The sequence below is a fragment of the Cololabis saira genome, chromosome 9 (genome assembly GCF_033807715.1).
Source record: "Cololabis saira isolate AMF1-May2022 chromosome 9, fColSai1.1, whole genome shotgun sequence".
Lineage (NCBI taxonomy): Eukaryota > Metazoa > Chordata > Actinopteri > Beloniformes > Belonidae > Cololabis > Cololabis saira.
In genome coordinates, this window is record NC_084595.1 from 38,195,893 (window position 1) to 38,440,053 (window position 244,161).

The 244,161-nt window shown below is 39.7% G+C and overlaps 6 protein-coding genes across 9 annotated transcripts; 5 read left to right on the forward strand and 1 right to left on the reverse strand.

Moving 5' to 3' along the window:
- Window positions 1-1,218: 1,218 nt before the first annotated feature.
- itga2.2 (integrin, alpha 2 (CD49B, alpha 2 subunit of VLA-2 receptor), tandem duplicate 2) lies at window positions 1,219-21,915 on the forward strand. Its single transcript, XM_061729531.1, has 30 exons — window positions 1,219-1,315; window positions 2,135-2,258; window positions 4,271-4,380; window positions 4,661-4,752; window positions 5,051-5,165; window positions 6,622-6,749; window positions 6,828-6,976; window positions 7,162-7,312; window positions 8,801-8,966; window positions 9,056-9,132; window positions 9,409-9,547; window positions 10,603-10,748; window positions 10,840-10,983; window positions 11,902-12,105; window positions 12,232-12,362; window positions 13,073-13,236; window positions 14,183-14,334; window positions 14,455-14,565; window positions 14,846-14,931; window positions 15,918-16,056; window positions 16,209-16,292; window positions 17,588-17,664; window positions 17,740-17,823; window positions 17,914-18,016; window positions 18,106-18,210; window positions 18,441-18,551; window positions 19,865-19,978; window positions 20,102-20,191; window positions 21,110-21,226; window positions 21,542-21,915. Exons 1-30 carry the CDS (start codon window positions 1,270-1,272, stop codon window positions 21,635-21,637), a joined length of 3,555 nt encoding a protein of 1,184 aa, XP_061585515.1. The 5' UTR covers window positions 1,219-1,269; the 3' UTR covers window positions 21,638-21,915.
- Window positions 21,916-23,989: 2,074 nt separating this feature from the next.
- On the forward strand, window positions 23,990-26,221 carry LOC133451286 (keratin-associated protein 4-9-like). The gene is made up of 4 exons (XM_061730256.1): window positions 23,990-23,995; window positions 25,094-25,284; window positions 25,334-25,815; window positions 25,857-26,221. Exons 1-4 carry the CDS (start codon window positions 23,990-23,992, stop codon window positions 26,219-26,221), a joined length of 1,044 nt encoding a protein of 347 aa, XP_061586240.1.
- An 811-nt stretch (window positions 26,222-27,032) lies between these two features.
- fsta (follistatin a) lies at window positions 27,033-33,231 on the forward strand. Of its 4 annotated transcripts, none has more exons than XM_061729534.1 (6): window positions 27,033-27,246; window positions 28,588-28,785; window positions 28,978-29,196; window positions 29,365-29,589; window positions 30,086-30,316; window positions 31,684-33,231. In XM_061729534.1, coding segments are annotated over exons 1-6 (966 nt in total). In that variant the 5' UTR covers window positions 27,033-27,155; the 3' UTR covers window positions 31,686-33,231. The 4 variants fall into 4 exon arrangements, with proteins under 4 accessions (XP_061585518.1, XP_061585516.1, XP_061585517.1 ...); XM_061729532.1 differs by having other exon boundaries at window positions 32,100-33,231; XM_061729533.1 differs by having other exon boundaries at window positions 28,588-28,779; window positions 32,100-33,231.
- A 911-nt stretch (window positions 33,232-34,142) lies between these two features.
- Window positions 34,143-60,317, forward strand: ndufs4 (NADH:ubiquinone oxidoreductase subunit S4). The gene is made up of 5 exons (XM_061730077.1): window positions 34,143-34,279; window positions 38,244-38,322; window positions 57,258-57,430; window positions 57,537-57,610; window positions 60,057-60,317. The coding sequence occupies exons 1-5, from the start codon at window positions 34,197-34,199 to the stop codon at window positions 60,158-60,160; spliced, it is 513 nt and encodes a 170-aa protein (XP_061586061.1). The 5' UTR covers window positions 34,143-34,196; the 3' UTR covers window positions 60,161-60,317.
- A 25,836-nt stretch (window positions 60,318-86,153) lies between these two features.
- arl15a (ADP-ribosylation factor-like 15a) lies at window positions 86,154-200,885 on the reverse strand. The gene is made up of 5 exons (XM_061729538.1): window positions 200,457-200,885; window positions 157,500-157,644; window positions 156,066-156,125; window positions 141,306-141,514; window positions 86,154-88,014 (listed from the first exon to the last, which is right to left on the reverse strand). The coding sequence occupies exons 1-5, from the start codon at window positions 200,466-200,468 to the stop codon at window positions 87,862-87,864; spliced, it is 579 nt and encodes a 192-aa protein (XP_061585522.1). The 5' UTR covers window positions 200,469-200,885; the 3' UTR covers window positions 86,154-87,861.
- Window positions 200,886-207,566: 6,681 nt separating this feature from the next.
- snx18a (sorting nexin 18a) lies at window positions 207,567-223,683 on the forward strand. Its single transcript, XM_061729536.1, has 2 exons — window positions 207,567-209,321; window positions 222,292-223,683. Exons 1-2 carry the CDS (start codon window positions 207,815-207,817, stop codon window positions 222,543-222,545), a joined length of 1,761 nt encoding a protein of 586 aa, XP_061585520.1. The 5' UTR covers window positions 207,567-207,814; the 3' UTR covers window positions 222,546-223,683.
- The last annotated feature ends 20,478 nt before the right edge of the window (window positions 223,684-244,161 follow it).

The following is a 244,161-nucleotide window of genomic DNA, read 5'->3' on the forward strand; positions in this document are numbered from 1 at the left end:
CATCAGATTTTGGCTCTGCCAAATCATGAATTAGGTCCAAAAGTGTCAATATAGTGAACAGAGATATACCCTTCATGCACATTGTGTTCAATAACTAAGTAACGCTCTGCTAACTTAACTCATGCACTTATTTACAGATAATCAGTGCTAGTTATTTAAAAATTTAATAATTCAAGGACAGTTTTGTATGAATCTGAGGATGAACAGTCTGCTTCTAGGTGCAAAACACATCTTATTATGTCTTTATGACAAATCTTCCTCCTCAGATCTTATGCCCCCAAAATCCTCAGTTTGACCCTTTATGCCTGGTATGCCTACATCTTTCAAATTCCACAATCCAACTTCACAATGAGAGCTTTCTATTGACTGTATGAGGCCAGGATGATGTCATGAGAGTTCATGTCACAGACATCCTTAGAAGCCACTGAAAGCTAAATCCTACAGCCAGTGCCAGAATATAATTTTCCCATCAAAACAATGTAATGTTATATAATTCTGGTTGAGTAGCTATTTGAAAATTATTTCCAAACTGGAATTTTAGAGTAAGATCACTGATTAAAAGTCACCATTTTCTCCCCTCTCTTTCAGCACCACTGCATCTTTGTTTTCCAGTGAAGGGAAATCGCTTTCTTTGACTCCTTTATGGGCATTTTATTGTTTGAACTGATTACATAAGCAGATCTGTTGATTTACAATAGATGCAGGATTTCAAGCCATCGGAATGATGAAGAAAAGTTAGTGTGTTAAACCCTCTTTATTGAAGGGTTACTACTTCTGCACTCTGCAGCCTAAAGGACATCTAAAACTAACCACACCTTTATTCTACATTTCCATCTGCTTTTTCAGTATTTCTTCCCCTTGAAGCTGTACAGTTTGGACTTTTATAAGTATGTAAGCCCCTGTAACGGAGCTTATGCCTTCCCCAGTTCTTTTAACTCTGCTCAAAGAGACTCTTACAGACATGACTGTACGTTTATTGTTTCTGCAGGTAAGAGGAAGGACGCCAGTCCTTATTAGGGAGTTTCCGGTGCGTCAGCTCTGAAGGCTGGTTTATGGTTCCGCGTTAAATCGACGCAGAGCCTACGCCGTGGGGTTACGCGCCGACACGCACCGTACGGTGCGCGTCTCCGCGTTCCCTACGCCGTAGGTTCTGCGTTGGTGTAACGCGGAACCATAAATCAGCTCTGACTCTCCGCGGTGGATCCCCGACTCTGACAAGTGCGGTGGTTTCATCTAAAGTCGCAACAAACAAACGGAATAAGGACGAGGATGGATCACGTCTGGGGCCGCATCTTTTTCGCCACAATAGTTATCAGTAAGTAGTAAAACTTCTTTTATTGTAGCCTACATTTAACTTTTCCACCACTACGCCACCTTGTCCTCAAGAGAATGTAATTCTATCTCTCCCTCTTTTTTAAAAGTCTTTTCGTGTGTTTCCTATAAGATTTTTGATAGGTTTTCATCATTTTGATAAAAATGCTCGGTGCGAACTGAATTTCCTTGGAGCTCGTATTTCTTTTCAATTATACATCGCTATAACCTGCTTTTTTTTTCAGCCGACGGCACCCAAACACATCATCACTAGTCAGATCATAGTCGGATCAGACAAAAGAAAAAGTCATACAATTTGCTTTGCTGTTTAGATACTGCATTTTCAAATAGCCACTCGCTGTATTTGTGTTATATAAAGAAATAGAAGTATATTTAAGGTTTGGAGACTGCTGTGCTCCAGGTAAACAGGCGTGTTGAGCTCCATGATCCTCACATTCCTCTCTGCTGATTGAGGGAGTGCAGGCTGATAGTTGAGCTCTGCCTGTATGGGCTTGTGGCTCCAATCACTGTGTGTGCAACAACTGTATTTTACTCAGATCATTTTGACCTGAGGGGGGGTTGAAAATGAATGTATTTAGCACAAATCCTGGAGTAGGCTACAGGACATGACCAAGGTGTGTGAAACTTTTAGTGGTTTTCCTTTCCTCCATGAGTCAAACTGATGTAGCTGTTTTTGTGTTTTTCTTTCTTTAACACAGACTGTGTGATTCAACCACACCTGACTCAAGGGGGGAAGTCCAAAAAGTACGAAATCATAGACAGTTAGTGCCACATATTCATTCTCCTCTTTTTCCTCCATCAGCAGACAGAATCGGCCAGTCCCAGTCCTTCAACGTTGGCACTTCAGGAGCGAAGATTTTCAGAGGCTCTGCTAAAGAGGAGTTTGGCTACACAGTCCAACAGTCAATAAACCACGAGGGCAAATGGTGGGATTATACATAATAATATATAGATTTTGTTTAAAAGCAGTGCTTTTATTTTGCATTATGAAACAGCATACCGGTATATGATATAGCTTTTTAATTAGATACACTGTATGGCTGCTTTTGTAAATTAGTCAATGTGAAACACATTGTTGAACTCCTTCGTAGAACCTAAACAAGTTTTAAAAAGCAGAATATAGGTACAGTCTCCAATCTAAGCCCAATAGGAGGTTCCTTTCACTAGTGAGCTTTACATTTGCCTTTTCTTGTCGTCACTTCAACATGTTGGTAAACTTCATTAGCTGCACGTCAACATCCATATTCATATCTCTTACAGGCTTTCTTTCTTGTCTGCCAGCTCACTTCCTGAAAACGGTTTTCCCCACTTGCATCAACTGATAAATATAGAACAATGCTGAGATAATGTATTTGACATATGTGTTGTTTAAGTGCACTTACAAGATAGTGGGCGTTAATACACAGTTACATTTCTTTCTTTTTTTTTCTTTTCATTCCTAAACAGTAATAATAATTTGTAAGCTTAGATAAACATACACACAAACGCTATCAGTCTCTGTAGAACTGGGTTAGTAGTTATGTGCTTATGATACTTATGGCAAGTAGGTTAGTGTAAAAAGCAGAAGCCGTAAACCATAAACGTAGACCATACAGACTTATGTCACAGTGGCAGCAATGTTTTTTGTACATATACAAATTAAAATGATATTACACACAATCACTTAAATGATTAGTGACAGGAGTCCTGTCAGAGGTTTAAAGCAGCAATATATTTTGGCATAAATAGATTGTCCTCACTACCAACATTAATTGTCATTTTTCTGCAAACACATTTTCTCTTCTTACTCAAAACTGCTTCAATTTTTGACAATTTGGTCCATAATGAAAGTTTTTACTCCTTGCTATCTAATACTAGATTTAGGGTTTGGTTTACCTTAAAATCTTCCTTTAAAGATTGCAATAGAAAACAATAAAAACAAAAGGAAGGATGGGCTGGGACTTCGACTATGAATGTCTATAGTAGGACAGTGTTAGGTAACAGATCAGAAGTGAGCAGATCTTTATTGAAATGTGACTCGCTGTTCTTCAGATATAAACTTATTTTCTCAGAGTAAACGGTATCTGTCATCACAGCTCCAAACTGCTGAATTCATCCCTCTTTATAACTGCCAAAATTCATTTATCAAAAAAACTTGTTGTCTGATGCAGAGAGGGCATTTTGAACTTTGTACTTGTGAGTTAACAAACAAAAGGACGTCTACTGATACTAAAAAAGTAATCTTGCATCACTACTCCAGGTAAATTCCTGCAAAAGAGATGAAAAGAGATCACTACATGATTTATTTCCTCTCCGCATGCAATAACTTGCACTAGTGACACAAAAATTCCTCTGATGTTCACGGCTTCTTGCATTTTAATGTCCGTGATCTCTTAACATTTGGCTCAATCCTTTAGAAACATGTCTCAATCATGTCTGGATTTCGTACACTCACGGCTTTAGTCACGGACTTACTGATAATCAAAAGGAGTGCCCTGTTTGCGTAACTGGGAGAAAAGTAGAATATGTCATACTCTAACGGTATAGTCGCATAACATAACAGTAATGAGCAATACTCCCTGTCCTCAGAATAATAAAACAGACTCCCCCATGTCTTGTGCTATGTTTGGTTATGAACTTTGAGGAGTGTTCAAATCTGAAGAAGGACAGTTCATTATATCAGCAAGTATCTGATTCTTGTGATGGACAGATGAAGATGCAGTGGAGATTCCCAGTGTGAACGTGCAGTGTTATTGCTCTGTCTTAGCAATAAAAGACACTTTTGTTTGTAGTAGCAGTAGCCAAATATTTTGTTTCAAAATCCGTCTAACATTCATTAAATTTTTCTTCAATATTGTCAACATGCACTTTATACATGAACTTGCCACTAAAGACAAGTGACTCCAGTGGTACAGTACATTTTAATGGAAGTACATGTGAATCTTATTGTTTTGTGTAGGCTCCTGGTTGGAGCTCCTTGGAGTGGTTTCAGTGGAAACAGGAAGGGGGATGTTTACAAGTGTCCGGTCTCAGGATCCAGAACCAGCTGTGACAAGCTAAATCTTCAAGGTAAACTGCTGTTTTATCCAAACTCTCTTGACCAAACATAAGAAATGTACTTAAAATGCCTGGAGAAGACATGGTTCCATGGTTCTTCTTAAAACATCTAAGAGCTCTTCTGACTTTGCTTATTTGTTTGGATTTAAAAATGGATGCCAATGGGTGCAGATTTTGTGCAGCAGTGCATGTATTTGTATTCATATTAAACTAATTTTAATACATAGATTGTTTGAATTCCAGATTTGACTGTTATAATGTATTTTTTTCTTCTTTGTGGCTTTTTTCACAGATTCTGTTGATATTCCAAATGTTCGAAACGTCAATGTGAACATGTCCCTGGGTTTGACTCTCGCCCAGATGCCTGCAGGCAGTGGTTTGATGGTATATTTGTTTTTGTGTGTATATTAGGACACAAATTATGCAACGTTAGAAGTTGTGAGTGCTGTACTTTTCTTAAAAAAACAACAAGAAAGACCCAGTATTATTCAATGTTTCTTGGTAATACATGAGAACTCTAGATTATTTTCCAATTGAAAGCAGGTAATAAGACAAACATAAAAAAAAAAAAAACATTTAAGGCTGTTAATCTCACACCTAAGATATTACTGGAAACTTTAAATTGCAGTGATAACCCTGGTCATGTCTTAATTCTCCTGTTTCTTCCATTGCCGTCTTTAAGATGTGTGGTCCTCTTTGGGGGCAGCGGTGCGGCGATCAGAACTTCTACCCGGGAATATGTGCAAAATTAAACGCCCTCTTCCAGCCTCAGCCAGCCTTCTCTCCTGCTGTCCAGAGTAAGCCACCTTTAACGGATTATTCATTTCAATTTTGCATGGATCATCTTTTAAGTGACTTGTTTCCTTCCAGAACTCATTTACAAGTGAAAAGCGCTATATAAATAAAATGTATTATTATTATTATTATTATTATTATTTACGGTATGAATCTACTGCTGTAACACTTTGTTGTTGTTCTTTTATGGCCTTCATTACCTTCTCAATTGAGTGAAATTTAAGTCATACATTTGGCTCTCTTTGACATCCATTAAATGGGCGTAATACATAAGCCCATTCATGCTTGTGGAAATGATTCAGCTTGACCGTGGTGCTTTGGCACGACACCTTTGAAGGCAATTCATAGTCGCCATCATTTCAGCTGCAATTAGAAAAAGTAGCAAACAAAAAACAGGTGCAGAAGAAAGTATCCCCTCGTTCAATTACTAGGTTTAAATGTGTTACATCTTAGAAATAGGTCAATGCAATCTGAGATGAAAAGAGATTGCCCTTTGGGCAAATGAGACAAGAGTAAAGCACAGTGTGGGTAGGCTGATCGTGTGAACTTGTGCAGTAACTGCAGGATGTTAAAAAATGCCCACAAACCTCAGAGAAGTGAAAGAAAAAACCAAGCCACATCAAGAGTGTGAGAAACTGACAATGCTAGATGGTGGTTTGACAAGCTACAGTATCACATGATAGAAAATGATTTGTTTTTCAGATGGTGCCTCTGTATTTTTGCTCACTGTTTTTTTTAAAATTATTTATAATTTTTCAAAATGAAGACAAAAAGAAAAAAAGAGGTTAACAACAGCACATTTGACATAACAAGAAGAAAAACATTACAATGACAAAAATAAAGACAAGGGGGTGGGGGAAGGGTTGGTACAGATAAACTTTAGAGATGATGGTGCCTCTAGCGTCAGTTCAGGTCCAGCTCTACAAGAAAAATAAGTAAAATAAAATAAAAAGCATGTGACCAACACAACAGGTCATGTTATTGTTCTATTATTCTCAGGTGTTCTCTAATGACAGTCCATGGCCATTTTGGCCATTTTCATTGTCTTTAGGGATTGAGGTTGCCTTTTCCAATGACAATAAATCCAAAAAGTCCTCTTCCAATTCATAAGTATTGTCCTCTTCACAGACAGAAAAGCTAGGAAATGATACGTTGCATAATTTTTACATGTATATTTTCCACTGCACTCCCGGATAAACATACAACAGGACATTGAGGAATATGAATATTCAAAATAGCTTTTAAAATGTAAATTACTTCAGACCAGAATTGTTGGACCCCTGGGCAGAGCCGTAGTAAATGCATAAATGTACCAAGCTCACCACAGCCATGCCAGCATTTTTTGGTCACTGTTAAATAAGGTTGACAAAAAGTCATATGTTGTTATTTACTAGTTTAAATACATACTGTTATGCATAAGAATAGAACTGACAAACGTTTGACCTTTTGTGTGTGTAGCATGTGGGGGACCGATGGACATTGTGATTGTTTTGGATGGCTCTAACAGCATCTTTCCCTGGGAACCCATGAGAGATTTCCTGATGAAATTAATACCCTCTCTAGACATCGGGCCGCAAAATACGCAGGTACTTCGAGTACTCTTGGTCATTTTTGCATATTTCTATACTTGGGGACACTTTCTTATATCATGTTTATCATCCCAGGTCAGTGTCATTCAGTACGGAGTTGAGGTCCAGGTTGAATTCTACCTGAACACGTACAGAACCAAAGATGAGGTTCTTGCTGCAGCATCTCAAATAACACAACTGTATGGAACTTCAACCAATACGTTCAAAGCCATTCAATTTGCCAGGTCGGTTTTGCGGCAACACTACACTTCATATATGTATATTTTCTATGATTCATTTATTTGTTTTGAAATTTTCAACAGCTTCTTTTTGTTATTTTCCTCTAAAACATCCTATTTTATTTTGCTCTAATTTCTTTTTGTTACAAAATCACAATCCTAACAATGATTTTCACGTCCTCTCTCTTTAGGGAGTGGGGTTTCGATCCAAGAAATGGTGGGCGACCCGGTGCTGCCAAAGTCATGGTGGTTGTCACTGACGGCGAGTCTCATGATTACGCTCTCAGAGACGAAGTCATCGCTGACTGCGACAGGCAACGCATCACCCGCTTTGGTATCGCGGTATGTGATGATCTAATGTTTACTCTGATTCTTTATTACTGTACACTCTATGACTGGCTCTCAGGTGGTTGATAGATGGCTTTTATGTTAGAATGATTATAGTAATGATTGCAGTTTGACTGAGAGGAGAATCTTCAACTCAGTTTTGAGTTCTTCATTCAAAAACATAAGATAAGATAAGATATCCTTTATTTTCTCCCTCAGTGGGGAAACTTATTTTTGTTGGCAGCAGTACAGTTAGCACACAAAAAACTAAAAAGTCAGAAATAAAAAATATATAAAAAATACAAAAAAATATATATAAAATATCTATAATCACAGAAATATGAACAGTATGTATAGTTGGTTGAAAGAAGAAACAGTGCAAAAAAAGCAGGTGGAGTGTTGTGAACTAGTGTTGTGAACATGTGAGCTAATTACCTCAGGACCGAGGGAGGATTTTGTATCAAAAACAAAACTCAAGGCGAGGGAGACCTCTCTGGAAAAAGAAGGAGGGCAGTTCCCAGTACATCATGTGAGGATCCTTTAGCTATTTCTACCTATAGTGATGGCTAAGGGTCACACAAGCCAACTCTAAAAATAAACTTCAGTGAGTAAGCCTGTGTGCGTTTTGAGAAAAAAGACAATAAAAGCTACTTTAGGTAGCAATATCACCTCTGACCACATGAGGGAAGCGTATCATAAGACAGTTTGTGTCACTTGACCAGCACATTGAAGTCCACGTCTAGTGGATCAAAGTTGTATTAGAAGAGGCGTCGGACCTTCCCCACTCATTAGAAGAATATTGCTCTTTTGTCAACCCAACGTTTCTATAATGCGATCAGAAGTGATATTGCTGCATATATTTGGCTTTATGTCTAATGTAGAATTAAAGGCAATACTTAGGACATCATTTTCAACATTTACATAAATGTAAAAGGCATCACAATAATGAGCACGTGTTCTCAGTGTTGAAAAGATTTTTTTTTAGAATTCAGATTGGAAACTAAGAGTAACAGCCTGGTGGACGATACGCCACAATGAAGAGAAGTGGCTTCTGGGATTTCTATTTTGAAAGAAAGGAACTGAGAGGCACACAGTCACAGCAACTTTATTGGCAAAGTTTGTGAGCATTAGAATATATGGATATACATTACTCTTTATCCTTGTAACAACAATAATACTGTATCTTAATAATGTCACTAACAAAACTACAAAGCGAAGGGTAATGTAAATATTGTGTGAATGTAAAGCATATGTGTGAATCAAAATTAGGCTTTCGGGAATTATATATATATATATATATATATATATATATATATATATATATATATATATATATATATATATATATATATATATATATATATATATATATATATATATATATATATAAAATAATAATTTGAATTATTTTCATTTTGGATATTTGGATATTGCCCAGCTTTACTTGACCTATTCTTTGTCTATGTGGTCCTAAACTGGAATTTACCCCCCATGTTATTTCAGGTTTTGGGTTACTACATCAGAAATAACAAAGATACAACAAGCCTTATTGCAGAAATCAAATCCATCGCCAGTTTACCCACAGAGAGGTACTTCTTCAATGTGTCAGAAGAGGCCGCACTAACCACCATCACTGGAACCCTGGGGAACCGCATCTTCAACATAGAGGGTGCAGATTTATTTTTTCTCCTGTTCGGTACATGCTCTATGTATTCCCCTTTTGATTCTGGTGTCTACATAATATTATTTTCCTTCAAGGAACGGGGAAAGGGGGAGACAACTTTAAGATGGAGATGTCTCAAGTTGGCTTCAGCGCTCACTACTCCAGCAAGCAGGTACAGGAATGAATAGTAGCGATGGACACCAATGCTTCGTTTTATTATTGACAGGCCTTTCTGATGTTCACATTATTAATAGTGATCAATTAAGCCTTTTTGGTTCATGCAGTTTGAAATGGCACTAAATCTGATAACAGCATCTGACTGTTTGAGCTCTGAATTCTACCTGTCCTTTCAGAAAGACCTCTGAGATTTTAAATATTAACAACATTATGTGCTGTAATGCAATTCTGACTCTGCACTATTTGTTGAGTTGTCTTTGTGCCGTTTAAGGATGTGATGATGCTCGGTGCGGTGGGAGCTTACGCTTGGAGTGGGACTGTCGTCCACCAGACGGGATCAAAAGTAAACATTCTCCCTTACTCGGCCTTTGAGAGAACATTGCAAGACAGAAACCACAGCTCATTACTCGGTAGGTTTCTACGGATTCTGAACTGATTTGACCGGCTTTTTAATTGTGTTACTTTAAATCCCTACTGTAATTTGATTTGTATGCTGTATGGATTTGATCAACTATGTGTAAGGGTAATGCTTATCTATTATATTTTCTATCTGCTATTTACCACCACCTCGGAAATTGCTTTGTTCGTTGTGTTTCCTGTTTGCTTGCAGGTTAATTACAAATGTATGGATTTATTTGGATAGTTCTAGCAAAAATGAAGTATAAAGTAAAGCAATTAAAGTTTCATGTGGGAATAATTTAAGGTGTTATACTTTAGTAATCACTAAACCTTCTCACAACTACCTGTTAAAGTAATATTAAACCAGTTTTATTTAGGTTATTTTGATTATAACTGGATCTGGGTGTAAAATGTGGTGATTTGGTCTATATATTTATATATGTATGTATATATATATATATATATATGTATGTATATATACATACGTATATGTATATATGTATATATATATGTATATATATATATATATATATATATATATATATATATATATATATATATATATATATCAATACTGTATGTATCAATAGAAAGGGCCACTGATGCATGTGAGTGGGACTGAGTTGAGTTTTCCTCATGTGCATGCAAATCATTAAAGCCAAAAAAAAAAAGAAAAAAAGATTTAAATGCATATATATGCTTTAAGTCTTACCAAACTTGGTGTTAACCATTAATATATATGCAGACAAGGGGGAAAAAAATCCTTGAAGTCTCCAATTACAGTTCCTACTTTTGATGATGTTGCATCCTTAGATCTTCAATAACAACGTGGGCATGTCCAAACCGCTCTTGATGTAAGATATCAGTGTGGGCATGTAGAAACTGTTCTCTGTGCTTGTATTTATTACATTCCTAATGTGCTTGTCCAGGCATAGTCACTTTTTATGTGTCTCTTCATTTTGCTCCAGCGATAAGAACCTTATAATCACTTGACTCCTGCATCACGTCACTGTTTTAGAAAAAAATAATATTCCAAATGAAACGTCTTTCTTGTGCTCTTCTGCAGGTTATTCTGTCACTACGATGACCGATGGCTCGACAGAGTACTTTGTAGCTGGCGCTCCTCGCTCCAACCACTCTGGACAAGTAATCGTCTACACCGTCAACGCTCGGAAGGAAACTTCTGTCATAGATTCAGAAAGAGGGAGGCAGGTACTGATGTCAGAGGATGTGATATCTGCACTCAGACAGCAGAGAATATGATAAACAGATTTCACTCATCAGCCTGAAACTCTTGTCCTAGATCGGCTCGTACTTTGGAAGTGTGCTGTGCTCCCTGGATGTGGACAGGGATGGGGTGACGGACCTCTTGCTGGTGGGGGCCCCCATGTACATGAACGATCAACAGAAAGAAGAAGGCAGCGTCTACCTGTTCTCCGTCACCAAGGTAAGAATGAGGACACTGTCTTCTGTAGCAGACTCATACCGGTAATCTCTCTGTGACATGAAGACGGTTGCTCAATACCAGAGGTGGGTAGTAATGAGTTACATTTACTCCGTTACATTTACTTGAGTAAGGTTTGGGAAATTTTGTACTTTTAGGAGTAGTTTTGAATCACTATACTTTTTACTTTTACTTGAGTAGATTTGTGAAGAAGAAACTGTTACTCTTACTCTGCTACATTAAGCTACATTGAGCTGTTACTTTTCTTTTATCCCTTTTATCCACGTATGCGTCAATCTCATGACATCACTGGGTGATTCTTTGGGAAAAATGTTTGTTTTTGCATGTTTTGTCACATCTACACAGACTCAAACACACACAGAGTTTCTATTAGTTCATGGGCTTGTTCTAGTTCTGCCTGGTTAAAAAAGAAAAGTACAAAGGCTTGAAATTTTGTGCTACTTGTGCTTAATTTATTTTTTTATTCTGTTATTATTTTATTCATTTGATTATTTATTAAAGTACTTAAATTTACTTTAAGATTATTTTAATTTAAGCTATTTTTTAATTTTTTATTCATTTTAATTTATTTTATTGATTTAATTTGCCTGAAGATGATTATTTTGTACTTCTGTCTGTTTGAATGGCTGTGTTAAAAAAATAAATCAGACGTTACTCAACAGTTACTCAGTACTTGAGTAGTTTTTTCACCAAGTACTTTTTTACTTTTACTCAAGTAATTATTTGGATGACTACTTTTTACTTCTACTTGAGTCATATTATTCTGAAGTAACAGTACTTTTACTTGAGTAAAATTTTTGGCTACTCTACCCACCTCTGCTCAATACTGGTGTTTATACATTAAAAAAATAAACAGCCAGCTCTGTCACACCAACACGTTCTCTGTCTCCTCATCCGAAGGGTATCCTGAACGAGCAGGGATCCCTCATCGGTCCCAACCAGACGGAGAACGCTCGCTTCGGAATGGCCATCTCTGCCATCTCTGACCTTGACCTCGACGGCTACAGCGACGTTGTAGTTGGAGCCCCGCTAGAAGACGAAGGAAAAGGTGCCGTGTACATCTACAACGGGAAGAAGAAGACATTAAACAAACAGTTTACACAGGTATGGCCTGTTGCCTTTACACACAAACATAGGGCGCTTGCGTGGATTGTGTATCATATTGGGATTACATTTTACAAAAGCAATTCTGTAGAAGTACGTGTGATTATTATATTGATTCTTTTACAGAGAATCATTGGCTCCAATTTAGATCCTCACCTTCGGTATTTTGGGAGGTCTCTCGATAGCTACAAGGATCTGAATGATGATACAGTCCCTGACATTTCCATCGGTGCTTATGGCGGAGTGGTGCAGCTGTGGTGAGTTAAAGCAGCACCTTTTATGAGAACAATGAACACGATCCAGAGGAAATTGAGAATTTTTAAATGTAGAGTTAAGTACGTTATTGTTTAAGATATTATATTATTAAAGGTATTATCCATGATTTTAGAGAGCTAGCAAGATTTGAAAGTGGCACCTCCTTTAAGCCCCGCCCCCTCCTCCCCCTCCCGTCAGCGCTCCGTCCAAAGCCACGCCCCCACAAACTTTGGGGAACGTGCATTAGCAGGAGTGGAGTTTTCCAGAACATTTTGGACAGCACATTTTCAATAAAACTACCCCATGTCTCATTCACCTGTAAGCGAGGCCGGTTTTAGGGGGGGGCAGGGGTGGGCTGTGCCCACCCAAACGTGCATCCTGCCCACCGGCGTCTCCATCCCGGCGAGAGTGGAGAGCAGAGAGCGGAGAGCGGGTGGCGGTGCGCTGCAGGCTCTAGGGCGTGGGCGGCATGAAGGCATCTGATTGGTTCTTTCCCCCCCTGCCAAGCCTCTGGTCCTGGACCAATCCTTTTCATTCGGACCCAATGAAACGGATTGGTTAGAGTTTTTACATGATTAAAGCTGGGAGGGGGAGGAGGGGGCGGGGCTTAGAGGAGGTGCCACTTTCAAATCTTGCTAGCTCTCAAACATTGCATACTATAACTTTAAGCTCAGTCTTTAATGTTACTTTCAAACTTTGTATTTGCTTCCAGGTCCAGAGGTGTGGCGAGTGTTACAGCTACAGCTTCCTTCAGCCCCGATAAAATCGACATGTTCAAGAAACCATGTGACATTAATGGGCGTAAGCTGTCGTGTTTCAACACCAAACTGTGTTTCAGTGCTTCATTCAGGCCCAAGAACCCTGTTGGACCCATGGGTAATTATGACGATCTGTTGAGCATTTAAAGCATATGTAGACCCCTGTTCTACTTTTAACAATAGATTTAAAGGATGATGGTTGTGCTTCAAGCCAACCCAGATTTCAGACACTGAGAAGGACCTGCTGGTATGAGGTCAGGCTATTTTATAAGCGTGGACATAATAACTGGGTTAAGTAGTGCTGGTACTAGTTTAAATGTCTGTTTCCTCCGTTCCTACTCGTTAGATAAAGCTCTAACTGGCTTTGCTTCTACTCTTTCTTCTATCATGAAGACACGGTGGCCTGCAAACGCAACCTTAATTTAAGTTTTTGTAACTTTGAACAGGCTAAATGGGATGAAAGCTGCCTCCAAACATGCTGCCACCGTCCAGACATATAATCTCTAATCCAACTTTAGTTATGACCTTTCTTTTTCCTCCACTTTTCCTGCAGCCTTGCTCTGAAACTCCTCCTCAGAGGTTGCAAATGAACATGTAAACACATTTGCCACATGTCAGTAACATCAAATATGTGTAACTACATTTGAAAATGTAATGGAAGTGAAATGGCTCAAATCATTTGCACATCTTGACTTTTTTTTGGAGGTGGGGGGGCTTATTTAAATACATTTGATGAAGCGTTACTGTAGTTCCATCCAGTGTTTTCCACTTATATTGATATGACTGGAAGTTTAACTTCATGTTGATTGAAAAGCATGCCATCGTTGACTTAGCATCTTTTACTTTTTTTTTGTAAAGCGCAGTGATTGGTATGAAATTTCTGGGTTATTATCAAGACGCCAAATTAAAGTATTTTTCACACTGCTGGTGAGATATTAAAATTAAGATATCCAAATGAAAGTAAGGAGAAAGAAATCCTGTCTTCAGGATTTTTAATAAAAGAATAATTCAACTTTAATGTGAAACACTGTGGTCAATCTGATTATTTTTTTCATTTCTTTCAGCTGTATCGTACACTTTGACTCTGGACGCTGATTTACAGAATTCACGAGTGACATCCAGAGGACTGTTTGTTAAAAACAACGAGCGCCTGCTGAAGGGAACGGCACAAATACCCTCAACACCCCTGTGTCAAGACTTCAAGGTTTACGTTCAGGTAAGGCTCAAGTCATATATTCAACTCGATGTACAGACTTATACATATATAATCCAGATTTTATTTCCCAAATAGATATTTCAGAACTAAAAGACTTACTTTTTTGAATGCGTTCAACAGGAGGCGCCGGACTTTGTGAATTCTGTCAGTCTGAAAGTAGAAATTGAACAAGAGAACGCAGACGTGAATCCGGTCCTCGACAGGTTTTCTCCAAGTGCCTTTGAATTCTTTGTAAGTAACAATACACAAATGCCTCTTTTTTTGTATCAAAAACTGTCAAAGACTTGAACGGCAGTTTTATAGGGGTTTCATACAGTCATTTTAAATGACATGGTGTGCCTCTGTGGAAATTACTGGCTTTTTTTTGCCTTAGTAGTTGCAAGCGCCAGCAACAAAATCAAAGCTGCAGTAAACATATAATGAGTTTGTGTATGTCATGTTCCTCAAACCAGCATGTAGCACCTAAAACAACAGCTAGACCTCTGAGTTTGCTCTCCTTTCACGGTTTCAGATCCCCTTCACCAAAGACTGTGGGTCCGATGACGTGTGTGAAAGTGATCTGGTGCTGACGGTAAAACCAGACGCTAAAGCGTCAAGGTAAGATTCCCCGAGCTCTTTTCGTTGTACAGCGCCAGATTTAACAGTGTTAAACTCACCATTTACTGCGTATCTTTTGGAGAGAAGTTTGATTGTGATGAGCTTGCTGTGGAATGTTCCCCTCAGTGTTTAAGAGAACAAGCTTTGGAAAAGCTGAGGGTTTTCTTTTCTTTTTGTGAGCATTTTTTAGATGAAGATGCCAGAAACTGTTGGCAGATTTGTGGGTGTTTGATTTGTTTTTGTTGTTTTTTTTCAATTTAAATGGCATCAAATTAACCCACACGCTATTTTAAAAGATGGATTTAACCATCAAAGCAGCCGACTGTTATGATAAAAAATAATTTTTAACACGTTACCTTTATTGTGGTAACTACATATTCAAAAAGTCCCTTCGGTAGCCCCTGGAGTTGTTGCTGAACTGATCCAGTTGCAGGTGATAACACCAGCTTCAAAGTCCCGTGATTTTTCAAAGAGAGCAACAAGGGTGAGCTAGTCATCAGGTCACATGACAGCATCCAGGAGAACAGAGGCACGGCAGAAAAAGAGTGTAAGGATTAGAGCGAACCTGGCGACCGTCTGTTTAATGTTATGCCTTGGTAACTCTTAACAACCATGACACAGTTTTCTATTTTCTCCATGTTACAAGTCCGTCCTAATTGCCAATAACTGCACAAGTCAGAACCATAAAATGCTTGGCCCAGACTTTAAAAATGTACAAAGTTAGGCTTGACTGTTCTCAGTGAAAATTACTCACTTGAAAGGACGTAACAATAGCTTTATAGAGACAATATGAACACTCTTTAAAGGGCTTTGCGGTCTTGGATGCTTTATTATTGCACCGATTTTGTGTTTGTGTTTGTCATGCCCAACAATAGGTCCCAGGTTTTGGAGAAAAAAAAAGAAAAAAAGAGAAAAATATGCTGAGGCTGTGACATTCAGAAATCACATGTGCACAAAGAAAGACTTTCTGCGTTCTTGTTTTGCAGCTCACGTCCCATTCGGGTCAGCACCGGTAACAGAGAACTAACATTTGAAGTCACTGTGAAGAACAAAAAGGAGAATTCATTCAACACGCAGGTCTCGGCCACCTTTTCCAGCAACCTCTACTACTCCTCCATTGCTCTTGTGAGTCGAAAAAATATTTAATTTTGACACGATGCAAATGTGAAGAAAAAAAAAATCTCCTTATTCAATTTAAATTCTAAGGGATAATTTATACCATTAAATGTTATGTAGTATGTCAGCAAGTGAAGTTAAGTACTATTATATATTTACAGACAGATGAAGTCAAATGTACTTTGACACAACCGGACACTGTCACTTGTCAAGTGGGATACCCAGTACTAAAAAAAGATGAAGAGGTAAGTTCATGATAATAATGATACTCAATTCCTCCCCCAAAAACTTAAATAAAAGCAGAATGAAGTGATGTGCAAATCTCATAAAACCACATTTTGCTCACAACAGAGCTTCAAAAACATATCAAATATGCAACAAAAGCTTTGAGATGTAGGTAGAGCTAGAAAATAAACTCCTGGCGGAACATCTTGCAGCTAATCAGGTTTCTTGGCAGCAGCTCAGTGACATGAAGTGTGTAAAAAGTCTCTTAATAAAAATAATTGTGGTCAGAGATCCACAAATCAACAAAAATAATTGCGTCTATCTCGAGCTCTGTTCCCCTACAGTGTTCTTTGAGAATAATTTGAAAATCCCATCATCTGCAGTGCATAATACCATCAAAAGATTCAGAGAATCTGAAGAAATCTCTGCCTGACATGGTGGAAAATCACTATTGGATGCCGGACTCTGGGCCCTGTGGGGGCTCTGCATTGAAAACAGGCACATTTCTCTAACGGGAATCAATGCACGAGTTCAAGGACACTTCTGGAAATCACTGTCTCAAAAATGACATCCACAGCAAGTTAAGACTAAAGCATTACAAAGCACTGTCCTCTGCTCAGAGAAACCAAAATTTTTAAATCTTATTTGGAAACCATAGACGCCACCATTGCATTCTCCGGACTACAGAGGGGAGGGAGCCTGCAGCTTGTTTCCAGTGCGCAGCTGAAAGCCTGCGTGTCTGCGCTACTGCTTCAGAAATTAGCAGGTCCACATCTGGACAGAAAACATCAAGGCTGACATCTGGAAAGGAAATGTCAGTGCCAACAGGTCCACACAAGTTTGAGAGCAAGAGCCTGCATCTTACACAAAAACTGCATCCAATCGAAAACTCCATGGGAGAAGATCCACATGTTGGACTGGTCTGCCTGCAGCCCAGACCTTCACTAACTGGAAACAATTGGTGCATTTTAAAAGAAACAACACCCAGAGCCTATATACTGTCAAATCTTGACACTTGAATTCCCGCCTTGTTATAAACATACGATTACACGGCGGTAAACATTGTCCCATCCCAAGTTTTGAGACATGTTGCTGCAGTCAGATTCACAATTATTTTTTTTCTCATGATGTTATCTTCCTCACTTTGGTCTTTTTTGTCTTCTATTGTGAATAAAATATGAGTTTATGAGATTTTCAAAAATAGTGACAAACTTTTTTTGTTTTTTATGGCTTTAATATTTTTTTTTTTATTCACAATATCTTAATTTGTTTCGCTCCTGGTCGTAATACAAACCATTGTGCTATTTCATTGCAGGTGAAATTTCTGATCAGTTTCGACTACAGTTTTGATCAGTTGCAAAACAAAGCTGAGGTGAAATTTGAAGCCAAAAGGTACACAGATTTTGCCCTTTAACTGAACAAAAATCTTGGGCTTGTGGTCATGTTTGATCTCGTTTGTTCTTGCAGCGATGGTGAAGAGGAAACACCAGCAGACAATAAAGTCCACATACTCCTTCCTGTTCAGTATGACACAGGGATTGTACTGTCCAGGTGAGTTCTTATTTTTCCATGTTATAAGACCTTCGGCTGCTGAAAACAGATGCATGAAAGTGCTGATTTTGTTTTTGTTTTGTCCTAAAGGAAGTCAAATATCAACTTTTATGTGGCAAACACAACAACCGCAGTGGCGACAAATGTGAAAACTCTGGATGACATTGGCCCAGAGTTTAACTTTACAGTCAAGGTGCAGTTAATCTTATATCCTGAAATATCATCATCAAAATCCTATTTTTCTCTTTTCGAGAGATCTCTCACAATAAATTGCGCCCAAAGGTTTCAATAGGTTACTTTCCAGTCAGTCTCCTTTATCTGAACATCACTTTGCCAGTGACAACGAAAGGTGGAAATCCGCTCCTCTATCTGACCAGTGTGCAAGCAGTGAGTGTTTCCATTTTAAAAGAACATGGTTTATGTTTAAAATGTGTATGTTTCTGTATATATAAGCACATATACATATAATAACAGTCTTTTGAAAGACTCAGTACATACATATAACGCATACATGGTGTGTGGTGTGACTGGGCTGACAGGAGTCGCCCTCGTGGTAATATGTAACCTGTAACTGCAGAATGATTGTTCTAAAGGGAGGTTCTATGTCTTATCTGCAGGGAGGTTCGGTCAGCTGCGACTCCAGCGGCCTGGTTGATCCTCTGAAGATCGGTGTGAAGGAGCACAAAGTCTCGTTCTCCGAGGAGAACCTCAGGGGCATAGAGAAACTGGTCAGTACTTAACGCTTGAATATTCTTTTCTCTTCCATGTTTCTTCTCTCGTATTGATGATTCGACTCAGGTGATGATCAATGGTGCCGTGGAAATACAGTATGGAAGCCAAAATCTGATTTTGTTAGGAAGTATGGTAAATTTGCAGCGAAGTATTTTGTATGCTGTAATGATTCGATTCTTTGTACTCTTCTGAAGATTTAGAAGACTGTGTGTTTTTGCAGCACTTTAAGCTATGAAAAGGTGACTGATGTAACATTTAAACAAAACAACAACATAACATCACCCAATGTTTTCATAATAATACAGAAATGATTATTTAGAAACTCTAAGATCCCAAATTAGGAGTGAGTAATTTCAATAAAGAAACACATCAAATAATTAAAAATTGGAATTTCTGTTAATTGTTTTATGTCGGGCATTAGTGGGTTGAAATCCTTTTTGTTCCCCAGTTATTCCCACGGTGAAAAAAATCTACAGATCTTAGATTTTTAAAACTGTTTTGTGGCAAAGCTGCAAAACAGGAAATAAGCCCATGTCTCAGTCCATGTCTGAACTATCAAAAACAATCTTCAAAAGTTATACCTCTTACGCTCCTTCCCGCAGTACTTTTGCTTAAATTTCTTGAAAAAGGTTCAGAAAAGATGTCAGGAGAACTTTCCAAGAAAATCTTCACATATTCACTGAGAATACTGAGACCATGTTTAAACTAAACTCCTGTCCTTGATTTTAGATGAGAATCATCCAGCGTTGCCATCGCTGCAGCGGCAGACGGGACTGTTGCATCCGTCAAAATCTTTTTCCGTTATAAAAGATGCTCCATTGTTTCCTACGCTGAAGGAGCTAAGAAGGAAACGGAAGGTCCTCACCTAGCATTTTAAAGAATCTGACAGGCTCTCATCATACCTGCCCTTCTGATATGTTGGGCTTTTGTCTGAGTCACAAGCTTTCATAGCAAACACTGGAGGCATCATAGTAGCAGCCATGATAAGATCCAGTCAGTTATAATTATATATTATACTGATATGATGTACAAACTAAAGCCTTTGGAAAGTATATGTGAAGAAGACATCATGCACATGATGCACATGTGTGTTTTAGTTTGACTGACGGTGCTCCTTACTTCATTATCTGACCACTAGAGGGCGCTTCAACGACATAATTGTATGATAACGGTTTGAAAACATGCTTTTTTAAACTTTATTAAATCACCTTACCAAGCTTGAGTGCCTGCCACTCTCTACAGCTGTATCAGTTGCATTTTTTTATTTTTTATATATCGTGATTTTGATTTGTTTTTCTTTTACTTACAGGACTGCGAGACTGCAAAATGTGACCGTATAAAATGCATTCTTAAAGATGCCAAAGTAAAGAGCGACTACTTTGTGAAAGTTAAGACGAGGATCTGGAGTGGCACATTTGTTTCGGTAAATCCGCTCAATACTGGAATTCATTATGTCTTTTCATCGCCACGTATCGTCATATGTTACTGATTGTTAAAGTTATGCTGATGTTTCAGTGCTCTCATGTGCTTAATTTTACCTCGTTAGGCAACCTATCAGACCACCGAGCTGACCTCCAGTCTGGATTTGGAGACCTCCAACCCAGATCTGCTCCTTATTGACCTGAAACACCAACCTGTAAGATCACTTTTAAATAATTAAATTCAGTGCCTTACGTAGAGACGCTGTCGGTATTTAAGAACAGAACACTTAGGGCCTGATTTACTAAGATCCTAAATAAAGAGAAAAAGAGTACTAAATTGCGTGTGCACTGAAAAAGTTTGCACGTGCTGTTGTTGTGTGTTTTGCGGGTGATCAACTAAGAATGCTTGCGCAATTGATAACAGGTGCAAACCGCAGTATTTAAATGAGGTGTTGCGTGTCTTACGGTTTGCGCCATGGAGAGTCTGGATGGAAAGCAGGATATAGTCGCAAGCGCAAAATGAAATTTGACGAGTTGGAGTTAGAGATATTAGTGGAAGAGGCAAATAAACACATTCATGAACTACAGCAAAGAATTTTAAACATTACCAAAAGAAACGCAATATGGGAGAAAATCTGCGATAGAATAAATGCAGTTGGTGAGACAAAAAGAACGGCAGATAAGGTTAAAAGAAGGTGGCAAGATATAAGGCGAAGAACTAAAGAAAAAGTGGCCTTTAATAAAACTTGTGCAACCATTTTTAAAATAGCATGCAGCAGAATAAAGACTCTCTCTCTGCGTATTCTTTGATTTTGGCGATGAATTTAGCGATTTCTGGCGGGTACGCCCCATATTGATTATTCATTAGGGCAAAAGTACTAAATGAACAGCGTGTGCTATTTTGCTCATTTGAGAGGCGCAGTCCTCTTTGCACGCTGTTAGTAGATCAGCTGGCACATTGGTTTGCGGGTGATGTCAAGTTTGCACACGTTTTTACGCATGCAAACCTTTAGTAAATCGGGCCCTTAATGTTCCCTTGGTGTTCTGTAAATCGTTGATGTTGAGCAAAACGACACAAATGGACAGCTGTGTCATAGGAAACAAATTGTGACCGTCTTGTGTGATGACCTCAGGTGGTAGTGACCATCAGCAAACCTGGAGAGAAAGGTGAAGTTCCCGTGGGAGTGATAGTGGGCAGTGTGATAGGTGGACTGCTGCTGCTGGCTCTGGCTGTCGGCCTTCTCTGGAAGGTAAGGCTTGGGTCCAAACCTCTCATGAGGGACACTGGTAACATGTTTAAAATGGTATATATCTTGTACTTCTGCCACTTCTTCCTCTGAGAAACAAGAAGGAACCTGATTTACATTTTCAAAAACAAAATACTTATGTCAAGCGGCTCATCATAAAAAGCACCAAACATCTAATCAAAAACAGTTTGTTTTCCATATATTGCAGGCTTTATTCATCACATAAAACTCACATTATACACTTAAAAATGAAATATACACACAAACACACAATGAAACATTGCAGTTTAGGTAACCAATTATCTATTTACTTTGCAGTTTGGGTTTTTCAAAAGAAAGTACCAGCAGCTTCTGAAGGATGTGGACGATGATGAAGATGGAGAAAGCCAAGCTCCTGTTGACGAAGTGCTGTGAAGAGGAGGGAAAAACCCCCACGGCCTTCTCGCCTCAGAGGTTTACTTCCAGTGGGAATATCGGTACGTCCCGAGTACGAAAAAGACTACAATCACTGGAAATTGGGCACTTTAATGAAATGGAAGCTGATTGGTTGTGGACAGCTGGAGTTCAACCTTCTATCTGGTTTGAAGAGGATTCGTGTCATTGTTACGTGTATACATACACTCCTGCATGTTTACATGGCCCCCTGAGTTTTACACTGTAAAAACATCTGCTGGATGAATTGCAACTGTGTGTTGACAAATTCCGGACACCAGGACAGAAAGATAATAGTTTCAACTCTTCAGCGCATGCACTATCGGTGGCCACTTTAAAGCACAAACTGCCTTGGGATTTACTGTCGCCTCTAACTCTCAGGACTGCTTTTACATTAAAACTATTGAAACTCACAGTGTATATATAGAAAAAAGGAAAACAGAAAAACAGAGGCCATAAAGAGCAACGATATATAATGAAATAAAAATGAGTTGTACTGTATTTGTACTGTATGTACCATAAGATCAAGTTGTTTCTTGTATAATATAGCTCCATGCAAATGGAACTTTTGTTACAGCTATTTTTGATATTTGTAGTACTCACTTTTGTTGATTTTTTGTATGATAATTAGCCGACTGTTAGTAGCATTTTGATTAGGGCCTACCATTTTTTACAAGAGTTCATAATCTGCTTATTTTCTAAGCTGATTAAATAACGGCCTGCCCATTTCATGTTAGAAATTATGCTCTTTAAAAAGGGAAAAGTACCATTTATTTTTAAGAAAAGCAGTTTCTCAGTGAGACTTTTGCTCACACCACAAAATTAGTTATGAGAACAGAACCTCTGAGTTGATTAATCAATTCAGATTAGTCACTTCATCAATTTATTAACAGATTAATCAATTCAGTACAAATTTTTGAAAACAGGGCTGAGGCACAAACCCCATATTTAAATAAAACATACTTTCCCTTTCTGCCACATTGTTCATTATGGAAGGTGGAGGTGTAGTGCTTTCATTTTTTTATGATGGTGCATCATGTTACTATTTTGAGTTGAAAGTCAAAAGAGCGTGTATTACTTCTCAACTCAGTGTATTTATGAGTTTTGTGAGGGATTATCCTGCGGGATTTAAATGTGTATTGGCACAGTTTCGCCACAAGGTGGAAGTATAATGCTGTTGACGTAATTTTCTCTTCATCTCTGCTGATTGAAACACTTTTGTCAATCTCTTTTAGCACTGTTTTTAAAGTATATATTTCTTTTTGTCCTGACCTCTTATGTCTTATCTGTCTTCTGTTGTCCTTCTGAGTACAACACTTTTTTAAGTCACTACCCATCTCAGAATCACACTTGGACCATTTCTTTACAACTTGTGGTGCAATTGACGTTCTCCCTCAGACTCAATTGATTTCCTTTCACATCTTTGACTATCGGGTTCTTCCACTCGTAGGCTATTGTGTCCCTCGATTGTTTTGGAATGTGGCTCTGACTTTAAGTCCTTTTCAGTGAGCCAATATCAGCACCCAGCAGTCTTAAATACTCCTTCTGGTCCTGGAAAAATTGAGTTTTTTTATTTTTTTTATTTTTTGTTTTAATAAGTAGCATATTTTTTGGGACCCTGGACTCAAGCCTTTCTCGTTGGAGGGGGTATATAGGGTTTGATAAATGGCTGTGCTGCTCAGTTTCACAATTACTCAGGGGCTGTGGTGTTGTGAAACAGGCTTTGGATTCCTTGTATAGGTGTACAGGGAGCGATGTGGAAATAGCTGAAGAAATGAGATACAGCAAAAGTTTTTGTACACATTTGTGTGCTCATCCCTCTGGGATTTTACTTCAGATGATTGACAAGTGCAACCAAACTACAATCTGCTGCAACATTCAAGAAAATAAAAGATGACTTCATGGCAGATTATAAAAGTGGGTGTGCGTTTGCACTTTCAGAACATATTTCTACCTACTTCTTTGACTTTTTGATATGCTTTTCTTTCTTTCTTTTATTTTAATGAAAGTCTGATGAACTGGAAATTGTTCAAATATGTGTTCTGATGACAATAAAAGCTTTGAGCTTTTTGCCACTCATGAATTAAGTAGATTCAGCATATTGTGAATGCAACCACCCAGTGTTAAAGCCAAGGCTGTTTTGTCTTTTACATAGGGATTTCATTCAGAGGACCAAAACATTCCTATTAATGTGATTTCCTTCATGGGTCTGTTCAAAGCTAATTGAGCTTAGATCCCGGGACCAGGCGCCTTGCTGGTCCGTTTGTTTATTTGCCACTTATGGCTTCATAACAACAAGCTGCACTTTAAAGTTTAATCGGGACAAAAGCATACATGCATGTCAGGAAGTGTTTTGCAAACTTCAACCCCTTCAGGCTTCAAAAACACATATTCAAATCAGTGAATTATTTTCTCAACATAACTTGACTTTGAATTAAAAAGTGCCATGAATATAATATCAATAAACACCTTTCACGTGTTATTTTTGGAAAACGTACTAAGAGAAACAGTACAGCATAAAACCAGAAACACCTGTCTCACTGTTTCTGTTTCCACCTTGCTTTATTTTGGACAAAGCAATTAAAGTTTCTTTGGAAATGTATGTTGGATTGTATGTCTTGTTGAATAAATCTTTCTCAGTGTTTCTAATTGTTAACAAATTTGTTGTTATTTTAGAATTATTAATAAAAATTCATTTCCTGGACTTGATAATGTTGCAAGAACACAGTGAAAGCGCACTCAAGTCAAGTCTCTCAGAGTGAGGCTATAAACCTGCCCCAGAGACAGATCATCATATTGATTGCAGATGCCTTTAACTGGCTTTCACCACACAAAGATCTATCAACAGATTTTTAATCCCTCAAACGTTATAGCTGAAATGTTCAGTCTCAGTCCAAGTATGTGAAATTGCTTAAGCACTTGCTCATTTCTGGCGAGCCTTTCCTGCACTTTTGGAAGCAGAGTATGTCGTTATTATGATCAGGTCTTGCTACTATTATGAAATTATATAAGAATGGCTTCACAAAATGTTATTTGGAGATTCAGGTGCAGGAGATGTTAGTCCTTGTGTTTGATTTCATGTCCTTTCCAGCTGATTCTTGTTTCTGATGCAGCTAATGGATGTACATGCAGTGTCAACGCCACCTCTGGATCAGGGAATTACCATTGTGACATTGATTTGGGTTGTGGTTTGTAACGTTTTAACCCTGAGCTGTTTTCTGTGACTGGGAAAAAAATGTATAAACAAACAGGGCTCATAATTTTAATGAGGACAATACCAGTCCCAGTTCTGCATCACTTGGAACCTGTGTCAAGATTTGGTTGCATTGACTTTCAGATTTGGTCAATAAACGACACATAAGCCCCATTTTCAGGAAAGGCTCAGACTGTCCTCTGTGGACGGAGACACGGTGATCCAGCCGGGTGTCTGCTCTGCAGAGCTGTAACCTGCAGAGCTGTAACCAGCAGAACTGTAACCTGCAGAGCTGTAACCAGCAGAACTGTAACCTGCAGAGCTGTAACCTGCAGAGCTGTAACCTGCAGAACTGTAACCTGCAGAGCTGTAACCTGCAGAACTGTAACCTGCAGAGCTGTAACCTGCAGAGATGTAACCAGCAGAACTGTAACCTGTAAAGCTGTAACCTAGAGCTGTAACCAGCAGAACTGTAACCTGCAGAGCTGTAACCTGCAGAGCTGTAACCAGCAGAACTGTAACCTGCAGAGCTGTAACCTGCAGAGCTGTAACCAGCAGAACTGTAACCAGCAGAACTGTAACCTGCAGAGCTGTAACCAGCAGAGCTGTAACCAGCAGAACTGTAACCTGCAGAGCTGTAACCTGCAGAGCTGTAACCTGCAGAGCTGTAACCTGCAGAGCTGTAACCAGCAGAACTGTAAACTGCAGAGCTGTAAACTGCAGAGCTGTAACCGGCAGAGCTGTAACCAGCAGAACTGTAACCTGCAGAACTGTAACCTGCAGAACTGTAACCTGCAGAGCTGTAACCGGCAGAACTGTAACCAGCAGAACTGTAACCAGCAGAGCTGTAACCAGCAGAACTGTAACCTGCAGAGCTGTAACCTGCAGAACTGTAACCAGCAGAACTGTAACCAGCAGAGCTGTAACCTGCAGAACTGTAACCTGCAGAGCTGTAACCTGCAGAGCTGTAACCAGCAGAGCTGTAACCTGCAGAACTGTAACCAGCAGATGTAACCTGCAGCTGTAACCTGCAGAGCTGTAACCAGCAGAGCTGTAAACTGCAGAGCTGTAACCTGCAGAGCTGTAACCTGCAGAACTGTAACCTGCAGAACTGTAACCAGCAGAGCTGTAACCTGCAGAACTGTAAACTGCAGAGCTGTAACCTGCAGAACTGTAACCAGGAGAACTGTAACCTGCAGAACTGTAACCAGGAGAACTGTAACCAGCAGAGCTGTAACCAGCAGAGCTGTAACCAGCAGCCCGCTGAAGAGGTCGCGCAAGGACTTCTGAAGGAGCGCCGTGCGCGCCAGTTTGATTCAATGAAATGCAACACCCTTCTTCCCCGTCTGAAGCCTCTTCGGAAACAGGTTTGATTATATTTAAAAGCTTGACCCGGGGGAGAAACCCAAACAACTGTCTGTTCTAATATTAGCAGCGCGGCTGCCGACTACTATGAATTCTATTATTGTCTGAGCTCGGATGTGCCACTGAAGGCAACTCTCATCAACAAGACTGCCACTTTTGTGTGCAGTTGATGGGGAAAAAAATATCAGTGACCACCAAATAGTGACCTTAATTTGAAGGAATGGTGGGAGATAAGTTGGCTGGCTATGGGCCTCTTTCATTATAAAGGCAATATAGGCCTTCATTTCCGCTATATTATTATTATTATTATTATTATTATTATTATTATTATTATTATTATTATTATTATTATTATTATAATTATTTGTATTATTATTATTTTTTATTATTATTATTATTATTATTATTATTATTATTATTATTATTATTATTATTATAGCATGAAACAGGGTCATCACCATTTAGCCAATCCTTGCTTCCCAATCGTGTCCGATAAAGGAACCAAGATAATTGAAAATAAACATTTTCTTTAATTTGCTGAATAAATGCATAATGTCAAATTTCACCTGCTCTACCATCTGTTTGTTTTTTCCCCACTGCACACCAACTACTCCATGGTTCTGACGTCTGGCTTTTTTGTAAGACATCATTTTCTAATTCTTTGGTCGTCGTGTCAAGAGAAAGTTGCTAGTAACGGTGTCACCTGATTGGGGTTGGAAGAACTTGAGTAAGGAAAAAAAGAAAAAAGAAAAAAAAAAAGAAATCTCCCCACCCCCACAGAAAAAGGAGACCGCCCACCAGAGACAGTCAACCCGAGACCCCTTATAGATTTAAAAAGAGAGGCTGCATTCTCAGACTGACACTTATTCAACACTGCCACCTTAAGCAGATTACTTGCGCCGCCTGTGTCAAATACGTGCTTCACTTTGCCTCATCTCCATCATGCTTGGGATGCTCAGACACCACCTTCACCCGGGCATTTTTCTCTTGTTGGCGTGGCTTTGTCACCTCATGGAACATCAAAAAGTTCAAGGTAAGCCCTGTTCATCAGTGCTCCCTGTGCAGTGTCGGTGCGGTTGCCGGGGCTTTGGGGACGCGGGCGCTGCTGTCAGCCGCAGAACGCGCCCGCGTCAGTTCTTGGTGCCACCGAGAAACTTTTCAAAGTGAGTTTTCTGCCCTCCCTCCTCCCCCCGGCGCAGTAATAAAACTCCTTGTACCTCAGTGTGTTTAAGCAGTAGGTATTTAAAAAAAAAGAAAAAAAAAAAAAAAGAAAAGGTGCTGTAAGGGTTCACTTCAAAGTGACAAACGGGCAAGTTTTGCAGGCGTCGCCGGGCGCGCGGCTGCAGCCAACGGCGGCTTTTCCACAGCAGCCCACCTGAACTACAGCAGCTCTTTTTTTGGGGGGGGAGTGTGGGTTTGGGAGAGAGGGTATAGGACTTTTGGGGAGCACTTAAGTGCTTTATGATGTTGTCCTGTACTACAAAACTTCCGAGTGGCCAGTGCGACTTTATGGGTGTGTTATTTATTTATTTCTTTATTTGTCGCACCCCCCCTTTCAGTACTGTGAGCCAAATGTTTCCGTCTGTTCTTTCGTCATCTTTAATAATGACAACATTACAGCAACAGTGGGGCACTTTGCTGCTTTGGTTTTTCTGGGCTTTGATCTGATAATAATCTGTTCTAAAAGATACATTCAGCAGGTTATGCTCTCATAATCTCATGCATTGCCGTGCATGTCGATTTAAACATCCCTCTCTTGTCTGGATCCAGAGATATTTTTGACAACAGATAACACTTGTGTTTTGGACCCTCTCCCTCCCTCCTTTATCTTTGAAATAACGCTGAAATTGGCGCTGTTTTTTTTGCTATAATAGGCATGCCATTGTGTGGCGGGTACATGTCTGGGATATTGTGCTGAGGCGTTTGGAGACGGTGGTGTGTTCAGTCTTGTTACACCTAAAGACCGTGGTTTTCTCGTGGAGAAAGAGAGAGAGAGAGGGAGCTTTGCTGTCTAGACGCTCCAGTTTCAGTCCAGTGGTAACAAGGAGACTCTGGGAATAAAAGATCCCCCCCTCCACCGCCCCCCTCTCCTCCTGCAAAGATTCTTCTTACTTTTTTGGGGTTTGTGGCTGCATTGTGAGGACTGTCAGTCACAGCTGGGATAGGCAAGTCTTAACACTCTGAAGGAAGAAAAAAAAAATCAGACAAAATACCACCGGGAGGGCGAAAGAGGCGGGAGGGAGCGTCTCGGATAATATGGTCGGTGTGTGCGCGTTTTTCTGTGTGTATGTGTGTGTTGTAGGGGCGTCTGGGTACTACACATTCAAAGTGCGATACTCAGGCTTTTTTGTGTGTGTGTTATTGCTGTTTGCAGCTGGGAATTGCTGGTTGCAGCAAGGGAAGAACGGGAGGTGCCAGGTGCTCTACATGCCAGGGATGACCAGAGAGGAGTGCTGTCGGAGTGGACGGCTGGGGACGTCCTGGACGGAGGAGGACGTCCCCAACAGCACGCTCTTTAGGTGGATGATCTTCAATGGCGGAGCCCCCAATTGCATACCATGCAAAGGTGGAGGTGCACTGATTTCCGTTGGTTATCTCACAATATACACGAGCGATGCTTTTCAAAAAAATAAATAAATCACATCAATGAATTGATTTGTGCAGGTCAAAACATGCGCCAATCGTGCGTTTTGGGCGCACTTTTAATGCGCACGGAGGCCGAAATCAATGTCCGAATCACATGATGCAAAACCTTTTCTTCCAGAAAGCTGCGATAATGTGGACTGTGGGCCTGGAAAGAGGTGCAAGATGAACAGGAGGAGTAAGCCGCGCTGCGTGTGCGCGCCGGACTGCTCCAACATCACCTGGAAGGGGCCGGTGTGCGGCTCGGACGGGAAGACCTACAAAGACGAATGCGCGCTCCTCAAGGCGAAATGCAAAGGCCACCCCGACCTGGACGTCCAGTACCAGGGAAAATGCAAAAGTGAGTAAAATACCACTTTCAACCCATGCTCACTTTTGAGGTTTTGGAAAAAGCTGAGACTGAGAAAATTCAGCGGTGTATTATTATTATTTTTTTTTTTTTTTCATTTGTCTTTTTTTTTTCATGACATCACTTTCTCAAAAATACTCGCCGTCTTTGTGTCTGCAGAAACGTGCCGCGACGTCCTGTGTCCCGGCACCTCCACCTGCGTCGTGGACCAGACCAATAACGCGTATTGTGTCACGTGTAATCGGATTTGCCCCGAGGTGACGTCACCGGAGCAGTACCTGTGCGGGAACGACGGGATCACCTACGCCAGCGCCTGCCACCTGAGAAGGGCGACGTGTCTCCTCGGAAGGTCTATCGGAGTGGCGTATGAGGGGAAATGCATCAGTAAGTCTGCAAAAGAAGAGACGTGAAAGAGACTCCCTCAGAACGCCTCCAGTGTATTTGGTTTTGAGTGCACTTTCCTCCTGGCCAGCTCTGCAGTAATTCACTGTTCTTTCTGCAAACATTCCAGTTGCGAGAGGGGGTGTTTAGTAGTTGCTTGTGTTTGCTCAAGAAATGATAGAAATCTTATTATTTCCTGATGTTGGCAGCAATATCCCAAATGGGAGAAAGGGAAGAAGAGGCGGAGGAAGGAAGAGAACAAAACAGGGGAGTGCTGGGGGCCATGAAGAAAAGTTTTACGTTTTTCCAGCCAAATTGTTTCCTATCTAGATAGCAGTCAAAGCCATGTAATCTCAAACATTCTCATTAATACAGAATCTTCTGTTCCCTTGATAACACCTTACATAATAAAGCAGAATATAGACTTTGATACCTAGCCTAATCCATGGAAAAGACTGTATTTATAACTCTGCTTTTATTTCATCCTGTCTTAATCCAGAGGCCAAGTCATGTGAAGACATTCAATGCAGCGCAGGGAAAAAGTGTCTGTGGGATGCCCGGAATGGCCGGGGCCGTTGCTCACTCTGTGATGAGTCCTGTCCGGAGAGCAGGACAGACGAGGCGGTGTGTGCCAGCGACAACACCACGTACCCCAGCGAATGTGCCATGAAGCAAGCTGCTTGTTCTAACGGGGTGTTGCTGGAAGTCAAGCACTCAGGATCTTGCAACTGTAAGTAAACAGCAAAAGCAAAATATGAAACAAAAGATCCCTCATCCCTACCCAAGCAAGGATACTTCCCCAAAAACTTAAAAAAAGAAAGAAAAAAAAAAAACTCCCTGAAATTGCCCCTGACCCCAACTTTCCACAAGCTTCCCGCTGCATCACCAAGCACAGCTTAAGCAAGCAGAAAGGACTTGGGAATGGAAGAACTTGTTTTTGTTGCAGGCTTTTGTTGCTGTTCTGGTTTTCACTTTACTTTATATCACTCTATCAAAGTTCTTGTGGAAAACAAGTAAACCAAGGTGAGGAAAAGACACAAAGCTATACCAGCAGTCTCTAAGAGCCTGGGGAAAATGTTGTTAACAAATATTAGAGGAAGGTTACTTTGTTTGCAGTGGAACAATCCCAATATTTAAATAGAGTTACAGTTATGATCATGCTAGTGGTCTGCAGGAGCAGGCTGCCTTAAATCTTACACAGTATTCTTATGATAGTAGTTTTACCTTCACAGCTAGGAAATTCAATGGTCATTTTGATCATTTTTGAGCAATGGAGTAGTTTTTTTTCTTCTTTTTTTTACTGGAGTCAATCAACTGGTAATGCACTGCCTATTATGATATACAAAAAAAAGATATTATAGCTGTCATATTGTCAGCATAAGATGCTTGTTGCTTTGATGCTATTTTGCTGATAATGACAATGGTTTTTAACACTTATACTCACATAGTCAACTTATATGTAGTCAATTTGTGTACTCATATGGGGACAAACCAACAAACAACAATGGCCTCAGAAAAGTACCAAATGTACTTTTTCCATTTCCAATTGAGGAGAATGTGCTCTTGTTAGTTTCTTTCTCCATAATACATAATAAGCTTCCTCTAAAGTTTATAGTGGAATGGTGATCAACTTTATGATCATCCCATTAGCTAAATATAAATGTGATAACTTACAATGTGCAGGATGACCATACACTTGTAGAACCACACTCTCTTCTCTCTCATCTTGTCTGAAAGAAAAAAATGCAATATATATAAGCTGGCTTTTATCATCCATGCTGTTTCCAGTCACTGTGTTGGATTAATGAGGGACCGCCTGTTTTATTTTTATTTTTCCTTATTTGTATCATCATTTTAGTGCTTGCCTTTTTCCTTGTTTTGTGTGTGTGTTCAATGTAAAATTCTGTTATAAGGAAAAGAAAATACCTCAGAACTGTTGTGATGATGTCTGACCTGCTTGCCAGGTCAGACACGCAGTCCTCCGTCCCTGAACGTTTGAGCTATAAACTTAAATCGATAAGAACAATAATCACACAAAAGCAAGTAGAATCCAAAAGCACAATAGCACTATCCTGTGTTATGTGTGTCTGCTTTCAGGAATCTACCCAAAAGAGACCCGACCCACTGGAACCATCCGCCCCAATGCCACTACCCCTGCCTCCCAGCCCCCCAGCCCCATAACCCACCTTGTGACCCCGCCACCCTCCTGTCCACCCCCTTAGTTCCATCAACCCTCTTTTTTTTTTTTTTTTCTCATGCTGCAGCGCTGACTTGCTAGATTATGTAAATGGACATGTAATTGGGGATGCCACAGTCATTGTTGCTGCCAAGTCAGACAGAATTTTCCTCACAGATGCACACACAAACATAATCATATAGTCGTAAAAAAAAAGGAAACACAAAGAAGGCTGTGTGCAAGTCGCTATGTGAGCTCTTTTTTTTGACATTCAGTGATATTCTGCGCTGTTGTGGTCCATATTCATACAACAGCTACCATATATTCTCCCATATAGCCATTACAGAAGACCAGGAGGCGGATGAGGAAGATGAGGACTCAGACTACATCCCCTATGTCCATTTATCTTCCGTACTGGATGGATAGGCTCCCATCATAGGGGAACAGTTCTAGGGCAAGGAATTATGTCCATATTGTACATTATGTGTATGCTTATTTATTTTAATTTTTTTTTTTTTTAAAGGAAGTACACATATAGATCAGTCTGCTAGATGTTTATTTATACAGTACTTTTTGTGTTTTATAATTTATACATTAACATTGTCAGACTTTCATCTATCATGATATATATTGTGTCACCACTCATTTTCCCCTTTTTATGTTGTTCTCTCTTTAACGTTCTTTTTTTATCATGAAGAATTATATTTGTCCAAAGAAAAACAGTGTTATTTATTTGTCATTTTACCGTGTAAGTATAAGTCCTCTACAAGCTGTAAATTGCATTCCCTGAGCTGTAAAAATCTGCTTGTTTCTGTCAAATCTCTGTCACAGATGTTCATGTCACACAATCGTAAATGCATGTTTAGGCTGTGTGTTTATTTATTGGGTATATATATCATTTTATGTACCGATGTGTTTCTGGTTTGTTTACAACTATAATACCTGACCAAAGGGATTCTCTTACTGTTTTTTTTTTGTTTGTTTGTTAGTTTTTTTTGCAAATGAGCATGGTAAAAGGTGCATCACAGCAGTGATGACATGGAAAAGAAAAGGAGAGCCATTTGTTTGTCCTTTTCAGGTTTTTCTTTGGTTTTAGCCCTTTAGATTTGTTTCAACCTGGAAGCAACAACCGTAGACATAATTCCATAGCATTTACTTTGTCCCACAACATGCAGAGGTAAGTTTTGGACATTACTTGATTATTTTGGAAACAATGTGCCATTAACATTTGTGAACTGTTTTTTTTTGCCAATGTGCTCCATATTGCTCTCACAGAGCTGTAATAAGAATAATGTACTGCAGTATTCTTCACTATATCAGACTAGCTTGTTTGTCTTTGTTTTTTTTTCATAATGCATTTTTGTTTTCAAGCATCACAAGAGAAATACAAAATTCTGTTATGAATATATAGTTTTGTATTTTTATGTAAATGTCATATGTACATACAAAGTTTGACGGTATTTGTACAGATATGAATAGTGAAACAATAAAAGTTGTTTCCTTATACTTTTCTGCTTCTTCTGTTTTTTGTTTCATTTGAAATTTTCTTTACTGGAAAACAAGTGTAACAACACATCAAATCATCATTTTATATATATCATCAAATTATCATTTTTATGGCTTAATGAACAAGACAAAATTTGGCTTAATTCCAGTATATATTAAAATAAAAAAAATAAAAAAAAATCTCAGGACATTAATTGTTTTTAACATAATTGCAATTGAAATGAACTTAATTTATTTCGATTGTGTTTCTCAGCCATATATCAATAGAATATTATGACAGTAGAATTATAAAAATCCAGACACTGTTATCTTATTCTTTTGATAAATTTGTGAGTAAATGCGTGATAGATTTCCCATATGCTAACATGACATAAAAAAATGTTTTACACTGATCAGATGGACGACCATTTCATCTTAGCAGGCATGATAAATGGAAGTGTATTATTCATTTTATTATTATTATTATTGTTGTTATTACAATTACTAGCTTTATTATTAATAATATTATTGATAGTAGTAGTAGTAGTAGTAGTAGTAGTAGTAGTATAATTTTGTTTCAGTTTTTTTTTTTTTAAATCTTTTGGTCAAACGTCAACCACAGAAAAGACAAACTATGACATCAATTAAAACTGATACAGTAGTTGTCAAAACCAAAACAGTACAGGAATTTTGAGAGGAAAATACACTTTTATGAGTATTAAACTGTTAAAGATAGAGAGGACGTCCTCTAAGCCCCCTGGTATCCCGTCATTCCCCCCACTAGCGTAATTTATTTATGTATTTATGTATTTATTAAAGCAGCGGTGCCGCGGCTCCAGCCATACTTGTTCAGACACGTCTCCTCTGAGCGTCAGTGCTCGTGCACGTCTCTCCGCGCGCTCCCGCGGCTTGAGCTTCGCGGCCACCGTACTTCTCGTTCACAACAATCATGGCGTCCTCAATGTCACTTCTCGGCTTAGGACGTTTATCTGCGTTCAATGTGGCTTCAAAACTCTTCCTGAGCCCTGCCAGGTAATGCCTCGTCGACCGTGTGTCGGTGTCGTGCTCGGGCGTGTCTCTGTGAGCTTGGTGTGTTTTATTTGGAGCAGTTTAAGCGCAAAACGCCGCTCGTCCGCAGCGCTATAGACTGGCAGCTAATCAGGCTTGGAGGCTTTTAATGTCACTATTTGGAAAGTATTTAGCCTTTTTTAGGTCCGTAATGCAAGGTTAAACCGTTAACTTTGGTTCTACTTGCTTATTTAGTCCCTCAATTCATAAGGTCATAAGATAATCTCCGTGTCCTTATGACACCTAGTCGGCCAGCTAATGAGCTAATGCTAGGTCAAGCTATAAATCAGTTTAAGAGATAAAACAATTTAATCTTTACTGCACGGCACGTGCTACATGCAAATACCAGCAATCTGCACGACGGGTGACTTTATTAAATAAGAGGCTTACTGGGAAAGGCAAATGTTAAGGAGTGAGGCTGCACAGCAGCTGGTTTATTATGACAACATGCTGTTTCTGGGGTTGGTTTTCTGCCCGACCTGATGCTGCTGGGGGTGTGTTTGTTCAGGGAATAAAGTACAATACTATGCAAACAAACACTATGTTAAATCAACTTCGGTCTTGAAATGTTTGTAATTGTTGTTCCTCATTTAGTAAGTATGTATTGTCCATTACCTTCTGGTACTGTAGTACTGACCATCACTGACGTGTATGTATGTATGTACTAGTCTATATGTCCATTATGTCCATTACCTTCTGGTATTGTTGTTCTGACCATTGCTGGTATATATTATAAATATAAGTTAACGGTTAACTATAAATATTACTATATTGTTCCTGGATTTGCGCACATTGTGGTTGTGAAATGCATCTGCATTTGCACAACCACAATGTGTGTGAATTTAGGTGAGGTGAACTGTAGAATAATTTTTATTATAATTTGATATAGGTCTTTTGTTCATTGTTTTGGTTCAAATGTTGAGACAGGAGGAAGCCTTAAAAAAATCTGTCAAGTTGTTAATGAGAAACAGGGTGGGATTAAATAAGTTTTCTTCTTCCCACTCCCTTTCGAGTGTTAACGAGTTAATTTGTATTTTGAACCTGCACCTGATAAACCTGATAAAGGTATTTGTTTAATTTTATGTTGCACGCACGTCACTTATGTTATGTTGGATTGCTCGAAATAAAATATGAATTGAATTGAATACAATCAGGACTTCATGGTAGTAAGTGGTTAGTGTGGCTGATCAATGACAGTCTTCTCACTGAATGATAGACTCAGAGTAAGTTCCTCTAGAAATAAATACAGTTTTTCCATTGCTGATTGACAGTTAACTCTTATTTGGCTTCTGAGCTAACATTTTATTTGAATGTAATAACATGAAACTATTTACTGGGGAGGTTATGACAGCTTCAATTATGTATAAGGCATAAACGATATTTGACATTTGTGGTTAGACAGCTGTAATGTAGTCAATCAATCACCCAATCTTCAAACAGTTTGGAGAACAAGTATTTGGTACACTTCCAATGTTCCTACTTGCAAAGCATGTAGACGTCTGTAATTGTTTAATCAGAGGTGCTCAGCTGTGAGTGATGGAAATTGAAAAATAAAAATCCAGAAGGAGAGAAAAACACAAAAAAAAATCACATTGTATGATTTTTAAATAAATTTGCAATTTATGGCATGACATAAGTATTTGATAACGCGTAAGGAAAAAAAAGCTTAATATCTGGTATAGATGCCATTGTTGGCAATAACAGATCAGACGTTTCCTGTAGTTCTTGGCCAGGTTTGTACACACTGCAGCAGGGATTTGTGCCCACTCCTCCAGATTTTGTGCCTGTCGCTGGGCAATACGGACTTTCAGCTCCCTCCGAAGATTTTCAATTGGGTTCAGGTCTGGAGACTGGCGAGGCCACTCCAGGACCTTGAGATGCTTCTTATGAAACCAATTCTTAGTTGCCCTGGCTGTGTGTTTTGGGTTGTTGTTCGAGGTTTCTTAAAGAGTTTTTCCTTGCCACTGTTAGGCTGAAGGTTTTTCTTCTACTAGGGGAGTTTTTACTTGCCATTGTTTATGTAATAATTGTTTGGGGGTCATGTTCTGGGTCTCTGGAAAGCACTTACAGACAATAGTAGACACTATATAATATATATAGATAAAATAGAATTGTCACGCCAATTGTCATGCCTGTTGACCCAGCCAAGACCCATCTTCAATGCTCTTTCTGAGGGAAGGAAGTTGTTGGCCAAGATCTTGCGATACATGGCCCCATCCATCCTCCCCTCAATACGGTGCAGTCGTCCCGTCACCTTTGCAGAAAAGCATCCCCAAAGAATGATGTTTCCACCTCCATGCTTCACAGTTAGGATAGTGTTGTTGGGGTTGTACTCGTCCTTATTCCTCCAAACACGGCGAGTGAAATTTAGACCAAAGAGCTCTATTTTTGTTTCATACCACATGACCTTCCTTATTCCTCCTGTGGATAATCCAAATGATCATGGGCAAACCTGAGACGGCCTGGACAGGCGCGGCTTGAGCAGGGGAACCTTGCGTGTGCTGCAGGATATTAATCCATGACATAGTGTGTTACTAATGGTTTTCTTAGATTGTGGTCCCAACTTTCTTCAGGTCATTGACCAGGTCCTGCCAAGTAGTTCTGGGCTGTTCCTTCACCTTCCTCATGATAATTGATGCCCTGTGAGCTGAGTTCTTGCATTGAGCCCCAGACCAAGGGAGATGGACAGTCATCTTGAACTTCTTCCATTTTCTAATTGACCAACAGTTGCTGTGTGTTCTCACCAAGCTGCTTGTCTAGTGTCCTGTAGCCTATCTCAGCCTTGTGCAGGGCTACAATTTCATCTGTGATGTCCTTACACAGGTGCTTGAGTGTGTGGACAGGTGTCTTTTATACAGTTAACGAGTTCAAACAGGTGCAGTTGATACAGGTAAAGAGTGGAGAACTGGAGGGCTTCTTAACGAAAAACTCACAGGTCGGCGAGAGCCTGAATTCTTACTGGTTGGTAGGTGATCAAATACTTATTTAATGCAATAAAACGCAAATCAATTATTTAAAACTCATACAATGTGATTTTTCTGGATTTTATTTTTTTAGATTCTGTGACTCAAGAGTTCAAGAGTACCTATGATTAAAATTCTACATGCTTTGCAAGTAGGAAAACCTGCAAAATTGGCAGTTCATCAAATACATATTCTCCCCACTGTGCATGTGTGTGTCTAAATATGTATGTGTGGATGTGTGAAGGATATTTATATAGGCTATTTAGACCAAAAACATTAAAATTGTTGCACTTCAGGCGGTGCAATGTTGGTCTTTCAGTTAGATCAGTCCTTTAATCCCCAGTGCCCTTGAACCAGACACAGAAACCCCACATCTTCCACAAATGCCTTTTGATGTGTGGTTGTAGAAACAGAAGCACGGCAAGAAGTGCCGCATGAGTGATTTCCTGGGGGGCATTTATTTATCACAGCAATGTTTATTGATTTTCTTTTCCTCTATTTTTATAATTGGCATACGAGTCCTGAGAATATGGCTGAAGTTCCTTTTTAAAAAAAAATTAAAATTAATATATAAATAAAGGTAATGTTTTGAATATTAAGACTTTATCTGAATTGGGCTGCGGAGTGGTGATTGCAATTTGCTGTTCTGCGACAGGACAAGGCTGCACTCTCACAAAGAGCTCGACAGTCCTAGCCTGAGAGTTGACCGCAGCCAATATGGAGCATGTCCCGTCATTAGGATGAGAGTAAGAGTCTGCCAGAGATTCACCAGACAGAAGTAATAGGTGGCGGGGGGTGGGGGGGATTTCTTCCTCGTTGCTTTTTCTTTTTTCCCCCTTCCACTGGATCCTCACCTCACTGCATCCTCCAAGACTGTCATTTGTTGTGGCGTGTCAGACACATTCGTGCAATATAATTCTTTGCTGTGCGCCCTTGAGTGTAATGCCCATCTAATGGTTTTTCAGGTCTACAAGCACGTCAGTGGCGAGGCTGGCACAGAAACCAGGACAAGATGCGCAGCTTATTACTGTTGATGAGAAATTGGTAAGATTCCCTCCTGTTCAATGTGACACACGGATTGGTGGTTGTCTGATCTATTGTTTTTCAATTACTACTCTCTTAAACCGCTGCCAAAAAATTGTCTTTTACAGGACAGTACTCTATGTAATTCCAAAATTTTGTTATGACAGTTTTTCTTTTTTTTTCCCCCATTGTTTTCCCAATGGTAGGCTCACGTCATGTTATTTTTTTTTTTTGTCTTTGTTGCACAGTCTTCCCTGTCAATACAACTCCTGAAAATCTTATTAGGTGGGATTAGGGCAACACTTTAAAACCCAGGACACCTTTCATTTAAATCGATAACAATGTTTGAATTAAGGAGCAGAATAAAAGCTTTGAGATTGTGGATCTAAGCATACCCATACTGGCCAACAGTCATCTTATCATATATAGATTTTTCTATTTTGTGGATTATTATTTTTTTAATTGTTTTGTTAAGAGTGCACTTATGAATAATAAAATAAATCATAAATGACTGTGCTTCCTAATTTAGAAACCACAGCTTCGATTTTTAAGACTGATCAATAGAGTTGAAAAAAGACAGAGGTCATTGAAGAATCACCACAATATGTACACAATATATGCCTTAGCTCTTTTTTGTACCCCACTGATCTTTGCTCTAGGTTATTAATGAAGGAATATTGGTTGTGATCATTGACAGCAACACTCAATTTCTGAAATTAACTTTTTGTCTCACTGATCAAAATTTTCATCTAGTGGTGGATGGAAATCTACCAGCTTCATAATTCATAATTCTTTATTTTTAAAAAGGGACAGTGTACATTGATCAACGTTTCCTTGCAGAAAGTAAATGTATCCGAGTTAGCCGAAAGGCTAATTTTCATCGGCAGTCCCTTCGCCAGATGTTAATAGACTTTTAAAATAAAAAATGCACAATAGATATAAACACAAATACAGCATGCATGACATATCAAGACAAAGACAGATACAGTGCAAAAATAGAATAAAACAAATGAATAAAAGTACAGTACAATCATCTTAAATAGCTTGTATTAAAGAGAGCCACTAGCACTAGTAGTACTACTAGTGCTCACATCTTTGTGAGTCAACAAGCCAGTCCTCTGCATGAACTTTAAAAGAGTGATATGATGGAGATTCTCTGACTGATTGTGGTACTGTGGTACATTGGTGTGATGCTCTGAATGAGAACACAGCCTGGCTGAATGTGGTTTTCCTGAATGGAATTGAGCGATCTTTTTTAGTCGCACTTCTGGTGGCTCTGATAGCAGGGGATTTGAATTTGATGAAACTGGATAGTGGAGGAGGAGCTGAACCATGCATGATCTTATATACTAGACAAATATTTTTGTATATGATGAGATTTTCCCAACTCAGCAGTTTATACTTCTTCAAAATATGGCAATGATGATGTCTGAAAGGTTTTTTATCCAGTGTTTTAAGTGCTTGTTTGTATAATGATTCCAGCTAAGTCATAATTGCCCTTTCTGTGTCACATATACATTTCTTTCAGTAGATTTTATAGTGACATAAGATGTTATGTAGAACACAAACTGAAAAGTAGGGGCTGGAACACAATTTAAAGCTAAATTTTGTAGATACGTTTGATCAGGGACAAATACATTCACGAGTGTTCAATATTACATTTGTTACTACTTCAATCAAATACTTCAATCAACCCGGGATTTAATTTTCCACAACATTTCCATAATTAAAATAATAAAGCTGATGCAGCAGAACCACAAGTATTTAACCTTTGTGTTGCTTTTTTTCCTGATACCGTGTAAAAGCTGGGCTCGTTCATGACCAACAAAGTAGACACTTTAATTACAGATCCAAAGGTGTTATGTTATTAGTAGTCAAAGTAGTTCTGAGACGCTTGCCTGAGGCAGAGAGGAGGAGCTGGTGGCAGAGGTTTAATCAGTACTGTTTTTAAAAAGAAAAAAAAAAGTTTCAATTTCAAACATGTACTCTTCCACCTCAGTTGCAGGTGCTTTGTAGTTTTGCAGTGAGAGGCACCATCTCCTCAGCTCTGTCAACAGTGGGAAACGGTTTGGCATTAACATCCTGTTTTAAGGGAAAAACACTTTAGCCTGTTTGTATTTCTTTAAACTAAAACCCATTCATCTTAAACCTAGAATTTTACGATGGAGCCCCCGCAAAATGGTGATGGAGGGGAATGTGGTTTTGGAGGAACAGGCAGGTGTGCAGACATGCAGGATTTTTTTCTATGCAGCAGAAAATGTTGTAAACATATTCTTTGTAGATCTCAAGAGTCCCCCAATGAATCTTGCCGATCTGGCTTTTTGCACACTTCAGATCTTCAATTGTTTACGTTTTTAGCATAGAGGTCCCAGCTTAAAAGTTGTTAAAATGCTAACAAACAAGTACGAGAAGAAAAGATAATCTAATCTAAAAACAGACGGCCAAAGAGATGAGACATTGTTGACATGTATGGAGACGGATTCTTGAACTAGAAGTGAGTTTTAATGTTCTGTGTGATTTGTGCTGGCCCAGATCTGTAAAATGACTTGTGTTAAATTTGGGGGAACAACGGACTCCACTGAGAATTATTTTGCTTGTGAGTTTTTCACCATCCCTGTCCAAATGGATTTTCGGACTTCATACTTTTTGTTGCTTCATGTTCATGTGATTTATATTGACAAATGTTCAGTGTGGCGAAGAACTTGATCACAATTGAAGATGGATTTTTTCCCCTTTTTTTCCCCCCTTTTCTAATATTTGTATTATTTTCTAATCATGCTTTGTAAAACCGCAATTTAGGTGGATTTGCATGAACCAAATGGCAGATAATTATCAAAGAAAGCTGTTTTTCAATGTAGCAATTTCCAAGCATCGAAGGCCTTTATAATTCTAAACATTTCCATTTGAAGTGATGTGCACAAAATCTGGCTCTAAAGACACTTTTCAGTATATATCAGGTGCCAGTGAAAAATGTATAACGAATGATTTATAGGAAACCGCATAGTCTCTGCACAGAATTGGTCAGTCTTTGAATCATGTTGGATAGTTTAGTTCAGCTTTTACGGTCATAGCTTTTTCACCAGATAGACTTTTGAGCCTCTGTTCATTCAGGGCTGAAGTGCTGTCTGAACAGCGATAAGGATGAGTTTGAAGTGACCAAGGTTAGCAACATACCAACGGTACAAAACAAAAGATCATCCTTTGAAATTCGTGCTTTCCAATTAATTGGCAAAGGAGACGGAAGATAACTGCGAAAGTGGGAGTTTGGGAAAATGTGAGTCTGTTGTGGACTTGTTTTTTTTGGAGGGAGGTGGGGTTGGAGGGTTGGGGGGGGGGGCACTGTGGGCAGCGTCAGTGTGCTTTTGTCCCAGAGCAAAGCTGGCCATACTGGCAGACAAACCTTTGGCTGGGCGGAGTGTCTGTCACTGTCCTCTCAGTAGGGGCCACTGAGAGGAACGGCAGAGAAGAGGAAAAAAGGGCCTCTAAAAAATGGGGAGGAGGGGGGGGGGTGGGCTTAAAAGAAAAGAAGCTTGCATGGAAAAAGTTTGTGAGACACCCTGAGACTCACGGAAAAGACAGTGGCCACTTCAGTGTTGTTGGCCACAGAGGTTCCTTTGTGGCATGCTGTTGCTGGCAGGCGGGAAGTACTCTAATGCTCACCCAGACGGGCCAAAAAGAGAGGCCCTCAGCTGTTTACAGTACAGTGGTCTCCGTCTCACATGGAAGGGGCAATGAGAGCACTCTTCCTTTTGGGCATTCAGTACTTGTCAGCACACTAGTCATTCATCAGGCTGTCAATAAGTGTGAATTGCTTCTTGGTTAGACCAATCGCACAAAGATTTCGATCTATTAAGGGGTTAGGCTGGGTGAACATGCTGACACTCGCGAGTCAGCCCGAGGAGAAAGTTGTGTGCTGCCTGTTGTTCAGTGTACATTTCTGAAAAGGTTAATTTAAATGGAGTTGCATTTTTGGTCCGGGCAAATTATGTTGTGAGTTCACTCCAGAAATTCTGTCTGAATGTTTCTGTCTGTGATTCTCATTAAACTGTCCTTTTGTTCTTGTTTGTCCAAAGAACCCAAACCTTACAGCAGTGGTTCCCAAAGTGGGGGGCGCGCCACCTAGGGCGGGGACAGAGCCATTGCAGGGGGGGGCGCGGTATGAATTAATGAAAAAATGAATGCCTGGACACTGCTAGCACAATCAGAGGTGCCGCCTGCCAACAGGCATACCAGGCAAATGCTTGGGGCCCCAAGCCAGAAGGGGGCCCCTGAGGGCCGACCAACTCAGAATCATAACAATTTGCGATTCAAAGGACAATCTGCAATGACAGTGGTCAGCCGGCGGAGAACTCTCTATCCATCAAAATGAAGAGAAGCTATCCATCTGTCATTTAGAAACCAAAAGACAAAAAAAGAAAAAAGAAAGTTGTAAGTAGTTATAATACACAAGATAATTTAACTCAGAGCTCAGTCAGTTCTGCTAATGTTGAGTGTCACAATAAAGACACCTGTAATCAACATGTTTACTCAGCTACCAGGATAAAAATAAAAAATATTTATCTTGGACAAAACTCATTCTTCAGCTATCAAATCAAAGCTGTGTCCAGTTAAACTTGACTGTCAAGCTAAGAATGCTAAATTATAGAATCCATTGGCAAGAAATTTAAAAAATGTGCTTCTAAAGTGCATGGATGGAATTGGCACCATTGGCATTGTGTACCAATGGTGTTTGTATTTTATTTTTAAACAATAAAAATTTGCACTCTTTATAAAAATAAAAAAAGTGGCAGATGATATGCTATATAAGTTGATTGATTAGTTGAAGGGCCCCTCCTGGGGATTTTATAGGGCTGTAAAAGACGAGGCAGGTTAATTTGTACAGTACATTTCATGTACAAGACAATGTAAAGTGCTTTACATGAGAAGATTTAAAACATGCATTAAAAGCAAGAGTTTAAAAGCAGAAATGATAGAAAGACAGACATAAGTTTAAAAAAAAAAACAACAAGGTATTCTAATAAACCAAATGGGGGCCCAGCAGAAAATGTTTGGGAACCACTACCTTACAGGAACTTGTATTGTTATGTATATTTTTTTATCCTTCTCCATTAGAGGCAAATGTAGACTGTGAAAGATGGAAAAGATTCCATTTGAGTTGATAATGGGAACTAACTGGTGAAAAATAGCTTTTATGGTACGTGTGTGCAGTTTACTGCAGACTACATACAGTGTATAGAAATAAGGATTAACTGCTTTAATCATTGATGAGTCATTGAAGTAGCAAAACATACTTTTTTGTATCTCAAAAATACATTTCATGTGAAGGAATTTTTGCTAACGTTGTTTTGCTGTTGTGGTTTTTTCCGTTCTGTTGACAAAAAACCAGCCAAAGTAACTTTAGATGTCTGTCTTGGGTGTCTCGTGCAAAAGCTGCTTATCACTTATGGTACTCTTATATTTAGTGAATTTAGTCGTGGTAGAGGTGAACAAGAGGTCCAAGGTCCAAAAGAAGAAGAAGAGAAAATTAGTGGGATTGAGAAAGCGACCAAAGAATAATAATCTTGGACAGTGTTGTAAAAGCGACTTAACCTCCACACCTACAGGGGGCCCCGATGAGCTAAAAAGGACAAACATTTCTTTGTGCTGGCTTAACGCTGCTATAAAGGATGGTTTGAGATGGACATTTAAACAGGGAAACTCACATATGCCACTGTATTTCTGATCTGTATAAAATCATCCCGATTCAAGAAATAGTTTCTTAATCTCGAAAGGAAATTAATTTGAAAAAAATCAATTAATAACTAATTAAGTAATGCAGATGATAAGGTCCAGGTTGTTGTTTTTTGTTTTTATTTAAAAATTTTAAGCCACACACCCTCTGATTTCTTATTATACTTGTATGTTTCTTGTTGTTTTTTTGACAGAAAAGGTTCTTGGTAATGCCTTCTTTAAAAATAGGAGAGATTAAATAATATAAATGACAGTTTATCCTATACCTATTATTGTTTTACTTTGTTTTTCAAATGCAAAATTCAATGTGAAACTTTATTATGAACAAAACTTTGTGGCCATTGTATGAAATGTAGGAACAGAGCCAAATAAAAGGACCTGCGTGATGGAGTTGCAGTGCCCAAAGCTGTTCCCTGGAGTGCCCATGCCGACCTGCTTTTGTTTGTAATTACTGTTTGATTAAGCATGCTGGGCAGCTCCCAGGGTCCGGCTCGCTGGCCACTGATACGCAGCTTTACACGGAATGTCTGTGACCTCAGTCAATTAGAGTCAGGTCTTTGCTCTGCTCTCTGGCCCTTTGCAGAAACAACTGAGGTTATAACCATAACAGCCACTTCAATAAGCAATACAATGTCTCCCACTTACGCCTAAGTGTCTATCTGTCTACTCCTGCTTCAGCCATGGCCAAGTGTGCTCCCTCTTTCCACATAAAGACAACACCATAATCTTAAAGCGCTTGTGAAGCCTTGTTATAGAGTCCTCTAAAGGCACTAAGGTTTTACGAGACAGGGGAGGACAGTTATTAGACTGCTGGGAGCAGAGGGAGCATGGAGGAGGAAGAGAGTATTAAACTGGTAGGTTCATTTCAATCTTGGCATGTTATGTTTGTTAATCTCAAATCATTGGTTTATAGTGAATGTAGAGCGCAGCGCTTGCTTGGTAAGTGACATCACATCTGGGCACAAGATGTGAGGTTTGACTGCAGTGAGGTAGTTGAGTCTGCAGGCCTGTTGCTCGTTTTTAAAGTCTGAAAAGTGTTTTTAGGATTAACACAAGAGTTATCTTGAATGACAGACTCTTTGAATCAAAGTCATTCTAAATATTTTGTTAGTGTCCTTAACAGAAATTTTTATTTACTCTGTGAGATAGATAGTGAAGATATAGTCATGTTTTTTGATGTGCAATTCGAGGTTGTGTGTTATAAGAAGTCGATGGAAAAAAAAAAAAACTTTTTCGTGAAAAATGAAAGTGTTCAGTTTTGCAAAAACTCCTTGAGCCTAATTTTATTCTTTTATACAAAAAAGATGAGTTCTACCCAAAGCCTTTATGCAAATGACTGTTTCAAATCAGTTATCTCAGATTTTAGCCAAGAAACATGACAAATGTTTGCTGACGTAATAAAAATAGTGACACTATCCTTGGTACGAAAAAAAAAAAAAAAAGCCAACAGCCCCATCTCCCTTTATTTTTTTTGTTTCTTTTTTGCGGTTTTTGTTTGCGTGTTTCTCCCCAAGCTACCTTCCTGGTTTAATGACCCTAACCCAGTAGACTACACCGATGTACAGTAGCCCACAGCGCCGCCCTCTGGCTGCACCGTGCTGCCAAGTTTATTCTTTTTAAATGTTTGGTGCATGGGCGTGATTCACATTTTCGTTTCAGCTACATTTCTGTTTTATGTCATAGTTACTCGCTGATTCTGAGAAGGTGTGATTCTCAAAGTCTTTTGTGCATGATTAAAGGTAAACGGACAAATTCTTTTGAGTATTTTGGGCTTTTCTCAATCACTGTAAACAAACCACCTGAAACAGTGTATGAGTAGGAGTTCCAGTTCAGATGCATCAAAAAATGACTGCTGCATTAATTTTTAACCGTAACAGATGAATAAATACTATTTTTTTTTTAAATAATTTGTAATCAATTAGTACAGTAGATGGTGGTCTTGTAATCTACAATTTAAGTACAAAAATAAGTACATTTAGTTTGGCATATTCAATATTGCTTCAATTGAGCATATTTGTTGCTTTCATGTGGATGGAACTGTTTTCCAGAAGTTGATAGGTGTAGATGCTTTCCTTTTTTTTTTTTTTTTTTTTTTTTTTTCTGATGCTACTTCTGAATCAGAATAAGCATTCAGATAATCCAGGCGTGAGAATATTTGCAGCAGCAGCACTCTCAGTCTTCAGTACAGAGGTGAATACCCTCTGATTCGGTCACGTCTCACACATAGTAACCTACAGTGGAGCAGACCACATTCACCTCCCCGGTTCCCCCCTTTTCTGCCTCTCATCCTCCTCTCCCACCCTTCCTCCCTCCTTTGCACATAGACAACTTAAGTGTCTGTTTTGTCTGGTTGTGCTCTCATACGGCGCGCTTATGCTAAAAAAAAAGTAGTGGGTCAGAGGATGTTAGTCTTTGAAGAGTGCCAGACAAGAGGCTTTATTATGTATTATCCACTAAATGGTATTTCATTCATTAACACTCTCTTCCATTGAGACTAAGCCTCTTAATAGAGCTCCTCAGCTCTGTCAGCGCTGGCTACTTTTAGGAAGTGTCTAGCTGTTAAGTGTTGTGTTTTCAGATAGGATTTTAAAAAGGCTTCTGTTTGCCTGCACTTCCACTTATTCAAATTGTTGTCCAACAGTAAAGGGGATATATTACTATATTTTAGGGATATATTACTATATTTTATTGTCAAGGATATTTTCCCTCCTTTTTTTGTTTTAAACAGGATTACTTACTGATTTTGTACCTTTCTCCCTTAAAATTCCACCCTCACATGAACGAGTCTCTGTATATTTGCAGATACGCTCTGCTCAATCTCAAAACTGTCTTACTGCACTCAGATTCCCTGTTGGCGCGTTCAAACTTCCTGCGCTTCAGTTTGAGCCTTTGTCTTAGGGTTTTTTTCCACGCACTTCCGAATGCTTGTTTTCTCTGATTTTTCACTCTTCGTGCTCCGATTCTTCTGTATCAAACCTGGAAAAAAAATCCCCCAATGACTAAATGTCAGATAAATGCCAGATATATTGTTCAGCAATTAAATCATCCCCAACTCTTTTGAGTTTCGTCTCTTGCTGGTGATTAATTGTTAACTCAATCCAACTCAGAGCTCGTTACTGTTAGGCATTCATATGCACGTACGCATTTAGAGTTGATTGCACAGTGTCTGTAATTTTATTATTAATTTGTATCCGTAGCCAAAGAAAACAGCGTTGAATTTAGTTGCTGACTTGACGATGTGCATGTCCCCAGTCAAGGACCCGAGGCGAGCACTTCATCTTCACAGCGCTGTCTGGAGCTTTTGTGGTGATATAAGGGCTGGGTGATATCAGTATCATGATTAATTGAACATTTTACCTCAACTGGGATTAATGAGCAGTTATTTTAGTTTTGCTCTATTTTTTGTCCTCAAAGAACACTGAAAAGATTTTTGCTGAAAATAAAAATAAAAATGGGTGTATTTGTAATGAAAGACTTTGCAATCTTTGCACTTTTCAAATGAGTGAACTGGACATAAACAAACACAGTTAGAAAGTAATAACTGAAGAAAAAATAAAAATGATTGACATGGGCAAAACTATGTCAGTTTAAGGTGCTGAATGTCTTTAATTTTTGATTACATTTTTCGGCAATTAAGTTTAGCTCTTGTTCTTTTTTTTCACTATTTATACAATTGTAACCTAATGTTATATAAAATTGTAGTAATGTCACGTCTTACAAAAATTACACAGCTCAAGGGTTTATTTGATTTATTTTATGTTTCTTCTCCATACAAACACTGTCTGAAATGGAATATCTTTTGTCTTCATTAAGTTAATCTTTAGTAGACACACGTATGTACGCCCAACCTTTCTATGCGTCTTCCCTCTGTCTTTGACTGTAGGCTGTAACGTCAACACTGTTAGTCTCTTATCTCTTTCTACAATTCATCAACACTTTATTGTGTCTGCTACTCTCAGTTTTAACACCACCATTAAAACAGGATTCTGTGACGCACCAATCCATCCCCTCTTTGACGAGGGGGTCTCGGCACAGCTGTCGGCTATCCATGAACTTGGGCGTGACCCGCTTGTGCTTTGAAAGCTCTGCAACCCAACTACTGACGGACTCCACATGTCTGAGCTAAAAATGCTTCCATAGACACCGGGTACTGCTGTGTGGGCGTGAATGAGCATAAAAATGACCGTTGCAAAATAAAGCAACCCTGAAAGTTGCAGACCAATGACTTCCAGTCATGTTATTTACAAACTGTATAGTTTGCTGAAAGTGAGCGGGGAAAATTATGTTTTTCAGCTCTTCACATCAGACTGGAAAAGTGATTGACTAATGACACTGATAGTTGTCTAGTTGCTTGCAGTGCACTGTTTGGGAAAGTGAGAGGGAAAATGACACAAACTGAACTACCGGTAAATGAAAAAACGATGCAGTGTAATCTGCTGCATGCTGAAGTTGCATCAGGTGTGAGCAACAACATATGTGAAAACAACCTTAGTTGAAATTCCTAGATTAGATTAGCCATTCTGGCTAGTCATGCAGAAATTAGTCGTCCGGTCAACCTTCAGGATGAACGCTGAAATGAAGTGGGCGTATCAATGATTTCATTTTTGGTACTTTTTTGTTGTTTCATAGCAATCAAAGATCATACAGAGAGAACGGTGAGAGTTGAACTGTTCACAAAAAAGCCCGAGTGAACAGAGAGCAGCTCACACTGAAGTACAGGATATTTGAGAAATAAGCCCAACCGACATATTTCAGGGGCCCCGATTCAAAATCAGGGGCTTTTTGAGCATGAGGAAAGAGTTTTTAAGTAAAAGTGGTATAATATGTCACCATAAAAATAACAAATTATGCTTTTCAAAAATAAAAAAAGCTGTTTATTAAAGATAATAATACACATCCATACATATCTGATTTTACAAGCCGGTTTCAGTGCTTATGCTATCACACATTTTAAAGCTGCTCAAAGGTACAGTTGCGATTTTCAGCTCAATAGGTCGAAGAGGTTAAATAATTTTTACAACACTCTGATATGATTGTCTCTTTTTTTAGACTCCTGTTTAGTCAAAAACATAATCATACTGCATCAAGACTTTCTTGGGTCTCTTATTCACCTCTAACGTGATGTCAACTGTAGCTCTGTGAGGTGGTTTGTTCATTGCTGAAAGAGAGATGCAGTTGTCACAAGAGACAACTGGGACGGGGGTTCAAAGTTATTTTGGCTTGTTTTTGCTGATGGCAGGGTTGGGAGACTGCAGGATCCAGCCAATGCTTCATAAGAGTAGTCAACTATTCCTTCAAATTAAACTACTTTTATGTTAAAATATCAATGTCCAAGTCCTTTGTGCTGTTTATTATGTTTTTTTTCCTCTTTCTCAGTGTATTCATCTGTTTGTAGCCCATATTTTCATGAATGACCTATCTTCTCTCCTCTCGCTGATATGAGCTATGTGAGATTCAAGATGACCCTGAAACCAGCTGTTGTCCCGTGTTCAATCCTTCTCACATGTCAGCAAGCAACATAATATTTGTTTCTATTAGGGATGCCTCCTTATGTCCAGTCAGTAATTGGCATGCCTTTTTTTTCTTCTTCAAAGAAGTCTGAAGGTGGGAACCGACGAAGGCTGATGAGTGAGGCTCTTGGCCTGGATGTGGGCCGGACAGTGGGGGGTTAAAGGGTGATGTATTTGGGCTTTCAGCACATGCTGACTCGACATGATTCAGCTCGGCTGACCTAGTGACCTCTCCGGCTGCTGAGCTGCAGTTTTGGTGTACAGGTGTCCGTGCTACGATAGGACGGCCCTCGGTTGTGTCATTGCTGTTACGACGTTCAGAAAAATGTGGTGCAGCTAAAAATGGCTCGTCTGACCCGGTTGTACATAGACGTCTTTTATCTATTGGACTGTCTGTCTGGCTACAGGACTAACAGGAAATATCAGCTTATATTGACATGTCTGGAAAGAATGACACAAGTTACAGTTTTTTTTAGGCATTGTGACCCTGCAACTGCAGTGTTTTTGGAGCTAAAGGTTCATTTGTCTGCTTTGTTTCAGTAGTCATTTCATTATTATTATAATTATTATTATGGCTTGTCCATACAGGACTGTCTCAGAAAATTCGAATATTGTGATAAAGTTCTTTATTTTCTGTAATGCAATTTAAATTAAAAAAAAATAATAATAATCAAAAATAGCTGATTATGGCTTATATTAAAATAATAAAAGGCTTGCAATATTTCAGTTGATTTGTAATGAATCCAGGATGTATGATATTTTTGTTTTTGTAATTGCATTAGAGAAAATCACAATATTCTAATTTTCTGAGACAGTCCTCAAAAAAATAGACGAAATAGACGAACCCAAAGAAACTAAGCAGATTCCCATCTCTGGAAGATTAATTAAGTTTTTTAAGACGTTTTCAATAAACGTTTCATATAATCAGGTAAAATGGTAAGGAAGGTTTTTATTAAAAACATAAATCTTCACTAGTGATGAATACAAATCCTAGACAAACATGTCATTTTCCAGTTAAATTCTGAGTAGATTAGTGCAGCGGATAATTGAGACATGCAGGGCTAGTGAATGAACAGATGTGAACTTTCTTTTTTTTTTGTGATAATTGTTTTTGTTTGAAATATACTCCTTTTCTAATAAGTCAGTTGGGGATTATCCGATCTGGGTTTAAGAAAAAAAAAGCACCTGGGCATTTCAGTTCGCCAAGCCAAAAGCGAACCATGACACCTGTTTTCAGGTCTACATTTTGCCATTACTCCAGGCCTCAGCGGTGAAGTTCTGCTCAGAGTTCCCAAGCCAGGAAGCTTTTACCACAAAACTCAACTGATTTGCTTATAAAAAAAAAAAAAATAAAATTAAAAAAATAAATTCATATGATTTGTGTTACTGAATTTGGCCCCGATCACAAATATCCGTCAAAGAGATGTTGGATATTCTTCTTATTATTTTTATTAAATATTTCATTATTGGCAAACCACTTTTTAGAGTAAATTACATTTACCGTCCCAGGAAAGTTCATTCTGGTACAAAAGTACGTTATACTCTATGAAAAGATTGTCTTTCATTTGGACAAAGGACAAAAGTGATTTTGGAAATAATATGAAGACCATACTTTAGATTACTTAGCAGCCAAGACTAGATTTAATATCTCTTCATATAAACTGTGGGAAATGAACAGCAGGAAATGTGGACATACACCTGCACATCATCTGAAACTGACAACTGCAGACTGGTGGAGCGCTTAAAGAAACAGATCTCCAGTTCTTCAGCCGTTCAGAGGCAACAGTCACGTTCATTGACCGCTGCAAAAAAAAGTGAATCAGTCAGGAGTTTGGTGATGAGATCAAGTGTAGCGGTGACACCTTTCTGTAATTTAAAGTAAAGAAATTAAAGTCTTTCATTTATGAAACTGTTTTCCAAACAAAGAAACACCAAGACTGCAAAAAGAAATAAAAAAGCTGTCATTTTTTGATTGCATAAAAGCGCATATTCCTGCGTTTATACCTTGCAACCTTAACAATGCACTTCTGCTGTTAACAGTGTGATCCCTGCAGCAAAAAAAAGACTAAATAATCTGGCATTGGGAAAATTCTTTAAATTGTAAAGTCTCTATGGATGGTATACAGATTTGCAGCTTTCAAAGTAAGTTAGGGGAAAAAAAAGTGATAAATGTGAACTGCAACACATGCAGCATTTGCAGATGACTAGATGATATAAAGCGTAAACAACTCAGACGAACAACAGGAAGTGTTTTAAGGGGCTCAGGGACGGACCGGGTCAAACCTGACTTCAAACACTGAGTGACATTTTTAAAACATCAAAGTTGTCATTTGCTTTGACTTTTTCTTGTGCAATAATCAGAAGCTGCTGTTAAACAAATGTTTTCTTTGATTGTTTATTTTCATGAATTTCTTTCAGTTGCAATATTTGGGGTTTTTTTGATCACCACACATACATATTCATACTGGACTGTATTATGTTCTGTTTGCTTAGGAAAGGAATAATCAGTGCAGCTTCAGGCCCATTGACATTAACCGATCTTGAACTGAAGAAACAAATGAATAGCAATGAAAACTACACCAGACTTCTCTCATCATCTATCCAACATTGAGAGCGACGTGAGCCAACATTTTTAACGCTGATAATGAGCCACACAAAGACACATTTAACTTAGATTTTCATCCAGGATCATCTGTCATCAACATTTCCTTGTTGTTGTAGAAATCTTAGATTCTGGGTCTCTGCCGGAGTATAAGGGCTACGAGTTTTCTGTAGTCTAGTGAGCCCGGCAGCCCCGCGGCGACAATCTCCTCCGGGCTTTATTTGGCTCACAGCCAAGAGGTGTCAGAAATATCGACACGCTTTCACGTGACGGAGACTTTGCCAGCCGTTTTCCCCCCTTTCTTAAGCCCGGCATTCTGTCTGCCCAGCCAGGTATTGTAGGGCCCCCGTGAAGCCCCTGTGAATAGTGTCAAACTTGATAGTTCTCATTTTGCTTCCTGTACATGGCAAAAGAAAAAGTGCCCACCGTGTGGGTTTTCCTTTTGTGATGGCCCTCTCTAGTCCTCCTGGGAACACACCACATTCCAGCCACAATCATTCCCCTTTGTGAATCTGGGTATTGTGGGTGAGCCCGTTATGCCGATAACCCTCCTGGCTCTCAGTGTAATGCATGCAAGTATCATAGAAGTCTAGACTTGTATTTTTTACAAACAATGCCTGATAATGAGCAGAGTGTTTTCAGTGATTTGGCAGAGCTTTTGTTTTGACACATCCTCCCACTTTCATGAAGGAGCTTTTGTGCTCATCCACGCCTAAGATGTGATTTGGAGTCTGCTACATCTGGACAAATTATCGCACCAATGTACCATATATGGGCCTCATGTGTCAGTTATGGTTTATGTAACTATATATGCGGAACCATAGTATGACCTGTTAATCCATAGGCTATAATTTCTAATGCGTCTCCGAGTGGGATTTTCATACATCTGGCGCCCAGAACAGGCAAGACAGCGAATGCAAAATATTTCTGAATGCAAATTTGATTTCCCTCAACTCTAAAGGTACTTTTTTTGCGCAAGATTTTTACACTCCCTTATTCCCCAAATGTGCACTTGCAGACTATTTTAAATGCACTTGTCGGCTATCCAAAACTCCAAGGACATTTTTCTAGCTTCTCCGTTTTGGAATACAGCACTTTTGAACGCCGTCCATTGAAAACAAAAACTGAAATCCAGCAACATTTATAAGCATTTTTGATCACTAAGTTGGAGTAAAGCCTGACATCTAATTTTGTTGTTGCTCAACACTGTTTTGTGTGTTATTGTGTCATGAACCATTACCCCTCTGGGTGAGGAGAACATGTTTTCGTCCTCTTTGTGACAAGAAGGAATTGTTAAGGTTAAGTAGATAGGGCAGCCGGAAATAATTACCAAGCACTTGTGAAGGCCCCCCCTTCCTTTTGTCTGTCTTCTTTTCTTTCATTTCAAAAATTTTTATTTTTTCCTATGTGAATAACTTGTTTATTATTAAATTCACTCCGGTCTTGCCTTTTAGCGTAGCAAAAGGTGTTTCAGTGAAACAAGTAGCAGTTAAGCAGTCAGACCTAAAATTTACTAGGCTTAAAGGCCATTGGAGGCTCCTTTTGCAAAAGGAAAGGCGGGCTTTTGTGTGAGGTTTTTGGAGAATGACCCCCTTTCTACAAATCAACTGGCAGATGACAGACAATGATGAAAATTAGATTCTTTGAAGTTGTAATGGCCATTGAAATGTGTAAAATTCTTGTATTGAAAGGAGAGCTCCCTGGAAAGCCCTCAGTCTTGGGTGGCTGCTGTCTGCGTGCTGGGAGGTTCGTCTGTGTTTTGTCGCCGACTTCCCATTGCTTGTTTGCTAATTCCCTAAAGAATTGGACCAGATCTTTGATAGGAGCCTGAAGGGGCTCCAGTTGCACAGGAATATGCATCTAGTATGCCCAACCAGCCCCTCCTCCTGCCATTGTCACCATGGCCTACTTTCTTATGGCCTGCTATAAATCATCCTAAACATTCTCAGACATTCGCTTCTTCAAACTAAATGCAAAAAGATTAGGAGATATTTTAGAGATGCACCAAATATCGAGCTGGTTATCAGAATCAGCTAGTTTTTTTGTCTAATTGGCTCTGTTCAGCATCTCCTGAAATCAATCGAAACTGGCTTAGATTGTTTTCGTTTTGTACACGCACTCCTGCATAGCCATGATTTTTATTTTTTCTTCTTCCCAAATCAATTTTTGTTGTTAGTAAATCATTTTCAACCAGAAAAGAAAATAACATTCGGTGCGTCTCTAAATCATAGCATAAAATCTGCTTTTATTTTAATTACAGCATAAAATCTGGCTTAATGGCTTTGGGGGTTTTTTGTACTTTTTTGAAACTTCAAAAAAAAAATTCAAGCACATTAAAAAACAGAACCAAAACTTATGAATAAAGAAGGACTTTAACCAAACAGTCCCACAAATCTTGGCAGTGCTCAGTCAGCTGTCAGCAGTCTCCCCTCCTCAGCTCGCTGCAATGTTTGTGCCTCGAACAGCTGAAGATGAAATTCTGTTCATCAAAAACTCATCACACACGAGCGTTGAAAGCAGCACAGACACTGTGGACGTGGCCTCACACCTTCCTAATCTGCATCATAGTGTGCATTTCCAGTTATGTCTTGAGCATTGTCTTCATCATTTGCACCTCGCAAAGTTCTATCCAGACCGGAGCCATTTCTACCCACTAAAAATGGAAACTGAATTAAAATAAGTTATTTGTGAAGGTTTGCACCTGGGAAGTACTCAGTTAATCAGTTACAAAAAATAGCATTTCAGCCTGGTTTGTGCAGGAAAACATCTCAGTTACATGGGGGGAAAAAGTTGTCATAACACAGAAAAGGTAAAAAAAAACAAAAAAAAACAATAAAAGCACAATGATTTGACATTATTTAATATACTTTTCATGGAAGGAAAAGGACGTCAGCAACAGGGCCAGATGAAAATGTTGCTTCTGTTTTTTTTAATGAACCTTTTTCTAAATCTCTTAAGAATCAAATTAACAAATGATCTATTTTTTTTTTTGTTGCATAAAAAGACAATTCATTAAAGGTTATGCATTATGAATCTGTATGAATCTGTTTTTTATTTTTATTGACTGATTAGAATTGTTTTTGTAATAGGTTGTCATGTTTTAAACGGTTTTAACGATTAAGATTTTTGAATAATGATTTGGATGTGAATTATAGCAACTTTCAAAGTATTTGTGCCCAGTAGGGGGTTAAATTACAATCATATCATTATCATGGCTGGTAACATGGTACTTATTACTAAAGCTGAACTTAACTGTTTCCTGTCTGTAATATAAAGCTTAATTTACCATTTTTGGTGCAGCGCTTGTATCTTAAAGCACAAATCAGCACACGTACAGAGGGCTGTTGTGTTTTAAGTCCCTGTAGATGATGAGCTATTGCTCCTCTACGGCTTTCTTCTTTAACTGTTTAGCTACCCTTCACTATCCCTCCGTTTGTCCAAACGGATAGCAGTGATTGCTGTCAGCTGCAAGTCAGACACTTAACTACTCATAAGTACTTGATGCAACTCTGCCTCAAACTAAGACATATCCCTTTAACGAGACCCAGCGAGAAGCTCTACAAGGTTAGATATTTGGTGGAAGGCCTTGTTCTGCCAACAGAGCCAGACTGTGAACGCAGCAGATATGTCCATACAGAGAACAGGGAGGGCAAATGATACTGCAAAATCACCTGATGGCTGTGTATTTTTATAAAGTCCTTGTATGGATGCACCGACATTGGCCACTCTTCAAAGATTTCAGCACAAAAATGTAGTTAACGCACCAAAGCATCTAGAGATTTCAAACGGAGGGGGCTGTCTCTGCAAAAACACACTTCCAGTAGGTCAAAGGACATTGAGTACGTGTTTCATTTATTTTGTTGTTATAAAATACTTGTTCTCCTTAATATATCTCTTGGTGTGATCAGAAGATTCAAACTTTTGTTACCTTTCAAGTAACTAAAACCTTTACAGACATGGGATTCATAACTATAATGGCTTTATCAATCTTTTAAAAGAACAAAGTTACAACATTTCTCCAGCCTTCATTCACTTAACTGAGGTGCATGTTACACCTTTTTCGAGTGAGATTGGACAGTAAATTAAATCACCAAAGTACCTGAAGTCACAGTTTTCACTCCACAACAAAATGTTGCAGCCATTCCTACTTTAGTGTTCCTCCAAGGGCACGGTGAGTGTTTGAAACAAACTCCTGATGGACAGAAGCAGCTAAAGATATTATTCTGCTTTTTTTTAAGCTTATTAAGCAGAATTGCACTTGGGAGGGTTTAATTTTACAGTGTTGTTATCAGCTTAGGGACAATTAAATCTTTCACTTCACAGTGCTGTTTGTCAGATAAGAAACTCCTAATAGAGCTACAGTTTTTTTCTTTTCCTTAAAATTCATATCAAGTTAACATGAACATTGAATAAAATGATCTTTGGAATCCTCTAAAAAGCAGAATTCCAATTGAATGAACCAAACTAAACCTCTGCTACAGGAAGTGATGTATGCATGTTACAAGATCCAACTTGATAAGATTTCCATTGCAAAGTTTTCAAGAAAAGCACCAAGTGGGGGCAAATTAGTTTATGTTTGAATTGATGGTGTGAAAACACCATGCACTGTTTTACATTTTCCACATGCATACCAGGTGCCCTGTAAGCCACTTGGTATGTTAAAAAAAATTGTATTTTTTTATTTTTTACATACCCTACTCTTAACCTCTGCTCTCTGCGCTGTACAGTCTCTTGCCAAGAACCACTTAATGAATCACTCCTTGCAATTTATAGTATGTTTTTTGTTTTGTTTTCATCTTTGTTTTTTTGTCTTTGCTTCTTGTCTAGATACCTCTGTTACTTATCCAATATATCCAAATTATTAGTTTTGTTTTGTATAAAACCTCCTGAGTCAAGGTTCATAAAAGAGTAGGCATAATAAGCCTTGGCTTCAGCCTATACCTTTTCGGTGCCATTTAATATATTGGACCTTTTTTTTTATGCTGTATTATGTTGTATCAAAATGGACCGAAATAAAAAAATCAAAGCAACAAAAAAATTTTAATTATTTTTTTATTTCCTGCTCCCCTGTCGGGAAGCCATTTATTAACTCGTTACTCTTATCTGTCCTTTAGGACATCACGTCTCTGACAGGGGTCCCAGAAGAGCACATCAAAACCCGTAAGGTTCACATCTACGTGGCGTCCAAGACAGCCATGCAATCTGGGAGCAACAGCACCAAGAAGTGGAAGATGGACTTTGACACCAGAGAGCGCTGGGAAAACCCCCTGATGGGCTGGGCTTCAACGTAAGAACTCCTGCTTTCACCTGCATTGCAGAGATTGAAACTCCTTTTTCTATTTCCTTCAAATGTATAATTTCTGTCCAGCTAAAATCCGTTTTTTGTGTCTTAGGGCTGATCCTTTATCTAACATGTTGCTGGCGTTCACCTCCAAGGAAGATGCCGTCGCTTTTGCTGAGAAAAATGGTAAGACATTTTTCAAGAAATCTTGAAAGCAAAAAGAATATGAAGAAGAAAAGATGATATCAGGGAAAAACTGCACATAGTGGGAATTTATTCTTCTTCAAGTGCTTATATTTGAGTATTTTCCTGGTAGATTTTGATCGTCACAGCCACTAAGATGTTCAAAGAATGCGTTGATCAAATTAGAAAGGGATTTGTTTTATTTTCATACTTCATAGTAACTCACCAGGGGTTACCGTAATGTTTGTAATTGTTTTGACTTCACCTGGATATTTCTTAACTGGGCTCAGAGGTTATAAACCTTTTTGCGGGTCTGCTTGTAAAAGTTCTGCCTGAATACCACGCCAGGAGATACTGTCTTAAACACCTCAGGCTTTAATTCCTTTACTTGACAACATCACCATGACAAATATTTGCTTAATTTGGCACATTGCACACAAAGAATGAGCGTCTGTCTCCCATCACACTGATTAAACAGGCGATTGTACAGCCATCACGGAAAAAACTGATCTTAGATCCTTTTAATAGTCTTAAAGTGCAGGCTTATTTTGAGAAATGCTTGGGTTTTTTTTTCAGAATGGTTGTTTGTTTTTTTTTTTGTAAAAAAAAAAAAAAAAAAAAAAAAAAGGATCCTAGAAATGAGACTAAAATGACGATGACTCCTATGTTGTACTAGAGCTCCTTTATGTAATTGCTATATTTGTCAATGTAGATGGCAACATTTTGTAAGAATGTTCGGAGGATGAGCTAAGATGCAATAGATGTTAAAATAGTCACTAAATAAATACTGTTTCTCTTAGAACTGAAATCTACTCAATATTCCCATCAAATGTGGAATCCATCAAGGCTCCATTTCAGGCCCTCTCTTGTTTTGTCTTTTAAACACACCACCGTTATGCAAGTCTTGAGATTCCTCACTGATGGTAACGTAATGTAAAAACATGAACAAAGATTGCATATGAGCTCAGTCCTGTCTCCGTCGCCGTGGTTATCACTGAAATAATGATTTTTAAATTTGGTTTAGTTCTACAGTACATTACTGGTATATTAATATATTTCTGCTTACGTCACCGATGTCGTCATTGCAGACACATCAAAGCTGACTGGATGTTTTCTGGTCGTTGGTTTCAAACCCTGGAATAGTTCTCCACTTGATCCTAAATGTTGAGTCATTTTAAAGATTTAAAGTCATTTTCAGATTTAAAAACTATATATTTAATATTAAGCGTTTTTCTTTTCTTTTTTCATGGGTTTCATGTTGCCCCCAGTAGATGGAAGATCCCAGAAACTCAATGATCACGAGGTCGAATGAGGCTAGCACAGCACACATGTCAAAACCAAATTTGCGCATATTTAAAATAATAACATGTTTCCGGGATTATCAGCAGTCTGGACGGAATGTAAACCTAATCAGAATATTTAATAGTGAGTTTATCTATTGTATCACACACTGTATCTTTGAAAGAGTGGAGTCTACAGCTGTGCTAACAGCGTACAATTAAAACTGAATTCCTCGTAGACGCATAAAGTCTCAACGATGACAAGCAGATGCAAATCAAATCACTTAGTATGCATCTTAAAGATGGATGTTGATGTAAGTCTGCTCTTATTAAAAGTAAAAATACATGTGACATGGATTTGGGCGTCGACCTACTTAGCGCAGTTGAAATGAAATCTTGTTTAATGTTGATGCTTATCAAAAGAGTCATCAGCGTGTTGGTCCGCTACATTTTGAACCTTAAGGACATGGAATACCTCACCTGTTATGACTTGCTGGCTCACCTTCCAGCTGATTCAGTGTCAGAGAAACATCTCCATTAGAATGCTAACATGCACATGCTAACAGTTTTGGACTGCCAGAAACTCTCACTCACGCAACACGCTAGTATACTCTCATTCAGCGTCTGCATCTGTCAGCACTACTGTAACATTTCAGTTACTTCATCACCTAAATGTGAAGCACTTTCTATTCTCAAAAGGACTGAATTTATTTAATAATGAGCTGACAAATCAGAGAAAACTTTTTTTCCCTCTAAATATTTTAAAGCAGATAGATCTACTCCCCCTAACATAAATTCTATATTTTAGTTTAGTTGTTTGAGCCTTTTAAAGACATCCAGAACAAGCCTTACAACAAATGAAACATCAGTAAAATCACTCAGCAGCTGAACGCAAGTCGGTTGTAGTTAAACACGACTGATGTCGTGTCTGTTTAGCAGCAATCAGGTTCAGGTTTGACTCAGGACCGAGCCATGTGGGAAAGGTTGTTGAAACCAAGCAAAGGAAATTGGCGTATTCTGTTTATTGCGCCATGAAAACAATTAGAGTTGTTCTGACTACACACAGCCTGTTGATGTCTACAAAACACCTCATTGTGGTTGGAGCGCGTCCAAAGAGAACAAACGGGATGCTCTCACCCCCATCACTTACTCTAATGTTTGTTCTTCAGGTTGGAGCTACGACATCACAGAGAAGAGGAGCGCAAAGCCGCGGGTGAAATCCTACGGGGCAAACTTCTCCTGGAACAAGAGGACCAGGAGGTCCGGAAAGTAAACTGAAGACACCCATCTGTTCCCTGACTTGACCCGCATCACTCTTGTCAATAAATGCACGAATATATATCTGAAAACCAAACATCTGGGTCATTATGGCTTTATCTCTTCAAACACTCACCTCATTACTGATTACCTAATAAAGCCTTGTCGATTAATGAAGGTGTTTGTTTTCTAAATCCGAGTTGTGCAACAGCAGAACAAAGGGGAAGATGTTATTGCAATTAGAAGCTGTTTAAACAGAGATAAATAGATCTGCAGGCCAAAGTCAGTGACATTTTCTCAGTGTTTTAATCCTGTTACGCAGATCATTTCAGTGTTTGGAGAGCTGTGAAAGTGGAATTTAAGGGGGGAGCTTTGAACAATCCTTCACAACATCTGTGCAGCGAGGTTTCCCCACCTCCACCAGCTTTAGTGAGATCCACACCGCTTAATGTCTGTCTGGAGTAAGAACTAGGAAAATATGAACTCAAACTGACGGATGTAACTGAATATGATCAATACTATTACTGTAAACAATCATCAGCTCTCGCTTTGACCTAGAAAGAGTGAGAAAATGGGAAATAAACCGTTTTGTAAAGCCAGGACTCCATGAGTCCATAACCTTAAATGATATACTTAATGACCATGCATGTTCACAGACTTACTGTATAGGTAATTAATGTTCCCAAAAAAAGCTGCCTGTTATGTTTCTGTTTTTTCAGAATTATACTATTGTGCATTAAAAAAACAAAAAAAAACGTTTAAATGTTGTAACCCGGTAAAAAAGTGTGCAAAAAAAATGCAGGAGGAAAAAGGTAAATTGGTCCGTGGAGACATTTGATTCTTAACATCAAAGAAGAGCTCTTCAATCAAATTTATTTATTTTTGGGTGTGTTTTAATGCCAAAAAGCCAATACAACATTTGAGATAAAGTAGAGATCTTTGGAAAAATCCCATCAGTTCTTTGGAATTCCCAGCTTTACTCACTTGGCAGCAAACGTCCTGCCAGCGCTTGTTTACTGTCTTTGTGTTCAGTAAACAGTGGTGTTTCTTCCCCAAACTGCATGACTGCACTGACATTCACACACCAATCATGGGAGCCTAATTGGTATAGACCTTCATTAATTAACGCACTGTATGGCAAGTCTCTCACAGACTTGTGCTCGCTATTTATTTTGTTCTGTCACTCGGGACATCAAACCTGCCGATCTGATATGAGCGTAATGGCCCATCTGAACAGCAGGGCATGAATGACAGCATGTGTTTCTTTTCCCCTTTGAAATTCCATCAAAGAAGGAGCGGGGAGGGAAAGAAAAAAAAAACACTCTTGGCACAACTTTGTACCATAAAAGTTGAAAGCATTCCACCCGTCTTGGCCTATAAGCACAATAAAATATGTGAAATGAGAATGGCAGTGCAGTGGCATTGTTCAAAACCATCATTACAACACAAACATCAGCGATACGACTGCTCTGATCTGTCCGGCCGTAAACATTGGCTCAGTGTTTGCGGTACACGCCGTCCAAATGCTTTAATAACCATGAAAACACCACTGACCAAAGAAAACTAAACGGTTACAATGAAACTCATCATGTTCAGAATAAAGTTTCTTATCTTCTCCTAGTGGTACCCATCACTCATTTGCCTCCACTTGATCCGTCCTTCCATCATAATGGAGGCGGTCGTCCCGTTTCTCCTGGTGACGCTCGGTAAAAACGCTCGACAGCAGCATCTCGCTCTGAGTCGGTGTCGGTCTCACTGGAAAAACCACTTACATCATCACTCGCATATGTTTACCTCCCATAAAGATCTAATGAGGGACTTTTGTGTGGATCATACAGTGAAACCGTGGTGCCCCGGCACATCTGCAGCAGCTGCATTCACATCAGCTCAACAGGATCCTACACACAAGGAAAGGTCAACATTGTTAGCTCCCTGGGAATTATGGGAACATTTCTTGAAAATACCATCAAAATGATTGATTTGCTTGTTTAACGTAACCTTTAGGACTGTTTTATAAAGTAAAGGGCCCTCTTTGGTCTACTTTTTCTTTTAAATCTCACCTCAGCAACCATTGAACATTTGAACCTTACCTTACACAGCGTGCGCTGGGCTTGAGTCACATCACTTCAACTTTTGATTGAGAGGATCTTCTGAAATTCTTGAGAATAAAATGACGTGAACGTGCCAAAAAGTAACAAAATCAACCTGGAACTTGGACAGAAAAAGAGTGAATGCTTATCTGGAGGGGGGGAAGGCTCCACTGCCATTTCCAAGTGTCCAGAACAGATGTACTATGCATCATCTAAAAGTACAAGGAGACAGATTCTGTTAAAAATAAACCTGGCCGTGGTCATAAGTGCAATATGTCCAGAATTTTGGGGAGGAAAATCGAAAAGGATGACAACAACCATCGCCAAATGTCTGCAGAGGCGATTGCTGCTGAACTGGCTTCTTTTGGAGCTGATCCTTGATGAAGACTGTTGTGAAGGCTCCTCGTCAACGGCTGCCTTCCAGATCAACACCTACTGTAAGAGGAACTGGTTCACACAGCCACTCATCGAAGCTTGACTGAAGTTTGAGCGGGATCATCAGTTTGGTCACATGGACGCTGCTTTTGTTTGCCAAAGGAAGGAAGAATCTGTCTTGCAAGAAAACTGGCTGAACTGACTAAATTGGAAAAACTGAAAAAAGGAGTGACTTCACTCTGACAAGGATAGGATCTGATTTACTTCCACTCCATGAAAGAGGTCACGTCTTTACAGGAAAGTGACCAACAATATGGTGTGAGTAATTTTAAACATTAACACAGACTCCAACAAAAAAGTATCTGACTGACGTCTAATCAATCGTATAGATGAGAGAAAACAACTCATCTCCTATGGAGCTAGAACAGTCTCATAATTCGCAAATGCACAAATATTAATCACTTTTCTAAGCGAACAGCGCTAACGCAGTTCAAACAGCAGGTATATCTGCCCCTTTAATCTGATTGGTTTACGAGTAAATCGTCCCCCACGTGGGGTGCGCTCTTATGATTGGTTGCAGATCCTTCTGTGTTAAAAAAAAAATGTATTTGTGGATCGAGTCACGTCAGGGGGGTCTCAAAAGTCACACAAATCCAGCGCAGCTCACAGACAAAAAAAACGTTTGTAAATCAGGTTATATTTGTGTGTGCATCAAAAATATATTTGTATATCTTGTCGTACGCACGTGTGAAATGTTCTGTGCATTTGTGAAACTTGTCCTGTGCATTTGTGAAACGGTGTGTGCATTTGTGAAACGGTGTGTGCATTTGTGAAACTCGTCCTGTGCATTTGTGAAACTTGTCCTGTGCATTTGTGAATCGGTGTGTGCATTTGCGAATTATGAGACTGTTCTAGCTCCATAATCTCCTGTCAGCCTCCAACCATGTCCAATATTCAGGTCTTTAAGATCCATAAATAACTACTAAAGAATACTAAACTACATGATGGCTAATATTTGAATCCCTCCGTCACCGGCATTTTGGTGAAAGTAGTTGAAAGTGATGCTGGAAAGAAGATAAATATTTTGAGCACTTCGCTGCATTGATAGGACTTGAATGCATCGTGTGGATAAACAGCAGCCTGGTAGCTAGTCCTCGTTTTAGAAAGGCATTAAAGAAACCAGTTAATTCAAGTGAAATGAATGAAGCTGGTGCACTTGTGAATTATTTACACACTACATACAGATTGCATGCGTGCTCAGGAGATGTGGTCTGTACAGTCCGACGTATAAACAGCTCCAGCGAGGCACCTGCTCATTATGACCGCGTATATTGTTTTCATTCACTAACAGTGTCATAATATTCAACTGTTATTAACATTAAGTAATAATTGGCCTCACCAGCTGGAAGTTGCCATAAAAAATGTCAGAGTGATGGTGTAACGAACCACAATCTGCATCGCTTTGAATTCCTGTCTTGCGTTTATGTTTTATAGTGCTGGCAGGGCAATGAGGCTTTTTTTTTTTCTTTAAGTACGTGATGAACCTGAGAGTAAGCAAAAGTCAACTGTATGAGATGTGTGTCCCCCGGGCAAGAATTCTTCGACATCTTGAATTGTTTTCATTTTCTTGTACAGAAACAAATGTCAGTCTGTTGTCATTTAAAATTCAAAAAAGAAAAGAAAACTCCTCCAGACATGACTAAGCCCAGCATCCTGTTCCGTCTAATCAGATGCACAAAAGTGCTGGTGTCAAAGGTTTGGTTTGAACATTTGCCAGCACATTATTTGTTAATGGAGCTTCTCTAAATAACACACACACCTTTCCTCACGCGAGCTGCCTCGTGGCCCTCCATGACCTCACGGCCGCTGCTGCTGCTCCTTCTAGGATAACAAACGCACTCATTCAGCAACAAAAACAGCTCTTCCGCTCGGGTTCAATTTCTTATTCACAGACATAAAAGTCCCATCTCCTAAAGCCATCACAATAAAAAAAAAATTCCCAGCTTTGTTAAAGTGTGATATCATCTAAATGATAGTAGAAGACTGAGCTTTCTGATGACTTCCATTGTCATCTATGTACATCTTTCAACGATGATGCTCCGCTGGAGCCGGCTGTGCGACGTCTTCCTGGAACTCATTCACACATTTCTGGATTTTTGTTTTCCTTTCATATCAAAGTGATTATGGTTCTGATTTCACGGGTTTTTAATTTGTTTTGATTGGCCACAAACACATATTCCTGTCGGGTTATTTGATCCAGACGAGGTTCTTTAATAGATTTTTAGAAAATGAACCCTGACTCTCATTATCTACGGTGCTTTGCAAAGGTTTTAAGAGCTTAAGATTTGTTGATTTTCATCCAACATTTAACGGCATCGGGGTCGCTACTAGATTCATTTCTGCGCTACATGAAGCCAAACGCACAGCCAGAAAAAAATTAAGAAATATCCTCTGCAACAACAAGAACAAAGAGTCCTTTAACAGATGGTTTGGCCGCCACAGAGTCCACATCTCAACACTACAGAACCGGTTTGGGATTGCGTGATAAGACGGGAGAAACTGAGACGGACAAATGCACAGAACTGGACAAGGATGCTGAATAACCTCGATGACAAAGAACAGGTTGACAGAGATTCCACCTACATTTATTGTGTTTTCTTTCTCTGCACTGTTCCTTTGTTTAATGGTGGAGAGGCACCCAACAAAATTCACTTTAACCTATGACCTGACAGTACAAATCCCATACAGCACGTACATGTGGCGTTAACATGAGATGTGTGGAGATAGTTGATTGGCCGGACCATATTTGGCGGGGTTCAAGCTTGTATTGTGATCAAATGTAAGGTGTAAAAGCAAGAGAGAATGCACTCTGAGGAGGAAACCAAAACTCAAAGGTCATCTGACCCTCCTGCATCTTCTTCCTAAATAAAATAAGCAAGAAAGATAAAGTTAGATCAGCAACAAAAGTGGAAAAACCCCAACAATTCCGGATGCACAATTTGTAAAACAGAAATCTGGGCTTTTCTACATGGTTTTCCAACAATGCTTCATTTTTCTCACTGTCTGATAGTTGGAGATTAAACTATTGAGACCAGATTTTTTTTCTTTTTCTTTTTGCCTAAAGCTCCCACGTGAGGCTAAGTACTCTCGATTACAAGAGCCATTGGTGATGTTTATATAACTGGCTTGATCGAGACTGTAAGTGTGCAGGAACCGGTCCGGTGCAGGAATGCAGGACCAGCAACAGCTGGAGCTGGTTCCATAAGATACAGCCTGATCGCCCAAGGCTCTGCCGCCCGCATAAGCCTGGAAACTCGAGAGACCACAAGTAAGCCTGCAGCCTGAGAAGGAAGTGCTCTGCTGGGATAATATGCAACTATGAGGTCTTCACTCTGATTTAACAAGGAGCCAGTGACAAGACACTAAAACGGAAGAAAACTGATCCCTCCTGTTAATTCTCATCAGACTGCTCATTCTGATCACAGAAATGTGTAGAGCATCCTTGTAACGAGGATTTATAACAGTTCAACCTGTGAGGAACAAATAACATCGACTGCTTTTTCTGCATCACTGAAACGGAATGTTCATAATTTTAGCAAACACTATGTATCTGACAGATGTCCCAGAAAATTGTTTTATATGAATTAAAGAAGAAATCCTGGTCATCCATAACCAGGGTTATAATCGTTTTGAATTTTTCATTTTAGTTTAGTTTTATTTCGTTTTGACTTTTTCTCCTTCAATTCAGTTAGTTTTAATTCGTTTTTAGTGTGGGATTGCTAGTTTTTATTAGTTTTTATATTTTCAAAAATGCTTCGTTTTAGTTTAGTTTTTATTAGTTTTAGTTTTGACGTCACGGACCGTGAGGCGTTAAGGTGCCGTAGCTGCCAGTTGTTATATCTATAATTTCAGTTCGTTTTAGTTAGTTTTCTAAACACGCAATATAGTTTCAGTTAGTTATCGTTTTTGTCTTTTAATTTTAGTTTTTATTTAGTTCAGTTAACAAAATTGTTTTTTCAATTTTAGTTTTCGTTATTTCGTTCGTTTTCGTGAACGATAATAACTATCCATAACTCCAAAGTTCCTCAAGGTACCGCTGAAGGCAAAAGTAATGACATTCAGAGTACAACGCTAGATAATGTGCTGTATTTGGGCCTATAAGTAGGTTCTAATTTGAACAATTACAGTTTTGTTTGAAGTTCGAGGCAGAAAATTCAAAAGTAATTCAGGCCTTTATGTGTCCAAGACATGCTCGTCTTGTACTCAAAATATCTAGTGCCATCTGGCTTCATGAATAGGTCTAGCAGAACAACATCTGCCATAAATATTTACATTTATGGCATGTCATGTACCTAATGGACACATTCATAAAAAGTGAAAAATATTGGTCCAAGTACAGAACCTTGGGGACCACCATGACTAACTGTTGTATGAGGAAGACACATAAACAAACTAGAATCTCTCAATTTGACTTAAAACAAACAAAAAAGAGGCTAATGTGATCTCTTTATACATAATACATAATTTGTTAAAGCCTTCGTAACAGAATGTTGTTCTTGACTGTATCATATGCGGCAGTAATTTCTAATAATACAAGTATACACACAAGTGTGTTGTCCGAGGCTTTGAGGAGAACGTGGTGGTGCTTTTGTGCTATGCTATGATCAAAATATCACCTGAAATGCTTTAAACGGATCGTTTCTGTCCAAATGGCCAAACATTTCATTTCCAACTTTTTTATTTGTTTCCTTTTTAAACCAACTTTACATGTAACAAGGGGACCATAAAGGGAGGTATAATTGACCCATACTCCTGAATCAATTATAGCGTATGATGAGGAAGTAATTAATTACAAACATCTCAAAAGCCTCTGGTACTTTGCCTGCCAAGTATGACTGATTAAATTAAGGCAAACATTTCCTTAAACAATTTTGTTGTGATGGGCGCTAAGAGACAAGTCGATGGTTTAGATTAGTGTTGCTCAATTCCAGTCCTCCAGGGTTTGCAAAAGTCTGGCAAATGACCCCTTCATTTCAATTAGGTGTGTTGAGGCACGGAAACATCTAAAACATGTAGGACAGCGAGCAAGAACCGGGCAGCGCTGCTTTAGATTAGGCTATTGCTGTCGAGAGGACAGAAACAGTCCAGACACAAATGAAGGTTCCACCGTGGTTCCCAAAGCTGCTCCACATGGTGACACGTCAGGGGCAGCAATAGCAAGGATGCCATGAATTATCTCTCTCAATACACATATTTTCCAACTGAAAACCTGAAGTGATTAAACGAAAGTCACGGCTTTATTGAATCTCTACGAGAGAGGGAGAAAAAACACCCCAACTCTAACTTGTAGGTCCAGCCGTGATGTCACGTTATCGTCACAGTCTCCTAAGGAGTGTCCCAGTATATAGTCCTAAAGTATTTAAAGGGGACCTATTATGGCATCTAATGTCTATTTTAAACCGGTCTTGAATGTCTTAAAAACAAGCTTTTGATTGTTTTTGCTAAATAAATTAGAAATTCAGCCTCTAAACCATGTCTTTATCTTCCCATTCTCTAACCTCATTATCTATGCAGGATTCTGAGTGGGCGGGGCTATGATAATGAGGCTCTGTGCTGATTGGCTGCCTGAATGACGCGATACACTGCTATGAAAAAATGGCCGAAGCTCCGGCCGGCGGAGTTATTTACACAGTGTCCTAATAATTGCATGCAATGCGAGCGAGCGTCAGTGACAAAATCAATTCCATTGCTTTATTTTCTATTGGACTGTCCTAACTGGCCTTAGCGACGCAGCGACACAGCGACGCAGCGCAGCGCCGCAGCCGTTTTGAGCTGAACATTTGTCAGACGCCCGGCCTGCTTCTATTCTCTTCCTGCCGCTCGCGTTGAAAGCCGGTTGAAAGCGCTGTAGGAAACAGTCACGGATGAGGAACGGCTGATCCAGTTAGTAGAAATGAGAAGTTATCTCTATGATTCCTCCTCATTTCACTACAAAAACCTCAATAAAGTGGCAGCTGCTGGAGGGAGATGGACAGAGAGCGTCCGATGTCACGCAGTGCGACGCGATAGTCGGACGCTTTAATGCAGTTACACTGTCTGTTACACTGAATCTGAACGGCTCGTAGAAGCCAAATGACACTGGACGGCTCATCCGGGCGGCTGTACAGACACTGCAGAATTTGGTTGCTTTCCTCCTTCTCTGAGTTGGCAGGCTGAGGGGAGACCACTTTATATATGTTAAAGCAAGAAAAAACATGTTTTTCATAATGGGTCCCCTTTAAGCAATTTCAAATTGAGGAAGCTACAGGGCTCTGAGGTCTGCAGCAAACATGACCAACACTGGAATAAACGGCGCCTTTTCCAGGAACTATTTTCAGCTGTGGCATATTACAAAGTCGGGGCTTTACAGAGTACATTTAGGACCACGGAAACTTAATCATGATAAACGACAGTCTTGTTCAGAGAACATGTTACCCAATACTATTTTGGAATTCAGCACAAAAGAACACAATTTACTAGAAACACAGTCGGAGAATTCCTGTTAATCTGATCAGTGATGTCTTTGGTCTTCCCCTCTTCAAAGGAACACAGTTAGATGGAGCATCGCTGGCCTTTGCTTCTCAGGTCTCAGACCAGGGAAAGGTTGGGGTTAAGAAGGTCCTCTCCTGGGACTAAAGGCATCCACACCATAACACACTCATGTTCCGCCGTTTACCAGTAGCTGGATTCATCTCCTCTGCTCTTCTTTTCACACCTCTGCCAACACACACACATCACTGAGTCCTTGTCCTGAATGAGATCAAAGATGTTAGTTGTTAGTGAAGGAGACAAAGATAACCGTGCTGGTTCAAATAGTTCACTCAGGTTGATGTGACCTTTGTGTTTGTGTTAATGGCCTGAAGTTTAAGATAAACTATAGCAAAACCTAAACCTCATCAATGGGTGGAACAGAAAAGAGAAATGTCCAAGCTACCCTCAAAAAATAAAGTTTTTGGTAGATTTCTTCATCTCAAATCACTTTGAAGACACATTTTAGAGCAGGGGTGTCAAATGTGCGGCCCGTGGGCCGCATGCGGCCCGAGAGAGGTTTTCATGCGGCCCGCAAAAAAACGAAATGTTAATTTACTAAAAAGGAAGGCATAAATAATTGCCATGAATCGCAGCTTATCTGATAATATATTTCTTCTACAAATCCATTGCTATTCCACAAAGAGAGCAGTTTTCGACATTTTTTTAGTTTTCTAGAATGCATTTGCCGATTTTATTTCTTTGTAGACGGTCGTTTATTTTTATTAACTGACTACTATTATATATTTTCGCAGGAAAAATATCACTGCTAAAAAAGATGATAGAAGATATTTATTCGGAGAATTTCAGTTTTGAATACGAGGATAGTGACAAAGTAAAACAGTTAAAAGATAAGTGCTGACATTTTCGGCACACTGGCGTAAATATCTGCGCCAATTTTTAAAAATAAATACACTTGATTGTACTGGAAAAATCTCTAAATCACAAAGAAACACTCTCAGATGTAATAAGAAAGATTTAGCTTTTAATTAAATTTCCTATAAAAAAGCGAAATATTAAAAAAAAAATACTTGTTTCTGTTTATCTTTGTAAAATGATATTAAAAGTATCTTACATAATTTGAAAAAAAACGAGAAATTTAAAGAAAAGATCCTGAAGAAATATATTTTACATAATTAGAGTGTAAACAAAGTGCATATTTCCTTTAAAATTAACTAAACTGATATTGGATTAGATAACAATAGTAAAAAAAAAAAAGAATTAGAAAAAAGACATTTTGCACCGTTTTTGTTATTTTGAGCGTGCGGCACGCGAGAAAAAAATTGGTCAAATCCGGCCCGCCAAGCAAAATGAGTTTGACACCCCTGTTTTAGAGCAATTCCTGCATCTCATGTCTTTTAAATGGTGTTTGGTGTTTTTTTTTTTTTTAAAAAAAGGAAAAGAGATCATATGTTAATCTCCTTGTTTCTAAATTATATGCAACTTTTAAAAATGTCTGGAAAAGCAATTCATTCTACCGTTGTTTGAAGTTGCCCGACACATGGCGGGTGACAATGAATTGTCCCCCAAAGAATTAATTGATGGAGAGAAGAAAAACTTCGGGGAGGGATAAGTTCAGTTTTCTACGTCCCTGTCCTGTTTGAAGGAGATGTGAATCGGCAGTGCCGGAGAGGCTTGAAGATTAATGTTGCACAAAAAAAAGGGGCTCTGACAGCCTTTCCGCTGGTCGTGGCCCTCTTGGGTGGCCCGATTGGTCTTGGATGTCACTTTTGCTACTTAATCTTGTGTATGTGAACCAGGCTGGTTCGGGCGTGGGGGGGGTGGCAGGTCCACCGGCCAACGATGACAAAGACAACCTTTGGAGAAGAATGCAAGATGATTTTGCCATTTATTTTGTCCAGGTGAAAGAAGTGTTGGGGGAATTAAATTGAAGTCTTTTTCGTTGACCTGTCGAAACCCGCTAAAGAATCCATCCATTGTATAACTTAACTACCTGCAAGAATTTGTAAAAATTGAGGCATATCACATATTTCACTAGTTTGTAGGGATGAAAATATAGTTATTCTTTAATTTGCAAGCTTACTGATCAGAGGTGGAGGAAAGAGTAATTTAAGTAAAAGTATAGGGTCAAAATACATAAAAGTCCTGCATGTAGCTCAGAGCTAGAATAAAAGTATGTAGATTTATAAGCAAAATACACTGAACATATTAAAAACAAACTGTACTCATAATGTAGACAAAGGTTGTTTAAAACCAGTGTATATACAGTATATATATATATATATATATATATATATATATATATATATATATATATATATATGATTAAATTATTACTTGTACATTTAGGAAAATAGGTGTAGGACTTTTTCTCTTGCAGTTGGTCACTGTGTGCTACTTTGAACATATTTAGTGTGAATAATGTATTTGTGGATCTGGATAAGGCATTGGACCGTGTCCCTCGTGGTATTCTGTTGTTGCTGGGGTCCGGAGCCCTCTAAGGGCTTTTCAGTCAGTGTAATTATCGGAGCAGGAGTTTGGTTCGTATTGCCGGCAGTAAGTCAGACTTGTTCCCAGCGCATGTTGGACTTCGGCAGGGCTGCTTTTTGGGGAAGGGAACCTCAAGATTTCATCTCTACTTTTTGCAGATGATGTTGTCCTGTTGGCTTCATCAGGCCGGGACCTTCAGCATGTGCTGGGGTGGTTTGAGGCCGAGTGACAAACGGCTGGAATGAAAATAAGCGCTTCCAAAACCGAGGCCATGGTTCTCCACCGGGAAAGGGTGGGGTGCCTTCTCTGGGTGGGTGGCGTGAGATTGACAGACGGATCGGTGCAGCGTCCGCAGTTATGCGGTCGATGTACTGGACCGTCGTGGTGAAGAGGGAGCTGAGCCGAAAGGCGAAGCTCTCGATTTACCGGTCAATCTACGCCCCTACCCTCACCTATGGTCATGAACTTTGGGTAGTGACCGAAAAAAAAAGCGGCCGAGATGAGTTTCCTCCGCAGGGTGGCTGGACGCTCCCTTAGAGATAGGGTGAGTTCGGAGTCGAGACGCTGCTCCTTCACATTGAGAGGAGTCAGCTGAGGTGGCTTGGGCATCTGTACCGGATGCCTCCTGGATCGTCCCTAGGGAGGTGTTCCAGGCATGTCCCTCCTCCCTAGGGAGGTGTTCCAGGCATGTCCCTCCTCCCTAGGGAGGTGTTCCAGGCATGTCCCTCTGTAGGAGACCCCAGGGAAGACCCAGGACACGCTGGAGAGACTATGACTGCGTTTACATGCAGTCAATAACCCTTTTAAAACCCGAATATTGGCAATAACCCGAATTTGCAAGGTGAGTGAAAAGTTGCGCGAAGCAGCATTTGTTTTGAATTTGGATACAGGAAGAAGAAGCAGAAATGACGGGAATTGCGTCATCACGTTCTCAGTGCGTCGCTGGTTTGATCCAGATATCCCGAATGATTAATTACCATGTAAACAGGGATAACCCTGTTTGCTCACGCATGGAAATAGATTATTCCGAATGTTTCAGTAACCGGAATATTGACCATAACCCGAATTTTGACTGCATGTAAATGTAGTCTGGGGGCGTCTCTCGGCTGGCCTGGGAATGCCTCAGAGTTTCCCCGTAAGAGCTGGAGGAAGAGCTGGAGGAAGAGCTGGAGGAAGAGATGGAGGAAGAGCTGGAGGAAGAGCTGGAGGAAGAGCTGGAGGAAGAGATGGAGGAAGAGCTGGAGGAAGAGCTGGAGGAAGAGCTGGAGGAAGAGATGGAGGAAGAGCTGGAGGAAGAGCTGGAGGAAGAGCTGGAGGAAGAGCTGGAGGAAGAGCTGGAGGAAGAGATGGAGGAAGAGCTGGAGGAAGAGCTGGAGGAAGAGATGGAGGAAGAGCTGGAGGAAGAGCTGGAGGAAGAGCTGGAGGAAGAGCTTGAGGAAGAGATGGAGGAAGAGCTGGAGGAAGAGCTGGAGGAAGAGCTGGAGGAAGAGCTGGAGGAAGAGATGGAGGAAGAGCTGGAGGAAGAGCTGGAGGAAGAGCTGGAGGAAGAGATGGAGGAAGAGCTGGAGGAAGAGCTGGAGGAAGAGCTGGAGGAAGAGCTGGAGGAAGAGCTGGAGGAAGAGATGGAGGAAGAGCTGGAGGAAGAGCTAGTATGGAGAAAACAATGAGTAGGCCCAAGCACATTTGAATCAGGCCAATAGATTCTAAAAGCAACATTTAGGAAATCATTGTCACCATTCTTTACGAGTGTCAAACTTTTTTATTTTTACAACAGTTTTGTTTTATTGTTCTTTACTGAGGCCTGTAGATTTGTCCACAATGTCATAGTTCTGGCTTGCAGAAGGGAACTGGTCATCCAGGCTGAGAAGAACACAGATAACTTTAATTGGTAGTGGTCACTGAGTTTAACTGGCATTTGTAGGCTTTTCCAGTTAACTACCGACATGAGAGGCTTTAAAAGTCCAAAAACATATTCAACTGTTTTGTTGCAAAAATAAAAATAAAAAAGCTGGAGGTGAATCTGACAGCTGAATAAGATAATCGGCAACAGGTGAGTAACATAACTGGGTATGAAAGGAGGATTTCAGCCTCGTAAAAACGTAACTTGAAATGTCTTCACGTTTCAAAATAGCTGAAATTCAAAATGAGCTCACAATCTCCATGAAACGGGAAAATGGGTTTGTGAGATTTGAAAATCATTGCATTATTATTTTTTTACGTTCTTTAAAAGTAAAAAGAGGACAAAGAAGTTTTACAATTTGAAAACCACCGTTTTCACGCCTTGTGCTTGTGATGGCCACAAAGTAGACGGTAAACGATTAACAGCCCAGCAGGTGCAAACAGTTGACATATCTTCCTCCTCTGCTCTTCTCCTGATGATGCTCTTCGCCATTAGAGGACATTGAAGCTCCATCCTCAAAACAACGGCAAACAGATGGAAAATGCTGGCATGAGATAGTAAAATGCCTCACATTAGACGCCATACGATTTTCTGATGGACTCAAAAACGTTTACATTGATGATGCATGAAAATGCTGTAGATTCATGAAGACGTCTGAGCGCGGTCTTCAGTGAGACGCTGAAGTGAGTTTACCACATTTGTGAAATTGTCCTTTACTTTCCTGTACGTAGAAAAAGCTCCGTGGTCCTGAACCTTCCCCAGCGTCCTACACCTGGCTGCACTTATGCACTTAGGTTGATTTATGAACCAAGTCAGTTTGAGGGAGTAGTAATGGACCAGGTAGTTTGTTACTGCAGAAGTGCAGAAATCTTCAGAAGTCGAGGTGCCAGCTGACCGAATGCTGAGCAAGCTCCTTCCAGCTAATGTCTCTAAGCCAAACTAAACTGGTCTCCTGCACGACCTTTCTGACTTTTAACCTTAATCCTCATCACCTTGAACACTATTTCTAGCTGCAGCTTTAAGCTTATTCCCAGTATCTAACCCATGTTTGCGTCTGCAGCCGGCTACCGGCAGAGCTGAATCATCTCAGCGCCTTCTCCTGTTTCTACTGTTCACTCTTGATCTTATTTGTGACTGACTTTGCAGTTTCCTGCATGAGTCAGGAGCCGTCCCATCATCTCTGTGGGCGTTTCATTAAATTTGCACACGAACCAAATATGGTTTCCGGCAGTGATCCGAGCGCTCCGTGCAGAGTTTGGAAAAACACAGGTGTTCCCTCCAATGCGCAGCAGCCGTGTTTACTCGGTTGTCCACAAGAGAGACTTTACTTTTTTCTCCTTTTATCGCTTTTGCATGGAAGGGGCTTGTATTTTGAGAACTGCAAGCTGCCCACATAGTGCCGTCACCGGAGCTGCTTTCCCAATAAACTGTTTGGATTCAATGAGCTAATCCACCTACAGTGTTGGGATAAGCGCCACGCGGCACAACAAACAGGCCGCGATGTATGGGCTAAATTTGCAGAACAGGAAACTATTAAATATTTACTACTTATTAACAAGAGATCAATCCCCCGTGGCAGCATGTTGATGCAAACTGCAGTTAACCAGAGAGGGAAGTGCGTGTTTTGTTAATGTGAACATGATGACACACGGGGCAAAGCTATAACATAACATGTATCTGAGAGTTTTCACCCAGATCTGTCCATCATGATGCATGCACTGTATGCTGATATTAATTTAAAGCTGGTATCTTCACCATCTCTCCAACTGCAGCCAAACCGCAGCATAACTCTGCAGGTGTTCATCCAATTTCCTGCAGACAGAAGCATGTCTCAGGTTTTCTTTGGAGTTTTTTTTTCTTTTTTGATATATGTGACGGGAAAAAATCTGCAGAGGATCAAAGCGTCATCTCTGGGAAGATAAAACCACTTGTATGAAGGAAAAGGTCTTTCAGTGGCGCGGGGACTCCGGTAAACAGAATCCGGACCGCTTGTCAAAGGCAATGTTGTGGTCGTGTTATTAAAGTTCCCAGATCTGAGTTCTCCTCAGAGGCCTGAGCGGGACGGGCCGGAGCTGGAATCAGCGGCCCAGATGGGATCGTTACTGGGCCCCCCCCATCACATGGAAAGCAATAAATTTCACATGTGGGACATCAAGAATGAGGCTCACCTTTGAATAACTCACAGTAGCCCGAGCTGCTTGTGTGTGGTGGGCAAGTAAGGAAGGCTGGGGAAGTTATTACAAAAACCTGGGGCTGCAACGTGACAGCTGGAGTGCTTTCAAGTGGTTTGTCACCTTAACTGGACGTTATGAAAAAGAAGATATTCAAATAGTTCCCCGTATTTTGACTTAAATGTGCAACAGATCCTTCAGTGGCCACCACTAATTGACCTTTTGAAAGAATGCAACACCTTTTTTCCTTTGACTGACATCTGCTTTAAGCGGCTCCTGTGGGACGGGCCGGTGGGCCGGTGGAAGGCGATAGCGTGGGGGAGATCCTCTGGAGATAAACCGCCGTGCCCCCTGTCTCTCAGACAACAAAGAAAGTGAGTGATGTTTGTCTGAAAACCAAGAGTCACGATCCCTCTTGTTTTGATGTGTGGGCCACCTGGGATGCGGGTTTCCATCAGCACTCAGGCCGAGGAGAGAGGAAGAGAAACAGGACTCGGACGGATCTCGTCCGCAGGACAAACAATCCGAGTGACAAGCCGGCTGGAATCCCATGCAGGTCACCCAACAGACGAGGCATTCAAACACGCAGGAAAAACAAAGGCGCTGAGGTGGCCACAAAGGGCCCGGGAGGACTCGCACGGCATGCCTTCCTCAGCTTACTGAGTCTGATCCAAGCGGGGAAGCCCAGAGAGTGGATCAAATTCATCTAAAACAATCTAAAATGTTTCTTTTTTAAACCTGTTTTTATTTAACGGAAACCTAAATCTACATGTTTGTACAGGACTGTCTCAGAAAATTAGAATATTGTGATTTTCTGTAATGCAATTACAAAAACAAAAATGTCATACATTCTGGATTCATTACAAATAAACTGAAATATTGCAAGCCTTTTATTATTTTAATATTGCTGATCATGGCTTACAGCTTAAGAAAACTCAAATATCCTATCTAAAAAAATTTTAATATTCTGGGAATCTTAATCTTAAACTGTAAGCCATAATCAGCAATATTAAAATAATAAAAGGCTTGCAATATTTCCGTTGATTTGTAATGAATCCATAATGTATGACTTTTTCGTTTTTTTAATTGCATTACAGAAAATAAAGAACTTTATCACAATATTCTAATTTTCTGAGACAGTCCTGTACAGTTATATGAGAGTCATGGCTTGAACAACCTAACATACATCCAGCTGGAAAGTGGAAGTAGAAATATACATGAATGCATCTGTAATCAAATCAATATTAAACATCTGAGAGAAATAATAAAAAAAGAAAAGAAAAATGAGAAAATGAGAAATGAAAAGTTTACTTTCATCAGTGAGAGATCACTGGGTTGTTAGTGATCAATGTGAACATGTTGAGGGTTAAGTCTGGTTCAATAAATTCAGGCTAATGTAGGACGGCAGAGCTCACGTGTTTCAGACATCCACCCTCACAATCAATAACTCTCAAGTTTGATTCTTTTTTTCTTTTTTTACATTCATGTAATTCAAAAACCAAAGCAGATCCGTCTTAAGCAGTCGACATCAAAGCGTGAACAGAGCCGTCCTTGTCCAAACGCAATTAGATGGAGAGAAATGAAAGGGCCAGCTGTCTGCTTTACTTCCTAATATTCTGCATTTCCTCTGGTGATTGAGACTAATTTAATTTTGATACCAGTTTATTTAAGGGGTAAAGTTAAGTTCAAAAAGAGAAAAAAACCCGGTGTTCCATCACAAACCATAAAAAGGCACACAAAACAAAGAGGGTTAGTAGTGATTGTGGCATGTTGCAGGAAAACGTGTTCCCAGTGGTCGGCAGGCGTGAAAGTCATTAAGAGCCGATCAGGTTTGAGCCCTTCATTAGTTTTACAGCTTGACCACAAACCTGCAGGATTACGTGCACGACAGGAGGGACTCCTCCATCTTCACGTTGGGCATCAGGAATCTGCAGTGGCAACATCTGAAAACACAAACGTGCTGAAAGACAGCACGTTTGACATCTGCCACAGCCAAGCATTTTTATTTCCCCTGGTTTGAGGAGATATCAGGAAGATTTAATGGGGATTGTAATTTTTAACTTAATTTTGATTATTAAAAAACAAACAAACATCATAATGTGTTAAATATGGGAATCAATTTGACACCATTATGGTTTGATCTGGTAAAAAATATGCTGCATCATCACCTGCTTTCAGGCAGGCAAGTTTATTTATATAGCACAATTCAACACAATGTCAATCAAAGTGCTTTACATCGACATTAAAAGCAGCAAGGCACAATTAAAGAGTAAATAACAAATAAAATTAAATAAAAGGATAAGAGAAGAGGTAAAATAATAAAAAGCACAAGTACAGCAGGTAAGTATCTAATTTAAGAGTACGCTTGAGTAAACAGTAATGTTTTTATCCTGATTTAAAGGATCTACAGTTGGAGCAGACCTCAGGTCTACAGGAAGTTTGTTCCACCGGTGAGGAGCAGAATAACTGAACGCTGCCTCACCTTGCTGGTTCTGGTTCTGGAACCACAACAAACCAGATCCAGATGAACCTCAGGGGTCTGGGAGCTTCATAGGAACTAACAGATCAACCATGTATTTTGGTCCAAGACCATTCAGTGCTTTGTAGACCAGCAGTAAGATTTTAAACTCTATCCTTTGACTCACTGGAAGCCAGTGTAGAGATTTCATGACCGGTGTAATGTGGTCCAGTTTCCTGGTGTTTGTAAGGACTCTGGCACCAGCGTTCTGGATCAGCTGCAGCTGCCTGATAGATTTCTTGTTAAGGCCTGTAAAGATGCCGATTGCAATAATCTAACCTTTTGAAAATGAATGCATGAATAAGGTTTTCCATGTCTTGTTTACACAGAAACACCTTAATTCTAGCAATGTTTTCAGGTGGTAATAGGCAGATTTAGTGATAAACTTTAGATGGTGGAAGTCTTCATAAACAGATAAAAGTACACAATGTGAGGGTGTTTCTAGACATTGACCGTGAAAGATCTTCTTTTTTTTTTTTTGGACCAATCTGGAAATGATTGCCTCGTCCAGGGTTACATCTCCCCGGCAGCTTGTGTTTCCATCATTTGTGTTTGTTTTCCAAACCGGCGTGTGTGCGAGTCTCGGATTCAGGGGGGGGGTGGGGGTTTGGTGTTGACACCGAGAGGAAACGGCATGAGAGAACCACAGAGGTGCCGTCTGATAGCAGACTGCTATCTTTATTTCCACGTGCAGCACCGGAGCTGCCGATTCCTGCTGGAGGATCCCGGGGAGGAGGAGGAGGAGGGATGGGGGGATGGGGGGGAACTCTGGCTGCGAGGGGCCGACGGTGCCGGGTGTCCTGGTGCAGCATCAGCTGTGGGAGGCAGAGCAGGGGTACAGGGCCCACATGGATTTCAGGGTAACATCTGTTCCGCCTCTTGACTGGCTCTTATCAGCAGAGAGAAATGCTGCGGCCACGCTGGCCTGCAGGACGTGGAGAGGAAACTTCTCCTGTTCCCCACCAGGTCACACGGCTGACCTGTGATGAGCTCGGCTGGTGTGACGTGATTCGCTGCGTCATTCACGAGGAAATATGACAAAGTCAAACACACTCACTTTGGAATGTTTCTCTATTTGAACTTTTTTGTAAACTTCAAATGAGTAAACCGCTGTACACCAAGTGTTTTGGGTGTAAATGTTTACACATCCTAAACTACGATATATACAGCAATATTATCTTGCTTTGGTTGGAGTCGTTCCATGGTTTATTTCCTCTGGCTGATATCTTACCCTCAACAGGACTTCTGCAGCTGCTTGTTCGTTGGTGAGACGCAACAAGCATTTCATTCCTCTCTTCGTTTCTCTTCTACAGAGGTGTCAAGTAACGAAGTACAAATACTTCGTGACCTTACTTAAGTAGAAATTTTGGTTATCTATACTTCACCGACCATTACTTAATAACGTTTAAATTTAATTTTGTTGATGTTGAAGTGCAAAATAGGAGGTATTATTTTAGCAGATGTTTGTCTGATGAAGTTATTGTTAAATTTAGGGAGGCCATTGCTTATCTTACGACAGTGCGAAATAGTGATGTAGTCGAGGCCAGTGACCTGGGTTCTACCTCTGCAGATGTTGATTTCCTTGCTAGTAACACTGCTGATTTGTTGCATTCAGCTTTAGATGAAGTTGCTCCTTTGAAAAGGAGGGTTTCTAGCCACAGGAGCTTAACTCCCTGGTATAATTCAGATATCCGCATGTTGAAACAAAACGTGCGTAAAATGGAAAGGAAGTGGTACTCTTGTAGGTCTGTAGACTCTCATCGTGAATGGAAAGATATTCTAATAGTATATAAAAAAGCCATTCGCAAAGCCAGAACAGCTTATTATTCAACGTTGATAGAGGATAACAAAAGTAACCCACGTTTTCTGTTCAGCACTGTAGCCAGGCTGACAAAGAGTCACAACTCTGTTGAGCCGTGCATTCCTGCAGCTCTCAGTAGTGAGGACTTTATGGGCTTCTTCAACAGTAAAATCGCGAGAATTAGAGAAGAAATCAACCAGCCGGTTGTAGGTGTTTCTTCAGCTTTAGCGACTTCCCTAGGCTCTGACTTGTCTCTAGACTGTTTTGATCCTATAGACCTCCCTGAGCTGACTTCACTCGTTAATAGAGCTAAGTCAACCACATGTATGTTAGACCCCATCCCGACTCGTCTATTCAAACATATTTTTTCTCTTATTGGTACGACAATACTGGACCAAATTAACTTATCCCTAAGTTTAGGATATGTACCACAGGTTTTCAAAGTCGCAGTAATTAAACCTTTACTTAAAAAACCTTCTCTTGACCCAGACACCTTAGCTAATTATAGACCAATTTCCAACCTTCCATTTGTGTCTAAAATTCTGGAAAAGGCAGTTTCAAGCCAGTTATGTGACTATTTGTATAGAAATGATCTGTTTGAAGTCTTTCAGTCAGGGTTCAGAATGCATCATAGCACAGAGACAGCACTTGTTCGAGTCACGAATGACCTCCTTATGGCCTCAGATAAGGGATTAGTGTCCATACTGGTTCTACTGGACCTCAGTGCTGCTTTTGACACTATAGATCATGGCATTTTACTGCACAGGTTAGAGCATGTTGTTGGGATTAAAGGGACAGCTCTATGTTGGTTTAAATCATACCTATCTGACAGGTTCCAGTTTGTTCATGTACATGAGGTTTCTTCAGAACAGTCAAGGGTCTGTTATGGTGTTCCGCAGGGTTCAGTGCTAGGGCCAATCTTGTTCAGTTTATACATGCAGCCGTTGGGAAGTATAATCCAGAATCACGGCATACACTTTCATTGTTATGCTGATGATACGCAGCTCTATTTGTCTATGAAGCCGGATGAAACAGAACCGTTAGTTAAACTTCAGGCATGTCTTAGGGACATCAAGGACTGGATGTCCAGAAATTTCCTGCTTCTAAATTCAGATAAAACAGAGGTTATCATTCTTGGTCCAGAGCATCTTAGGAAGGGATTAGATGGTGTTGCGATGGCTTCCAGTGCAACTGTGAGAAATCTTGGTGTTATTTTCGATCAGGATTTGTCGTTTAAACCATATGTCAATCAGGTTTGTAAAATAGCCTTTTTCCATCTCCGTAATATTGCAAAGATTAGGAAAATCCTCTCACAGAGTGATGCAGAAAAACTAGTTCATGCGTTTGTATCTTCTAGACTAGATTACTGTAATGTGTTGTTAGCAGGATGTCCAAGTAATTTGCTGAATAGGCTCCAGCTGATCCAAAATGCAGCAGCACGAGTACTGACAGGAATTAGCAGGAGAGACCACGTCTCTCCAGTATTAGCGTCGCTCCATTGGTTACCCGTAAAATTCAGAATCCAATTTAAAATTTTATTACTTGCGTATAAAGCCCAAAACGGCTTGGCTCCGCATTATTTGCAAGACCTGATAGTGCCTTATGTTCCTGTCAGAGCTCTCCGTTCTCAAAGTGCAGGTTTACTTGTAGTTCCTAGAGTATCTAAATGTAGATTTGGAGGGCGGGCGTTCTGCTATCAGGCGCCACTACTATGGAACCAACTTCCAATCTGGGTTAAGGGGGCTGACACCACCTCCACCTTTAAAACTAAACTTAAAACATTTCTGTTTAGTAAAGCCTATAGTTAGTGTTTAGTAAACCTCTAGCTGGTGTTGGTAAATCTCTAGGTAGTGTAAACTTTAGTGTGTCAGAGTCGCTCCTGTGGTTTCTTGTGCTGGCCCCCCCCTTCTCCTCCCTTTTCTCTCTTTTGTCCATGTTGCAGCATCCTTTGCCGGACACCGGAACCTGCAGGTGGTCGTGGGTGGCTTGTAGCTTGCATTACGGAGCACAAGTCTTTCCCCGACCCTGCACCCCAACCTGGGACTTGCTGATTGGGCCGGAGCTTCGGGAGCTGCGTGCTGGCCTGCGGTCCCCACCCCTGGTCATCCCGTAGCTGTCCCCCCCTTCTCCTCCCTTTTCTCTCTTTTGTCCTGCAGGTGGCCATGGGTGGCTTGTAGCTTGCATTACGGAGCACAAGTCTTTTCCTGACCCTGCACCCCAACCTGGGACTTGCTGATTGGGCCGGAGCTTCGGGAGCTGTGTGCTGGCCTGCGGTCCCCACCCCCGGTCATCCCGTTGCTGCTTCCACCTGCCTGCTGTGCTGTTGCCGTCCCTGACCCACCAGTCTGGCCCTCGGCAGGAGGGTCCCCCCTGATGAGCCTGGTCCTGCTCAAGGTTTCTTCCCTCCTAAAGGGGAGTTTTTCCTTGCCACTGTTTGGCTTAAGGTTTTTCTCCCACTAGGGGAGTTTTTACCTGCCATTGTTTATGTAATAACTGCTCGGGGGTCATGTTCTGGGTATGGGTCTCTGTAAAGCGTCTAGAGACAACTCTGTTGTATTAGACGCTATATAAATAAAATTGAATTGAATTGAATTGAATTAATTATTTTTCAGATGACTTTTTACTTTTACTCCTTACATTTTCAAGCAATTATCTGTACTTTTTACTCCTTACATTTTAAAAACAGCCTCGTTACTCTATTTCATTTCGGCCTTTAAAAAAAACTATCCAGTTAAATTGCTCCATCCGGATAGAGTGAATTTGGTTGTGGTTGTTTCAGATGTTCTTGTCCAGTTTTGTTCTTACATCCGTTCCCTCAGATTCCTGCAACTAAACTTGGATGTACATTCCAATAAAGGTTAGGATAAATGATAACATGCCTCTGAAGTTTGACTTTTTGCACCATTACAATACTTATAGGCAACTAGTCATCATATCTCCTGCTCTCTGAAACACATGTTAGTGCTCAATAGTACACATATATGGTTCTTTAATATATTTGCATTATACTAAGATACATTCATTTTCAATGGCTTTTCTCCTTAATGGCTTTTTTTCCCCCTTACATTACTTTTACTTTTATACTTTAAGTAGTTTTGAAACCAGTACTTTTATACTTTTACTTGAGTAAAAAACTTGAGTTGATACTTCAACTTCTACAGGAGTATTTTTAAACTCTAGTATCTATACTTCTACCTGAGTAATGAATGTGAATACTTTGACACCTCTGCTCTCCTACCTGCCAGATGATAACAGTGATACAGGCAGCAGTCGACGGTGGTGGAAAAGATTTAAAAATGGCAAACAAAGTCAATATTTCTTGAGTTGTAAGGCTTAATCTGTCTGGTTTGTACATCATACAACCAGAAACGCAGTGAAATGAGCCTCGTAGTTGTTCAAGTCTAATCCACACTTGATGGAACATTTCCTGTTGACTGCATGTGTGTGAGTTTGCTGCACACACTGTATACAAGGAGCGAAAAAAAAAGCCCAACAATGACGTGAGCATGGGAGCGTGGATGTCAGGAACTGAACAGCAGAAGCATAAACCTAAGCGAGGTGGAGGCTGCAGGATTGGATAATTGATGTGGTCGGAGCGGTGGATCTGGATTACACACATTCTTTTAACTCCTGCGCAGTGTCTGACTCACTCTCTGAATGGCACTTTGGCATTTATTGACACCCTCACATTTTGTTTTAATTAAGCTTATCATAGCTTTGAGATTCTTCACAGTTTTCCTGCCCTCCAGACAACCATTAATTATCGCTCAGTTTAGTGACTCATAAAAATCCTGCAGAGACTTGAAGGTTTCTTCAGATACTGTATCCATCCCGGTAAACAACAGATCTCTCTCTTCCTGCTCTCCCAGCTGGTCTTCAGCAGGAGGGTCCCCCCTCACGATCCTGGTCCTGCTCCACGTTTCTTCCCTCCTAAAGAGGAGTCTTCCTTGCCACTGTTTGCCTTAAGGGTTTTCTCCCACTAGGGGAGTTTTTCTTTTAACATACCATTGTTTATATTAATGTAATAATTGCTCGGGGGTTTATGTTCTGGGTTTCTGGAAAGATCCTAGAGACAACGTCTGCTGTAATAGATGCTATATAAATCAAATTGAATTGAATGTGGGATATAGTTGCTTCCCGTAAGGAACGATTGGAGACAACAGCAATAACAGATACACGGTAGCTTCTTGTGGGATCTACGAGCAGAGGTGTCAAAGTATTCACATTCATTACTCAGGTAGAAGTATAGATACTAGAGTTTAAAAATACTCCTGTAGAAGTTGAAGTATCAACTCAAGTTTTTTACTCAAGTAAAAGTATAAAAGTACTGGTTTCAAAACTACTTAAAAGTATAAAAGTAAAAGTAATGTAAGGGGGAGAAAAGCCATTAAGGAAAAAAGCCATTGAAAATTAATGCATCTTAGTATAATGCAAATATACTAAAGAACCATATACTGTATGTGTACTATTGAGCATTAACATGTGTTTCAGAGAGCAGGAGATATGATGACTAGTTGCCTATAAGTATTGTAATGGTGCAAAAAGTCAAACTTCAGAGGCATGTTATCATTTATCCTAACCTTTATTGGAATGTACATCCAAGTTTAGTTGCAGGAATCTGAGGGAACGGATGTAAGAACAAAACTGGACAAGAACATCTGAAACAACCACAACCAAATTCACTCTATCCGGATGGAGCAATTTAACTGGATAGTTTTTTTTAAAGGCCGAAATGAAATAGAGTAACGAGGCTGTTTTTAAAATGTAAGGAGTAAAAAGTACAGATAGTTGGGTGAAAATGTAAAAGTAAAAAGTTGTCCGAAAAATAATTACTCCAGTGAAGTATAGATAACCAAAATTTCTACTTAAGTAAGATAACGAAGTATTTGTACTTTGTTACTTGACACCTCTGAATAGATGCTATATAAATCAAATTGAATTGAATGTGGGATATAGTTGCTTCCCGTGAGGAACGATTGAAGACAACAGCAATAACAGATAAACGGTAGCACCAGTCAGAGCAGGTAAAGCCTCAGACACAGAGAGAATCAGCTGCATCTTCTTCAGGTGAATTAAATCAAGTGTACAGACAGACGGCCACCATCTCCCTCCTCCTCCTCCTCCTCCTCCTCCTCCTCCTCCTCTACTCCCCCGTCTCTCGTGGGAGGGCTGCTTCACTGAGGTCCTGGCCTCTTCCTTTCCCCCTGGGCACCGTGGATGCCCATGCTGAGGGAGGGCTGTTTTGGTGTGACCAAAGGGAAGCAGAGCGAGAAAGATTTAAAGAGAAAGATAGCGAGAACCCGAGTTGGGGGAAAAAAAATGTAAAGGGGGAAGAGAAGGGCTTAAAAGAGAGAGAAAGTAAGTGCAAGGGGGGGAAAGAGGGGGGTTGGGGGGGCAAGATGAGCGAAGCGGCCCATGGTTTGTCTCAGGGCTGCAACAGCTTCCAGAGCTGGTGTGCAGCAGACTGAAGAGAAGCACGTCTGCCCCAGAGGCAGAGACTGGAAAACAGGATCAAAGAGTCGCCAGGGCAACCTGCATGACACACATTGTATTAAAGCCACACGGTTAATTTGAAAGAGAGGGAAGAAGGGCAAAAGGAGAAGAAAAGGGGAGGCAGAGTTAGTACAGAGTGGAGTATATTTATCAGGAACTCCTGTCTCAGTCGGTTAACTTTCCACTCAAAACTTTCTTCAGCTGCTCCACTTTGATCGCTTTGTTTTCCTGCAGCTCTGGCTTCAGCTCCACCGGTGCATCTGTGTTTTCCTAAACGTCTTCAGCGTGTCAGATTTCAGCAGGCCACCTTAATTGACAGACTGGAGACACTGACGAAAATATCTTCAGGGACACGTGAAAACATTTAACTCATCCTCATCATTCTGCAGCGATACACCAAGAACAAATCTGCTTTTGTAGGAAGATTCACCTGAAGCAGAGCTAAGAACTGACTGCAACAAACATGAACTGCACACTGAATTACCCTGTGAAGGCAGAATATAAAAATACTGATGCAGTTTAATACACGGAGACAGTGTTCAATATCACAGTCATTTCAAATACATTACTATAACAGATCAAAAATCATAGAAATACATTTAAAAGTGAAATCCGATTTCAATTTTTAACTATTTTAATATTTTTGGAGAAAAATGTGAAACTAAATTAAAAAAAAAAAACAACAAAAAACAAAACAAACAGAGTGCAACGTTTGTAGTTTATGTGAACAGATGACATAAAAACACTGGCAAAAAACCCCAGTCAAAAGATTTATTTTGCATTCAAGCCACCAAAATACACCGATCCACTCACTTCTCACATCAGGTACAAAAAGTGATTAAATCTCTAAAAACTTGAGAAAATACTGACAAAGAAATAACAGCTGAGAATGACTATACTTTGTCACTGAGACACACGTTGGGGACAAGCAGACACCTGTGGCACAATGAATATGATTGTTTTGTGGTGGTGCGGAGTCCACGCGACGGCACTTGGGCTGAAATGTCTTGTGGAGCAAAAACCCCACGTTGAGTTGTGATACGGCCACGGAGTCGGCTGGAGCGAGGGATGAGGGGATGAGGGGATGAGGGGATGAGGGGATGAGGGCAGGGCTGACCGATACACGGCAGACGGGGAGGGCTGTCCAGACAGTTGGAAGGCATTAGGGTGTCGGACAGGGGCTTGTCACATGCAGCTGTTCTTGAGGCTGATTGATAGTTTGTATTCCACCCTGATGGGAAACTGCAGAAACTTGCCAGTGTTCAGAGATTATGTTGAATTCCAAAAAGAAAAAAGAAAAAGGAAAAAAAAAAGTGACATTTGCTCAACACGGAAAAAGGAATAAATTCATTACATTTCTCCACTATGTGGCTACATCCAGCCAAGTCAATCTTTTATATATATTTTTTTTTGTGTGTGTTTTTGGTTTTTGATTCGAAATAATTAAAAGCTGGGACACATGTAAGTATGACATATAAAAAAATCTCAACGTTGCTCTACGAGGTTAACATACAGACCTAAAAAATATAACCTAAGCTGCACAGTTAAAAAAAGCCTTGTTCCCACTTCGTCCAAAAAGACTCCCGTCTTCATAAAGTTAAGTCACACCGTTAGTAGCTCGTACTTGTGTGTGGCTGCACAGGAGGCTACTCGGCACTATGCTCACTGCAGCTTTATAATACTCCATGAGATACTCAGACTACACCTACTCAGATTAGATACTCAGACTCGGTGCGGCACACCGGTATGTAACTATCGTACATAAACACAAGGCTTGGGAATATGCACTCCAGACACACAACACATTCATTGTTACTGAGTAAAACAGAAGAAGTTCACTTGACAGCCACACGGTACTTCTCAGTGGAAAGAACATCAACCATTCTCAGCCAAACATCCTGCAAAGCAATTAGTGGAGTTGCTAAACATATCTTTAGACAATTTGGACTCCACTAAGCATGTGTGTCTGTGTGTGTGAATGAGTGTGTTAGTGTTCAATGATGACTACAGGGTTGCCGTACGTCCTAAATACCTTTGATCACAATGGCACAAACAGTGGAAAACATTATTTCCATTGTTGGCAAAGTTAGTAGACTTCTTTTTTTTTTCTTAATTTTTGTCTTGAAACCTGGGTGGGTTTAATGTTGAATGGTGTCTCTCCTCCGTCAGTCTGCGACACACACCGCAGTGAAGGGATGATAACTTACAATAAACATCTCAGAGTGGCCCACATCCGTTGTGTTTGCTCATGTGTGCGTGTGTGTGTCTGTGCATGGGAGTGTGTACGTGGGCACCAGCAGGATGTGGGGGTCGTCAACTGCTAGTGTCTGTTAGCAGCGGCAGTGTCAGCATCATATCCTCGCGGGCTCTGTGTCTTTGTCCTCCAGCAGGCAGATGAACTGAGCGAAGCTCTCCTTCACCGCCTCCATGTTGTCGGTGGTGCTGCCCTCCAGGATCCAGCGCTTCCCTCGGGCCAGCGGCTCCAGCTCAAAGTACTTCTTGATCTGCAGTCAGAGGACACGAGTCGTGGGGTCAGTTCCATCGTCAACTAGGGATGGGCGGTATAATGTGGTAAAATGTATCACGATAAATCCTGGCATTTATCCCGATAATGATAAAAATACCAATTCAACTCCACCTTTGTAACTATAAATCTATCACCACATTCAGTCTTTGTAACCCCCAAATCACTGCTCTAAAAGAATACTAAATGCTACTAAACTACACCAATTAAATTGAATTAATAAAAAACAATTAAATGAGTTACACCTGTACTGAAAAACTTTAATGACTCAACGTCCTCGCTCTCAAATCCGCCATGTTTGTTACACAAACATGTATCAACGGGAATTTATCCTTCTTTCTTTCTTTCTTTCTTTCTTTCTTTCTTTCTTTCTTTCTTTCTTTCTTTCTTTCAGGCTCATTTATTTCTTTCTTTCTTTCTTTCTTTCTTTCTTTCTTTCTGGCTCATTTCTTTCTTTCTTTCTTTCTTTCTGGCTCATTTATTTCTTTCTTTCTTTCTTTCTTTCTTTCTTTCTTTCTTTCTTTCTTTCTTTCAGGCTCATTTCTTTCTTTCTTTCTTTCAGGCTCATTTCTTTCTTTCTTTCTTTCAGGCTCATTTCTTTCTTTCTTTCTTTCAGGCTCATTTCTTTCTTTCTTTCTTTCAGGCTCATTTCTTTCTTTCTTTCTTTCTTTCTTTCTTTCTTTCAGGCTCATTTCTTTCTTTCTTTCTTTCTTTCAGGCTCATTTCCTTCTTTCTTTCTTTCAGGCTCATTTCCTTCTTTCTTTCTTTCAGGCTCATTTCCTTCCTTCCTTCCTTCCTTCCTTCCTTCCTTCCTTCCTTCCTTCCTTCCTTCCTTCCTTCCTTCCTTCCTTCCTTCCTTCCTTCCTTCCTTCCTTCCTTCCTTCCTTCCTTCCTTCCTTCCTTCCTTCCTTCCTTCCTTCCTTCCTTCCTTCCTTCCTTCCTTCCTTCCTTCCTTCCTTCCTTCCTTCCTTCCTTCCTTCCTTCCTTCCTTCCTTCCTTCCTTCCTTCCTTCCTTCCTTCCTTCCTTCCTTCCTTCCTTCCTTCCTTCCTTCCTTCCTTCCTTCCTTCCTTCCTTCCTTCCTTCCTTCCTTCCTTCCTTCCTTCCTTCCTTCCTTCCTTCCTTCCTTCCTTCCTTCCTTCCTTCCTTCCTTCCTTCCTTCCTTCCTTCCTTCCTTCCTTCCTTCCTTCCTTCCCGTACGTTGTGCGTGGATTTAACACAGAACCATAAATCAGGGTTTACACAAAAACGTCATCAACAGGAATTTATCATTTTTACAGTGAGATGACAAATTCTTAACGCGGGGAATTTTTTTGACGGTTTATCGTGAACGGTAAAATATCGCCCATTCCTATCGTCAACCCAGCCACCGAATCACGGGAGAGGAAGACGAGCTTATCTTGACTTTCAGTGACATGTGAGGCTGGCAAGACTTTTCTGATGTTTTCAAATTAGTGTCAGTGCAACTCTGTGTTTGCAACAGTGCAAACCAATGAATAAAAGGAACGAGCGTAAACAGATGAATACTAAATGAAACAAAACAGCCCCTTCATTTGGAAATGATGCGGTTTGTTGGCTTGCCATTGCTCTTTGCAGCAGTTCATTATAACGCTCACATGTTTTCTTTTGGCTGCCCTCAACAGTGGGGGTACAGTGGGCTCTCGGGGAGGAACCAGAACCAGCTGTTCGCTAAAAACAAATCTCAGCACTCTCTCAGGGAAACAATGTTTTAGACCTCCAGTGATGGTACTGCAGGCTGTTAGGGTTTCTGACATTTTTAAGCTGCGAGTAATGGAAGCAATATTTTTGCCTGATGTGAGCGGGGGTCAGCCTTCGCCTCCTGTTTGTCTGACAGCCAGAGAAAAAACGTACAAAAGACAAATGTTTACCATCAGCGGCTCAGACAAAAAAAAGATGAAATGATACTGATCTCCTCCATGCAACAACACTGACGTTTTCCACCTTATTAAATTATTTTATGCTCCGTTTGGCTGATGTGTTTGTATTGTAAAAAGTAAAAGCATCATATTCATCATGTAAGAGTGTGAATTATTTGAAGACTCTCAAAAAAGGTGATTAAATCTGAGGGTCAGCTTTCTTTAATAGCTAAATAACCAAGAGATTGATGACACTTGTGATGTGTTTTATTGCTCTTTCAGTAATGGTTGCAATCTGGTTTTCACATCTCGTGTTTGTTTGTTGATGGCCTAGAACATCATCAATCATGGCATTAATACCTCTGCTATGGGGTTATTTACTACAAAACATTCACATTTTTATCTGATATTCTTAGAACATTTTATCAATCTAAAAATATATAGCGTAATGTTCAAACAATACGAGAAAACAAAACTGCTTGTGCATAAAAAAAAAAAAAAGCCAAGAAACTCATGAGGATGCCCATCACATAGCCAAATTACTTTTCAACTTCAAGTGAAATTGCTTTTGTCTAGACCGTGCTGGGCTGTCTAGCCATGCCATGGTGTGTGGCATGAAGAGAACGGACAGGAGGAGGAGGAAGAGGAGGAAGGGGGGTATTCTTTGCGTCTGCTTAAAGCCAGCCAGCCATGCCAGCGAGTGGGAGAGTGAGTGCTGTCTCCGCCCCCCTGATCAGAGTCTCTGTCCGGGTGTAATGTGAGTTTAATGACAGATTAAGTCACCTCGGCCGCGTTTGGCTCAGAAGCCTGGCTAGAAAGCTGAGTGGACCCAAACAGTGTTAACAAATCTGTCTGGGTAACATGAGCCGCCCTGGTCCCGGCTGTAGCCGCAGACCCAGACTGCAGACGATGTGGCTGTCTGCCTGTCTGGCTGGCTGACTTCTCTGCCTGGAGTCAAGGCCCTCTTCTGGAAGACACTGGCCCCTGCATTGGCAGACAGTCAAAAGGCCAAGACTGACCCCTCTGCAAGTGGAGACAGGCTGAAGCCTCGCTCACTTCCCCTCCGTGCTTCACGGGACAGCAGAAACACCCCCAAGTCACATTTTGGCAAATACTTTCTTCAACTCTGTGCAACAGACAGCTTTATCCTATGAGTGATACCACATGGCCTTCTTAAGTTTTAAAAGTATCGACAGTTGTGCCCTCATACCACCAGCCGCCTGTGATATCAAATAATCCTCTTTTTACTCACTATTTAGCTAATGCAGACACCTTCAACACAAGCCACAATCCTTTGTCGAGGAACGACCAATCCACCGTTTTAAAATTCCGCAACAGATGGAAAGGACACGCTGCCAAAATCACTGTCTCAGTGTTACATGACTAAAGGAACCCCATGACCTTTCAGACGGGTGCATCCATACTGGCAGTCAACAAGTGTGGCCCAAACCAGTTTCTCTGAGATTAAGTCCTCCTAAGCACACTTATGCTTGCTTAAGGAATTGCGTGAGGCAGTGGGATGGGTAAGCCACACAAGACGTGGGTTGCCAGATGGCTTCTAGGATGACCACTGGGTCACCCAGTCTAGCGTCTTCTAGGTCATGCAGACCGGGGGCCCGGCCTGGTGCATGGGAGAAAGCGGCTTATACATGCATGAGAACGTCAAAAATCTTTAATCTCTGTCTCTGACGACTACGTTTCCACCACTGGAGAGCAGTGACATTAACTCTCCGCCTGTAGGATCTGCAAAGGAGTGAGAAACCAACTGGGCTGAGAGCAAATGTCAGTGATCCAGTTTGTGCTCAAGCTGCATATATATATATATATATATATATATATATATATATATATATATATATATATATATATATATATATATAGATAACACACACACACACACACAGGACTGTCTCAGAAAATTAGAATATTGTGATAAAGTTCTTTATTTTCTGTAATGCAATTAAAAAAACAAAAATGTCATACATTCTGGATTCATTACAAATCAACTAAAATATTGCAAGCCTTTTATTATTTTAATATAGCTGATTATGGCTTACAGTTTAAGATTCCCAGAATATTCAAATTTTTTTAGATAGGATATTTTAGTTTTCTTAAGCTGTAAGCCATGATCAGCAATATTAAAATAATAAAAGGCTTGCAATTTGTAATTGCATTACAGAAAATCCCAACATTCAAATTTTCAGACAGTCCTGTATATGCAAACACACACACACACACACACACACACACACACACACACACACACACACACACACACACACACACACACACACACACACACACACACACACACACACACAGTGGGGCAAAACAGTATTTAGTCAGACACCAGTTGTGCAAGTTCTCCCACTTAAAAAGATAAGGGAGGCCAGTAATTTTCATCACAGGTATATCTCAACTATGAGAGACAAAATGAAAAATAAATCCAGAAAATCACATTATCAAAAGGCTTATCAAAAAGAAAGTACATATTTCAACAAAAAAAACGATCATCTGTTCCGTATTAAGTGTTAAACTTAGGAAAACAACCTCAGGTGACCATCAAACAGCACATTACATGACGTCACTTATTTTACAAACGCTAAGCCAAAATGCAGTGTGTGAAAAGAAAACGCCCTGATTTTATCTACTGGCATAAAGTGAGTAAATAAAGTGTGACTAATCCAATTAATTTGATCAAATTATTTTTTAGTATGTGCATTTTGATAGATCAATGACATTCAGGTGTGTGTGCCAATGAAAGGCGGAAAGACATTAGTAATGCTCTGCAGAAGCCACTGTTACTGCCCATCAATGTGAGAATGGTTATCCTGTGGACTAGTTACAGGAAGTTGGAATCAATCATTCTACAGTCAGAAAGATTATTCCCAAATGGAAAACATAAAAGAGAGTTGCAACTCTTAACAGCAGTGGACATCCCAATAGATGCATCTTGAGATAAGACTCTACAATACTCAAAGAACGTGGAGACAAAAAGAGCTACATCTCAGACTCTACTCACTTTGAATGTAAAATGTTACATTTCACAGTTTACAACTAGAAAAACGGTTGCACTAGTATAGACTCTGTGGAAGGGTTGCCTCTCTAAAAACAACATGGAAGTATAGTTTAGGCTTTGTAAAGTTGCATCTGCACAAAGTGCAATACTTCTGGAACAGGGGGAAGAGACAGAAGAGGAGATGTTCAGTCAGGCACAGTACCACACACATTGCATATCAACGCACTGCAGCACTCAAAGTGGCTGTGACTAAAGGGGTAGAACAGTCATCTGGCAATCATCAGAAGGTTGATGGTTCAAATGCAAAACCCCTCAAATCCAGACACTGACTGCATCCCACATTGCCTCCTGTGCATTGATTTATGAGAGGGTAAACTCTACAGAAAAAGCATGGTGTTGACCAAATGCAAAACTGTACAGACTAAAAACCTGCTCTGAATGGATGTGTGTGTGAGTATCTGAATGTAGTTTGTAGCTAAAAAGAGGAGTATTATACTGCCCAGCAACACAGGAAAATAAATGTACAACTGCTGTTCATTTACCATCATATTTCATACCAACTGTCAAGCACGGTGGTGGCAGGATTATGATACGGGCCTGGTTTTGTAGTCATTCAGCTGACCAAACACTCCTTAGTATGCCAAAATTAGAGTCAAATCAATTATGAAGTCATCTGTCAAACAGCTCCCAACTTGGCTGAAAATGAGTCGTGTTTTATAACAATGACCTACAGCACACCAGCTAATCCACAACAGAATGAGTGTTGCAGCAGCTCAAAGTCTGGAGCCCATCAACAGTGAAATGCTGTGGCAGAAAGATAAATGAACTGTGTATAAATGAAAACTGAAGCAAGGTTGTACAGAAGACTGGGCAAAAAATTACTCAACGACACGAGAGTCTGATAATGTCACAGAAAATGATTAGTTTGCAGTTTTGCTGTCAATAAAATGTTTTCAGATGATTGTAAGCTGGTGTCATGTAAGCACCTGATTAAACAGTGAGCGGTCCTGGACAAGTTGGGCACGTTAGAAAAGTATGTGAGGAAACAAATCTTATATATGTATCTGAGCTATTTGCGGGGCAGCAACCAAAATAAATTTGGCTGTCAAGTCTTAAGTTTCCTTGTTGAAATAATGTACTCAACTGTTGTCCTAAAACTTTCCAAGCGGATTAAAAAGAGATATTTAATTAGAGATTTCTTTTCTCTTTTCTTTCTTTCTTTTTTTTTTGTTTTGACAATTTGTGACCCAGTGGCGGCACGTTGTCGGCTAAGCTTAATCTCCAACTCTGGCAAGCCTACGTCAGGCTACTTAAGGCAGTAGCTGGGCATGCCTGGCACGTGCATTTAATGGTGTCATGACCCATGCCAGATTACTACATGTGTTTGTCACTACTGTGATCAAGTCTGGAGGATATCCTAGCAGAATAAAAAGGGCTTTGATGGCTGTGCAGCCAGCGCTGCTCTGACCCCCTGGCCGACTGAACTAACCATGTAGGACAGAGATGGGACGAAGCCTAAAAAAAGCACTGACTGGTCAGGATGCTGCATTAAAGACTTGGATGAACATGAAGCTCCATGCTGAGAATACATTTGATAAAACTAGAAAATCATATATATTCATAGTTGATTTTCAATTTTTGTGAGGTCTCACAGTGGTAAAGATGTAACATGCTGATAATTACAGTATACGTTGTCCCTAAAAACAACAATAAAGAACAATTTTAACATCCTGCATTTGTTTTTGTTTTCCCTCCTTCAATTAAGTTTCATAAGTAGAGCTTTGGCGATCCCAGCATGCTTTGCAAGGGCTCAAATCCCATAAAGGGACGGCACACACACAAAACCAAGCAAGCTTACTCATGCTCACATTCATTCGTATTGGTTCAGGCTGCAAAATCCAGACTCTGGCTGTCGGTCAAGCTGCATAGCAGTCCAACTATTAAAGTGCACATAAAAGCAAGATATGTGACTGAGATGAAGATTTAATCTGCTGACTGTTGCACTACTGAAATCCTGGGAGAAAAACAAAAAGGGTACAAGAAGTACACAGTAGTAGAACACAGGCAGCTGAACATTACCAGCAACCGTTGTCCTGCCAAAAGTGATACTGTGCACATTTGTTGTGGTTTTTCCACGCTGGTGATTTATTATTTATGAAATCAATCATTTTTCAAAGAGGATTCCTCTTATACACTTCTTTTTCATTTTTAAATCACTGACTGCGTGCTTCCTGTGGTCTTTTTTCCTTCCTACAGTTTTTACAGTTGGGACTGTGCTGAGGAATTTGTACTAAGTGCCTCCTCAAGAGTGCAACGGCAGAGAACCAGTCCAACAGAGTAACATTAACATACCATGTTCTGGATCATTCTGATAAAAGCCTTTACTGTGGTTCAATGGCTTTGCGCTATGTCCACAAGTTTGGGAAATCTTGTGAGTTCTAGCAAAAGTCAACAACAAAGCCAGATGGAACAGATGTACGTTTGTTGGATAAATGCTTACAGCAGATTATCACTGTGAAAAGAGAGTTAAATGATCTACTCTGTCAGCTCTCAGTTTCTCATTCTAGGACTTAAGGTTTTGTTGGTTCTCGCTCTGCTAGATGCATTGGGTTCCAAATGCTTTGAAAATAATATCAAAAAGTAAACTGATTCATATCAAATAACAACAAATAATCGTTTCCTCTTAAAATAATACAATCATAAAAGGAAAGAGAGGAACTGTTAAAGGATTCTGCCTTTCAGCCATATTTAATGGATCTTAAACCTACACCAGAGATGATTAAACAAATAAAACTTTGTTAAATGGAAAGGATATTGTTTTAATACGGCTTTCATCACATATCAAAACTCAATGTGAGAAGCCTGGAAAGCCGTAACCATTAAACACATTAGTCACCTAATCACTTTAGCCTAGAGGTTTTCATTTGGATGAATCTTGGAAGCCGAAAAATGATCATTTCTATCAACATGCTCTATTAAATGCAAATCTTGGCTTCTAATTGACTTTGCATGTTATCATACATGTCTATCAAGCTTCACTGTCACGTCAAACCGTCTTCAAACAACTTCTCTACACAACTGGAGAAGGAAGCATTAGTGGGACTTGCAACTAGGGAAAGTGGCATACTCAAATATCCAAGATAATCAATTACACCATCCCTTGACATGTTGGCCCCTGTGAAGATATCAGTCACTAGGAAATTGGTCCACACTGGCGACTGCATTGAAATGGGAGGGTAACGTGAGAGCCACTCACCTTATAATAGATATGCTTTTGTTTGCTTTTCCGGCTTACCTAAAGAGCCCTAAAGACATGAGAAAGCCTGGAGGTCCCCAAGAGAGGAACACTTAGGAAGCCTGTGAAAAAACAAACATTGCACCACAAACCGTGTTGGGGGGCGGGGGGTGTCAAATGAAACAACCTACTGGCCAGTAAGTAAAACCTAAGGCCCATTTAAGTAAGGGTGTAACACCTTCAGTAATGGACCCACGGGTTTGAATCTGAGGGGATTATGGCCCCGAGCCCAACTCAAAGTAGATAATGACCTGGTCACCTGTTCAGTGAAAGTGTTAGCAAAGCACACACACGTACAGGTGAGGCATATGCAAGAACAGTAACTCCATTTGGTCTTTTTCCAACGCAGTGCACAACTCTACTGGTTTCAACAAGTTTTCTTTTCTTTATTTTGTTTCAACTTCCACTATTCCCTCAATATAGGTAGGATGAGCTGAGCATCATTGCTAAACTGTTTGAAACTCATGGGACAGAGAAACTGAAAATGTTAGTTTTACGTCAGAATTAATTTAAATAATGTGTTTTCCATCCATTTTTCAACCCAGGTCCCCATTCCATTGCAGGTAATGTGCTCACATTTTCCAAATTGCCAAAAATCACTTATTTAAAAAGAAAAAAAAGACAAAAGAATCATAAACCTTGCTTTAGGATATAAAGATTTCTTTCACCCTCTTCAGAGAACAATAGTGTTGTTGGTGGAGGAATTCAGCACAGAGACGACGGTCCACCTACACAATTCTCTCTGACCAGTTAGTGGTCTGCAATGTTTTTGTTTTGGCTCAGTTTGCTTGGAACTGTAACCGAGCCACACATAGAAGAAGAACTTGGCATGGTTGTGGGGGCTGCTCATCGGAAACAAAGCCTTAAAGATGTAGAAACAAACAATCCAGTTGCCGTCCACTTGTGTTGGAAACAATAAAAACTGAGAGGTCTTGGAGGATTTTACTTTAAGTGGCATGTTGCAATGATTCTTACATTACAATTATTTACATATCAGAAATAGAGAAACTCATCATTTGTGTATTTATAATAATATGTTTGCCAATTCCTAACTCATCTGTAAAACGGTCTATCCACTGTCTAGTGTGGGCATAAAGTTGCATTAAAAAAAAAAACTCAAGCAAGGTAAAAACCTTCTCTGACACATTGCCATTTCCCTACTTGAAAATGCAAACAGAAACACTTTTGGAAACATGACTTTTCTTTTCAACAATGTAGGGAATGCTCTGGACAAAGCCACCAAAGCTTTAGTCGACAGAAGCAGAAACAGCTGTATGAGTTTCATGGGTGGAGAAAAATATCAATATGGCAATCTATTACGATACTTTGCCTGCCAATTCGATATCCAAGTTAAAAATCTGAACATCGATTAAAAAAAACCCATTATTTTTTCAATTAACAAATCATGTTTCAGACGGTTTGTAAATCCAGTACGAATGTATTGTATACATGGGCTTATATAATATTAGTTAGGTAATTTCATAATATGTAAATAATATGAAAAAAATATGCAAATATGTAGTAACTTTAGCTTGTATAGTTACAATAAAAAGGCATGGATAATTTGAATTACACTGTTTTGACTCAGTTTGTCCCATGAATTATCCCCATAATCTGATGTACGTGCAACTCGGATTGATGCCTAATGTCTTTTACAGTTTTTAGCAAACTATGTATAACATCGCAATATATTACAAAATTTTGATATCGCATTATCGTAATCTTGTTCATTGCAGTTCGTGTCTTTCCCAACATCAACTGACAAATAAAAGCAAATAGCCAAAAAATGCATTACAAACCAAACCAGTTGTCAGTGATGCAGATATTCAGGATCTTTAGGAATGTGAAGTCAAAACAACTTACTGAAACGCTAAATAAGATGCACACAGGAGTTTCAAAACAAGGAATACACTCCTAAAATTCTAAGCATGAAGAGAGGAAGAGTGTAAATTTAATTTAGTTCATTTTCTGTGGAAACATTCCAGGTCTTGCCGGTGCATAAAAAGCGTTGAGGCCCACCTGGAATCTGTCCAACATTGTAGAACTGTTGAACCAGGGATTCTGTGGCCAACAAATCAAAGCACTTTTTCAGACATGAGATACTTAACAACAATGCATTCATCAGTCTATTAAAGAGATGGCATTCATTCATCCAGGCACTGGACTTATTAACTAAATGTTCCACATGCAACTATTGTGCATGAATAATATTTGCCATTCATACGAGACAGACACCGTAAATCAAACGAGGTACACCACCTAACAAGTCACACTTTCAGTTCATTAGGTTACCAAGTGCACAGAGTTTATTCAGGGTCACTGGGGGTGTTGGAGTCTCTCTCAGCTGTCATGGGTCGAGGGGCAGGTTACACCCTCCACTCATCCCCTTTTCTGCATGTTTAAGCTTACTGAAATGTTACAGTGTTAGACTTGAGCAGTTTTACTGTATTACAGTAATGAGGTCCTGAGATGTGTGACATTGTACTTCACACAAGGACACCGTAGAAAAGATCAACATCAGGCTAATGATAAAGGCGACACTGGGATGAACAAACGTGAATGGTAATAATCAAAAACACTGATATATCATAGAGCAAAGGGCAGAACTGTCAAATAAAGGTTTTTAATCAATGCCTTTTCTCATTTGGCTCAGAAGCTGAGAAAAGACACACACACACACACACATATATATATTGCAGATAATAACTGTTGCTAAAATGTAAGAAAACTAAAGTGTGAACAGTGCTGTCATTCATTCAATATTGCGGTGCATCTGACTCCCAGAACAGCACCTGTCCGTTAACGTGACCGCTGCAGATCAGACCGAGTTAAAAGTCATATGTATCCGTTACTAGGTCTGACTCAGGCAGATCGCTGTTGCTAAATGTTACAGTACAACTCGGGGGGAGGAAGACGGCAACTGAACATGCCGTGTTATGTTGCTGTCCGATTAATGGAAAGCAGTGCATGTCTGAAAGGGGCTTAAGTCTTAAGTCCCCTTGTCCCAGTAGAAAATCTGAGCAGCCTTTAGATTTACAGTCCTGTTCCACTCAGGTGATACCATGAGTTTCCCCATGGGCTTAGCTCATGCAGGTTCAAAGTGATTCGTTTGCAGGACATTTTTCTTCAAAGTTTACTGATCACTGCCAGATCAGAGCCATCCCCAGAGGCGCTGTAAATCTCGGATGCACAGGGGACATTCTTACAGATTAATGCAGTGTGCTCATGTGAAACAATGCTACTGCATTTAAGATGTTGCACTGTGGTAATGTTCTTTCCATATATGCTAAAACATGTGCAAGTGAAGATTCCCATTTGCACAATAAACAAGTACATTTTTTTTGCCTCTGATTTTACAAGCACAAAGGCTTTCCTGCAGCAGCAGTGACCTTTCAAACAGTCTTGTTCTCATCTAAAAAAAAATCCATGTTTTAAGTGTTGTAAAGATGGAAGAGATGTTGCAACTTTTTTATTTAGCATATTTCAGTTTCCAAATTGATTATTCTGGTGAACCCATTATCAAAATGAAACCAAACTACAGTTTTACAAAGCACCATTCAGTCCGGGGGTGGGCAAACCTGGTCCTCGAGGGCTGGTGTCCTGCATAGTTTAGATGTTTCACTTCTTAACACATCAGATTCAAATTAATGGTCATCATCAGCATGTCATCCATGTCTGCACAACTCTTGTTAATAGTCGTGTTTCCATTAACCCTAGATTAGCGCAAAACCCAAATATTGAAGAAGAAATGTTGAAATGGCTCTAATTCGAAAAAAGTATTGCAAAAATCCTTTTACACATTTACAAGGTGGTTTTTCAGGCATTTCGATAACCCAATTTATAACAAAAGCTTTTTGTACATTTCTCTGGCAGTGCTAGATGAGACGTCAATCATCAAATAAAGTCATAGAAATCTAGTTTCCAGCTGATTTTGGCCTCACTGTTACGATGTAGTTGTGCTATAACACTACCTAATCATTTTGCATTACTGCATTACATAAGGATTCTGAATATCCAGTTTTGAATAATCACTTGAATGATTGTCCACTGCCTTCATCATCTGACCATTTTCTCAACAGCGGTAGCCGCAGTCATAATTTGTCAAAGACTATAGACGTTTTTGTCCATCTTCTTTAAAGATTTTCTCTTTCATTGTTTTTAAGAGATGTCTCATAAGGATAGATATAGGGAGTTACGGAAAGATAACTAGGAGAGTTACACTCACAGAAAGAAAACACCAGCCCCCTGCAGTGCTACCTTTATCACAAATTCAGGGTTTTGCTTTTCTTTTGCGAAAAAGTGTAATGGAAACTCAACTAATGACAGTCATTTGTATCAGGGTGTGCTGAAGCAGACAGACATCTAAAACATGCAGGACACTGGCCCTCGAGGACCAGGATTGTCCACCCCTGTTTTAATCTCGTATATATCAGTGTAATCATTTTATTTCATAATGAGACCTTTCCAAGCCAACATTTTAGGAAAAGATGATGAACTTGACAAAAGAAATAAAAAAGTGTATAACTCTGGGTATGCCACGAGCGTCTGGAGTGTTGGTTCTACAATATCATCTTAAAGAAACGCTTGCCGTCTTCAGGTGAGGTCTGGCAGAAACATCAAGAGCTGAGAATCAGCAACCTGTTGATGTTACCGCCGAGACGCATGAACTCACACCTTCTTAAGTGTCAGAGCTGAGAGCAAAGGAGAACGAAAACATCCACACTCAGGATGGAAAATAATTGGCAGGTTCAATAGCTGAACACGAGAGCGTCACCAGGGTTTGACCTGTAGCACGTAAAGGAAAGTTTAAGACAGCACACTATTGTGATGTGTGTGTAGCCGGGGAGTCAGTGTGCCCGTGTTTGCCCTGCCTTATGACGGATAGAGTAACTCAATTTATTAAAGGCCAAAAGCTCCCTGACAAGGAACATCTGGTCTATGGGACTTGAATGAGTGAGCTGGCATTCTGCCCATGCTCCCTGCTGCAGGGGCCAATGTGCCGGCACCTTCCCTTCAGCCCGCCCTTTCTCTCTTCTTCTTGTGGAGGGGCCTGCCTTGCTGTAGCAGCCCACACAGAGGGCCTTCAAAGCCCAGGAGGTCTGTCACATGCCACCCCTCCTCCTCCAAGACCCCCCCAATGGGATCCTCCACCCTTTTCACTCTGAGGCTCCCCTTTCACACTCCAGTCCTGACAGTTGACCGGCTTGAAAGCTGCAGCAGGCCATCGCTTTAGCACACAGCACGCGGCATTACAATCAAAGTCCTCCCCTTCTGCAAAAAGATTTAAACCGTGCATTTGGACGGAATGCGTGCACACATTCACACATACCACTGGCTTTCACAACGGCACACACACGCAAATGTAATGTTCCTGAGCTTTCTGACCATGTCTGCCCTGCAAACCTTCCTATATCGATAATAATGACTACATATATATAATTAATATGTCTGTTTATGTGCACATGTTTGACAATGATAGGACGGTCACACTTTCCAAAAAAACAAGCATTGAAGAATTTGAAAAGACATGCACATTCTTCTAATGCAAACATATGCTTATGGGATCATTCATTTTATTATTCAATTACACGTTAATAACATGGGCAACACTGTATTTTATGCAATGGATTCCTGGCATAAGAAAAATAATTGATTTAACATCCACTTAATTCATTTTGTATTGTCTACAAGTGAGAGATGTAGTTTGACTCCAGCTAATATGGTTCTCAGAAGATTCCACTACTGTTCAGAACTTCTTAACTAGCAAGATATAAACATTAATCAACTAAAGATGTGACAAGTGAAGAGGTTTGTATATGGTTGATAATAAAATCATTACAGAAATCCATATACACTCCCTACGGTGTCCAAGGACATAAGCGACCCAGGATAAGAGAGGCACTCAAAAAAAATTCATAAAATTAATTAGATTAAAAGGAACGTACTGTCTGATTAGAGTCTGAAATTCTTGCAGACTGAATTTGGATTCAGAGTGGGTCATTGTGATGCAAAAGTTCCTACATTCAAATTATTGTTCAAACTTCAGATAAAAAGAAATCGTGGCGTATATTAAAAAGGACAAGTTGCATACTTTACAGCAGTTTCAATAAATGATTAACTTATTAAGAAGGATGACAAAACATGAAGTCAAAACATGTAAACTTCAAACATTAATTGTTGGTTTTGTGTAATGAAAAATCAGCCCTCTGTGTTTGAGTGCCAAAGGTGAGATTCAGTGTAGTTTCTTAATACTTTCTAATGCAGAAACAATTTGTCTGGGAAATACTTTAATCTCCTGTTAATCAAACGTGGAATAAAAATGCTACAATGTGTTGACCAGCCAAAAAAAAAGCAGCCACAACCACATACAGTATTAGTACTTCGAAACCACAGCTATGATGGATAAAAGCTGTAAAAACATTTTCCTCTTTTTTCTTGAATGATGTAAATAAAAAAAACAAAAAAAAACCCTGGTGACTGTTAATGATGTAAAATATGATGAAGAAACTTCTGTAGAACTTGAAGGGAACTCTTCTCTGAGTCTCACGTTTGTTAAGTGGTGTGTGGTGCTACCAGACGTTTATTTACTTATTTATTTATTTTTTTTTGGGGGGGGGGGGGTGTTATATTTCAATGGGAGAAAAACTCAATGGAAGAGAACCCCCCAGAGATTCGCAGTGTTTGATCCATGTGAGTCAGCACTGGAACCTGGGGGTCAAATCACATGCTGAATAGGCTTTTCGGAAGTCTTGTTCTGGCTAGTGGCGGCCAGTCGTCCGACCCTGCTTGACCAATGGACAAAGGGAGGGCTACTGGCCACAATTGGAATGGGGGCGTTCTTTTCTCCTCCAGTGCAGAGTCCAGTCCTGAATGGGGTCTGGCTGACTGAATTGTGCTCCACACCAATTTTGAGGGTGAGGACCCGCTGGGGTCAGGGTTCAGCAGCATTTGACGCAGGCTATGAGAAAAGTCCGAGACAGTGCCCACACAACCTGCCGACTGCCCTCTCACCCACAGTGCCCCTTAACCTCCCCGAGGGACAGACCACCAGCCCAGGAATGACAGGATGAGAAAAGCTGTATGGGTGGGAAAAGGAAAGAAAGCAGAGGTGAAGGTGGGCGGGAAGACTGCATTGGCAGGAGAGACAAAGATGTAGGAGAGATAAACCATCAAAGAAACAAGAAGCTTCTAAGTAACTTTGCATATTGCGCTTCCAAGGTCTAGCACATTTTCTCTGGAGGGTAATCAGTGCATGCATCTCCACAGACATGTTCCAACCCTCACCTCCCATGCTGGATGCATGAGTACAGGGCACATGTCTGGGAGAGCTCTGCTCACATTAAGAGGCTGCAGTCCTTGTTGACATCACAAACTTTATTTGGAAACAGAATTTAATGAGTACTGCAGAAATACTTATTATTTTACCAATAAAAATTGTGCACCATCAAAGACTCAGTTATAGTTACTGGCTAAAACATTTGGACACACAGCTCTCTCATTTTTGTAGTGTGGACAGATATAGGACCACCTTAGAAGAGTGTATAAAATGTGAAATAAAACTTAGTCCAACCAATTTGTGCAGCCTTTGTTTCCAAATATTTGGATTATTTCTGATCATCTTCTGGCAAGCATCCTCATACCTTCATCCACTGAACTACGAGAAGGCTTTAGGAGTGATCGGACTTAAGAAACTTTGCACATGTAAAATCCAAATGTGGTGTACAATGTCATGTTACCTCCAAGACCAAAAATAAATAAATACAATCCTTTTGTCCTACTTGTACATAAACAATGTTGGTAAAACCCTCCCAGTTTTTTTTTATATGGATAAAAAAACAACAACAAAGTCATTAAACTAAGTATAAAGTGACAGGATGTGTAGGACTGAAACATCTCTGCATTAAGAATAGGATTATTACCCTGCACAAAGAGGGCAGTGATGCAAGCCTGAAAGGCATAGTGTCAATTAAACACAGCTTAATTATAAGAGTCAAGTGTTTGGTTGGAAAATCAAGCTGTCAACACTGCATTTTAACAAAGGTGATAGAGTCATCTAACTGCACATGGAGGGGCCACCGGCTCACTGGAGACACCTCTTAAAAGTCCATCACGCGCTGCTTTACATGGAATGTCACACTTCAGGGTGCCATACAGTGCACCTCATCAACTGACAGGAGGCAACAAAACACAAACTACACCGGATATTCTGCAGCTTGTGTTAAATGATTGCAAACATGTTTGTGTCAGATCACAACCCTCCTTTAGTGAATGTTTTAGTGCTTCATCTTCACCATTAACAACTTTAACTGATGTTTTCAGTGCAACTAAAACATGAAAGTAGTGGACTGCAAACTCAGTTTTGATTTGTTAACCGATTCTGTAGCTTTCTCAAACGAATGATTTGTTTATGGCCCGGAGATGCAACGTGAACCACGATCATGACAAGCATGCATAAAGTAAATTGGTTTGTTGCTACTGGCATCCAAACAAGGAAGTCAAAAATTACCCATAAAACCGAACATCAAAAGAGGAACAGACGACACCTTTACCCAAGAGTAGAGCCAACACCTTGTAAACGAAAAGAAGCCCAGGATGAATTTCTCTTGGTTATGAAAAAGTACATCTTTAGATTTATACACTGAAAAATATATATAATATATATATATATATATATATATATATATAAATATATATATATATATATATATATATGTTGTATGTACTGTCCTCAGTTCTCTCAGTAAATGCACCATACACTTTTGTTTGTCCCCCCCCCCCCCCCCCAAGTTCTACGCTTAACCCATTTTTGTATTTGCTTACTACTATACTATTATTGTGATAAAGTCTTTTCTTTCTGCAATGCAATTAAAAAAACAAAAATGTCATACATTCTGGATTCAATACAAATCAACTGAAATATTGCAAGCCTTTTATTATTTTAATATTGCTGATTATGGTTTACAGTTTAAGATTAAGATTCCCAGAATATTCTAATTTTTTGAGATAGGATATTTGAGTTTTCTTAAGCTGTAAAACATGATCAGCAATATTAAAATAATAAAAGGCTTGCAATATTTCAGTTGATTCGTAATGAATCCAGAATGTATGACATTTTTGCATTACAGAAAATAAAGGATTTTATAACAATATTCTAATTTTCTGAGACAGTCCTGTATATATATATATATATATATATATATATATATATATATATATATATATATATATATATATATATATATATATATATATATATATATATATATATATATATATATATATACACACACACACACACACACACACATATGTGTATATATATATAATAATTATAATATATAATAGATATTAACAGTCTCTCACACACACACACACACGCACCAGGGGGAAAAAAAAACCTGTTTAATGATCCCAGTATTTCTCGGCGCAGCTTGAGTGTTGCTTTCAGGACCATGTTTCATTGCCATCCGCATGTTTGGATAGTGTGGCAACAGAGCCATTTTATGCCTGGCGAGAAACGAGGGACACAGCTCAGAGAGGGCACCTGCTCCTTGTCCATATTTCCACTGTAGCCTGCAACTCACACGTCTGGGGCTGGAAAACGGTAGGTGGGGGTGGGGAGGGCTGGTTGGTGACCAGCTTCAGTCTAGACGGCTCAATACGCAGTTGACTTTTTAAACCCGCTTGTCTGGAAAAAGAGCAGACGTGAGGTAAACGGGGAGGGGGGAGTGAGCTGCAGCAGAGTGGTGGCGGTGGTACATTTTGGCTGCCATAGCCGGCAGGCTAGACTTGAACGCAGTGAGCAGAGAGACGAGGGATGAAAAGAAAAGAGAAGGAGGGAAAGAGAGAAACAGACAGCGAGGCAGAGGGAGAGCAAGAGACGCTATCAGAGAGAGCTATCAGAGTCAGTGGCTGTGGCTCCATTGTCAAGGTCAGTGAGCTGCGTAGCCCCCCCACCTCCCTCGTCTGTCCTCCTGCACAGTAACACCACCAGTCTCATCTGCTCACTCAGCGTACAGTGAGAACAGATTCTTTAGGACTGTATCGTGTGGCAGGTATTTTGCGATCTTTAAATAGTTTGATAAGGAGATTATGGCACAGGCAACATCCCACGTGCAAGTGATCTTTAACATCCGAATGCTTCCCTTTCACTTACTAAATATTGCCCACATCAATCAGAAACACGATATTTAATACCCTCTTCTGGTACTGTGTTTAAATATGCCCAAGAAATTGTTATGCAGCAGTTGGACATTTAAAGTTTAGAGCCATTCATCTTGATTTGGCACCCAGAAGAAAGCTTTTATAGGGAAATTAGCAGTTTAAAAAGAATGTCAGCTTGAAATGCTGACTGCACTTGTGCTGCAGTTTTCATTAGTCCCAATCTCTGGCAGTCCAGCTAATGAAAATGATTTGACGAAGCACAATGATCTCATCTTTACAAGACTGGCAAAGAGCCCTTTTGGAATATGTCTTAATTATTATTCTGCAGAGAGACGAAATATGAAATTGGCTCACTTTTAATTTCGCAACATTCCTGGACTCTTTGGAGGCAAAAGTAAACAACTGTCATGCACTGAACAAAGCTACAACATTCCTTTACTGATTGCAATTAAATCTAGTTGAAAAGCTTGTGACAGGTCATATCTCACAGACTGGCCTGAGGTGATTAAGCAGTGACCGCAGCTTATTCCGGTGATGAGTGAAAAAACAAAGGGCAGGCCGACGCACCAGTGACATGCTGTGCAGCGTTAGGCATAGCATCACTTTTGTCATGAACATCAGGTGTTTACAGACTAGCTGAGTGGAGAAAACATGCCCCCATCCAGAGTTTTTAATATAACGACACTTCAGAAAAAGATGGCCCATGAAATCAGAGGTCTCCATATTTAGAAACACCACACACTTCTGACTGGATCACGTTATTACACCAGAGACCTGTAACAGTTGTATGGAAACAACAATCATGTAGGAAGGCTTTTACCTTTCTTATTAAATAAACTTTTGCCCACATTTCAAACCAAGATTTTCTGTTTTCTAATTTTTCTTTGAGCTATTCCTTCATATAAATTATTTCCAATGAGTGAGACCTCAAATAATCAATTCTGTCAATCAAAATGTGTACAATGTGTTAATTACAAGGTAACTACACTTAACTATTGACGCATTACTGGTCTTTTGCGTCAGTGTTTTGCTGCCAATAATGTTTAAGCCCTCCGTGAAAGCAGTAATTGACCACATTTGTTAAAGTTAACAGAAGGGAAGACTTGACAAAAACACTTTTTTTTTATTTTCTGTGACTGATATGCAACTTTCATCCTGATGATTATTCTGGCAATAATTGAACCTTTTCACTCAGTAATGACGCAAGTGCAAGGTATTGTAAGGGTGAGCTTGACAAGTTCGTTAGAGCCATTTGGGAATGGAATTGCTCACACTGTGTTGTTTCCTTCTTAAGGTTCATTGATTGGCCCTTACCTGTGCCTCATCTTCTGCACAGCCAATCAGCAGCCAATGGGTAATTTAGAGCCACCAGCGTCACGGGCCAAAATGACACACACACCATGTGCCAGACGTTTGACGAAAGTTTCAGACACTGGGCGCCACATGAGTCATTGAGCACAGCCACCACCCCATGTGTGCCAAGACCTGCAAGTTCACCATGTGCAAAATGTGACAGAGGACAGTGGTTGACTAGCCACTTCCGTCTTGGACACCTCCCAACACAGTTTGATCAAAAGTTATCAAAGCACTTTTGGCAAAGGCAAACGACTGCTGCGGACACTTAAAATAGATTTTCCAAAGTACATGACAAATCCAAAATGCAATAAAATTCTTCAGGAGGATAGAGGTCCAACACAGCTGAACAAATCACACAATGTTATTCAGGGAATAAGAAACACAACGCTTGTATGTGGGTTAAAAAAATATAATTAAGTAATCCGTATTTCCTTAAAAACACATTTACCACTGCAAATCAGCTCTGGTTTTCCGGTTTATTCTGGAGGTAAGTAGTGTTTGGGTGGTTTTATAGGAAACGTCCTACGGATTCATGATTAACGAGAGTTGTGTTACACTCAATGATATCATGCTAGAGAAAAAAAACAGCTCAGTTTTAAGAAATAATCTGCTTGGATAGTTATTACAAGATCATGCACTATCATTTATAAGGAAGCTACTCACATTGGCATCACATGAATTCACTGTATAGAGAAGATTTAAGGGTTGAAGTTAAGATTCAACATGTGCTGAGTTCATTAAGGTGATTTAGGAGAAACACAACCCATTCCTAGGTGCAAGTACCTACAGAGAGATATTAGATTTAACATTCAAGTAGCCATCTGGATGTCTACCAGTTGTCAAGGGTGAGTAAGAACATGATGTGACTTGGAGAGAAATGTGTCATATTTTAAGCAAAACAGCTGATTCCACCAACTTTGGTCCTTACTACAACAGTTAGAGCGCATATCTGCTCAACCAACCAGTGCTGCTACTGTTCCACTAATAAATCCATTCATATATGTATTCATTCACTTTGCCTCCATTTGCAATGAACCATTTTCTAATTCAACTAGCGACCTGTCCAGGGTGAACCCCTGCCTCTCGCCTGTAATGAGCTGGGATAGACTAGAGCAGACCCCCGTGACCCTGCAAAGGATAGGATGATGGATGGATGGATGGATGGATGGATGGATGGATGGATGGATGGATGGATGGATGGATGGATGGATGGATGGATGGATGGATGGATGGATGGATGGATGGATGGATGGATGGATGGATGGATGGATGGATGGATGGATGGATGGATGGATGGATGGATGGATGGATGTTCTTCATTATATAAGATAGATGAGGTGCATTAATCGAATGCAGCAAGACAAGTTTTCTTGAAAAAATATAACGAAATACAAGACTAGATACAAAAAACAGTAGTTTTATGGTATCTTCTTTTGTGGGCGTTCTTTCAGTATTTTGTATCCGTTCTCCTACTGCTCGATCTAACGGCGGCATTTGACACAATTGATCACTCAATTTTAATAAAACGCCTAGAGCACTGTGTAGGTCTGTCTGGATCAGCCCTATCCTGGTTTTCATCCTACTTAGCAAACAGAACTTACTTTGTTAAATTAGGTGAGTTTGAATCAGACAAACACCACATCAACTCTGGTATTCCACAGGGTTCAATTCTTGGTCCCCTACTGTTCTCCCTATACATATTGCCGCTGGGGGAACTCATTACCAATCACGGTGTGAATTTTCATTCCTATGCCGATGACACCCAACTCTATCTTTCTGTAGCTCCAAATGATCCCTCTGCCCTAGACCCACTCTTGACCTGTCTGTTCAGCATTAAATGTTGGATGAGAGAGAACTTTCTGAAGCTAAACGAGGATAAGACAGAGGTTCTCATAATCGGCTCCAGTGAGCAGAAAACAATCATAAGCAGACAACTTGGCAACCTGGCTGTAGATAGCAACGGCACAGTCAAGAACCTGCGTGTCATTATTGACTCTGATCTGAATTTTAACTCACACATAAGTTATGTTACTAAGACTGCCTTTTTTCACCTTAGAAATATTGCTCGAATCAGAGCCTACCTGTCATTGGATGATGCTAAAACGCTGACCCACGCCTTTGTCTTTTCTCGTCTTGACTACTGCAATGCACTTTTTTCTGGTCTACCAAAGAAAACAACAGACAGACTACAACTTGTCCAAAATGCGGCAGCCAGAGTTTTAACTAAAACCAAGATGAGAGAACATATTACTCCAGTTTTAGCTTCACTGCATTGGCTTCCAGTTGTTTTTAGGATTGATTTTAAAGTTCTTTTACTTGTTTATAAAGCTCTGAATGATCTCGTGCCTCCCTACCTGCTGGACTGCCTCCCTAAATATGTCCCAATCCGCCCCCTCAGGTCTTCCACTGCTGACCTGCTCGTTGTGCCCCAAAAAATGGCAACTAAAAAATATGGTAAAGCGGCCTTCTGCTTTTACGGCCCAACTGCGTGGAACAAACTCCCACTGTATCTCCGACAGGCAGCCTCTGTGGACATTTTTAAAGCACAGCTGAAGACATACTTTTACACACTTGCTTTTAATTGATCTTTTAAATTATTTTAAAATACTGTCTGTATTTTGATTATTTTAATCAATCTCTTGGGTTATGTGTTGGTTATGCCCTCACTATGCTGCTTTACTGCTATTGTTTTTGCTTCCACTATGCTGCTTTGATTTTTGTTCTATGCCCTCTATTTCTATGTTATGTTTTATGCCTTAAATTTCTTTTTATGTGAAGCACCTTGCGTTGCATTTTGTGTATGAAAGGTGCTATACAAATAAAGTTTATTATTATTATTATTATTATTTTGGGAAACATAATCAGACATGAAAATAAGGAAGGTTGGATATCAAATCCTTTACAATGTGAGACAAAACAAACATGCAATTGTCATGGGACATTGTAGTATACACTGACTGCTTTTACAAGGTAGGTTTCACTGCTTTGAGGTACAGAGGCTACCCATAAAGTAAATAACTATTGCTGTGTAGAAACTGGTGATTGTGTCTTCATTTTCTCTGAGAACAAAGTGATAGCTAAGTGTCACTGTACACCCAGGGAAAGCTGTCCACGGTTCATTTACCGTGAGAAACACGTTTAAAGCAGGAAAAACAGCGATAATCATTAGAGTTTGGAATTTCATGCTAATTATTTGTACACCAAAGCCCGGTTTAAGTAATGATGTAGTCTGGGATGTTGTTTCATGTCTATGAGTAATCATACCACTGGCCTCCTTTACACACAGATGTTTTCAGTGTCACAAGTTCTAAGAAACCGTGGGGTTTCCCTCACCTAAAGCTGGGACATAGATCTATAACATAAACTTGTCTAAGTAAATAAAAACGTGGCTTTGCCTTTCAAACAAAGTTGTCTGCCTTGTTTAGTGTCAATTGGCATGTGTGCAGCACATAATGAATATGTGTCCGGCTGTTGTTTTGTCAAAACATGGTACAACACCTGATTATAATTAACTTTTACTGAAATGCTTGGCTAAAGTTGGGTTTAAAAAACAGAAACAAATGTGATGAAGTGTGCAATGTCCAGATCCTGTCATCACCATAAGGAATATGAGAAAAACACCGGTGGCAAACCCTGCATAAGGGCAACACATGGCAGAGATAAAACAAGCCAGGTGTAGGTATTCCAATAATTTAGACACTTGGGCAACGTATGTGCGATTGCTGTCAAAGGGCATGAACAACCCGCACCAGAAATGAGGCAAATTCCGTGGGAATCTTGCTGGCGACACTTATTTATTTTTGTCATGCGTTACACCAACATCTGCCGTTTTATTTTTCTGCTAAAGTTAAATGATTAAATGCATATTTCGATTGTTGCTGCGACTAGCAAGAACAGAGTATAGAGAGCACTTGTGCAGCAACACTGATTACCTGTTTGATGACATTGCAGACAGAAGGAAGGAGGCCTCCAAATTACAATAATGGGCTCATCAATATTTTATTAATCAAAAAGAAATGTATATAATACAACTTATGCTAGTCCAAACATCTGTTAGATGAAAGCTGAAAAACATCTCAATGCATGGTGTTCACACTCACAACCAATGTATCACATATTCTGTGTTGCATTTCTATTAAATGATACAAAATATTAATCAGGCATTTGTTAAATGATTAAAATGCCTCAGAGCTAAGGTTAAAAGACGATAGTAACTGTATACATTATTTTTGCAATATTTATAGTATTATAAGAGATGAGACTATTGAGAAGGAGCTCTTCAGTAATGTTATCAATAAATTACTTGAATGAATCTTTCGCCAGGGGAAGTAAATTACAGTTTGGATGAGAGAAGTCAAAGTCAACTCAAAGCAGATAAAGCACAAGTCTGCTGAGTGAGCACTGTGTTGGTACTGGGACCTGTTTCACAACTTCGCAGTGGTTTATTTATTTGCTGAAAGAACTGTTAATTCTCATTGTCTGGCTGCCTTTCCAAAGCTTTCACCTGTCTTCACTGAGACTCTTTGGATCTGTTCATTCAGACCGGACTTACTGAAAAGAAATACCACAGGGGTATCACCTGCTCCATTGTAACAGTCACAACTGAGACTGAGAATGTATATGGCCCTGAAAGACGTTTGGTGGAGAAGTGACATCAATTGAAGCGTGAGGTTAACTGTTTGGTATGCATGTCAAGTAAACAATAAGATCCCTCAACACAGATTTATCATTTCAAAAGACCTCAATTACATGGGATTATTACAAGGCTTCCGTTAAGGATGTCAGTTTACAGCAATTATTATAGGACTTGGTATGCCATTATTTTCATTGTTGGTGACAGGTTATTAATTTCCACAGGTGAAAAACAAGACACCTTTTCCACAGGCTAGGATTATCAAGGAACAAAGGAAACATTTTCATACATTTAGTAGAGCAGAAAGCCTCCCCTGCATAAATAAAGTAGGGAAAATAAGAAAGGGCTTTCATTAGTTTGCCTCATTTAAAAGGAAAATAAACATTTTTTCTTTTCTCTTTTCCACACAATAACAGAATAAGGGGCAATGTCCGGTTTGTGTGTCTGCTCCCATATCCTGAGAAAAGTTGCCACAACCATCATTTATAGGTAACAACGGGTGCAACTAAAATTGTTAATTATACTTTCTGTCAGTATGTCTCCAAACTATTTGACAGAAAGCGAGTTCTTAGAAGAAGTTGGCATTAAGAACTGTAAATGCACGAGACTAACTAGACTCCCTCCAAGTTAACCATCATGCATACATACATATACTTACATATATATATATATATATACATATACATATACATATACAGATACATACATACATACACACTACGGCTGGGGATCGATTCAAATATCAAGAATCGATTTGATTCCGATTCTTAAGATTCAGAATCGATTATCACGATCCGATTCGATTCGATCCGATATTGATTTGGGTTAGTGTTAATAAAACTGTTTCAGCTGTTGCATGAATTATATGACTGTGTAGTTATGCAACATATTAATACTAGTATTATATTGAGATTCAACAGCAAGTATTGGCAGCTAATGATGCTGTAAGGACCAATCAGCTCCCAGAATGCTGATAGAACTGCTTTCAGAAACATCATGTGGGTCAGAATTATCAAACAGATCCGGGGAGGAAACAGAGGACGAAAGAAATCGCTTTTATTTTTTCCCCATTTATGAGAATTTGGTTTTTAACATTTACGCAAATGTAACCCCAAGACAGTATATAAAGCAAAGAAATATAGGCAATGTAAGCAATTATAAGTGAAAACGTTTAATGTTTTCATACCTTTAAACATATTTAAAGGCAAAAACATGGCACCAGTTATTCTCGTGTCCAACAAAATATTCCTTTTTTGGTGCATAAACAAAAAAGTACCAAAAGTTGTAATGATGGAATTTTTTTTTTTTTTTAAATCGATCTTTAGACATATGAATCGATTTTTAGGAATTAATTATGTATAGTACATAGTGAATATATAACTACTTCTCTTTTTTAGCAGCAGATGTGCAGGAGATATGGTATTTGCATATGGAGAACCCCTGAAGTTCAGGTGATGGTCCCTTGGCTAGACTAATCCTACTTGAAGGGCAGGTCCCATTAGACCATGTAATCAAGAATGCACTGTAAAGCAGGTGTGTTTATATTGCCTAATCAAACAAACACCAATTTTACTGCTATATGCTTTGGTAACCTGGCATTTGTGATGTCATAGCAAACATGGGAGGAGAGGAAGAGACGAGAAGGTAAGGTTAGTGAGGAGTATTTTCACAGACTGGCGAGTCCAGACAGAGAGGCAGAGTGAAAATAGCTCAAGGGGCGAACAAGGTAACCTTTTTCAAAAGACGCTTCAGGGGGTGTCTGCCAAGTCCCACACAATACTGTCTGCAGTGAATGTCTGTGTAGTGGTTATGATGCACTGCAGAACAAAGTACCCTATAATGTATGGGTGCATCGTTAAAGCAGACCAATCCCACTAAAGATGTCAAAAGCTGCTTCCTTAAATTCCCTGATGGCATCATCACCTAACGTTTAAATTAATGTCATCATGGCAGAAACGTGACCTTCTGTTGAATGAGTGTTACACTGTAAGACCCTTAACTGCAGATCAAACAAGGCTTTCACTTCTGCATCCCACTCACCTCTTTACCACTTTCTAAGCAACATATAGAATACAAAATAACATTTTTACATCTTACTTGAGGGTTATCTGCTTATTTGTTACCAAACACTGAATATTAATATAGAGAAATTATCAGGCAAAATAGCTGCATACACAATATGATGCATTGCTTTGTTACAGTGGCTTTAATCCATCTTATTAAACACAATTGTAAAGCATTAATGAGCAAGAACTAAACCCACCCTGAACTGTTAAATATCAAACAATATTAAAACATGTTGTCACTACCTTATTTGAGTCCCTACCCTATTTGAGTCACACATGCGCAGTACGGAACAACATCGTCGGCCATCTTGGAAAGCAAAATACGGCAACACCACTTGGACAAACTATATACATAAAAATAAATGGAAAAAAAAGGCAAACCCTCCATAATATGTTATAAAAACGAAATAAAAAATTATATAACATCTATAAAGGTACTATCAAAAGAAAATCAGTCTAAGTTACAATCTTGCTACGCTTAAACACTTTTGTTGAAATGTAAACCCCTGTGATTATTTTATTTTGTGATTATTTTATTTTATTTTTTTATTTTTTTATTTAATCTTAGAAGATTATCTTGGAAAAAATGTATAGGTATACTTATTTGCTTGTGTGTTGTGAATTTATTATGTTTCAGTTGCAAACAAATGTTTCCTCAAAGGAATTTTGTACTTTTGATATGTTAAATAAAGTTTATTATTAAAAAAACTACTCACAATAAGTTAGGGATATTATTATTTACAGTACATGATTGCTTTTCCTATTTGGTCTGAATTTTAAAACATATTATGGAGGGTTTGCCTTTTTTTTCCATTTATTTTTATGTATATAGTTTGTCCAAGTGGTGTTGCCGTATTTTGCTTTCCAAGATCGCCGACGATGTTGTCCCGTACTGCGCATGTGTGACTCAAATAGGGTAGGGACTCAAATCAGGTAGCGACACATGTATCTGACTTGTGAAGTCACAGACACTACTTTGTGATGGGAAATACCTGAAAGTGCTTGTATGTTACTCGTTTGACTATTGTTGTAAATCTCTGTCACTTAATTTTCAATCTTATTTATTTATTTTATTGAGCTCTTCTCTTTCACATTGTCTCCTTCTGGCAACCTGGAAAATTTATAATCTCAAGATTTTCCTCCTCTCCTTGCTTGCTGCCCCTCCCAAAAAAAACAAAAAAAGAAATATAAACTGTTGATTAAAGATTGCGATATAGCCCCATATCAGAGTAGTGCTGTGTGGTATGACATCATGATACACACATAAAGAAATCCAGACCGTTCTCTACCTGCCGGCCCCCTGGGTTATGGTAGGAGAGACACAAACATTTTGCATTGAGGTCATGGGCACATCGTGTGTTCATGACCTCATGAACACAGAATAAGCACTGAAAACCTAAGATGTAGCTATAATAAGATATAAGGCATGGTAACTGTTGTCAAGAATAAGGCCCAGAGAATAACACCGCCCAGTTTATTTGAAAGATGAGAATGTACCTTTAAAAACATCTCCATGATTCACAGGAGTGGGGTGGGGAGTGGGGAGCAAAGGCTTGGGACAGGTCTGGACATGCCAGCAAGGACATCACCATTATAGAGCCGCTTGCTTCTAAAAATGGACAGAGATGTAACATGGGGCTCAAATGGCCAGTTGTTTACAATGTGTGTGACCATTAACATAGATAAGAACTTTACAGACTAGAAACCAGATGATGCTTGATCTTGCTCTGAAGAAAGCAGATTAATATAAAATGACATATAAAGGAAAAAAGGAGAAAAAAATAAATCCATTCAAAAATCATGATTTCACTAGATTTCACTAGAAAGATAAATAGATGTCAAAAAGTGTCCATCACAATTTTCTGGCACACAGAAGAGATCATGATCCCCTCATTGGACTTTATTCATGAAATGTGAAACAGTGAGGAATTGAAAATGAGTGAATTTTTGTAAAATTGGTAAAAATGTTAGCAGTTCTGAATAAATGTACTTCTGTCACTTGTGTAAATATGTGGTTTACTTCCTTAATGCAACATATGGACTGTTCTTTTCACAATATACAGATACCTTAAAATGTGTGTTTTAAACATGAAAATAAATTACAAATATACCACATGTATTTTAATTGATGGGAATTTTACACATTTAAGCTTCAGACTAAGTTTTTTCTAAATGTTAGTGGGTTGATTAAATGGAATTGATATGATACCAGACACCCAAGCAGCAACAGATTCTTATAGACCGCATCAATAATATATTGAAAGTGAGGTGGTTGTACTTGGTTGTGAGCGGTAACCTGCTCTATAAACCCAAGAAGGCGTGTAAAATAACCTTTGCTTGATGTGTCTCACACAATATGGACATGAAACATGGTCTTCCAGTGCCAGAGGTTCCTAAAGCCCCTGCTGAACCAGGTCACAACGCCTCAATGAAGCTACGTGAACATCCCAGCACTTAAGTACTAAATGATTGGGAAGTGGATACATCAACAAGCACTGCTAGGCTACATAAATAGTGAAAATAAATCTATATATCTCAAAAGTTACATTAGTCTGGAGATTTATTTGTCGGAGCTACAAAAAGATTTACACAAATATAAGCTTTGCATGCCATCGACTCGCCGAAGGCATCTGTTTCCGATCAGTTATGATCAAGCACCAACCATCTAACTTACAAGTTGAGGTTCATGTGAAACTATTATTTGTTGCAGTTCCTCATCTGGCTGTTAGATGTTGGTTCCAAGAGTCAAGTTCCACTGAACAACCAAAATGTCCAACTTTGGAGCAGTAATAAAAAATAAATACGCCCGGTTCAAAAAAAACATTTTGGTCTCAATCGTTTGATTTCACACCCGTGACAACTCTGAGGGGGGTCAATTTATTTTGTAATACGCAAGGAGAATTTCTATTAGCAATAAATGTATTTTCTAATATGATTGACACTATTACTTCCTCATCCGTAATGTTCATGCTACCACGCTTAGCAAAGCAGCCAGTCAATTGTATGAACCCTGCGGCTAAACACAACAGTAATTTTTGACTTTTTTCTGTTGAGTCAACATGTTTGAAAGTACATTCAGCTGTAAACGTGGACTTGCAGCTCTGGAGATATATCTGAGGGAGCTGGTAGCCGAAGTTAACTCTGACATACAGTGGACGTGTTCCCGTCGGCTTCATGAGCAACATTTACAGTCTAAAGGTGGGATTCCTGATAAAGAGGTATCTCCAGTTATAGAGGCGACACCATTCACCTGAACGGTCCCCATCATACCCATAACCTATGCTAACAGGACAAAATTTAATATTTTTTCTGCCCTTTTCTATGGTAAAAATGACTTCCGTCGCCATCTCAGAAAAATCTCTTTTCCTCTCTTTTTCACAATCACCATGTTCAGAGGTAGACATACAGTTTGAGTATAAACGTGTTTATTTAGTGATGGAGATATTCATCAATTTAATACATTTTGGGGAGCTCCAGTCTATCCCATCTGTCTTCAGGCTGGAGATGATATACATCCTGGAATAATCGCCAATCCTGATTAGGGAAATAGGTGATGAGTTCAAGTACTACAAGATAATTGGCTCAACATACTGTTTGGTCCTCAAACCAGGGTACACCAACAGTTCTCTGATGATCTTAGACCTCAGTCATGGGTTGTGTACCTGACAGAGCAGATTCCTCCCTGTTCTTCTTTACTCAGCCCAACCAAAGAAGCCCTGCCACACCACTTTCTTTGTTCTTCTGTTTGTCACGCTTATAAGATTTTGAAAGTGCCTTGTGAGTCAAAGACCAAATACAGTAAGTCCCTTCAATTCAACCCCATTTTTAAGAAATGGTAATAAAACTTTGCATGCTAAAATTAAATAAGAAAGTCAAGCACAAATGCTCATGTTTTTTATTGCTCCATAAATTTCCACTACTGCTTCTCCGTGTGAACTCCTCAGCAGCTACTTAAAGGGATGGTCACAAGCACATCTCTTAATGTAAGTGATTGCCATCAGTAACTTGTGCTTTCTTAAGTCGTTCAAGAGCTGTCTGAAGTGCTCCACACTGGTTCTGGACTTTAAGAAGTGCCGGACCTTTATGCAGTGTTTACATACGCTCACTCATCCATCTCTCACACAACACTGATGGAGGAGTGTTGGACAATGAGGCATTCACATCTAGTCCATGGCCTATTTGTCTCCAATGAGCAGTGGCTGCTTCCAAGCAAATAGCTGAAAAAAATATTTGTTACATTTCTTAGCTCACTCAAAAAATAAATATAAAACAAACTAAAATGTGGTTTGACAATCTTAACTTGCGGAATAAAGACTGAGCTGGACAAAATTGAAAATGTAAAATATGTTATTTCTATTAACTTTATATAAATGGATGTATGCTTGTGTGCATTACTTTAGCACTGGATTAGTAGTCCATATGTTAAGTATTTATTAGGGGGAGGGAGAAATGTAGATACAGATAGCCAAGTACATTCACAACCCTGAACAAACAGCTCTGTTGTTTGGGTTCTGTTGTTTGGGGTTCAGATGAGTTGGCCCTCGTCCTGCAGGACACTGCAGGACGGAAGCACAAAGGAGGGAGCTGGATGGCAGGGTTGCATGCCTCACACCAACCACGTGGCTCCATCAAACAGCATTGAATTCAGATCAGAAACACTGAACCCAGTGGAAAGGCAAGGCAACGCAGGTTTATCTGTTTAGCGCAATTCAACAACAAGCCGGTTGTAAGTGCTTAAAAAAACGTAAAAATATATACGATAAATCTGCAAGTTTCAGTTTTTCATCAATCTGTTAAATTATATATTAACAAGTGCTGTGATTGTAGAACGTTCTTGTAAATCCTTAATTGCACTTAAACTCGCAAATTCACCTGCTGCCAAAAAAAAGATCTTTGGCCACCTTCACCTCTGTAGTTGCAGATGACAGAAAATAGACTGGATGGGGATGAATGAAAAATGTGGGAGTGAATATTCAGCACAGGTTTTCATCAATTCATAAGGCCTAAGTACTGCAAAAAAGAAAAAAAAAGATGCTGCCATGAAAGCATTTTTGATTCCTCTAAAAAATAGACACCATAACAGATAATATTCCTGGCTCCTTGTTCATTTATCTGTAGGGATGGGAATCGAGAGCAGGTTCTCAAAGAGAACCGGTACCCAGTAGTTCGATTCCATGGAATTGTTAACCCCTCTGGCTAACGATTGCGCTCATAGGTTCTGCCAACGTCTGGCGCATTTGCGTGATGACGTCATGTACATGCTTTGTATTTTTGCCGTTTCCAACACGGTTTGGAGGCAAAAACGCACCAAAGTTTGGTTATATTTCAGGAAAAAGGAGGATACTGGGGCCAGGTGCAACCATAGACTTATGTAACAATGGACGAAGCATTCGGTCATGTGACTCATTGGTTTCTGAAGTCCAGTTTTGAAGCCCGTTTTCCTTTGAACAAAGCGCAGCCACCTGCGTGAAGCTGCCCCCCAACCCATGTAAAACTCAGTGACAATATTCTCAATCGTTTGTGCTGCATTAGTGCTGGTTTGTGCAGAAAATAAATTTCGTTGCAGCTTTAGTTTTTAAGATATCACGTTATATTTCAAAGTTCATTCTAAGTTCCCGCAGCCCCCCGACTTTGTCCAAAATTAACCAAAACGGTCTAGTTTGTTTGTGCTGCGTTAGTGCTGGTTTGTGCAGTGAAAAAAATCATTTGTGCTGCTTTAATTTTGAAGATATAACCAGTTTATTATGACAAGATGACGAGAGGCTAAGTGAGGGAGCATGGTACTGCTGACTCGCTACACAAATGACAAGCCATTTCCGTGTTATCCAACTGTGTCCGTATTTATTTTCCTCCAACGCCGTACAAACAGTCAAAAACAAGGCAAGGCAAGATACTCACTCTCAGTTTGTAGATATTTCAAGTGGTCAACAAAAAATGACACTCTCCCTACTCCCCAACTCTCCATGCAGCCGCCGCGGTGAACAGGTGAATATATGCCCATTCATTCAATTACTTCAATCACCCCGCTTGTAGACATCAACAAAGTCGGGGGGCTGCATGACGTCATTGTGTCATAATAAACCGGTTAAATCTTCAAAACTAAAGCAGAACAAACTATTTTTTTCTTTGCACAAACCAGCACTAACGCAGCACAAACAAACTAGACCGTTTTGGTTAATTTTGGACAAAGTCGGGGGCTGCGTGAGCTTAGAATGACCTTTGAAATATAACGTGATATCTTAAAAACTAAGCAGCACAAACGAAATTTCTTTCTGCACAAACCAGCACTAATGCAGCACAAACGATTGGGAATATTTTCACCGAGTTTAGCGTGGGGTGGGGGGCCAGCTTCACGCAGGTAGTGCAGCCATGCCACTCAGCAAGCCCTCGGGAACATGCCCCCAGCACAATCAATCATAATTCAGCCGAACCCCGCTGACATATCTGCAGATCTGCCCTCAGACTTTTACAGCTAGATACACCGTTTTATATATTGACTCAACGGTGAATTAAAAAATGACCGTCCCGTTTACCCGACGCTGGTTTCGTACAAACGGATAGTTGCTTCGCGAAGGGCAGGAGCATGACGATTACAGATAAGGAAGTGATAACGGCCAGCGATTGGCCGCAAAACAATCATATTAGAAGTAAATGTAATGTTGTGATATAAACTCCTGATGTGGTACAAACCAAACCCAGCAGTTTTTGAACCAGGCTGTAAATATGATTATTTCTGCTCTAAAGTGTGACATAGGAGTCAATGGAGAAGGACCCGCTTTTGCAGCCGCCCTCTATCGGTCAGTGGAGGAACTGCACCACACCGTAGTCCTGCACGGACTCAATGCTCATGTGAGATGGCTGGCGCTTGGTTGCAACGGGTTCAGAGCTTTGATCACATCGAAGGGGGGAAATACCTCAAACACTCTGAAATATTTTCTGCATAAAACTGCTAATGTCCAAAAGTTGCTCATTGCGATTGTATTTATGTCACAATTTTCATTTGAAAAGGTTCCTGTTTTTCAGCTTAAGCCAGCTTTGACTTAGATGAAGTAGAGTGCAAAATATTGGTCCATACTTGAAATTAAAGTGTTAATGTAACCAAAGTAATTTGCACTATATTTGTACTGTATATAATTGGATGAGAATCGATAAGGAACAGAATTGATAAGCAATATCAATAATGGAACTGGAATCTGTAAATGTAAGCTCTACACTTCATACTTTTTCTATGGTGAAACTGATATGTATGTTTCAACTAAACCTAACTTGGGTAAGCAATGATAGAAAGGAGTGTGTATCGAGGTAAATGACATTGAATCTTTGATTTTGAAAGTGTCAAACTGATTACAGAGAAATAATAACATGCTACTTTCTAAGCTGCAGACACGTGACATTAAAGGCATCTAGTTGATGTTTTGAAAAGGAAAATTACAGTAAGCTCTGTTGAAATCAGTTAAGTATGTGGTAAAGTAACAACACTCAACCTTAAATTATCTGTTAGCATAATACTGTCATAGTATTTTTCCATCTCCCTTTGCTCTGAACCTCTTTGGAGGGGTAATCCAGATCACAGGAAGCTGAGGACCGTCTCATGTGGCACAGACAGCCCAGGGGATTCATCTGTCATCTGGTGCGATTAACACAGCAGTTATACTGCCCAACGCAGCACACAATAAGGGTCTGATATGTGTGTGAACCCACCAACTCAGTTAACTAGATTTTGTATCCACATTAAATAATAATATATCCTTTTGTGTCAACATATTACAATAGTAAAGAATGAATTACTAAAAAAAAACCTTAAGCATCATTCCTTGCATGTTAAACTCCTGCAAGTCCCTCTCTTTCCCTCTCTTTTCTTGTTGGATCTCATTTTGCTTTGCAACAGTATTTTCTGCTTGTCAACTATAAATATTTACAAGGAAAAAACACGAAGTATGTCACAACAAAAATAAGTAAAAAAAAAACCTGAAGTATGGTGCCTAATGTTTATTCTTCTTCGCTAAAATACCATGTTCACCTTCTTCTGCGCTCTGCTTAAAACCCGAGGACTTATCAAAATGAGAACAATATGCTTACAACACAACGCATAAATAATTTGTGTAAACACACATGGTGTGACTGGATCGGTGATTAGACAAAGAGCATAACCAGAGGCAGATCACATTTTAGTCCCACAGCTGTGTGGGGTCCATGTGCATCGGCCAACTGTAAACAAACACACACAAGAAGACCACACTGACATTCTACCTAAATTGAAGAACATTTCTTAATTACTTGTAATCAAAATGCACTGTACAGAATGCAAGCTTTGTCATCCTCTTTGCCCCTGGGAATGAGGTGAAGACTGGTTAGTGGCAGACATATTCAGTGAGTGGACAGCATTAGTCAGTACGGTCCTGTAACCATGTAGCTTGATACGCTATCTCACTGAAGAATGCTGGAGATAAAGCTGCGCCTCTAATCATACCCAGACAGGCTTGTGGTGCTGAGGACACCTGGTTTCCAAATCCTAATCGGCCTCCATTTTTGGTAGCTATTAAGTTTGTCTCAGAGAGTGTCGGTAGGCAGTTTGGCTGAAGCTGCTTACCAATACTTAAGGATTAATAAATTCATCAAAACTACCAGTGATTTTTGTCCATTTATCCATACAATTATTTAGTGACTTCTCAGCATATGTGTCTCTGAAGCAAGATGGAATTGGCCATGAGATGAAACTTGATGCTTTAATAGATGAATATGTTCTGGTACTACCTCCTATAGCATGTACTGGAGCTCATCTGTATAATAATACTTTCAAGGTGTAAATACAGGTCTTATTGAGTCAAAGAGACACTGTAACTGAGAAAATTATGACCACAAAGAACCAATTTCATAAAAAAAATATTATGACAAACTCATACACGACTCAGTGAATCCCAAACATTTACAGGTGTGTCTCCCATGCATGTGTTGCATCTAAATCCACAACTTCTCTCTTTGCCAGCTACAACAGGTAAATTCAAATACTTTTTGCATTAAAAACGATGCTCGCCAATGCAGTTGAGCACCTCCCACGCAGCTACCTTATTCCCCTTCTTGCTCTTGGCAGAGCTTACCAATTTCCACCTGGATGGTCTTCAACTATGCGCCAAGAGGATATCACGGCAGCTCCATATCCTCTGTGTGACAGTCTAATTCTCTCTGCCCTGCAGCAATGTCTGCAAATCTCAGACAGTTTACATGTTCATGTAGCTACATTGCACTGGGGAAGAGGGAATTGCCAAATATTCCATGCATTCATTTGATTTTTGGCTCACAGTTAACTCCTCTAACATAAGCTGTCATGAGGATAACGTCGTAAAAAGATGGAGCTGTATTTGTTTCTTTAGGTTCTGCATGCTACAATCACATCTCAATGATTTGGTAATGAAATGTTGTAACATAATTCCAGTTCATTTAAAAATACTTCATTTTAGTGCAGAGCAGCAAAGTAGTGACTTTGTTATGTAACTGATTAGATGTAGTTTACAGCAAGGTATCATGTTCCCCACATGATTTATAACAACAAGTATGCAAGAAAAATAAACAGGCACATTTATATAATACTATGTTTCTCACTTGATCACAATATAAAAGAAACCAAAGTGTTTTCAATCACTTTTGCAAACAATTTTAATTTCTAGAAATTAACGCTTATCATTGTAAAGGAGGGGGGACGGTGGCACAGCTGGTTGTGCAGTCTCCCCGTGTTCCCTTGGGTAGATAATGTGAGCTACCGTCAAAAACATCAAGCAGCAATCCTGTACACTGCCTCCTCTGGCCAGCCGGGGCACCCAGGGGGGCGGTGAGGATCTGGCTGGAATAACGTGATCCTTCCTCGCGGGCTGCTCACTCCTTTAGCAGAGGAGGCTTGAGCTCAGCGCGGGGCCTCCCAGGGCTGGCAGAGGGAGAGCAATGCCCAGGACTGTTACTTAGGAGGATAAAATGGGAAAACTCAGGGGATAAAAACATATTAAAAAGAAAAAAAAAATTACTATATATACATACATACACACACACATACATACATACACAAATACAAGTATAAAAAGCTGCACTTAAGACAGCATAAATGTCTGGATCTGTGTTAAACTAACTGAGTATAATACTTCCTACATTAAAAGTGTGAAAGATAATTATATTGAGCTTAAGTTAATGAAGATAAATTGAATCACAGATGACTGATCTAATCAGTGATTCAACAGAGAGACGAACAGGCTGTGGTGTTGTATCAAAGTGTGAAAGTAGGAAATCTTACATCCATTTAAATGTTTGCAAGATAGCAAGCTAACAGCTTCATTAACAAACATAAGCATTTGCTCATTGTTTTGTTTTTTTACTGTTTCTCTATCGTATACAGCACCAAATACCCCCTCCTCCCCAAGCTAAGGCTACCAGACAAGTAAAGCTTCAAAAGTAAAATGACCTGGTGACTGTTAAAGCCCTTGGGAGAGTTTCTGTCTGGCTTGTGGGCTCATCCATCAATCCTAAGACTAGACAATATATACTCCCCTCCCAGTGAAGGGAGAGAGTGACTTTGCTGCACACACCTCAAGAAATGGCATGTTTTAATTTGATAGTTGCAACATTATGTACATTATATATGAATGTATGTATATGTACATTTATATGCACACACAGATACACATGTTAATTCCCCTCTTGAATCATACACTGATATGACAGTTTAGCATCTAGTTTTGAAAAAGACAAAGAGAGTTTGACAAAAAATGCTTTTGCATTTAATATAATATGTATAGATTTAAAGAGAAATAATTGTGAGTTGGAGGATTTTTTTTTTTTTTAAGTAAATCCGATCTCTGAGAAAAGTGCATGGATGGAGCTTCTATTTTGTATCTCAATCCTGTTCTGTACCAGACTGGCCACAGCCCTGTGGTCCTGCCCTCCCAGTCTTCAGGTCAGCGGATGTGCCGATTACCTACAAGCCCTTGACACAAGACAAATCTTAGCGCTTTCATCTGTGTCGGTGGGTTGCCTCTCAAAGCCTCGTTACAGGATTGGCGCTTGCCAATTAGCACAATTAGCTTTTGGCAAGATGCTGGGGGTGTCACATGGCACCAGCTTTGCGCTGATGGTACCTGACAAGTCAGCAGATCTGTCATGCTTGCCATTGTAGAGGGCAAGTTAGTGGTAGGACATAGAGGAAAATAAACACTAACCACATTCATGACGTGGTCACTGATTGAGGTAGCGCCCTGCAATATTTTGTCGACCATTATTTATGAATGACTTTCTTTTTGACTTTTTAAGTCAAAGAAAAAATAGGGCCACAGAAGAAAACCCTTATAAATACACATTTGTTAACAATGATTGATTATTAAATAATATAACAACTAAAGTAGTAACAGGCAGTCCCAATGAACTGAAGCAAACTGACAAACAAGAACTGTACGTGCAAAGGGGCTATTAAGTTTAACTCTTAGCCTCTTGGTCTCTATAAAACGACAGAGTCGTATATCCCGTGCTGTCATTTGCCTTTTTTAGTCAGGGAGAGAATTTGTTTGTGAGGGCTGGCCCCCTTAATGTTTTATCCAGAATGCTCAGTTGAGGGGCTGCCATTTCAGAGTCTTTTGAAGAGATGAAAAACACTGGCAAATGAAGTGGTTTTGGGGGGGTGTCCAAGCAAGTGAAGTTTTCTTACTTTTACAGGCAAGAGAAAAATGCATATATAGAACACAGAATGATACTGTCTGTTATGGTACAACTGACTCCAGATACAAAAAAAAAAGAAGAAAAAAGTAAAAGCTTGGATAAGAGTATAGAGCACCACTATATCAATGAAAAATGTAAAATTTATGCACAGCATGTGCAACAGGAGCATACTGGTGCAGGCTGATACATGTAGCCTTACCACCTGTATTAACAACTCTGACAGCACAGCTGTCAAAGTTTCTTTACAGTCACGGACAAAGAAAATGACAAACTGCTTATATACCGGTGGAAAAATTGCTCAGATAACAATGAGGAAAAGGAAAGAAGGTACTCCCATATTAAAATGATGTCAAATGAATTACTCAAAGCCAAAAATAATTTTTGATCATGGTCTCCCAAGACTAAAAGTGAAAAATAATAAGGCTAGAAAAAAAGCTCTAATATGTGTGCTTGCTAGGATGAGTTAATGTGCTCATATGTCCGTGAAATACACCTGCCTGTCACTTCCTCGTCATCGATGACAGGTTGAAAAAACGGCTCTGGTATGTCACAAAGTAGAGTTAAATGAACACACGCACGCAAAGGCAAGAGCCAATGGCCTGGATACAATTGGTGTGGGGATAAATAGAAAAAAAGGCCCAGACGATGGACAGAGAGATAAGCAGAGGGGGAGGTCTAGGGCACTGACTTTCTGCCACAATACCAATCTCATTTGCAGCTTTGTGTTTCCTTAGCCCTCTCGCTTTTCCTCAGCGTTATCGCCGTGCTTGGCTACAGTGAGTATCTAAAGGTAACACTGAGATCAGTATCTCCTCTCAAAACAAGAAGCCGGGAAGTGTTCCATCTGTCATTATCACAATTCACCCGGCGCAGTGGTTTTCCTCTTCACATCAGACCCACTCTTTATGGTTTCCTGAAGGGATTTTGTGAGTTAGTTTTCTAAACCTTTCCAGCTGAGGACAGAAAAGGAGAAGGAGACCACAGCGTATGTGGGTATTTACTTGTGGTTGAGCCGGAGTGCAGCTGCATACACGAGGTTAAGCAGTGAATTGACCACATAACATAATGTGCACGAGTTTGTCCGTACTGAGGAGAGGAAAAAAAACAACAACATCATGGTGAAAATGTCATTTGATCTGGAACAGATTTTCACAGATTTGAGCCTGCATGTACAAATAAGCACATCTGCACACCTGCTCTCAGAGAGGCGTGTAGCAACACACCTCGTCTGACAACACTCAGGTGTATTTGGAGGTCTTGAAGGAGAAAAAAGTTAAAGAAAAAGACACTTAATTAACTGGCCTGAATACCAAAGACACGCAAATAAAACATTCCCATCTCTTCTTTTCCCCACTCTCCCTGTCACACCGTCTTCTCAGAAAACACTTTTGTAATCCACATTTCAGAATTAAAATGAAACGTGTCCCCCAAGCAGCAGGTGTTCAACTGCACTCGGAAGAAATAGGACAGAAAGCAAGAAAATGAATGACTTGTATTGCAGAGATTTACAAAACAAACTAAACTCAAAGGAAGAAGGCTGCTACAGTATTACCTGATCTCCTCAGAAGTCACCATGCACAAAAGTGGAAAGACGGTGATTCTACTAAATAAAAGCTGCTCTAACCCTCAACTGTTTGAATGTTAACGGACAATATGAAATGGTAATTGTTTTTAAGGTTTAAGATTGACCTCCTGTACCAACGAATGTAACCCCCGGATGGATAAGAGGAAGATAAGAGAAAATAATGATTTGAGTGAATCTGTCGTGTTGGTAGGCTGGCTGTCATTCCATTAGAAAGACAGAGAGATCCCACAGCATTTATCATCCAACAGTTGCTCCTTACTTTCATGTTTTTCTTTATTGTTTTGCCATTACTTGAACACAAGATTTATTCTTTAGTCTAATATAATAAGGAATCCCTTCTTTCTTTGTGCTCTATTTAAAGATGCCAGTAAGTGCAGCTATGTGCAAAGACTGATAGTGATTTCAAATATATAAGAGGGGTTTTCCTCTTATTAAATGGAGAGTAATTCTTTGGAGGCTTGGGGCATAAAGACTATAGAGCAAAGCGAGCCTGACATTTTCTTAATCTATAGATTTATGGTAGAGTAAACTCATGGGGAAGTTTCTTGTTAATAATGAACAGAACAGCCTTAATGCTAGATGCATGTTTGTGATTTTATTAGTGTTATTTTGTGTCTTTTTGTGTTATGATTATATCCATTACACTAAATATAATATTAGAAGCTCAAATGATGTAGAATAAAAGCAGGAGAAATGGGGCAAACACATGGCTGAGCACCTCTTTTTCTCTTCTTGATCGATCTCCATTGATAAGCTTCATTTTTCATGCACAATGTTAGTTAATATTAGGTTTCAAACATTTTGTTGGGTGGTCTGGTTTCATCATAAATTTCCACAATCTTACATTTGTTTGTCAATTTGCTCAGACAAAACGTGGGCGGAAACATTTAATGAGACAATCGAGGATTGAAGTGGCCTGAAGTACCAGATGAAAAACGAGACCGACACCAACCATGTATGGCTCACATAGGACCTCAAAATGCATATCAACAAACAGCTCAAGTCCTTATTGCTGCTGAATTCTTCAAGGACTTTTATTTATTCATCTGTTTTGAGCCACTAGTGGCTATTATTCATGTGTCATGAGTAGACACAGGCAGAGAAAGGGAGAAGACATGCAGCAAAAGCTCCTAAACTGAGATTCAAACTGCAACAAAGATCTTTGGCTTTTGTAAATGGGGAGTCTATTCAACATGTTGCGCTACCAAGTCCCTACCTCAAAGGATTTCACATTGAGAATAACCATCTATAAGGAAGTAAAAATGAGGAACGGGATTCTGGTTTTCGATCAAAGATTTAGAATCATAGGGACAAGAAATATTATATTTCATACTGTTCATTGTGGTGCTTTGCCTTCTTTTTCTGTCGGATGGTGGTGCTGTAACCTTATCATGTGTCTGCTTCTCTGGTATAAGTCAGCGGTAACATTGGATGCTGACACCACGAGCATTTAATTGGTTCTTGTCTGTGCTGTTTTTGGCCGAGCCTCCTTTCTAGCTTTTCGTTCATAGGCAAGGATAGTTCTTGTTACTTCTACACATGCAGAAAAGATAAATATGTAAACTCTATTTGTGTTGTTTTCCCAAATCAACTCCTGATGAAAAATGATATTTCCTGGAACTAAGCAGAGTGAATCTGGTCCAACTCCAATAAACTCTTTATTCCAAATGAAATAAAGAGATCTATAAAGATATCTTATTTGTAATCAATTATTAGATTTATTTAAAACACATTTTTTTTCTGTTATTCTCTTTTCGTAAATCAGAAACCAAATCCATTGTTTTACTGTATTCAGAGACTGTGCTTTCTCAACAGTTTGGGTTCAGGTTGCTCTGTCGTCAGTTCTAATGACAAATACTCCCAACAGTATTCTCAAACCTATCTTAAGCAAGTATCACATCCAAAAATCTAAAACACTCACAACAGCAATAAATAGAAAATTCTATCAATCTGGAAAATTAGTGCATTTCACATAAACGTATTGTAGATAAATAAGAAAGCTAAATTTCAGGGAGAGTCAAAGAAATATCTCCTAAAAGACAGTCACATTCCAGATGAACAGCTCATGTTGACCTGCAGGCTGAAGACTGATCAGGATGCTGAAGGTATGTAAAGAAACAAATGTCATTAGTTGGCTTTGCGTCATGTGACACAATGGGACTTGTCGTTTTTTTTAGTAATTTTCATCAAAACATGATGGTGCTGAGCATGTGGAAAAGCTAACATGTATTTTGTAAAACAGAATAAGGGATACATAAAGCTAATGAAATGACAGGGATCGATTACCAAAATAAAAAAAGTAGATAATATAAAGCAAAAATCTGATTTCAGCCCATCAGCTATTAACAATGTGATATATACTGTATCAGTAAGTGATGCACGGTAAAAAGATCAGTAAAAAGCTCTGCACAGAGAAACCGTGCGCGTGCAAACTGGTCGTATGTGAATTAACACATTTTGCAGGGTAAGGAACTGTTATAAAAATAATAGCAGGTTGTAAAAGTTCTACAGTTGCATGTACTCGTGAATGGTCACACGTGTGAATTCACACGTCGTCCAGCTTCACTGCACCCCCTACATCTCCACTCACACGGAAAAGTGCACTACCCCTTTGAGCTTCTCTACAGCATCCCTACTCTCTTGATAGTTCCCAGTCAACATACTACCCTGTAACCTTTCTTCTAAAAAAAATCCTCCGAGAGGTCAACAGAGAGATTAAGACCCTTCAAATAGGGTCACGGAGATCAATGATCAAACAGAGAGCGAGGACCGGCCCCCGGGCCCCCACCCCACCCACTTTATTTCAGAAAGCCAGATAATAGAGACAAAAAGGCTGGCTAAATATTACTTCCCCACATCATGACCCAATGACCCTTTTAATCTCTGAAGGTCATCTGTAGCTGTTGCTGACAGTTTCAACAATCACTACAATCACTGTTTAGAACATGTCTATTAGGGTTAGGGTTAGGGTTGTGAGTCGGAAATATGAAAGCGTAAAAGTCAGGATGAGAAAAATTCAGGATAGTTTCATACAAAATATCATACTGATAAATGCTCTTATGTTTTAAGCTTTTATTGTAAGTGTTCCAACGTTTCAATATATGTGAATATATGTGCAAAATGTATGTTAGGTGATGTAAAAAATGAATTTAAACGATAATATTCAAGACACAAAAAAAAAGGAAATCTGGAAAAGTACCAGAGATCACGCATTACACAAGAATAAAGGAGTCTATTATACGGAATGGTAAAAAACACACCTGTCATTCATTGAGCTATTTCATCTCTCCTGCTGTGTAAGTTGTCTCTGATTTATATTGTGAGCATCCAAGCCTCTGGTTAAATAAAACCTCTTACATGGGAAGAAACGTTTCTTGGTTGTGGGTTTTCCATTAGTGTATGAGCCACATTCCTGTGGACCACAGGAGAACAGAAACTGCCCGCAGAGCAACCAGCTCAGCTGAGGGGTTGCTTTATATTCTCCTTCCAGAAAACGTGTTTTCCTTGAATGATAGCCATTCACATGCTGAGGTGAGCTCACATACTTTCATTTAGGGTTGAAAATTGATGAAGAAAAAAAAAAAATCAAAAAATGCATGAGAAGATTTTTCAGACCATGTTGCAAGCGAATGCAGGAATGCATGTAGGCCTGTGTGTGTGTGTGTGTGTGTGTGTGTGTGTGTGTGTGTGTGTGTGTGTGTGTGTGTGTGTGTGTGTGTGTGCTTTGCTTTTCTTGTTAACCGTCCATCCAAACTCCTTTAACTTGGAGAGTGTTCTGCTGGAGACCTGGGGACGGCAGTGCCAAGAATGAGGTCGTTTGGATGAGCCATTGTCATAGTTTGGCTAAAAGTTATTTTCCACTATCACTGGTTCCTTTCTGCTGAGCACTGTGCTGCGTGCTGTGTGTGCGTGTGTGTTTCAAAGTGTGAAACATAAATTATTTCAGCTGTTTATTCACGCTGTTTGACTATTCTTGAGAAACACAAACACATAGATTAGACAACAGTTTGAAGTGCTATTCACAGTGCAAAAAGAATAGAAAAACCCCACTAACACCCACTAACATCTGGCTTTTGTCTGAAATGGGAGTGTTCATGATCAGCATTCAGTTCAGTGTCAAATGACTTCTGCTGGTATTCAGCTGAACCAGCTCTCATCAGCAGTGATACAAACAGAACACCTGGATGCTCACAATAATTCCTGATGGCTCTGAACTCGGAGCTGGAGCAGGAGGCACAACTCACATCTTCTTTTAGTAACTCACCTGTGGTGAAGAAAGTGTCTGACATGGAAACTCTGAAACTGACAGCTCCAACTTGCAGGTAGAAAGAAGGATTGCTTTAAAACAGTCTCTAAGAAGGCTGGAATCTTACTTATTCCACGGTGTGGGAATAACTCCCACTGTCTTGTCAAAAAAGACACAAAAAAAGAAATAATATTCAACAATAATATGTGCTGAAACTAAGTCCCGTCAAAGCCTGTAGGACACAGAAAGGACATTCCATCCTCTTAGCAGCTTAAAGGGCTGTCCTCTGCGACAGCAGTTAGCAGTAATGACTTCTGGCACCACTGCTGATATAATATTCTTCCTGGATCTAAGGACACATACTTATGAGATGCACTAGAGATTAAATCTGGCTCTGGGGGGAATGTAAGAAATGTCTTTTACAGGTAGACCTGTTAATAAATTGGCTGATAATCTGGCATATATATATATATATATATATATATATATATATATATATATATATATATATATATATATATATATATATATACACATATATACACATATATACACATATATACACATATTGGCCAAAGAAAGAAAGAAACAAGGAAAGAAAGAAAGACAAAAAGAAAGAAAGAAAATTAGCTGAGGGGTAAGTCTGAGCAGATAAATGAGTGTTAAAAAGATCAAAAACAAAGTGAGATTAAAGTCATAGAACCAAGGGATTTGCTGCTTCTCATTTAAACTGTCGAAATATTAGTATCGAGACACAAGGTTGTGTTTTAAAGAAGAAAAAATATTACCATGAAGTGTCTTTGTCTTTTGTGGTACAACTCCAATTTGAAAGAGTAAAACACATAAAGGTAAATACATATTTCAACCATTGTTGCATGGCAGCTGTTTATTTGTTAAATATTAAAATGTTTTTCATTTTAACATATTTTCCTTAAAGGAGCTGTATGTAAGAGCAATAATAAAACGAATCATAAAATGACCCCGATATGTCAACAGACATTTAAAAATCATGTTCATTTCAAATACTTATGTCACTGACAACAGCACTCAAGCCAGGATATTCCAGTTTAAAAAGAGGAGTTGCAGCCCTCAACTGATGTTTATGTTGTCATTTTTTGTTTTGGCCTGAAGCTCCACCCTCCATCTATCTCCCAATCACCAAGTCAGTATTGTTTCTGAAGCTCCACCCTCCACCTATCTCCCAATCACCAAGTCAGTATTGTTTCTGAAGCTCCACCCTCCACCTATCTCCCAATCACCAAGTCAGTATTGTTTCTGAAGCTCCACCCTCCACCTATCTCCCAATCACCAAGTCAGTATTGTTTCTGAAGCTCCACCCTCCACCTATCTCCCAATCACCAAGTCAGTATTGTTTCTGAAGCTCCACCCTCCACCTATCTCCCAATCACCAAGTCAGTATTGTTTCTGAAGCTCCACCCTCCACCTATCTCCCAATCACCAAGTCAGTATTGTTTCTGAAGCTCCACCCTCCACCTATCTCCCAATCACCAAGTCAGTATTGTTTCTGAAGCTCCACCCTCCACCTATCTCCCAATCACCAAGTCAGTATTGTTTCTGAAGCTCCACCCTCCACCTATCTCCCAATCACCAAGTCAGTATTGTTTCTGAAGCTCCACCCTCCACCTATCTCCCAATCACCAAGTCAGTATTGTTTCGGCATCCGGGTTGCCAGCTCGGCTCTAATTATGGCAGCCATGGCAGCCTACGTTCCTGCTGCATTCTGCAGCCTACCTGGCAACCTCTGGTCGGGGGGAGGAGGGGGAGGGTACACGCCGCTCAACAATATTTTGAAAGTGACTGCAGTACCAGTTTTGGACATTTCTTACAGACGGCTCCTTTAAGAAGCAAGAAACAATCTAGATGCTTTGATTGAAATATACATTTGGGGATTAACTATACACAAAATAAATGCATGAATAAACTAATGAATGAACGCAAAATGAATCAACTATATCAAATTAAAACAGATAAAGACAGGGAAATAAATGGTTAAATTCACGGCCAACAGTGACTTTATCTGTCCACTGTCTCACTTCACCAACCATCAGGTGGCATTTCAGGATATGTGCAACATTTCTTGTTCCCCACAGTCTATCATTCTTTCAGCATGTGTGTCACAGTCATGCATACGCAGTACGTAACATACACTGCGTTTACATGCGGTCAATAACCCTTTTAAAACCCGAATATTAGCAATAACCCGGTTTTGCACGGCCATGTAAACACCAATAACCCCTTTGAATAACCAGAATTTGCTCATATTCTGGTTTTTAAAACCCTGAAAATGACCCCTGGGTTACTCCTTTTAAAACCCGAATATTCGGTCACGTAAACGCCAAACGGAATATCCCGATCAAATGGAACATGAATTTGTTTTCTGCGCATGCTCTGTTCACAAGGAATCCTGGTCTTTTGAGTCCAGGACGTTCTTATAAACACGGAGAAACGCAAGACCACGCCACACTTTTGGAGTGAGAGGAGACTAATCACTTCATAAATGTAAAGAAGGATATGAACATTTTGGCATTTGTAGACGGTAGAAAGTACCGGGATAGCGAGATTTACAAGAAGGTGAGCGAAAAGTTGCGTGAAGCAGCATTTGTTTTGAATTTGGATAGAGGAAGAAGAAGCGGAAATGACGCTAATTGCGTCATCACGTTCTCCGTGCGTCGCTGGTTTGATCGAGATATCCCAAATGATTAATTACCATGTATACAGGGATAACCCTGTTTGCTCACGCATGTAAACGGAATATTCCGAATGTTTCAGTAACCGGAATATTAGCAATAACCCGAATTTTGACTGCATGTAAACGTAGTCATAGATGTATGCATGTTTGATGTAGAACTCTGCAGCGACCAGTGACAGCAGAAGTCGGAATGGGATGTCCACTTCATGCACCGCTCGTACGATCCAAAACTCTACCAATCATAAACCATAATGAGACATGTCCTGCGTCTGCCCTAAAGATGTCCTGAAGGTGTTGTCCAGGTGGCATCTGGTTCAATTGGCTCCTCTGGATGTGGAGGAGCAGCGGCTGTTTACCAAGTCTCTCCCAGATAACTACACTTCCTACCTTAGTTCTGAGGGAGGCTCCAGCCACCATGCAGAACAAGCTCATAGGAACATTTATCAAGTGATAAACAGGGCTTTACCTTTTGGCCCAGTTCTGTCTTCACCACATCACTCCAATAACAAAGGCAGATGCTGCACCAGTATGCTTGTCCATGTCCCACTCATTCCTCCCTCACTCACAGGAGACGCAGAGATACTAAAACTCCTTCACTTGAAACCTCACTCCTGACCTGAAGAGAACAATCCACCCTTTTCTCAAATGATATTCATGGTCTCAGAATTGGCGATGCAGATTCTCAACTCCTCTGCTTCACATTCATCCTTGAACTGCTTCAGTAAGAGTTGACTATCCTCACTCGATGGCACAAACAGGTCCAAAATTATCCTCGAAAAGCAGAGGAAAAATCCTGACGCCAACAAACAAGACGACCTCTGCGCCTTGGCTGTGCCCAGATGTTCTGTCCCTTAAAGTTATGAACAGAATCAGTGACAAAGAGCAGCCCTGGAGAAGCAACAACTCCCACCTGACATAAATCCGACTTACCACCGGCCAAGTGGACCAAACTCTGGCTCCACTTGTGTAAGGACTAAATAACTATTAGTAACAGACCCGGTAGCCTTTACTCCCGTAACACCCCCAGTAGGATACCCTGTGGGACTTCGGGGTGTCCGGGGGAACATGAGGTCACGAAATTGCACTAGCTTGTGAGGAACAAATGATAGATGCTTCAGGAGCTCTTAACTCACTAGAGGAAGTTTTATTTCTTTGTCAGATTTTGACAAATGACCTGATTAGATTTATGATTGTGTTCAACAGCTCTTGACAACAGTCAAAAAAAAAGTATTCACCAAGTGAGGAAATCTTTTGCTTCGTGGATCGGCCGAAGGGAGAAAATATAAACATATTTATGAAACCAACAATGTCTGCTTCAAAGTGCCTGCATGTGTCTTGAGTCCATGTGTGTGGTTGCCCGTCTGTTTCTGTCAAAACATGTCAAATTGATGATTAATGATTGTTTGTGTGCTGGTTAGTGAGGAAGTAAAAATCTGTCACCGTCTCCATTTTGCTTCGTGCAAGTTGTCTAGATTTCACAAAAAAAATGAGACATGCGTTGGAAAAATTTAGACAAAATTATAAATTAGCACAAACATTCTGTAATATACCTTATTTGTTTGAAAGTACACCAGCACTGTGCAGTATGAACAATTTGAGTGGCTGCTTGATGCAACACTGTCAGAATACATGAGCATGTGCCATGATTCCTACTAGGCACTGCTTTCCCTCACAATAAAAAAAACCAAAAGGACTGTCGTGGACAGGACTGACCTCAGTTTTTCTGTTTCTCTAAGGGATTAAAAGTGCAAAAAAGAAAGAGAAAAGGAGGGGAAAGAAAATGACAGTATGAAATTTTCTCATTCAATCATCCGGGGACTTGGACCGCAATGTTTCAGTGACTGTCTTCAATCCTGGAGTGAAGTTGTGCTCATGTCTTTCAAGGTTAAATATCGCAGCCTTCCCCAGTCTTTCCTCTGTGTGCACATTTTTGACTCCCACACCTCATACCATGACTCAGTCCTGGCCTCCATTGTTTTTCCACTCATCGTGCAGTGTATCATCAGTTTCATTCTGCCTTCCATCTCTTCCTCAGATAACACAAATGCCAATAGAACCAAAAAGACCTGTACCTCCCTGTCCACAACACTGATAGCATTTTCCAAAACAAGAGCCCCACATGCATGCAATTCATTAGGTTACACCATACAGAAAGCCTTGCTTTGTTGAGGTGTTATATCAACAGGGCGACCTCCCCTCTACTCCTCCCCAGCTTCCTTGGGCCCCCCAATGGCAGGAGATTGATGTCAACGAGGAATTTTGTCCCACATTTCCTTCTACCTCCTCCAGACTCACCCTTCTCCCAAAAAACACTTGCACTCCAGTACAGAGGGCCCCAGTGAGGCCGTAGCAGGTCCATTACCACTCCCCCACTGCTACCCTCTCTCACCCCTCACCTTAGCAGTGACAGAAACACCCCGAGTCCCCAACATGACACCGTAAACAAGAGTGGCCCAGAAACAAGCACTAGCCAAAGCAGCAGCGTGTGTGTGTTAAGGAAATAAGCCACCTTTTTCCGTCAACAGAGAGGTGGTTGTGAAGGGAGTGTCTACACGTTGTTTGTGCATTGTGTCATTACCAGAAGAGTTGTCAATGAAATTCAGACCAACTAAGTTTGAGCTCGTTCCATGGAAGGATGCAAGTCAGATATGGTTCGGCTGAAGAGATGCGAGCAAAGCTAACTTTGATTAACATGTGGTGAGCATGTTCCTGTTGGCTTACTGAGAAACATGGCTCCACCCCGAATGAAAAAAAATGGGCCTCAAACCTGCTCTTCAGAAACCAATATGTCACACGACCAAATGCCTCATCCATTGTTTTATACAGCCTATGGTCAGTGTTGCCAACTTAACAACGTTGTTGCTACATTTCACAAGTTTTTAGAGCCGTCAAGCCACTTTTATTTATTTCTTTATTTCTTTATTTCTCGTCCTCACTTTTTTTTAGCAAGCAGCCGGAGGTGCCGTGGGCCCCTCTCCTGTACCAAAGCGCTCTCAGGCGGCTCAGTCCTCCAGCAGCAGCCGCTCTCAGCTGTGTCCAGACTGCAGATAAAAACCTTCTGCAGTCTTGGAAAGATGGAGAAGAACACACAAGATGTAAGATCTTGCTACAAGCTACTTTCCTCACTGAGGACTTGGCAACGCTGACTGACGTAAACGTGGAGCAAACTTGAAGCGGGCTTCCCGGCAATTCAGAAATGTCTGCAATTTGGAAATATTTCAAATTGAGCAGTATATGCAGTTCTACAGTAGCTTCTACTGTTTGCAATTTGGGAATTCGTTTTTTATAGATTGCTAAAATATCAGACACGGTATCAGCAGACAAAGTCAAAATTAAATGAGTTGGACTCAGACTCAAATAAATCTGATCGGGACATCCCTATTAATTTGACCTATATTAATGAATTCAGTTTTAGTCAGTTGTCAATAAATTGTGTATGCAATAAATATGAAATGTCTAGGTAACGTAAAAATTCTCTAGATTACAGATTCTGTATTGCACTGAGGCTATATATGTATCAGAAAGAGGCATATTTGGTAATGAACCAACCCTCTTCACTCAGCATGTAGTTACCAGAGTCTATCTGATGTGTCGTGCATACCGACCGGGGTGATTAGATAACTACAAATCCGCTGTTAAGTGTCAAGGCCCAGGCTCCAGGACAGCATTTATCTGAGTGTTGAACACCACGTCAACTACCTCAAAAATGCGTAAAAGCCTCATTGACCCTGTACCTTCAGGCTACTGCAAAGTGGGTCTGGATAGTAAAAGCAAGTTACCACCTACAGTGGAGAAAGTCCTAAACTAGAGGCTTTCTTTCAGGGGTTAAGAGCTGACCTGTAATGTTAAATGTTTCCATCTCTTGCTGTTATATTACAATCATTGATATCCATTATACTATAATGATATCCATTATAATTTATGCAGTGTGAACTCATAACCATTTAAATTAAATTAAAACTATAAGAAAACACTTAAGAACTTGTTTTATTATATGCCATTGTTCTGAAAAGAAATACACTAATGTGTAAAAGAACAGGAGTTGGTAATAATATAATTTAAAGTTGTTCTAAAAGCTTGTTTCACATTAGCAAAGCTTATTCCTGGGTCACTGAATACCAAGTTTGTTCAGTAAGAGGCTATGAATTAGACGATAAATGCAGGCAAAGTAACACTAATGATGGCGGTATGATGTTAGTGTTAGTGTGTACACTGTCACATGACACAAACTAAGGCAAAAAAAAAGTCAAAAAAGAAGAGGAAAAATAATTTATTTGGTATTTAAACTGAATTTGATGTTTCGTTTGTTGTAACTTTAAGATAAATAAATAAACATAATTTAATACAACTTCAGACGCAAGAATAACATGTCAGTGCAGGCAAATACACAAGAAGAACAAACAGCTTATGCATACATGCATACACAGTATCAAACAATGTTTGAAATGATAACAAAATCCACAGCAACCCAGAACCTTCGTCATTCATTTTGAATGGAATCAACTGGGCGTCCTCAGGCAAAATCCGTCTCACTCCTCCATTGCTATAAGTCTGTCTCACGCGTCACTGCTGTTTACAAACTGCTCAGGAGTCAATACTTCCAGAGACTGATGAGATCAAATATGGTCACATCATGCCAAGCCCGGAAGGTAAATGTGAGGCGCTCACAGACCAAATTAATGGTCTGTTATCTGGGCCAACAACAAGACTAGTGTTATTGGGTTTAAAGTAAGAACTTGCCATTTACATCAATAAGATTAGGGGGTTTCCATGACTATTGAAGCTTGGGCTCAAGTGCATCCCCCATACTAATAACTTAAACTAATTTAAACTGATTCAGGTAAAGTAAGAGCTTTGTCTCAATTACATTCCATTTGAGTCACAACAGAATCTGGTAGAGAACTTTTCTCTCTCATTTCCCACCGAAGCTTTTACATCACAGAGCAACGACACTGGTGGTCTAGGCTGGGAAATACAGATGGTCCACTCTCCAGGCATCCATCATACTTATTCATCAGAAACATCAAGTAGGCCTGCAGATGATGCATACGTGTGTGTGTGAGTGTGTGTGTGTGTGTGTGTGTGTGTGTGTGTGTGTGTGTGTGTGTGTGTGTGTGTGTGTGTGTGTGTGTGCGTTTGTGAGTGTGCAGAAAGAGTGAGGTTCCAGGGTTTGAAACATGAGTGAGCATTGCCCAGGGACTGCTAGCCATAACATCCTGCAACAAGAGCAATCTGTAAGGAAGTCAAAGTGGTTGAGCATAACTAAGAATAAGAAAGACAGAAACCTGAAGAGGGAAAAATGTGGGCCAAATTAGCTGAAATATATTGTACTGTATTTATGATGAGTGATAGTCCCTTGTCCTACTACTCCATAAATATCATAAGATAATTTTCTCTGTAGTAACCAGCCCAACCAGTCTGGATGAATGGCATGTTCATCCTTCTTTGAATGTACTTTGAATGTTTCTTATTTAGTCAATATGCTAAAACAAAAACCAATGTCGATATTGCGATGGCTGTACATTTTGAATAAAGATTTAAATATTTGCAAAACTCTTTTCAGCTGTAAAAACAAGTTAAGAACGTCTGTACCAGCACTACTGAACATGTCCTTTAACTACTACTTCCATCCAGGTCACAAGCCCATCGGTCATAACAGTATGGGGGGGATGGCACTGACTGTAAACACAGCCAGTAGCAGACCACTGTTTCCATAATGTGCAACTCTGGGATAATTAGGCCAGTTCATTAGTTTTTTAACTTGACTATGGAAGTTTAATTGCAGTTAAACACATTCCCGTTACACTCAAAGAACTAGCAGTTGCTGGCAGGGTTTTTAGAAGTGTAAAAAGGGCTTCAGTAACCTGACTTTTATTATTGCCCCCCTTTAGCACTTGTCATGTTTGAAAATGTTTCGTAAGCAGAGTCTCACCCAGAGATTTAGGTCCCAGGTCTGCATCAAATAAGCTCTACTTAGCACCAGTTTATACTACAGGAAATGAGATCAAACAATGTCTCCACCTTGACCTGCCACCCTCTCAGCAATGTATTGAGGTTCTGCTCGTAACCCCAGAGGGACCTGGTACATGGCAGTAGCTCTGCACTATTTCTCGGTGGGTTTAACCTTATCTAGCCTTAATTGTACAGGCCACTCACAAAAGGACCCGTTGGCAAATTTTGTTCAAGGCCCGGCTGCTGGAGTAAGCACTGCTTTTTCTATTCCAGATGAGTTTTCTCTTACATCCCTAAAATCTTTTGAGTCATAATTAAAACCATCTTTTAATGTCTTGAATTACAACTCCTCACTGGGGACCAAATTACCTCGGAAGACTGAACCAAGGTTGTTGCCACCAACATAATTCAGCTTTTATTTTGACTAGGGCAATCACTCTAAAACAAATTATTTTGATGCGAAAAAGAAAAGGTCCTAATGCATGTTTATATGTAATGTAATGTATAGAGTATGCCAGAATGTCTCAGAATGAACAACATGCAGAATTCTGCTTTTCCTAAAGAAAAAACATTATTTTACACGGGTGTACCCAACAGTGTTTATGTGAGAAAGACGAACTGATGTTTGTACATGGGAAAAAGGAGTAAAAACAGCTTCGGAAACAGGCCCGGTTACCTGATTTGGAGTCCTTGCAGCTGGTTTGTCCTGGTGATTTGCAAGGATGAGGAAAGGTAGTGTGCAGAGCTGAGGGTGTTGTAGGGCCGAGTGGAGCTCATTACGTGCTGCTTCAAGGTCTTCATCCGACGATGCGCTATCCAATACGAAGACTACCCCTTGCGACCCCTGGTAATAACGACTCCAGTACTTCTTGATGCTGTCGGCTCCTGTAGAAAGATGTGATGCTGTTTGATGTGTCAGCTTAAACATATTAAACTTATCAAACATGATGTTATAGCTACTGTGTTATAAGAGCCACAGCAACAGAAATGGCAATAGCTACTACAAGCCGTTCCAATAATAATGAATGAAAATCTGCTGGTAAGAGCTGTTAATATGGTAGGAAAATATTTTTTTGGGGATTCACATTTTACAAATTATGATTTAAGTGACGTATGCTAAATATTTAGAACTTGATTTGATCGATTGCAATTCTCTTTGGTTTTTACTTTATTTTTTTATGCCACAAATGAATGAATCAGCTTGTTTTATACTACTTGATTTTGAGCCTGTATATGTGTGAGTTTCCTGAAACAATCTCTCACAAGATCAATGACATTCGTTATTATGTTTCATATAGTTATTAAAAAAAAAAATCTCCCCATTTACATGCTCATAATCTTAGAGCTTTTTTTATTTAATGTCTTTCATTTGAATTCATTTATTTAATTTTGTTTATTAGTATAAGCCTCTCTCTTTGCCACCCTTCGGAGACCAGGTCATGGGGGCAACAGCAGAGGCAAAGATTGTCACCCATCCTTCTTCCCAGCAACATCCTCCAGCTGTTGAAAAGAGGCAGGAAAGTGTGCACAAGTCATCTGAGAGATATAATCATTCAGACTTTACAGTGAGTCCTGGGTCTGCCCCAAGGCCTCTTCCCAGTTGGACACGTCCAAAACACTTCCCCTGGGAAGTGCTTGGAAGGCTTCCTAACCAGATGCAAACCACCCAAACTGGCTCCTCCATGATGCTGCTCTAAGCCTCAACAGATTGAGCTGCAAGCATCCTAAAGGCAAAGCTGCCCCTCAGAGGAAGATCATTTTGGCTGCTTGTATTCAAAGTCTCTATTCCCAATCCAGAGACTACAATCTGCTCTTTTACAAAGGAAGACCATGACTTCAGACAAAAACGCAATCCTAAACCAACTAAAGTGCAATCCTTCCAGCCGGGGAGACCTCTGGGTGAACTGAGGAGTGCTACAAATCCCGGCAGTGCCTTGAGATGTTGCCCGAGAGGGCTATGGAGAACAATGGAGAGACCTGATGGAGTCCACACGCAGCAGAAAACCCAAGCTTAACTGCTAGTCAATACCGTGCTTTTGAAGCAAGTTAAAACCAGCTTCTGAATCTAAAAGGTGCCATGGATGAGGTTTGCCAAGGACACCACATTGGCTTTAACTGACACTGCATTCAATGATTAATACTGCCTAAGGCTGAGCAGTAAACCTACTTAGATTATTTTCTCTTTCTATATGCAATGCTTGAATACAAGCATCCAAACGTTATTTAGGAAAACAGATGGTATTCATGATTTACGGAATAAACACACTTTTAAACAGACAATGGCTCATACTACATTGAAAAAGATGTGCATTTCAGTGTATGGTATAACACTCTAGAACAATCTTGATGAAAGTGTGAAGGTCTGCAAGAACATCAGGCTATTCAAACGCTGCTATAAGCAGATTCTCATACTGAACTACCAACAATTGATGTTATAATGACCATGATTTTTTATTTTATTATTTTTTCATTGTCTTTTTTTCTTCTGTGCATGATGCTTTTCTTTCTTTTTTAGCTACTTTTATTATGGTGATTGTTTTTTTTTTTTTTTTCATTGACTTTTTTTTCTTCTCTACTCTGCTTGATGCCTTTCGTTTTAGCTACTTTTATAATAGATTCACATGTCTTTTAATTACTTTTATATTGACATACTTTTATATGTCAAGAAGAAGGGTTGTATTGTTGTATTATTGTTGTTATTATTATTATTATTGCTACTATTATTCTTTTATATATCGGATACTCTTATATTGCAAGAAGGGGCCGGACTAGATAAGCATTTGCTTCTTCCTGTCCCTTCTTGAACAAAACTGGTTGTGCTTTATTATTATTGTTGATGTATGGTGTGTTTTTTTTTTTTATTGTTTTGTTCAAGATGTATAAAGATCAAATCAAATCAAATCAAAATATCAAAACTAGACAATAACACTCAATATGGTCAAACACAATTTGTATTCCCTGTACACCCTACCACTGTGTGCACTGGATGAATATGATGGATTAAGAATTACACTTCTCGACTGCTGTGGACTTCTACTAAACCGCTTCACCAATTACAGTTCTTCCATAAACTAGAAGCAGGTTTAGAAGTTGAATTTTAGTAACCCTCCTTCACCTTGGTGGTAGATGACTTCACCATACACTGTTTCTCCATATGGAAAAAGCCGAAGAACACCCTTAAGTCTTTTCAGGCAGCTAAAACATCATCACAGCCCTGGGTCTTTTGAATCTCCGCTGAAGCTGAAGGTGCAGAGACGATTAGGCAAATGAAGTTTAAGTGTGAGACATTGCTGCTTGCTGGAGTATCAGGGCTGCAGTAGAACTTCTGCCCAGCAGGTATCAAAACTGGAAGTACATTTCAGTACTTTACAGTCAAGATGAAGCAAGACAAAGCTGAGGAAAAAAAGGTTGAAATAATATAAGATATACAGTATACGGGAATGCTTAACCAACAAAACATGATCAGAGTTGCAAAGCCCACTCTGAGGGTTGGGGATAAACTCATACATGTTACTTAAAGACTAGACCTCACGATAAGATCTTACCTTTGTTATGTTTGCTTTTCTTTTCTTTTTTTAATCTTAAGAGATTTTCAAGATGAATATGCAATCAGGTGGCTTTCTTCACTACTTATTTTTCCGACTTTAGAATTATTATCAGATTAAATTGGGTACTACCTGGATAGACAAGGATTGTATTTACCGGTAGATGGATGGAAGGACACACACACACCCACACACTAGATAAACAATCATACCAATGCTAATAGTAAGATGATGGAGAAAAACAAGAAGAAACTGCATTCACACCGCTAGGCTGAAGTGATCTATATCTGATTTTTGTGTTTGATTTTTTATTTATTTTTTTCCAGGCCTGTGTGTACACTAGAATTGTGTTACGACATTATCTGGTCCTAGATAAGACTGCACAATCCGGTCTAGGGGCTTCAGAACAAAGACTTATGGTTCATAAAACGTGAAACATAATGGACAATCAGACCATCATCTTCACAAGTCAGTGATTCAACAACAGTGTCTTGAGCCGGAGGCTTCTTTAGATTCCCTCCAACACTTACCGATACAGGAGATCCCCCCTGCTCACAGCCATAACAATCTATGTATAATGACTATGTGAAGAAAGTAAGATAATCAAACTTCCTACAACATATAATTTCCCTTTAGGCATTAATAAAATGTTATTGAGTTTAAAGGCACTGAATATATATTGTATATGTGGCAATGCAACATGTTTAAGAATGGATGTATGCTGAATTCATGTGTTTTTGCCTGTACACATGTGCTGAGCATTGTGCAGTGGGGGGGTGCAGTTCTCGGGAGGTATGCAGATCATAACACTAGCACCGCTGCAAAAATCAACCAGCAACAACAGAGGAATCATGACGTGGCTGCTTTAACTTCCATTCCAAAGTGTATCTTAACTCAATAAAATCCCGCGCTTCGAAAGGGTCTCACAAATCTTCTGTTGCTGTGGATACAGTTGACACATGCAGAACAGTTTGCCGTAGGTCACTACTGAATTTTTTTATTAATTCCCTATTTAGTTTACCCATTTTTTCTCTGTTTCCCATGTGTGTGTCTCTGCTGCTGACTGTTGTGCTCTACTCCACGTACTAAGCCTCTGCACTGCCCAGCCGCTAGGTGTGTATGTGTGTGTGTGTGTGTGTGTGTTTTTTTTCCAATGACGGAATCGCACTGAAGCCACGGTGGGACAGATCGCAGTCACAGAGGAAAACACATGGAGCCACTTGGTGTGCTGATACACCAACCAGTGTGCCGACATACCGAGCGCCTCTGGAGTCATAATTCCGTGTGACATGGAGAAAGAACACACACCAAGAACAGTGGAGTGCAGACGCACACTGGATTGAAGCCATTATCAGCAGACACACACACACACACACACACACACACACACACACACACGTGCACACACAAGAATGAGTGGCTCTAAAACTCCGCTGAATCAAAGACTGTACACAGATAATATGAGCTTTTGGCTTGACTACTTAGCGCTCAGCTAATAATGTGCTGGTAAATGCTAATGTTAGATAAGGTGACGGGATTAAATCCTTGATCCTTGGCAGTTTCAATCCAATTTAAGACCATCAGCAGTGTGCCAACTTCCAAAATGGAAATGCTCAGCAGGAGACTTGACTCGCTGTTTCACGAACAGTACATCATCTGCTTATGTCAATTAGTATATAATACTAATCATAAATATAATTTAATCTAAATAAAAACAAAGAAAGCTAGGCTTCATGAGTCTGGTTAACTATCTTGTCTGACATTCAAGAATTGACACTTCAAACGTACCTATCTGAATCTCTTCTTCGCGATCAGTATGCATTTATGTTACATATTTAATGCCAACATTTATGAGAAATATCGTCACTCCAGTCTCTGCATTTGAGGATCTAATTTCTCTCTTCTGATGACGGAAATCTGTTGTAATCAACAAAACCCAACTTGATGCCACTGTCCAACTTTCAAACTGATAAAAAGTGACTTTTTAAACAGGAACACATTGTGCATTTCCAAAAAAATTATATATATAGAAATTATATATATATATATACACACGCACGCACGCACGCACACGCACACGCACACGCACACACACACACACACACGTTGTTTTGTGCATCTATGGTCGTCTGAAATTAATGGTGTCCACCTCAAAACACGTTTTACATTAATTGGCTGTTTATTGTACATGATTAATAAACTTGTCCGCAAAGTAACTACACAACCACAAAGTGTTCTGACACACTGCGTGTGTAAGTGCGTTAATATGCTTTCAGAGAAAGCAGCATAATCTGACTAAGGCAACCTTGCTCTGTCTGGTGAGCTCACTGTCTTTGTAAACTTGTGCATTGATTTCTTATTAAAATTGGCAAGAAGTGACAAACTGAGAGGCAAGCAAATGTTTAAACATCACGCGGCACTCTCTGACATTTACCTCCCTTCACTCATGACTCTCCCTCCCTTCCTCGTTTGCTTCCCCAGTCGATCTACTCACACCTTTCACTGGAGTGAAAAGCTATCAGACAAAGTGGCACTTGAGAGATTGCTTAGGAAGTTTCATCTTTGCCTGGAAATGGTGGAATGTCTGGGATGTCTCTGCAGATCTCATTGGCAACTTCTGCCACCTATTGGTCTGAAAAGGGGGATTCTGAGCATGATGTCATAGTTCTTGGTGCATGCTACAAAATATCATTAATCAGGTAAGTACATCTTTTAAAAAAAACGTAGTTCTTTAGTTGGATTTCTCACTCTCTGTTTTTCTTATATTTTATACTTTTATGTCTTCTAAAAACATTTCCAAAAACAAACAAACACGTTGTTTTTTTTTAATACATATGCATGACTGCAAGACATGAGCAGCCCAAAAGCAACAGTGCAACAGCAGAGGTAAAAATAGCATCACAGTGAAAGTCAGTTCTCTTACTAATTGTATCAAGTAATGAACCATGAAATGAAAGACTTATTACCTCATTCATTCTCTGTAGGAGTTGAGACTGAATGAATGTAACCGAGTCTAATATGATGAATAAACGTAGACATGACTCAAGTTTGGAAAATGCCTGAACAAACATACAAAATATGAACTCTTTGCAATGAAGCCATTGAAATGTGTTGTCAAACATGGTGTGATTACATTTGCAACGGGAGCTTTCAACAGCCATTTCCCTTGGCTTGACATGATATATTAAGCTGTTGGTTCAAAGTTTAGGTGCAAGGAGCGACAGTGTAAGCTATTCTGGCGAGAGAGCAATAACTTACCGCCAGTATAAAATATCGTAAAACATGTGTTGTGACTGGACTGCATAACTGTCCCGTGAGGCTGTCATTCGCCAAAGAAATTAGTATCTCTTACTTTTTTATGATAGATTTAATGCCTGTGTGAGTTGTTAAAGAATTATACAAAATTATCTGTCAGATGCAGGCTCGTTCTTGTTCGTGCCGACTTTCCACCTGTGTTTGTGTAACGTTATTCATAGGTTATCCAGTGATGCCTATGTATGTTAATTTTTTCATATTTACGTAACGTACAGAACGCTTACACAGAAGTATAAACAATTTATATTGAGTTCATACGTAAAACTACATTTTTTTTTAAAGAAATATACTTTGAAAAGACTTTATGGGTTGACCATCTGTGTAACTTTGTCAGGAGCTTAAGGGATAGAAATTGGAACTAAAGGACAACACCTTGCTGAGGCCAACTGTCCTCTATCTCACCCAAAAAAAAACATGCAGAAACACTTTTCAAGTCTATGCAGTAAATGATGCTGAAGTAAAGAGTGTTATTACTTATTTAATATACAACATAAAATAATAATATATAAATGTGTTTCAAATAGAAAGAGAAAAAAAAAAAACAACTTTGGATGACCTGCAGCAAAGACCAGCAAAGTGGGGACTCACACTGCAACAAGGAATTTTAGCTTCCATACGACAAGAGGCGACGAGTCAACCAGTAACACCAACCAGCCCGGTATCTTAAGAATTGTATTAAATAAAAACCTGTGATACTTTGTTGACAGGATTTATTGCATATGCTCAATCAACTGCTAAAAGGCACTTTGACCAACTGTCCTTGTCCATAATACATTTTTGATTTGATATGTTGTTGGCCTAAGGCAGCACCCTACCCAAACCCAAAGATTTATTTTCTGATCAAGAACAATAACCTCCTATTTGGAGTTACTGAGTGTCATCCCCACAGATTCACACTACAAACCTCTCCAGTCAGAGCGAAAGATCAAAGCCCGGGAACACTAGCAGGACCACATCATCCACGAGAAGCAGAGATAAGGTCAACAAACTAGACAGCTTGGGCTTCACTGAGGAACTCTATATATGCCTATGCCTATAAATGCCTTCTCCAACAGGGCAAACTCCTATTACCCCCCCCCCCACTAGGGATGGGCGGTATAGACTAAAAAATGTATTACGATAATTTCTGGCATTTATCCCGATAACGATAAAAATGACGATAAAAAAAATACCAATTCAACTCCACCTTTGTAACTATAAATCTATCACCACATTCAGTCTTTGGAGCCCCCAAATCACTGCTCTAAAATAATACAAAATGCTACTAAACTACACCAATTAAATTGAATTAATAAAAACCAATTAAATGAGTTACACCTGTACTGCAAAACTGTAATGACTCAAATGAAACAAGTTTGAAATGTAAGAACAGATTCAACATTTATTCAAACTGCAAGGCTTAAACAGTGGGATAACAGCAAAAGTACCATCGTCGTTCAAGTTTTCTTAGCTTGTAAAATCACAAAGTAGAAAAAAATACAACCTGATAAATAAAGAAACAGGACAAATAAATAAAAGTTCACTGAAAATAAAATCCTATCAGTGATGACCTCTTCTAATATAAATAAAATGGCAAATTAACCTGTGGTTGGAACATGCCACAAATTAGATACTATTGTAATTTTTTTTCGTAATAGTTAAATGTTATATCAAAATGTAACAACCATTCCCTTCTGTTTTTGCAGACTCTGCACATAATAGATGATGTTTGCTCCTCGTCACTCTTTTTAAATCCAAACCAGTTCCGGTTAATGGAGCTGGAGCCTCGTTTAACAACGAGCTCCTCGCTCTCAGATCCGCCTTCCGCCATGTTTGTTACACAAAAAGGTCATCAACGGGAATTTATTGTTTTTACCGCGAGATGACAAATTCTTACCGTGGGGAATTTTTTTGACGGTATATCGTGAACGGTAAAATATCGCCCATTCCTACCCCCCACCACCACACACACACACAAACCTAAACAAATTTCTTTAGCACCCCTACATAGACTAAAGTGGAAAGGCTGGGAGGACATCCTCTCTAGTCCCCTCTCTTCAATAGTGGGACCACCATCCCAGTCTGTCCATCCAGAGGCACCACACACGATACCTGCTAATGTGACATGTCAGTCAAGACACCCCAAGGACATCCAGAGTCTTGAGGAACTCAGGGCAGATGTCATCCATCCTTAGAGCCCTGTCATCATGGAGCGAATCGACTACCTCAGTGACCTCCACCCCATTAACAGGAAACCCCAGCCCACACTTCACAGACTCAGCTTCCTCCCTGGAAGACCTGTTATTGACATTGAGAAGATGCTCATTGTGTTGCTTCCACAGCATCCACAGTCAAGGTCAATAGCACTGCAGCCCAACTACACACAGTTTTGGTTAAACACTTGGTTTCCCGACATAAGTGCCGTTTAGCCAGCATCTACTGGGAGCCGATCAAAAGTCACCATGGCCTCACCACACTCCTGCAGCTGAGATTTCCTCAGGTCTGCTGCCTCTGGAGTCCCATGGACTAACCAACACCCCCCAACCCCCCACCTCACCTTTGGCCATAAATTACATTGCTTTGGAGTAATTTATCATGTATCAGTTTTAAGTTATTTAATTTATTATTATGGGTTTCTCTTTCTTTAATGGAAGGGTAGCAACAAATGTGTTAATTTATATCCATGTGTATGTTGGAGCCTCCGGGATATCTCTGGCATACTAGCCTATTTAGCTGAGAACAGTGGGAGGATATTCCTATAAATGTGTATAAATAATGTCAATATTGCAGGAATAGGAAGGAGTGGGAGGGTCCGACATATCTTTGTAATGTAAATATAAGTGGTTTCAATTCTCAAGTGACTGTTTTTTTGTTTTAATTTTCCTTTTTTTTTTCGTCCTTTTTTGACATCACTGATGTTTGTGGTTGTGATTATGACAACATGAATTAAATAAGATTTAAGTAACCAATAACAGCAGAAATTAAAAACAGATTCCTTTGCTTTGGACCTCTGTTTTACCATAAAACATTGTACTAAAACAGTGGAGTGTTTTACAGTAATATTTGAAAATCTATTCACAAACTCAAACAGCATGTGATGACTCTTCAGCTTTGTTGAGAACATGCTGGTCTCTACTTCCATGTGGGCTAAATGAGACTAATGCCGAGTCTTCTTCAGTTTGTTCGAGTATCAACGGGTATGGTTTCAGATTAACGGTAAAATTACACTTAACAAAATAACACTTTCCTAAGATATGCCCTCCAACTGTATAGTTTTTTTTGTGTGGCTTTCACCTTGACCAGACAATGTGTTAATAGCTTTTCTAATTTTTTTCCTTCCCGCTGTTGAGAGTGAAACAAAAATCACGCCTTTGAAGTCAACCTAACAAAAAGCAGACAATGTTTTCTCTCTGAACAAAACAGCAACAATACTGCAATGGAAGGGAGCCAGAGACTAGTCAGGGAAGCTCAAGTAATAAAACCAGTGAACTTTATTGAGGAATGAGCGGGGGCCTGAGTGACGTGGAACACACCTTAGCTGTTGTTAAACACATCAACCTGTCATCTCAGCTGTGTGTGCTTTTCAATAAATAACCCCTGTGTGATGCTTTGCATAAATGCCTCTCATTAATGCAAATCATTTTTTAATTTTTGTATTTTTTTTTTTATTTAAATTTTATTTATTTTTGTATGTATTTTTTTATTTTTTATTTATTAATGTATTTTTTATTATTTGCAAATCATTTTCAATAAAAGTTTTTTTTTCTTCTTTTAAATCTGCATTTTGAAATATTTAAGGTGTATATTAATTCCTTGCCATTTGAAGTCCCCTCTGCATGGTGTGTGCTTTTTTCCTACACTGTGATAAGCACAGCTGATTAAAGTTAATTAATGGGACTGGTTGGAAATGTAGTGATTAATTCCCACATTATATGAAATGTTATACATCCTTCTTGAAGTATAACCGGTTGTGCCTATGTGTACATAAATATGCAACATGAATGCACATGTGGATGTCTTCTTTGTTCTTGAAATGAGATTTTGCAACTGCAACTTCAAAAACACTTTTTGAATGTTTTAGCAATTTGAACATGAAGAACTGGTTTCACTAATGTCCTCTCAAGATACTAACACTTGAGCTCACTGTGCCCGTTATACACCATTCCATCAATTTCAACGAGTAAAAATACATCAAAGAAGAGGATATCCCTGAACGAGGCCTCAGACTAAGATTAGTTACACTAGTTTCCTCAGAACATCAACAACTATCACCACGATAAACCGAAATGACATTTTCCAAATTATTTCATAGTTGAAAACGCTTTCCTGCTGCGCATACTGACAAATACTGTAATGATTTATGATTATATTAGGAGCCATATTTGACATGTGATAATACTATTCATTGCTTTTGTCATTCTTTTCCTGTTAAAGGTATTTGAAAAATGCCCTGCTTTGTTACAGGATCTTGCTTGTCTTGTGGGGTTGCAGTGGCAGGTTCCTGATTATAAAGGTCCATCATATTTAGACAGTGCATGCACAAAACATCCTGCATGCATTTATCAGTGATATCATTCACTAACACACAGTATCATTTACAAACAAAAGCTTATAATCTTAAAATATTTAATCTATTTAAATGAGTAAATGTGTTCCTCTCTACTTCAGGTCAAAAGCTACAACTCTTAATCGCAGCTACAAAACTACAGAACAGCAATGCGTTGTGATTATTAGAACCACTTTATCAGCTGTCACTGCCTGACGTGAATGCACACTGTGAAATTGCCCGTCTAGACTTGACGTCATATCACCATCCACACATATACACACACACAATCACCACCAGAGGTGCCCTTCCCACCTAATCCTTATAACTGACACCAGCTGAGTAGCAAATCCTTGTCGGACTAAACATCTCCAGATGAAAAATTCTCAATTGTGAAACAAATTAAAAAATAAATTAAAAAAATACATTATTGCAGATTAATTGCAGATTAATATAAAAATTAATATAAAAAACTGTACAGCTTTCTGAAATTATTATTTAAAAACAGATAAATATCTAACCATTAAAAATTTTCTATTTTTTTTTCATTGTTCAACTAAAAGTCCATAGAAATAGTTCAGTTACATGATGAAACCGGCAGGACAGACCAGTCCTGTCTGCAATATTATAGAATGTAGTGGCAAATGTACAGAAAAGGTATGGAAGGCAGAAAGCCAAAAACAGAAACCACTAGTGAAGATTAAAAAAGGAACACAAATTAAATGAAGACAGCAGGGACCACAATGAAAAATGTATGAGTGAGACAAACATCGTACATCAGGGCTGGCTGCATATAGACTTAGTTGGACCTTCCGTTTAACAGAGAGCTTACACTTCTGACAATCTGGCCCAGTGCATTCAAGGCAGAGCAAGTTAAAAATGCATAGCCACCCTTACATGGTGTCTACTCAGAAAGCACAGCACGAGCAGCACATCTACACAGCAGCATTAGCAGCAGCTCTGATGCTCAATGTCTACACAATGTGTTCAGTAGGTTAAGCATTATGTGCACTTTGGAAGCACTCAGAGGCAAATGCATGATCGGTATAGTTACTGGTGCAAAATACAGTAAAACAGACTTCAAGTGTAAAAAATGTGCTTTGACTTACTTTAACCGGGATGTTGTGCAAGTTCAAGACAACATATGGCCCGATTTAAATAACAGCCTATGCGTTGAATCATATGTGACACAGTAGAATTAAAAGGTGCATCTGAGATGCTTTCTGTCCTGACAACACAGGTAACAGTTATGGGTCAGGCAGACAGTTGTTTTAAAATCTGGGACATTTTAATGGGGGGGAGAAATGGTTTCTGATCCAACTCCAAGTATCACGCTGGGGTCACTCCCTGCTCTCCTCTATATGCAAGACTTCTCTGCATGCCAGATGTGTTGAATTCAACATTCTCCCAGGTTGCTCCTACAGTTCAACTTAAACCCCTCTCTTCTTCCACATAAAACACAGTTTGAGCAATAATCCATCTTACTTTGCCATTAAATAACAGAATAAGAGTCTGAAACAAGAAATGGGAATTTCAGAATGTGTCAGTAAGTTTCATATGACTTCATATGTACTGCCCAATTAAAAAAAGCAAATATTTACACATTTTTGTTTGTTTGTTGTTTTTTTTAAGCAGTATGCTATTCTATAATTTGTTTGTTTGCCCTGGCCTGGGTCCAGCCCGGCGTTTCACATGAAGAGGGCTGGGATCGGCTCCAGCAAACCCCATGACCCTGGGATGGATGGATGGATGGATGGATGGATGGATGGATGGATGGATGGATGGATGGATGGATGGATGGATGGATGGATGGATGGATGGATGGATGGATGGATGGATGGATGGATGGATGGATGGATGGATGGATGGATGGATGGATGGATGGATGGATGGATGATACAGTATGTTTACTTCAGAAAGCATAGTCTAGCTGTTTGGCAAAAACCAGCTAAAGTAACTTTGGATTCCCGCCCTGGCTGTCTCTTGCGACAACAGCGTATCACCTATTAAACTACATCATGCATCAACAACCGCAAATTTAGCTCCTGCAGCTACAGCGGACATTGGGCCAGAACGGATTAAGAGACTCAAGAAAGCCGTGATGAAAGATAAGATGACAGACTGTCCGGGCATGAGGTCAAACAGGAGCAAACCTAGACAGTTTCCCAAAAAAATGACTTCAGCTCCAAATCTACACACCTGCAGGAGCTAAAAGCTGCAGACAATCCGTCCTTCAAAGGTGAAAAAAGCCACGAAGAGCATGAAGAGCAAGTGACCTAAGAAAGCCATCACATTCAGAGAAGAACTTAACTTACATATTATTGGTCTTTACATTTGTGAGCGTAGATAAAAAATAGATCATTAACATTCAGGGGTCTGTCTGGTGGGACAGGAAGGAGACAAACAGAAAGAGCTTCACTTCCTCACACTCCTCAATAGGTGCTTCCTGCCTTGCTTTAGTCAAGGCTGGGTAAAGAGAACAAGCCACAAAGGTATTGTGTAAAATAAAGTTTTCGGGGTCATGAATACTTATGTCTGTGCGTCACATCTTGTCATTTTTCTGCATCATTGATGCCGTGCAAAACATAAAACTGAAACCAGGCATGTTTGCTTGTTTTAAAGCCATTGGGACAGGGCTAGGAAGAGAGAATACTGACAGAAACGGGAAGTGTTGAGCAAGTAACAAACTGTGCAGAAAGAGTCTGTTTTAATCGGAAAATGATCCGAGGGGCTCGTTGTAAAAACCTGCTGGTGGGACATTACGCAAGAGCACCAACTCTCTTGACTCCACATTTACGTCATATACATTTGGAATTGAAGATAAAAAAGTGTGCATCTTCATACAGCAAAATTAGTCAACATTTCAAGTCAGACTGAAAATGTAAAACCAACAATGTACTGGAAGTAAAAAGTAGGAAGTAGCTGCATCTCATGTGTGTTTCAGATGCTTCTTTCTACCCTTGCAAATGCATGGATGGCGCCATAAATCCCTCAAATTCTTGCGCTATGTTCATGTGGAAGAAAAAGAGCAGGGAAGTAAATGTCTACGTAGGGGGCAAAGAGAAACAGAGAAAAGATTTCATCTTTCTTAACTGTGGTGGCTGGCAGCGTACAGCAACAACTCTAAATCAATTGTGTCACCCGTGAGACAAGTGCTTTTCCAACCACAATAATGTTACCAACGCAAGACTGGCCTTGACCCAATCCAGTAAAACCGCTTTTGAAAACCCCTTAATGTGCTATGCCCAAATTTGGTAGCATCCTGGTTGGTGGTCCCCCAGTGCCTCTTTGTGTATGTATGATGTCTGTGCAGCTGTGAGTGAGAGTTTCATCTTTTCAGAAGGCTCAGAAGAGAGACCCTTGAAAGAATATGCACTGCACCTGTCATGTGCCTACAGTACACAGTAGAATAATATTTTAACTCTGAACAAAACAGATGTGTTTGCATGTTTGAGCCGTGTGCAGAAGAGATCATCCTTTAACGACTCTCGCTTCATTTGTTCTGCGCATGTATTTCAGCCTCCCTCATCTGAACTTTAAAACAGCTTCCTAGAGTGCTGGACATTTCCAGGAATAAGAGGGTGCAGATTGTACAGACACTTCAAAAAACACTAACAGGGTCTGACGTATGTTTGCCTGGCCGTGCGTGATCAAAGTGGGTGTTACTACTGGAGGCAAAAACAAATACTGTATACTTCAGCATCCCTGAACTACACACTTAACTACATTATGGAAAAAGAGAATAGTTGCTCTTTTTTAATTATTAATAACAAAAGAACAAGGTTTATCAATAGGAGCAAAACTGTCCAACATCAGTGGTTAACTGAAAGTAAATCATGCAGTGAATTGACACACAGTGCTCGCTACTTTACCTAACAAACTGTTGAAAATCTGAATGCTGCATCAAATAAGGTTGAAAAAAACAAGAAACAAAGAATTACAATGTATAAAAGTAAATATCCTTGTAATCATGTAATAAATTGCACTTCAGTATTTTTGATTTAGTCGTGATTCTTTGCCTTTAAAGACTGACTCAGCATGCATTTCTTACCTCCAAGTTCTTTAACATTTAAGATGGCATTTGGAAACGGCACTGCTTTGATGCTGAAACCTGAGAGGAAAAAATAAAATTAAAAATCCATCATTACACTGATATAAAGTAAGTGTGTTTCAGTCAATTGTCCGGAGTGATGAGAGTCAGTTTATAGGAATGTTGGCAGTGTTTCTTTTTGTCTGAAAACATTAAAAAAGCAACTTTAAAAATCAGTTTCATCATCAGGTTTCCTGGGGATATTTGGTGTAAGTTTTCCACACCAACAGCTGGTGAACACAGAGGACTGACAACATATTTTTGTTATAAACACAAAAGCGACTGTGTGGTCTTGGTTAGCAAAACAGAAAAACAAGCAAACCTAAACAAAAAAGTGGTTAGCTCTTTGTTGACTATAATGGATGAAAGGGCTAATGCCATAAGTGTTAGCCTGTGGTTTGTTTCTGGAGTTGGGTACTTAAAATAATGGGAACGGGTAATGAAACACTCTAAAGGGATTTAATTTGGCGCAAATTACGCTTTGCTATCCTAGTGGAAAGCGTTTTCCCAACAACACTGACAGATGGAAGGACACATGCAAAAGCCAAAAAAAAAAACAACCCAAAGAAACACGATGATAATGAATTTCCCAACCTCTACATTAATTTCCAGGTATGGGTTTTAAGCACATTCCAACTGAGCAAAAGCATTAATTATGAAGTTACGAAAGCAACAGGTGAGTTTCCCTTTTTTGGTTCCCTGTTTCCTTACACGTTGGAAGACACAGGCACTGCTGACAGCTAGCTCTAATTTCGGAGACGTTTACAAAAATAACTCTTAAATAAGGTTTAGGGCTGCTCAGCAGCATGTGCAGACCAGGCTTCAAAGCTTAAACACATAAACACTTGCAATTATGGACAGTATATTTAGGAATTGCTTTAAATGTAGCTTCTACTGGACAAAGACTAAATCTTAAATAGCGTTTCTGCAACAGCTCAACATTGCTGCTGTCAAACTGTAAAGCAGGAGAGAGGAATGCCAGTGTTCTTGAGGGACTGTGCTGCATATAAGGAAAGCAGTGTTGACTACCAGGAAAATTATGTATTAAAACAAAAGCCTCCTGGTCTTCTGGACATTCTTAACAAGAGTGTTGAAGTTAGCTGGAGAAAAGAAACTACGCTTTGGCTGGTGCTCTCCTAATATCCATATTGGCATGAACACTGAGTGCAGAGCGAGAACATTCTTACTTCTATTGAAAAAGCTGTCAAACCTGGACATTATTACATTTCAGTGATCCTAATCCGAAGCACAAGAAAAGCTAAGACATACTGTATTTCAGGAATCCGTGAAATGGGAGAGGGGGCTGGCATGGCTGGGCCGTTGCTTCAAAGTGTACATACTTTTTGCGTAGAAAAGTGTCGTATATATAACAATCAGTATGTGATGTGCATATACCTGTTGTAGGAACGATGCTGTCGCCGCCCTCACTGCAAAGGCGCGAGAGCAAGCTGGTCTTTCCAGCACCTGTTAGCCCAATGCACACCACATCATATTCTGGTCTCGGCGGAGGGGGTCCTTTACAGCACAGTGCCCGAAAACACTAAAACAAAGCAAACAAAGCAATCACTGTAAAGCCAGACAAATGCAGAGGGAGGAGAGAAAGTTTTAGTTGTACATTAAAGGAGTAGCGGAAAATGATGAGGATTCTACATTGCACTGAAAACATTTATTCTACTTTCAAATGTGCATGTATTTTTGAACTGATTAATACAGTTTAAAGAAATATGTAATGCCAAACAATGCAGAGAATAAAAAAAAATAAAAATTGTAAACAGAAAGATGTATTTTTTTCATTTAATGTAATCAAGATAAGAAGAACAATGATCAAAAAGGGAGTTTAAGTAAGCACAAATAAACACTGGTGCAACATGTTTTTGTCTGCATTTGGGCCCCGTCTGATCGGGCCCTTATGGTGGCTGAAGGCAAGCCTGTCACTCCATGAATCACAGCCTGAGACCAAGGGCCTGCTGTGAGACATTAAGAAGCAAATGCAGTGTGAACCGTGAATGAGAGATCAGTATCCAAAACTAAAGAGAGATCTCTTTTATTAGAAGAGCAGGAACCGGTCTGGACAAGGCAAGGTGGACACACACAGACACACACGCACACACACACACCCTGTATATTACATTTCCAGTAGAAGAACATCAACAAAAGATTTTGAACAAAAAAATTTAAATCGCACTGGGCTGAAGTAGATATAATTTGCTGGCTGCTTTAGGTTAAAGATAATGATGAATGAAAATGAGCAAATGTCTATCAAATTGCCAACTAGATAAAACTATAGCTTCTTTCAAACTGGTTGGAACGGATCAGACGAGTGGATTAATGTAGCTTCTTCCTATGCTTAGGTAGTAAACGTACTCCTCTCCAGAAAAATTGTATTGTGTCAGATGAGCTTGAACACACAAACTTTGTTTGATTAGGGGATACCAGCTCTTTATTCCTACTCACTTCTGCCCTTGCTACCTCTAAATGCCACAGGCTGTAAGTTAAATGTTAAATAAGTTAAATTTCTGTACAAGACTGTCAGTCCTTTGAGCTGAAGTTGATGAAATAGTGGCCGAAAGGGGCTGCTACCGGAAGAGATAGAAGAAATGATGAAGTAGTGAGGCCACAGGGAGTTGGAATATTTATTTAGTCACCCCCATGGGAGTGCATGACAACAAAGACAACGCGGAAGATTGCTGCCTCATTGGGAGCCGTGTGGGAGCAAACAGAAAGGATTTCACAAATCTTAGTGAATGAGCTTCCAGGGCCTGACCCCGGGGTCCCCGTGTACACAGCAGCTCCAGCGAGAGACAGAGATGGCAGCTCCCACCTCTGGCCCTCCCTGACAGCCTAAGATTGACGAGGAAAGCTGGTCAAAAGGCTCACAGGAGAAAAATAAATATGTCAAAAAGCCCTTTACTTACCTGAGAACATGCCTTCCCTTACATCTCCCACACTCAGTGATTTCAGAGCCGGTGTGCTGCGTCACTGAGACTGAGCTCAAATCCCTCTGCCCCATGAAGACACCTTCCATAAATCTCCGTCATCCACACAAACAGTTGAGCTACATATTGTATTTAACATATAAACTCAACAGGAAGTGAAACATAACATACAATCAGACATCTGTGGAAGCTTTTGAACTAGAATTCCTTCCCTATTAAATCTACTATTAAACTTTTATAATTAACGATGGGACAAATGTCTAGCTAAAAGAAGAAGAAAAAATGAACTACACAAACTGTCTGCTATTCTTAGATGTTATTGATTAACTGTCTGCAGATTGTCTAGACTTTATGAAAATGAGAATAATATAATTTAGGGCATAACCAGGCTGCTTTTGCTTAAAATGAAAATTATACCAGACTAAAAGAATGACACAGTCCCTCGGCGTCCACTTTGAAGCCTTCTAATGGGTGACATTTGGCGGCCTCCTACTTTATCTTTGGTCAATTTGTCAATGGGCAAAAGATAAAGTAGACTTTGAACTTTGTAAGATTTAGCTTCAACTCAGTGATGTGGGAGTCCGTATTAAGACTTAAAAAGCACCACAACCTTTGTAATACATGAATATCTCTACACTACTTGCCTTAAAAAGATCCAGAAGCAAAGTTACGCTGTTAAAAAACTGGAAGGTTTGAATGGAATTGTCAACGAATCATAATCCATCATGATGCAATTTCACCTCGTGTACTTGGACAGAATAGGAGCCAGACTCTTTTAGGAAACCGCATGGTATTTTTAGGGGTAATAAATGTGGGTTAGAAGGAAGCCGCAGTCACCACAGCAGCAGACTAGTTCAGGTTTCACTCTCATACTCTCTGGTAACTGTCGAGACCGTCGGACAGGAAAATAGATAGCAGCATGACGGCATATTCCAAACTGAGGCATCACAACAAACTTCCAGCTTTGCCTGGACTGGTTTTTCTTCTATATTATTACGTAACAACATTATTATTATAATTTTGCACTTTCTGTTGTAGCAGTGTTGACCCTAATTTGCTAGAAAAAAATCTGGAGGTTTTCTCACATGGAACGAAATGTCAAATCTGCTCTTTTTATTCATTTGATACTTTTTTTAAAGAAACACAGGCACGAATTAAATGATTTTCAAGGTCCTTCTTGATTAAGGCCATTGAATTTAAGCAACATAAGCAAATCTATAATTTATTCACTGCAGTTTTGGAAGAGGAAACTGTCTGCTTTTGGGTTGTTTGAGAGTTTGAATGGTGGTCATCGGATTCTCCTCTTCATAATATACTATAGATTCTTAATAGAAGAGGTATCTGAGCAGCAGGCAGACCAGTCAAACATAAACAACCAGGGTCTTATGAGACCACACTTTTGTGAGTCACACAGTCTGGCTTCATCTTCCTCAAAGACACCTCGATGGTAGCACATATCTGCATCAGTTGGAGCTTCACAAATATCTAAGTATATCGCTAAATGGTCCAGACTTATACAGGACTTTTTCACTTCATCTACATACTACAGAAACTGTTTTTAATGTGGTTTCACATCCACCCAGTTACTCATCCATTCTCCAGCCCTTCTTACTTACTATATATAGAGTAAGCTAGAGAAACTAGTGAGCACCAGTGATCATATAGGGACCAATGTGAGGGTGCAATGTCTTACCCATGTGTAACATGTGTAGACTCATGATGTGAACATTTTTCCAACAACTGAGTGACAGCTACCCCTATTCACCAATGTTAATGTGTACTTCTATAACGTTTGCACTATTCACTGATAACACCGTGGAGAGGCGTCCTCATCTTTGGCACAATTAAACTGACGTCGGTTTTCCCAATAGGAAGCTAAAACAAGGAGCTGTCTGACTAAAGATCACATACCCACTGTCTTTCTGTCCATCTGAGATGAATTTATACCCCTCTAACTCAACTGCATTTCTATGCAGAGTTGACATATGGCGTCCTTTGGTAATACAGTTTCAGGTTACATTTCTGGAGGCAGCCGAAGACTGTGTTGAGTGACAATAGTTTTTCAACGTACTCAAGAGCCCATGTGGCTTTATTGATCACAGTTACAAGGGTTTTTCCATGCCGTGCTGCCTGAGAGCTCAAAGGTCACATTCATTCAACTTTGGTTTCTAGCCTTGGCCTTTGCACACTGAGATTTCCTTGAGTCTTTTCACAACATTATGCACTTGATACGTTAAAAATACCTAAGAAGTTAGTTTCTTTCTTTTCTTTCCGCATATTTTTGAACTAATCAATGATAAAACTTGGCACAAGGTGGTGAGCTACACCCCATCCGTGTTTGGAAAGACTAAACCCATGTTAGCGCCGCAAGATTTTAAAGACAGAGCTTCATGTCTGAAAAAATGTTTGGAGGAGAGGTCAGCGGTGGATGAGTTGGAGAGGGAGATGTCTTAATGAGCTACAACTAATGAAAGATCAAGGGCTGGGGGGGGAGCTAACATGAGAAAGGGAAACCCCCATTGAGGAATGCGCAGGAAAAAATATGAACGGGGTATGGCTCAATCTCTTTTTATGTGATCATTATTATCTGTGTAAGAACGCATAAATCCTGCTATACGATAAGGTAACCTAGTATGCTTTACTCACATTTTTCACATTTTGGTGAAGACTTTAACTTGGTAGCTATGGATGAAGGAAATCTGTACATAAAAACTGGATAAACATATTTTAACCCAAACACGAGCAAACTTTTTTTAAATCAAAGGCCTCAGATGTCAGAATGATGCGCACCCTTGAACAAAAACAAATATATAAAAAAAAATCCAATATACCTCTAACACATCATCATGAAAGGAAGGAGATACACTTGATCTGCCTTCAGTTTTACACCCATTGCTGGTACATGGTGCCAATTTACCTTGAATGATTTCCAACAGCTAAGAACACAAAAAAACAAACAACAGTTTTCCACTTGGCAGCCAGTTTACATAAGCCGGATATCTCAACTTCCTGGCTAGAATGGATATACCAAAAGGAGGAAGAGAGAGGACATCCAAGACACTGGCCTCTGATAGTCATAGCCAGTGTAGACAGACAGACACAGGACACACGGACGGGCAGGCAGGCCGTTTTTATTTTTCCAGACCAAGTGTCGGGACAACACTTGCGTGTAGGGCTCACTCTTGACCTTTGGAAATGACAGTCCTTTATATGGGCGTCCCAGCGGAGGAGACGTGCTAACAGCTATGTGTGTAATACACACCATCCCCAGTCATAACACAGGCCTGCAGCAGGGAAAGACATACAGGAAAGCAGCCTGTCAAGGATGAAGGAAGTGTAGAGGGGCGTATGCGAGGTGGAGGGAGTCCTCGAGCAAAGGGGGAAGGGGCGAAGGGGTTGACGGCCACATTCATTCATCCTCATTCATCTTCTCCCCCTTTAGTTGTTGTTGTTATTTGCTGCTTTGAAGCTGGGTGGGGGTGACAGTATGCTCCAGTACAGTGAGTGGAGGGGTTGTGGGGGTTACACGGCATGCCATTCTCGTTAAGGGGTGAGAGAGACATGGTAGACACACTGGACTCGTACCATGGCTGGCTGTTACCACACCAGCTACAGACTGTTGTTTCACTGAGATCCACACTAGCCTTTATTCTACCTCACACCGTAACACATAATTAAGACCGACATGTTGTCATCTTAAAGTTTTTCAACCCACCATCAGAGCCACCACATCACTGAAAGAATTGTGCGCGTTACCACAGGCATAACATGTATTTACTTTTTTCCTCTATCTTAACAGCAAAACAAAGCACAATGTGGATTTGGTAAAGAAACATCTGATAGGCTTGTGATTGTAGCTTCAGTTGATGAAATTCAAGACTAACTGCCCTTCGGAAATGATGGCCATGCAGACTGGGACACTAAACAGGTGCCATTCATTACCCCTCATCCGAAATAGATCACCTACACACCAACATGTAAGCACACACACAGACAGACCTATTCGCTGGGATGCATAACTCCCATTCCCTGCCTTGACTGTGTACATCCAGCTATGTGTGGTGTAATACCTGTCTGTACATGTATAAGTGTGTCTATATACATACATATTTACATACTGTACACAAAAATAAACTCTCATTCCATGCCTTTCTTTTAAATAAATGAGTAGCAAATATGTGGTGACATACCATTGGATAATGTTATATAATAATATAATTGTTTGTTTTGGTACACTTGTAACACTGAACCATGTTAATCTAGCATACAGCCAACAGTTCACCATTTACAGAGATTTGTGAAGAGCAAATTACTATTTTCTATAAATTTCCATTTGCTCAGATTGAGGACTTCTTTGAAATAAATAAATAATGGAAATACATGTGTTTAAACATTTTTTTTTTCCTGTGCTCAGAAAGCTGTGTTGCTCGCTCAGGATTTAGGCACGAATATTACAGCGTAGATGTGTGGAATGTTTTTGATGCCGTGAAATCTGAATGCATCTGCATCAACAGATTTAACCACGATATTATAAAGATACTTGACAGAAATAGGAGTTGTAAAGCATTAATAAGATAACCCTTGGCTGTGACAGCTCCAACATCCCATCTGGTGAAGTAGACCGTGCCTTACATGAGTCAACAAAACAACCCACCACCCATTATGCCTGCTTGTCTGTGTGTGTACAGCAAGACCCTGTTTTAAAACTGATTTGCTTGTCACCGTTTTGCAGACACATCATCCCTTTATTCTCAAGCATCATCCACTTTCTCCGTCTCTCCCTTTTTCTTTACCCTATCACCTCCGCTAACCAATTCTTTCACCCCATTTCTGTCTGTCTGGCCCTCATTTCAGAGCTCCAATACTACTGACCTGACACTAAGGTGACTGGACAAGGAGACAAACTGGAACACACACACACACACACACACACACACACACACACACACACACACACACACACACACACACACACACACACACACACACACACACACACACACACACACACACACACACACACACACACACACACACACACACACACACACACACACACACACACACACACACACACACACACACACACACACACACACACACACACACAGCCAGAGAGTGAAGTTAGAGCGCCCCCCAGCTTTTTGATGGAACATAATAAATCTTTTTCACAGAGGTGGGAGAAGTGCTGCTCTGCTGTAACAATTACAGTAACTGAATGTGCATCATATATATTTAATCACATACCTTTAAAGATTAAAGTATTGCATTTCTGTTATGCCATTCCTTGTTCCCTCTTGACTGAAAATTAATACAACGTAAAGTGGAATAAAATACAGCCTTAAAAATGTCCTTAAGAATTAAGTGTGTATTAGGAAAACTGTTTCAGCAACGTATACATAAAAGGAGAAAAATGCATGAAAGGTGTGAACACATTCAACTTTATGCCTAGCCCTGAGTTATATTTTTATGTGTGATTCCTTTTCAAAGCCCAAAATTCAAGGATGGGGTTATTTAGGTGAAATACAGAGACTGATTATGATAAGCCTTAGCTGTGCAGTTACTCATTGCACAATTATTTATTGGCAAAACATGCATACCCCAGGTTCTGCACTTGGCATAACTGTGAGTTTCTGTGCAAATGAGGTACTGATGTTGTCCAACAAAAAAAAAACAGAAGGAGTGAAGGAAAAGATTGTCCTGGAACGCTAGAAGATGTTAGCAGAACATACTATTGATTGCCAAGTGATTACTAAGAAAAGTTAAGATTTCTAACTAGCAGATGTTTAATCTGGCTGAATGTGCATGACCATCAGAAACCTCAAGTGCACTTTTACTGATCTGATCTATAAGACAGGTTTATATCCTGGATGTTACTTTTAAAAACAGACTGGAACAACTAGTATATTTCCCCCTAACCTCTGCACTTCCAATTTTTCAGTAAGCAGTTGCAGGGTTTGCCCTCCCCTATCTGGGCTGACATGGTAGCTTGTGACCCTGTGTAGTTGAGAAGGAGGCCAGATCAAAGGCAGAGGAGCAGCCTTGGAAAAACACTTGGGCTGAGAATGGACGGGATATCTGTCAGGAAGCCTTTCCCACTGGGCTCACTATAGTGCTAGAGCCCAGAGATCAGGTTACCACCAAAAAACGCCAACATGAAAGAGGAGGCCACGCTCTAATCCACATACACGGGGTTCTGTCTGTCCTCTACTTGCACTCCACCACCAATAATGTATTCCCTCTTCCCCTCTGGCCCTTACCCTCTAAACCGTCCACCGCTCAGTATCTCCAAGTCACATCCAAACCACAACAATGCAACACGCCCACTGTTTTCCTTGCACCACCTCCTCTCCCTGCTCCCAAACCCCTTCAGCCCAAAAATACTCAGGCTTCATCACAGAGGATTAACAGGAAACCCTGACACAAGCTATTGTTGAGAAGACAGAGGGGGCTTGGGTGGTTTTGCCACCCTGAGAGGGTCTTTTTTTTCCCACTGAGATTGTGATGCTTTTAGAAAAGACTGGAAGACTTCATGCCCTCAGCCTTATTAGTATACATATTGGCATGGACATATTATCATTTCCACAACGTTGTTTCAAAGAAAAGGCTCTGTGGTCAGAAAAGGTCATGCTGTAACAATTGTATGTATGTATGTATGTATGTATGTATGTATGTATGTATGTATGTATGTATGTACTACATATATATATATATATATATATATATATATATATATATATATATATATATATATATATATATATATATACACACACATACACACATATATACATACATACATACATACATACATACATACATACATACATACATACATACATACATACATACATACATACATACATACATACATACATTTTTTCAATTCAAAAAAGGTTTAAATGGATAAAAAAAATACAATATGTATGACCTACCTGTCCCACATATGGACTCACTTGAATTTGACAAAAAATACTAGTTATTTGGGATTTTGTTGTTTTAAGCATCAAAATGTCATGTGGTGCGACTGTCCGACCAGGACTCTTGTTTTGAAAACTTATTTGAAATCACTCCAAATGTATTTAAATCAATCTTCTGCCTTATCTGGCATGATTTCCCAAGTGTCTTGTAGTGTATAAGATTGCAACACATTTGTATTTATAGTTCCATCTTAATATACAAACAAAGTTTGACTGATGTCCATTTTTTGAAATATCATGTGGATCGACCATTAAAAAAAACAACCATTTTTGTATAACACTGAAAACTTGTAAAAAAAAAGATGTCAAGATGTTAAGGAAATTAATTTATTTTAATATGAATCATGGTTGTACCACATGACATTTTTTAAGGCTAGTGCCAATTCATCTTGACAAAAAACTAAATTTAAAATTTTTATATGAATTTATGTGTACACAACATTCTTAATGTTTGAACTACTGCAATAGATATTCCTTTTTTTATTATTTTAAAATTGAACTGTTGAAAATCCTTATTCGTCATTGAACCACATACAGATACACACACACACACACACACACACACACACGCACACGCACACGCACACGCACACACACACACACATACTGTATGTAATATGAGTGTATGTTTGTGTGTGTATGTGTGTGTCTGCGTGTCTGTGTGTGTGTGTGTGTGTGTGTGGTGGCTGTGGGGGTGGGTGTCAGTGCTGTAAATCTTGATGTCACTGAGAGGAAGACTGTTGCAGGACCATTACCATAAATCTGACAAACACTAAGTTGATGGGAGGCTGTATCTGTCTGGTCAGGGACCAGTCTAGACGGTCCTATTGAGGGGTCCTACAGCGTAGCCCTGTTTGTTTTCAGCACCATCTGGATGTGGCAATAAGTACCCGCTGCTGTGGTTCACACACATACGCACACAAGACACACATTAAACACAGAGTACACAGTACACTATTTGTAAAGCAGTTGCAAAGGTCTCAGCCTTTATATTAGATTGCAATGATGAAATCTTGTCTCATAATGTACCGACAATGTATTCAGTAACAATATACAGTACAGACCAAACGTTTGGACACACCTTCTCATTCAAACAAATGGGGAAGTGTGTCCACACTTTTGGTCTGTACTGTATATGTCACTCCATCACACTATGTGGTATGCTCATCAATACAAATAACTAAACAACTGCATATAGCTTTAAAAATCATTGATGCAATATAGCACATTTCTGTGTGCTCTTCTTTGAGAGGATTTCTCTCCCCCAAAAAATGTAATCTAATAAATTAAAGACTACAAGCTAAATATTTGGACACACTCCTTCCGAAAAATAATTATTATACTGTACAGATACAAAAAGTCCACTAAATAAGGTCATAATCCTCTCTGTGAGAATGAAACATCAACAGTCTTAAGAAAAGAAAGTAAAGGATCCATGAGGATTTTTCTTTTTAAGTAAGAAATTAGTTCACCAGTATAATGGGTTGAAGATGAAATAGCTTCGATAGGCATGGTCTTTACAAGAAAAATAAAATCCAAATATCAAGTCCACTTGACATTCTGAGAGAAAGGCGAGGCTGCGCCACAGCTAACCCCACCCTAACCCCCCCCCCCCCCCCCCCCCCCAACACATTTATCTGTCTGGAGTCTACCATGGGGCTACTGTGTGTTTTGCAGCATTTACTGGAAAAGTACATTAGGTAGAAAAGGAAAGTGACAGCATTAGGGGCCCACCCACAGGGCTGTTTTTTATTCTACCCTCTATTTGTAAAAGAAAGCACTGAGGTGGTGGCAAGGCAGCTGCATTCACAGACAAATGACAACTTTGCCCTATGGGGCGTCCAGAGGGAAGGAAAGGAAGCCACAGACCTGAGGGGTTGTGGGCATCACTGAGGGCTCATTACGCTGTATCAATCTTCAAGTAGGGAAGGGGGATTAGCTTGGTTGCAATAGCATATGGCCGCAGCAAAACGTTTGGATTTCTGGGAACAGTGTACAGCAAAAACATGTTTTTCTGCACCCATATAGAGGATCAAAGCGTGAGGGGCCCCCTTTTGAAGGTCCCAAACTTAGTGTGCAAGGACCAAGTGGGGTGCAGGGCGCCCCATCTCACAGACATAAAAAGGATGGGTGGATGGGGAGGGTACTTGTCTCACTTACTTCAGTTGTAGCTTGTCCAAATATAGCATCACTCTATATATCCATCTATTGACTGAAAACAGACTTGTTTTCTTTAAAAACAAATATAGGGTCCCCATTCTCCCTGCTAAAATGTTGAAATTCCAACGTTTCTGAGAATCCTCATTAAAGCCCCGTCCCTATCCCATAGCTTATGAAGGGGATCTGTGTAGAGGCATATTAGGATGATAAGAGTTATCAAACTGTACAATCACTTTTAATGAAAATAAAGTCATGGGATGGAGGAAACTCTTCCATACATTAACATGGTGCATCATTCCTCAAATCAGAGTAAGACAAAATGAGACTGGTCACAATTATCATTCATAACATCTTCAGTGACCTTGTTAAACAAGAGTGATTAGGAGGGAGGGGAAGAGAAAAGCAGTCTGACAATGAAAGAAGACTTGAAGAGCAAATCCCTCTGTTCTACAAACAAAAAACAGGGATGGTACATGGGCCTCGAGAGAGTAGTAATTACTTCAGTGAATGGGGTTAGACTTGGCTCATCTGAATGCTCTATCAAAAGCTTTTTAAATGCTTTATTGGATCGCATCTGCACAAAAGCAATGTTACAAATAAGAAGAAGTCAAAGATATAGTTCAGATCTCAGCCCAGGGATTTACGGAGAAACAGAGATCTTTACCAGAGTTCCTTCAGTGATGGCTGACGTCTTTATCAGGTTGGTCATGTAATAATACATGACCAAATGTTTTAGATGTCTAAGTTTGTTTGGACACAACTTTACAAACCTGAGTGATGCACCTAACTTCATTACAGGCAGGAAGGAAGGACTTTACACCAGCAAACCTTCAAAATGAAATATACTTCTTCAGTCTTCTTCTGATTCTACCATGAGCCTCAAAATGTAACAAGCTAACTGAAGTCTGAACAAGATGTAGCTCTTTAACACAGTAATAACACTTCTTAATAAAAATATTTTGCTGCAATGAGCAGCAACAATTAATAATTAACAATGGTTAATAGTTTAATTTAATTTTGAACCAATAACCTTTTTTTAACAATCTGAGATCATTTTTATCACAATTGTGTTAACAGATAATGCGCCACTTCAGCAACGTCCCAAAAAGTCTGCTTTTCCAGAGGCTCACACTCACTGATAATCGGCTAATCAACAGCATTTGATTGGCAGTGTTTGGCTGCTATAGCCTCTTATAAGGGAATCAGAAAGGATTTGCTTTGTATTTCCATTTGTATTTTCCAAGTAATTGTGAATTTTGACTAAATTATTACTTTGCCGTTTTGCCACATGTGCTGTTGTGAATCTGAGGTCCTGTATATCCAGTGTTACCAGATTACTCCCATCATCTTTTCCTGACTCAGAAATGTTTGAATCAATAAATGGCACCCTTTTTTACGCCTGTACGATAATATAACAGTGTACGCATGTACTCACATCGGCACTAATATGAGTAACAAACTCTCTCATGGTTAAATGACTCGATGGGAAAGTGAAGAAAAAATTCTTGATTCTTATTTTTTTTTCTATTTTTCAAGAAACAGACCATCAATGACCTTTTACAATGAACTGGACACTATATAAATATGTAAGAGAGTCTATGCAACACTAAAAATGACACACTGGCAAAAGTGGATACCATGCAAATTCACACGTAAAACACTTTCTTTCATTAGTCTTCTCATACAAGATAACACAAGAAGGAAAGCGAATACCAGCTATTTCAGTTTTCCCTCTCTCTCGGAGCTGAAGTTGTTGTTATTAAAGTGTGCTAAAAAGAAATTCGCTTCTTTTTAAAGTGTGTTTGTGACATATGCCTAGTTATGTATTGTCAGATCTAATAATGTCAACATGTTGATCATAGGAATCTCAAAAGTCACCTTGGAAATGTATTAATTTGTCACATAATGAGGTAAAAAGGTACTTTATGTTTCCAAATCCTGAACCAAGGTGACATATGGTGGGGAGAATATGTAAGATTTAGGACACTTGAGTGACTAGTGGATGGTTATATCCACAACCTTGTAACATTCAGTAATTGTTGGTTAATTCAAACAAAAGCAGCAATTTTATCTCTTCTCTGTCAGTGCTGTGAATATATAAGTGCAGTTTACAAAGCCATCAATAAATCCATTCATGAGATTGTACAAAAGAATGAGATCGGTGTGCTAAGTGGTAATGGAAGTGTATTTTTCACAAGATAATATCAGAGTTCCTGTTTACACACTTTTATTTGGGTATCCATCCATCCAATCACAGGAAAGTGTGAATACAGCAAAGTCAAACATCTAGTGGGGTTCCCAGTCTGGGAAACCACAGGTCATTCTTAGCCATAACCTTTTCCAGGATGAAAGTTTGAGACTCTGCACCGTTTCACAGACTTTGTCGGAAATTAACCAGACCCTTTGTTTTAACATTTGCTTGAGGAGCTCCGCTCTCATTCCCAGGGACAAGCTGTTTAAAAGGGTCAATGACTTCAATAGGCCTTCATTAGGCACAGTTAGTGTCAACAGCTAATTATGCAAATTAGGACACCCATCGTGTGGTTTGTGGATCCCTGGCCTCCCCCTTTTATTGCAGCTGCGCAAACAAAAACAAACCAGCCAAATACACACACACACACACACACACACACACACACACACACACACACACACACACACACACACACACACACACACACACACACACACACACACACACACACACACACACACACACACACACACACACACACACACACACACACACACACACACACACACACACACACACACACACTATATACAGTATATTAACTTAAAATGTAATTTTCTTGCATTCAAAAACCTCCAGGAAGTGTTTGCTGGGTAAGGCTAAACGCCCATCAAGTTACCCTAATCAAGAGTAGGGAGTCAGGGGCATCCTTACCCCCTACACACAAAATGAAGGAAAAACATAGCATCGGTCAATTAAGCAAAAATGCATGACAGCCAAATCAGAGCATTGTTTCTGTGATGGTAATGACAGGCCTCCTCCTCACATCTGATGTCTGCACCCCTACTGATTTTCAAAGCCTGGGAAGCCACGAGTAATTAATAATCACACACTTTGGGCCCCTCAGCTGTAACGGGAGGATTCTTTGTAGGACTAGACTCGAAAACACTCTTATCCACTTTCACCCACCTCTCGTCAACACACAGTGATCAGTTACTTTACGTTTTGACACAAATGGCTTCATAACTGTGTTGTTTGGTTCAAATATACTGTTCATCTCCCTCTCAAACCTCCAACAGCGCGAGTATCCGTCCCAGGAATTTTTTGAGAGAAATTGTTGTTGAGGACATTTAAGGAGAGGCTTCTCAACTTTGAACAGTTTATTACACACCACCACTCGCTCTTCTTTGTTATTTTGTTTTCATTAGCATTTTTCTAAAAACTTAAAAAAAAAAAAAAAAAAAGAAAACATCTCAAAGTTCTTATGTAATTTCAAATCACAACCAGATTGCTTCTGCCACTGGTCCAAATCCACCAAGTGAAGCTCTGGGACTCTATTCCATCACATGTGGTGCAGGTGTCGTATTTCTTTTGATACGGGGAAATCTTTCAAAAACCTCATAAACCTACAGCAGTTGATTCCTAAGTAGAAGCTCTAATGCCAAATTGAGCAACATTGCTTGCATTGCTGGTTCTAATCTAGATATTCCAGTATTATGCTTACACAACCATTTTTTCCTGACTGTATGCTTTGTCTAATGTACACATTAAACATATAGAGGGTAGACATAGGAATTGATCAGCTTTTATTGATACCAATGCCATTATTGATTCTGCTTATTGATCCAATTCTGTACAGATTCAATTCCAAACCTAGTTTCATTGAGGAAACCATTACACATACATAGGTTTTCAGCCTTGATAACTGCTAAAATGTCTCAAATCCCAAAAATGAGCACTGCCAGGTCAATAACAGAGCACGTCTGCAAGTTACAGTAACATCTCTACTTCAACTTCAATGCACACACAACTGTAAGCCATCCATCACTCCAAGTCACAAACAATGTCTTACATCTTCTTTTTCACCTTTTTTAGCACTGATAATGGAACTGAGATAGAGGCGTTTCAATTCTTCCTAAAATTTGGAACTGGTTCAGAAGAGGACCCGATTTTCAATTCTCGCCTCCAATTAAGGATGAGGATATGAGCACTGACCACAAATAGTGTGTGTGTACTTAGCTGACATGTCTGTATAGTGGAGTCAAAGTGCAGTCATCAGAGAAAAAAATACACCTTGTTTCCTTTATTACAAAGAAAAAAAAGCTATGTCAAAATGTAGAAGCAGTATGAAAAATTAAGCATAGCTTATGAATTAATAATTTTATAGAATCAATTTTTGCAGTAATAACTTGAAGTAATAGTTTTGTTCTTGACTTACATTGTTCTGGGAGAAACTGTCTCACGCTTCCTTGCAACAAAACAATTTATAGATTTGCTTATGCACTGCTCTCTTGAGAGCAGGGTTGCAGTCTGGTTTTTGACAAAGCCATCTTAATACCTTGATTTTCTTTTCTTTTTTTCAGGCTTTCTGCTGTAGCTTTGCTGGTGTGCTTTGGATAATCGTCCTTTTGGATCACCCACCTCCAGGCATGTTTTAGCCATCAGACCGATGACCTTACATTTGTCTCTAGAATAGTTTGGTATATTGGAGATTTCATGGGTGGCTTAATTACTTCAAGATGCTCAGGTTCTTTGACTACAAAGAAATATCTCCACTTAGTTCTCGTCTGTCCAAGGAACATTGTTTCTGATATATTGTAGTTTTTCAGCCGCAACATTGCAAACCTACGTTCTTCTCAAAAAGAATATGCTTTCTACTGGCAAGCTATCCAAACAAGCAGTGCTTTTGCAGACTTTATCCAACTACTGTCATGAACCTGAACATATTGCATGTTACCTGAGGTCAGTAGAGTAGAGTAGTAGTATTTGCAGGGACATCCCCTCCGGGAAGACCCTCCTGAATGTTTTTCACTAGTGAATAATAAGATGGACCTTATCGGGCCTCATAATGTATTCCAGATTGATGGTCAGCAAAAAGTGCTTCTCTGAAATATTAGTTGATCTTTCGCCTTCTAAGCCATCTGTTATTATACACCTGATTGCTCAAATCATCATGTATGGATATATATCCATATATCCATACATACATACATACATACATACATACATATATACATTCACGCACACTGCTGTCTTTAAGGGATTTTACTTTAAGTGCATGTGCTTGTTTGTTTTTTGACATCTTTTATTCTTTTTTTTAACACCAAAACATGAGAGGTCTTGATTGGCAAATACAGCTGTGTGGTTTCACGCGAACAAATTATGTTTTTCATTAAGCAAAGAAGCTGAACATAAAATACAATCTCCAAAATAACAATGTTAAGAAAGATCCAGATTCCAGAAAAGGCGAGATGGATTATCAGGAAAGATGGAAGGTGTCCAAAAAAAGGTTTGCAATAATATATGAAATAACGGATTTCAATTTCTCCTCATTCATCCAATCACTTTCCAAATCCCCATGAAAACGAAAATTACAAGAAGGTATATGGTTTTATACACTCAGGTGACTATAAATACTGAGATTTGAGTCAAAAATCGGTAGTTCAATGTCATAATGCAAGTTTTATTGCAAAATCAATATGCTGCAGTAAAAACAAAAAAATTACACAAAAAAAAAATCTATGTCACAGAAACATGTGGAGCCAAACATTTCTACCACCAAAGTGCACGTGTGAACCATGCACAAGATCAAGAAGACTAAGGGCTGAACCAGAGATATTAGTGAGTAGACAACCACTAAACAAAAATGTATGACTAAATCCCACACAGGGAGCGTTTGACTAAAGCCAATGGACTCCACATGTCTTTCCTACTTCAAAGGGTACAAAAAACATCACATCAAAGAAGACCATATTGCTCTTTTGCAGGGAGTACTGAGATATGGTACTTTAATAATTGGTGGATAATTCCGCTCCTCAAACAACAACTTTTACACCAAAAAAAAAAGAAGCAGTTCAGTAGCAATGTAGACAATGGTATATTATCAAGCTGATTAGGGGTCAAATGTATGTAATTATTTCCTTCCCAATGAAGATGCAGATTTGGCCTGCATTATACTGACACCTACTGGATGACTAAATATTTTCAACTGCTCAGTTTAAAGAAAATAAATAAAAAAAGATTAAATACCTGAATGGCTGAAAAAGCTTCAAATACAGAATAATTAGATGCCCAAAAGAAAATTGCAGAGGATACGAAAATAACAATACTAATTACCATACTGACAACATTTACTGTTGTTGCAGTCAAATTTAAACATTATGAAACATATTTAATTGCAGTAAGATAAATGTGAACACTGCCTACTTTGAGTCTATTATGTGAACTAAATACATTTAAAAAAATGATGCAGACGAAACATGATCTGAGGACTACATGTAAAATCATACTTTACTGGAAGAGAGACAGGCAGACAAAAAGGAGAAACGCATGTGTGTACACACACACACACACACACACACACACACACACACACACACACACACACACACACACACACACACACACACACACACACACACACACACACACACACACACACACACACACACACACACACACAGGAAGAGCCACTGATGGACAGATGTTGTGCGTATGGAAGAATTGCGCAAAAGAGCTTTCATAAACAACTGAGCACAGAGGGAAACATTTACTTAGACAGAAAAGAATGAGGCCAACTGTACCATGATCCATCACAGGCCTACCTCTGACAGTCAACAGTACAACCTCATCTAAAGTAGTCTATGCCCTTCATGAGGCCTGTCTCCGAGAAACCAAACTTCCAAATAGATGGATGTGTACGATGGGATTGGAAAAATCTGTGCATACCAGAAAGAGACTTTTTTTTTTTTAAATTGTTATTCCACATAGGCTTTCGTGGTTAGATGAAATACACATGTAAATGTAATGCTTTTAGCTCAATTTTAAGAGTGGTGTCAAGGACAATTCACTATTGTATCATGATGTTATAAGTTAATAGGTCATTTCAAAGGGGGAAAAAATCCACAGAAATGCTGTGGGTCATTTAGCTTATTTAGCTTATTTTCAGTAAAGTAGCTTTTATGACATCTTGAGTTAAAGTGCATTTCAAAAGAAATAATTGTAAAGTGTTTTTGCAGTGAACATAATGGAGAGCTGATGCGTGGAACAGTGACTGCATGGCTCCACCCAGAGGACGTAGGCGTTAACTTCACGGACCCATACATGCACACTGGGAAAATGTCAATTGAACTGCGTTCACCAAGCAACAGTTTTTAGACTGAAAAATAAATATGGATGTCAGTAAAACTTTAAAACAACACAACTAGAGGCCTAAAACCTCTGCCTAGTTCGGCATACCATATACACATTAGATCTAAATTATAACATTTCACCTGTCTTGAAAATGTTGATACAATGCATTATGATTGATTGATTGATTGAAATCTTTATTTCGAGCATACTAATTATAAATACAAAAAACAATTTCACAAAACATCAGAAAAAGAATGCAAATAAACAGTCATTAAACAAAATCAAAAGGAAATAAACCTTCATGCCCAAAAAGGAGTAGTGTTTCTATTTCAATTTTGCTTGAATACAAAATAAAAATTAAAAAAATATAACAGCAAGCTTTACTTTATCAAAAAAATATACCTATTATTACATTATAAAAGTATTACAGCACTTCAATACAATATTATACCTGAGCATTCTAAATAAATGATATACCAGAATGAATCCCCACACAATCACTACCTCATGTCTCCTCTTTCCTGTATTTGGCAAAAATCTTTTCTTTGTATTTGCTTTTGAACCTGTAGATGGTTGGACATTGTTTCAGCTGATTATGAAGTGGTATCCATTATGACATGTCTGGTCACAATTGATTTAAAAAGTGATAACCTGATGTGCTTTCAGGCAATTTTCTGGAATTACAATAATTAAATTAAGAAAAAAAAAAATCACATTTATTTCTTTTTTCAGAATTGCATTTAAGATCTTTTACTGATAATGGGAAGATTTGACTTCTGCAAAAAAAGTCTTCTCCAACACATCCAAAAGATTCTCAATGAGGATAAGGTCTGAGCTGAAATGATGTCTCATGCTCCCCGAAGAACCATTTCACTAGGAGTCCAAAGAACTCTGGCACTGCAATATTGGAAAGATGCTATCAGGAAAATAAAAACTACGGATGGAAAAACTTGCTCAATCAGTTTATGTAGGTAATCAGCTGACCTTTTTCATTTTAACCACATAACATTGCTGAACCTGAACATGACCAGCAGAAGCAATGCAAGATCATGACACTGCTGCCAAAGCCATGGGTACATCGCTTCAGCCACCACTTTTCTTTCCCTGATGTGCCCGCTTACTCTTTAGCAGGATAAATGTGGATACATCCAACCAGGTGGTCTTTTTTCATTAACTTCAGATACCAAGATACTTTTTTTTAAATATATATTCACTGGTGTTTAGTACCAATATGGCCTTAGTTTGACTATTATGACTTTCTACTGATGATTCTCTGTAATTACATTACACCAAACATTTACTGTAAGCAATTTCCCCTTGATTAACTTCTTGGCAAACTGTTGAAAGAATCAACATGTTTTTATGACTGTATCTTGCATCTTCTCACGCAGCTGTTAAAGGAAAGAGAAGCTACTCACTGGAGCATTTAGGGTTAAATTACTTTTCGCCAATTGAAACAACATAAATCACTGCAGTATTTTTCCAAATGGGAGGCTCTTAGCTTTTTTTTTGCTTGACATTGTATACTCCTCACTTAAGAAAACTGGTACTACAAAGAGAAGATGCAGGTAGTTTGAAAGCATTGACATATGAACACAGCAAAAATTAAAAATGATTATGAAAAAAGTTCATAATAAGAGTAAAACCCTCAATCAGGTGAGGAAAACAAGAATATTGTGAATAAACAATTATTTACACAGATCAGTAGGCAGAGACCCCAGTTGCCTGATCCTTCTTAATCAGGGGTTAATTATGTAGAATCTAATGATATCAAATCACCAAATCTGGGTTAAAGTACAAGTTAAGATACTTAGACTTGCTTTATATGTCTCTCCACACATGAACGCTGAAAATGACTCATCAGTCACATATTTGTTTCATACAATTTTAGGATTCTTACAAAAACCTACAACCAAATATATCAAGAAGTTAATAAACTTGAAAGAGAAAAATTAAGAAAAAATCTGAACTGCAAATAAAAACAGAAAGAAAAAAAAAGATCATTTAAAATGCAAGACAAATCATTTTAAACGTATTTAATTGATGGCTCAAAGACTACATGGCAAGTAACGATAATTTCATTGCGCAGACAGACATAAAGTTGGCATGTTAGCTTCAAGAAAATTATTCATTTGGGTTTTACAAACTTAATTAACTTGGTTCCCTGACAATTACTGCACAAAAGTAACAACTATCAGATGTCTTTTAAAAACACAGTTACTATTATTTGTCTGCATTACTTCTTGATTATCTTTTTTTCTCCCCTATGGTGATGATAATGTAGGTTAATGTATTGCCAACTAAAAAACTGAATTGGAGAATACAAAGCAGCTGGAGTTGAAGTTTGAACATTAGCTGCATTAACTGTGTAGGGAAGCCCAGGAACTTTGGCAGCCCCCTGATGGGTTTGTTATTCACGGCAATGTCTGTTTAGCATCAGTAGAGGGTGCCATCACCCTTTCTTCAAATTACGAGATCACACAGACATACCAGACATGTCTAGACAAATCTGGACTTAGTTAAAATAACAGTGGTGCTACATATACTGTAGAAGAATACACCAGGAATTCTGTACAAATGGAAATGGAATTATGTTTGAAGGTTTCTGCATCCATGTGATCTGTGAGTGTTGTAATGAGATTTATTGTATGAGCAGAAAACCAGAGGAGATTATGGAAAAAAAGACAGATGATCTGAGATCAGATGACCTGTAGTGATGAAAAGAACAGCTTCCTTCATAGTGCATCTGAACGACCTACATATCCAACGCTGTGCTAAAATTTGCACGTATTTAGTCCATCATGTTCCATTTTTTCTTCTTGTTAAATAGGTGCCTGAAGCATCTTTTTTTGCACATCACTTCAAAGAATTCAAACCGGTCTTTCTATTCTTTTTTTCTAATCATCCGACCAAATGATGAAAAGAACTGCCCAAATGATGAGGCCAAAGTTTTTTAAAAAGGAGATTAAACTAGATATTGTGTGTAAACAATATTGCGTATATTAGCAGTACCCCAAGATAAATTGATCTTAACCTGAAAAAATATCAGCGGCAAAATACCATGACAATTCCAAAAAATTAAAAACAAACACAGATGCCCACATTAATTCACAGCATCTCCCACACAAGGACGGAAATATCTGCACTCCAAGAAAAGGAAGCTCTTTTTTTTAAATGGGATTGAGTGTGCCTCTCATCTCTCATATCAAAGAGGATTACATCTGTGGGCAGAACAGGCCTCAGTGGACAACGTTTGCTTTGTCACAAGGGATGTACATTATTTTCATATCACAGAGCTGGCAGGTGAAAAATTAAATCTCATGCTCCACAACTGAGAAGCTCCCAAATCCACACACAGAAAAAGCAATTAAGAAAAGGTGTTCATTTATTTTATATAAAAACTTATTTGACTGCTTAAGATTTAAAGACAGATAATAGTGATGCTACTGTAAATTTAGTCATCAAAAACATAGTAGAAGTACCATAATGCAATAATAAGTTCCCCAGAGGCTGGAATGACTGTGGCCAAAAAAAAAAAAAAAAATCACTGGGAAAAAGAGAAAGTGGAAAAAGGGCTCTATTTACAAACGAAGACCTGATTTAAGGACACACACCCAAAGGGCTCTTTGTTCGTTAGCTGATAAATCATTATCCATGACTTGCTAGGAGCTTTGTCAGACATTATGTGTCATTGTTTGTGGCAACTCTGCCAAATAACAGAACAGATGGAGCTTTAACCCAGGTCAGGTGGAATAGGTCAGGTGGGTAAACATGTGCAGAGGATTCTACAGGCATATTAGCACTCATAAATAGGGCTTTTAAAAAAAGTAATGTATTACCTAATGTGTTATCAACATTTCTGGCAAGAGAGAAATGAGTCTATGAATCTAATGCAAATTCAGCAGGTGCAGAGCATGAATAATCACCTTTGTGCTTTTTTAAGAACCGCAGCATTTCCAGCATTTGTGCTGTTTTGACAATTTCACAATAAGCCATTTCTAATATGACAAAAAAGCTGCCACTGTGTTCAGCTCATAAAGTAAAATAATCCAAATCAAAATACCAAAGCTGGGAGATAGTCATAAAGAATGCATTCATATGGATTTGCCATTAGAATCTACACAATGGTAGTCACACAAAGAAACAGACGGGCTCCTTTTTGTGCAAATCTGTAGTGACAGACGGTCATGGCTATGAGATCTACAGCCTACATAGACTTGATTTATTGAGCTCATATGAAAACAGCACTAATACCTCAAACCAAAATGTGAATCTTTCATCAAGAATACATCTTATACAGGTGAAAAAACTGTACTTGTATAAACAACCAGACAGTGATCCTTCCAATCTGTATGAGCAGAAGATTGTCCATGAATGTCCAATAGCTTCAAATCTGCGCCATCTCTCAATTTATCCATTACCTGATTTTGCTCTCAATACCATAAACTGAAACAAAACAAAAATATAATACATTATATATTAATAAACATCATTAAATATTAATAAACATAATACCCACAAGAAGCCAATCTTGATTCCCAACAACAGTGTTTCTGGTTATTGCATGTGTATGTTACACTATCAATCAAGGAACTTCCTTACATCACTCATTCAGACAGAGTTAAATTTCTTCTTTTCTTGCTCTGGAACTTACCAATTCTATATTACTAGTGTCTTGTGAAAATTCAAAATTTCATTAAACAGATTTACAGTCAGTTACTGTCACACAGCCATCTACTGTATATTACCTACTAAGTTTACAACAACCTGATAATACCTGATACAATACAGTAAGTATCTGATCCCGAATAAATAAATGAATTTGTGGTATTCTTGGTACACTGAGCCAGATTCTGTATCCTTTATATCAGTCTATATACTTCAGGAAATCTTTCTTCGTCATTTCCCAAACCACCAGAGTCAAATTCCTTCCCAAAATATCTTTGGCAGAACAAAAAAAGCCAATAAGGTCTGCAGGTTTTAGAAAACAGTACTCAAGAGTCAATGGGTGACCCTTCGTGATTTCTCAGCCACCAGTCATCATTCTGTAGGTCGTATAATTATCTTGAAATATGGGATATTCGTGGGCCAGGATGGGGCAATGGCTGCTCCCATCCTGCCTTTCAAATGTACGGAAGTAGGTCTGAAAAGTAAGCTGTTCTCACAGTGCGTGAAGGAAGGTTTATTTATTGTCAAAAATATTTTCTAAGATATAATAGAACAATAAGTGGTTTCATTAATCCCAATGGTCCAACATGACTAATACAGATTAGTGTGTTGATTTATAATGTGAAAAAAATGTCATTGAAATGACACACAATTCAATAATATTTTATTGAGTGCATATTTGAACGTTTACTAGTACAACTAGAAGAGCTACTTTACACAGTATTTTGTAACATGGTTATGACCATAAAGTCATATAGACATTTAGATGTGAGATTCTTGGGAGAAAGTCTCCACAGGATGAGAGAGTCTGTGTCCAAGATGTAATTTCTAAAAATACATCTTCCTGAAAACAGGATTAACATAATCTATAAACACTGTATTGGCATTTTCCCTCAGTTAACTTTAGGTTAAACTAATATTTAGAGACCAAATTGTATATACAGTGAAGATATTGCAAATCACAAAATGTCAAACTGCTGCAGGCTGAATGCAGAGATGTGTTTTGACAACGAAAGCATAACTGGTGCCGGTTCTGGAAAGGTCAGTACAGACAGAGGTACCCACAGGATGGAGTACAAATTTGATAACAAAAGTTTTTGAGTGCAAAAGAGTCACCACACTAACAAATGTAAAGAACTTTCTGTAACCATGAGAGCATCTTCAGCAAAGCTGCACATCCACAGAACCATCTCCTGGCTTCAATTGTGACGAGATTTACCATCATAAACGAGCTGTTGGGTGGTGGGTTTTAAGCTCTTATTAATGTTCCCTATAATATTCCTTATAATCATAAATAATCCAACATGCAACATCAGTCTGTTTCCCGCTACAGCTTTTACAGTGGATAACTAACACCAAAGTTCAACTGCAGACAGCAGAGAAACCTCAGAATATCCCAGAGCTGTCACCAACATTATTGTACATGATTCAAGCCTTCATTCAAATGAAGTTCCGTTTATTCAATACAAATCAATTTACCTGTGTAGTGCCAATACACAGCAAACATCATCTCAGGCTAGGCCGCTTTACAGAGAAAGCAACAACTTCAGACCATCCAAGTTTAGTACAATCCAATTCAATCAAATTATATTGCAATTCAATTCATTCATAATCAAACTAATTCCAGTCATCAAACATTTCGACTTAATCCCTCTTGGAGGGTTCGCCACAGCGAATTGTTGTCCACATATCAGTTTGGCCCAGTTTTACGCCGGATGCCTTTCCTGCCATAACCTCCGAAGCACGGGGAAACAAAAACATACCGTGGGAGGAAAGCACTCGGAGGAAACCTACGCAAGCACGGGGAGAACATGCAAATTCCACACAGACGGACTCCTGCCGGACCTGGGAATCAAACCAGGAACCTCCTTGTTGTGAGGCAACAGATATTTCACCTTGCATGAACCCAACCTGAGCTGGCACAAGGCGACAGAGTGGGTAAAAAAACCTAATGAGGAGAAAAATCCTCCACCAGAACCAACCGTTGCTGAATGTCAAGTTCTGAACCTAAGTCTAGCTCAAAGGTTGTCCTGACAGAAAACTGATTTTTGTAAAGCTCAATATTCATATTTTCAAACATGTTTATAAATAATTTCATGCATCATTGCATTTCACATTGTTTTATCAGTCCTAGATCTCTTTTTCTCTGTAATTATACTACACTTATTTCCTGCAAGTGTGTATCCTTACCATAGTATTGGTAGCAGGAGATGAAAAACTCTGTGGTGTGAAATTTAATGTTAGCAGCTAAAAAAATAGAAAATAAATAAAAATCTGTATCAGTTTTCATGAAAGGATAAACTGCAAAGGGGAATGAGCAGCACAGTTAATGTAGATCTGAGGTTAATATATTTAAAAACGATAGAGGAACCAGTGAACTAACAGAGCAGTGAGCTTGGGTCCCCTCTATTAGTATATGTGTGAGCACACCATTAGTGCAACAGGTAGGTGAAGATTTCACCATTTAAAAAGCATAAGCAGCCAACAGCTCTTACACAAGCTATGGAAAAAAGAAATGCCAATGTATCTCAGGTTATCCATTTAAAATTTGAAAATATTTGGACAGTATGGTCTCCTTTCATAGCACTAACCTACGATCTCAGATAAAATTACCTGGTTCTGTAATTCATGTAGTTGTGCAATCATGTCATCGTTATAGCAGGTCTTCACAGAGAGCAAAGAGAACACAAATCTCTCTTTTTCTGAAGTTTTGGTCTATTAGTGTACATACTGTATGTCTAACAAACAGAAAAATGTCATGGTCAATGATATTAGAGCTCCATTGATCATAGTTTTTAAGAGTCACTGCGGACACTCTTAATTAAGACTCAGCGTACTCAGACTTGACTGAACCAACTCTAAACCCACAATTTGAAACCAGAAGGTCACATTTTCACATCTCAAGATTTGTCGAGTCTGAGTTAGCATTTTAACTCAGAGGAGAGTTTGTTCCCAGCCTTCTACTGTACATAGGGAATAAAGTGTACTGTAGATCCCTGACATTTTCAGATTTTAAATTCTCAGGAGAGATCAAATAGAACACTTCTTTCCAAACATAAAGTTACCATCAAAATGAGCCCTTCTTCACGCAGGGTTAAGAACAACAGTGAGAAGATAGTGAGCATCACTGAGACCATCACAAAAGAAAGACCACTCTATTACCTTATGCTTGATAAAAGTGAAATACAGTACAATTAATCTTCAACTGGGACTTATTTTGCAAACATAAGAAAAAAAGAAGAGAAACTCTCACCTACTAATTTGAAGTAAAATTAATCTAACTGACAGAAGATCCCACAACAACCCAACGGTTTGTGAGAATTATTTATTAACGTATCAAAATAACAGCTGCTTTCTGTGTTCAAAAATATGTATGGAAAAATATTTGTGCTTGTTGATCTCATTATTTCTACATATTTAATGAGATCCAATTCTACAAATAGTGAATTTGTTCAAACTACCATGTAACGCACCGGCTTGTCCATCAAGAGCACTTTGGGATTCTGCATGTCTGACCTCTTGAAAATGAACTAATTCTGAGATCCTGTTACCCTCATACATTAACTGGCAATTACACAAGTGAGATAAAAGAATATTTGGACATGTATCACTTGAGAAATTGAAAATTCAACCCATCAAATTCTATCTGAGACATCAGAGTATCAGACAAATCAAGCAAACAAGCACCTCAAGGCAGATTATTCTTCATAATAAAAAGTTAACTGTGATATTTATTTTCAAATGTAAGTATTGCTGACAAAAAAAGGTTAAGAGAAAATAGAAATTGTGTGTCACAGGTCAGAGAGCATCATGGTCCATGATTTGTGTTGTTCCACTTTCTGCACTCACCAAGGGGTCTTTTTGAACTTTGAAGCCATTTGGCCATGTTTGGCTGTAGCAAATTCAAAACTAAGCAGGTGTATAAACAATGGTAAAAGAGCTCTCCTGGTATAATATTACAAGCAGGATAGAACGTGAACAAATCTCCTACACCTTTAAGCAAAGACAAACCGAGCCCTGAGGATATTCAGGCTGCAGGTAAATTCAGAGGAAGCTTCTTTTTTGCTCCTCATCCAAGTCAAAATCCCCAAAGCCACCTTTCATTTCTGGAGGTTTCAACACGGCAGTGAAGAATCCTAACATAGGGCCGATATAATTATACAGCAACACTGTCAATAACTAAATAGGCCACCTTAGGTTGATTTCTTTGTGTAGATGGGGCAAGCGTGTGTTAGTTATGGTTTAGGCTCATCTTCAATCCACACGGCACTGTGGGCTTCTTGTTATCCGGGTAGTGTCAGCTTGTGACCTCTGTGGGAAACAGTAGGGTGAGGCAGCACCCCTGCTGCAGAGGCAACACGTACTGTAATCCCTTCAGTGGAGGGAGTACTTGCAGAATAAGGAAATAATAATTATACAGTCTTGCCGACTCCTGATCACTTCCCTAGGAGAACTGTCCCCGACTTCAAAACATTGGCTGAAATGGCACCTGAGCAGTAACCAGACTTTGGAACTAAAATTAAAACACTATAAGAATAAAGCATCTGAAGCACACAGAAAATCTAAAGATCCTTGCCTCTCCAATGATCTGTAAAGACTATTGTGTTTGATTACATAGCAGCCGGCATCCACTGCAGGTCCATGCTGACAAGACGGAGAGTTTGAGTTTGTGAAAATCAAAAGTCTAAAATAAACGAACAAAACGTTCATACATGTTTATGCCGACTGAAGTGGCCTTTACCAAGAAAAAGAAGAACAGATAAAGTAAAATGATAGGGACATCCTGGCATTTAGTTCCATGATGTTACACAAGAAAATAAATAAAAGGTAAATTCATTATCTTGATTTAAATATTTATGTATTTAGTTCATTTAAAAGGACAGTTGAATTGAAGATTAGATAAATAACTGCATAAAAACAGGAAATCTCAGACAGGAAAACTTTGGTTTATTGCTGCAATATCTTATCTGCAAAAGTTAATCAGGATGTAGCTGTAAGATGATCCAGTAAGTCACTGACCATGAGTCTATAAAACAATAAAGCACAAAAAAAAGATTAAAAAAAGCAAGCCAGTGCATCCTAAACTACTAGCTGTCACCCAGTTACTTTTTAAGCTATATAAAATTTTATAACGACCATAACTGATATCTGTTAAACTGACAATGCATGTACAGTATAATGTAAATCTGTAAAATTCAGATACAGATAAGTGCCACATGTTTTAAGCCTCCAAAGCAACAACATTGTTGAAGGCTGAATATTATAAATCTAAATATGGCAATCTAAATATGTAGTGCAGAGCACAGTTTCTAAAAAATAAAAATCAAGATGTTTTGTGTTTTGATTTCATTAACTGTTTGTTTTGTTTTATAAATACGTAATTCGGTATCTTACTTACACTCATGTTCAATCAACATTCTTGTTTTTTGTTTACTCCTGTTGATCAGGCAATCACAGGTTGTTTTTTTTCTTAATCTAAGTAAATTAAAAGTGTCCCACCTTGTCCAGGACTTCAATATGCATTTGATTTTCAAGCAGGTCATGTTCACCATGCACACTCCATGCTTTCTTGCCAAATTAAGCTTAGTGCAGCCTTGAGACTCTTAAACTGAACGACGTAGCTTTGGCCTCAGGGTTAGAACGGCCGGTTTTCCACCCCATTAATAACATAATGAGGGGGGCACAAAGGGCTTGATACAATCAACTAGTTTCTTAATGTTTATGGGTTCAATGAGCAGCGGTTGTGGAGCCTGAAGAAAATCCTAGACTCCACTTCTCCAAACAAGACTATATGCTTGAATGTATGTTGTATTATGTGTGTACAAATACCCTACATAAATAAAATATAACCACTTCGCATGGAATTATAAACAGAACTGGACAATGTAAGATACAATAACAGGGTCAGGGGTAAACTGAACTACAGGGGACAAGACGAACCAGCTAATTCCAAAATAGAATTACACAATATACTAGAAAAAACGTAAATATATCTAAATAAAAGTGTCATACGTTTTTTCTATGGCATCAAAAGTAGCAAAGGCACGGTATAGAAACTGTAGATTTGTTCCAAATAGAATGTCTGCATCAGAAATATTTGCCAATTCTGTCAAAAATTAGGCTACTTACATTTGTGTACTGTTCAAAATCATTGATTTGTCATAAACAGAATCCAAGAAAAAGTTATGCAATACTGTCTTTGCAACTTCCTGTTTTGATTCTGCAGGTAAGGAGGACGTGGCACATGAGTTGCTGGAATAAGATCTAGCATTAGCATATTTGTTAGTTATTTGACAGTAGAATTGATAGCTGCTGGCTGCTAACATAGACAATTACTTTCATGCACAACCAACTTATTTTACAGCAAATTGGTTAAATGACTGAAATCCCTGTATTTAATTCCATCCCTAATGACAATTCAAGATCAAACAAATCAACAAATGGCTGGATATTATTTATACAATAAACAAAAACATCAATGACGATAAAGAGTAACCTACATATTGTCACTCATGTTTGAAGAATGACCCAATGTCTGCACACAGATACACAGACAATTTTACATACTGACCTACAAACTGGCCGGTAGTAGTTGAGAAGAGAGGATAACCTCGCTTGAGCCTCGGCCCAACATGACCTGCTGCAACGTATTCTCTGCACTATAAGGCCCACTTAAAATCTTTAAGTTTTCTCAAAACCCGGCAGTATAATCAGGTGCACCTTATGTATGAATTCTTGTGCTTATTGACCTTACCTATATGTGGTACACTGCGCTCAAAAATCTGTCAAAATGTCTTACTTTGGTTGCTGCCGAAGCCGCTCCGCTTGATTGATTGTCGGACCATTCACGTGACACATTAAAGTTCTTGGTTGGATACAGGTTTCAACGTCAGACAACATTAGATAACCAATTATGTAGCGCTGACAAGCAACTATCATCCAACATCTAGTCCATGTTACCTTACTCTAATTAGATGTCAAGCCAACGTTAGGTTTTGGCTCAAACCCAATTTTCAAATCTTTATCATATTCCAATTATAATCAAATGTTGGAATATAACGTTGTTCCAACCTCACCCTAACTTCATCGCTGGCAACAATGAACCAATCAGAGAACAGGACGTAGTACTACGCTTATTGCCACCAGTTTTTATTTGTGGATTTGTGGAAGATGAATGATTTAAAATGTGAGTGTATTTTTCTGTTTTAGTTACAACTGAACGATATTCTGAATGATTCTGAATGAGTTGAATAGAGTTTGACTTACGTGACTGTTTTGTTTCACTATATATATGTTTCATCATGCACCTTATAACCCAGCACGCCTTATGTATGAAAATAGACCCATTCATTGTTATTGCGCCTTATAATGCGGTGCACCTAATGGTCGGCAAAATACGGTATGTGTGCATCAATTACTCAAGCCTGAAATGAGACACACTTTCCATTCACATGTTGAAAACATATAAACTATGAAATAAAAAAAAAGAAGAGATAATGTAACCCCTAAAATCTATTTTATTTTGTATTTCAAATTTCTTTAGAGATTGAAAAAAATAAATAAAAATAGATTTAGAAAACATTTTTGCGTGACACTTTAGGTCTAAATGGGTTGAAACAATGCGCCACCAGTATCCAAACCTTCATGTACTGTTGATGTTAAGCAACAGTTCAACGGGTTCCAATAAGCTGTTTATACCAGCACCAGACCGCTGTCTGTTGTACTAACACATTTGTTTACAGGAAATGCTAAGAAGCCAAATATCCATCTTCTGTATTTCTTCTCATTTAATTCATGCTGGTCTGAAAAGACCAGTCAGAGATGAGGTAAAACCTTAAATGTGTATCACACACCAAACAAAAACGAAATGTCAAACATCCATATGTCCAAATATGCCTCTTAGCTGAGGCGCACTAAAAAAAGATCCATTAACTGGTCAAGGACTAACGGGAGACCTGAGTCAAAAGGAAAAAATACAAAATAAAATAAATCAGACAATTTCTCTCTTAATACTATATTCATGAATCCAGTAGTAACTATGAGACTGCATGAAGACAGCTGCTATGAACTCCTCATGACAAGGATCATCTTCTAACCATCTTCAACCTTTACCACCCTAATATTACTGCCACCAACCATTTGAATGAAAGGCAGCATACACTTCCCCCAAATGACCGACCAACACTGAAGCAGCAGTCACTGTTGACTGGTCAGGATCCCTCTCAAAACACAGGAAGAAGATGTTGAACCACAGTGAAAATAACAAGCGATAAAACCAGCACACTGATACAAACACGACAATGCTGCTGCTGTCAAAATGAAAACAAAGCAGCATATGTGTATTTTCTTACCGTGTAAAGCCCAATTCTGCACAAGGCGAGGGAGAGCTGCATGTACTCCGACATTATCCTCAACAACAAGCGTAACCCCAGGCAACAACAACACGAGCGTTGGGAGTAAGTGAATGGATGGAAAAGGATCAGGAGTAGCGGAGCACAGCAGTGCCAGATCACCAGCATGAGTCCAGCTCTTCACTGTCCATCATTCACCTGAAACAGCCTCGCGACAGGTCTTCCTCTACTTGTGACATTTACAGCTCACTTTTGCAGGGGCGCAGATGAGGAGGATCTTGTGTTTACTCTCCCATGTTCATTCATAGAAAGATGAAAAACTATTACCACAAGGATCAGCAGAGAGAGACACCTAAGACTGTGAGGATCCGTCTCTCCTCAGAGATTAAGGGCTCACTGACAACCACAGATCCAGAATAAGACAGCAAATTGGATTAGTCACCATTACACGCCCACACACTATGCCCAAACTGTATGCACAGCTTTATCAGGTATGAAAACCGAAGCTTTCTGCATGGAGGAGGTTGAAAGGATTGACCACTTGAGCTTCCAGCGGTGACGAGGATTGTTGTGGGATGTTTTGTCGGATGTCTGCCTGAGAACTGTGAGTCAAGTTCAAATAGCTTGTTTTCATCTCAGCTGTTAATAATTGCTATCACCACACAATGCAGTTTCAATACACAATACCTAACTGATCCAGTAGGACAACATGAAAACTGATGACATTAGCAAGCAGCATTTTAAAAGTGCTTACAGGCAAATTCAGCCTAATCTTTGACATTCTCAATATAAGCACCAACTGCACCAGATTATAAGAAGGGGCAAAGACCACAGCTCTAATTAGCTTTTTGGACATCCACTCTGAGTTGATGTGAAAACACTAATATGCTCTGAATTTAGAGCATGGTTTCATCCAATCAAGGTCAGTGGAGGCACGAGTAAGAACAGGACAGCTCTCGTGGCTCTGTGGTTCTAGTCCTTTTCTGAACATGATGATTTATCTCATTGATCCTCTTGCCACCACCTACTGTTAAAAGTCACCAGTTGGGGAAAACTAATATTTGTGTGTGAAAAAATAACTTTTCAGCTACCTCATTCACAGCATGCACCAGCATTTCCCAAAGAAACTTGTGTATATGGATATTGAACAAAAAGGCACAAGCTCAGTCCAATGAATGAGAAAACAAGAGAAATTAAAGCTGCAAGCAGCGATGAACGGGCCCTCGCACCCTTGTACACATTCAGGCGTGCTGCAGTGCAGTGCAGTGTAAGTGCAGTTTAAGCGCTTGTATGACTTGCATGTAGATTCTTCAGGCCCAGACATTTAGCGGATGACACCACCCACGACTCTCTATATCAAACCATTCAAAAGTTATGGCAGAAAATAGGAACTATCTAAAATCGACCAATCAGAAGAAGGGGCGGGGCTAATTTGCACCAATTAAGGTGAAGGGGCCAAAACCGAGTCCGATGACACCACCCACGAGTCTCTATGTCAAACCCTTCAAAAGTTATGGCAGGAAGTAGGAACTATCAAATATGGACCAATCAGATGAAGGGGGGGCGCGCTTTTTGGTGTCTATCGTCACCACGGTAAGGCTTTTGACTGAGAAAAGTAATGTCCATCGTCGCAGGATGGAGACGCACATTTTGATGTATAACACACCTGGGTGCACATTACGGTTCGGGCGAAGAAGCGGCCGAAGGAATGGCATAAATTGCGCCAAAATTACACAATTAATTCAAAATGGCCGACTTCCTGTTCGGTTTCGGCCATGACGCCAAGAGACTTTTCTTTAAGTTTTAACATGATACAGGTGTGTACAGATTTTCGTGCATGTACGTCAAACCGTATTGTGGAGCTTGAGGCACAAAGTTTTCTAGGGGGCGCTGTTGAGCCATTAGGCCACGCCCATTAATGCAAACCATGAAATATCACATTTTTCGCCAGGCCTGGCTTGCGTGCAAAATTTGGTGACTTTTGGGGCACGTTTAGGGGCAAAAAGGCCCTAATTTCGTCGGAAGAAAAATAAAAACGAGGAAAACCAGAATAAAAAAACAAACATCTCCTACGGATACAATAGGGCCTTCGCACTGTCAGTGCTCGGGCCCTAATAACAAAAACAGATACACCACAAATACAATGGATTGTAAAATAGGGCAGTTTCTTTGATCAAATACAAATGGCAGCAGAGCAGAGATCACACTTATTAGGCTCAGGCTGGGTAATGAAACGGCCTCCTCACTCCTCGGCAGCCCTTTCTGTGCCTGCTTCACTGTGGCGATAGGGGTAGGTGGCTGTGTACATCCACTCTCAATGCCAACCTCCTCATTTGTCCCATTGAGAGATTATGAGCGAGAGTACATAGAAGGAGCACTGCGAAGGGACTACAGTTCAACTATGAGTCATGCGTAAGAAAGCAATAAAGGCAGTCACACAGCCAGAGGCACAATGGGGCTTCTTCTGCAGGACCTGGTGTGTTGAACCAAACTGTACAACATTCATCTTTTTACAAAAATATGGTTCACACTCTATTCAGTTTAGTTGAAAGGTAATATTTAAAGATGTCTTGAGTAGTTTCACTAAAAGCTAAGCTGTTAAGCTTATGTGTTTTTGAGCTCTATATGTTGTAGTAGAGAGCAAAGTGCAATTGTAAGCACATCTTCTGTAAACCTGTTTATCCTTTATGGAATATTATCAAGGGTTAGCAGTATCGAGTTTTCTTTTGTTTTGTTTTTTTTATGACTAACCTCTAGACATTTAGCTGGTATAGAGGGCCACAGGCCTTTAATCATTTAGACGTGTAATGTTGCACTTTTTGGGAACAGGAGCTTCTGAGACTGATTTTTAGAGCATGTTGGGATCCACGCTAGGGACAATGATTCGTTATAGGTAGTAGTGCGTACCTCTGCCAGCTCATCTGCACAGTTTTTTGGCGCCAGAACTGCAGATAATACTACTACAGAAGATAATTTGAAATACTACTTGAGCCACTAGAGCATGCAGATTGAGATGCACCCAAGAAAATTCAACTGGAAACTACCTCCTTATGTGATTTGAATCCATTTTGTAATTGTACTTCCATGTGGTCTTGGCTGTTCAGGTGAAAAAAAATAAAAATCTATCTAGATATGATCTGGATATGCTAAAAATGAAGCTGGCGGTATAAATGTAACCTATGAATGCCTTCCTAATTATTAGATGAAGTTAAAGATGCACCTGGCCATCACACAAGTGTCTTTGACATAAACAGCTGCATCTTTGTAATAGCAGTGTGTCACCTAATCCACCTAATTACATGACATACCACTTCTTTGTGAAGATACCTTAACATGGATATCATGTGGTAAACAACTGGTAAATCTTGTGCTTACTTGCGGTTAAGCTTGAAGCCCGTAGATCCAATGAAAATCACCAAAGATCATTATATTTCCCCTTATTTTGTAAGTCGGGGTTAAACAGTGCCTCGTTGTTGAAAGGTGAATTCTAAACACTTTGTTCAAAATCGTCCTGATAAGTTTAGAAATCCTAAGTGAGCCCAGATATCTACTTCTCAAATGTTTTTTACATCCATATGAAAACACAGTAAAAGAATTTCCAGAACTACGTCCATACTGTTTACAGATATTTTTCATGCAAAGAAAGCACATAATACAATATTGTGCATCTTTGTACCGACTGCTAAATTTAAGAGAAGGAAAAAAAAATGCAATTATACATCCAAATTCAATTATCACTCTCATATTCAAATGTTTGTTTTCTTTTGTTTTCCATTTGATTTGAATCAAGAACTTTTGTCGCATTGCCCTCTTTGTCCCTCGTACTTAAATGACTGTATAGATTACAAAGATAACTTCTTTTGTAATGGAGTTTCTGATGTAGCAGCATATTAGTCTCTTATATGTCTATTATATACAACTGAATACAGCAAGATGCTTAAATTCCTGAAGTGGGATTGAGTCCTGAATGCTTAAAGTTAATAATATAATTTACGAGAGTTGCATATGGCTGTGATGGAACTATTCCTATATTTCAAATACCATTAGAGAGAAAGAAAGTAATGGAAGTAAAATACAGTTAAAAAAAAGAAAAGAATGTTAACAACAGCCCCTTTAAAAGGGGTAGTCTAAAAACATCTATGAATGTCAATATTAAATGGAACTTAAAGTGCCTGTGTGCATTCACGAGGATCAGATTATGAAACTCCATTATCTTTAACAGCAACACTGATGTGTCTCCAACCCAAGATGCTGACTCATTAGCACTTTCATAAAACACTCGGGAATCACTGCAGTGGACTAACCAGCACATGCCAAAACTAGCACGTTGGAACTTGAAATAAATCCTACAGATTTAAGATTAGTGATCAACTGAGAAGGTTTGTACCGCTGCAGGCTGTAACTTTAAAAAGGAAAGGTTTGAGTAGCTCTGGCCAACTGGAGCAAAGTTTAGATAAATATAAATTCACAACCATTCAAAACTGAGTAAAGTTATTCTTACCAATGGATTAAGTAAAATATTAAATTCATATCTACACACCAATATAAAGCAAACATAGTGCTGAAATACAATACAACAGGTATTTTTGTGCACCTTTGAAAAGAATCTGGTAGAGCTCACTCCCGGGAGCAGAATACTGTGGAAAACAGTCAGTTATGGGAGGAAAATTAACACCAACCTTGTATCACACCTGATACCAAGCCAATTCATCTGCTGCCAAGCACCTCCCATTAGCCCTCTTTCCACTTTACCCCTGTGAGATGTAAATCTGCCACAGCCTGCTGTGCGCCCTTGAACACCATGTGCTCTGAGACCAAAAGCAGGTGTTTGCTAGACATTTCGGCTTCACAAATCCCCCATAAATTAAGAGTAATGAAAGCTGAATAACTTCCCTCCAACTCGATCATTATAATATCTACATTTTCTATAATATTTTTGCCTTCCATTATGATAAACATTTACTACTGGGTCCATTCTCTCATAAGGAATTATTGACCTGCTCATTTCATGCGGAAAAAGTGTGCTTTCATAAAAATATATTAGTTTACGATAATTTAAACTATGAGACTACTATGTTTCCCTGTAGGTGTGACAGTTAAGTCACTTTTACAGCACTGCTGAAGACTTAATCTTGCTTGATCTGTTGCACGGATGCACGGATGCATGGATGGATGGATGGATGGATGGATGGATGGATGGATGGATGGATGGATGGATGGATGGATGGATGGATGGATGGATGGATGGATGGATGGATGGATGGATGGATGGATGGATGGATGGATGGATGGATGGATGGATGGATGGATGGATGGATGGATGGATGGATGGATGGATGGAAGTTCAAAAGTTGTCCATATTTGCATTTATACTGGTCACAAGCTGTGGGTCAAATTAAAAAAAAAAAAAGTTTAAATCATACAACGATAGATGGTCTTGACTACTGGAAAAGGTTAATGCTCCGGAGCACTGAATGTAGGTGAAATGGAAAATGCAATAAACTCTATAGACATATTTCCATTAGTGTACTGACACACACCCCTGAGTGCTCTACAGGATGTGTGCATTTATACTGCAATGCTCTCAGTTGGTTCAGTAAACGTAAAGGAGTATGGCATGTACCGTATATGTAAATGAATAACTGAACAGAGTCTGTTCACTAATGAACTGAAATTCTGAGCCCGCCTTTACATTTCTGAGGTTGTGAAAGGCACATGAGATTACCGGTATATCATCCAAGCCAAAGCATTCTTGAATGTGAGCAAAGCTTTAAGCTTTAAGTACATTTTAACCAGAGCGAAAAAAGCCTGTTGATGTTTAAGTCATTCACCTTCATCAGATGTTCATAAATATCTTATCTTAGTATTTTATTATTATTATTATTACTATTGTTATTATTATTCTCCTGGAGATTTTAGTGGAGATGCAGCCTTAGTCACCTCTGCCGAGATGTTAAGTGCAGCTCTGTGACGTAATTCCATCATTGTTGATTGCGTGACATTGTGCTAAAAAGTGAGGAACAAGTTGTCGTAAGAGACAAGTTCAAATTTACTTTGGGTGGTTTTTGCTGAAATTTAAGAAACTGCAAGAGCAAGACAACACTGCCTAATCAACTGCTCCTGTAGATTAAATTAAAACACGAAAAGCATTCATTTATGCTGCTTTAAGCAGAAAGTGCTTTCGTAACATATCAACGAAGCAAGGCAACCTGTTCAAACATTAGCTTGCATCGCTCAGTCATATTTAACTAAGTGTTATTTATTCACTTGCATATTTTCACAATAACTAAAGGAAAACTAAATGGGTTAGAAGTTTGACATATTTCTAAAATAAGTGTAATGCAAAAAAACCACATAAGCAGCCTTTTTTACACAGCACTTTTATTTCACTGATATTTTGAAATAAATGTCACTTTGAGGTCATTTTTCATCAGTGCTACTGCTGCTTATTCTGACCATGACCCAGATGCATGAAGGTGTGGAGTTGCTCATTAGCAGATGAAGCCCCGTTAAGATTTCCCATCTTTAATTACAATGCCTCGGGGCCAATTCTTTGCAGTTATTGTCACAGCCTTTTTTTTGCATAATTCAAATTCCAAAAAATGTTGCATACAAAGTACTGGAAGGTAGCAGCTACTAGGGATCACATTCTTAACATTTTAGCCTCTGTTGAGGCTGATCTTTATCTGAATCTAGCTTCACATTATGCTCGGTTTGCTACACCTCAGAAGTGGGTAGCACAAACACCGGTTTCAAAACACGATCTTGAAAAAGATGCTTAGATTGAAGTCAATTGGTTTACTCCACCCCCTTAAACCGGCTGCTATAAAGAGAACAAACAGGATGTTTTTCATCTCTGGCCTCCTCCTTGGCCTGCCACCTTATCGTGGTGGAGGGGTTTGTGTCCTCCAATGATCCTAGAAGCTCAGTTGTCCGGGGCTTCTTTCCCCTGGTAGGGTCACCCATGACAAACAGGTCCTCTTTCAGGAGCCAGACAAGGGTGCGGCTCAAAAGACTCCATATGGAAGGTAATAACAAGGATCCCCATTTGCAACTCCTGGAATGGTTCTCAACGGAATGTGAAGCAGCTGGGATGAGAACAGGAACCTCTAAATACGGAAAAGGGTGGAGTGCCCTCTACAGATCGGGAATCAGATACCGCCCCAAGTAGAGCAGTTCAAGTGTCTTGGGGTCTTGTTCATGACTGACGGAAGAATGGAGCAGGAGATTGATTGGTGGATCAGTGCGGCATCTGCAGTGATGCAGACTCTGCAACCCGTTGTGCCCTCTGCGGCACTCTGCCGGTTGTGGCAAGGAAGGAGCTGACCCGAAAGGGGAAGCTCTCGATTTACCAGTCAGTCTACGTTCCTACCCTCACCTATGGTCACGAGCTGCGGGTAGTGACCGAAAGAACGAGATCTTGAGTACAAGCGGCAGAAATTAGCTTTCCACCACAGGGTGTCCAGACCCCGCCGTTAGAGATAGGGTGAAAAGCTGGGCCATCAGGGAGGGGCTCGGAGTCGAGCCGCTGCTCCTCTGCATGGAGAGGAGCCAGATGAGGTGGCTCAGGCATCTTATCTGGGGAAGATGACTCCTGGATGCCTCCCTGGTGAGGTCTTCGGGGCCTGTCCCACTAGGGACAGACCCCGGGGAAGACCCAGGACACACTGGAGGGACTCTCTCTCGGCTGGCCCGGGAACATCTTGGGATCCCCCCAGATGAGCTGGACCGGAGACGGAAGTCTGGGCTTCCCTGCTTAGGCAATTCCCCCCGCAACCCGACCTCAGGTGAAGCAGAAGAAGGTGGGTCGATGGATAGGGACTCTATGGCTTTTCAACCAAAGCGTGTCACAGATGTTTCATTAAGATCTCCGGTAATTGTCAACTTTTGGAAGAAAAGAAAAAAAAAACGTAAGTTTTAAACATGTCTCCTTTAAATAAGATCTTTAAAACCAACTTCTATGGAAAAAAAAAGATTTGATTTTCTGATCTTTCTACAGTAGGGGTTCCCAAACATCAATAATTGCAAAGAAGCAAATAGGAGAAAGCTAACAAACTCTTGTGTTTCTTTTCTGTATATTTATACATTTTTTTGTTTCACATTTTGCTTTTATTGCCATGTTTAAGTTTATGTTTCGGCTATTTGAAAAAGGCTTTTATAACCGTTTCATAACTTAAGTGTTTTATATTTTGTTTATTTCAACATGTCTATTTAATCTTTGCTTCTACTCCATAAAGCACTTTGCGCTGTCCTTGTGTTTGAACGATGCAATAAAAGTAAAGCTGAGATGAGTCCCTTTTGTGCACAGTGTTTACGATGGTAGGCAGCTATTCAAATGCCATTTCCGACTATTTGCTCGGCTTGTGATAGATTTTGAATTTAGTAGCACATTAGTGGACATCGGGGACTAATCCTACATCCACTGATTGTACCGTATTCTTTTTTTTCTTTCGGTGCAGTTGAAAACTTAAAACCATGATGTCCATTCAAATGGACATGTATAAATCTGATCATGTATAAAAATATATCTAAAACTGCCATCAGTCAGTATGATTCCTCCTTCTGTCACACATCCACACAAAAATCTGTCAAAGAACCTGCTGCTACTTTGTGCAATATCTCTCTTATTAGTACCAAACCACTAGTACTGCAATTATTATCATGTGCAATATTTTATTGTGAATTACCAAATCTTGGTACAGTAATTATATCCACATCTAGAATTACTAAACACTGTTAAAAACAGCACTGCGTATTTCTTTCTGTTTTCTTTACATGTATATTATGTACACATGTAACGTGCAGTCAAAACATGTTCAGTGTCTGCTAGGATCAATAAAGTTTTCTGATTCTGATGTAAAAGATATGTTGAACAAGTAGTCAAGTTTTTAATTCTGTGAATAAAAGAATAAATATACTTGAAGGGAAAATACCGTTTCAGCTCATCATCAATTTATGTAATAACAGGATGATGTCCATAGGAACGGAAATGTCAATAACTTGCTCAAAAATATAAATATGAAGAAAGTATTTTTTTCAAAAGAAAATAATTTTGCATGTTTTTAAAATGTATGCCTGACATGTTTTTTCCCAATTATTATTCAAAACATCTCAGATCAGTCTTTATAAAAGGCAGTATAAAATATTAGAAGAACATCATTTTGAGAATGTTCTTTACATATGGTAGGAATAAACGGCTCACTATACAAAATCAACTGTTCTGCAAGTTTAGGTAAATATTATTTGAATCTGCCCAACTATATCCATAATTTATCACAAAATACAGAAAAAAATACAACAGTTTAAAAGGGAAGGAAGGAACTCTTTATAAATAATACAGGGCTGTTTTAATGTGGATACAGTAACAATGAATGGTTGAATACTCACAGGAAGTCCCTAGCTTTAATGTAACTCGCTATGTCTTGTCTAATTAAATCTACAACAGGTTAGAAGCTCAAAAGATATTCACACAATGCAGCTGGAATTTGGGAAGGCTGTGCCATGGCAACAGCTAGAACCAAATTCCTCCCTCTGCGCTACAGTTTTGTGGTCTTTTTTAACACTATGCTGACTGAGCAGGAGTCCCTTCAGCATGCTCCAGCTCCTGGGTGAAAGAGAATCCACCGCAGATCAGATCTCAACTACAGTCATAACTTACAGCTATGACCAAGTACTGTGATATAATAATAACTTCCTTCCACTCCAGTTTAAATCCCAGCTACCCTTCTAAGGCAAACCTGATCTAAAGCCTCAGCTAAAAGTGTGAGGAGCACCCCATAATAGCAAAACTTAATAAATCGTTATTAACGTGCTCCCTCTGATTTATAGCAAAGAGAGTGACTTAGCTGTGCTCCAGTGTGCACAGCGGGAAAGGAGGCCCTGCGCCTATTGAGTGCCTGACCTCTGAGGACAGCCAAGAACTGTGCACCAACTCCACAGTTACAGCTGTGCCTTCCACACAAAACGGTCACAAAAAAGGAAAATCTCTCAAAAAATGGAACTTGAAAAAAATGTCCTCTAATTACATACAAAAAGCTAGGGTTCATAGTTTATATTTAACTTCAAATTCAGTCAAAAATAGTTTATTAATCCTCTGAAGGGAAATTAATTAGGAGAAGAGAAAAAAACATCTGACATTGTTAAGTGACTTTGTTTGACTTGAAAAAGAATTTAAATAAATAAATGCTGCGTTGTCGTGAAATATAAATTAAATAAGTACAAAATAAGGTTACGAGGCAAAACTAATTTCATTCTACTACGTGGTTTTCGACAGTCTCGACCTCGGGTTTAGCCTTTGGTATCAACATTTTTCCATTCACATCTTTCAACAGTTTACAGAATAACTCACGACCCATACAAGTTGAGTTATTTTAAATACAAAAAAGCACAGACAACCACCCAACACAGCAGTTTCTGGTCACGCTTACTAAGCAGGACTTTGGAATTCTGACTCAAGAAACGTCCCAGTTGAGCCAAAGTTCAAAGTTTCACTTAGGTCTCACCTCTTGGGAGGCCCGGCCGTTTATAAATAAGCTGATAACACTGGGTGGGCAAGTTCCTCTGCACTTCACACTGTCATTCTGTCCCTCTTGTCAAATGACAGCACAATGTCCATGCATACTTTATTTCCTTTGGCTTTATACATTCCCAGGGAAAGCCTTCACATACAGCTTCCTCTCTATTGTTGCACTGTTTTAGCAGCAACCTTCCAGGCATGCAGGCAGCTGGCACTGACCTGGGATTGGGAAAAAAATCCCATCTTTGACTCATATCTATTAAAAACATGCAAACTAACTTGATTTGATTTTGATTTGATATGTTTATTTGGCCACGTTGTAGAAGTCAGTAGTCAATACAAAGTGTTTTGCATGTAGATCAAGCAAGGACCAAAAGGTGTAGACTGAAGCCAAAGCTTATTTTGTCTACCCTTTTAACACATTGTCAACGTCCCACTATAGTGCAAGATTTGAAAAAACAAAACAAAATAACTACATGAAAAAAATATATATATTAGAGAAAGAAAGAAACAAAGTAAATACATAAGAAAAAAAAATAAATGTTGTTCAAACTGGCCTATCTCGGCTTAACAGCATCAAGATGTTCATATTTACACACGTGCATACATTCATCCACACACACCAAACCCACCTATACACCTATATATACAGTACATTGCTGTGCATACATACATACATACGCACTTATTTATACCTACACATACATACATATACACTCATCTACACATGCATGCATACATACAGTAACCCTTCATATACATACATCCATATACATGCACCCTTCCATAGACATAATACACACATAATTCTGTCCATAATTTTGCAATAAATCTACATAATGTGGCTATGCCAATGATTTATAATTATTTATGATCTTGTCTTTATACATATTTTAACTTGCTGACTTAGTTGTGAATAAAATCAACACCTGTAAGGGGGGGGGCCTTGCTTTGTGGCACTTTAGGAGGTTTGTCAGACATGTGAACTGATTGTGTGTGGATGAACCAGTTCGACCTATTCCCAGCTACACGCTTCACCTGACACATCCGCATTGAATCGGAATCAGAATCATGTTTATTTGGCCAAGTCAGGTCAAACAAGACAGGGGATTTGACTCGCTCACTGTACAGTAAATAGACAAATGACAGCACTTATTAAACATATATGCAATTAAAAAAAGAAGTGAAAGGTGCAGCAGCATGAGGTAGACGGGTAGGACCAGGGTGGGTTACTACACTCATGTTAATCACACATAACTACATGATAACACACCTAACTCACGCCTGCTGACAGACACACAGCTGACTGACATCAATATTGATTAGAAGCTCCAGCTGCAAAGAAAAGCGAGGGCTACTTTGATAAGGATTAGCAAAAACAAAAGCCACTGCATGTTTCTGTGGCTTTACTCACCAGATAATCCATGTACAGATACAGCAACACCACCGTGCTTTGTGGAAATCCCGTTTTTGCTTCAGTGAGGATGAAATTTCATGGAAATATTTGTCTTTTTCTTGTTTTTTTGGTTTTTTTTGTAGCCCACGTCGCTTTGTATTCCCCGCCTTCCGATGGACACGCCACGATAACACAGCAACACAAGACAGGTTTTCGTGGGATTTTCCCCCTTTTTCTGTCGATAATGAGCCAAGTTCCGAGACAGCGAGGGCTCGGGCTGTCTGCAACCGGGAGAACCGCCGCGTCCGAGGATTGTCCGTCTACATAAACAGCTCGTTTTCTCCACCCGGCTGACTTTCAGTTATTATTACACAATGTATCACAGTTGAGTGTTTGGTTGAGGAAACTAACCGAGCCTCGGCGCGACGTCACGGACGTCGCCCTGCGCGCGCAGCGCCGTCACGTGACCAAACACATGGCTATTTTCATTTTTCCTCCCCGAGCAGCTCACACATCTGGATGTTCAAAGCTGATGTGTGGATCTGACGTTTCCATCCTAGTTTTGATTTATTTATAGCATATTATGTTTTTATCCATATTAAAATAGAAATAAGGACTGTCTCAGAAAATTAGAATATTGTGATAAAGTTCTTTATTTTCTGTAATGCAATTTAAAAAAAAAAAAAAAAAAAAAAAAAAAAAATGTCATACATTCTGGATTCATTACAAATCAACTGAAATATTGCAAGCCTTTTATTATTTTAATATTGCTGATTATGGCTTACAGTTTAAGGTTAAGATTCCCAGAATATTCTATTTTTTTTAGATAGGATATTTGAGTTTTCTTAGCCTGTAAGCCATGATCAGCAATATTAAAATAATAAAAGGCTTGCAATATTTCAGTTGATTTCTAATGAATCCAGAATGTAGGACATTTTTGTTTTTGTAATTGCATTACAGAAAATCACAATATTCTAATTTTCTGAGACAGTCCTGTATTTACTGTCTATGCCAGTTCTTAACAATCATCTATTGATGGTAGGTGGCGAAAGGCTTCTTCATATAATTGTATGTATTAATTAATAAAGCTTAAATGATGAAATAAGAGATACAATATTGTAATGTAGGGATGGATAAGGGGAATAATGTCGATAGAGATAAATACACTATCAATGTGAGAGCCATACATTCGTCATACGTCGTACTGTATGTGTGTATTCACATTGTATATGTACAGTAGCCTACATAGAGATAGATCATTCTTTTTTGTACTACAATCATAGCTTTATGGTATAATTTTAAGACATTATTAATACAATATTAATACATTATTATTATTAGTTATTATAACTTGTTTTTTACCTTATTTTTAATTTTACTTAACAATTGTTTAATTTCTTTTTTTGCCTAGTTTTAATGGTTTTAGCTCAGTTTAAAAGAACAGATCAAGTTGTATTTCACTCCCTGTTTTACTTTTGAAAAGTATCTTGTATCTCTTGTATCCTGATTTACAATCTGAAATGCATTGCTCCCATCAGTTTTATATGTCTCCTCAGCAAACTCTTGATGGGCCTCTGTGTCCAAAATTAGAGGAAATTAAAAGAGTGAAAGTGGAACATTTCTTAAGCGACTGCACAATATACAATATTTCATAAAATGTTCTATAAAGAAACAGCTCCCTTAAATTTGTCACGTGGAGTAGGACTGGATGTCCTGTGAACAGATCTAGAAGGTGTGGAGAGGGTTTCGAAGGGACACGATACATTAATGTCCACAATATTTTTTTTAACAGGTTCATGCGGAAGTATTGTCGTTGGAATGACCGAGCCAGTCAAGCGGGAGAGGGAGACCTCTGGTGGTGGATAGGAACATAGTGATGGAGTTGCCTTCCTGCCTTCCATCCATCCATCCATCCATCCATCCATCCATCCATCCATCCATCCATCTGTCTGAGTTGTCACTGTACCAACAGCAGGGTGTAGTCTGATGTGTACCCTAATACATAAAGAACAGTTTGAATTACCATAATAATAAATACATTTGGAAAATACTCAAACCTTTTACTGTTCTAATGAACTAACAACACACACACACACACACACACACACACACACACACACACACACACACACACACACACACACACACACACATACACACTCTCTCACACATGTCAGGAGCTCTTTGGCATTCAGGGTTATACTCAGAAACACTTCAGAACACAGAAAATCTGCTCTCCTACCTAAGCTACAACCAACTCCATGATTTATATAATCCTAATACAGAAATATTTCTGCTCATATTTCATATTGAGAACAGAGTGACTGTTTAATATGGATTTTTTTCCCCCTTAGGTATCGTAAACAAGGCAAGGCCAGTTTATTTCTATAGCACAATTCAACAACAAGGTGATTCGAAGTGCTTTACAAAACATAAAACATGAATAAAAGCCAGGAAAAAATGTAAACAAAACAAATTAAAAAAATTCAAACAAAAAAATAAAAATAAATAAGAACAATAGATAAAATAACATAAAATCAGTAGTTCAATTATGATTATGTTTTGAAAAGTACCAGTGCAGACTTGGAGTTTTAGTGAAATACAGCAGAGAACAGGTGAGTCTTCAACCTGGACTTAAATACACTGAGTGTTTCGGCTGATCTGAGGCTTTCTGGGAGTTTGTTCCAGACATGTGGGGCTTAGAAGCTGAATGCAACTCCTCCATGTCTGGTTCCGACTCTGGGAACTGATAAGAAACCGGATACAGATGACCCGAGAAGTCTGGAAGGTTCATACTGGGTCAAAGGTCACTCACTTCAGATGTATTTTGGTCCTAGACCATTCAGAGCTTTAACGACCAGCATCAGAACTTTAAAGTCTGTCCTCTGACAGACAGGAAATCAGTGTAAAGAGCTCAGAGCTGGACTGATGTGGTTCACTTTTATGGTCTTAGTGAGGACTCGAGCAGCAGAGTTCTGAATGAACTGCAGTTGTATAACTGATTTATTTAGGTAAATCTGTAAAGATGATGTTACAATAATCCAGCTACTAAAGATGAATACATGGACTAGTTTTTCCAGGTCCTGCTGAGACATTAGATCTTTTAACCTTGATGTATTGAGATGATAGTAGGCTGACTTTGTTATTGCCTCAATGTGTTTTTCCAGTTTTAGATCTGAGTCCATCACTGCACCCAGATTTATGGCCTGGTTAGTGGTTTTTAGATAGAAGCTCTGTGGCGAGCTGTAATTGTTTCTCTTTGGCTCCAAAGACAGTTACCTAAGTTTTTTTGTTTAGCTGTGTATCAAATTCCGAAGAATTCCAAAACGTAGTCCTACTAAAAGAAAATAATCATAAAAACAGCCACTAGGGGGCTGTATCCACCCATGCAAAGCACGCCACAACAGGGCCGCCAAAGAGTGTGTAAAACACTGAATATTGTTTATTCTTGGTGCTTGCAGTGACGTTTCTCAAAGAAAATGTAAAGAAAAGCATAAAAGGTGGTTTTTAGAAAAGTATATTCATATATAGAAATGTCAAATTTTGACTTTATATGTATAAATGTAATAGTTGGCTTCATTCACTGTATAAAGTTCTTTGAAATGGCACATTTCAGCAACATCCTATATTGGTTAATGGCATAGACCTCCATCTGATTTTAAGGTACTCATGCATTACCGTTTTTACTCTTATTCCTATTCAGAGAAACATGGATCTGCTGCAGTCTATCCCAGCTCTTTTTGGGTGAGAGAGAGGGGTACACCCTGGACAGGTCACCACTCTGGTGCCAGATTTTACCATATCAAGCTATTTAGACTTAACATTAGTCTGAATAAAGAGTGTTGGCTTCAGAGTAATTTAGTCTTTTTCCTGAAAATTACCGTCAACAGTTAAAGTTCGTATTGACACGTGCTACAGCTTCAGTGGATCATGTCAATAAACCTCCCAGGATAAACTCTCCCACTGGAAAAAAGGCTTCAAATAGTCACATATCCAAGTGTTCTGAATTCCCCCTACTAAGAGCATTTTCTATTTTATCAAAGGGGTTTTATTGGCAGGACAATCTGACCTAAACTGAGCAATTTTCTTATTGGATGCAGTTGTTTGGTTATTAAAACAAACTAACATCCATCACATTGACAAGCATTGTTTACTGTGAAACTGGTATATTAATCTAATAATAGAAATAACTGTTACCGGTGGTTTTATTTTTCTTTTCTTTTCTTTTTTTTCCCAATAAGGGAAAGACAAGCATTATAAAACATTACGGTTAAGACTCACGACCTGTCTCTATCAGATTGGATCTGATTTTCAGTTAAATATTTTACGATATAACTCATTAAAACTGTCAAAAAAATAAATGTACATCATCGATCAGTCACACAGCAAATGCTTTTATCCAAACGATGCAGAAATGCTGAACAAAATCCAAGCTTCAGTACAGTAAGATCCTCTGACAAGCACAGTATGTGTTAAATATATTGAATTATGTTAAAATAACAGAGAACAAGTACAGTAATGCAAAGCAAGTGATGGCCTAGTGGTCCTCAAAGATTTAAATAAAAAGTGGTTGGACTTATTTATCTTTATCCATCCAGAAATGGAATTCGAGCCTTTGAGGATTACCAAGACCTGGATGAATCTACGCCAGTGTAAAGGTCAGCTGTGTCCAGATGTTAGAACTGTCAAGGGAGGATGAGAATTTTAATCTTCTCAGATTTTTTACTTTCTTCTTTTTCTAGATAGCCTGAAGGTATACTGCTCTAGAGACTCTTTGCATCTCTTTCCACTATACATAGTGAAACCAAAAGTAAAAACTAATTGGACTGAAACTACTTTTGAATAGAAATTACAGTGCTGAATGTGATGTGTAAGAGGAAGGGACATGGGCCTATATTTTTCCATGTACATATCTGGTTACAGACTCTGTAGACAAGCATTTGTGATTTGAATTTGATTCAGGCTGCCATGGATAGCAAGTGGAGTTCAACACAATGTTGAGTGGTATGTGCCATCTGTGGATAATTAAACACCAGCAATTCTGCATTTGGGAACATCTGTATATTTGTTGCAGCAGTCTAAGTGAGAGACAAACATTGCCTGTAGTAGGAGTTTAGTAGCACACTGATAAAGCTACAACTTAAGTTTTCAATTTTTCTGATGTTTTAAAGTGCCAAGTTACATAACTCTGACATGGTGAGAAAGAGCAATTTATCATCAGTCATGACGCCCACGTCTCTTTCAACGTTTGTATAGGAGCTAGTTCAATAAATAACACAATAAACACTTACTGAATTGACCTTTTCATGACAAAATATTATTAATAAAACAGATCTTTTGAAACTCAAGAATGTAAATAGAAGATTAAATTAAAAAGAAGTTTATTCTAGTCAATTTATGAGCTGGTCGGCACATTTATATATTTTTAAGTCAGTTATTATAACTGACTAAGTCACTGATTAGATTTAAAAATAGCTGCGTGGCTCACCTACTCAGTTCTGAACAGAAACTATGGGTTACAAGAATAGTCAGTGATGTCAGCATTCCTCCAGGATGATAAAAGGTTGGCAAGGTCCCAGAATAACCCGGTACATTTGTATACCATTTACATCAGCTGCAGTCTTTGCAGCCTTATAGGAAATTGCAGAACATGTACCTGTTTCATGACAGTGACTGTCCCTCCATTGTTTGAGGAATGTTGCAGGGAAATTGCAAGTAGCAAGTAGAAAATCATTAACGTGTAAGATTGATTCACATTCCTTTCCCCAAGATATTTCCTTTTGACATCTAAGAAATGTAAATTGATCTATTTTCATGTATATATGTGGCAGAATTAACATGACACTATTGGGAAAAAAAGACTAAAGATTGAAATTGTGTGTTAAGTGATCATGTAATCATTTAAGGCAAGTTACCTGTGTGCAGCTTGTAGTTTTCCTTGAAACACTATATATATATATATATATATATATATATATATATATATATATATATATATATATATATATATATATATATATATATATATATATATATATATATATATATATATATATATATATACACACACACACACACACACACACACACACACACACACACACACACACACACACACACATCCATCCATCCATTATCTCTACCTGCTTTATTGTAACCCTAACCCTAACCCTGTGCAGGGTCACGGGGGTCTGCTGGAGTCTATCCCAGCTCATTACAGGCGAGAGGCAGGGGTTCACCCTGGACAGGTCACCAGTCCATTGCAGGGCACACACACACAAACACACACACACACACACACACATATATATATATATATATATATATATATATATATATATATATATATATATAAGATTATATGTAAGATTTTGAGTTTTTATGGGACTAAGTGTAATATATTGTTTGGCCCCGTGATTATTTGGCCAAGTTTTGCCTTCAGTAACTGTGTGACTGTGTGTTACAATTCTTTCTGTGTGTGTGTGTGTGTGTGTGTGTGTGTGTGTGTGTGTGTGTGTGTGTGTGTGTGTGTGTGTGTGTGTGTGTGTGTGTGTGTGTGTGTGTGTGTGTGTGTGTGTGTATATGTATGTATTATATGCATTATAAATGTAATTTTGCAAGTAGTAAATAGTAGAAAGTAGAAAACCATCAAAGTGTAAGATTGATTTACATTCCTTTCCCCAGGATATTTCCTTTCGACATCTAAGAAATGTAAATTGATCTATTTTCATGTATATATAATATGTGGCAGAATGAACTATTGATCATATATTTATATAGCCTATGTTTAAACACATATATATAGGTTTGGACACACCTTCTCATTCAAACAAATGGGGAAGTTTGTCCAAACCTTTGGTCTATATAATATATAATACTATATATAATAAGAAAAATAAATTAAAAAATTAAAAATCCACTTGAGACTATATCCATTCTGCCATTGCTTAATTAAAGAAGAAGCAGAAAAAAACCAACCATCCTCCTTCTTTGCAGGCGGTTTGTTCTCCAGCATGTTTAGAGAGGACACCAGTGAGCGGGCGGTCGGTTCGTCTGGTCTGGCTGCTCGACGGTCGCAGCTCCGCCCTCGACTAGTCGTCCTGCCTCCGCGGCTTAAAGGCAGGGGTGTCGGAGCGGAGCAGCGACAAATACCCGCACTGCAACCTCTGGCTCCAAACACCGCCGCTCACGCTCGCCTTCAGCAAAACACAGGACGGGACCGTAAACGGGGGGCTTGTTTTTCTTTTTCCCCCGTCGTGAGAAGTTTGTGCTCGGAGTTTCGGGTGTAGTTACGGGTGTAGTTGGGGGTGGGCTGCCCAGCCGAGGTCGCCGCTTGCCCCGCCGCCTCCTCCCGCTCCTCCCGCCGCCGGGGAGCCATGGCGCTGCGAGCCCGGGCGCTGTACGACTTCCACTCCGAGAACCCGGGGGAGGTGTCGGTGCGGGAGAGCGAGGTGCTGACCCTGCACAGCGAGCAGGACATCGACGGCTGGCTGGAGGGCAGCAACAGCCGCGGGGAGCGGGGGCTGTTCCCCGCCTCCTACGTGGAGGTCCTGCGGGGCGACGCGGGCGACGCCGCCGCCTCCCCGCCCAGCGCGGCCGGGGACACTTTCCCCGACTCCCGCTACGCCAACATCCCCCCCGGGGGGTTTGACAGCTCCTACAAGCCCAAAGTGGAAAACTTTCCCAAGGCTTCTCCTCCGGGCTTCAGCACCTTCACGGTCCCCCTGCAGCAGCATCCCCAGCATCAGCACCAGTACCAGCAGCCCAGCCAGGGCAGTGATGACGACTGGGATGATGACTGGGATGACAGCTCCACCGTGGCCGATGAGCCAGGCACCGGGGGAGGAAGGTACCATGACTTTGAAGGGAATGGACCCTCCACCTACAGGGTGTCAACGTCCTCCATGGCGAGAGGTCAAGCACAGCAGGCAAAGAGCTCTGCCACCGTCAGCAGAAACCTGAACCGGTTCTCCACCTTTGTGAAGTCTGGAGGAGAGGCGTTCGTGCTCGGGGAGGCGGCCGGGTTCGTGAAAGATGGGGATAAGATCTGTGTGGTGACGGGCCAGTACGGCCCCGAGTGGCAGGAGAACCCGTACCCGTTCAGCTGTGCCATCGATGACCCCACCAAGCAGACCAAGTTCAAGGGCATGAAGAGCTACATTTCCTATAAGTTGACGCCCACACACACGCAGAACCCGGTGAACAGGAGGTATAAGCACTTTGACTGGTTGTACGCTCGCCTGGTGGAGAAGTTTCCTGTCATCTCGGTGCCACACATCCCAGAGAAGCAGGCCACAGGTCGCTTTGAGGAGGATTTCATCTCCAAGAGGAGAAAGGGCCTCATATGGTGGATGAATCACATGACCAGCCACCCTGTCCTGGCCCGGTGTGATGTCTTCCAACATTTCCTCTCCTGCACGGACGAGAAGGCCTGGAAGCAGGGGAAAAGGAAAGCGGAGAAGGACGACATGGTCGGGGCCAACTTCTTCCTCACCATCAGCCCTCCGGCGGCTCCGCTCGACTTCCAGGAGGTCGAGAGCAAAGTGGATGGATTCAAGACTTTTACCAAGAGGATGGATGACAGCGCCTTGCAGCTCAATGCCACCGTTAGTGAGTTCGCTCGCAAGCAGATCACCGGCTTTAAGAAGGAGTATCAAAAAGTGGGAATCTCATTTAAGGTCCTGAGCCAGGCTTTTGAGATGGATCAGCAGGCGTACTCCGTAGGACTCAACCAGGCCATCTCCTTCACTGGAGACGCGTATGAAGCAATCGGAGAGTACTTTTCTGAGCAGCCTAGACAGGATCTTGACCCAATCATGGATTTATTAGCTCTTTACCAAGGACACCTGGCAAACTACCCAGACATCATCCATGTTCAGAAAGGTAAAGCAACAACACAGATATATGTCTTAATTCCTCATTTATGTGTGTAGAAAATGTTATTGTTTCTTTCAAATTTAAAAATACGAATCCCCCAAGGGAGATGAATTGTTTTAGTAGTCATGAACACTTTCCTTTTGTTTTGTTGTCAGAAATAACTAGGGGACTAGTTTTCCTTTTTTCCCTAAGCCATAGTAAAAGTGTTATTACTAAATTCAAAATTATGATTTAAGTTTATAGACATAAGAGGACCCCCACCCCACAAAAAAAGAAGAAAAACAACTAAAATGAATAAGCAGAACTTGTATGGCACAATGTTGAAGATACCAACCCAGGGTCGACAACTCTTACATGTTTCATACCAGCATTCAAAACACATTTCTTTCCCCAGTGCAGTAAATCTGGTAACCAACAGGACTTGGTGAAATGAATGTGCTTCCTGGCCATATCAAGATAGGGCAATTATTTGTAGGCGGTGATGGTGTTGTTGAAGAAACACTCCAATCACAATGGCGCTTATGTCAATTTGTCAAACAAACAGGCGTGTTTGCGTTTGGAAACTGGCCTCTGTGCTGCTGCCACTGTCTGAGCCACCAGCTGAATGAGGGGTGGGTGGTACTGGCACCCATTTGTCTGTTATTTATTTTCCATGACATGTGATGTGTTGACTCAGACGCTTTCCAACCTGACTTGTACACAAAACAAGATTTGCAGGTTAATCCTTCATAAATGACTGTCCGCGTGGTTTCTGGTCCTAACACAGACGAGCTACATCAGGACATGGCCCTCGCCCGGCCACTATTTTCACTGCGTTGTGGTTAAATGTCAGTCTCGTGAGAGCCAACAGTGTTAGGCAAACGGCAGAGCATTGTGGAAGAGTTAGGGGGGGAAATACTCACCACGGTTTCTATGTGTGAGAATGTGAAAGAGTGGTTTGCTTCTTGTGAGGAGAAAATGATAAAGGAAATTGTGCTGGATTAACACAATCATGTGAAGGTCTGTGTTCACGCTCGAAGGTTAATGTTCATTGCTCTTCCTACCAGATTGATTGAATAGAGAAAATAAAATAAATATGTAGTTCAGGCACTTAACCCAGAATGCTTGATTTTTGGATGGCTTTTTCTTTTTAATGACTGCTTTTTTTTGTTTACAATTCCTTCCAGTAATAGCTCTGGTAGATTTAGTTTTCATTCTGGTTTAATGCATTCATTGATCAGCAGGCAGTCCTTTTAAAAACTATTTAATAACTGCCTGATAGGAATTATGTGTTCTGACGCTGGAGATTTTACACAATTGTTGAAATTGCTACCATTACCCTCCCTAAGAACAGCTGGATACAAATTACAGAAATGTAATTTTCCACCGTTGTTTCCATGTTTTTCATTATTTTGGCCCCATTTCTTTGCAACGGTTCAATGCCACCAACAGTTTATCTCAAGGCTCCTCTAATAGTCACTCTATTGAATTTCCATTGAGCATTTATTGTCATTAACACAATTAGTTGAAAGCACTATAGAGTGGTAGAAACATAAAAGACCAAGAAGCTGAAGGAGATAAGACAATTTGTTGGGTTTACTCTAAAAAACAGGCTTCTATAAAAAACCTTTTGAAGTTGCTGGCAGTCTATGTTTAGCACTGTTGTAGTAGTTGCTGTATAAGAGAATCATGGCTTTGATGTACAATTTGGATAGTATACAGGTAAAATAGTTAAGTATGATTCAAAGGCTTACCAAACAAAATTTCATTCAGCTCGCTCCAATCAACTCCAACCTCTTCTCTATGTAGAGATTAACAACTGCAGGTATCAAATGTTCTACTTTAACTGTTATTCACACATTTCTGATTTCTTTGTTCTCTGTAAAATCCAAGTCTGGATATATAAATTGTTCAGGATAGTTGATGATGTACAAACAAGATGGCAAAGGATCCCCAAATTGAACCTTTTGGTACACCAGTATAATTTTTCAAATGTTTCTCATATTTTATGATGTGGACATACACGTGATGTTCTCTCAGAAATGGTTTTACCAATTTGATATGGGAAAAATTAAGCATTGAATATTTTAACAAGGGCGGGCATCACAGTGGTTAGGACTGTTGCGTGACATCTAGGAGGTTCCTGCTTTGAATCTTGGCTGGGGCTTCTTTTGTTTGCATGTTCTCCACAAGCTTGTGTGTGTTTCTTTTCACAATCAAAATACATGCATGTTAGATTAATTGACCTTTTTAATTTCCCCTCTGGAATAAGTGTGAGGGTGTGTGGTCTTACATCTATGTAGTTACAGTATAATTCTGCTTTTTGATCAGAGCGAGCTGGGGAAGGCTTCAGCAGACCCCGTGACCCTGAACAAGAAGAATCGGTTGTAGATAATGAGTGGATGGATATCTTATCAGAAGAGGCTGTATTATAGGCTTTCTTTAAGTGAAGGAAGATAAAATCCTTGATATAAAACCTTCTTTGTCCAATTTAGCCAGAAGAGTTTCCATCAGGAAAAAGTTTGCAATTTTTTTTCTTTCTTTTGAAGTCAATGATGCATTGTGTAACATCGTTCAAAATGATATGATCTGTTCAGACATCCATATAATAGAAAACATTTACCTCCAACAAAACCACTTCTCCAAGTCTAACCTGACTGACGGCTTTCTGAGGATTGATATGTTCCCTGCACGCTTGTGCATATTTTCAATATCTACACTTGCACTTCAAATGTCATTACTTGTGTTCGTACTACGAAGCGAGAGAGAAGTTAATTAGTGAGGTTTTTGCAGTCTTTAAATAAGGATTCACTGATTCTTTTTGTAGTCATTTGCCAAATCAAATGATGCGGAAACTTAATTTAAATATTATTAATGTAAATACGGTGATTCAGCTTTTAGTGCAGCCGTCTCACAGCTAGAAGGACCTGGGTTCAATTCTTGCCGGGAACGTTGTGGGTGTTGAGGGCATGTTTACTTCATCGTGTCCTCAGCACCGATAGCCTGGGTGGGGTTGGTGAAAGGGCCTTTCTGTGTGGAGTTTGCATGTTCTCCCCGTGTTCCCTTGGGTAGCTAATGCACGCTACCCTCACAGAAACATGCAGCAGTCCTGGGCTATACACTGCCTCTTCTGGCCAGCCGGGGTGCCAGATGGGGTGGGGAGGAAAACAAAAAATTAAGAGCTTCTGTGCAGCCATCCAGAAGCATTGGCAGTCCTTTCTTTCTTTTTTATACAGTAAATGAATATAAACTTTTTACTACTAGTGATTTTCTGCCACAATTGTTCTTATTAGGTGAATATTTTTCTCAGAAATCAGTGAATTTTGTTCACAGTAAGTTCAACGCTCTGCTTCTGGCTACCAAACAATTACCCTTATGGCTCCTGTCTACCTGCAATCCTTCATCCAGAGCTACACTCCGCTCAGCCAGTCAAAGACGGCTGAGCCTTCCACCACAACGTGGTGTGAAATCTGTAGCCAGACCTTTCTCCATTGTTCCCCGATGGTAGAACGACCTACAAAACTGTCCAATCCACAGGGTCCGTACCTAATTTTAAGAGCAAGCTAAAGACTCAGCTCTTTTCTGCATTTAGTTAATTTTCTGCTCATCAGAATGAGTTGGGAGATTTGTCCAGCTCTTTGCATGACTCAGCACTGAGAAAGCTGCATGCACTTATGCCAAAATTGTCACGGTGTGGTTTAGTTGAGGACAAAAACACAGGAGGCAAGAGTTCCAGAAAACTCAGGTTTATTGACAGGACAAACCAAAAACGCTGCTGAGCAGGATCAAAAGGCTGAACAAAAACAGGAGACATGGAGGGAGCAAACAGTACGGACCAACCGGGAGCAGGCGCAAGACAAGACTAGATATACACAGGGGATAACGAGACACAGGTGCGGACAATCAGGGCAGATGGGAAACAGGACGGAACTGAAAACACAAACTGGGGGAAATGTCAAAATCCTGACAAAAATGATCTTATGATGGTGAATTTAAGACCTAGTTTTGCTGAATAAAGTGATGGAGGGAAGACGAGAACACAAACACACAAAAAACAAAACAACCCTAGCATTAGCATGGCAGCACCTGTGTCCAGCTGGAATCTCAGCATCTGACCAGCTCTTATCCATGCTCTTTGATTTCTTGCTTGTGTTGTTCTCTCAGAAGTCGCTTTGGATAAAAAAATCTAAATGACAGAAGTAGTAGTAGTACAAACTGTCAGATGATTCCATCCATCCATCCATCCATCCATCCATCCATCCATCCATCCATCCAGCCATCCATCCATTTATCCATCCATCCATCCATCAGCATCTGCTCATTTGGGTTTGGGTCACAGAAGCAGCAGCCTAAGCAGAGAGGCCCAGACCCCCTTCTCCCCAGCCAACTCGACACCAAGATGTTCCCAGGCCAGCATTTATTGGGTCTGCTTTGAGGCCGTCTCCAGGTTGGACATGCCCCAAACATGCAAGGATGCATCCCAGCCAAGTATCAGAACCATCTCAATTGGCTCCTGTCAATGTGGAGGAGCAGTGACTTCTTCCCAGATGACTGTTCACATCCTGTCTATAAAGGAGAGTCATGTGGATTAAGCTCATGTGTTCAAGGATGTTCAAGACCATAGGTGAGGGTAGGAACATGGAGTGAAAGGTAAACAGAGAGTCTCACCATGTGGCTCAGCTCTCTTCGTCACAACAGACCTGTCTAGTCCACATTTCTGGTGATCTACTGCTCTGGCTTTCCCTCAGAGGTGAACAAGAACCGGAGATACTTCACTTGAGGTACCACCTCACTTATGACCTGGAGAGGGCATTCCTCCCTCTTCTGGCTGAGAATAAACATGGTTTTAGATTTGGAGGGGTTGATTTTCATTCCCGTCACATCATACTTAACTGCAGTGAGCTCCACAAAAAGCAGAGATGAAATCTTGAATCCCTCTGGTTTATGTGAGCGCCTCAAGCGGAAACCTGAGCGCAACTAATTTATCTGATGATCACAGTTGTAGCCCCAGTTATTTCTAATCTTGGCGATGTTTGTTGAACTTCACTTCATTATATCCCCCCCACCCCCAAGATGCAACTCTTTATTCACATTTACTCCTTGGAGATCCTGCCACTCCTAATTTTAGCTCCACGACTGAAGTTTTGCTGATGATAGTGCCTGTGGACATCTTGCTTTGGTCCCTGCGGACACTTGGTCCGGTCCCTTCACAATAGATAGGGCGATGAGGAAGCAGGACAGACGGTGTTTAGGAAGCAGTGGGAAACTTCCCAGTGGACTCAAATCAAGTCGGGCGCATCGGCCACACACGACCGAGATCAGGTGACGCAGCCGCTGCAAAGTCTGCTGGGACAAAACCAGCATATTTCCAATAAAATAAAACTATTTGGAAGACCTAGCTGCTTGCACGATAAGTAGAAAAGGAAACGCACACATTGATTGATGTAGTAAAGACAAAACTGACATGAAAGTACATGAAAGTAAAATAACTTAGCTTAATGAATGTGTAAACTCTTTGATATTATCTTGTTTTTAATTCTCTGAGGCTGTTCATTTCCTCCTCTATAATTCAAGTCCAGTTCAGCCAGTTTTTTTTGTTGTTATTTTTAACACTCATGCATTCCTTCTCCCCTGAATCATTTTATAAGCGAGGAAACATCCCTAATTCCTTTCTGTTTTGTAGGGAAAGTAAAAGAGGAAAAACAATCACTCTGTAAGAAGTTATGAAACAAGTATGATGGTACACTTACAAAAACTTTAAAAAAGGTTCAAAGTTAAGCAATCACTGTAAAGAAATATTTGTGCAGTAAAGTTTGATGTTGGGTATTTGCCTCAGTGTCTTGGATTCTTACTCACTACTTGCAGCCTTTTTTTCAGACTTTTTGTCTCAAACCAATTCGTATTTTACTCCCTTCTGTAGCTTAAATACAAGTGAAGGAAATGCGTCCACTTAATTGTTATTCCTCTGTTAGACGGTGAGGTTTTCTACTGTCTGCATCTGAGGAGAAGTTGGGCCACATACTTTTTGTTGACATCAACCAAAGTAGACGTTTCCTCAGCTGAAGTGGCTGCACCAATCAGCTGGGATGGAAACAGAGTTTCCCCACGCAATAGTGTGCTGTGGAAGTATGAATCAAAATGTTGAGACAAAAAAAAAGTGGTAAACGCTGGCAGCTGTGAAAAGAAAAAAGAACAGGTTGTCTAACCGTTAACCCATATTTAGAAGAAAGGTCTTGGATTTGTTGCAATCACATCAGAGTTGCTTTTTGCAGGATAAACAAAGAACAAACCAAATCAATTACGTAAAAGCCTTTTCAAAAGCTGAATTCCCTTCTTTAGTTTCCTCCATCCATCTCATCAGGACCGCAGACTCCAGGCAGGTTTTTATTTGTCCCAGTAACGGGTAAAGTGTGAGCTTTTCCCGTCGAGGAACTTTGACCAGCACTGTATTGATCTCCAGCTCCGCAGGGACACCATTAGCCATTAGTGTTCAGCTTCACAAGGGCAATGATAACTCGCGTTATTGACCTGCTTTGCTTTCCAAAAAAAGAACCTATCGAGCCTCACGTGCATTGCTCTTGTCTGGAGCCGATGTTTAGGCCTGACGGCATTCGAGTGTGAACTTTAAGCTCTTGAAAAAGGGGAAGGAAGGGTGTGAGTCAAAAATGGACTCTTGTTTCAGTCCAGAGATGGTGTTGAAGATAACTGTGGTTGGAACTGTACACTTCAGAAGCTATTGTACAGTTGAAGTGAGCAAATACATTCTGAAAGCTTTTACTTTGTATAATCAAGACTCAAGTGGTGCTTGTTGAGTATTAAATCATATGCTTAGGTCAAAGTGTGTAGTAGTGAGAAGTGTAGTCTGGTCTGCAGTCAACGCCGGTTCTCTCTCAAAGGTTTGGATTGTTAGAGGATCATTGTGTTTTCCTGCTGACCCCTGAGGGAACGCTGCAGGTCTGTCCGATATATCGTTACACGTTATTTGAATGCCCTCAACCGCACAAGAGGAGGGCTGTAGAGGTAACGTGATGAAACGGGGGATTGCCACAGGTCACTGGCTCACACTGGCTGGTTGTTGTGAAAGCAGGGATTACGTAAGAGCTGAAACAGCTCCCTCCAAAACGTTCGGGGCGGCCGGGTGCCACTGTCACACACCCTGGGACGGTTTTGTAAACACGCAGTCAACTTTTCTTTCTCTTTTTTAACTAATTTGGACTGATGTGCTGCCATGTAAAGGTTCCTCAACAGTGATGCGGGCTTTGGGCAGAAATCAGTTGGCTTATGGCTTTAAAGTTTGAAGATTTAAATGACCATTCATCCATATCGTAGTCGGTGGCTGCAAAGCCAGACGACAAAGAGGCCAGAAGCAAAACAAAACATGGAAACAGCCTCACGACTACTGTTCGTTTGTTTCAACGGAGGAAATATTGGAGTCACTGGTGATTTGGATTGCAGACTTTTATTGCGTAGGATTGTAATTTCCCTTTTTATTACAAGAAAAGGATGTCAGATCTGTCCTGAAGTGAAATGTTATTGTGCGTACTTGTGGTGAAAGGGTGGATCGGGGCTGGGTCTGGAGTGATGCAGGCACTTTATTTGTCTGTCATGGTGCATGGTGAAACTGTTGATGTACTGGCTGATTTATTTTCTCAACCAAACTTAGTTTGAGTTATATCTCAAACGTGTCTCAGCGAGGCCTCATTAGAAGAGAAAAATGGGAGGGCGATCATGTTGAATCTCACAGTGATGTCCTTGATGAAAAATGTATATTTGAAAAGTGATTATTTAATTGGTTTACTCGCCAAAAATGAATTTGCAAACAAATCACATTTGTTTGTCCAACCTGATTTAATACCTTTTTAAATCTTTGTAGTTTTAACTGGAATTAAAGCAGGCAAATTAAAAACTTAACATTCGTTTCTGGAACATTATGGACCTTTTTTTTTAATGCATTTTCTGACCTTTCGTAGAGCAAACAGTCAGTTACCAGAGAACCTGCTGTTTGACCAGCAGGACGGCTTGTTCAGATTTTGCAGTAGTCACTAAAAGGACGTGGCTCTGCATACTGGAGTTTGCTGACACCATCGTCTGTGACTGAACCCTTGCCTTCCTCATAAGGTCTCCATGGTAACAAGTATCCTTTTTCTCCATCAGTGGGCTTTTAAAAAGCAGGAAGCCACAGACCTTTTAAAGTAAAGCAAACACCTTTGTGATTTAGGTCTTTGGACATCTGTGTTTGTTCCTGTCTCTTTTAATATCTGTCTGGCTGGAGTTTTTTGTTTAGCCTACCTTTCTCTCAAGTTCAAAGACCTGCAAATGTGATGGAGTTAAAAACCAAGAGAGGGTGAAGGGATGTCATGTTGGAAGAAAAAATACCTGCGTATTTCAAAGTGTGTTGCGCTTGAAAACTGTAAATGTTGAGCATTGCACATTTTAAGCTTTTTTTTGGTGTGAACTTCAAGGGGAAGCCCAAACAATGATGGGTTTGGTCCTGATTTCCTCTGTGATTTCACATTACAGGAAACAAGGCAGTTCCAGCTGAGCGCTGCTGACTCAGGGCACATGATGACCTAACTATCTTGTGACATGTCAGTACAGGAAATTGTGCTTATTACCTTCCAGTCACAAATGTCACCTCCACACCTACGCGACCGCTCGGAGGATTACATTTGTCTTCCTAAGATGTTTTAATCATCAATGTTGTTCATTCAACGATTACAACATGTCAGTGTCAGGACTTGACAACCTCACATCCTCGAGCTTCGTTTACTGCATTAACAAAACTGAACTTCATTTTTATATATAAATGTGTGTGTGTAGGGGTGGGTTAAAAATATCGATATTTTATCGATATGCATGTGTAGGAACGATTATCGATACATAAATCCAAGTATCGATTAAATTTTTTTTTTTTTTTTTTTTTTTTTTTTTTTTTTTTTTAATCCCGATTTTTTCCCCCAGTGCTCCTACCTAAGTCAGTCCTGGGCATTGCTCCATCTACCAACCCCGGGAGGCCCTGCACTGAGCTCAAGTCTCCTCCTTACTTGAGGAGTGAGCAGGCTGCTTCTTTCCACCAGACCAGTGGGGTTTCTCTGGCCGGACGTGGCGCGTGGAAGGATCATGTTATTCCCTTATTGTAACCAGAATATCGATATCGAATCGTATCGTATCGTCTTGGGACCTAGTGTATCGGAATCGTATCGTATCGGGAAGTCAGTGATGATACCCAGCTCTATGTGTGTGTATATGTATATGTATATGTATATATATATATATATATATATATATATATATATATATATATATATATATATATATATATATATATATATATATATATAAAATGCCCACTCTTTTCTATAGGAACAATAAAAAAATTAAGATAAAGGTGCGTCTAATGCAGATGATCAATAGATGAGTGACTAAAACTGTAAATGTTAGTCATCTTTATTCTTTCCTTGATTAAAAAAAAAAAGTCAATTCTCAGTCTTTTTTTGTCAAATGTATTTTTGCACTGAACGACAAGCAGCACCAAGAACTTGTGTAAACACCCACACAATAAGTTTGATGTCACTTTGACCAGTGTACGTGTCTTTTTCTTTTTTCCTAGTTTCCGTTAATTTGATTCATTGCTCACTGCCCACCACTTCTCTTACTTTAGTCATTAAGAAAGTGTCAGCAGTTCCTTCTAGACGTGAGATTCTGGCGTCGCGACCCTGCTTCCTGCTCCTGCCGTCGAACCTGCTCGCTGTAAAGTTGGCCACATTTCTTGGTGTGTGTGTGTGTGTGTGTGTGTGAGAAAGAGAGAAATGCATCTGTCCTCTTACACCACAAGTCCACCACAGTGACAACAGCAGCACCATCAGTTTGACTGAGAAGCTCATGACCTGAAACACAAAACACTTTTCAGCTTGTACTTTTACATAAAAATGACAAAGTATTTGGTAGGCCTACCCAGTTGTTGCAAAATCCATAATGATTTTTTGAACAGTTATCATAGCTCAGAGACTTGTGCGTGGCTCCTTGGTTCAACACAAGGTGAAATCTCAGGTTTAGAAATATATTCCTCCCTCTTAAACCCGTCACCACTAAAGTCCTTCTGAATAAAAGAGTTGAATTTTATCCTTCATTTGACAACTTTCCTGTTTGTTGAGAGCTGAGGTGCTTGCTCTGACCTGTTCCTGATCAGTTTGGGTCGGTACAGTTGAGAATGATCGGACCAAGATACGATGTTGTGCTGTTTTGTAGAAGAGGTCGACCATCGTACCCTCGCGACAGCTTGTCTGTTCATGATTATCAAAGACGAAGGAGGCAGAAGTGGAGGAGATCCAGCACCCAAACCAGTGTTCGTTCTTCTTGGAAAAAAAAGAGTTTGAGAAAACAGTAAAGATTGTTGCATAATTTGTTTATCTCCATTTCAGATGGAAGAGGTGATCCTTTGTTCAGTCAACTGACTGCAGTGTTTCTAGCTCCACCTTAAGCGCATCATACCTCTGGTTTGGGCAGGGTTTTGGTGACAACATACTGTAGATGAAATATTATTTAGGGTGCATTTCCAAGGGAAAACTGCAGCAGTAGCATCAACTTGCTTGTTAAATTTCATTCCAATATAATCCATGTTACATCCTTTTATTAAAGAAGTTAGATTTGAACCTTTCACGTCTTTTTTTTATGTTACAAAACATAACGTGTGTGTGTGGTTGAACTTTAATCCAGTTTAGAGCAGCACATCCTCAAAGATTATTTAAACTCCGATATATTACTTGCTAATATCTTTTTACTAAAAATAGTTTCTTAAGCTTCACTTATTATGAAACCTCTCAAAACATGTAGTGCTTGTCATTCTGTGAAATGTATATTTAGCTGGACACACACTGGGGAGATAGTTGCCAACGTCAATAGTGTGTCCTCAAAACTGATACCAGCCTTGGAAGTTGCTATTAAAAATGCTGGCAAAATACCCTTAAATGGTCGGAGAAGAGTTTGAGGTCACGTAATGTAGTAGATGTTTTTGGAGTTAGGGCCACTTTCATTCTTCTAACTATAGATTGCAGAAAGCAACAGTTTCTCAGGAAGTCTGGAACAAAGCGGTCAGACTTGGATGTACTCCCGCTATTTTAAGTCAGTTTGATTAGTCAGAGTAAAGCAGAAATATCTGTTCTGGGAGGCAAGTGTACAGAAAAGTCATCACCCAACCAAACAAGACTGATTAATTCAGTTTCCAAGTAAATGAGTGGGTTTCATAATTGTGAGAAAACCAGCAGTCTCTGACTCCGTGATGCTGAGGGTTGGTGAGAATGCTGAATCACAGATCTTAAACCAGTTCTAATGAACTGAATCCCAACAACTGAGATTCTAAATCACAGAAGCACACCGAGGAAATTAAATATATGGGTCACTTTCCAGCTTTTGAGTGATAACAGTGTTAAACTGAGCAACTTAGACTCAACATGGTCGACGTGACCTGCTGACGGTGCAGATGCAGATGCAGATGCCGGCTCGGAGCAGCACAGCACACTCGTGGGGAAAGCAGAGTCAATCCTGCTCTTTGGTGAAGCTCTGCAAAACTGAGGCAGGTCCTGGACGTGAACATCACTGGTCTGTCAATGTGGATCTGCACGTCAGTGTGCCAAATGTCTCTTGACCGTGAGCAGGACTCCAACGATCAGTACACTTTTTTGACAGAAATCGATAATAAAGTAATCACCAAGGATCTTAATTGCAGACTATTGTCGACACAAAAAAATAAAAATTCAACAGAGTGAAGCATCTTCTTCCTTCTTATCTTTGCTAAAAGATGCACATGCGGAATAGAGCACAGCGCCAGGTAAATGGGTAAACAATGTTGCGGCTGATGCGTTGTCATGGCGACTGGCGGCAAAGTTCATAAAAAGATGTGTTTTTGAATTAGGTGTGCATCTTTCTTGTCTATGTTTGTTAATAAGCACATCATTTAAAGGGGACCTTTTATGCCATCTAATACCTATTTTAAACAGGCCTTGAATGTCTTAAAAACAAGCTTTTGATTGTTTTTGCTAAATAAATGAGAAATTCAGCCTCTAAGCCATGTCTTTTTATCTTCCCAGTCTCTAACCTCATTATCTATGCAGGATTCTGAATGGGCGGGGCTATGATAATGAGGCTCTGTGCTGATTGGCTGCCTGAATGACGCGATACACCGCTATGAAAAAATGGCGGAAGCTCCGGCCGGCGGAGTTAGTTGTGGGCGTGGTTTCACGCATCGGAGGCCAACCGATGTAAATCGCTCCGTCGTTACGTAACGACGGGAGCAGAATCTGAACGGCTCGTAGATCCACATCACACTGGACGGCTCATCCGGGCGGCTGTACAGACACTGCAGAATTTGGTTGCTTTCCTCCTTTTCTGAGTTGGCAGGCTGAGGGGAGACCACTTTATATATGTTAAAGCAAGAGAAAACGTGTTTTCCATAAACAACCTCATGCAAAATTTAAAAGCTGAGAGCTCAATAAGAGCAATTTAATAGTTATGAGATCCATGATCCCATTAGTGTATTTATCTATCAGAATAGTCGTTAGTTGCAGCCCTGACCGTGGCTCTGCTCAGTTTGGTCTTCCAACTGTGCAACCTTCACCAAATCAATCCTTCTGAAACTGAAATAAGTAAGAGCTAAAATCAAACCTGTACCAACCTCTGTACTGTATCATTACCAATATATGAGCGTACTCCTCAAACACCCCCACTGCTGCGTAAAAGCAGTGTTCTGAAGAAAATGAAGCAATTTTCAGTTCTTTGTACGATTTCAGATTAAAAGTCTAATTCTACACCTCGGTAAAACATACTTGTTAGACTCTGAGCACGTTTTGTGTGGCTCACACAAACATCTGAAGTTTTTCCTCATGTTTTCCTCACATCAGCATCTTTACATTATGTTTTTTTTTTTTTTTTTTTTTTTTTACAGTGATATAATAAAAGCCAAACAGATATTAAAATATTGTTCTTTTTAATCCCCAAACAGGAGCCCTGACAAAGGTGAAAGAGAGCCAAAAGCACGTGGAGGAAGGCAAGATGGACCTGGCCCAGGCAGAAGGCATCAACGACCGCTGCAACATCATCTCCTTCGCCACGCTGGCCGAGATCCAGCACTTCCACCAGATCCGCGTGCGAGACTTCAGGGCACAGATGCAGCACTATCTCCAGCAGCAGATTGCCTTCTACCAGAAGATCACAGGGAAGCTAGAAGAGGCTCTGCACAAGTACGACGACGCGTAATGGATCCCTTTATCTGCTCGGGGGCTTTGTCCCCGGTGGTGAACGGCCACGTGCCTCCCATGGCCGGCTAGTGGTGCCCTGGCCGCCGGCCAGCACCACACCCTGCTGAATGCTGCTTATCCAGCACACCCGGGGATCAGTCAGCCGTAAAAATGAACTTTTTGACCAAGGCCGTGCCCTGGGCTTTTGTTGGGACAAATCTTTGGGCAAAGAAAAAGTACTTTTACGATTTTAGGCTACCTTTTTAATATAAACAAGGGTCTAATTGTGTTAACTTTCAGCAACGATGGTCCAACACTTGGTTGCGTCACATGAGTGAATATAATGTAATCAATGTTGTGACCTGCGGGGAGAGATCCTTGTATTCACTGCTGCCTACGCATCTGGTGCGAGATTTCATATATCAAGTGTTTTTTTAATAAAAGGCGTGACAACTATTACGACACTGTTTTTAAACGATGGTTGAATTGACTGCCCGTCCAGGAGCGGCGCCGCTCTTGTGACCAACACACTGCCTTTCCTGGAACCCGACCCTCTCCCGGACAGACGGGACCGAGTCGTCCCTCACCCAGCAGCCACTGTCCCCGCCGTCTCGCTGTGCCTTCCGGTTACGCCTCTCTGGACACTTTTGTTACTAGTTACTAAAAAGCTGTATGTACTGTTTACGTAGAGATATATTGTATTTGTTCTTACAAAAAGCCACAGGCTTTGCAGTCGTTGGGGTCAAAAGATCACTGTGCTTTTCAAGAGCAGTGGAAGATTATTATCTAATTGTGCCGGTTCTGTTTGTTTTTTTTTGTTTTAAAGTGGCTCCGTGATTCATTTTTAACACTTTTAACAGTGCGCCAGCATCAAAATCAGGGATTACCTGCTTTGCAAGTAACGAAGAACACGTGATACATCTGAGACCCACATTCGTGCAAGCAACGCTTTGTCGTTCAGATTTGGGTTTGCGTTCGGAGGCCATGCTGCTGGAGGGTTCCTCGACAGTTTTAATAACGCAGGCCTTCTCATTACACTTCTCATAACACTGTTTAAATGCATTGATGTTTTTAACCTTTTATGATGCTGGTTGCACCGTGAGGAGATTAATGTAGAAGCAGAGATGCAAAATAAAATCAGCCTCCACAGAAAGATGTTGCATGGTCTCGTGTGTTTCATCAGATTCATAAAGAAGTGTTCTTGTGAGTTTGAGGTTTTCCCTTCACTTAAGTGGATAGACTGCATTTACATGCAGTCAATAACCCTTTTAAAACCCGAATATTGGCAATAACCCGAATTTGCACGGCCATGTAAACACCAATAACCCCTTTGAATAACCCGAATTAGCTCATATTCAGGTTTTTAAAAACCTGAATATGACCCCTGGGTTACTCCTTTTAAAACCTGAATATTCAGTCATGTAAACGCCTAACGGAATATCCCCATCAAACGGAACATGAATTTGTTTTCTGCGCATGCTCTGTTCACAAGGAATCCTGGTCTTTTGAGTCCAGGAAGTTCTTATAAACACGGAGAAACACAAGACCAGATCACGTTTGGAGTGAGGAGGAGACTAATCACTTCATAAATGTAATGAAGGATATGAACATTTTGGCATTTGTAGACGGTAGAAAGTACCGGGATAGCAAGATTTACAAGACGGTGAGCGAAAAGTTTTGCGAAGAAGCATTTGTTTTGAATTTGGATACAGGAAGAGGAAGCGGAAATGACGGTAATTGCGTCATGATGTTCTCCGCGCGTCGCTGGTTTGATCCAGATATCCCAAATGATTAATTACCATGTAAACGGAATATTCTGAATGTTTCAGTAACCGGAATATTAGCAATAACCCGAATTTTGACTGCATGTAAACGTAGTCACTGTGTGAGTAAAATATTGGCAAAGCAAAGTCACAACCTTTAAGATGCACTTCTGAGTTATTCGTAGAAGTTCGTTACACCGTTATGTCTGGCATCTGCCTGAGCTTGGTACGACATCCAGAATATTTGTGTTGACTCTACGATGGTGAAACCTCCTGAATCACAGCCTTCAAATGGATTTCATCAGCATACTCTGGGGGTAAACAACCAACAATAAGCAAAAACAGCTGAATGAATGTACTTCAGCTTCATCATCAAGCTAAAAGAGAAGAAACTTGTAAAAAGAAATAAATCAAGCATCAATTCAACCCCAAATGTATTGCGTATCAAAGCCCCAAATCTGAGAATCTGAACAAGCTCCAGCACCCGTTAACTGTCTCTAACTGGTTGGAAAGGTTGGAATAGTTCTCTAGGCTTTTTTTATGTTACTTTATAATATCACATTGACACACATTTGCAGTCTGCTTGCCTAGCAGCTGTTTCTGCACACTTCAAAAAAGAATGAGGGCCTGTCTTGCGCTCCGTCGCTTTTGATCAATCATCTGACCGGTCGCGCCACATTAAAGCTTTTTGGAAGGGAGCCTTAAAGCTTTAAAGGAGACAGGACCTTAAGTGAAGGATTTCTCTGTAACCTCTTTCTAACCGTCACTGTTAAAAAAAACAAAGGGGGCGAACTGCGTTGCAGGTTTCCTTGGACGCGTCCCTGGAGGACTGGTATGCAGCGTCTGTGTTTCATGATGTGCTGAGAGCACAGAACTCAGACGGCCATCTGCGACATCTGGCCAGCGTTAAACGTGTTGGAGCGGCTGACACACAACATGCAGTGAACAGGAAAAGGTTAAAATAGCTGCCTTTCCTCAGCCATAATCACCAGCTGTGTGCGAGAGGTCAGCTGATGTCAAGTGACACTTGCACGTATTATCAGATTGTCGAAAAACTGTCCCCTTGTTCGTGGTGGCGTCTGTTTGCTATTGCGGTGTGGAGATCTTGTGAAGAACAGCAGAGACTCCTGGAGCAGAAAAATCCAGTATGTGACGCTGAGCAGAAGATAAGACCGGCAGGTTTAAGCAGCTCTGGCTGACAGGAGTAACCACATGTCTGGTTGTGTTTACATGTTTATCTTACGTACTGTTGAATGTAACTTTAATATTCGCATTAGTTGTCAGTTACGCTGGCCTAATGAACCACCTCCATAGCCAAGAACTGACCAAAAATGGATGACGATTAAAAAACTGGAGATGAAGACTGAGCTGGAGAGTTTAATACGGGTGTTAGGTTTCCAAAATGGCAACAATTAAGAGACCAGAACACACTTAAGAGTGATATCATAGTGGTTATAATTAATTAGGTTTTTTTGGTTTACCTTTTTCACAAATTACATGTGGTTCAGGTTTTTTGGTGCCTTGTCACTTGAGTAAAACGTGAGGAAAACCGTGTTTATCCCTGATGAGCTGTTAGCTCGTTTTCCTGGGATGCACAGTAAAGCAGGCTGGACATTAGCGTAGTCCAGGGTTGCCACCCGTCCCTTGAAATACAGAATTGTTACGTAATTGGGAATTAAAAGTTGCGTTCCGTATTGAACCAATACAGACACATATTATGCTCTTATTTACTGATTTCATAATATACAGGTGAAGGTCGGAAAATTTGAATATATTGCAAAACTTCATTCGTAGTAAATTCAACTAAAGGTGAAACAAATATATTATTTCCCACTACATTCAAAGTGAGATATTTCAAGCCTTTATTTGTTATAATTTTGGTGATTATGGCTCACAGTTTATGAAAACCCCAAATAAAAAATCTCTTTATTATGAAATCAATAAACTATTCAATCATCAAAATTATAACAAATAAAGGTTTAACACATCTTGCTTTGCATGTAATGAGACTGTAATGTATTAGTTTCACCTTTTAAGTTGAATTATTGAAATAAATTAACTTTTACACCATATTCTAATGTTCCGACCTTCACCTGTATCTATATTCTACATCTGGGCTGATGTGGACATACAAGCATAGGAGGCTAGTTCAGTTGCTAGTATGGTTGGCTGTCTGTACAGTCATGCAACTTCAATGCTATTAAGGCACTGTAAACTTTAAATCAAAGCATTTTGTTTTTTCATATAAAATAAATACATTTCTATGCAGTTTAGAAGTTTTGGGGACGTCCCTTTTTTGGCGCCTGTGCTGCTGAAATCGGGGCATCCCTTATTTCTATTTCTGAAAGGTGGCAACCCTATCGTAGTCTATTACCACCTTGTAATCCACGTTTGTGTGCTGTGGAGTCATGATTCCAGTTGGGCATTTTTCATTTAGTCTTAAAATACTTTCATAGTTCAACTTGTTCTTTTTCCAGACATCACCTTCTACAACTTGAACTTCAACAGTGCTAATGCTTTATTCATACAATACAACTCAAAATAGAAATGTAGCACATTTGCTAATGATAATGTTTATTCAGTTTATTGTGGAGGAAATACCATTCGTCAACTAGATGAGTAGTAGTTGTGTCACTGTCAAGCACACTAACACACCGTGGTGACAGAACTCCCACGAAGGCTCGGAGGCTTTTTACATGTGGAGGCGTCAGAGACGGAAACACCAGCTGCTAGCGGGCAACCCAAACCAAAACTACATCCATAAATCTCTAAGTTAGAACCAGTGGAAATGTCTCAGCATCTACTAGGAAAGGGGAATATTTTTCCCCAAGTTCCTCAGGTAGGTATTGTGATATTTCTCTGGAAATAAGATAAAACTGAGATGTGTTTGTGGTCACCGCATCGTCAAAGGATTCATCCTCTGAGCATTAATGTCTTCAACCAATCTCACTGGAGTTAAGAAACAGTTTACTAGAGAACAACCCAGTAACTAAATGGGGTTTCACAAATGTCAAGATTTTACAGCTGTATATACCATAATGGTTGATATATTTCTGTCTTCATTAAAAGGGCGCTGCAGCGGAGCGCCTGCCACCTGTAGAGCGACGCTGGAGTTAATAACGTCTTTGTCAGCGGGAGCTTTCAGGGTTTCTCTCGCCTCTTCAGTGCTCCATTTTTCTTTTCTATATTGATCTCTGGTTTTCATTTTCTCTTCAGACTCAGCAAGATGCAGCCTGTTGCATCCTCATCCCTCCGGCCTTGTTTTATTCTGCCAGCGCCTGAGGAAATGGGTGCTCCTATTTTTTGCATTCTTGCTCTTCCCCCGGCCTGAAGCTTTGGTTGATCTAAATTCAGGAAACTCAGGAAACTCAAATAAGACTGACATATGATGAAATCCTTGGCATACATTCTTGCTGTGAATGGGTTAGACAAGTGTCAAATGAAGAGCAAAAAATAGTGCAAAGTCACGGTGAAGTTTAAATTTAGGGGACATGAGAAAAAACAAAACAGTGTCGACCGGAGCTGGTTACTTTATGCCAGGGGTTGGCAACCCGCGGCTCTAGAGCCGCATGCGGCTCTTTAGCACTGTCCTAGTGGCTCCTGCAGCTTTTTCAAAAATGTTTGACCTTTTTTTTCCTTTTTTCTTCTTTTTTTCCTTTTTTCCTTTTTCTCTTTTCTCTTTTTTTCTTTTTTCTTTTTTTCCTTTTTTTCTCTTTTTTCTTTTTTTTCTCTTTTTTTCTTTTTTCCTTTCCTTTTTAATCTCGACATTTCCACCTTTTTCTCGAAATTTCGACTTTTTTCACGAAATTTTAAATATTTCCTCGACGTTTCGACTTTTTTCTCAATATTTCGACTCTTCTCTAAATTTTGACTTTTTTCTCAACATTTTGACTTTTTTCTCAACATTTTGACTTTTTTCTCGACATTTCGACTTTTTTCTCGACATTTCGACTTTTTTCTCAACATTTCGACTTTTTTCTCCACATTTTGACTTTTTTCTCCACATTTTGACTTTTTTCTCAAGATTGTACTTCAACATTAATCATGACATTTTGACTTTTTTCTCTAAATTTTGACTTTTTTCTCAACATTTCCACTTTTTTCTCGAAGTGCATAATGAAATAAAATAATAAAAATCTCCCCCCAGTTATAGCTAATATAGATACATCCAGCATATGTTGTCTTTTTGCTAAGGCTGATACAAGACTTTTCATTTTTTGCAGCTCCAGACATATTTGTTTTTTGTGTTTTTTGTGTTTTTGGTCCAATGGGTTGCCAACCCCTGCTTTATGCAGATACAAATGTCAAGTGTGCGAAACTAATGACCACAACAGCAATGTAAATGTCTCCCAGATTCTGCGGGGGAGCCGGATACCAAAGCTGCTGCTAATGACTAAAAAACAGGGAGGATACAAGGTTTTCTGCAGGATTTGGTCTGAGAGAGGGAGTAAACAAGAGAGTCATCACATTTCAGGGCTAATAAGAAACATCACATGTCCACGAATGTTATCGATGCTCCCATGAGACTTGGCTGTCTTCCTTTTGGAAGAGCGGCGGCTCTCTGGAATTCAACGAATGTAACCCAGAAACACTGTATTTTGTTTGTCTGTCGACGCCCCACAAATGAGAGAATCTGGCTGCAGCGTCCGTCAGGCAGCAAGCCTCCATCACTGGTAAAGAGCTCCTCTGTGCTCCTTTAGCTCGCTTTTATTTCTTAAGTATGTTTCTGTTTTCATAAGAGTCGAGCAGAACAGTAGTTCAGTTCTAACGAGCTGGCACCGATGCTGGATTTAGCCGCTCTCCGAAAGGAGTGAATCAGTTTCTCATGATCCCAGTCCAGATTTAACTCCTGTTTCCTGTTACACATAAATATGTGACTCCTCGGAGGAACCGAGAAACAAGGACAACAAGCCCTGGAGCTGGATTGTTCGGGTGCTGGCTTTCAAAATCGATCGTCTGAGTCTCAAACCCCACTTACTTACTTACACGTCGGCGTCGCTTCACATTTTCTGCTGAGTCATGACATCAGCCCGTCTTCAGAGCTCTTACACTTTCATGACTTCATTTCAAACAAAGCTCCATGTAAGGTCTGACCCCAGCTTCCCCTCGGCCCTTCATCTGATTAAAGGCTTCCAAGTGTTATGTTATAATGGCAGGAAGTGCCCACGGGCAAACCGCAGGCATTCTGTCTTCATATATTTGTTCTTGTAGTATATCTATATGAAAAAAGGAAGTACACAGCTGCTAAAAAGGAACTGTTTAAAGGAAATGGTTGTTTGTAAAGGGCTGAACAATATTTGAAGTTCGGTACGCGGATGAAAAAAACAGAACTTGTTCTGGCGTAAGAGGTCAAGCGGTTTTTCTGAAGTCTTATTGATCAATTAAATGTGAATTAAATGTGATGTCAGATGATGCAAAACTGGATCACCATTCAATAGCTGTGCTCTTTCTACAGTACGTTGACCTGCAGGGTGTTTGATCTCATGAAATGAAAATTAAAACATTTTGGATTTACTGCAGGCCCAATAGCATTTGATACACAAAAAAATGTGCATGATAGTATTTTGTATTTGAATGGTTCATGCAGAGTTTTAGATATCCTGCTGTTCTTAAGCTGACACTTGCTGAGGAGATTGCCTTCATCATCTTTTCCTCTGTAAAATTCCCCCAAAAGGTCTCTGTTAGATTCAAGTCAGACAAGTTCATAGTTTTCACGGGCATATTTTGGAATATGATACGACCCTGGGAGTTATTTCAGGCAGGCAATCTCTGCAGGGCCTGCTCATCCACCCCTCTCAATGGTTCCGTCCAATTACTCCATTGACCTATTTAAGGAGGAACAGTATGTATTCTAAGATGCCTTTCGGATGTGTTACCCACAAAGCTCGATATCACTTCCACTTCCACCCTGGCTTCCACCTGTGGGCTCCGTTTCAAAGGTGGGGGTTGGTCCTACACCACAGTATTTATATGTAAGCCTGATAAACTATGCTTGAAGGTGCTGTGGCTGCTCCCCGACTGTGGAACCAGTTACCGTCAGACATGCAATGTGCCCCCCCACTATCTCCACCTTTAAGTCTATATTAAAGTCCCCTGATCTTTTTTTAGGTCATATTTGTGATTTATTTGTTGTCACTGAATGTTCTTTCTTATTATTATCACACACAGCACGTTGGTCAGTAATATCTCTGTTTTAAATGTGCTTTATAAATAAATTTGACTTATTTACTTACTTGAATGCCAAATATGTGTTATAACTAAAGTGTTTCAAACTTATTGTGAGTTGTTTGACTGAAATGATATCATGCTGAAATCAGCAGGACAATCCAAAAGTTTGGTAATCCATGGTCACTCACGAAGCCATCTGTAAATCTTGAATCTCTCTCAAAACCTTTCCCACATCATCACACGTCCACCTCTGTGCTTCACTGTCAAGGCTGTGCATCGATTCTGTTCACGCCAAACATATTGGACCATCTCCTTCAGACAAATTCTGACTGACACGACCAAAGAAAGAAAGAAAGTCCCCCCAACGTTCGCCAGGCCTTGTCTGCAAAGTCCAAACCACACTTCATCTTTCACTTTCATGCTTAACAGCTACTGAAGTTGTTTTGACTTGGACATCATCTGTGTAAAATTACGTAATACAGGGTCTTTACTTAGACATGTCCTTTTATAGAACTTCTTACTTCCATTCTTAACATCAGACATTATTTTGAAAGTGAGGTCACTGTGAGGTCACTAGTGGGAGTGCAACCTCTGCAGCGATCTGATTAATGTTGAGGGTTTAATTCAACTTTAGTTGATTTATGATCTTCCTGGATTCCTTTCTAAAAGGTATATTCATTTTTGTGGAATCAACTTTATAAATGTTTATGTTCCCTTAATGCTGTTTTCTTTTTTTATTTTCACACACACAAAAAAAAAAGTTAAATAAATAAGGACACAAAACTTAACATAACAAACCCCCCAAAACACACACACTGCAAAATACGTAATTATAAACAGGTCCCAAAGTAAGTACCAATTACCAATCAAACTCTGACTGAAGACAATAATAATAGGAAAAATAAAGTAATAAAATAAAATACCGGACACACAAAACAACAACAACAAAAAATAAATAAAAAAATAAATAAAATGAAATAAGATAAATAAATAAAAATTTAAATAAACAGACATAAGAGGAACCCTAGAAAAAAAATAGACATGGTTAGCAATATCATACTTCCCTATAATTAAATTAAATCAAATTAAATTAATCTTCCAAGGATGCCAAAGAATTAACAAAAGAAAGAATAGGTTCCCAAATGTAAGAAAACTTATCAGAGCAACCCAAATGCTGTTTTCTATAGTATTTAATTATGATTGTTGGTAAAAGGCCATTTGTTTACTTGTGAAGTTCTCTGTACGTGATCTTAGACAGCCGTGTGCTCGTCTCTACCAACACTTTCAAGCAGAGGATTCTGGCTGGTCATGTGGAACTTGATTGGTTGATGTTTGGAGCCAAGTTTTCTTCCTAGTTTATGTTTTTAACTTCTTTAAACGTTGATTTTAGTCTCCTTAAACATCAGACTGAAATATTAGCTGACACATCACATAAGTATTAACCTGAGAGAGGAAATGGGATTGTGGCTGGGTCTCTTTCAGCTACAGCTGGCCCTAACTTCCCCCCGACACAGATGCAGAGAGCCTGTCCTGACACAGCTGGCACATGCAGGTGCAGACGGGATACTTAGCGCTGAGGTTTTAATCTGCTCCGGTTCTCAGTCTCTCGGGAGAAACCCGCAGGGCCGCTCCCTCCTTTGCAGGCGTCGTGTTATCGTCCCAGAGGTGCAATCTCTTTATGAAAAACAGCGTGAGTGTGAGGAAGTATGTGTTAAACCCTCCGGGCCTCGTCCTGAGACCTGTTTCAAGTTGGTTCCCGGTGGATTTTTCATTAACGCTTTTCATTTTCCTGATCGGCTTCACATCTCTACACGGCTTGAACTCTAATTAGACGCTCAAGTCAGAGCTGTAAATCTTCATTTGAGCACGCTTGATGGAGAAAGGCTTCGCTTATCACTTCTGACACTGAGCACGCTGAAGCGTTGTGGCCTCAAGTCTCCCATCTGAACTTTCTTCATATTTGTCACATGAGACCTGCGTTTACTGAACTGTAATCGCCTTACTTATTTACTGAGGGATGGGTGCAAGAGGTGCGTCATTCCTTTCAAAAACAAAGATAGCATCATGTTCTACCTTCATCGGCCCATCACTTCATCTGATATTTACATACTGACATGTTTTTAAAAGACACTGAAGGAACATAACGTACGTTGAGAGTGTATGCTAATGTGTGCATTATCATTCACGCGTTCATTTCGGGTGAAAAGACCTTGTGTCACTCCCAGGAGGCAGATCGTGCAGCCATAGGCGTAATCGTCGACAATCACTCAGTGAATGTCGCTTAAAAAAAGCAACTTTTTTTGGTTTTAATTTATTTTTATTCCTGTATTGTTATTATTGTTCTTTCAATCCTAATCTTGAACAAAAATACCCCCCCCCCCCCCCCCCCCTCCTGTGGGGCAGCAAGCATAACTGTGTAAATATGTGCGTTGTGTCTATTTTGGCTCTCATGCCGTGGTATTTGCAGTCCGGTTCGGTCATGCAGGAAGCATGATTACACAAACATGTGGGCTCGGTCAGCAGCTCCCATGAGGTCATCCTGCTGATGAGGCCACTCGCACAGGAAACAGCCTTTACATGGTTCACCCTGCTCATGAATCATTATATCTGGGCTAAAATCACAATTTCTGCAAGATACATTTTCACCAGGTTTCACCAGATTTAGAATTACAGCAGAGCACTACAGTCTTTTTTTTTTTAGGTGTGCATGGTTTAGAATAGCAGGAGAGGCATAAGAAAAGAGGTTCTCATGGGGTTTATGTGGTACAGTACACACACATAACCACAAACACTCTCACGGTGTCACTGAAGCCCATGTAGTAATAAAACCTGCCCATTTAAAGGATTTACAGCTAGTCCAGTTGTTGCTACTGTTTTCTCGGGAAGTTTTCTATGCTTTCCTTTAGTTAGTAAAAATCCTTTGTCCAGTACATTTTCCTCAGATAAGGAATCTGGATTTTCCTGACGTCTCAGATGTGTTGACTTCTAAATTTTAATCTGAACTGGAGCCTTTACATTTTCAAATATTCACACCAGGTTTACGCTGCTAGCAAAGTTACCAGTGGGATGGGAAAGGAGGGAATCAGATTTGTGAATAGGGCATGCAAATCTCCGAGGAATTCATGGCATGTGAGTGGGCACGCTGATGAAAGCTGATGCTTCCTGCTTTTATCTCCTCATCCGTATACGTTGCTTTACCCTAGTTTAGAGGACACTGCAGGCTATCTACGCAAAGAAGACTCAAATCGGTTCTGCTTCCGGCCAATTCCCAAATTTGTGTCAGTGTTTCCTTTTTTTTCTTTTCTTGGTGAAGTTTTGGATTTAACAGCACTTGGTTACGTTTAAGAAGGAATGTTTGCCTTAAATCAAATAAATAGCTTCACTATGTTTACTTGCATGATAAAGGATTCATCAGGGGTCCTGACAAGACAACAGTGACTCTGATGGATAACATATCAGCTGTTATTTTTCCCATATCAACTGTTAATATTACCTGGAAGTAGGGGCTAAAGCAGTATTGTATTTGTTGTATTAAATTAATCTCCAGGCACCACTCCAGAGTATTCTCAACTGTGTAAATCTCACCTGTAGTCACCTAGTGGTTAAACATATTATTCAGAGGTGTTAATACCTTTTTCCACAGCGATGTCAGTCTCTGACCAGTTTTATAATGATCAAAACAGCTGGATCGCAGATGCAAGTACCGGTAACTGAAATGCAATTCCTCCACGGGGCAGAAGTTCTGAGAGGAGCCACCTGAGTTAGTTCAGGCAGGTGGTTAGGATGCCTCCTGGACGCTCCCCCAGGGAGGTGTTTTGGCCATGTGGGACTAGGGAGCCCTGGGCCGTACCCGGTACCCGGTACTCGCTGCAGAGGTCAAGTCCCTCGCCTGGCCTGGAGGAAGGTTAGAGGAAGTGGCTGAGGAGAGGGCGGCCTGGGCCCACCAGCTTAGACTTCTGCCCCTGCCATCCAAACTCTCATTCTTATTCAACTCGACAATCCTCAGATCTTCATCCTCCTAAATTTCTCACTTGCAGAGGTCAATTTTCAGTGAGATTTAGGGACTAAATTGTGGAATGATTTTTCCCACTTGGCAAAGAGCTCTTCCTCTTTGAAATGTTACAAAAGACGTTTGAAGGACCACTTGACTGCTGTTTTGTAACTGTTTTCCCAATGTATTGTTGTTCATGTATCCATGTTCTTTTTTTTGTTTTTTTTTGTGTTTCACTCAAAGTGACATGTACCGTCTTATTTGCTCAGGAGTCAATATAAGTAATATAAGTTGTAAAAACAATATCCCATGCACACTCACACACACTTATTTTTTTGTCTTTATTCTTTATTATTTATATATTGCATTATTAGTTTGCCATCAGTTTTGTGTAGTTATACTTTCTGTTTTTGTTAATCTTGTGTTCTTTATAACACATGAAATTTTAATATCTTCGGTGGAGGCTTCAAATAAGCCCATTGGGTTTTTTGCCTCTTCCTGCACCTATAGTATTCATAGTTGATATTTCCTGTATATTTTTAAAAACTGTGCAAAACAATAAACTAAACTAAACTAACTCATCCTGGGTGATGGATAATTCCACAATAAATATCCTAAAGTTGAGATATAGAGCTTTTATGTCATTTTCTATTGGAAGTTAATGTTTTTATGTGACTACGGTTAGTGTAATATCTTGTTTGGCCCCGTGATTATTTGGCCAAGTCTTGCTTTCAGTAACTGTGCCATTTTATTATTACAATTCTTTCAGTTAATTTCTTTTGTGTGTATGTGTGTGTCTGTGTCTGTGTGTGTAGACTTACATTGTTGGGTCAATGAAAAATAAATAAAGAAATAATAAGATGCACTCAAGTTTGCATTCAAACAGCATTCTTAACAGTGTTAAGCCAAGGTTAGACGTGTCTATTTAAAATATGCGAACATCTTGCAATTTAATAACCGTTACTATGAAATGATGATATTTGCAGTGTGAATCAGTGGACGTAAACCGCAGTTTGATTTGAGCCAAGATGTTGGAGACATTTCTTGTCCCCGCCCACATCTATTGTTGGACCCACATGCAGATCAGTAGAGAAGAAACTTGGATCCGTTTGTCTGATCTGACAACATGTTGGTATTGTGGCATCTAGCGTCTGCAACTTTCTCTTTCTCTTTTTTGCCAGTGTATAGCCTGGGAAATGTTGTATTTTCCTGTTTTCTTCAAGGAAAGCGGGGAGGACACGCTGCTCTGCACTGCTGCGTGTCCTGTACCTGGCAGAAAGTTCAGGAATGTGGGAGCACTCGGCATTCTTCGGCCCCGGTTTTTGTTTTTATAGCCCTCACACAGGAAGCTCACTCCGGTGGGGCCTCATTCATGTTGCCTGAAAAATGCTGACTGCCCCCCCACCCCCAGCTCTCTGGCTGCCCTCCAAGATCCACACACACACCCACACACAGATCCACACACACATCCACACACAGATCCACACACAGATCCACACAGAACATGCCTTTTTTTGTGATGGGGGGGGCAATGTGCATTCTCCCCTCCCCCACCCCCCATCAGTAGCCCCTTTCACACAGCCAGTTCGAGGCGGGAACGTTGCGCCTTTAAGCCGCCTCGCTGTTCTGTGTGAAAGTCACGGAGGCGGAATGGGGGGGCCAAGTGGCCCCACCAATAAGCCGGCAGCGGAGGTAGTCACAGAGCCGTCACAGAGACGAAACGGGGTCTGTGTGAATGACACAGCCGGCATGCCGCTGACATGACGGTCGGACTGACGCTGTCGTCACGCCTCTGATTGCGGAACGCCGGCATGCTGTGTGAATTTACAGACGGGAGCGGCGTTATGCCGGCGTTGTATGGTTCTGTGTGAACCAACAAAGGCGGCGTATTGGCAGGACTTCTTTACACCAATATTGCGGAATCTCTAGCCCCTTTCACACAGAGATTCCGCAATATTGGTGTAAAGAAGTCCTGCCAATACGCCGCCTTTGTTGGTTCACACAGAACCATACAACGCCGGCATAACGCCGCTCCCGTCTGTAAATTCACACAGCATGCCGGCGTTCCGCAATCAGAGGCGTGACGACAGCGTCAGTCCGACCGTCATGTCAGCGGCATGCCGGCTGTGTCATTCACACAGACCCCGTTTCGTCTCTGTGACGGCTCTGTGACTACCTCCGCTGCCGGCTTATTGGTGGGGCCACTTGGCCCCCCCATTCCGCCTCCGTGACTTTCACACAGAACAGCGAGGCGGCTTAAAGGCGCAACGTTCCCGCCTCGAACTGGCTGTGTGAAAGGGGCTTCTGTGTGAAAGGGGCTAGTGTTTCATATGTTGCTCTAATTACAATAAACAAGTGAGAAGAACAGAAGAGGCCACTTCCCCATTTAGACAATGATTTTTCTGAGTCCAAGAACCATTTCAGTTTCTCAGCCTCATAAGTTATGTGGTCATTATTAGCGCTTTGTGTATTTAGTAGTTAGTGCAACCTGTCCTGAAATGAGACTCTTTGTTTGTTTACTGCAGGAAACGTCTGTGAAGTTTTCAGGCTGTGCTCTCTAAGAGGATGTAAACTTCCCTGATAAAACGGCACAAGCACACAGGATCTGGCAGTTTTTTGTTATGAAACAACTTGCTCAGAAACAGTGTGTCATCTATTGGTTTGGACTTTTTATCATTAAATTGTGCCTCTTAAAGATGACAGCTTCTTTATCATGTTTATAAATGACTCTAAAATCCCTTACTTGCACTCCTTCATGTAATGTCTTTAACGCAAGCACGCACAGACATTTCCTATTAGTTTACCACACCACATCTCCTGCCCAATGACCTGATTCAACCCAGAGTTTTAAAGACAGCAGCTATCTGACCTATTTTAAAGTGAACTGAAACAAACTTTTCACCCTGTGTCTTCATGCCTCATAACCTTTCAAATAACTGTTTCACCAATTACGAAGACAAATGTTCAAGCCTCGATGTTAAAGGGACATTTCGTAGGGTATTGTTAGACAGTCAGGAGAGTAAATGTTCATCAAGGACCAAAACGATGTACATTTTGAGTCCAAACAGACAAACCAAGGTAATTCTGTACAGTCAGTAGGTTTACATGCACTAACAGAAAGTCGAATTGTCGCCTTAATCCGACCGATATCGATTTTTTAAAAGCCAGGTCTACACCTTAGCCGGGCTGTAGTCGAACTGAACTGAAGCTCTAGAGATCGAACTATTAGTGCCAGATAATGCGTCCTAATCCGAGGTATTCCAGCATGTATACGCAACCCACGTTTAGCCGAGCTAGTGACGGCCCCGGGACCCCCCCTAACGGAAGGGACGACACAGCGAAAGCCAGAATATCAACATAGCAGGAGAAGAAGAAGAAGGAACCGGAAGAACACCAAAGGAAAAGTGGGTGTGGCGCCACCTAGCATCGCTGAGTTGAATGCACCTCACCTCAATAATCCTTTGGATTGGATTTGGATTTCCTTAGCTCGATTATTGCCAATAGCTTGAGTTAGATGTGCAGGTAAACGTACTGAGTGTACAGGATATAGTACAGACTATGGTCAATATATGCAAAAGGAAGATGGTTCATGGCCTGTTTCCAGAGAACTAAATCCGATAGATAAGTATTAAAAACCAGGGCCGGGTGGCTGGTGCTCGGCTGGGTCCCGGTCCATCACCGTGGGTTTCCTGGCTGCCTCTCCCCGTGGTTATGGCTGGTGGGGGGTTTCCTCCCGCCCTCCTCTGGTCCTCCGTGTAGCTGCTAGTGGCCTGGGTTCAGGTTTCTTCCTTGTCGGCTTCTGGTCTCTCGGGTGGCGTGGTTGTTCCCTCCCTCCTCCACTTTAGTTGCAGTTCAGGTAAAACCTTGTTTTCACTTTGCACACACAAAGTTACACAGACACCTGCTCACTCACCTACATACTCACTCCACAGTTTTGGGGGACAGATAATCGCAGTAGCCTAGTCTGGATTCAGTTTCAGGGACCTGAAATGGTTGCTGTTTGTGTCTCTGCCTGTTCCTGTTTGTTTGTTTTACCTCTTGCAGATTCCAAAGGCTTGTGTCCCGTTGTGTGTTTTCCTGTGTTTCTTGTCAGACTTGCAGCGGATGTCACCCCTCACCCCCCTCATATATATGTTTAAAAAGTAAATAAATAAAAAGATTCATACTATGATGAGAAAACTGGCTTATAGGCATTGCTGGTACCTCTGAGTATTTAAAAAAAAAACAAAAAAAAAACAAGGGCCATGAATGATCAAAGTCTCTCCTACTTTGTTTGTGTGACGTCGGTAATTGACTTGTACACTTTTTGTACACTAAGGGCCTGATTTACTAAAGGTTTGCGTGCGTAAAAACGTGTGCAAACTTGACATCACCCGCAAACCAATGTGCAAGCTGATCTACTAACAGCGTGCAAAGAGGACTGCGCCTCTCAAATGAGCAAAATAGCACACGCTATTCATTTAGTACTTTTGCCCTGATGAATAATCAATATGGGGCGTACCCGCCAGAAATCGCTAAATACTGGGAGGGGAAAATGCAAATATCTCCATTTACCACGTGCAATGAGATTTACCAAGCCTGAAAGTTATTGCGCGTATTGTGATTGCGTCTGTATTTAATACGTTCGAAAGGAAGGTGCTAATCTGCCCAGCATTACGCAGGGATGCTTGTTGGTGCCTGATTTGAGGACTGGGGTGGGGATGGCTCAACTTGTGGTGAGGATTCTCCACATGCAAAAGGAGAAATATTTTATTTGAATGTTAAATCGAGTATTATTCAGCAAAAGGTTGCCATAGGAGGCACATTCATTTTTTTATTTGTGATAATAAATAAATCACGTGTTTTCATGGAGAAAAAAGTGTTTCTCATTGTGCGCCTATACTTGTTCTGCAGTTGTCATACCCCGGTGTTGTGCCGTATTCAGCACCCCTGCCGTGAAAAGCACCCCCTCGTCTGACAAAAATGATATTCTCATTCCGTGTCACGTTCTGTTTAGCGTTCAGTTTTGTGTTAATGATTCATGTTTAAATGCGCTCATGGATTCCACAATAGTCATACTTTCCCACAATCACAGTCACAGATAACAAAAATCGGGTAAATGGTTATTGATGTCATTAATTAATAGCCTGCTTACTGTGTTGTCTTCCATAATATTTGTAAATATATATAATATAAACTCCTAAGTATGTGTTTGTGTGAGTGTGTATATATAAATATATTGAAGTGTCGGTGTGTTGTTTTTTTTCTTGGTCTACTTATCATTGAATATACGAGGGGGTGCTTTTCACGGCAGGGGTGCTGAATACGGCACAACAATTTGCCTCTTCCACTAATATCTCTATAACTCCAACTCGTCAAATTTCATTTTGCTTCATTTTTCTTGTGACTTATGACTGTGCTTTCCATCCAGACTCTCCATGGCGCAAAATTTGCGCCGCAAACTGTAAGACACGCAACACCTCATTTAAATACTGAGGTTTGCACCTGTTATCAATTGCGCACGCAATCTTAGTTGATCACCCGCAAAACACAACAACAGCACGCGCAAACTTTTTCAGTGCACACGCAATTTAGTACTCTTTATTTAGGATCTTAGTAAATCGGGCCCAAAGAAAGTTAAAGTGGTTTGATCAGTCATTTTCATCCCTAATGACTCTCCTTACTCTTTAAAACAGGACCGAGCATTTGTTCAACTGCAAAATGTTCTCTTGATGAGAGGAAGGAGTTTTTGGTTTACACACTCCAGTCGAGTGAGCACAGTGACAGAGAGGGTTTGATCGTGTCCACGTGTCAATATTCCAGTCACACCACATTACCTCTTCCCTGCTCAATGCTGCAAAATGATTCGCTTCACATGGGACTCCGAACAAGGCTTCAGGGAGAGCTCAACATCAGGAAAACATCTGGTGCATGACGTCTGCCCATGATCCTGCGGATGAATCGATCAGCTGCCTGTAACAAATCAGTCAAATCACTGGACATCGGGGTGTCTGGGAATTGACCGCGTGTCAGTGTTTGTCTGTTGCCAGGCCGACTGCGTATGAATGCATCAGTCAGTCTTAATCAGATTGGAGCTTTTTTTCTTATTAGATTATAGAGGAACACCAAATACCCAATAAGACAAAATGGCTAAAACGGTGCCTTCACTTTGCAGTGGAAAAATACAATTAGAGAATATTGTAGGAGTGAACTCTTCAAATTTGACCAAAAAGTAATATGAGTCAAAAAAGGGGTTGCTTTGGAGCAGAGGACGCCTCCAACAAGTCAAAACAAGAGAGAAAAACATAAAAGTGTGGATATTTTACAAATTAACGTCCCTAAATTTAAAGATAAAGGCAACAATTACACCAAACTACCAAAGAATACGTTTTAATTTTACATTTTAATAGTTAAATCACTGTCAATATGTGCAGAGCACGTTTCTCAGCCGCGTGCAGACTGAAAGCTTCGCTCCTCACCGAAGCCTGTTAATGAACTGGGCAATAATCCCTCCCCAGCAGAGGAGATATGCTCATGAACCCACTTCAGTTCCAGAGGAAAAAGACAAGAACAAAGAGACACATGGCACTGGTGCCATGAGTGGGACTGCAGCATTTGTTTTACTCCATCATCTGCAGGAGAGGCCTTCTTCTTCTAAAGGGCAACCGTCGTGGCTTTCAGCACCGGCGTGTGAGATTCTGAAAGCCTTTGCAGTATTTTACGTGCCTTGATTAGCTTTTATGAATAAACTAAATGACGCTTTGATGACTTTTCCACTCCACTGGCGCTGTTATTCTTGCAGCAGTTGACAAAAAAAAAGAAGATTAAGTCTTTGCTCGTCGTGACACAAAGTCCTTCCTAGATCCAAGTGAAGGTGGAAGTGATTTAATTAGCCATCTGTGTATCTGTGCCAAATGTCTCCCTCTGCCTCGTCTTACAGGATGCTTTTGTTCTTCAACACCCTGCCCCACAATTTCCAACCTGTATAATTACTATGATTAGTGTGAGATCTGATATACGAGGGCAAGAAGGCATCAGCCCCATCTCACTGTCACAGTGTTTTGTTAAACATGGGTACAATGAAAATACATAAGCTGAAGGCCTTTATAACCTAAGTGAGCTCCTATTTAAATATCAAGTGTTCAAATTGAAATGGTAGAGTGAAAATGGTGTTGCTAACCCTTTAACAGCCAGTAAGGTCAATGTAAGTCCTGACGGCCGCGAATGCTGAACATGTGACTGCTTCCGACCAGACGTTTCAATTTTACTCTGTCAGCGATTTTCAGCAGCAGTTTCCTCCTTTTGAGATGATTCACAAGTACTTTTATGAACGGAGACGCAAACATAGGAATGATGCGTAAATGACACAAGATGTACTGTATGTTTCACAATATCTCAATCGACACTGTCTTGTATGTTAAAACGGGGAAATTAGAAATGTTAATTCAACTAAAAAACATGCCGACTAACATGAAAATCCAAACTGACTGTGAAGAGCCCAGCGTTTAGCCGAGGTTGTCATGGTTTGGTTTTTTAAGGACCCAAGTGCAGGAGACAGAGGGAGGCTGGAGGCAGGAGTTCTCAAAAACAAGGGTTTTAATCCAAAAAAGGCAAAAGCAAAGTGCTGCAGAGCAGGATTAAACAAAAAACAGGAACAGGACAAAACAACGGGGAGACATGGAGGAGAGAACAGTACGGACCGACAGGGAACCAAGGAATGACAAGACAAGATATACTGAAGGGATAACGAGACATGACGAGACACAGGTGCAGACACAATCAGGGCAGATGGGACACAGGCGGGGCAAGATAGAAAATGAAAGTTACAAACTGGGGGGAAGTGTCAAACCCTGACAGAGGTGGTTCAGAACGGATAAACTCCAACGTTGTAGATATGGCTGTACTTTGGACTTCTTTCTGGCCAGTTGGATTTGCATCCGTTACATTACAGTATTTAATGCAATTTAACAAAGAAGGCACTGAGAAATTGAGTTTGGAAGATTGTGTATGCTCCGTGCTCTCTGTGGTCACAGAAGAGATGGGACACTCGTCCTGCAATCACAAAGAGGCCAAAGATGGCACGAGCTTAGAAGAGGAAAGGAAAGGAAGGAAAGTTACCGTGTTTTCTGGACTATAAGCCGCATCCACTCTATTTTTTAAAAAATAATTAAAAAAAAGATATACAAGCCGCACCTGCATAGAAGCTGCATCCACTCTATTTGAAAAAAAAGATATACAAGCCGCAGATATTTATGTTGTTAGATTAGATATTTACTACATGTACAGAACCATTTTGAAGTGTAAATGATGTACATGTTTGTACCTAAATAGATCCTTTCCTAACAGTGTCTTTTAACACGGCAGCAACTTTGCTGATTAAAACGGGACAGAACCAAGAGAAAATAATCGGTATTTATTTATCTATTTATCTGTTTGAAATCTGCTTCTACCTACTTCTATCTGCTAAAGAAGAAGTAGCGTATTCTTCTTTGCATTTATTTTGTCTTAGTTTTGATTGTAATTCCGGTTAGAGCGCCCCTAGCAGTGGAAGAAAAATCCACAGAATAGCCGCACCTTTGTATAAGTCGCATGGTTCAAAACCTATGAAAAAAGTAGCGGCTTATTGTCCAGAAAATAAGGTAAATTCATTTGTCTTAACATTTACACTCATAGATAATGTAAATCTTGCCTGTAATGCAAATGTGGGAGAAAGATGAACGTTTGGCACAAAGGCTTGCAGTTCTTGTTGTGACATCCCAAACACACTTCTCTGAAAATGATTCAATCCAACTGAGCAGGAGTTGTTTCTGGCCGGGATCGTTTCAGCTCAGCGTTTCAGATCATGTGTTAATAATAACAGCTCTGGGTGGTCTCTCTAGGAGCCAGTGATTGTGTGAGTCCAACTCTGCTCTTGTCACAAAGAAACAGCTCAAGCTAAGTGGGTTTTGCCACCTGGAGTGAGTTTGAGTTACTTTGGATTCAGGACAGGACACTTATGACTGTGTGTATTTGTGAACGCGTAAAGAGAGGAGTCAGCTGTCTGGATGTTAACCCCTTGCTGCTGGCCTAAATAAATGTTTTTTCATTTTTAATTAAAAACTGAGAGCATTCAGAAAGCATGTTTCTGAGGTCAGTGGACTCGGTCGTAGCTCAGAGGAGATGGAGGAGCAGTGTTCAGCTGTTAAAGGTGGGTGTGGTGGTGAAACTGAACAGTCACAACTAAATCACAGGGAAAAACGTGTTTTTAAGATTGTTCATCCCATTTTGCTTCACATCTGCTGCAGTAGAGGCAACTTTTTATGTTCAGTCTACATTGAAAGTGTTTCACCAAACTGAAGTTTTGCTTTTACTTTGGTAAAAAACAAACACTTTTGTTTTTACTTACACACATAAAATTCTCTACGAATAAAGAAGTAGCTCATTTGATGCCTCTTTTTTTTGTTAATTACTTCCTCATCAGTCAAGCAAGCAAAATATCTGCAGTTTATTCCAAGTTTGATTTAAAACTAACTCCATTGAACACACAAAAAGCTTGATAGTGAAATATCTCACATCTATGCTGCAAAAACAGAACCATATCGGAGCTGGCAGGAAGTGGCCGAATGAGTAGTTTGTTAAATTTCGAGCAAGAAAAAAAGTTTTACTAAAAAAACAACAAAAAAAAAGCCTGGTGAAGGTTGATGAGAGGAGACAGCTCACTTATGTTAAATTACTTCGTGAAAATTAGCAGTTGA

What these genes read in the sequence shown, in the direction of transcription:
- itga2.2 (XM_061729531.1), top strand. Translation starts at nt 1,270, where the DNA reads ATGGATCACGTCTGGGGCCGCATCTTTTTCGCCACAATAGTTATCA. An exon ending in CCGCATCTTCAACATAGAGG is followed by an intron (nt 8,967 to 9,055) that starts GTGCAGATTTAT and finishes TTTTCCTTCAAG; the next exon opens with GAACGGGGAAAGGGGGAGAC. An exon ending in ATCTGACCAGTGTGCAAGCA is followed by an intron (nt 18,211 to 18,440) that starts GTGAGTGTTTCC and finishes TCTTATCTGCAG; the next exon opens with GGAGGTTCGGTCAGCTGCGA.
- LOC133451286 (XM_061730256.1), top strand. An exon ending in AACCAGCAGAACTGTAACCT is followed by an intron (nt 25,285 to 25,333) that starts GTAAAGCTGTAA and finishes TAACCTGCAGAG; the next exon opens with CTGTAACCTGCAGAGCTGTA. An exon ending in GAGCTGTAACCTGCAGAGCT is followed by an intron (nt 25,816 to 25,856) that starts GTAACCAGCAGA and finishes TGTAACCAGCAG; the next exon opens with ATGTAACCTGCAGCTGTAAC.
- fsta (XM_061729532.1), top strand. Translation starts at nt 27,156, where the DNA reads ATGCTTGGGATGCTCAGACACCACCTTCACCCGGGCATTTTTCTCTTG. An exon ending in GGAACATCAAAAAGTTCAAG is followed by an intron (nt 27,247 to 28,587) that starts GTAAGCCCTGTT and finishes TGCTGTTTGCAG; the next exon opens with CTGGGAATTGCTGGTTGCAG. An exon ending in GTACCAGGGAAAATGCAAAA is followed by an intron (nt 29,197 to 29,364) that starts GTGAGTAAAATA and finishes TTGTGTCTGCAG; the next exon opens with AAACGTGCCGCGACGTCCTG.
- ndufs4 (XM_061730077.1), top strand. Translation starts at nt 34,197, where the DNA reads ATGGCGTCCTCAATGTCACTTCTCGGCTTAGGACGTTTATCTGCGTTC. An exon ending in CTCTTCCTGAGCCCTGCCAG is followed by an intron (nt 34,280 to 38,243) that starts GTAATGCCTCGT and finishes ATGGTTTTTCAG; the next exon opens with GTCTACAAGCACGTCAGTGG. An exon ending in TTACTGTTGATGAGAAATTG is followed by an intron (nt 38,323 to 57,257) that starts GTAAGATTCCCT and finishes TCTGTCCTTTAG; the next exon opens with GACATCACGTCTCTGACAGG.
- arl15a (XM_061729538.1), bottom strand. An exon ending in AAATGTTAAAGAACTTGGAG is followed by an intron (nt 141,515 to 156,065) that starts GTAAGAAATGCA and finishes ATCTTTCTACAG; the next exon opens with GAGCCGACAGCATCAAGAAG. An exon ending in CTGCAAGGACTCCAAATCAG is followed by an intron (nt 88,015 to 141,305) that starts GTAACCGGGCCT and finishes CTCTGACTGCAG; the next exon opens with ATCAAGAAGTACTTTGAGCT.
- snx18a (XM_061729536.1), top strand. Translation starts at nt 207,815, where the DNA reads ATGGCGCTGCGAGCCCGGGCGCTGTACGACTTCCACTCCGAGAACCCG. An exon ending in CATCATCCATGTTCAGAAAG is followed by an intron (nt 209,322 to 222,291) that starts GTAAAGCAACAA and finishes ATCCCCAAACAG; the next exon opens with GAGCCCTGACAAAGGTGAAA.